Source organism: Dromiciops gliroides, chromosome 4, assembly GCF_019393635.1.
Source record: "Dromiciops gliroides isolate mDroGli1 chromosome 4, mDroGli1.pri, whole genome shotgun sequence".
NCBI lineage: Eukaryota > Metazoa > Chordata > Mammalia > Microbiotheria > Microbiotheriidae > Dromiciops > Dromiciops gliroides.
The window spans coordinates 191019561-191307266 of NC_057864.1; the positions used below are offsets into that span (position 1 = coordinate 191019561).

Below are 287706 nucleotides of genomic sequence, written 5' to 3' on the forward strand. Positions count from 1 at the left end.
AGGACCAAAAAAAAAATCACAATTCTGCATTCTGAGCCTTTCTATTAGGAGGTGGGTGGCATGTTTCATCATTATCCTCTGAATCATGGTTAGTCATTACCCTGTTCAGAATTCCTAAGTCTTTCAAAGTAATTTGATTCTACAATGTTATTGTCTTTCTATAAATGACTCCGCTCCTTATATTCTGCATCAGTTCATTACAAATCTTTCCAATTTTCTCTAAAACCATCCCCTTCGTCATTTCTTATGGCACACGAATATTCCAGTACATTCACATACCATAACTTGTTCAACCATTCCCCAATGGTTGGGCACTCCCTTAGTTTCCAGTTCTTTGTCACCACAAAAAAGAACTGCTATCTTTTTGTGCATTCGGGCCCTTTTTGTTTAGGCCTCACAGTAATATCAGTGGGTCAAAGGGGATTCTAGTTACAAGTGGGGTTTTTTTGGTGGATAGTTCCAAACTGCCTTCCAGAATTAAAGGCTCTCATTTTACAAAGGATAAAACAGCCTAAGAGGGAAAAGGTCCTTAAAGAAGCCCATCTTAGAAAAAGAAATTGAGGGGCAGCTAGGTGGCGCAGTGGATAGAGCACCAGCCCTAGAGTCAGGAGGACCTGAGTTCAAATTCGGCCTCAGACACTTAACACTTACTAGCTGTGTGACCCTGGGCAAGTCACTTAACCCCAATTGCCTCACTAAAAAAAAAAAAGAAAAAAAGAAATTGAACAAGCCATCAATGAATTCCCTAAGAAAAAATCTCCAGGGCCAGATGGGTTTACAAGTGAATTCTACCAAACATGTAGAGAGGGAAAAGGCAGTTAGAAACTAGGCCTCCAGGAGCAGTTAGGTGGTGCAGTGGATAAAGCACAGGCCCTGGACTGAGGAGGACCTGAGTTCAAATCCAGTCTTGGACACTTGACACTTACTAGCTGTGTGACCCTGGGCAAGTCACTTAACCCCAATTGCCTCACTAAAAAGAAAGAAAAAAGAAACTAGGCCTCCAAATTCAGTCACTAGACCTGCCTGCAGTTCCCTCAAAGGTGAGAATCCAGATTCCATTAACCCCTATCCAAGTACTGAGTCTAGTAGTACAGGGCTATATCCTTCATGAAAAAACATATCTTAACTTCTGGAGGTTCAGTGCTCACCCAGGTTTCCTTCAAGGAAGGGAAGGATCTGGCCCCTCAATGTGGACCCAAGCAAACCTCTAGGGGATCGATCAATCAACAAGCATTTATCAATTGCCTACTTGGTGCCAAGTACTTTGTTAGTCACTGGGGGGGTCAAAGACAAAATTGAAACAATTCCTGCCCTCAAGAAGCTTACAGTCTACTGGGGGATGGAGGGGATTTACAACAAATATTCAGCTACAAATACACAGCCCCAGACACTTACAGGCTGTGACTTCACCCTGTTTGCCTCAGTTTCCTCATCTGTAAAATGAGCCTCAGAAGGAAATGGCAAACCACTGGAGTTTCTCTGCCAAGAACACCCCAAATAGGGTCACAAAGAGTTGGACTGAACAACGATAAGACATAAAATGGGAGGGGAATGGGAAAAGAGCAGGCTCTATGAAATGGAGGGATCAGGAAATGTGAGGTGGCACAAGCTTCGAAGTAAGCTTGGAAATGGAAGAAGCAGAAGTCAGTCATCTACTAGCATGTATCAGGATCCTAGTATCTGCTAGGCACGGTGCTCAACACGGTGTGTGTGTGTGGGGGGGGGGTGTTACAAATAATGGGGGACATCCTGTGTAACAGCAGGACAGGTAACGTTTTGTATGACAAGCAGCAGCATGGCTGGAACACATGAAGCTGGGATAAATGTCGAAACAGGCCTTTGTATCGATCAATCAACTAATCAATCACACATTTATTAAGTGCCTTGTGTATACCAGGCATAAAATGGAGGAAAAAATCCCTATTAGAAAGCCGCATGCATTCCAATGGATTGGATCCCAGAGACACCGATAGGGAGCCACTGCAGTTGGGGTGGGGGGTGGGGGGATTGGGATGATTAGGCCTGTGTTTTAGGAACAACAGAGGGTGGGGTAGGGGTGAGGGGTGGGGTCGGTGTAGTGGAGCATTATTAGAAAAGGAGACAAAAAGTCAATTAAGGAGATCTCAAAGCGTACAAAACCTTTAGGGAAGAATGGAATCTACCCCTAGGAGGGGGTGGGGCACGAGAGCAGAAAAGGGGCTCAATCTACAATTCTGAATCCCAGCGCCCTTCGGTCAATGACCCACACCCACACCCACCCCGCGGGGAGCAGGGCCCCGGGCGCGGGGGAGGTCGGGGGGGGGGGGGAGCGTGGAAGAGGCTTCTGGAAGGCAGGGAGCCAGAGATGGCGCTAGAACCGGAAGCGAACCACAATTCCCTCTTCCTTCGTCACGGCCAAGACTCTTAGGCCAGCACTCCTTCCCACTCTTCTGTAGGCCTCTGGAAGAATCCAAGAGGCCATGAGGCTCGAACCCGTGGCAAAGAAACGCCGTCTTCCACTCCAGCCTAGGCCGAGGCTGGGCTGCGACAGCTGCCCTGTGCCTTTAAGCCGGTACTCCTTTCTTCTTGATTTGTTTACGTCTCCTTTCGCCCTTCCGGGTCTCGGAGTGTATTTTAGGTATCCCTTCGCAAATGGCGCTCCCAAGCTCACTTTTTTGGTAAAACCCAATATCGTCAGTCCCTCGGGCTCTGACTCGGATCTGGACACGGATCCTGATCCTATGCTCAACTACCTTGGGCTAATACCTTTCTGTATAGGGTTCAAGAACGGATTATAGTCGGGGACTATTTTTTGGAATGAACCATTTTGCCTTTAGTACAAGGAACATTGACGAGCCTCAGAATTGTCTCACGAGGGATAATATTTCACAATATCCTTTAAAATGTATCTTTCTTGAAAAATTACAGTACACGCCTCATTTAGAGCTGGCGAGTCTTCTCCTACTCTTTAAACACCTTGGTATCGTCCAGAACCCGCCCTAATCTCCCTGAGATTGGCTAGCCTCGCTCCGCTCATCTCGTTCACTATGTCCTATGGCAGTGCACGTTTCGGTCGCACCGATCCGGCGGTCGAGGGGGCGGGGCTGGGAGGCAACCCCCGCGTGCCTGGCGATTGGCTGATCCGGTCAACGCATGGGGACGCTAGTCCCAAGAGACAGTGAACTACGAGTCCCGGCGTGCCGCGGTAGAGTCTGCTGTGCGCTTGCGCGGAGGCGGGGCAGACTGGCCCCTTTATATAAGGCAGCACAGAGAGCTGGGAGGCAGCAGTTGGAAGTTGGCAGGTGAAGGGAGCAGGTTGGGAGGGGGAAAAGTAAAGGAGGAGGCGGAAGCAGTGCTGTCGGAAGGGGGTGGGGGAAAGGAGGAGGAGGAGGCGGAGGAGGAGGAGAGCTTAGAGCAGAGCGCCGAGCCAAGGCGGAGATGAGTTTGTCCGTCCTCGGCTGAGGCTCCGGCCGGGGCCAGGGAGCGGGGAAGCAGGGGCCGGAGCGACACCCGTGGAAGTGGGAGGAAGTGGTCGGAAGTGGTCCTGGGACTTTAACCCCTTGTGGGCTCTGCGGCAGGGGATTTAACCCTTTACGGACCCGGGCCCTAGCAGGCGCGTCATCTGGTGGCATTAACCCTTTCGGGGCTGGGTTCTTTAACCCTTTGGACTTTTCACCGTGCTGCTTCTGCTACTCTCGCTGGCTTTGCCCCCAACTCAGTTGGGGGAAGGACTGGGGGGGGGGGGCCCTGAGGCGAGCCCTCCCCCAACACACCCGCATACAAATTGTTTTTGGTGCTGCAGACCTTGAGCCCCGCCAGCTAGCCCGCCCGCCTATCTAGTGGGTGCTTAACCCTTTGCTGACCCAGAAGCGCCCTTTCCAAGTTTGGAGTGGAGTTTGTAGGCGGAAGGTTTGACAATCGAAGACATCCGTCCATCCGTGCTGCCGGCGTTCAAGGAAAGACTCGCGGGACATTTAAAAAGACTTTTTTTTCCTTTTAAAAGAGAAAAGAAAGGACTTTGTGGCTACAAAAAATTACTTCCAACTCTCCCAGAAGAGGACTCCGTCCAGTCATGGCCGAGCCATTTCTGTCTCAGTGTCAGCAGCAGCAACAGACTTCTCAAACTTCTTCCAACTGTACAGGTGCTATGGGCAGAGCGGAGCGTTATACCGAGCCCCCCGGGGAGGACTGTAGGTGGCAATCGAGAGCTGCTCCTGAACTTGAGGAGATCCTTGAGAAAGAGGAGGGAGTGGGGAACCCAGCCCCAGCCTCCCCTCCCAGGGCTACTTTGGCGTGCCTAGACCCCGGCTGCCCAGAGGGGGGCGAGAAGGGTCAGAACCGCGACAATCTGACAGCTGTCGGGGCTGCTGCTGCACCACCGTTGGGTGAGGGGCAGAGGCCCGGAGCCCAACCCCCGCAGTCGTGCCAAGGTTATGGGGGCGACAAGTTTGCAGTTCCTGTCGGGGAGGAGGAGGAGGAGGAGGCCTGGCGGCAGCAGCAACAGCAAAGACAGCTGGGGAAGAAGAAACACAGGAGACGGCCTTCCAAGAAGAAGCGGCACTGGAAGCCTTATTACAAGCTGACCTGGGAGGAGAAAAAGAAATTCGACGAGAAGCAGAGCCAGCGGGCGTCCCGGGTTCGAGCCGAGATGTTCGCTAAAGGCCAGCCGGTCGCCCCCTACAATACGACCCAGTTCCTGATGGATGACCATGATCAGGAGGAGCCGGACCTCAAAACCGGCTTCTATTCCAAGCGGGCGGTGGCCAAGTCGGACGATACGAGTGACGAGGACTTCTTGGAGGAGGCAGGGGAGGAGGATGGGGGCAGTGATGGGATGGGGGGGGACGGAAGTGAATTTCTCCAACGGGACTTCTCCGAGACCTATGAACGGTACCATGCAGAGAGTCTCCAGAACATGAGCAAGCAGGAATTGATCAAAGAATATATGGAACTGGAGAAGTGTCTCTCTAGGATGGAAGACGAGAACAACCAGCTGCGGTTGGAGAGCAAGAAGTTTGGGGAGGACTCCCGGGTAAGAGAACTAGAGTTGGAGCTGGACAGGCTAAAAGCCGAGAATCTCCAGTTGTTGAAAGAGAACGAACTGCATAGACAGCAGGAGAGCGCGCCTCTTTCCAAGTTTGGAGACTAGTCAAACTTTTTGGGGGAGGGAAAAAAAGGGACTTTTTACGGTGATGGAATGTAACATTATATACATGTGTATATGACAGTGAAACCTTTTTATGACATAATCAAAAAGAAAAACCCCATGGCTTTGTATTGTTTTAAAATTTTAGCTATAATGTAGTGTTTTTTTTCCTGTTTAATTATGTGAATCTGAAGGGTTGCTTTTCTTGTTCTCCTTTTTAGAAGAGATGAATGTGTATTTTTTGGATGTAAGTAAATTTGACTCAAATTATAATGCATTTTTCTGTTTAACCAAAAGAAAAAAAGAAAAAGAAAAAAAGAAAAAACCCTCAAAACAGGGAGTTGTAAGGTGGCCAAATCTGAAAACCATTAAATCCATTCTATAGTTACAATAAATTTAATATTTATAAATGTAACATAGTTTCAGTGTGATTTCTAGAGATATCAAAATAATTTTCTCCGGGAGAGAATATTTTTTGGATTTATTTTGTGTTAATCCTGGGGTGTTAAGAAAAGGCATATTTGGTCAGTGATGCAAAAAACCCCAAACATATACAGCCTTAATGGGAGGTTCTCTAACTTATTTCCCCCTTTTTAGATTTTAAATGTTCAATACAATACATACACAGGCAAAATACCGCAATGTTAATTCTGTGCTTGCTTTCTAGTGCCTTGGTATTTTTTTCTGTGCTGGAAACTGCAAGATGTTTGGGGCAGCAGGAGGTGGCAGCAAGGTTTTGCATGTTTATAATTTCAGAGCCTGAAACTTAACTCTTTTTCCTAATAGCCTATTCAAAAAAACCTGCTGACACATACATGTAAACAAAATTTGGCAGTTAGCTAGAGTGAACAATTGACAGCCTCAATTTCATTGGTACAAGTTGGTTTTCAGCAATCTTACACCCTCCTGTGAGGCTGGATGGAGTTCCTGGAAGTGGTTGTTGGTAAACGATTTGTTTTTTAAGTGCTGGCTACAGTTAGATGAGATAAACTTGGGCTCTTTTTGTTGAGGGAAAATTGCATTTAAAAGAGGGAATGTCTATTTTGGGATTCCAAGAGCCTAATTGTTGAAAAGGGTGGCTGCTTACCGTGCAGAAACTACAGGTTTATGGATTACCTACCTTTTTCCCAATGTCAAACCATTATTATTATTATTAGGTTTTTTTGCTCTATGTGAATCCAGAGTAAAGGTGCTTAGATCCTTAGCAGGCAGTAGGAAATCTTAAATGCTCACAGTAGAGGTATTATCTTGATTCTCAGGAGAGCAGTAGCAGTTGATATTTCAAATGCCCTCCTCTTAATTCTCAGGATGATGATTCACTGTGGCAAAGTAATTTCTGCCCATACTGACTGAAAGCAATGTGAACATATCCCTTTATACCATATCTGGTTCAAAAAATCACAGCCAATCTAAACCCATATTATAAAATGGTAGCCATTTTAAATGTTGTCTAACTTGTCTTAAATGGTTTCCAATTTCCAGTGGAACCTAAGAGAAAAATCTAACAAGGTACTTAACTCTCTGATAGTTCTGATTAAGGGGATTCTGCAGATTAACATTAGGGGTTAAGACCCTAAACTCTGTCCTGACTGGAACATACTTTATTATGTAACAAGGGGGAAATTCAGAGTGTGAAAATAAAATACCAAAATGTATCTTTAGGGTAAAGGACCAGTCCAGGGAAATTACAACTGGTTAGAGTTGGACTAGAGACTCTCCTAAATACTGAGCTGGCCTCATTCTGACAGATGTTCCACTGGAAATATGTATTATCAGTTCTTCCTTTGGACTAAATGATATTAAAGGTTTATTTTGTTAAATAGTTTTCGCGTTTTCAATTCTCCTTCTAATATGACATCATACAGCAGCACCAGCAAACTGTTCTATGATGGAAGAATGACAACACTGCCCTCTGGCTTTGCATACAAAATAGTATTATTTTGTTTTTTAAGTTTGAGTGTTAACAGTTAACCTTTGGTCATAGGGCTTATACATGGAAAAAAGGCAGGTTGTTTAGATCTTATTTTGTCAGCACTGGTAGGATGAAGTCTTAAGGGATCTTGGAAAAAACTTTTTTGTTATTATTCATAATAAATCTTGTGGTCAACTTTTAGCAGAAATTTAACCGCTATATTTTAGAGTAGTTTTATCCATCACTCCAAACAACTTTCAAATGACTGCTTTTTCCTGAGTCATGCACTCTCCTTTAAGAATTTTGCTCTTGGAATGCCCTTATTTTACGGATAGGAAATGCAACCTTGAAATTTTTTGTATTATCATTTTTAATGTCCCTATCCAAGATACAAGTACCTAACAAACTTTCTACGAGGTTAGGGGCTATATAAAACATTTAACTGGTCAATAGCATTCTTGACAGGGAGACAATGAGTCAACTTATCTGTTCTAACAGGAGATTGCACAAATAAATCCACAAATGATCCTCAAATCCATTCTAATTAATAACAATAACCCTTGCCATTTTTCTTTTGGTAGAACTGATCAATAGGACATATTTAAGGTAGAAATTCCAGATTTTTCCCTTCCCTTAGAACAGTGTTATCACAAAAATATGGTCCAAGGACCACATATATGATCCCAGGGGATCCCTGAAAGACCCTTTCTGGAGAGTGGTTAAAACTTTTCATGACTTTTATTTGCCTATCAAAATACTCCCTTTTCCAACTGCTTATCAGCTTGAGGTTAGATTTTCTTCATATACTTTAATCAAAACAATATTATAACAGACTGGAAAAGCAGATAAGAATCCAAATGTCTTCTATTTAGTCAGGCACTGAGATTTGCAAAAATATGTAAAAGAATGCCATTTTCTAATTTTGTGAACTATTTTCATAAAATGTTATTTGTTAACATGCAATGGGTTATTTTAAATTATCATTTAAAAATTGTTTTGATTTCTAATAAACAATAAATATAACCCACATAAAAGCTTGTTGAGATCCTTGACAATTTTTAAGAGTGTAAAGGGATTCTGAAGTCAAGCTTGAAAACTGCTGCATATCAGAAAAGGCCTATTTAACTTTTTGGTGACTATCAAATAGGGAAAGGAATACTCAGGTTTGGCTAAGTTGTACCCTAAATACTCAATGGTACTTCTACTTCTGAACCAAGCCAGGCAATTCTGGGCGAGGCTATATAATTCAGAGATTCTCCAATGACTAGCTTGCACCTTGCCCATTTCATACATTCTTCTGAGTCACAGTTTCATTTGGTTATAGTGGATTGTGATTGTTCTTAAAGGGGAGGAATCATGGTAAGAGTATATTGTATCCAAAATATATAGGGATTGGACCAAGAACCATTCCCCTAGAACAAAAAGAAAATTGTCAATTAAAAATGACCACAAGAGGGGGCGGCTAGGTGGCGCAGTGGATAGAGCACCGGCCCTGGATTCAGGAGTACCTGAGTTCAAATCCGGCCTCAGACACTTGACACTTACTAGCTATGTGACCCTGGGCAAGTCACTTAACCCCCATTGCCCCACCACAAAAAAGAAAAAGAAAAAAAATGACCACAAGAAAACATACTCCAAAATAACTAGTAGTTGAGAAAGGAGAATTTAAATATCTGAGATTTCACCTCATTTAAGAACCAGTGGAGAAAATGACAAGTACACTAACAACACTGTTGATGATGTATTGTTGCAGAAGAGTGCAGTATTAGTCCAACTATTCTGGATACCAGTTTGGAATTATGCAAGAAAAGTGACTAAACTGTCCAAACCCTTTGGCCCTGCTACAGAGAATATACCCAGGGAAGTAAAATTAAACAAACAAAAAAAGATGCAATATACAGGATGTCCCAAAAATTGGTGCAGTTTTAAGTTCTAACAGCTTAAAACTGCACTAAGACTTTGGGACACATTGTAACAAAATAAACAGCACTTTTGGTGAAAATTACTAGAAAAAAAACCCTATGCAATAGGAAGGTAACAGACTCTTGTGTACTAAAAAAAAAAAGGCATAAAATAAATATAAGAATGTCAGAGAAATGTGAGATTTGAAGTGAAATTAGCAGAACTAAAAATATTCCCTGCAAATAAGATCTCTAAGAGGAAGTTAAACAATGGAAGTATAATAAAACATCTTTCCACTATCACAGCAGAAAAATAGGGGATGACTAGAACTAAATATTGTATACATTGCCAGTATCTTTTGATTTTCTGTCACAAGATAAGGTTCAAAGAAGGGGGTAGGGGGCAGCTAGGTGGTGTAGTGGCCTTGGATTCAGGAGGATCTGAGTTCAAATCCTACCCCAGACACTCGACATTTAACTAGCTGTATGACCCCAAGCAAATCACTTAACCCTCATTGCTCGCCCCTCCCCCCCAAAAGAAGAAGGGGATGGGCTTGGAAATGGCTGATTTAAAGACAAAAAAAAGTATCTAAGACCTTTTTAACAAATTTATCATTGTAATGAGTCTTCTGACCAGGTTGTAGCCCTGGCTATACCACTTACCACCATAAGTTTCATTTGTCAAATGGTTACCTAGGCCATAAATTTGTCAGATTCTAAGGTAACAAATGCTTTCACCTCCTGTGGTGTTTATAGTTTTCTAAGGGAGTATTATCATTAATATTAGAATTTGAAAAGAGATCCTTGAATGCAATAGAAAACATTTACTAGGGGCAGCTAGGTGGTGCAGTGGATAGAACACCAGCCTTGGATTCAGGAGGATTTGAGTTCAAATCCGACCTCAGACACTTAACACTTAATAGCTGTGTGACCCTGGGCAAGTCATTTAACCCCAATTGCCTCACCAAAAAAGAAAAAAAGAAAAAAGAAAGAAAACATTTACTCTCTGGGTTCCTTCTGGGCTTAGGGCTTTGATTTCAACTAAGTATTTCCTCCAAACAAGATTTTTCAAATATTCCCTTGCCTGAAGGACTAGTAAAAAAAAAGCCAAAAAAGGGGGCCGGGAGGCTCAGAGAAAAGGTAGGGAGGTAGGGAATATCAAGAGGATTAGAAAACTCACAAGTAGTTGACCACATTTTTTTTTTTTTGCAGGGCAATGAGGGTTAAGTGACTTGCCCAGGATCAAACAGCTAGTAAGTGTCAAGTGTCTGTATTTGAACTCAGGTCCTCCTGAATCCAGGGCCAGAGCTTTATCCACTGTGCTACCTAGCTGCCCCCTAGTTGACCACATTTAATCAGATTTGAGTTCAATCACCATGAATCCCTAATCCCTTCATGAGGCTAGAGATCCAAGTGTGGTGACACTTGGTTTTCCTTAAAATGGGATATATAGAACAGAGTATCTGGCAGAATAGATTATATAGAAAGGGGCTCTTAGCCTGGAATCCACTGATTTCAGGGGATCCATGAACATGGATGGATACATCTTCACTAAACTATAATTGAAATTTAGCAATTTCCTTCAATTATTAACTTTAAAAAGCATATTATTCTGAGGAGTCTATAGATTTCACCCGACTACCAAATGGTTCATGATATAAAAAAAAAAGATCAGAACCCTGGTCTAGAAGGCAGTTAATTCAATCTTGGCCAGTTGTGTTGAATACTGGAGAGCTGGCCTTCCCAGTCTGCTTATGGTAGAAACAAAAGCACGATAGAGGTGAGATGGAGAATCATTTTGACATATCATTAATTTTAGCTGTTAATTTGCTCTTGAATAGCATTTTTCCCCCAAGGGAAGGGTTTGTTTCATTATGGTAAATGTTGCAGCAAGTACCTTTTGGTGGGCATCAAGAAGAATAATCATAATTTTCTAATAAACTTTCTGAATGTCAACAAAATCTGCTGGAGTTGTTACGAAATTGTATGGTCAAGCATTTTAATACAAGTATGATTCCCTCTAGAGAGAAAAGACCAATAGCAATATTAAATTTAAAAATATTTAAGGGGAAAAGAGGAATAAATTAAGGAATTTTTCTTATCTAGTTCTAGGTATTAGATGTTAAAAAGTTCTGGGTCTGCAGTGAGCATAAAATATACTTAAAGATAACACCAGAGCATTAGAGGGCTCCAAACACTTTCATCTGAGTAAAACTAATGAAGACAACATCAATTGCTCACTAGGACTTTTCCATTTACAACTGGTTAGAGTAGGAAATCAATAATGACTTTGGAAGTCTGCTTTTAATACACAACACTGAAAATCCTGTTCAAACCTGGAACCTCATTTTGGGATTAGAAGAAAAGCAAGATAGTTCCAAACTCACTAGTATGGGATAGTCATCAACACTTAGTAAACCACAAAGCCTTGGGATAATTTTGTAGGAGATTTGGGGGGCTTGGGGGACAGGAGCATGAGGAATCATAAGGAAAGCAAATATGGAACAAAGAAATGTTAAGTGGTAGAACCAAATTGTTCTTTACTACCCATCTTGATGCTGAAGAGGATTTGGGGGTTAGGGGGAGGGGCAGGTGTGGAATTCAATCTTTTTGCCACTGACCAATATATTCTATTTACAAGTAGCCACAGGGTTATAAGACCTAGTCATAAAGTAAAGGGCAAGATCCACAGGACTTAATGGCAATTACTGTCTAACACCAATGCTAGACTGAGCTTCTGATATTGCCATGCCACTTTCTCGAAGCAGATTACTGAACTGTCCTGAATGACCTTTGTATAATACATAAAACCCCCTAAAATAATGGAACACTGGGTGAACATTAAACTTAGCAACCAAATAAGCAGTTTAGCCTCATCTTCTATATTTGGCACCTAGCCAAACTTAAGTCATAGAACAGATAGAACCTGGAGTTCCTAACTAGTACCAAGCTCTGTCCATTAAAAAAAAAAATCATCCTAAAGGGGCAGTTAGGTGGTGCAGTGGATAAAGCACCGGCCCTGGATTCAGGAGGACCTGAGTTCAAATCTGGCCAGACACTTGACACTTACTAGCTGTGTGACCCTGAGCAAGTCACTTAACCCCCATTGCCCTGAAAAAAAAATCATCCTAGTTTTCCTACTGAGGTTCTGAACAGCTTACGAGTTGACCTTAAATGAAGTCATATGGACTTCATTCCTAAAATGATCAATAAATGTTGCTACCCAGTATGTGTGCATATAGGTTGCAAAGTCAAATACAATGGTCATCCTTTGCCCAAATCACGAATTACTGACCACCTATACAAATGATTTGTAAAGGAATTTCTTAGCTCTAAAATTTCCAATGCCGTAGAATCTTTTCCTAATACACAATTTTACCCTGACATCTACAAACTGTTACTTAAGGGAGAGCTAATTGAGAGTTTAATTCAAAGGTATTGCTCTCTATTTAGTGGGGTGGTTGTTCCAAATCTGGATTAAAATACAAATCTTGTTATTATTCTGCTTTTGTGGTTATGTTACAAGTCTTCCTTAAGAAACAATTTTAGAAGATAGAAAAATGGCTAAGATTAGAGCCACCACCACCACCACCACCCATCTCAAAAAAAATTCTTTACTTGAAAAGGTACCATTAATAATAGGAGCTATAAGCTTCAGTTCTGAGATCATTTAGGTTACTTGAGTATCAAAGCCACTGGAATGATTAGATTCTGATTATTCCTGATAATGAGAATTGAACAGAGCACTACAGGCTTATCAGGCAGTATGAGTCTCAATTCTAGCACTATTCATACATCATTCATCCAGAAAATCTTTCCCACTGTCAGATTCCAACTTGGCATCAAATTAACTCTAACTTTTAAAATAAATAACCTGTTATTTTAGAACATCAAATATTAGAGCTTTCTCTGTGCCTGGCTTTTAAGATAATCTCTGCTTCTGCTAGTGATGCCATATCAAAGCTTTACTCTTTAGGCAGATGATGCAGTAGCAATACAATTTAAGCGGGGAGGGGGAGAGAGAAGACTGAAGGTAAGGTTTATCATGCAGTTGCCACAGAGAAGAGATCAAAATTCTATTCTCCCTTATGTGGCAGCAAAGGCTGGATTGAGATCACGAAAGCAAGAGATCACTCCAGTGACATAAATGCCGGGTAAAAAGCTCCTAACAATGAAACCGATGCCACAAAATACTTCCCAACCCACAACCCTACACCTTGTTTGGTAAAGCATAATTCTTTAATTGTAGAACTTTGCGTAGACTGGATTGAAATAAGTAATTTTCTTTCCCCACCCCCACCCCTACCCCCTACTCCTAAACATTTCTCGAAGGGCTTTGGGTCAAACGTTACGCTCGGATTTCAAAATGCAAACAGATGTCCTATTGGCCTAAGAAAACGGACAGCTACGTTTCATTTCTTAGACGTGCCGGAGCTGGGTATTTGCTTTTTCTCCCCAGTATTAAAAAGGGGCACAGAACCCCCTCCCCGACTTCACTTGTGGTTACGTGGGTGGATGTCAATTTGGGAAAGGAGGGTATGAAGAAATCAAACTTCAGGGTCCTCCCCTACCCCTCCACCTCCCCGCCTCGGCTGGTTCTAGGCAGAAGTGGGGGGAACTATGTTCTGAGAAAGCGGGGGCTGGACGGCGATGGAGGGGGTGGGGTGGGGATCCTGGCCAGAGCGCGCTTGGAGATCCCCCAAGCATTGAGTTCCAGAAGGTTTCCAACCGCCCCACCCCTTGGCTGGCTCCAGGAGGGTTTCGTGGTAGGGAGGCAGCTGCACTGGGCTGGCGGGCGGGGCCGGGGCCTGGGCGAGGGGCTGCCCCCGGGGACCCTCCCCAGGCCGCTAGGCCCGTCTTTGAGGCCCGGGGGAGAGCTGCGAGGGTTGGGGGCCCGACCACGCCCCTTCCCCCCGCTGCCCCGCTCCGGCTCCGAGTCCTCTCCGAGGCTCTCGGGTCAATCGGAGGGGGCTCAGGGAGGCCCAGGGCTCCGTGAGAGGAGAGGCCGCAGGCCCGGCCCTTCCCGGGGGTCGGTCCTAGTTCTCCACCCCCTCCTCTCTGCCCCAGGGGGCCGCTCCCCGCCGTCCCCCGGAGCAGCCCCCACTTGGCCAGGCTTCTCCCCGCGCCCGGCCCGCCCCCCACGGGGGTCCTCTCACAGCGCAGCGACTCCCTCCGCTACCTCCTCCCAGCCCAAAATGGCGGCGGCCCCGGACTCTTCATCGCCCGCCTTCCCGGCCTCCTCCCTTCCCTCCCCTTCCCCTCCCCTCCCCTCCCCTCCCTCCCGGGCCGCGGATTCCTCCGCGTGCGCATGCGCCCAGACGCGGCGGGCCGGTCGGCTTTCTACCCTTTCGCTTCCCACCCCCATCCCACTTTCGGATCTATTTCCAGCCCAGGGACGCTTTACTCCATCGATAGGCTCTTGAACAGGGCTGGGGAAATGGTGTTCCCGCCTTCGATTCGTCACCAGCGAATGGTGACAGGGATGGCCAAAGCGACGGGTGCTCTTGACCAATTAGACACCCAGAGGCGTTGTGCTCGAACTGAACCTGCTGGGTTTTGGAGTCCATAGGGCGTGGCTGTGGAAGTGAACGGGATTCTGTTCCTTTTTTCTTGACAGAAGAAACTACAATCCCCAGCAGGCATCGCGGTTCACGGTCTTCTTACCCACCCCCACCCACTCCACCCCCGCTCCCCGACGTCCTCGTGCGCTTGCGGCTTGCTGGAGCTGTTGCTGAAGCCGCTTCAAGACACAGGGCTTAGGCAATAGGAATTGCAGACAAGAGGCTGCCGCGCAGACATAAAGCCGTTGTCGTGCGTGGCAGCCCTTGGCAACAAATAGGTCAGTTTACGTTCCCAAAGCTCTCATCTCCAACCATCTTGTCATCCTGTAGAATTAAGCCTCACCGTCCCCTTTCAGGAGATTGGGTATTTGGGGGAATGCAGCTACCAAACGCACGGGGTTCTGGCTCCGGAGTTCGGTCTCCAGCTTCTCCTCCCCGTTCTCCTCTCCACTTCCGGTGCCATGGGCCAAGAGGGGAGCAGGGCCCGGCCCTTGCAGGCGCAGAAGGAGAGGCCCAGCTTACGGGAGAAGGTGGCTTCAGCTTCCGCCCCCCACAATCATTTAAAGCCGGGCTCCGCGATTACTGAGGAGAGCTGCCCCTTTAGCCGTGGGGCGTTGCTCCTGGTCCTCGGACCCCACACTTGCAGCCAGGCTTTGGCCTCGGCTAACAATCTTACATTCCTCTCATCTTGGCTCCATCTTGCTCTCATGATTAGTGCTCCTCCCCTGTGCTTAGTAGACCCCTCCGTCTGAATTACCACCCACCCTCCAGCCAGCTTCCTTGCCCTTTCTAAGTCCTAGCGGGGTAACGGGGCTGTCCGGCCCATGTCTCTGCCAGTTCTTCCCTGCCTTTGTTTAAACAGTGGGCAGATGGAGAAGTGTCCTGTTAGTTTGAGAGTGAACCCGGGGGCCGGTCCCTCGGTTCTCTTGCTTGTGGCAGATACCCCCTCTTTACCCCACCCCCCCAAGTCTTTAGTGTCCTGCAACCAGAGGCTTAGAAGTGCTGGACCCTGGTGTAGGGGGCCCAGGGGGAGGGAGGATTCGTTTGGGGAGAAATCAGGCTTCTGAGCCCAGTTCAGGTTTGACCCTTCCTGCCCTCTGGTTGTGGGAGGGAACTGGGGAATAGGATGACTTCTCTTAGGCCCTAGATCAGCCTTATCCCCTTTGTGCTCCCCTTCTCTTCAGGCTTTACCTGCCACAAAATGGCTTCCCTTCCCGTTGCTCCAGGAGTCCCAGGAGGAGACTGAGAAAAATCCCCCCCCCCCCCCAGGTTAGGGACAAGGCTTTTGTTTTGTTCCCTTTTACTGCAGGGCCCCTTGTAGAGACGCTTCTGTTGTCAGTTTTGAGACAAAGGAGAGACAGCCTCCCCACCCCCCACCCCCCCCAACCTCCTGGAAGAAGGCGCCTTCCTGCACCTGTGCTAACATGGAGGCGACCAAGGTAAGCCTGCCTCCTTGGCTGGGAACGACCTAGACCCGAGCCCTGACCTTGAATGTCTGGAAGGGGCAGACACTTGGGTGATGTGGATGGAGAGCATGCCCAGAGCACAACTCTCAGGCCTGGTGATGTGTGAAAAATGGTAGACCTATCACCCGCCTTTGTAGAGGCTGGGGACCAAATCCCATAGCAGAGCTGTCTCTGAAGTTTGTTTTGGATTTGAGGAGAGTTAACTAGAGATCTGGGTTTGAGACCAGACTGTGTGCCACTTATTGTCATTGTGACCTTGTATAAGTCACAGCCACTGTGAGCTTCAGTTTCCTCCTCTGTAAAATGAGGAATTTAGAATCTGATCTCAGAAGGTCACCTGTGTCTCTGATGTTCTACAGTTCCCCTCTTCCTGGGCCCTCCCCATCCCCTTGTAGAAGTTCCCAGAGCTAAGTTATCTCCTGATCGGAATCCCCCCCTCTTCTCACCACATACACTTTCTCCCAGCCCACCCAGGGTTCATATTTAATCTCCACTTTTTGGTGGAGGTCTTGGAAGACGGGGAAAAAATGCCACAGTAGGTCATTTGGAGGTGCGAGGCCAGCTTGAAGTGAAGTGGCTAATTCAGCATAGGAACTCCTGTCTGGAGGGCTTGGGAAGAAGTGCTGCCTTAATGTACCCTGCCTGACTTGCTTTCCCCAGCTGTCATTTGGAGGGGAACCCCTTTGATAGAGACAGGGTCTGTCCCTCTGAGTTCTTTTCTCTTGTGCATGTGAGCCAGTAATTAATATGTTGCAGAGAGCCCCATGACATCCCCACACCCCCACATCCCCTTAACCTGTCCTTCTGCAATAGCTCCCCTTCAGCAACCTTAAGGACAAATATAAACCCTTCACCAAGAGAGACACACCTCTCAGCATATTTTCACAGGTAGAGGCCTGCACACACAAAATAATGTCTATGTTGTATATACAAACACAGTGCATACATATTGTGAATATCCTCATATGTCTCTTCTCTGTTCACTGCCATGCAGTCCACATCCCTGTACACATTCTCTTCACAGCAGCAGAAATGAGGGTGTGCCCCCTCATTTGACAGACTCAGACTCAGCTGAATAGATGGCTTCCTAGTCTCTCAAACCCACAAAATCCCCAGCTTCATTATTTGTTTTCCCTCTCTCCATCCTGGCTGTCACCACTACCCACTGAGGAGGATTTTACTGCAGAATCACCCTTCTTAAAGAAAATAAACATCTGTCTTCAGCCAGCCAAATTCATCTTTTTCTACCCCCAAATAGAATTGCATAGAAAGGACAAGGACTGTCCAGTATTGATTGCAGGCAGGAGCCTGCTGCCCGATTTCTTTTTTGTTCTCTTGCTTTATTTCTTTTTACAGATTTGTATGCATGTTTGTGTCCCTATTCCTTTTGGATAACACTTGCAGATTCTGGATGCCCCCTTCCAATTCTGTAGTCTTTTCCTATCCTAGGGTCACAGAGCAGTCACTGGTTTCTAATTGTCCAATATCTCACAATTCCCTTTCTTTTCTCCTCAATCTTAGAACTCTGAGATGCCTTCTAGCCCCAGTGCCCCGCCTGAGCTGTCTGACACTGGGAGCTATAGGCCCCTGACCCTGGGGATGGACAGCCCATTGGAGTGGAAGGAGCCAGCAAAGACCAACAACGGCAGCAGTGAAGAGAATGGGACATCCCAGCCTGAGAGCCCATGTTGTGGCTCAGCCGAGGCACTGGGTCGGAGGAAGCATAGGAGGCGGTCCTCAAAACGCAAAAGGCATGGCTGGAAGCCATATCTGGAGCTGAGCTGGGCAGAGAAACAGCAGCGAGATGAGCAACAAAGCCAGAGGGCTTCCAGGGTTCGAGAGGAGATGTTTGCCAAGGGCCAGGCTGTGGCACCCTACAATACCACTCAGTTCCTGATGGATGACCATGATCAGGAGGAACCAGACCTGGGTAACCCCCAGGGGGTGCCCCACCAGGGTTCTGGATGGGAAGAGGAAGAGGAAGGTGGGGGAGCTGGGGACATGGATGGTCGAGGGAAGGCCCAGGGTGAATTCCTCCAGAGAGACTTCTCAGAAGCCTATGAGCACTACCATGTAGAGAGTCTCCAGGGCCGAAGTAAGCAAGAACTGGTACGGGACTATTTAGAGCTGGAGAAACGGCTCTCTCGGGCTGAGGAGGAGACTCGGAGGCTGCAACAGCAGCGAAGCCCCCCGGCTCCTCACCCCTGTGACCGGGCCCAGGAACTGGCTGATGAAGTGGAACGACTGAAGACGGAGAACCAGAGGCTTCGGCGGGAGAATGAAATGTGGGGTCGAGAGGGCAACAGCCCTAGGGAGGATCTGGGTACCTAGGGGAGCCCTTTCCTAACCTCTCCCCAGCCCCCCAAGGTAGGACATCAGAGGCCTTCCAGCAAATGGGGGAGGGTGGGGCATTCTTTCTCTACTCATTTCACCTGCCCACCACTGTATCCGAGGAGAGTGGCACCATCTGTGTCCTTGGCTCTCACTCTGGGACTCAAGGCCCAGCTCTGGACAGAGACCACTAGAAGCAAAGCTCCAGGTTTGAAGTTCCCTTTCTTCCTCCAGCATGATGCCCCAGAATAGAAGCTCCCTGAGGATAAGTTGCATTTGTTTTCTTGCTGTCCCTTGTTTTATTCTTTCTTTGGTAAAATTAAAATATCTTTATGAGGGCAAAGGGGAATTGCACCATAAAGTCTAGAAGGACCCACCAGATACTTTGGGTCATTGGGTTGGTGCCCTATCTCCTGCATTGGAAGGAGCACAGTGTGAAAGACTAGACCCAACTTGCCAGCCCTCCAGGTGGGATGAGAATTAATCAGCTGGGTGATGGGGCTTTCTTTGAGTTAATGGATACTGGGGTTAAGAGTTAAAAGACTTATTAAAAGGAACTTAGGACCATTATCATTTATTCACATCCTAAGATAGAACAGTAACCTCTCTTAGGTGATGGAGAGAAGCCCAGATAATGCCTGCTCTATCTCATTCCCCTACCTCTATTGTTCCTTCAAGAAAATGGAACTGGGGGCAGCTAAGTGTCAAAGTGAATAAAGCACCGGCCCTAGATTCAAGAGGACCTGAGTTCAAATGCGGCCTCAGACACTTGGCAATTACTAGCTGTGTGACCCTGGACAAGTTACTTAACCCTCATTGCCCCACAAAAAATAAAGAAAAGGAAAAATGAATTAAAATGGAGCTGACATCAGAGCCCTTGCACTAAGCAATAACAACATGATGGGGCTAGCTAATATTTCTTTTCTTTTTTTTTTTTCAGGGCAATGGGGGTTAAGTGACTTGCCCAGGGTCACACAGCTAGTGTCTGAGGCTGGGTTTGAACTCAGGTCCTCCTGAATCCAAGGCTGGTGCCTTATCCACTGCGCCACCTAGCTGCCCCCTAGCTAGCATTTCTATAATGTTTACTATCATATTGCCTCATTTGATCATCACAATAACTCTGGGACCTGGGGCTATTATCTCCATTTTTAAAAAAAATTTTTTGGTGAGGCAATTGGGGTTAAGTGACTTGCCCAGGGTCACACAGCTAGTACATGTTAAGTGTCTGAGGCCGGATTTGAACTCAGGCCCTCCTGAATCCAGGGCTGGTGCTCTATCCACTGTGCCCCTATTATCTCCATTTTACAGATATGGAAACTGAAGCAAACAGGTTAAGTGATTTGGGTTCCACAGCTAGTATTAAATGCCTTCAGGATTTGAATTCAGTTCTTCCCGACTGCAGGCCCAGCATTCTATCCATTGTTCTACCTAGCTGCCAAGGACAGCTTAGGATAAACTCAGTGGCCTGGACAGCCAGCCAATCTTGCCCTTACCTTGACCTCAACGTAGCATTTTGGGATTCCAGGTATAATCTATGTTCCCTGCCTAATGATGTGCTTTTTTTTTTTTTTTTTGCTGGGCAATGGGGGTTAAGTGACTTGCCCGGGGTCACACAGCTAGTGTCAAGTGTCTGAGGCCAGATTTGAACTCAGGTACTCCTGAATCCAGGGCTTTATCCACTGCACCACCTAGCTGCCCCCTAATGATGTGCTTTTAAAATAGTAGGTCCTTAGTAAACAAGGGAAGCTCTAGAAAAGGCAGTGCATTCAACAGAAGTAGAGGAGAGTCTGACATTCATCCCTTAAGTCAATCAGCAAAAAAATTTTAAAAACATTTAAATGCCTACTGTGTGCCAGGCACCAGAGATTCAAATACAACGAGTGAAACATTGTTCCCTAGCAAAGATCTTGACATTTTAGTCGGAGAGGTCCTTTGTCAGGCATGAGCTGTGAAGGAAGCTGAGGGGGCAGAGTTGGGCCCCAGGCTGGTAGTTTGACGTCTCTACAATCGACCCTGATCATCTTGTCTGAATCCATGCACATAATTGAAATTGAGGGGGATGGGATGGAACAGCGGGGTTCAGGCAGGGTCTCTTCCTAAGGTCCAGTTCAGTTGATCGTTGGGGCTTCGGGCAGGGTAGCAGCAAAAACAAGGTCTGTCTTTTACCTTTGAGATCTGGTAATGGACTCACACCTTCAGCCCCTTCAGGCACAGCTCTTCTGTCCAACTTTCCTGGGACCAGAGGGAGGGGAGTTTTGGGGGCTTAAAGCTGGAAGGGGCCTAAATCTAATGCTCTCATCTTATAATTGAAACTGAAGCCCACCAAGGTAAAATGACTTGCCCAAGGTCACACAGGCAGTAAGTGGCACCAGGACTTGAACCCAGGTCCCCTGATGCTAAATCAAATGCTCTTTCCACTGTACCACTCCAACCATGATCTTCCTTCAAGCCTTATTGTAATGGTCCTTCGAGATACAGAATGAGAAAATCAACCTATTCATTAATGAGCCCTGGGGTTCACATTAGCCCCTACTCTAGCCAAAGCAGGAGATAGACCAGACTCAGTTCAGCCCAAATTCCACGCCCCCCCCAAATAAAGTCCCTGGAGGGGATTGCCTTCTGAAGTTAATTAGGGAGACTTGGGTAAGAGATGGCTCAGAAAAGGGAAATCGGTGGAATTGCTGACACGTCAGTGGGTCACTTCTATATGTCCTGGTGCTGCCAGCCCCCTCTGGCACCTGCCTGCGGCAGGGGTGGGTGAAGGGGAGTTTTCAGACTCTCTCACTGGGGACCAGGGTATCAAAGGTTACTCTGGCACTCCCAGACAAAGCTGTGCCCTTTGGAGGAGGTGGGGGGGGGGTGCAGAATCTCTTTTCTCCTGTGGCAAGTTTCTGGCTTGTCTCTGCAGCCATACCTAACCAGGGGGCATTACAAAGGGTCACCAATCCCTGGGGGGTTGGGGATGGAGGCATTACCCTGGGCTTTGAAGAATATGGTGCTCATAGGGACTGAATGGAAGAACAGTTTTTGCTCTGAAGGAATTGCATTTGAAAGAACTGGCTGGAACTAGGAAGAAAGAGAGTTGGGGGAATGAAGAGATGGAATTTAGGGGAGTGTTTTGGGGGTATTAGAAGAGGGCTGTAGATCCGGATGGGTGGGAGGAAGTCGGGGTGAGTGGTGTCTATGGCTCTAGCTGTACCCCAGCCCCCAGCTGTGTAAGCTTGTTTGGGCCATGGCTAATAAAGGGGCCTCTTGAAATGAAAAGCTTCCATTAGAGCAGGAAAGAAGAAAGGTGAGTTATTTGGACCAGACCTTAGCAGGGTAGCAGACACAAGGTGAAGTTACAGGGGAAGGCCTGGCCTGTTCTTTCTCTGCCTCCCAACCCCGGCCCACACAAACACCTTCTCTCTAGCTGCCTGAAGCAGCCCCACTGGGGAGATTATTAAAGTCCCCCACCCCCCACCCCCATCCTGCAGCAGCAGAGGCCACTGTCAGGTGATTTTCAACCAAGGAAGGAAGGAAGGGAAGAGTTAGAGGAGGAGCAGCTAAGGAAGATCTCTTCCTGACCGGAGGAAGGATCTTAGTCTTTTATTTTAGACTCCCAAGCCTCCCCATGCCTAAGTACCCCCTCGACACAGACCAAGCTGGTTCTCCCTGTCTTCAGCTCCCCCAGGGTTGAAGGTAGAGTAGAAATGATGGACTAATTTGATCTCAAGCTGTCCAGGACCCTGATTTTAGGGAGCTTCTCTAGGAAAAACTGAACTGGGGCATTGAAGACCTTGTAGATCAGGGGGTTATTAACCTGGAGTCTACCACCTGTGAGCAGGTAGGCTTGGGTGAGGGATGCCTGTAAACTTGGATAGGATTACATTTTTATTTTCACTGACCTCTAACTAAAATGTAGCATTTCCTTCCATTGTTTAAAAACATTATTCTCAGGAGAGGTGCACAGGTAGTTCTACCAGGTTGTCAAAGGGGCCTCTAACACAAAAAAGGTTAAGAAATCCTGTTGTAGGTGAAGGATAATACAGGGTTGGAAGACAGGTGAGGGGGGTTATGTGGGGAGAGGTTTTTTTTTTTCTAAAGTGAGGCAATTGGGGTTAAGCGACTTGCCCAGGGTCACACAGCTAGTAAGAAGTGTCTGAGGACGGATTTGAACTCAGGTACTCCTGACTCCAGGGCCGGTGCACTATCCACTGTGCCATGGGGAGAGTTTTTAAAAAGCAATTTCATCTTAGAGGCATGAGGCATGAGATTATCACTACTATAAACTAGAAGAGGTGAGTACTCTGAAAGAAGAACGTGTAACACCCACCACTGTGAAGATGACCAGATGGTGGCTTTTTGGGGAGGGGGGAGATGTTTAGCTAGCTGCTCCCCAGGTGGTGAGATGTACATCGGCCGTCATAAATGCAAAGAAAAGCTTTGTAAACTGGAATAGGGGTTTAGATGAAATGCCTCATAAAGTCTATCTGGATAAGCATAGCTCAGGTTAACACTGCAACCTACCCATACACCTCTTTGAGATTTTAAGAAATCCTCTGCCTTACCTATTCATCCTCACAACAAGACTGAGAAAGCTAAGTGACTTGTCCAGGGTCATACATCTATCAAGTCTGACAGAATTTGAACCTAGGTCTTCTGACTTCAAGAGCTGAGCTGTCTTTTTATTTCAGTTGGGGATCTGAGCCTCCATCCCAGTTCTCAGTCAGCCCCCCCTCCCCATCATCACCAGGCTTGTCTTGCCTCTCTCCCCCCGTCCAGCACCCTAACAACCAAGCATGTTGGTCCAGTTTCAGGGAATGCACTGAAGACCTTGCTTCCTGTACCTCTGCTCATAGAAGCTCCCTCAGCAAGATGGGCCTATTGGGCCCAGGCCAGGGCAATCTCCCAGAGCCCCAGATCTCATTTTTTCCCCTTTTCTGTCCCCATGCCTTTCCCAGAGAGATACTTCTCTGCTGTCCATGTGCCTCCCTTTTTCAGGGCTCAAAGCAAGAGAACCCCCAGGATATTTAGACTGGTGGTACCCCTCAATTTATTTCTGAGGTCTTAGGCCTGTGCTACGTTTGGATATGAAAATATCCAAGGTACTCTCATAGATTTGATACCAGATCCCTAGGACTGAAGGCCAGGCCATAAGATTCCTCAATTTAATCCCTGAAGATCAAACTGCCCTAGAGGTTAAACAGACATGGGGGTAGGGGAAGGAAGAGACTAGGGTCCTGGGGGAACTGCCTAGGAAGAGAGGAAGAGGGTTGGAAGGGACCAAGGGCAGTAATGGGGGAGGGCAAAAAAAGAGATTGTCTTGCCATCCTGGGAGAGCTATCAGAAGAGGGACTGTGGGTGGGCATGTGGAGGCGGGCATGTGAATGCTTAGGCACAGGCACTCTGCACATACTTACACATGCCAAGTATGGCCAGGGAGGGTACTGGCCCTTTAAGTGGGGGTGCGAGGCACAGGTCTGCCTTTTGCCACAAATCAGGGGCATACTGGGCATGTGCAAGAGCCTAAGCCCTGGTTGGGAGGGAGGCAAATGGGTTCGGTAGGCTGCCAGTTCTGACTTCCCCCACATTCTAGCCTTCTACTTTCCTATCTCTGCTTGAAAAGGCTGATGCCCTTATCTCCTCCCAGATCCCGGGCCCCAGCTATGCCTGCCAGTGAGCCCCTGGTTCTCGGAACCAGAGACCCTCTTGGATACTGAGAGTGATGAGACCTCTGATCCATCAAGGACCTGAGAGGAGGCCATTGGTGGCAGCTGCCCAGCAGAGAGTGGCCTCTGTCCTCCAGTTCTTTGGGGGTTATAGAGATGAAGCTTCACTCTGGCAACCCCCCAGTTTCCACCCCTGCCCCCTTCCACCCTGGCAGCCCCTTGCCCCAGGCGAATGTGGCACATGGAATTCATGTACAGGGCCACCTGCCTGAGCACATGCTGCTTCTCATAGGAGTGGGGGAGGGGGCTTCCTCCTTTTCTGCCTTTTTTTTTTCCCTGAAGTCAGTGAAATGACGTTAGGAGAAGCAAACCTATCAGTCAGTGCCAAAGCTAAAGAGGCATGGCCCTTGTTGCCCTCCCCCCCCCCCATGGTCCAAAGCCATAGGGAAATGGGTGACAGACGAAAAATGACCTTCTTATCATGCTCCTCTCCCGATGAAGAACCTACAGTAGCTCCTTATCGGCCATCAGAATCAAATCCAGACTGCTCCACCAAGGTCTCGGCACTAGACGTCTTCCCCTCCCAGCCCTCCTCGGCCCCAGTGCTGCTCCATGCTGGCTCTTGCTCTAGCTAGCCAAACCTGTCCCCATTTATCACCAGCTAGCTCGAGCCCTCCCTCGTGCTGTTACGTGTCACCCCCTGCCTCCCCACTATTAGCTCTAGGGTTGTGGAGAGGTATAACAGAGCCCGAAGGGACCCCCCCACCAAGAACAATTAGTCTAACCTTTGCATTTCACAGATGACCCAAGGAGAGGAAGTGATTTGCAAAGGGTCACAAGGTCCTTGTTTCCACTCCCACCCCCTCAAAGACAGACAGACAGACCCACACACCTACACACCTTTTAGTCTCCTGATAGAGGACAGGCAGTGCAGGATTCTGAAATTTAGATGCTGAGATTATTCTAGATCATAGACTGGTGGACGGCAGGCACTAGATCTTCAGTAAATATTTATTGAATTATCAGCTCAATCCAACTAAGAACCCCCCCCCACAACACACTTCTGCCACTTCCCTGGCACCCCCCCCCCAGACTCCTGTTGCCAGGGTATGCATTTGTTCTGCTGAGCTGTGTGCTATTATAAACCCATGTCCAAGGAAAGGGGGGGGGCTCTGCTCTGTTGCCTGGCTCAGCCTATGACTCCCCCATCTCCATCTTGCATCTTCGAAGCAACCACAGCTTCCTGGCCTTTGATGTTGGTAGCCTTTTTCCTCCTTGGTCCCCCCTTTCCTCCTTGGGGTCCTCAGAGGACCAGCGAGCTTTATGTGCTTTTTAATTAGTGGAAGCAACAGCCTAAGGCAGGTTGGGCTCAGTGGATGGAGTGCTGGCTTTGGTCAGAGTCAGAGGACCTAGCCCACACTTGCTAGCTTTATGCTGCCTGTCTGTGCACAAGATGTACTTTTTTCTGACCTCAAGTTCCCTCACCTGTGAAATAGGGGCAGTTATACCTGGGGTGTGGAAAAGGGCCTTGTCCACCTTCAGTTTCCATGGCATTGTGAACTATTACAATGATTTCTCTTTACTAGGCCTAGCTCGGTGCAAGCCTTCAAGCCATCGAGCATTTATTATCCACCTACTTTGTACTAGAGACCTGGAGAAGGAAATGGCAAACCACTCCTGGATCTTTGCCAAGAAAGTCCCCCAAAGGGGTCACAAAGAGTCCAATTGAACAGGTACCAGCACTGTTCTAAGTGCTGGGAATCCAAGGAAGGCACAAAACAGGGCCCTGATCTCAAAGAGGTCATGGTCTGATGGGGGAGGCAAGACATAAACAGCCATCTAGAGACAAGTCACATGCAAAGTAAATTGGAGCTAATCAGCCAAGGGAAGGCACTAGCACCAAGGGGGATTGGGAAAGGATTCCGTTTAAGGTGGGCTTTTAGCTTTGATTTCAAGGAAGCCAGGAGGTGGGGGTGAAGCCTTCTAGGCTTGGGGAGAGCAAGGGAAAGGACACACCGACTTGGGAGGTGGAGTCACCGGACAGTGAACTGAGAGGAGAAAAGTAAGGTGGTAGAAGCCTGGAAAGGGAAGGGAATGAGCATTTACACAGGGCCTCCTATGTGCCAGGCACTGCGCTAAGCCTCATTTGGTCATCACCACAGCCCTGAGAGAGAGGGGCGGAAACTGGGACATTCAGAGGTTAAGTGACTTGTCCAGGTTCACACAGCTAGTAGTCGTTGAACTCAAGTGTTCCTGACTCCAGGCCCAGTATTAGTTCTAGCCACTGAGCCACCTTAAGGTAAGAAGGGACCAGCCAGTTTGTGGGGGGTTCTAAAAGCCAGGTTTTACATTTGATTTGGGAAATGATAGGGAGCCATGGAAGTTTTTTGAATTAGAGGGGTGAATGGTCATACCTACCCTTTAGAAAGACAGCCAAATGGGGGATGGCTTAGAGTGAGGAGAAGCCTCCAGTGAAAAGAATGCTTGGGGGGCAGCTAGATGGCGCAGTGGTTAAAGCACCGGCCCTGGATTCAGGAGGACCTGAGTTCAAATTCGGTCTCAGACACTTGACACTAGCTGTGTGACCCTAGGCAGGTCACTTAACCCCCATTGCCTGCAAAAAAAAAAATGAAAGAAAGAAAAGAATGCTTGGGTGTGAAGCCCAGCTCTGCCTTCTGGAATCTTGGGCAAATCACTTAGGCTCTCAATGTCCCAGTTTCCTCACCTGCAAAAGGAAGACCTTGGACTAGAAGATTTCTAGGATCTCTCCTTACAAGTGGATTTGAGGTGAGGGCTGGGGGGGGGGGGAGAGGGTTATGAGTCATTTGCATAAATTTGCATTGCATTCCTGTCTACTCGACCCTTTCCTGGGGATTTCCTCTGGGCCATCTTTACTTTTAACTTTACTTTTTGTCATCTGTGTTCTCTCTAACCTGACCTATAACCTGTTTGTATGTATGTATGTATGCATATATGTATATGTGGGGGACTGTTGTTTAAACCCTCTGCTCAGGGCTTAAGGGCTGGGGGGAGGGGGATAGGAGACAGCCTTCCACCCCTTGCCCTTGGGCCCCATACCCTTGTCTCCCATCGGAGGTATTATCTGCCTTCTCGCTGGGGGGAAGCAGCTCAGCCCCTTTCTCCACCCCTACCCCCCTCCAGGTCAGGAGACAGAAAGGCCATTGTAGACTTGGAGAGAGGAGTGGGGGCAGGCCCAGGCCCCAACTGTTTCTGGCAAAGGGACAGCATGGGCAGCTGGGCCCCAACTGGTTCATCTTCTTTTACTGGCTATACGGGAGGAGATTACATTGGCCTGTCTGTCCGTCCCACCCCTTACTCCCAACCCCTTTCTCCTGGCTCAGAGCACTCTACCAGAGTTGACCTGAAACCTTTGGGGGGCCTCATCTTTAAGATAGCACTGTGAGAAAGTGGGCCCAAGAAGTGAAGAGGGGTGTTCCTCTGGAGATTATGTCCCCTTAGGACCACAGTCTTTCCTCTTCTGATTCTTTCTGGAACCCCTCTCTCACTGTACATGCTCACTGAGCCACATTACAGCGTGAAGAAATCTCAGGGTACACACCGAAGGTGAATTAGGTAAATTACAGGTACATAAGCTCTTAACTTAGAGCCCAGGCTCTAGAATCAAAACCTCAGAGGTAGAAAGGACCTCGGAATTAAGTCAATATTATTGTTGCTTCTGGGCTATCAATCAACTTTCTCTGGCTACCATTCCTCTCTCTATTTGTCTTATCCCATTAGATTGTAAGTCCAAGGGCAGAGGGCTTTCTCACTTTTATATTTGTATCTCACTGGGCCTGTAGTAGGCCCTCAATAAATGCTCAGAAATCAATTAGATCAATCAGCACTTAGATAGAAATTCCCTCATCACCATCTTAACACCGAGCTCAGGTGACAGACAACTTCTTATCTAGTGAGGCATCTATTTATTATTTATAATCTATTTATTTATTGGGGAGGGGGATAGTTCTAGTTGCAAGGCAGGTTTTCCTTGACCATTTTATTCAAATACCATACGAGCTGCCTCACATTTCCATATTTTGGGGGGCAATGAGGGTTAAGTGACTTGCCCAGGATCACATAGCTAATTAAGTGTCAAGTATCTGTGGCCGCATTTGAACTCCTGGTCCTCCTGAATCCAAGGCCAGTGTTTTATCTACTTCACCACCTAGCTGCCCCCTTCCATCTATTTCTTCCAGGCATACTCCTGGGTGTGTGCTGATAATGTTTAACAACTGGCTCTCCACTAAAAAAAATAAATAAATAAAATAAAAATGGGGCAGCTAGGTGGCGCAGTGGATAGAGCACCGGCATTGGAGTCAGGAGTACCTGAGTTCAAATCCGGCCTCAGATACTTAACACTTACTAGCTGTGTGACCCTGGGCAAGTCACTTAACACCAATTGCCTCACTAAAAATAAATAAATAAATAAATAAAAAACAACTGGCTCTCCAGAAAATGCATTCAACCCTTCAAGTTTAGTCTGAATTAACATTTTCTCCATCACTATCTTAAATGTAGACAATGAATTAAAAAAAAAAATCAAACCCTGATTTGTAGCTGTTTGCTGATTTCTGAGGTGTAAATGCTCACAATGAAAATTTGACAATCCACTTGCTTGAGCTATCTCCTACACCTAACTTATTGGCCATGTCACTGCTTGCCTTGATCTTATACCCTGTGGACCAGTGAACTTCCAGAAACCTTGCCCCAGGAGCCTTAATCAACTCAGTTTTCAAACTCCCACTTTGGGACTGGGCTGTCCTGATAGGAAAGAACAAACTCATGTAGGTCCCTATATCTGGCTGGCCCCAGTCCTGGCCCACTACACCATGCTTCTAGCCACCGTGTCCTTTCTGTCAGCTGTGCTGCAGCCAGTGTTCCTCCCCCACCTTGCTCTGGGAACCGTAATTAAGTCAATACTACCACAGCTTCTGGGAAAGGGCATATCAATCAACTTTCCTAAGGCTCCACTCACTATTGCAGTGACTTGCCAGACCAGAGTACCCTCTCTTGGCCACCGCCTCTTTCCATATTTTGTCTCACTCTATTAGAATGTCAGCCCAATGACAGACGCTTTCTCGCTTTTATGTTTGTATCTCAGTGTGCCCTCAATAAGTGCTTTTCATTTATGGCTTCTGGTTCCGTTCACTGGTGACGAATGAAAGAATGAATGAAAAGCATTTATTAAGGACCTACTATGCTGCAGGTACTGTGCTCAGCGTGGTAGTTACAGATACAAGCAATCAAGGCAGTCCTTGCCCTTAGAGTGCTTAAAAGAAGACTCATATACACATACACCCACCAGTATACACACACACACACACATACATACACACACAATACATGTAGATGTTTATTTTTCAGTCATGTCCAACTCTTTGTGACCCTAATTGGAGTTTTCTTGGCAGAGATAGTGGAGTGGTTGACCATTTCCTTCTCCAGTTCATTTTACAGATGAGAAAACTGAGGCAAACAGGGTTAAAGTGACTTGTCTAGGGTCACACAGCTAATAAGTGACTGAGGCCAGATTTGAACTCAGGAAGATGACTTCTTGATTCCAAGCACACCTGCCTTCCCTTATATATGTAGGAACATGTATATTTATGTGAATGATGGCTGGAGAGAAATGTTTTGGATGTGGAAATAACAAGGAGGAATGATTGGAATTATAGGGCTAATAATTGACATGCCCCTCCTAGGCATGGGATTTTTGACTTGATTATGGATACTGTTCCCAGAGATAGAGTTAGAAAAGGGAGAGTTTGGAAGAATATACTCATAGTTGCATGACAGGGAGATGACTGGGTAATAAAATATGTCTAATCCTTGTATAGAACAGTCTTTCAAGCACTCAAAGATAGCTGTACTGGCATCTCATTTATGTATGTATATGTCTTTGTGTAGTCATTCATTCATTTCCTTCTAAATTTTTTACAATTAATAACCATTTTAAAAACCTCCTACTTCTCCCCACAATTAAACAATTAAAAAAAAAAGAAAACCCTTCTAACAAATATTTGTAGTCAAAGCAGATTACCACATTGGCCATATCAAAAAATGTCACATTTTGCAATTTAGTCATCTCAGTGGTGGTGGGGGGCAGTTCTTGTGCTTCATTCTGGGTCCTTTGGAATTACAGTTTGCTGTTGCACTGGGCATAGTTTTGAAGTCTTTCATAGTTTCTTTCCTTTACAGTGTTGTCATTGTGTAAATTGTTCTAGTTCTGCTCACTTCCTTCTGCATCAGTTTTATAGAGGTCTTCCCAGGGGGCAGCTAGGTGGCACAGTGGATAAAGCACCAACCCTGGGTTTAGGAGGACCTGAGTTCAAATCTGGTCTCAGACATTGGGCACTTATTTACTAGCTGTGTGACCCTGGGCAAGTCACTTAACCCTCATTGCCCCACAAAAACAAACAAAAATTCTCAGAAGAGGAAAGAGAGGAATCTAGGCAGTGTATGGAGGTCTTCCCAGTTTTTTTTTAAATTGCCCATTTCTGGGGCAGCTAGGTGGCATAGTGGATAGAGCACTGGCCCTGGATTCAGGAAGACCTGAGTTCAAATCTGGCCTCAGACATTTGACACTTACTAGCTGTGTGACCCTGGGCAAGTCACTTAACCCCAATTGCCTCACCAAAAAAAAAAAATTGCCCATTTCTATTTTATGGCACAATAATATTCCATCACTTTTAAGTTTATTTTGTTTATTTATTTATTTAAAGTTTTGAATTCCAAATTCTATGCCTCTCTCATTCCTTCCCTCCCTCCCCTCCCCCCTCCCTGAGGTGGTGAGCAATCAGATATAGGTTATACATGTGTAATTGATATTCCCTCACTTTTTTTTTTTGGGTGGGGCAGTGGGGGTTAAGTGACTTGCCCAAGGTCACACAGCTAGTAAGTGTCAAGTGTCTGAGGCCTGATTTGAACTCAGGAACTCCTGAATCCAGGGCCGGTGCTTTATCCACTGCACCACCTAGCCGCCCCATATTCCATCACTTTTAGACCATATTTTTCCTCACCTATGTTCCAGTTAATAGATGCCCTTTTCGTTTCTAGAGCTGCTGTGAATATTTTCTATACATATTGTATTTTTCTTCTTTCTTTGATGTAATAGTGTTTCTACCACAGCCCTCTCTTCAGAACAGACCAGATCCCCTAAAGTTCCCAATAATTGGAAATAGATTGGTGAGACACTGAGGAAGTTTCCCCAACTTGCCAGAGGCATGCAGGTTTTGAAGAGTTCTCCATTTCCTCCATTACCATTGCCCCTGAGAATCACTTCTCTTTTGAGAGTTATTCCCTTTTGGGAGGGCAGAGAGAGCAGAAGAACTCTTGGCAGGTAGACTGAAGCTCCCTGTCCCACATTTAGCTAAAGCAGACTTTTGGGATTGGGCCCCTCTGCTGACAGTAGCTGCTGGGCCTGATATCAGTGGCAGGAGAGCTGAGACCAGCCTGGCTCCAATGGTGAAACTGTCCAGGAGGTGACCAAGCCCTGTGGAGCAGCTTGAGGACCAGCTTGGAGAGTGGCCCAGACTCACAGTCCAGCCCTGAAGAAATGGGCATGGGACTGACAGCTGCTTGAGAACCTTGCTTTCCTCTTGCTCTCTCAATCCCCTAGTCTGGGATCTGAAGCTGGGGGCCTGCACACCAGCACCCCTTTTCTCAATCTATGTTTACAGACCTAACTACAAACAGTATCCCAGATATATAACCCCTTTCCTTTGATCTTTGAACTTTGGAGACCCCAGTGGGTTCTCAGTCAAGACCTGACACATATATCCTGGAAAGAAAAATGGGGAGTCGACAAGTTAATAAACGTTTAAAAAATTAATATGTTTTATTCATCCATTATACATTTTTTGTTTGTTTTTTTGTTTTTTAGTGAGGCAATTGAGGTTAAGTGACTTGCCCAGGGTCACACAGCTAGTAAGTGTTAAGTGTCTGAGGCTGGATTTGAACTCAGGTACTCCTGACTCCAGGGCCGGTGCTCTATCCACTGCGCCACCTAGCTGACCCCCTCCATTATACATTTTAAACATTTTTAAAAATAAAGTTTTGAGCTCCAAATAATATCCCTCCGTCCTTCCCTTCCCTTCCCCCTCCCTGAAAGCAATCAGATATAGTTTATACATAGGCAATCATGTAAAACTTAATAAGCATTTATTAAGTGTAAGGCACTAGGCTAAGTCCTGGGAATATAAAGAAAGACAAAAACAGTCTCTACCTTCAAGGAGCCCACACTGTGATGGGGAAGACAACATGTAAATAGCTAGAAACATGCAAGATACATATTGAGTAAATTTGGGTAATGCGAAAGGTGAAATTAGGCATTAACAGCCAGAGGAAACCAGGAAAGGCCTCCTGGGAAAGGTGAAAATTGATCGGAGCCTTAAAGGAAGTCAGGGAAACTAAGAAATAGAAATGATGGGGCAGAGCATTTCAGGAATGGAGTTGGATGAAAGGTCCTGTTCAAAGAATGTCCAGTGTCAATGGATCATCGAGTCTGGGAAGGGGAATCAAGTATTAGGAGTCTTGAAACCCTAGAAAGGGTCTGGGAGACTGTTGGGTGGAGGTTCTCTATTTTCCTGGCATTGTTGTTATGTCTAATAAACCATATGGCCACAGGGAATTCGGTGAGTACTCTGTGTGTGTGTGTGTGTGTGTGTGTGTGTGATTCTTTGAGAAGGGAAATTCCCAATGGGGGACACAGAGGCATAGATTTTTCCTATAACTTTGCAATAATTCTGAGCTACTCAAGACATTTGGGAGGCTCACACACGTGCATCACCGAGAGAGAAACCCAACCAAGATGACCTGCTTGCAGACTTGAACATAGCATCCCTGGGAAAGATGAATCCAATTTTACACTCCATCACTGGGTAATTAATAAAGTGATATCCTTGACTTCTCTAGGCTTAAGTGAACAAGTGTGTCTGGGCTGCTATTGCTGCTGCTGCTGCATTCCGAGTGTCACACGCAGCCCACACCTGTGTCACATAGCTTCCCTATGTGCCCCTCCCGCTCCAGTTTTCTCTTTTCCAGGTTAATCATCCTCAATTTCTCCAACTAATCCTCCCCATTGTTTCTAGTCCTGTTCACTGACCCAGCCACCCTCTTCTGGACCAACTGCAGTGTGTCAGTGTCCCTCTCTTTTTTTTTTTTTTTTGCAGGGCAATGGGGGTTAAGTGACTTGCCCAGGGTCACACAGCTAGTAAGTGTCAAGTGTCTGAGGCCGGATTTGAACTCAGGTACTCCTGACTCCAGGGCCGGTGCTTTATCCACTGCACCACCCAGCTGCCCCCATGTCAGTGTCCCTCTTAAAATACAGCACCTGGAATGGAATGAAGTACTTCAGACGGCACCTGGCAAGGGATTCTGTCACCTCCATCATTTTGGATCCTGTGTCTCTGTGAATTCATCTCCAGTTTAAGATAGCTATTTTCCACCGACATGTCACACTGCTGACTCATGCGGAGCTTTCTGTCCACTAAAAATCAAATGAAATGATATCTAGCTCTTCCATTCTGTATTGACATAGCTGAATCCGTTAATTCATAGGTGATTATCGCTCCTGGTTTTCCTCCCACTAGAGACAGGGACCAAATCGCACCTTTAGATTCAGTCTTTAAATGCTTCGGTTCTCTGCCAGTTCCGCTCTTTGTTCTTCCCAAAGTCTAAGTCAGCTGCCTGGGGCACTGTGCAGTGTCTGTCACTCAAGTCCAGACACCTGAATCCTTACTAGGGAAGACTTCCCTGGTCTTCCTCTTAGAAAAGAAATCTTCCCAAACCAGTCCAGGTTCTAGTGTTCCTTTAAGTCTTTTCTATAAAGACTGTTCCCTGTGGCTATTAATGCAGCTCTCTCCCATTTTCTCCTGCTTTCTGTCTTTGCATCCTTACCTTTCTGAACTCCCAGTTTATTTAAAAGCTCTAAGACGCCTTTCATGCCTGCTGCCTGGAGTCCCATATCTAAGGGTTCTGCTCTTGACATGGTCGCTATGTCAGAGCCCATCTGTCAGACTGCTCTGGTTTAGGACAAACACCAGCACGTCTAAAATCCAATTTACATTATGATTATTCATACCCCATCCATATGGGGTGCTCTTTAAATCCACCTCAATTTTGAGAAGGGTGGGGGGACTTCACACAGGACTCATTATCGTTTGTGTACATTTGTAATCCCCCTTAGAACACTTAGTTTAGATCAGTTCTCTGATTTTCAGCAGAAAAACCTCATTATTGCTTTCCTTGATAGTCCCTCATCACAGTAAGGGTGAGGCTGAAGATAATAAGGTATTCCAAAGGCTAGAAAGAGAAGGCCCCCTGACTAAGCTGGGGTGACTGGTTCCAAAGGTAACCAGGGAAACCTCCATGACTAGGCCACTGGGGTGTTTCCAGGGACTCGGGCAACAGCTGCTAAAAGGGGGCATGTCCCGTTGTCCTCGGAGGGTGTCTTGGGGAGTGAGGGTGGGGAACTTAGATGGGCTGGACTCTGATCATCTCTTTAAATGTCCTTCCTGCCTCCTCATCCCAGTCTCACTGCGGCAGAAAGTGTAGCAGAGGAGACTGTATTGCAAGGGGAAAACAGCATCGAGTTCATGCACCTTCTCTCCTGCTCCCGCTCTCCAGCTCGGGCCAGATCCCAGTGACCCTCGCTCCTTCTCCCCACTCTCCTCGGGAAGATGGAACTGTGTGTCTCAGAGGGTCGGTCTCAGGGGGAAGGGCCCCTGGCCAAGCCTCGGGGAAGGAAATGGGAGGAGTGAATGTGTTTTGAAAATAGCTGGCCTCTGGCCAGGGCGCAGATGAGGACGCCAAAAGAGGCTCAGGCCCTTTCTTTGGCAACCTCCCCTCCTTAATCCCTTCCCTACTGGGCATCAGACATGGTCAATTTCAAGTTCATAGCCCCAGCCCCTAACCCTAAACTCTGGGAAGGTTCCTGGCGCCTTTCGGAAAGGTTGGGGAACGTAATCAAACCAGTAGGCTGTCCCCACTACCCAAGGCCCCCATGGCGGTGGAGCCGATGGAGATCCTTGGGAGAAACTACACAACACAGATTTTGTCTAAAATACGCCCACATGCTTCTCCCTTTTCTCCCCCCCTTTCAGTCTCAGCTCGACACTGACACCTGCTGGCTTTGGCCTCACATTGCAGGAGGAGAAGCCTTCTTCCCAAACCCATCTAAACAAGGGTCCCCCAGGATGCAGAATGATTGAATCACTACTCTGAAATCCCTGAGGCCTCCCCAGCAGTCAGAGTAAGAAAGACCAGTGGCTGACCTGGGACAACGGAAGGAAGGGGGTGGCTTCTGTGACCACTCGAGGAGGAGGAAGTGTTCAGGATGATGACATCCTCCCTGGTGACCATTAGGGCCACCAGAGCCCTGATGTAGAATCTGGTCACTCTGGTAATTAAGCCAACTATCGTGAGCATATTTCATGGGGATGAAGTTAGCCAGATGTACTAAAGATAAGATTTGGTTTGAATCCCATTTCTAGCTCTAAATGGGTAAAATCAAATTAGACAGGAGTTGTATCTCTCTCTCTCTCTCTCTCTCTCTCTCTCTCTCTCTCTCTCTCTCTCTTTTTGCAGGCAATGGGGCTTAAGTGACTTGGCCAGGGTCACACAGCTAGTAAGTGTCAAGTGTCTGAGGCCGGATTTGAACTCAGGTACTCCTGAATCCAGGGCCGGTGCTTTAACCACTTCGCCATCTAGCTGCTCTGAGTTGTATCTCTTAATGGGTGAAGCACAATGGATAGAGAGCTGGGTTTGGAGTCAAGAACATCTGAGTTCACATCCTTCCTCAGTCATTTACTACAAACTAAATGACCCTGGGTAGGTCACTTAAGCTCCCTGTGTCTAAGTGTCCTCATCAGTATAATGAGGGACTTAGTTTAACTCAATGGCCTCTAAAGCTCTTTCCAGCTCTATACCTATGATCTTATGACCCTTCTTGGGTAATTCCTCTGTAAAATGAGGCTGTCCTAGATGATTTCTAAGGCACCTTCCAATTCTAAAATGCTATTAAAGTCCTAAGGGTTAGTTAGGAATGATGGTGCTTCTCTTTAGGGTATTTAGTTATCCTTCAAGATCAGACACCATGTTTGAGGTGGGAAAGTAGTATCTGAGGGGGAGGGCAGTGCCTAGCTATAGGACCCTTCTAGGGACTTGGAAAACACTGAAGTGGAGGAGGGCAGGGAGGAGAGACAGAGACAGACTAGGAGAGAAGAGTAAGTTAGGGATGAGGCCCTGTGTTTAGAAAAATACTTGACTGGAAAACTAGGAAGGGGCTAGTTTGTGAAGAGTTTCAAATGCCAGAAGAGTTATATATGTAAATATGTAAAGTTATATGTATATAACTAAAGTTGGTCCCAGAAGTAATAGGGAGCCAGTGTAGTTTATTGAGTAGTGAGATAATAACTTCAGACTTGTGCTTTGGAAAAATCCCTTTGGAAGGGATCATTTGGGTGACCCAAAGTCCTTCTTCTTCTTCTTCTTCTTCTTCTTCTTCTTCTTCTTCTTCTTCTTCTTCTTCTTCTTCTTCTTCTTCTTCTTCTTCTTCTTCTCTTTTTTCTGTGTGAGGCAATTGGGGTTAAGTGACTTGCCCAGGGTCACACAGCTAGCAACTGTCAACTGTCTGAGGTCAGATCTGAACTCAGGTCCTCCTGAATCTAGGGCTGATGCTTTATCTACTGCATCACCTAGCTTCGCCCTATGCATACCTTTTCATTCATTCATTATCCTTCCAGATCTCCCCAATGCACCTTCCTCCAAACCTGCTGATATCTGTTGAAGGTACCAACCAGTGACCTTCCACTTACCCATATTTGTAACCTTGTAGTCATCCTTAACTTTTCCCTCTCCCTTATTCTTTCATATCCAATCAGTTTCTGTCTTATTAGTTTCACCCACAGACTTCTATCCTCTCATAACCTTCTTTTGTGTGTGTGTGTGAGGCAGTTGGGGTTAAGTGACTTGCCCAGGGTCACACAGCTAGTAAGTGTCAATTGTTTGAGACCGGATTTAAACTCAGGTCCTCCTGACTCCAGGGACGGTGCTCTATCCACTGCACCACCTAGCTGCCCCCTCTCATAACCTTCTTACAAAAGCCTCTTTAACTATATTCCTAGCTTCCAGTTTCTCTCATACTTTCACATAGTTGCCAAAATAAACTCCCTAAAGCAGAAATCTGATCATGTTACTTACCTACTCAAGAATATTGAGTGGCTTCCTATTATCTCTAGGATAAAGTATAAACATCTCAGTTTGGCATTTAAAGATTCTCACAACCTTTCCAGGCTCATAGCATATTACTTCCACACACTATGTGTTCCAGCCAAACTGGGCTTCTCCTTGCTATTTTCTGAACTTGGAACTTGATCTGCATCAATGCCTATGCATAGGCTTCCTCCCATGCCTGGAATGCACTCTTTCCTCATCCCCACCTCCTAGAATTTCTAGTCTCTTTCCAGGCTTTGATCAAATGCCACCTCCTATGGGAATCCTTTCCTGATCCACTTAGTCATTAGGGCTCTCTCTTCCCTCCTCAAATAATAATGCATATGCTTATCTGTTTACATGTATCCATAATCTCCTTGCAGGGAGGAACATTGATTCTTGTTAGATTCACTGGATAGGGATGAAGGGAGGGGGACAAATGGGGACAGATCATAAAGAAGACAGTACAGCTGGTGCATTGATATTCACAAGCCCCTATTAGAGTTTTATTGAGATTCCAAGAGGAAGGACCCCCTCTCCCCCCAGGTCATTGCTACCTCTAGGTTCTCCGGAAGTCTGTCTGGCAAAGGCTGTAGGAAGGCCCTGAGAAAACTTCCTCTCTCTGCCCAGACTCATAAGAGGGACTGATGGGCATCAGAAAGCCAATATAACAGTTTCTAATATAAAAATCTCTTTTTTTTCTAGTAAGAAAGTCAACTTGAGAAATCAAGGAAAGATCATAAGGCTGTTTTATGAACATCGGTGATCAGGACTATGAAGGGGCTTAGATCCAGACCTGCCTGAGGTGGGAGCCACCAAGGTGAGTGCATAAAAGATACTGTCTCTTGCCCCAGCCCCTAAATCCTGTTTTTCAGTGTTGCTGAGAGCCCTTTATTTTAATGCTTCTGATCACATCAGAGTCTAATATTAACAACAGCTAGCAGTTATATAATGATTTAAGGTTTGCAAAGTGTTTTCCAACTATTGTCTCATTCAGTCCTCACAGTCCTAGGAGGGAGGTCCTGTTATCACCCCCATTTTACAGATGGGGAAACTGAGGCAGACAGTGGTTAAATGACATAGATAGTATCTCAGGCATGGTTTGAACTCAGGTGTTCCTGATTCCAGGTCCAGTTCTCTATTCACTGAGTCACTGAAGAACCTCAAATACCCCAAAGGTTCTTAGGATAGAGCCTTTAGAAAATGTATTCCTTCATCGTTGACACTAAGGCCAAGGTATTTAGAGTTGGAGATCAGAGATGGTTTTGTCCAACTTTTCTGTTTTACAGAAAAAAAAAAATTAAGAGTTTCCCAATTAAGTGGCAGAAGAGGAATCCCAGTCCCAGGTTGTTGGGTTCTAGATCCAGTTCCATTTCCACTTTAACACACTGACTGCTCTCAAGTCCCCAACTGAGGAGGATGTATCACCTCTTCCAACAGGCAGTCCCTCATCCCTGCCAATCCTGGCCACTCCTTCCAAGCTTCCTTTGGGAGTTTTGCATGACAAGTCATTGCTCTTAAAGTGAGGTCAGATGACCAAAGGGCAGTAGCACCCGAGGTGGGACAGTGCTGAGGATCATATGGTCTCCAATCCAAGGCAAGCCTGACTTGCAGGTGGTGTCATGTGGGCATTTGCCACTCTCCTATCCAGGAAGCAACAACGACTCCCTCTAGCCTCTAGGATAAAATATAGACTCATCTGTTTGGCAATCAAAGCTCTTCACAGTCTGGCTCCAGCCCAGCTCAGCCTACCACACTTACTGTGCCCCCACCCAACCCCCGCCTTCATGCATTCTATATTCTAGCCCGATTGGCCTGCTTGCTGTACCTTGTATGTGACCTCCCATCTCCCTTTTCACAGGATTTTGCCCATACTTGAAATGCATTCTTTCTTCATCTCTGCCCCTTAAGATCCTTCAGGTGCCCCCTCCCTATAAGAGAAGAGTACAGTCCTGATTCCCCCAAGTTGCTAGTGTTCCCCTTGAAATTGTTTTCTCCAGTTTCAATATAGTTTGTGTTTACTTATATTTCCCTGTGTAAACAGTTCAGATCTGCTTTTGTGCTTCCAGTGCTTCCTTCCTTAATCCTTCAGTGAGATAGAACACCACTATAGTAATTATCCATCAAGGGAATTCAATTTCCTTTTTCTTTTAAATTTGGAGCTTAATAAACCTCAAAGAAGATAAGCATTTCCATATACGAAGTAGAAATGAAAATGAGGTTTGCACATATAGGCACAAATCTTTATATGCAATATCTTCCGAGTCAAGGGGCTAGGACATGTGTTATCTAGGGGCTTTATCACTGTGAGGGCAGGAACCAGGAATCTGGAATCTGATTCCTGAGAAGCAGAAAGGAGCAGCTCAAGAACTGAGTATATGTCCAGCATGCAGTTCTCAGAGTGTAATTGGGGGACCCCTGTTTCTTAGTAATACTAAAATATTTTAATTTCTTTTTTTGAATCATAAAAGTATTTTATTATTTTCCAGTTACATGTAAAGATAGTTTTCAACATTTGTTTTTTTTCCTTGTTCAGTATTTTATTTTTTTCTAGTTACATATAAGAATAGTTTTCAACATTTGTTTTCATAGGATTTTCAGTTCCAAATTTTTCTTCCACCCACCCTCCCTTCCCTCCCTCCTCCCCAAGACGGAAAGCAATCTAATATAGGTTATATATGTGCAATCACATTAAACATATTTCTGCCCTAGTCATATTGTGAAAGAAGAGTCAGAGCACAAGGAAAAAACCTCAAAAAAGAAGGAAAAAAACAGCCCAAAAGTAGAAAAAAGTATGGTTCCATCTGTATTCATAAACCACAGTTCTTTTTTTCTGGATGTTGAGAACACTTTCTAATATGAAGTTCTTTCAAATTGCTTTGGACCACTGCATTGCTAAAAAGAGTCAAGTCTATCACCATTGATCACCACACAGTGTTATCACTGTTGTGAAAGAAGAATCAGAACAAAAAGGAAAAACCTCAAAAAACTAAAAACAAAAACAAAAGTAGAAACAGTATGGTTCAATCTGCATTCAGAATCCACAGTTCCTTTTTCTGGATGTGGAGAGCATTTTCCATCACGAGCCCTTTGGAACTGTCTTGGATCATTGCACTGCTAAGAGCTAAGTCTATCATAGTTGACCATCACAGTGTTGTTGTTACTGTTTACAATGTTCTTTTGGTTCTGCTTACTTCACTCAGCACCAGTCCACTTAAGTCCAGGTTTTTCTGAAATCTGCCTGCTTTTTCTTTTTTTCTTTTTTAAAAAAGCATTTTATTATTTTCCAGTTACATATAAAGATAGTTTTCAACATTTGTTTTTTAGTTCCAAATTTTTCTCCTTCCCTCTCTTCTCTCCCCCCTCCCCAGATAGAAAGCAGTCTGATATAGGTTGTATATGTACAATCACATTAAACATATTTCTACATTAGTCATCTTGTGAAAGGAGAATCAGAGCACAAGGGAAAAACCTCAAAAAATAAGGGAAAAAAACCAGTCCAAAAGTAGAAATAGTATGGTTCAACCTGCATTCATAATTCGCAGTTCTTTTTTCTGGATGTTGAGAACATTTTCTATCATGAGTTCTTTGAAACTGTTTTGGATCATTATGCTACTGAGAAGAGCCAAGTCTATCACCATTGTTCATCACATGATGTTGCTGTTACTGTGTACAATGTTCTCCTGGTTCTGCTCCTTTCAGTCAGCATCAGTTCATGTAAGTCCTTCCAGGTTTCTCTGAACTCTTCCTGCTCATTGTTTCTTATAGCACAATAGTATTCCATGACATGCATATACCACAACTTGTTCAGCCATTCCTCAATTGATGGGCATTCCCTTGATTTCCAATTCTTTGCCAAAAATGTTTTAATTTCTAATATGGTATATATTGATAGATATAACCTACATAACAAAAGCCCTCTTATTTATTTATTTATTTTTAGTTTTAATTTTTTTTTTTGGTGAGGCAAGTGGGGTTAAGTGACTTGCCCAGGGTCATAACCTAGTAAGTATCAAGTGTCTGAGGCCGGATTTGAACTCAGGTCCTCCTGAATCCAAGGCCAGTGCTTTATCCACTGCGCCACCTAGCTGCCCCCTGTTATTTATTTTTAAATTATTATTATTATCATTGTTATTATTGTTATTTGTGGGGCAATGAGGGTTAAGTAACTTGCCCAGAGTCACACAGCTAGTTAAGTAACTTGCCCAGAGTCACACAGCCTCAAGTGTCTGAGGCTGGATTTGAACTCAGGTCCTCCTGAATCCAGGGCCGGTGCTTTAACTACTGTGCCACCTAGCTGCCCCTCCTCTTATTTATTTATTTTAGTGAGGCAGTTGGGGTTAAGTGACTTGCCCAGGGTTACACAGCTAGCAAGTGTTAAGTGTCTGAGGCCGGATTTGAACTCAGGTACTCCTGACTCCAGGGCCAGTGCTCTATCCACTGCGGCACCTAGCTGCCCCTTTAATTAATTAATTAATTAATTAATTTTAGTGAGGCAATTGGGGTTAAGTGACTTGTCCAGGGTCACACAGCTAGTAAGTGTTAAGTGTATGAGGCCGGATTTGAACTCAGGTCCTCCTGAATCCAGGTTTGGTGCTTTATTCACCGCGCCACCTAGCTGCCCCTCTTATTTATTTTTAATAATGTAGAAGGGTTCAGAGACCAAAAACGTCTGAGCCCTGCTGGTCCAGTATGCAGAGGTTAGTAACAACTGCTATCTTCCACACTAGAGCAAAAATATAACAGAGCTGCCACTTTATTTATCCTGGACAACACGATCTCTCTTTTGTAGCTATGACCATATCATTCTTTGGACCTCACCACCATTCCCCCATGTGGGTATCTCCCCTCCCCTCTTCAGCTCCTCCTTTATGGCTTTTCTTCTTCCATTAAAATATAAGATCACTGAGGGCAGGCACTAGCTTTCTTTTTGTGTGTATTTATATCCCCAGAATTTAGTGCACTGCCTGGAACATAGTGAATGCTTATTGATTGACTAACTTAATGGAAACTAATTTTGCATTAGCTTTTTTCAAGCCTGCAGTTCACTAAACATCCCAGATGTTTTTCAAAGGAACTATTATCACCTAACCATGTCTTCCCAGTTCATACTCATTGATGTTGGTGGAAGTGTGAGCCAGTTCAGTCATTCTAAAAGGCAATTTGGAGCTACTACCCCCAAAAGTACTGAAATGTGCACATCCTTTGACTCAGTGATACTGCTACCAGGTCTGTACCCCAAAAAGATCAGAGAAAGAGGAAAGGGAGCCATATTGCAAAAATATTTATAATAGCTCTTTTTGTGATGGCGAAGATTTGGAAATTGAGGGATCCCCATCAATTGGGAAATGGCTGAACAAGTATGTGAATGTGATGGAGTACTATTGGGCTTTAAGAAATGATAAAGGGAGGGACAGCTAGGTGGCACAAAGTGGATAAAGCACTGGCCCTGGATTCAGGAGGACCTGAGTTCAAATCCAGCCTCAGACACTTGACACTTACTAGCTGTGTGACCCTGGGCAAGTCACTTAACCCTCATTGCTCCACCAAAAAGAAATGCCCAGGGCTCTTTTCTACTCTTCTCTCCCCTATCTCCCAACTATGAAGGTCCTGTCCATTCTCTAGGACCCAAGTCTCCCCCTCTTCCCCCCAATCCATTGAACCTAAGGACCTGATCACACAGTGGTTACTCTCCTCTTTCACCTTTAGAACTTAGACTGCTTGGTGTTATGATGATAGGGGTACAGTGCTCAGTATGGTACAGTTAGAAAGAGCACTGGTTTAGGGGTCACAAGACCCTGGATTTGAAACCAGTCTCTGCTGCTTCTCTTTGGTGACCTTGGGCAAATCACTTAACCTCTGCTACCCAGCCTTGTCCCCTTGCAGCTCCCTGTCTATAGTATTCTTGTTTTTCCCTTAATAAATTGTGAATATGGGGGCAGCTAGGTGGTGCAGTGGATAAAGCACTAGCCTTGGATTCAGGAGGACCTGAGTTCAAATCTGGCCACTTACTAGCTGTGTGACCCTGGGCAAATCACTTAACCCTTGTTGCCCTGCAAAAAAAAAAAAAAAAAGGAGAGAAAAAAAATAAATCATGAATATGGGAGTTCAGTATCTGAGTTGCCCACCAGATGGTACTCCCTCCATTGGGACCACCAGCCTACATTTTCTTTTGTTTTTTGTTTTTTTTATTTTTTTGCAGGGCAATGGGGGTTAAGTGACTTGCCCAGGGTCACACAGCTACATTTTCTTTTGCATGAGGAGGGATCAGCTTTCCTAAAAGGTGACAGTATTTGCACTGGCTATCAGAGGACCGGCCTATAAATGCCATGCAGCCTGCTCTCTTCAGCTCCCAACCTGTGTCCTGTCACTGCCTCCTTCCCCCCATCCTAAGCTCTCTGCTTCTGTGGCTGCACCTGGAGGTTTGGCTCAAACCCTACTGGTCAGGTCAGGAATTAATTTAAGGGATGAAATGGAATAGGTTTGGTTAACAAACATTACTCAAAATATTAAAAGATGAAGTCTGCGGCCCATGTACAGTTTATGGGCTTTCACTCCCCTTTCCCATTTTCAGCTCTCAACTCCCTATAGTCATATATTCAAAGCTTTGGCCTACTGTGATCACATCCTTTATTGCACTCAGCATGAAATGAAAAGAGATTTGTCATGCGATCCTTTATGCAAGACCTCTGCCTCCAGCCATCTCCTAAACTTTCTCCTTCTTGCCCTCTTAGATCTTCAGCTGTGACTGGGGGTTTCCTGATGATATGCACCTATAGCTCATGGAAAGGATTTACTTAATCACATTTAAAAAGTGGCATTTGTAATAGATGACCGTTTGGACACTCAGCGTCTTTTTCTGTCTCTGAATGGCTTTCCACAGAGGCTCCTGTCTCTGATCCATGATCTAGGATTTCAGTGCTGCATCAATGATTGGATGCTTATATCTCTAGATGTGGCAGCATCAACCCCCAAAGCCACAGCCCCTGCCGCTCCCCGTCCCCTTGATGGCAACCTGGAAGCCTGAATCTAAAGTCAGTAGAAGGAAGGGGGGAAGCCAGTTATGGATCTGAGTTTGAATTCTGACCTCTTATTACCTGTGTGGCCTTGGGCAAGCTTTTTCCCCCCCCATGGGCCTTGGTTTCCTTATCTGTAATGTGGGGCCCAATTTTTAATTGGGAAGTGCTATATTGCAGCTCGCTGCAATATTGGGGCAAGGAAGGAGACCGGCAGCCTCCCTCAAAACAGAACAAGATTTATTTTAGCAAGAATGAACTTAAAAAACACACACAAACAGGATCAGTAGGATCAAGGGTGTTAAGGGCTAAAATTCTAGCTAAACTGTCTAAAATATCTAATGAGTGGTCGCCAATAAATTATAAGCTTTAGCAAGAGTTAGACTTTTAGGCATTTATTAAGGAGAATAAGAATTTGGTAAAGAGAGAAGGAAAGGCCTAGATTCCTATCTATTAAAGGGAGAGCACATTTCTAGCTCCGCTCTCCACCAGAGTCCAAAGGAAAGAGTGTGAGAAAGAGCCCCCATCTCTTCCTTTTTCCTCCCACAAGCAGATATCACTTCCTGACACCAAAGAAAAGACTCCTGGTCTTGCCCTCAAAGACCTTTGCTTCATGGGCGAAACTCTTCTATAGTAAGTCTCCAGCAGGTGGCGTCATTCCAATTGTTACAAGGGAAAGGAAATAAAATGGGGAAAGGGAAATTATCATACCTGAAAAAATACCACTGCCCAGGAATCAGCTGAAAATACGCAGTAGAATGCCTGTCACTTTCCAGCTTCCACCTCGAATGCCCTATTCTCCTCCCCCAAACCTAGAAACACCCCACACAACCCCAGCCACTGGGATGGCCACTCTGACAGTACCTAAATGAAACTCCAATAGTACCCACCATGGCCATCACTTTGATAACTATCAATCAGTTAACCAAGGACTGTTCATATAAACCCTTGTACCCTTGTACCCTGGTCAGACTACATATGGAATATTGTGTTGCATTCTGGGTACTACATATTTATTTATTTATTTTTATTTTTTAATTTTTTGCAGGCAATGGGGGTTAAGTGACTTGCCTAGGGTCACACAGCTAGTAAGTGTCAAATGTCTGAGGTCGGATTTGAACTCAGGTACTCCTGAATCCAGGGCCCTTGCTTTAACCACTGCACCATCTAGCTGCCCCCCCCACACACCCCACCACCCGATACTGCATGTTTAAAAAATTTTTTTTTATATTTTAAACAACCAAGATCTTCCTTCTCACTCTCCTCCCCACGCCCATCCCCCAATTAAGAGCACAAGAAATACAAAACTCATTATAAAAATGTATAGTCAATAAAGGGGCAGCTAGGTGGTGCAATAGATAGAGTACTGTGATTGGAATCAGGAAAAGGAGTCTTCCTGAGTTCAAATCTGGCCTTACTAGCTTACTATCATTTAATAGCTGTGTGACCCTGGACAAGTCACTTCATCATGTCTGCCTCAGTTTCCTCATCTGTAAAATCAACTGGAGAAAAAAATGACAAACCATTTCAGTATCTTTGTCAAGAAAATCCCAAATGGGGTCAAAAAGAGTCAGCTACAACTGAACAACAACAAATAGTCAATAAAACCAAAATTTCCACATTGGCCATGTCCAAAAAGCATTTGTCTCACTCTTCAATGAGTGCTTCACCTCTAAGAACGCTGACAAGTTAGAGGGTCCAGAGCAGGGTGACTGGGACAATGAGAGAACTTTTGTAGGTGTGACCTGAGAATCAGCTGAAGGGAGAGGGTGGAGTGGTGGGGGATGGTGAGTTAGCCTGGAAAATTGATAGCAGCTGTCTCCAAGTCTCCAAGAAGCTGTCACATTCAGGAAGATTTAGATTCTTTCTGTTTCAGAGTCAGGCTCAGCTTCCATTCAGGAATAACTTCCTATTAGGGGCTGTCCAAAAGTGAAAGGGGCTGCCTTGGAAGAGAATGAATCTCAATTTCTGGAGTTCTTCAAGCAGGGGTTGAAGTTCACTCATCTGATTTTGTTGCTGAGGGGATCCCTAGTCAGATAGTTGGACTGCATTACATTGCCTCTGAGGTCCCTCCCAGCTTGGAAATTCCATGATTCTGTGAGCAGAATACTGACACCTTACATTAGCATATCCTTTCACAGTTTACAGTGTGTTTCTAAATTATCCTCATTTGCCACCGTGTGAGACAGGCAGGCCACGTGTATGTATGTATGTTTTTGGGGTTTTTTTTGAGGCAAATGTGGTTAAATGACTTGCCCAGGGTCACACAACTAGTAAATGTCTGAGGCTGGATTTGAACTCAGGTTCTCCCAAGTCCAGGCCCTGCACTTTATCCACTGCACTCCCTTGCTGCCCTGCCAAGTGTATTTTATAGATAAAAGATGACCTGAGGGGCAGCTAGGTGGTGCAGTGGATAGAGCACCGGCCCTGGAGTCAGGAGTACCTGAGTTCAAATCCGACCTCAGACACTTAACACTTACTAGCTGTGTGACCCTGGGCAAGTCACTTAACCCCAATTGTCTCACTTAAAAAAAAAAAAAGATGACCTGGGCAATTTGATCGCATGTGATGTTAAAAGACCTAGACAAAGTCTAGTGTATTGTGTGGCATGCCTTTTCAGGATTTACAGGAGGGACAAGAATGAACAAGAGTTATATCGAATGAGGCCCATTTTACAGATGAGGAAATGAGGTCTCAGAGGAGTTAAAATGCAACAGGTGGCAGTAACTCAGGAAGATTAGCCTGTGTCTCTTCATGGCACCCTGGAAAACTGGGTCTCCCTGACCTTGCCCATTACAAATCCCTGTGCTGGATGTCAGACCTTCTCTTCCCAGAAGGGGGCAGCATAGACCCATTATAGACGGTCAGCCTAGACTTTTCAGGAGCAGAAAATAGGTTGTCAGCTTGGCTGAGAACCTTGCACTATCTACCAGGCTAAGAGAGAGGACCTGAGTGGGAGAAAGGAGAGGATGGAGCATCCCGTGCCCAGGAAGGTCCAAGGTTTTATCTCTCCACATCTAAATAACCATTGCCAGTCCCTCAGGATCTACATTTGAAATGATCTCTCATGAAGTATGGTGAAGTGGATTGAGTCAGAGGACCTGGGTTCAAATCCTGACTACTTGGTACTTGTGTGACCTAGGCCAAGACTTGTGTCTCTTCCACGGGCCTCAGTTTCCTTGTCTGTAAAATGAGGAGATTGGACTAGGACTCGAAGGTCCCTTGGAGCTCTAAATCTATGATTCTGTGAGTCTTTAGATCCCCATTGCCATCATGGTAGTCCAGGGCCTCTCATCTGGTCTATCATCCCTCTGGTCTCTCTCCCTCCAGTTTCACCTCTTCCATCTAGGAGTTTAAATTTGGCCTCAGACACTAGCTGTGGGACCTTGGGCAAGTTACTTAACCAGTTTCTTCATCTATAAAATGGGATAATAATTGCACTTACCTCCCAGTGTTGTTGTGAGGATCAAACAAGATAATGATTGTAAATCACCTAGTACATAGTAAACACCATATAAATGTTAGATATTATTATTTTAATAGCCTCCGATCTCCCTGCTTCCAGTTTTACTGTTTCCATCTAGTTTTTTTGTTTTGTTTTTTGTTTTTTTTGGGGGGGGCAATAAGGGTTAAGTGACTTGCCCAGGGTCACAGAGCTGGTAAGCTTCAAGTGTCTGAGGCCAAATTTGAACTCATGTCCTCCTGAATCCAAAGCCGGTGCTTTATCCACTGTGCCACCTAGCTGCCCCCTTACCTTCTCCATCTAGGTGGCTAGATGGTGCAGGAGATAGAGCCCTGGGCCTGGAGTCAGGAAGATCTAATTTCAAATCTGGCCTGAGACATTCACTAGCTGTGTGTCTTTGGGCAAGCCACTTGATTTATCTGCCTCAGTTTTCCTAACTGTAAAATTGGGATAATGATAGCACTTATTATTAGATAACAGTACCCCAGATGTGGGGACTGCAGCAGGCACCCCTGAGATGATACATAGCTCCCTTCTGTTCTCCTACCTCTCATGTTACCTCCTGGTGTTGCTGTGAAGATCAAGTGTGATAATATTTGTAAAGTGTTTGTCACCATGCCTGGTACATAGTCGGTGGTAAATAAAATCCTGTTCCCACCATTGTCATGTCAACCTTTTCAACATGTTCATGTGATCATCTCAGCCTCCACTCATAAGCATTTGTTTGCCCATTGTCTGCTGAGTACAATACAGACTCCGTCAAGGCCTTCCAAGCTCTGGCCCCAGCCTCCAGATGTGATTCCCATTAGTCCACCTTATGTAACTTATGTTCCAGTGAGTGTGAACTGCTGAACATTCCACATCCTTTCCCATCTTCCCTTTGGCTGCTCACTCCCCTCAGAACGTCTTCAGCCTCTGTCTCTGACCTGTGAAATGCTAACTTCCTTCTTCTTTCAACCTAAGATCCCGTTCTTAGATCAAATGCCACCTCCTCCATGAGGCTTTCTCACATTTCTGGTACACTCATCCTGTCCTACCATATATTACAATTATATACTCCATACTAAACTGTAGACTCTTGGAAGGGCTGAGATAAGTCCCCATAATCCCCTTCTTCCCCACCCCCATCTCCCAGTTAATGGTTTCTCCTTCAAATAACTTTATATTAACTTATCTCAGCGTGAGTGAGTTCTATCCTCTCTCTTTCCTAGAATGCAAGCCCCTAGAGGGGGGGGGGGACACATATTTGTGTGTGTGTGTGTGTGTGTGTGTGTGTGTGTGTGTTGTGAGGCAATTGGGGTTAAGTGACTTGCCCAGGGTCACACAGCTACTAAGTGTTAATTGTCTGAGGCCAGATTTGAACTCAGGTCCTCCTGAATCCAGGGCTGGTGCTCTATCCACTGTGCCACCTAGCTGCCCCTGTGTGTGTTTTTGCAGGGTAATGAGGGTTAAGTGACTTGCCCAGGGTCACACAGCTATTAAGTGTCAAGTGTCTGAGGCCTGATTTGAACTCAGGTCCTCCTGAATCCAGGGCCAGTGCTTTATCCACTGTGCTCTGGGTGGATACATTTTTATCTCTGTATCCCCAGCTTTGCAAAAGGTCTTGTGCACACAGTAGGTGCTTGCATGTTTACTAAGTGGAATCTCTGCATGCCCATAGTGCCTACCTAGAACAGTACTTTGAATACAGTGGACATTCAGTCAAATGCTTATTGCTGAGTTTAATAAGATAGAATGGGGGGATTTGTAGTAACTGCTTCCTCTAATACCAGGGGTTAGTAGCCCTACAGCTCAAGGTCTTGACCCCTCTGTACTCCCAGCAGACCTCAAGGGGGAAAGGACTAGATTTTAGAACAGGGTTGGAGGGGATCTAAGGTTTCAGCGGATTCCCATGAAGAACTTTTATCTAGACCTCACTCCACCCTCCATCCCACCTCTACATCCTCTCCTAGGAAATGAGGTAGGGGATATACCATGTCGGGGTGCTGGGATCTTGGCACTTGAAGGGGTTACCTCGGGTCAGCAGATCACTGGAGGACCCAGCCAAGGTTCTGCCTTTAAACTCCCTAAGTCTATGTGGAATCTGTGCCCTTCTAATATGAATTCTTGTTTGTGGCTCTGAAATGCTCTCAGAGGGAGGAAGAGTCATGGGTGGGCTCTTCCTGTCTCCACTGATTTTCAGAGCCCTCTCAGGATTGCCTTCCTCTCCCTAGACCCTGCTTTAGGGACATTTTTTTGAAGTTTTTTTTTTCCCTGTGTTTTTTTTTTCTTTACTTAAGTGGTAAAAAGAATATAGACCTGAAAGGAACCTTGGAGAGAATCCTTTCACTGATGAAAGGAACTAAGATTTTACCTGTGTGGGGCCTCCCTCTGGTCATGGAAGAGCATAACCCCTCTATTATGTCATGGATGGGCTTTGGGAAAGCAACGCAAAATAAAACATCACCCTTTGGTCACTGTAGGGAGGACCCTCTCTGAACTTAGGTTGGCTGGTCCTCAGACGAAATATAGATCAGGATTTATCACCCCCCCTCCCTCTCTAAGTGGTACCATGGATAGAGCACTGGACCTGAAGTCAGGAAGAAGACCAGTGTTCAAATCTTTCCTCAAACACTTTACTAGTTGTGTTGTGTAACCCTGGGCAAGTTACTTAACCTCAGTTCCCCAGTCTGTAAAATGGGGATCACACGAGTACCCGCCTCCTAGGATTGTTGTGAGGATCAAATGAAATAATAAGTGTAAAGTGCATTTTGCAATGCCTGGCACGAGGCAGGTGCTTCATCAATGTTAGCCGTTATCATTAAGCCTTTCCCACTTGGTAAAACCCCTCAAAGCTTATTGTTTCACCAGCTCATCTTCATGGTGGATAGTGGAGGCAGCACAGTAGGACTTGACTGGAGACAGCTAATCAAGTCCTCTCATTTTCCTGAGAAAGAACTGAGATTTTTAGATGTTGAGAGACCAGTGGCTAGGAGTAAGGTGGGGTGGCAGGGAGGAGGAGGGATGGGATGGGAATTTAGGTAAAGCGCAGACTTTGTCCTCTGACGTCCTTCTGATCCTGAGACTCTTTCCATTGCAAACCCAATTAGCCAGGTCCTGTCAACTATACTACCTGGACGGGGTCCTGAAATCCCACAGCGAGTCAATAAACATTAATTAAACACCTACTACGTCTCCAGTGCTGATATGTGTCTCACCACTGGACCCAGATGGCTCTGGAGGAAACGATGAAGTTGGTGACCTTGGGCAGCCCTCCCTCCCTTCAATCCAATTCATCGCAAGTCATGACATAACCCGGATGTTATGGTTCTCTTCCAGAACAAAGGACCAAACCACAACTATGTACCATTCACTGCACTAAGTGTTGGGTATATAAAGGGAAAGACAGTCCCTGCCCCCAAGGAGCTTACAATCTAATGGAGCTTACAACAAGCAAACAAATATGTACAAACAAGCCGGATGTGTGATAAATAGGAAATAATTAAAAGACCTAAGAGCAGTTGGGAGAGGCTTCCTGTACTAGAGGGGATTTCAGCTGAGACTTAGAAGCCAGTGGGAGATGAGGAGGGAGAGGATTCTCAGCATGGGGGATAGCTGGTGAAAATGCTCAAAGCTGAGAGATGGAACAGCCAGGAAGTCAGTATCTCTGGACTGAAGAGTATGTGTCAGCGAGTAAGATGTCCGAAGACTGGAAAGGTAGGAGGGGGCTGGGTTCTGAAGGGCTTTAAATGCCAAACAGCATTTTGTATCTGATCCTGGAGGTAATAGGGAGCCACTGAAGTTTATTGAGTAGGGGGTGACGTGGTCAGATTCGTGCTTTAGGAAAATCACTTTGGTGGCTGAATAGAGAGAGGATTGAGACACTTAAAACAGTAGACCCGGGGCAGCTAGATGGCGCAGTGGTTAAAGTACCGGCCCTGAATTCAGGAGTACCTGAGTTCAAATCCGACCTCAGACACTTGACACTTACTAGCTGTGTGACCCTGGGCAAGTCACTTAACCCCCATTGCCTGGAAAAAAAAAGACACAGCAGACCCATACACTGCACAGCCTTCCCCCCCCATCCCCCATATTACAAAACCAGACAGGGTTGGGGCAGATGATGGGCAAGTAGTTCCTAGGAAAAGGGTGCTCCAGTCAGTGTAGGCGGCTGTGACCTATCTTTGGATCCTGCAGCTTGGCAAGGCTTAACCTTAATCGATCAATAATCAATCAATCAACTTTGTGCCTTTTCCGTGGCTGGCTGCCATGCCTGGAATACTCTCCTCACCTCTGCCTCCAGGTTTCATTCAAGACTGAGCTCAAACCCCCCTCTATTGCTCCTGCCTTCCGTCTGAGCTGACCTCCCACTTAGACTGTGTATATCTTGTATGTACATAGTTATTTGCATCATGGTCCCCCCCCCCCCCAGCGGTACCGTGTTTTTGCCACAACTTAGCACAATGGCCAATATGGAATAAATCTTAATAAACCCTTGTTAGCTGACTATTACGCCTTTCTTTTAGGGTTAGGCACTATGTTAGGTTCTGGATTTATAAAAAAAAAAAAAAAAGGGGGGGGGGAGAATCCCTAATTCCAAAGAGCGTCTACCCTGTGGAGAAGACAAGTGCATATAGAGGCAAGTACGAGATAGATGGAAGGCGTACCAAAAGTCTTGGTGCGGTTTAGTGAGCTATTGCGAGCCAGAGGACACTAGCGTTAGGGAGGATGAGGGGGCGTCATAGGAAGACTCGTAGAATCAAGGTGATGCTTGAACTGGTCTTGAAGGAAGAAAGGGATCCCACGAAGCTGAGATGAGGAGGCAGCGGATCCCAGGGCTCGGAATCCAAAGCTTGCGCTCCATGCTCGGGGCTCGGTGTTGTCCCAGGGGCTCCCCCAGTGGATGGGGAAGAGGTTATTGAATCTGTACTCCTTCCGGGGGTCCCCAAAGATGAGTGGTGAGGGGGAGAGGAAGCGGGCCCAGGCGGAGGACTCTTAATCCAGCTCCTGGTCCCAGCCTTCCCGGCTTCTCCCGTCCATTCCCTATTCCCCATGTCCTAGGTGCCCCTTCGCGTGTGTCATCCCCAGCCCGTAGTCCCCGCCCCCCTTTCCAATCTTCAGCCCCTCGTGGACCAGAGCAAAGAGAGGTTTTAGGACCCTGAGGCGGCGCCGCCCGAGCCGACAGCGGCAGCTCGGCCGCCCAGCTCCCCGTTCTCTTCAGCAGGTGAATCCGATTCGGCCGCCCCCTCCCCCCCGGCGGGCCATGGCTCCCCGGTGCCCCAAGCTCCCGCCCCTGGGGACCGGCCCTGGGGTCCGGGCTTCCTCTCAGGCCGCGCCCTGCCCCTCGGCCCCCGCCCTCTCTCCTGCCCGCCCCCCCGGGGCTGGGTGCGCAGTGAAATGCGGTTTGGCTTTGCGCGTAAAGGGAACGAGACCAGAAGTTAGGAGATCGCGGAGGGGGGAGCCGGCGCAGGCAGCCTCCGCCGCTTCCTGCCGCCCCCACCCCCTCCTCAGCCTCAGCCCTCGGGCCCCGGCCTGGCCGCCCGCAGCCTGACTTCCTCCGCCCCGCCCGCCCGGCTGCGCTCCGCTGCTCCCAGGGGGCCCGCCTGGACGGGACGCCCGCGGCGCCCAGGGTCCCCCAGCTGCCAGCCGCCTGCCCCGGGCACCATGGACTGAGCGCTGGGAGCCGCCGAGACACCCATCCGCCAGAGCTACTGCCCCCGGGCACTCCTGCAGGTCTGGAGCCCCCATCTCCCGGAAAGCTGGATTTCGGAGCCTGGAGGCGTCTGGCGGGCTGGGTGGGCAGCACCATGGGCAACGCGGCCGGCAGCGGGGATCACCCCCCGGCTCCAGCCGCCCTGCCCCACAAGCAGCCTGCAGCCCCGAAGCAGCCGATGCCCGGGGCCGGAGAGCTGGAGGAGAGGTTTAACCGCGTTCTGGTGAGTGCGCCCTGATGGGGGGCCCGGGGAGGGCGTAGGGGTCTCCTCTCTTCTCTTGCGCCGGGCTCTGTGGCCGCTAGGACATCAGTGACCCAGGGGGAGAGGGGTCTCTTGCCAGAGTGAGTCAGCGTCAATGTCAGTCCCTCCCCTCGCCTCCCACCCCCACCCCAAACTTTGTTTCCTCTCCTGACTTTTGACTCCATTACACTCCCCACTTGCTTTGCCTTGAGGACTGCAGGATGGAGAGGACCTAATCCTCCCCCCCCCCCCAGCCCCCGCCCCCAGCCAGGTATTCATGACTATGTCTTGGTGTCTTTGAACGTGAGGAAGATCCTAGTCAAGATGCTCCTCTTCCTTTGGAACCCAGCCTCCTTGACGTTAGACAGGTCAGAGGAGGTCAATGCCAGACAGCTTGGGGGCCGGCGCCATGGGCTGCAAAGGGTTACATAGGAAGAAAGCCCCCAGATCTCCGACCCGGACATTGACATTAACCTCCAGGGAGCCGGTGTCCTAGCTTGGGTGTTCTCATTTATTCTTGTCTGGGATCAGGGATCTGGGGCTGGTGGGTGTCCCAGGTTATTGGGCCTTGGAGAGGGGAGGAGTGGCTCTTCTTCCTCTCCCTCCACCCCCTCCATCGGAGAGTTTGGGAGCCCATATCTAGGCCAGCCCCTCTCAGCCTTGAAAGGGATGGGGTAGGAAGCAGACCCTGTCTCTCCAAGTCAGAAGGTGTCCAAGCCTCTCTCTCTCTGGGGTAGGGAGACAGCAGTAAGGGATGGATGCTTTAGGGATAACGCTGGCAGCAAGGGATTGGCAGGGAGAGTGTTGAGTAGTCTGGAGGGTGGGGAGTGAAGAAAGGTAAGGAAAATCAGACTTTCCCTTGAAGGCTTGGGACCCAGAAATCTGCTAAAACAAGGTGGTGGGAGTGGGGTGGGGTAGGGAGAAGAGAGACTCCGGAAAAGGAGCCGTTTTACTCTCACTTCTCCCTTTGCTTCCCCTGACAGCAGTTTGAGGGCTGGAAGTAAGGAGACCTGGGTTCTAGTCCCATGTGACTTTGGGTCTCAGTTTCTTCATCTGTTAAACATTTTTTTTGTTTGTTTGGACATAAAGATCAAAGTGCTTAAAAAAAATAAAGAAGCTAGATTTGAAGTCAGAGAGCCTGAACTTGAATGCTGCCCACTAACCTGTCTGACCTTGGACAAGAGTCATTTTGTCTCCTGGGCCTCAATTTCCTTTTATGATCTGTAAAATGAAGGGTTGCTACTAGATGACTTTCTTTCTAGGTCTAACTGTATAATCTCTGAGGTCCCTTTCAGGGGTGACTCAATTCTCTGAGCTGTCTGAGCCACCAGGCCTTCCTCTCCTCCCCCCTGAGGAAATGGAATTGATGTTGGGGGTGGGGAGAGACGAAGAAGTGGAATCATACCTGGATATATTTGAGCTTGGGGCCTGATATATCACTAATCTGGTAACTCCCTCCTGGGACCTAGCCTGTGACAGGCCACGTGTACTAATGCTTAGACCACAGCCCACATGGACAGCTTCCCAAGAGTACTTCGAAAGAAGGTTACTTCAGTGATCTTGAGTGTATGTCTTCAGAGTTTGACTTTGCTTATCCATCTCTGCTCACTTCTAGACGAGAGGAGACTGAAGGGGTTGGGCCCAGGGGCTGTCAGTGTGGGACCAATCTGTTTTAGATGATTGGGTATTTATTTGGAGGTGTGGGGAATGGGGTGGGAGGTCTTTTGGAATTTCCAATTCCATTTAACCTCAAATCTTCCAATGTTAGTGCTGGGAGGCATCTTAGAGATCATCTCTTTTCTTTTTTATAGCTTCCCTGTTCATTCACTCAATAATTGAGTATCTGCTATGTACCAGACTAGATAATTTTTAAGGTTCTTTCCAGCAATGGTACTAATTCTATAGTCCTATGAGATCATCGTTGCTTGATTTCTCTTCTCTCACCCCTATTTATCAACAAGTCATGGGATGGACCATTGAAAACTTCCAACTCTTCTCCCCGGTACCCTTGGGGAGTGGGATTACTGAGTAGAGATCAAGTCAGAAGCAGGGAAGTACAAGAAGGAGTATTTCGCAGTGAATCCTGAAAGGTAAATAATCACGAGCCCACATCTATATAGTCCTTTCCTTACAATCATGTGAGATAGATAGAAGAAGTATTATGCTGTTTTTTACTGGGAAGTTAAGTGATTTGTCTGAGGCCACACCCAAGTGCTAAGATCTTAGATTTAGAGCCAAGAGGCGATTGAAATCTTTCAATCTTGGCCAACCCCCATCCCTTTTGAAAAACAATTTTCAAAAAAATCTTTTGGTTTTACATCACCTATATTTTGGAATATATACCTCTTCTACCCAGCAACCATTCTTTGTAAACAAAGATTAAAAAAGAAAGAGGAAGAAAAGTCATTCAGCAAATACGTCAACTGTGTCTGACAGCTGGTACAATATTCCAAATCTACAGCCCTCTCCTCCCCTTCCCCCCAACCTTTGCAAAGGTTTATTTTCCCAACTCTTCTACAGAGCCAAATTTCAACTCCTTCATTAAAAAAAAAAAGCATTTTGATTGATAACTTTTGTTTTTACATTGCCTAGATTTTCCCCCTGGCTTTTCTTCTTCCCCTTCCAAAGAGTCATCCCTTATCACAAATGATTTTCTTTTTTAAAGAGGAAAAAGAGGAAAAAGAGGAAAAAATCCAGCAAAAGTGATCAACACATTGAAAAAAAAAATCTTCATTTTTGCAGATGAAGAAACTGAGTCCCAGGGAGGGAAATGACTTAACCAAGGTTGCAAAACCAGTAAATGACTGAACTGGCACTTCAGTTAAGGTCCTCCCTCTCCAAATCTAATGCTCTTTGATAATGCCCTTCTAGGAATCAGTAGCTGGTAACAATGTTTGTTCCCCAGAGTGGGGGGAAACACATCATCTTTTTTTTTTTTTTTTTTTGCGGGGCAATGGGGGTTAAGTGACTTGCCCAGGGCCACACAGCTAGTAAGTGTCAAGTGTCTGAGGCTGGGTTTGAACTCAGGTCCTCCTGAATCCAGGGCCGGTGCTTTATCCACTGTACTACCTAGCTGCCCCGATTTTTTTTTTAAACTATAATAAAAAAAAAGCTATAATAGAAAAATAACTTTCAATGATATATTTTGTTTTTGTATCATCCATATTTCTTTCTGTATTTCTCCCTTCACCCCATCCCAAGGAGCTATAAAGTATAAAGAGAAACAAAAGTTCTGAAAAACTGAGCAACATATCGCAAACTGAAGTTATATTCAGTATCCCAGACCCATAGCTGCCCCACAGGAATATGGGTGATGGAGTTGATAGGAGTACTAAAGCTGGAATGAGAAAGACCTAAATTCAAATGTAGTCTCAGACAGTTACTAGTGGTGTCATTCTGGGCAAGTTATTTAACCTCTGCATGTCTCAGTTTATTCATCTGCAAAATCAGGATCATAATAACATCTACTTCCCAGGATTGTTATGAGAATCAAATAAAATAAGATTTATAGAGCTTTCAGCACAGTTCTTGGCACATAGTAGGCAATTAACAAATGCTTGTTCCCTCCTTCCCCATCCCCACACTTCATCTAAGGAGGGGATAATCTCAAATATTTGGGGCCAATCTGGGACCACAGCATCTAATCCTCACTCACCCTCTTCTTCTCCCTTTTACCCTAAGTCACTCCTGTGCTAGCCTCTAGGGATGGAGAGTAGATCTTTTGGTGGGCTTAGTGGCGGATCACACAACTTACTACATTAAATGAAATCGAATCATGGATCTTTCTGAACAACGAATAAACCAGAAATTATTAATGCTTGGTTTTAGTCAGATGCATTAGGATTTTATTGTCCGGATATGTATTTCCAATTCTGTTTGTAAACTCTTTTTAATGGTAGATGGAGGCAATCACTGAATACACTTAGATTGACTGGGCAGTGTGAAGCCTCAGAGACTTGTGGATGGTGGTAGCAGTGGATAGGAATGTTGGTGATTCTAACTAGGCATTATTCTTTTCAGGACATATCTGTGAAGAATAAGGGACAGAGGGGGTTTGTGACAAAGTCAGAGTTGGATCTGGTCGTGGCAGATCTGTGTGTGGAGTACTGACAACTTCCTTGTGCCTAGGGCTCTGGCCTTGGAGTCTGGAAAGCTGAGTTCAAATCTTACCTCTGATACTTGCTAGCTGTGTGACCCTGGACAAGTCCCTTAACCTCTGTCTACTTGAGTTTCCTCAGTTGTAACTGAATGAATGTGAGCTATTACGATGATGACAACCATTTTATCTTTCTCCAGGGTCTTTCGTCTTGGCTTAATTTTGGTTTAAAGGGGTTATTGTAGGGTCATCCTATCAGTCAAGTCAAACAAGTATTTATTATACTTTCACTACAGGAACTCTGTGAAATTCTGGGGATACAAAGAAAGGCAAAAATGTGGTCCCTGTCCTCAAGGAGTTTACAATCTAATAAGGGAGACGACATGCAAACAAGATGTAGACAAGATAAATTGGAGATAATCTCAGAGAGATTATTAGCCCATATATATTCTACTGAGAGAATTTGTCCCTGCCCGCCCCCCCCCCCAATTTGGTGAGGGATAAGATCTAAAAGATGGTTCTTATTGGTAATCACAGATACAAGTTACAGTCGTTTTAGTCATTTTTTAGTCAGGTCCAACTCCTTCTGACACCATTTGGAGTTTTTTTTTGGCAGAGATAATGGAGTAGTTTGCCATTTCCTTCTCCAGCCCATTTTACAGATGAGGAAAGTGAGGCAAATAGGGTGAAGTGACTTGCCCAGGGTCACACAGCTGGTAAGTATCTGAGGCCAGATTAGACAGGATTTTAGAAGCATTATCAGTCCAGCTCTCTCGTTTTATAGTTGAGGAAACCAAGACTCAGAGCAATTGGGTGATGTTGCCCAGAATCACACAGCTAGTAAGTGTCTGATGCTGGATTTGAATGAACCCTGTGGGATTTGCTCATGTGATGGAATCTGCCTCCTAGAATTTCCCGGTATAATAGAATCTTGAGACCTCCAGACTGTCAGCAGTGGGAGGGACCAGAAATCCTTTCACACTTTTTGTAGATGAGAAAACACGGAGGCCCAGAATGGGGAATTGACTAAGGTCACACAGCAAGCTAGTGAAACAGTTATGACTAAGGAGGGTGGGAGTGAGTTGGAACGATGAAGTCAGGACACAACGGGAAGACTTAGGGGCATGTATAATAGTACAGATGAAATCTGTGTAATGCCAACGCTGTGTTCTTTCGGAGAGAATCCAGACCACAGAGTGATTGGAGATTCTCTCAGCATCTTTGCTGACCAGTGGGAGCAAGCAATTATGGGGTGACATACAAGTTAGATTGACCTCAAGGGTTGTGCCCAGGTGCATTGTGAGTGGCCTGTATTTGCATATTGGCGTTTGATGCAGGAAGAGATGCTGTCTGATGCTTTCTTTAAGATCAGCTTTTTGGGGTTTTGGGGAGTAAGGGAAGATATTTTACTAGAATAAGGAATAGACCCCTGGATAAGGAGGGAAAGGGGATAAACATTTGTAAAACACCTACCATGTGCCAGGCACATTGTGCTGTTTGTTTAGTCGTGTTTGACTGAACCCCATGACTCCATTTGGGGTTTTCTTAGCAGGGATACTGGAGTGATTTGCCATTTCCTTCTCCAGCTCATTTTATAGATGAGGAAACTGAGGCAAATAGATTGAAGTGACTTGCCCAGGGTCACTCAGCTAGCAAGTGTCTGAGGCCAGGTTTGAACTCAAGAAGATGAGCGTTCCTGTCTTCAGACTCTTCACTCTATCCATTTCATCACCTAGCTGCTCCACACTGTCCTAAGCGTTTTTTTTACAAATATTGCCTCATTTGAAGATCCTCTATGGCTATTGCTTAGCCAGTGCTAGGGGTTGCCAGGGGCAGGAGGGAGAAAGAGACCTTTGGTTTGGAGGAGCTTGGTCAGGAACCAAAATTGTCCTGTATCTCTGTCTATTCATCAGTCTCCTGTTCGGTTCCACAGACCTAGGCTTGGAGGAAAGACTCAATTCTTGCCCTCAGGTCTAGAGGGAGACCTAGTCCCTACCCCAAGGGGCTTTTCTGTTCTGCTGGAAGTACTGGGAAGTACCTCAGGAAGCAGCCAGTCTAAAAGACACGTATGTCTGTGTGTCTGTCTGTGTAGCCCTAATCTAGGTACAGTTACAAAATGTCAGGTACTCTTGAGTCAGGGAAGTAAGTGTGTGAGAGATAAGGAAGTTATCTGAAGAAAAATGATCTGGTGGGTAAGGGTTTTTCAGTGTTCCTGGACCTGTTCTATTAGTCTGTTACTTCCCCCTCTCCATCCCCCCACCCTTCACTCCTTCCTTACCCTCCTCCCTTCCCACCCCAAGTCCAGGCTACCTAGAGTGATGAGTGATGCTCATCATCTATCATGCACCCGTGTCCACAATTGGAAACTCACTTGTCCTCATTTTTCTCATGAACTCTTCTTACTTCCCCTCCCCTTTCCCTCACACTGGTCACTTCTTGAGGCACCATTCCGACTAAGGCAGCCTGAGAATTATCCTTTGGTATAATGGAAAGATTACTAGTCCCAAGACCACAATAGAGATCCCAGCTCTGGCACTAAGTAAAACGTTCTTGATTTTTTCATCTATAAAATGTAGTGTACATCTAGCAGGCCTTGGAACCAGGAAGACTTGGGTTTGAGTCTTCCCTTTGACACATATACACACAGATCATCTGTGTGACCCTGGGAAAGTCCCTTAACCCTTCAGTACCCCAAGCAACTAACTCTCTAAAACAATAAGTTGCAGACAGGCTGCTAATTTGCATTACTAGAGGGGTTTTTCCACACTGGGAGATCCTTAAATTGGTGAAACCACAGGTCACCCCCAAATTAATACTAATTACAAATTAATTAATGAATATGAATCCCTGTACTACCTCCCAATAACCAGAGGGTTATTGGGAGGAAAATGCTTTGTAAACCTTAAAATATTGTATCTATTTGAGTTACTCTTGTCATTGTCATCATCATCATTGTTATTATCACCACCCAGCCCAGAGACACCATCTGCTGCATTCCTTAGTCTCATGTAACCTGTCTTGTGCCCTTCCAAGCCCCGTGTTCCTGTGTAGCCCTCCCACCCCCGCCCTCAGTTGAGGGGCTGCTATCCCTGAGGCTACTTTTCAGGGTGCTGATTTTTAAAATGGGGGTGGGGCAGGGCAGCTAGGTGGCACAGTGGATAAAGCACCGGCCCTGGAGTCAGGAGTACCTGAGTTCAAATCTGGCCTCAGACACTTAACACTTACTAGCTGTGTGACCCTGGGCAAGTCACTTAACCCCAATTGCCTCACTAAAAAAAAAAAATGGGGGTGGGGAGGGAGAAGAGGAACAGATTGCAGCATGGGGTTTCTGGCTGCTGCCTTAGCAACGCTAGTGGGCCCATACTGTTCCAAGGGCGCCAGTCATTCCCAAGACTGTCTTTTTTCTCTCCCCCTCACTCCTATCTGCTCCCTTCTTCCAAAGACAAAAAGTTGTGGTAGGGTATCTCCAAGAATTTCCCCTCTTCTCCCTGCTAACTTCCCCCCGCACCCCCCCTCTCCCAAAGGCTCCAGCTAAGCTTTGGTGGACCACTGAATTGGTGGTAGCCAGAAGAAGTGTTCTCTCATCTGAGCCCTTTTCAAAAGCTGTGTTTGGCCTTGGGCAAATCACTTCCCCTCTGACAGCTTCCTCCTTCATGAAATGAGAAGGTCGGGATGGAAATGAGAAGAGCAGGGGCAAAAAATGGTTTTTTGAAACAAAAAATTGGTCACAGAGAAGAATTTAGAAAACAAGGGAGTGGGGTAGGGAATAAGCACCTACTATGTGTGAGGCACTGTGCTGAGTGCTTTACAAATATGATCTCATTTGATCTTTACAACAATGGGGGTGGGAAGATGCTATTGTGAGTCTCATTTTACCATTGAAGAAACTGAGTCAGACAGAGATTAAGTGACTTGCCCAGGTTCATACAGGTAGGAATTGTCTGAGGACAAATTTGAATTCTGATCTTCTGGACTCCAGGGCTACTGCTTTATCCACTTCACTTAGCTTGCAAGGCAAGGGAACCCTTGCTTTCACCCTTGCTTGCAGAGGGTGTAGGGTGTGATATTGCCTATACTGTTGGATGGATGTAGCTGATGTTTTGGTTTTGCCAAATTGATTTTTCTCCCTTTCTTTTAAATTCTGTAACAAGGAACAGTTTGCTACGTGTTAGGGGTAGGGATAGATTTGGAAATAACAAAAACAAAAGATTCATAAAAATACATATTTCCTAAATGAGTGGCATGAACTAGATTTTTTTTAAAGACCCCTTCTGCCTCTAACGTTTTGTAGTTACCTGGTAGGAAGAAGAGAGCCCTCAGGGAAGGAGGAAGAGGTTGTTGAGAAGTTTGTGTTCTCCAGCTAGGTGACAAAATGGATAGAACACTGGCTCTGGATTCAGGAGGGTCTGAATTCAAATTCGGCCTCAGACACTGGGCATGTACTAGCTGTGTGACCTTGGGCAAATCACTTAACCCCAATTGCTTCACCAAAAAGAAAAAAAAAGTTTGTGTTCTCAGCTGCTGAACCTGGGGCTGCAGAGGTAGGCAGCCCTCTGGCTCTGATTCCCACAGGGAAGATCCCTGTTTCCATGTGGCTTTCCGGGCCTTTTGCTTTGTCCAGTTGTAGTTTGTGCAAACTGGGCAGTGGTCAACCTCATAGCATATTGGGGATGGACCCCATTCATTGTGGGGTAAGAAGATTAAGGGTCCAAAGAGGCACCCTGGTGGGGAGGGTGGGCACATATGCTATAGTGGGGAATGGACTGGGCTTGGAGTCAGGAAGATCTGGGTCCAAATCCAGACTTAGACATTTACTAGCTGTTTGACCTGTCAAGTACCTTACCTCTTTGTGCCTCAATTTCCTAATTTATTAAATGAAAATGTTACTTTTAATAACTTTTTGTTGTTGTTGCAGGGCAGTGAGGGTTAAGTGACTTGCCCAGGGTCACACAGCTAGCTAAGTGTCAAGTGTCTGAGGTCAGATTTGAACTTAGGTCCTCCTGAATCCAGGGCCGGTGCTCTATCCACTGCACCACCTAGCTGCTCCTCTTAATAACTTCTAAGGCTCCTTCTAGGTCCAGTTGTGATCCTGTGACCTACCAGGCCAGTGGAGGTGAGAACATATGTCTATCAATGGATCATTTTAATTAGGCCTGGCTATTTTTCTTTTCAAAACATTCTTCACCTTATTATCACTCCCCCCACACAAAATAATAACACTATTAATTTATGAATTATGGTGATTAATTACAATGAGTAATTATCACAAATACAGAACATTATGAATTATTAATAACATGTACTATTAATTATTAATAAGCCATGAAATAAAAGTAGCTAATATTTACATAGCGCTTAAGGTTTACAAAGTGCTTTACAAACATTATCTCCCTATAACAAGTAAGTATAATCAAGCAGAACAAATAAATCCATTTGTAGTGTTTGAAAATGTATTTCTGATTCTGCATCTGTCTAGTCTATCTCCTCTCTGACAGGAGGTAGGAAGTATGCTTCATCATTAGTCATCTAGAGGCATGATTGGTCGTTGCATGAATCAGAGAATCTTTTAAAGTTGTTTTCCTTTACATGTGGTAGTCATTGTTCTCCTGGTTCTGTTCACTTTGCCATGTATCAGTCCATATAATTCTTCCCAGGTTTCTCTGAATACTGTTCATTTCTTATGGGGCAATGTTATTCCATTCAAATTTATTCATATACCATAATTTGTGTAGTCATTCCCCAATTGACGGGCACCCATTTTGTTGCCATTCCTTGCCTACAACAAAAAAGTACTACTCTAATTATCTTTGTACTGATAGATCCTTTTTCTTCTGTTTTGAGCTGAATTGATTAAAAAAAAAATTTTTTTTTGAGGGGCAGGGCAATGAGAGTTAAGTGACTTGCCCAGGGTCACACAGCTAGTAAGTGTCAAGTGTCTGAGGCTGGATTTGAACTCAGGTCCTCCTGAATCCAGGACTGGTTCTTTATCTACTGTGTCATCTAGTTGCCCCCAATTGATTTTGAAAAAAATATTTTAAGTAATCAATACTGAAATTTTCCCAATTACATGTAAAGACAATTTTTTTTTTTTTGCAGGGCAATGGGGTTAAGTGACTTGCCCCAGGGTCACACAGCTAATAGTGTCTGAGGCTGGGTTTGAACTCAGGTCTTCCTGAATCCAAGGCTGGTGCCTTATCTACTGCCACACCTAGCTGCCCGTAAAGACAATTTTTAACATTAATTGTTTAAAATTTTGAGTACCAAATCTTTTGTTGTTGTTGTTTTTGTTTTTGTTTTTTTAGTGAGGCAGTTGAGATTAAGTGACTTGCCCAGGGTCACACAGCTAGTAAGTGTTAAGTGTCTGAGGCTGAATTTGAACTCAGGTACTCCTGACTCCAGGGCCGGTGCTCTATCCACTGCACCACCTAGCTGCCCCTTGAGTACCAAATCTTAAACCCAGTTGTTACTTCATTCTGCATTTTAAGTTTCAAGCAAAGGGTATGGCTTCATGTTCTCTCATCTTGCCCTCTTTTCTCTCTGGGCCTTTGCTTACATAATCCTTTATGCCAAGAATGTACTTATTCTCCTTCCCCTCTTCCAGATTTGACTTTGTTTTGAAGTCAACCCATCTCAAAGTTCTACTTCTTCCAGGAAGTCCTTTGTCATCCCTCAGGTTAAAAGGATCTCACCCTTCCCAAAATAAATGTTTTACTTGTACCCAGAGCCAGAACTGGGAGTTCCAGGGGCAAATTCAGCTGAGGGGCAAAGGAAGAGAGAGACCCCTTTGGTTCAGCTAGCCTCGTGCTAAGTGGGGGGGTCTCCAGGGGGAGCAGATCCCTAGGCCAGGTGGTAAATGGGCTCCAGTTAAGTAGGAGATGAAAGGTGCAGGACCCTCAAAAGGTTGAGGTTGGCCCCCTCTCCCCTCCAATTCCAAAACAAGGAGAGCTTTGGTCCTACTTTATACTGCTGTGTTTCCAGGCCAATCCTCTCCAAGAACTAAGACCCAGAGGAGGGAACTCAAGGTCAAATAGCAAGAACCCAGAAAGAAGGGAGAGCTGGACTGTATATGTGTATGTTGGTGCCTCTGTGTAGGCTGGGGTGGGTACATCTGGTTAGAGTGTAGGAGCTTTTTGAGGGAAACTCAAGTAACAGATAGAGGGCTACACATGGAATCAGGCAGACCCAAGTTCAAATCCTGCCTCAGACACTGATCAGCTTTGTGACCCTGGATAAATACCTAACATCTGCTCTCCTCATTTGTAAAATACAGACTAAGAACAATTTATTGTTGTGAAGGGCAAATAAATTAAGGTAATTAAGGGGCTTTGCCCCTTATTTGTTCTATACAAACGTTGTTATTATTATCATAAATGTTTCCTATGGAGATCAGAGCCCCAGTCATTTGGAGACCCTTGAAAGGATTCTTAGACAGACTTTGCGGGGCAATGAGGGTTAAGTGACTTGACCAGGGTCACACAGCTAGTAAGTATCAAGTGGAGATAGTGGAGGATAGAAAAGCCTGATGGGCTATGGTCCATGGGGTCATGAAGAAGCAAACATAACTGAACAACTTGAAAGGATTATTGGGTCTGACAGTAACAGAAGGAGCTGCACCTGCGTGATGGGTTAAGCCTGGCAGAGAGGGAGCTGGAATGTTCAAAGTGCCAGTTCTTCCCTATTCCAGGCCCACTTTGTGGAGGGATTCCAAGGCCCAGCCCACCACCACCACCACCAAGCTTTCTGGGAGGATTTCTGCTGTCCTGATGCCCCCAGATCCCCAGATCTTGGATACCTTTGCCAGGCTGGGGATAGAGACCCAGACACTACAAACCCCTGGTTATGACTGTGTCAGCAGGAAACCGCGAGAGAGGAGGGTACAGGGCCCCAAGCTGGAGGATCTCCACTTTGGGAGGGTGGGGTAACCGTGCTAACGGTAGCTGTGTATGTGTCTGGTGGGGCTAGTCGGGGAGAGGCCACCACTTCCCCCTGAGAGGAGAGGTGGGGGTGGGAGGTTCCCTGATGAATGAGTACTCTGGTGTAGGCAACAACAGGAAGCTTGGGGTGATGGGTGGTGGGGCTGCAGGAAATTGTGCAGGGTGTTCCTAGTCCCAAGGGTGGCAGGCATCAGGGGCTAGTTTGGCACCTAGCTTGTCTGTTGTCTTCAAGGAGGTTTGGGGGCCTGTGAGGGAACCCTTGTGTGACCAGGAGAGTGTTTCACCCACTCATCTCTGCCTTCCTCTCTGATCCCTACATTCCCCCAGAGTTCTGTCATTAGCTCCTGCTTGTGTTCAGTATCCCTGGCTGGAGAGCACCAGCATGGGCGTGGGCAGCTCCATGTGCCTGCTGGCTCTGCCTTGGCTGGGATTAAGGGCCTACTCTTCCTTGGCACATAGTTATCAGACTCCCTCTTCTAGGAGGAGTCCCAACATTTTGGAGTTGTGAAATGTCTGATTTCACAAGACTTCTCCCCTTGCCTTGTGCCCTCCAAAATGTGCCTAAAAGTGGTATACTTTATTTATTTATTTATTTGGTGAGGCATTTGGGGTTAAGTGACTTGCCCAGGGTCACACAGCTAGTAAGTGTTAAGTGTCTGAGGTCGGATTTGAACTCAGGTCCTCCTGAATCCAGGGCTGGTGCTTTATCCACTGTGCCACCTAACTGCCCCGTTCCGATTTAAAAAAAAGAAAGTCATTAAACCCTCTTGAGAGAATTGCCTTAGTGTTGTAGGAATACTGAGGTTAGGAACTGCAAGTTCATATAATGAGCACTGAGTCTTAGGTTGTGAGCTCCTTGGAAGGTGGGACTTTTTGGGGAGGGTGGGGGTTTTTCTTTGTATCCCCTTTGCTTAGTACTGTGTTTGGTTCATAAATAAATGTTTGTATCTAGGGTCTTCTATGTTTAGGGAAGTCTAGACCTGGGGCAGGTTGTTATGGAGAAGGTAGGAGGGAATCTAGAAGTGATGTAACTTCAAAATGAAATGGAACCAATCTAATGGAGTCCTGGTTCCCCTTACTTTGCTCCAGTGGGGAGGGAGGGGAAGTTCTCCCAAGGTTTCTGGTGGAGAAAGGAGGTGATTCTTTTCTGGGTACATATGGATGGAACTCTGTTTCCCAAGTGAGAGGGTTTCTGATGGTAGTGAAAGTAGATTTGTTGTTGTCCTTGTTTAATCTGAATCTTCACGATCCCATTTGGGGTTTTCTTTTTTTTTTTTTTGTGGGGCAATGAGGGTTAAGTGACTTGCCCAGGGTCACACAGCTAGTAAGTGTCTGAGGCCAGATTTGAACCCAGGAAAGTCTTCTTGATTCCAGGCCTGGCCCTCTTTTCACTGTGCCACCTGGCTGTCTGTAAACATATGGCAACTGCATCTTAAAGGTTAGGTCCTACCATCAGGCGCCTTGCTATTCCTCTCACAGGACATTCCATGTTCTGACTACATCCATGCCTTTTCACTGACCATTCCCCATGTCAGGAATGCTATCCTTCCTCATCTCCACTTCCCTTCAAAGCTCAGCTCAAATCCCACTTTCTCCTAGAGACCTTTGCCGTTCCCCTTAATGCTAGTGATTTTACCCCTCAGATCACCTCCCTCTCTATGTCTTTTATGTACATGGTCATTTGCACGTTGTCTCCCTCATCGAAATGGGATCCCCTTAAGGGGAGAGAGTCTATTTTTGTTAGCTTAGGGGCTTAGCAAGTAAGTAGTTAATAAAGGCTTGTTGAATCACTAATCATTCAGCCTTTGCTTGAAGACCTCTGATGAAAGGAAACCCTCTACTCTTTAAATATTTATTTTTATTCTGAACTTAAGCCCCAAATAGAACGGGCATTTTCTGTCTACATGGTAAGCAGAACATAAAATGAGAGTTGGGTTTTTTTTTTGTTTTTTGTTTTAATTTTTAAGTGTCTGATGAGTTTAATTTGGAGATTTCAAAGCTATCCTACCTAGCTGTGCTCCTTTCTCTTAACCTTTTACCACTGGAAGTGGCCCATTTCACATTAGTCAGAGCCAAGGCTCTTTGTTCTGCCCTCTGTAGCCAAACCAAAGAAGTTTGGACCCTTTGTTAAATACTTGATGGCATCTATCATGTTGTCCTTCCCCTAGCCCCTTCCTGCCAGTCTTCTCTTTTCCAGATTAAACATTCCCCTTTCTTTCTTTCTTTCTTTCTTTCTTTCTTTCTTTCTTTCTTTCTTTCTTTCTTTCTTTCTTTCTTTCTTTCTTTCTTTCTTTCTTCCTTTCTTTCTTCCTTTCTTTCTTCCTTTCTTTCTTTCGTGGGGCTATGGGGAGTTAAGTGACTTGCCCAGGGTCACACAGCTAGTGAGTGTCAAGTGTCTGAGGCCGGATTTGAACTCAGGTCCTCCTGAATTCAGGGCCCCGTGCTTTATCCACTGCACCACCTAGCTGCCCCAGGACTTGATTTTTTTAAAGTAGTTAAGATTGGGGCAGCTAGGTGGTGCAGTGGATAAAGCACGGGGCCCTGAATTCAGGAGGACCTGAGTTCAAATCCGGCCTCAGACACTTGACACTCACTAGCTGTGTGACCCTGGGTAAGTCACTTAACCCCAATTGCCTCACCAAAAAAAGGATTTAAAAAAAAAATCAAGCCCTACCATCAAGTGCTTTTTTCTTTTTCTTCCAGACTCTTTTCCTCCAGCCTAAAGGGATGTCCTTGAATGGATAGGTGGTAGGGAGGAAAAAACTATGCTCACCAAACCTGACATGCCCCCTTTCCACTTGTGATGTCCACTTCTTTCTCTTCTTATAATACACACATCTCCCTGGCTCCTCTGCTGTGCCTAGTTTCTCCCTTCCCCCTCTACTGGACAACTGTTCATTCTATTCCCTGCTCAGGAAATGGGGTCTGCCCCTCCCAGCTCAGCCCCAGGGTGCACCTGTCCTTGGTGTTCAGAAACTATGAGGGAAGGGTGGTGGCAAGCAAAGGACAGTGCCAGTCAGGCATGGATGCCCAATAGTGGCAACTTTCTTCTCCCCATTCTTCCCCTGACCTCAGTCTGCTGGCTGCTATGACCAGCCACTGTCTGTGTGCTGAGCTATCTCTGGCTTACGCCCCTCTTTCTTTCCTGTTATGCCCCCACGGTGCACCGCTGGCCCCCTCCCCTCAATCAGTGTAGAAGCAGTCCCCTTCCCTGTGAGATGTCCCATTGTAGCTATGGGCACACCAGGGCAGCAGCTGCTAATTAGCACTTGGCTCCATTAGAGTTATTTCTGATTCCTGAGCCTAAATTTAGCCTGGCTGGCAGGCTGTCGTGTCTATAACTCTCTCTCCCCGCCCCCCCTTCCTGATTTGATGGACTGGGGTGGGAAGGAGGGGAAATGACTAATATTTGGGGAAGGGGAACAGGCATGATCTGAGCTCTCTCTCATTTGTATAAGTGTCAGGAGGGAGCTAGGAGAAAACCAGGTGTTCCACTAATCTTTCCTCACCTCAACACCTCCCATTATCCATTGCACTGCAGCATCTAATAGCACCAGAACTGCCTCCTTTGCCTGCTTCCTGGTATCCCTGGAAAGAGTATTGGTTCTGGAGTCAAAAGTCCTGAGTTCAAATTCCAGTTCTATCACTTCTTACTTCTGTGACCTTGAGCAAGTTAGTTGGTCATTTTATCTCTCTAGACTTTTTTCTTTTCTTTTCTTTTCTTTTCTTTTTTTTTTTTTGTGAGGCAATTGGGGTTAAGTGACTTGCCCAGGGTCACATAGCTAGTAAGTGTCAAGTGTCTGAGGCTGGATTTGAACTCAGGTCCTCATCAATCCAGGGCCGGTGCTTTATCCACTGCGCCACCTAGCTGCCCCCTAGACCTTTTTCTACAACAGTAAAATGAAACGATTGGACTAGATGATGTCTGATAATCCCTCCAGCTCTAAATCATCAAATTATTATCTCTATCAACTCTTGGAAATGGTCCCCCAAGTATTGTGTGCCTCTCCCCCCCCCAATAAAGCCATAGTCATTTTATAGAAGAATTTTTGGTCACTGGGGCTGAGGAAGATGGAGAGGACAATGGGAAAAAGTTCCAGTGGGGAGCTGATTCCTCTGCCTTTCCATGTCTCCCCATCCCCACCCCAAGGCTCCGGGCCTCCCTGTCCTATTTGTTCCATGGTTTCTGGACCCCATTGCTTCTAGATCTTCTCCTGTTCTTTTAATTTCCTCTACAACTTCATAAATTCCATCAAAGATATGGTATCCTTCCTCTCATAAGGTATGGTATCTCTTCCCTTGTCTCTTTCTTCTCCATTTTACTCTTTCTCAATTGCTGCTCTTATTCTCTTCATATTTTTCTCTTGTTTTATGAGTCTGTCTCACTCCCCCATTTTCTTACCTAGTTCTTCTATCTTTGTCGCTTTTCTTTGCAGGGCACGGGGAGGGGACATCTGCCTGTCTCTGTATTTTCCCCGTCTCCTGACCTCTCCTTCCCAACTTTCTTTGTCTTTTGATTCTCTTTCCTAGTCTCTATCTGTCTAGCTCTGGCTCCTCCCTCACTTGTGACCTCTTTCTTTGTCACCTCTGTCTTATCAATGAAATCAGATGGAAATAGCAGACATCTGGGATTGTCTTGGGTGGTGGTGGAGATCTAAGCAGAATTATGCTTGAGGAATGGCTTTTTGTAACCCCCAAACCAAGCCGGTGATTTGTTGGCACAGGATATCTAAGGGCCTGTTATCACTTAAGCTTTGCAGATTAGACCAATAGGTTACCAACAAAACCTTTTTGGGGGTAGACCAGCACCATTGCCCTTTGACCACTTGGTCTATTCCTTTTGGTGGTTGCACGGTGAGGAGAGCAGAGAGAAGATAGAAGTGGTTTCCTGTTTCATAACTGGGGGAGAGGGAAGATGTTCTCCCACTGTCTTCCCCAACCTGACCATTCTCTGTCTGTGGGGAACAGGCTACTAGGCCTGGAACGGTTACCACATTTCCTGTGGGGGTGGGCCCAGGAGGAACAGTTAGGAAATGGTGGCGCTCTGAGCACCTCATTTCCTGTTGCCAAGGGGACAGTCCTCCACAGGGCAGTGATTTGGGGGCGAGGCTTGACATCTTCCAAAATTCGGAGGTTCCCCAGGTCCATACTTCAGTTCTGGGTAAACCCAAACTGATCTTCCTGGAAGGGAGCCATCTGAGGAAGGAAGCTCTATGGGAGGGTGTGGCCTAGACTCTCCCTCGGATGATGAGCTAACACATATTGACTTGGGAATCACAGAGGCAAAAAAGGGGTCTCTACATGGTTTTCAGTGTATCCAATGAACTTGGATGGGACAAAAAAAATTACACTTTTATTTTCATTTATTTAGCATTTTAGCATTCATTTAGAAATGTATTTCCTTCAATTATTTAAAAACACTCTCCAGAGAAGAGGTCCATAGACTTCACCCAGACTATCAAAGGGGTCTGTGAGATAGAAAAACTTCTTCCTGGGTTGAACGGAGGCTGAGCAAGGAGGGCACACATATGGGAGAACATGATAAAATTTGAACTCATGAAAACTTAGGAATATTTGAGTGTGTGAGGCAAGTAGGTTGGGGTATGTGAGAACATTAGTGTTCCAGGGGGTATATATACTAGAAATTAGTGTGCGTGTGTGTTGGGGGGATGTTTATGAGAGCATTGTGTGTAGGTGTGTAGATATAAGGACATTATAGTGTGTGGGTATGTTCAAGAGAATTAGTATGTGGAAGTGTGTGTGATAGTGTTTGTTTAATAATAACAGTGATAGCCAACAATTATATAAAACTTTAAAAGTTTGCAAAGGAGTTGGCATTTAGTCATATGGGTTCCTCACAACAACCCTAGGAAGCAGGTACTATTATTATTAACTCCTGGCTCCAATTTTTTTGGTTTTTTGTTTGTTTTTTGTTTTTTAAAAATTTTTTGTGGGGCAATGAGGGTTAAGTGACTTGCCCAGGGTCACACAGCTAGTTAAATGTCAAGTGTCTGAGGCTGGATTTGAACTCAGGCCCTCCTGAATCCAAGGCCAGTGCTTTATCCACTGTGCCACCTAGATGCCCCCTCCCTGGCTCCAATTTTAAAGATGAGGGAACTGAGGTTAAGTGATTACTCAGGGTCCCACAGGTAGAGTCTGAGTTGGGATTTGAAATTAGGTGTTCTTGACTCCAAGTTAGAGCTCTCTGCACTGTATTAAACGAAGAGGTATGTATGGAATATGTATGTAAGCAAAGGGGATGTGTACATGTATGTGAATGGGTTGGTAGGGGTATATGTAAGCGAAGGGAACTTACTGTTCACAATTAAAAGAGAGGTGAGAGGAGTGGCGCATGGGGTGTCAGGGTGGGGAGAAGCAGAGAGAGAAAGAGAGGAGGGGAGGGAGAGGAAGAGAGAGAGAACAGAGAGAGTTCTGACCTAGAGTTCTCTAGGAATGTCAAATTAGGAGTCTAAATTTCTGTTTGACCCTTGAGGGAGAATGAACCTGGCCCTCATGCCTATTAAAAAGCCTCTAGAGTTCCCCACCCAACTAGTTCAGCAGCTCTGGGCAAAAGACTGTGATTAGGAGTAGGAAAGTGTGAAGTGACCTTGCAGATTTATTCCACCGAGGATCTGTCTTGGAAGGTGGATAAGAAAGAGAAAGGTTGATCTTTTTTTCTAAGACTTAGATTTCCAAGGGCACCGTCACCCAAGGGAATTCCCAGGTAGGGGGTAGGAGAACCCAGAAGGCTGAAACCCTAGGCCCTGGTGGTTTGTCTTATTTCCTGTGGGGTATGTTCTTTCCTCTCCAAAGTCCCCTTCCCACTCGAGAAACCATGACTCATCTCCCCAGACTTGAGTTTCTACCACTTTCCAAGCAAAATGGCCACTCTGTGCCCATCAGAGGACCCTGAAAGGCCCGCACTGGAGAGAGAAAGAAGAGGAGCCAGGGCCCTTCTCCACAGAGTAGTTTGCTGGGTGTTAAGTTCCTATAAGGGAAGTGAATGATACTCAGGAGAGTGTTTGTGCATATATGGGGGGGGTAGCTTATATGCATGTGTGTGTCTTGGGTGGCCCATGGGCATGGCTAACAAGGGAAGGAGAGGACTCCCTGTGCATTGCATAGTACTTGGCTCTCCTGTTATATCCTCACACCAGGTCAGGGAGGAAAGTAGGCCAAATCTATGTCAGGGATGGAGAAACTGGGGCCTAAGACAGTTAAAGAACAGACTAAGGTCATTCAGGGAGCTGCTGAAAGAACCAGCCTTGGGACCCATGCCTCCCACTTTTCATCCTCAGCTCTATTGCTAAGGGATGATCTGTCATGGGCTTTGGGGACCCTGTATCTTCCCTATTTTCCCACCTTCTCCTTGTTTGTTCTTCTTCATCCATCCCATTCCCTAGACACTAACGCCTCTGTTCATTTGTCTCTCTGCCCCTGGAAGAACTGCATGAACCTGCCCCCGGACAAAATACAGCTTCTGTGCCAGTATGACAGTGAGAAAAAGTGGGAGTTGATCTGTGACCAGGTAAGAGCAAAGGGGGGCGAAGAGGAGGGTGTGGGGAATGGGGGAGGGGGAGCAGCGGGGAAGCAATCTCCAATAATCCTTCAGCTGGTAAAGTGTGAGGGTACAGTGGGGAAACAGAATTCTGGGGGGGAGGGATAGTCAGTGGAGGGAAGGAGCTGTGGCCTAGATTTAGGGCCTGGAGTGGAGTGGCTTATGCAGATCTTAGGAATTCCCCCCCAACTTTCCCCATGAGGGACAAAGCACCAATTTAGTAACTGACTGGTTAGGTCATAAACACTTAGTCTGAAGGGCTCAGGGCTGCCCTGAGAGCAAAGCCAGAAACGTTCCTCAAATATTCTGGTGAGTCTGCGTTCTCATTGAAGAGGGGATCCTCCAACTATACAGATCGCCACCACATTGACGCAGCCCACTCCCAGGCTACAGAGTCACCGTGGACCCCTGGGAATATGTCCTTCACCCACCAGAGGCTTATCCATCTGGATGCAAGCCTTCTCCCAGCCAAGGATGTGGGAAAGGGGAAGGGAGGATGACTTTAAGGTGTATGCTGTTAGAAAAAGAGCAGTGGTGGGGCAACTAGGTGGTGCAGTGGATAAAGCACTGGCCCTGGATTCAGGAGGACCTGAGTTCAAATCCTGCCTCAGACACTTGACACTTACTAGCTGTGTGATCCTGGGCAAGTCACTTAACCCTCATTGCCCCGCAAAGAAAAAGAAAAAAAGAAAAAGAAAAAAAGAAAAAGAAAAAAAGAAAAAGAAAAAAAGCAGTGGGTTCGGATTTCAGCTCTGGTGCTTTTTGGCTGTGTGACCATGCACGGGTCACATAATCTCTAACCTCCCTCTCAATTTCCTCATTTGTAAAATGTGGATAAGAATGCTTCCAATTTCACAAGGTAGTTTTTATTTTTGGGGGGAGAGAAGTTATTTGCTTTATTAATTAATAAGCATTTATTCTCTTTCCCTCCCACTGCCACCTCCCCTCTTCCCCCCACCAATTAAACAAGCAAAAAAAGACAATTAAACCTTAGCAACAAGTATTCATAGTCAAGCAAAGTAAATTCCCTCATTGGCCATATCCAAAATTATGTAGCCCCTTCTGCATCTTCAGTCTACCACTTCTCTGTCAGGAGGTGTGTAGCAGGCTTCATCTTTGAATGCCTGGAATGGTGCCTTGCCAGTACATTGATCAGAGTTCTCAAGTTTTCCGAAGTTGTTTGGGTTTGGGTTTTTTTTTAATTTAATATTGTTTTATTATACAAATTGTTTTCTCAGCTATGTTCATTTTATTCTGCATCGGTTTATACAGATCTCCCCAGGTTTTTTTTTTTTATCAAGCTATGCATTTTTGTCATTTCTCCTGGTACAATATTTCTTTATATTTCTATACCATAATTGATTTAATTATCCCTCAACAGGTGGCCAGCCCCTTGTTTGCCAAATTTTGCCACTAAGAATAGAACTACTAATAAGAAAAGAGCTGCTACCAATATTTTTGTACACATGGGTCATTTCCCTCTTTATATTACAGATGAGCAAACTGAGGCAGAAAGCAGTTGAATGACTTTCCCAGGGTCACACATTTAGTGTTTCAGGTTGGATTTGAACTTGGATCCAGAGCTTTATCCACTTCTTCACCTAGCTTGTTGTTGTAAGGGAAGCGTTTTATAAACTTTAAAACACTATAAAACTATAATTGCTCTTATTAAGATGTTTTGATATCATAATAGTAACATTATATCACCTGATGTGTTTTGGCACCAAAGAAGAAACCTATCTTTTTGTGTTTTTTCATTTTGTCCCCTGTAAGGTGGTACAGGAGGAATGTGTTCCCATTTTACAGATAGACTCTGGATCAGAGAAACTGAGTAATTTACTCACACAACTAGTTGGTTCTTCCTCCCCACCCCCCATGTTTGAGATTTGCCAGATGCCCATGTTCTTCTCCCTGCCCTGCCCTGCCCTAGACCATCAGCTCTGCTGTTAGAGGCTGCCCAGGAGGGAGGGGCTGGGCCACTGCAGTGAGGAATGGAAAGACATCAAGGAGCCTTCTCTTTCAGCAAGCAGCTAGGGAGGAGGAGGGATGAGTAAGGAAACCTCCCCTGAGACCCAGGGTTGGGTCCTGGCTCTCCTGCTAATGGGATGGCAGAGCTGCTTTGCTGAGAATCATCATGGGGTGTGTTTGTGGTGGTGGTGATGGGGATGCTTAGCAGGTGACTAAACTGGAAACTGGGCATAGGACTAGGGATAAGATCCACAGAATTGGTGGCCTTGCAAAGGCTCCTGATGCTGTTATCAAAGGGGCTGAGAGAGGAGAAGTTGGGGGCATGGAGAATGTTATAGGTAGGGGCCCTTCAACTCTGGGCTCTTTGGGCATGGGCCAGTGTTGTTAGAAAGAAGCAGGCACTGGCACCTATGAACATGTTCTGATAGGTACACAGAGATAAGCCATGTGTGCCCCTACTGACAGGTGCCCTCTGACATGGGAACCTGCTCCAACATGAGAATATGGAGGGGCCTGGAGGACAGCTGGTGTGTGTGTGTGTGTGTGTGTGTGTGTGTGTGTGTGTGTGTGTGTGTGTGTGTGTTGAGGGGAGGGGAGGGGTGGTGCTTTCTGCCTACTAAGACCTCTGCAGCTGCCACTCCTGGGCTGGGCAGATGGTTCGAGGGGGTGGCAGGCTCTGGAAAGGAGAGGGTGACCAGGAGCACCAGCCTCGAGGATGAGTGTGGCGCTGCCCAGGCCACTGGGAAGGTGGACCAAGGGCAGTGGTCCCAGAAGTCAGCTCCAGAATTTCCCTCCCGTGGTTCTGAGCCCTGGACAGAGGAGGGGTATGGCATCTGGGCCCATTGCCCAAGGTGGCAGTGTGGGTAGAGCTTGGGAAGGGGCAGGGGCGCCATCTAGTGGTGCTTCACCGTCAACACAAGGCAAGGCCTTCAGGTCTTTCTTAGGAACTGAGGGTGTGGTCAGAGGCTGATGCTGAGAGATGTGTTAGAGGCCAGGGCACGGAGCTGGGGGCTTTTGAACATAGCTTGGTATTCATCCCTTCCAACTAAACAGTACCCTAATACATCCATGCACAAGCTTCATGTATAGAATGATATTATATACATATACATACATGAATCATGGGGAGGGGTGGGGAGGGCAGGGAAAGCCCAAGCACCTTCCCCACAGTCACCCCATGAAGTAAGTAGTGCAAATGTTCTTATTCCCTGTTTTGTTTTGTTTTTTGGTGGGACAATGAGGATTAAGTGACTTGCCCAAGGTCACACAGCTATTAAGTGTCAAGTGTCTGAGGTCAGATTTGAACTCAGGTTCTCCTGAATCCAGGGCTAGTGCTTTCCCCCTCCCTCTTATTCCCTCTTTTTTTTTTATTATTATTTTTTATTTTTTGCAGGGCAATAGGGATTAAGTGACTTGCCCAGGGTCACACAGCCAGTAAGTGTCAAGTGTCTGAGGCCGGATTTGATCTCAGGAACTCCTGACTCCAGGGCCGGTGCTTTATCCACTGCGCCACCTAGCTGCCCCTTATTCCCTCTTAACAGATGAGAATACTGAGGTTCAAAACCAGTACTGTCTCTGCTACACTACTGGTTTCTTATAAGTAACTTTTCAGTGTCCTTCATTCTTGGAAGGGATTGGGGGCTGAATTGGAAAGAGAGCCATGTGGCAGTGCCCAGTGCTGGGGATGGCCAGGGGAGGGCAGTGGGAGTGACACATTTTTGTAAAGAATGGTCACCCACCATAAAGTTCCTAGCCCGGTCACTTGGCCAGACAAGAAGTTGATGGTAAAGTCATGATTCTGGCTTTCTTCCTTCTGTTTATCATTGGAGAGATGTGCCTGCCTTCTTTAGTCTTAACATATCTGGACTGCTCATTCCTCTTTTTCCCTTCCCAGTTTCATTTCCTTCACATGCGGTGGTTGGGAGGTGGTGAGGTGGCTGGACTATATGCCAGACCTAAGGTTCCCTACAGCCCAGAATAGATTATGACTCACTACCCCTGCATTTAAAGCCCAAAGACCTGGGTTCAAATCCTATCTATTTGTTCATGGGATCAATTTTAGTAGCTAGCATTTATGTAACACTTTAAGGGTTTGTGGGTGGCTAGGTGGAGCAGTGGATAGAGTGTTGGGCCTGAAGTTAGGAAGATTCATCATCTTCCTGGTTCAAATATGGCTTCAGACACTAGCTGTGTGACCTTGGGCAAGTCATTTCACCCTGTTTGCCTCTGTTTCCTCATCTGTCAAATGAGCCAGAGAAGGAAATAGCAAACCTTTCCAGTATCTTTGCCAAACCCCCTCCCCCCCCAGACAGGGGTCATAAAGAGTCAGACATGATTGAAAAATGACTGAACAATAGCAACATTAAGGTTTGCAAAGCATTTTATGTGTATTATCTCACCTGATCCTCATGACAGTGCTGGGAGGTGGATGCTATCATCATCACATTTTACAGCTGAGACAAACACTTGCCCAGTGTCACACAGCTAGTACATGTCTGAGACAGGATTCAAACTCAGTGTTCTGGACTCTAAGTTCAGCACTCTATTTGGTTTGCCACCCAACTGACTGACTTAAGAGCTGCCAGGGATCTTTGAGGTCGTCTAATCTGACCTTCTCTTTTTACACATAAGAAAGCTGAGGCCCAGAAAGCATAAATCACTTGTCCAAGGTCACACAGATAGTAAATGACAGTAGGAGGATTTGAACCCATTTCCTTTGAGGTCAGATCCTCTGTTCTTTTCATCTTAAGTATTCTTTCTACTCTTCCTTGGCAAACCACTTAGCTTTTGTGGGTCTCAGTTCCCTAATCTGTAAAATGAAGGGGGTGGCCAAAGTGATTGATGAGGTTCATTTTAGATCAGACCCTAGCATCCTGTACCCTTCTTTCTTTCCCTTCCACCACCTTTGCTCAGATCTCTCCATTTGTGTGTTAGAGGGGGCAGATGGAGAGTTGGGCTATGGAAGCACTCAAGGACCCTTCCCCCTTTCTCTTTTCCCACCTCCTAGGAGCGGTTCCAAGTCAAGAACCCCCCAGCGGCCTATATCCAGAAACTTAGGAGCTACCTGGAAACGGGTGGAGTCAGCAGAAAGGTGACGGCTGATTGGATGACAAACCTGGGGGTATCTTCCTCCTTTTATACCGTCTTGCTTCTCTCTTCCCTGCATCTCTCACATCTTGGGCACCAGGAATAGAGTAGTGTGTATGTGGAGACATGTGCATGTATGTACAAATGAGAGAGGACCTTGGATAGATTGGTGTGAATAGGAGGAGCGTCTGTGCCTGCCCATAGCTATGGTGGGGAGGAAGGGGAGGCAGGAGCATGAAAAGGGTGTGTCCGTGCGCGCGCGCTTTCCTGGCTGCCGTCAGAGGGACCCAGGTGGGCCCTGAAGAGAGAGAGGGTGGGCAGTCCTGGGGTTCCTACCTACCAGGCTTCCTCTGCCTTTGGTTTCTAGTTTAAGAGGCGAGTTCAGGAGTCTACACAGGTGCTTCGGGAGCTGGAGATTTCACTGAGGACCAACCACATTGGGTGAGTGAGGACCCCTGGACTTCCTATGTCCTAGCAGATCTGGGTGGCTTCTAAGCTAGGGTCCAAGTCTCTGGGACTGGTATTCTTGCTTTCTCACCATCATCAGACCAGACCTCTGACTTCCCATCTGGCCTCTGTTTCAGGGAGCTGAGGTGCCTCTGTTGAAGGGAGGGGAATAAATTATATCCATTTAAAACGGGAGTTCTTAACCATTTCTGTATATCACGGACCCCTTGGGCAGTCTGGTGAGGCCTGTGAACGCCGTCTCAGAATGATGTTTTTAACTGCACAAAATAAAATACATAGGATTACAAAGGAAATCAATTATAAAGATTACAACTATCAATTCTGTCTGTCAAAAGAAATATAACTAAATGCTAAATGAGTATAACTATCAAAATATTTTAAAAAACAAGAACCTTGGAATTAAGCTCTACCTTATATTCTGTATCCTGGCGGGGACTTGGGGGATGCCTTTGGTCCTTTTCTTCCCTTCTCTTCCAGCAGGAGGTGGGAGTGGGCTTTTCCTCCTCCCCATCTATCTGGCCCCTCCACCCCCGACCCCATACCCGGCAGAATTGATGGTAGACTCTGTGCCCTGAATTTCCTGGCATGGACCACAGCTAGTGCCTGGGAGCTCCTGTCTACTGAGCCAGTGTCAGGGTGTGTCTGGGAGGCATCATGAGGCAGTGGGCATTTCCCTCGGGGCTCCTGGAAGATGGCACTGTACTGCTGAAGTGTTTACTTTCTTCTCTCCCTCCACCCTCCTCACCAAGCCCCGAGGCTGGGGATAGAAGAAGTGACAGTAGCAATAGCTTCTCCTTTTAGCCTCAGAGGAAGTTGCCCCTCCTGGCCTATGTCCTTTCTCTATTAGGTGGGTGCAAGAGTTCCTAAATGAAGAGAACCAAGGCCTGGACGTGCTGCTGGAGTACCTGGCCTTCGCCCAGTGTTCAGTCACGTAAGACCACCCCAAGCGGCCCCTCTTTCCCTCATCCTATTTTTGCCCCTTTTCACCCCACGCAGGAAGTCTGGAAGGTAGATGAGCAGTCCTGATATCACACCCTCCTTCCTCCCACCTTGATTCCTGGGCTGGTGGTCAAGTCGTGCCTGGCACAGTAACCCGGCTCTGGTTCTTTTGGCCTTCCCTCCCCTGGCCAGACTCCCACTCCCATGACATAAACACACATGCAACATGGAACCAAAGGCCCTGTTCTTGGGTGGTGTGAGAAATAGCTATGGGGAGACCCAAGAAGAAGCCCCAGTCTTACGGTAAGCAGTACCGTGGTGTTGAGCCTTGATGATAAGAGCACCTAAGTTATAGTTCTTAGTTCAAATCCCCAGAGCTGGGGTAGCTAGGTGGTGCAGTGGATAAAGCACCGGCCCTGGATTCAGGAGGACCTGAGTTCAAATCCAGCCTCAGACACTTGACACGTACTAGCTGTGTGACCCTGGGCAAGTCACTTAACCCTCACTGCCCTGCAAAAAAAAAAAATCTCCAGAGCTGTTCCTTCCCTCCTTCCTCCTTCAAACAATTATTAAGTCCCTACTATGTCCCAGGCACTGTGCGAGGTGTCAGAGATACATAGACATGACAAAATAGTCCCTGTCCACAAGAAGTTTACATTCCACTGAGGTGTGGGATAAGGACAAAAGATAATATGTTACTGCTAGGCACTCCCTCCTCTCTCTTTGGGTCTAATTTTATTGATTTGTAAAAATGGACGAGCTGGACTGATGATCTCTAGGGTTCTTAGTGCCTGTGATCCTATTTTTTCCTTGTAGTCTCCTTAGTATTGGAGGCAGCTAGGCTTCTAGTCAGGAAGATCTGAGTTCAAATCCAGTCTCAGACAGTTAATAGCTGTGTGACCCTGGGCAAGTCACACTTAATATCTGTTTTCCTTAGTTTCCTTAACTGTAAAAAAGGGGACAGTAACAGCATCTATCTTTCAGGGTCGGTGTGAGGATCAAATGAGATAATATTTGTAAAGTGCTTAGCCCAGTGCCTGGCACCTAGCAGGCATTATGTAAAAGCTTCTTCTCCTTCCTTTTTCCCACATTAGCCAAAGGCCATGTACCTAGTGGGCAGTCCATAGATGTACCTGTTGGCAGAAGCCATCTTCCTCTACCGATCTGTGCACCTGCTCTTCCTTCCCTGTATTAACCTGGGGAGGACTCTCCCTGATCACTGTTGTTTCTCTCCTGGCTCCAGCCTCTTCAAGCTGTCACCATTGCTCCTGCCAGGTTGGGTCCGCGACCCACCAATACATCTGCCCCCGTAGGTATGACATGGAGAGCACAGATAATGGCACCCCCAGCCCAGAGAAGAGCAAGCCTCTGGACCAGTCAGTCGAAGATCTCGGCAAGGGCTCTCCACCATCATCTTCTTCTTCCTCTTCCCTATCTCAGGGCAAAGGCCGCCACCTGACTGTCAGGTAACGAGTGTTCACTCTGTTCTTCTTCCTCATACTGTTCTGGGAATGTTTGGAGGACTAAGGGAGGCTTGGCAGCAGTGGTTGTACCAGTTGGTTAGTTCCTGTCTGGTGGGGGAGACCTCTAAGGATCATAGAATCATAGATGTTGAACTGGAAGGGATCTTAGAAGCCATTCTCTCATCCCCCCATTTTACAGATGAGGGATATGCTCACACGGCTACTAAGTGCCTGTGGTGGGATTTGAACTCATGTCTTCCTGACTCTAAGCCCAGCACTCTATACACTCTCGCTGCCTAAGGGACAGAGGGAAAGTTCTCTTGAGACTCTCTTCTTACTCCTTCTTAACTCTTTCTTTTCTCCTGCTGCCTCTAGATGTCCCCCTTCTCCTCGGTATGTAATGTCCTGGCAGGACTGGGGTGCATGCTTGGGTCCCATCCCTGTTCCCTGGGTGGGGTGGGGGGAATAGGAGCTGCCATCTTCTTACTTTAGCATTGTTGGAAGACTCTAGTTTTGCTGCCCCCCACCCCAAATCCAGGAGCTTTCCCACTGGGGCTGTTGCTTCAGCTGGCCATGGGGAGGAAAGACAGTCCTTTCACCCAGTTTGGGCACTGAATCCCCTGAGGATCCCTGGTTCTCCATCACCACCCGGGGCCCAGGTGGTCATACTCACATGCATACTCAGCTCAAAGTCCTCTTGCTTTAGAAAGAAAGGGGCACAACTTTATTTATGTCAATTGTAATTGACCATTGGTGCCCATCAAAATCTTGCTTAAGCACTGAAGTCCTTTGGCATTGTGCTCAACTGGGTACCGTGAAGGGCAAGTCAGACAGGCCTATCTCTTGCCTCCAGGTGGCTTCTGGGCTCAGGGAGATGCACAGGGAGTTATTCAAATTCATGTTTCAGGGCCAGGCAGGCCACTGCATATACATTCAAGCAAGACATAAATTAGTTCAAGTGTTTACATCCTAGAATCATTGACTGAGATTGGGAAGGGACTTTAGGAGTAATCTAGTCCCTAGCTTCTTAAATTGTGGGTAGCGACCCTGGATGGGGTCATGTAACTGAAAGTGGAGGTTGCGAGAAATTTGGCAACAGTAAAAGGCTATGTTTACCTATTTTACATACCTATAAATGGGGTCATGTAAAAATTCCTTGGGTATAAAGGGGTTATGAGTGGAAAAAGTTTAAGAAGCCCCGATTTAGTCTACTCCCATCATTTTACAGATAAGGTAACTGAGGCCCAGTAAGGGAAAGCAGTTTTTGCCCAAGGTTAGTCAAGTATTAAGTAGCAGAGCCTGGGCCCTTGACACCAAATATTGTTGTTACCTTTCTCTTAGTCCTTCCAGCTCCTCATTTGTAACCCAAAGTAGAGGAAGAGAATAAGCCTTAACACTCACTTTAGTTTTTTTTGTTTTTGTTTTTCCGGGGCAATGGGGGTTAAGTGACTTGCCCAGGGTCACACAGCTAGTAAGTGTCAAGTGTCTGAGGCTGGATTCGAACTCAGGATCTCCTGAATCCAGGGCCGGTGCTTTATCCACTGCACCACCTAGCTGCCCCTTAACACTCACTTTAATAAACATTTATTATGCACCTACGATGTGCACCATGATTTTATCCTCCCACCCCCACTTCCAGCTAGATGCTGGGAGATGTAAAGACAAATGGTGACATGGTCTCTGCCCTCAAGGAGTGTATAGTCTATAATATAACTTGTCTCAGATCTAATCCCCTCCAGCTAGAATTGAACAAGATCTCCCCCAGAAGGCATATATCTGGGCAAAAGAGGGGAACCTGTATTATATGTCCTTTTCCAGGGGATGGTAAAGTCCCTAGGGGCTCTAACTAGGTCTGGCACTGTAGGGTTGTGGCAGGCTGGTAATTGATGGGAGGAAGGAGGGTATCCTTATCTAGAACTCCCTGAAAGTTTAGTTCCTTCTGGGAAATAGCAGGGCCAGGAAGAGGGGGTCCCAAGGATATTCTGGGCTCTAACCTGTCTGCTATGGCCTAGGCTAAACCCAGCTCACAGCCGGAAGACCCTGAGGAACTCCCGTATCGTCAGCCAGAAGGATGATGTCCACGTATGCATCATGTGTCTTCGTGCAATCATGAATTACCAGGTGAGCAGAGCCTGTCCTCTGGGTGAAAAGGGGATGGCAGGGCCCTTAGGAACATCCCAGAACGGTGGGGGTGGATAAGAATAGCTCAGCCCCAGCTCTTGGGGAAGCCACGCTCTTCTTCCCAGCCAGGAGCATGAAAAACAGCAGTTCTGAGTTTGAACTCCAGGGACTGCTATGGGTTCCAGCTTGAGGGAAGGTGGTTAGAATATAGGGTTCCTGCCATGACTCTGGGACAGTAGAGTCTACCTTGGAGTGATGGTGACAGTCATGAGATACTAATGAGGATGAGGTTTGCCATGGTCACCTGGTGCCCAGCTTACTGGTGATGAACCTCTCTGTACTTATTTCCCATAGCAGATGGGCCCTGTTGCTGAAACCTTATTGGGTAAACGTGGTAGGACTTGCCAGAGCTTGTTTTCTGCTGGCTTGTGTGGTCTTGGGGAACCCAGTTTTACTCTGGTATCGCGATAACATATCAGAGGAGGATTATGGTAGAATAGAATAATAATATATTAAAATATTTTGACACAAATATTTAATAAAATGTATGATTTAACATTTAAAGATATAATTAGATATGATAATATAGGAATAATATATAATAATATCCAATAATTATACATATAATTACCCCTGAGGGCCCTCTGCACTCTTTCTTCCTACCTATCCCTATTCTGCAAAAATCCTCTAATTCCTCATCATTGCAATGGAGAGGACTCTGAATTATTGGAGGCTGTGCTTGTAGAGCCCAAGCTCTGACTAGACCTGCCAAAATGGAAATGTTTCACGTATGGTCCAGGGGACACACAAGGTCTCTTATTTGAGGATCAGCTCAGAGGCTTATCACCTATAGGCTTGGCACTAAGTTAGGAATTGTTTGGCTACGGCAGCCCAGGAAACAAAGAAAATTCAAAATGGCCCTCAGCCTGGAACAGTGACTGTCAGAGTAGAGAAGAGCAGAAGGAACTATGAATCACATTGGTTTGAAACTGTTTGATTGCATGAAGTCCCAGAATGTGGCAAAGCCTCCTAGATGAGGCCTGTGATCAGCCAAAGGAATTTGTTATAACTGTCCACGCATACCTTGGATAGACCCTATTGAGGGAGGCCAACCTGGATCTAGAATTGGAAAGGAGCAAGAAAGGGCACTGGTTTGCATTTGGGAAATCACTCAGTGTTTTTTTGTTTTGTTTTGTTTTTTGCGGGGCAATGGGGGTTAAGTGACTTGCCCAGGGTCACACAGCTAGTAAGTGTTAAGTGTCTGAGGCTGGATTTGAACTCAGGCACTCCTGAATCCAGGGCCAGCGCTTGAACCACTACGCCATCTAGCTGCCCCCAATCACTCAGTGTTTTTAAAGATTCCAAGCTTCTTCCAGTGATGCCCTTTGGCTTTGAGTCATGGAATATCACTACCCTCTAAAGAATTAAGTGGTGGGTTACCCCAAGGACAAAGGAGAGGCCCAGGGATCTGACAAGTAGATTGTAGCATTTTACCAGCAAAGAACTGTGCACAGGACTGTGGGAGATCGCATTGGAAGACATACAAGGCTAGAAGAGGCTATGGGTTTGGCCTTGTGGAAGGGGTAATTGGCGGAGAGCTCTGTGCTCTTCATTGGTATCTGTGTGATGTCAAGAGACCTAGATCTCAAGGACCCCCTGTGGACACTTTATGGGAGGACACAGACAAAAATTACATAGGATGAGAAGTCATGGGCTACACTATTGTAAACTAGTAGTAATGACTTCATGAGAATAAGAATAAAACCTTTTGGGGCAGCTACATGGCATAGTGGATAGAGCACCAGCCCTGGATTCAGGAGGACCCGAGTTCAAATATGACCTCAGACACTTAACACTTACTAGCTGTGTGACCCTAGGCAAGTCACTTAACCCCAATTGCCTCACCAAAAACCAACCAACCAAACAAACAAAAAACCAGAGCCAGAATAAAACCTTTTGTATAGCAGTTTAAAATTTGCAAAGCTCCTGATAAAATTAGTCTCATCTCCATAACAACCCAGAGAGGTGCTGTTATTTTCTACATTTTACAATGTGGCCTGAAGTCGGGAAGACCTGAGTTCAAATCCAGCTTCACATGCTTATTAATCTGGATGAACCTGGGCAAGTCACTTAACCTCAGTCTGCCTCAGTTTCCTTAATTGCAAAGTAGGGATGATAATAGCACCTACCTCCTAGGGTTGTTGTAAGGATCAAATGAGATAATATTTGTAAATGAATTTAGCACAGTGCCTGGTACATAGCAGAGAGAGACAGACACAGACAGACAGGGACATAGAGACATAGGCAGATATGTGTGGTAGTGTTTAGATAGCTACGCTCAGAGTTAAGAAGACCTAGGTTCTAAGTTCAAGTCCTTTCTCTGGCTGTGTGACCCTGGGCAAGTCACATAACTTCTTTGTGTTCTAGGCCACTAAGACCATGAGTTGCAGAGTAGATGCCAGCCTTACTTTGGTAGAGGGTCTGTCCACATTAAGGAGTTCCCTGTACCAAGGAAGTCATAAGTCCAGCATCTGTCCCCTTTTTACATACATTACATTTGATCCTTACAACCCTCTGAGGTAGGTGAGAGTTGATATGATCTCATTTTTTTTTTTAGATGAGGGAACTCTCTGAGCCTCTGTCATCCAGCTAAGAGGCAGAGTCAGGATCTGAACACGTCTTCTGACTCCTAGTCCATACCTCTATGGAACATACCACACTGCCTCTCCTACCATTTTGTTTTAATCTGGGGATGGGGTGGGGTGCTTTGAGCCCTGAAATTCTATTCAAATGCTCCCATGTCAGTCTCAGACTGTCTCTAGCCATCCGGGCATTGTTTACCACCCTCTGTCCCATATATATATATATATATATATAAAACACAAATTTATGTGTATTATATTTATATTACTATATTTATATATAATACACATTTATATATAATCTGTATTATTGACACTTTCTCTTTTTAAAAATATTTTAAAATTTATCTATTTATTTTTATGTATTTATGTATTTATTTAAAAAAAAATTTTTGTGGGGCAATGAGGGTTAAGTGACTTGTCCAGGGTCACACAGCTAGTAAGTGTCAAGTGTCTGAAACTGGATTTGAACTCAGGTACTCCTGAATCCAGGGCCAGTGCTTTATCTACTGCTCCACCTAGCTGCCCCTTATCTATTTATTTCTTTATTTCTTTTTTTTTTTTTAGTGAGGCAATTGGGGTTAAGTGACTTGCCCAGGGTCACACAGCTAGTAAGTGTTAAGTGTCTGAGGCCGGATTTGAACTCAGGTATTCCTGACTCCAGGGCCGGTGCTCTATCCACTGCGCCACCTAGCTGCCCCATCTATTTGTTTTTAACATTTTTCTCTTTTTAAATTTTGAGTTCCAGATTCTCTCCCTTCCTCTCACCCCTCCCCCATCCACTGAGAAAGCAAGCAATATGATACCAATTATACATGTGAAATCATGCAAAACACTTCCATATTAGTCATATTTCCCAAGAAAAGCAAGAAAAATAAAGTGAGGAAATTATACTTCAGTTTGCACCCAGAGTTCATCAATTCTCTCTCTCTGGAGGTGGAGAGCATTTTTTCATCATGGGCCCTTTGGAATTATCTTGGATCATTGTATTGATCAGAGTATCTGGGTCTTTCACAGATGATCACTGTACAACATGACTGTCACTATGCACAATGGTCTCTCAGTTCTTCTCACTTCACTTTGCATCAGTTCATATAGGTCTTGCGGTGTCATTTCCCACCATGTCATTTCCCACAGCACAGTACGCCATCACAATCATATGCCACAACTTGTTCAGCTATTCCTCAATTGATGAGTATCTCCTCAATTTCCAATTCTTTGCCACCATAAAAAGAATTGCTATAAATATTTTTGTACATATGGGTCCTTTTCCTTTTTCTCTGATGTCTTAGGGATACAGACCTAGTAGTAGTATTGCTGGGCCAAAGGCTATGCACAGTTTTATAGTCTTTTGGGCCTTTTTCCAAATTATTCTTCCAAAAATGGTTAGACTATCTCACTACTGTATCAATGTTCTTATTTTCCCTCATCTTCTACAGTATTTGTCATTTCTGATAGGTGTGAGGTAGCTTCAGAGTTGTTTTTTTTTGATAAAAGTATTTTATTTTTTTCCAGTTACATGTAAAAATAGTTCTCAACATTTGTTTATACAAGCTTTCCAATTTCAGATTTTTCTCCCTCCCTCCCCTCCCTCCCCTCCCTCCCCCCATAGATAGCAGGTAATCTGATATAGATTATATATATATACATAATAACACTAAACGTATTTCTGCATTAGTCATATTGTAAGAGAAGAATCAGAGCAATGAGGAAAAACCTCAAAATAGAAAAACAACAGCACCAAAAGCAAAAGAAATAGTATGGTTCAATCAGCACCTCTAGTCCACAGTTCTTTTTTTTTTTCTGGATTTGGAGATTCCCTTCCGTCATGGGTTCCCTGGAACTCTTCTGTACCATTGCATTGGGTGAGAAGAATCTAGTCCATCACAGTAGATCAACACACAATGTTGATGATACTGTGTATAATGTTCTTCTGGTTCTGCTCATCTCATTCATCATCAGTTCATGTGAGTCCTTCCAGGTTTCTCTGAACTCTTCCTGCTTATCGTTTCTTACAGCACAATAGAATTCCATTACATTCGTATACCACAACTTGTTTAGCTATTTCCCAATTGATGGGCAACCCCTCAATTTCCATTTCCTTGCCACCACAAAAAGAGCAGCTATAAATATTTTTGTACATGTGGGTCCTTTTCCCTTTTTTATGATTTCTTTGGGGAAAAGACCCAAAAGTGGTATTGCTGGGTCAAAGGGTATGCACAGCTTTATAGCCCTTTGGGCATAATTCCAGATTGCTCTCCAGAATGGTTGGATCAATTCACAGCTCCACCAACAATGCATTAGTGTTCCAATTTTCCCACAGCTTCTCCAACATTCATTATTTTCCTTTTTTGTCATATTAGCCAATCTGATAGGTGTCAGGTGGTACCTCTGAGTTGTTTTAATTTGCCTTTTTTTTTTCAGTGAGGCAGTTGGGGTTAAGTGACTTGCCCAGGGTCACACAACTAGTAAGTGTTAAGTGTCTGAGGTCGGATTTGAATTCAGGTACTCTTGACTCCAGGGTAGGTGCTCTATCCACTGTGCCACCTAGCTGCCCCTAATTTGCTTTTAATCAGTAATGATTTAGAGTGTTTTTCACATGCCTATAGATAGCTTTGATTTCTTCTTCTGAAAATTGCTTAGTCATATCCTATGACCATTTATCAATTGGGGAATGGGTCTTATTTTTTTTTATAAATTTGACTCAGTTCTATATTTATTATATATTTGAGAAATGAGGCCTTTATCAGAGAAACTTGCTATAAAATGTTTTGATATTACTTCATCGTCCATGGTATCTCCCACTTTCTTAAGTCTGGACTTAATCAACAAAACAATAAATCAAGTCCTGATTGAATAGCATTTGCCAATTTCCAAGGTGAAAATGCTCCCACTGAACATTTAACAATCAGCTTTCTCACATGAGGCAGTTTGAGTTGGCTCTAGCACATCCCTATACGTGACTCTTGTGGGGAATAGTTAAGAATAACCAGGATTAATCCGGCCTCAGACACTTAACACTTACTAGCTGTGTGACCCTGGGCAAGTCACTTAACCCTCATTGCCCCGCCAAAAACCCCAAAACCAAAACCAAAAAGAATAACCAGGATTGGGGCAGCTAGGTGGTGCAGTGGATAAAGTGCCAGCCCTGGATTCAGGAGGACCTGAGTTCAAATCCAGCCTCAGACACTTGACACTTATTAGCTGTGTGACCCTGGTCAAGTCACTTAACCCTCATTGCCCTGCACAAAAAAAAAGAAGAATAACCAGGATCATTTAGCCTAGAATAAAGAAGGTTAAAGAAAACCCCAATTTAGGGCCTTTAAAAGGATAAAGGGATATTTAGACAGAGAACAGTGACTACAGCAGGATAAGAGGAAGTGCACTTTGGTGGAAGAAAGAGATTGAGACGAGGTACTATATAAAGAAGCTAGGATTGGTTCAAGGAATTGGCACTAGGTGGCCTAAAAAAAGATACCGTTGGGAGCGTGGGGAGGCCATAGCTGTTTTAAGCGTCTGAAGGATCCTCGTGGAGAAGAAGGATTGGATCTATTATGCTTGGGGTTTAAGGGATCAGACCTAGGTACAATAAATTACTGAGAGGCAGATTTAGGCTTGATAGAAGAAAAACCAGCCTAACAGTGAGAGCTTCCTAAAAGCAAAGGGCAGTGGGCTACTCTATGCTAGGGACCTTCAGGCAGGGGATGAGTGGAGACTTTTTCCAGTTCTGAGATTGGGTGATTCTGTAACCTTGAGGGTAGTTATATGCTGAGGGGTCTTCAGTGAGTGACTAGTGGAGGCTGTGGGTATTCCCAACTAGAGATGGAAAGGGGAGAAGATAGATGGTTCAGAATCAGAATGGAATTTGGCCACTATTCCACCCAAAGGCAGAGGGACAAGATGGAACTGACTCTGTGTCAAAAGGTCTAGGTTCAGACACTGATTCTGACTCCTGTACTAGTGGCGTGACCTTGGGCAGGATCTTTTCAGATTTTGGAGCTTCATTCTTCATCTGTGTAATGGGAATGATCACACTCCTGGGGTGTCAGAACTCAAATAGCAGCAGATCCCTGTGGGCCTCGTTCTGACTTAAAAACCACAAATGAACATTATGTTGTATTGTGCTGTGATTTATTTTGTTAAACATTTCCCACTGCCATTTTAATCTGGTCTGGGGCCCACTGGGAGTTTTGAGGGAGCATGTGGCCTGGGTAGACCTTGTTATAATGATGGACTGACTGATGGACTGACTCTCTCCCCAGTCTGGCTTCAGCCTTGTCATGAACCATCCGGCCTGTGTCAATGAGATTACGCTGAGTCTCAACAACAAGAGTCCCAGGTGAGGTCCCAGCTTTCCCAGCGTCTCCTCTCCTGACCTTAGCTGTCCCCCCATTTCCCTGACTCCCAGCCCGGGGCCCACCCCGCTCTACCTCTCTCTGCTCCAGCCAGCTGCCCCATCTTCAAAGTATCCCTTCCCATTTCTTCTGTTCCTCCCTCCCAACTTGGCCTACATTTATTTCCTGTCTCATCCTCCCCCGATCTCTTTCCAGGACCAAGGCTCTCGTTTTGGAGCTGCTGGCTGCTGTGTGTCTGGTGCGGGGGGGACACGACATCATTTTGGCTGCCTTTGACAACTTCAAAGAGGTATAGCAGCACCGGGCCCTCTCATCTGGCTCCCCCTCTCCTGCTGCTCTGGGGAGGCCCAGCCTTACTCTGGGGAGTCATGGGAAGCGTAGCCTTACTGTGATGGGGCATCAGACTCCCAGTCCTGGGCCTCAGAGGCAGTCAAGGTTGGAATGGAAAGTGACAGATTCCCACTGCCTTTGGTTGTCTGGGACCTCAGCAGCCAAGTGTGATCTAGGCAAGGGCCAGGGCCTGGTTGTGCTCTGTGGTGGTGTTGACATCCTGTGGGGTCTTGGGGGATGGTATATTGGGGTCCTGAGATGGGTGGGGCAGCAGGTGAGAGCCTGGCATTCCTCTGCTTACCTGCTAGCAGTGTGCCCTTGGTCAAGTCACTGCAAGGACTTAGCTTCCTGATCTACAAAATGGGGAATATTTTAGATTTCCCAATCTTAAAAAATAAAAGTACCCATCTTACAGGGGACCCAAGCACTTACGGTTTTCTTTCATTCATTATACTCATATCCAGGGGACAGCTAGGTGGCGCAGTGAATAAAGCACCAGCCCTGGATTCAGGAGAACCTGAGTTCAAATCCGGCCTCAGACACTAGTGACACTTACTGGTTGTGTGACCCTGGGCAAGTCACTTAACCCCAATTGCCCCACAAAAAACAAAACAATAAAACCCCATTATACTCATATCCCCAGTGCCTAGCACAGTGCTTCCTGGCATTTGGTAGTAGCTTAATAGATACTATTGGTAGGAATATTACTAGTGTGTATATGGTGCTTTAAGGAAAGTTCTCTGCTTTACATGTATTAACTCATTTTATCTTCACAACAACGCTGTGAGCTAGGTACTTTTATTGTCCCCATTTTACAGATGAGGAAAGTGAGGCCGAGAGGCTAAATAACTTGTGTAAGTTCACACAGCTAGGAAGGACCTGAGGCAGGATTTGCACTCTGGTCTTCCTGACTCCCAAGTCCCCACTGTACTGCCAGTACCTAGCTGCCTTGATCAAAACTGATTGGATTATTGCAGAGAGAAGAGGCATGGGTGGGGTCTGTGTTTCTTCTGGGTCCTGGGCTGAGAGCTCCTTCTTGGTATCATCTCTCCATTTGTCCAGGCCCCCAAACCCCACCTCCACACTCCGTGTATAGTCCATCTCATGCCCCAGGAGGGGATCCAGAGGAAGGGAGCTCCCAACTTGATGATAGGGGGAAGCAGGCTCTATTGTCAGGGGGTTCCGCATTTGATGAGGGGGACCCAGTCTCTCCCCTCAGGCAGCCCTCAATTTGACGAGAGAGACAAGACACACCTAAATCCCAGCTTGTTTCATTAAATATCAGACATTGAAAAGCTGAACAGTGAGAATTCTGGAGGCAAGTGTGCGGGGGAAACCCAGGTAGAGTGAATGAATGGAGCAGATGGGTGGGGGGTTGGGGGAGGAGAACTTAGTTTGTAAAGGCGGAAGAGGATCTCAAATAAGCCTGGGAGAAAAGGGGTGACTTGAGGCTGGGTCCTGAGGGTGGCCAAACTCTCCCTCCTGAGGCCCCTGTCTCTGTCCCTAATCTTACTCCAAAGCCTGTGAGTATTCCCAAGTGGCTCATCTGAGAATTTAGAACAAGAGGGTCCCCGGAGCTCAATGCTCTGATTGTTTTTTTGGTGTGTTTTGTTTTGTTTTAACAAATTAGGAAACTGAGCCCTATTGGGGTTAAATGAGCTGCCCAAGGTTACACAGCCAGTATTTTCCCCTTCAATGTTCCTACTCCAGAACCATTTCTCAAACCCCGTCTGAACTTGCTGCCTCCAGCTTGAGTCACTCCCTTTTATTCCTTAGTCCCTAGTGGTATGGGGTTTGACCGTCTCAGTGCCTTAGAGAGCTTAGCTCTCTTTCTCCCCCCTCCTCTCTCCCCCTCCCCCCACTTTCTTTCCCCCTTTCTCTTCCCCCCTGTCTCCCCACTCCCCACCCTGTCCTTTCACCCCTGCCTACCCACCACCCTCTTTTTTTTTTTCTTTTTAGCAAAGAGCCTACTCCTTTAAAGGAGTCAGTTCCTGGCACTCAGTAGCCTCCTTCCCCCACACTCTGCCTGTGCTCAGCTATTAATACATCCAGGCTAGGTAGTGTCTGAGAAACTGTCAGCCTTAAGGAAAAAAAAAAAAGAGTATGAGATGGTAGGTACTGTGACTCATAGCTTGTGGGAGTGGCTGGCATGGGCTTTCCCTGGCCATCGTGTAGGGGAAATAAAGGAAGAGTACAGTGCCCTACTTAGAGACAGTAGGGGAGAAGCCCCTGAATAATCAATCAGGTAATGAAGCAGTCAGTCCATAAGCCTTTATTAAGCATCTGCTACATGCAAGGCACAGAGCCAAGTACTGGGGACCCGGAGATAAAAGTGAAATAGCCCCTGACCTCAGAAAGCTTACATTCTAATGGGGAACACAACAGTAGATGAGTATTTACAGATTATGTATAAAATGTCCTGAGTGTCCATCTCCCCCAAACTCCCGCCTGGTTTGGTGGGAAGGGCTTTGATCTGTCTTACCTCCCTCTAAACTCTCCACAGGCACTTCTGGTTATTCAGAGGGTCCCTGCTGTGGGATTGAGTAGGAATTCTAGTTGATTTCCTTTCAAATTAAATTTTATTCTGTTTTCAAACAAAGGTCCACCTTCTCACCGTTGAGAAAGCAAGAAAAACAAACCCTCTGTTAAAACATATATAGTCAGGCACAACAAACTCCCTATTTTTTGTTGTTTAGTCATGTCTCAGTCATGTCCAACTCTTTGTGACTCCTTGGGGACTGTTTAGGCAAAGATACTGGAGTGGTTTCCTATTTCCTTTTCCAGTGCATTTTACAGATGAGGAAATTGAGGTAAACAGAGTTAAGTGACTTGCCCAGGGTCACACAGTTAGTGTCTGAGGCCAGATCTGAATTTAGGAAGATGAGTCTTCCTGACTCCAGGCCTGGTACTCTATCCATCCCACCTGTCCCCAGATTCCTTCATTGGCAACACCCCCCCCCCCACACACACGTATGTGTGTATATGTATGTGCACATACATACATACAGTCTCAATCTGAGTACATCACTTCTCTATCAGGAGGCAGGGACCTTGTTTCATCATGAATCTTCTGGAATTGTGGTTGGTCATTGTATCACTCACTTCCCAAAGTCATTTATCTTTACAGTATTGTAATGGCTCTGCTCATTTCACCTTGCATCGGTTGTATGCATCAGACTTTGCATAAGAGTTTCCTCAGGCTTCTGGGGTTTTTTTTTGTTTGTTTGTTTGTTTTTTAGTGAGGCAATTGGGGTTAAGTGACTTGCCCAGGGTCACACAGCTAGTAAGTGTTAAGTATCTGAGGTCATATTTGAACTCAGGTCCTCCTGACTCCAGGGCCGGTGCTCTATCCACTGTGCCACCTAGCTGCCCCACTCAGGCTTCTCTGAAACCCTTCCCTTTGTTATTTTTTACAGCACATTCTATCACATTCATGTACCAGCCATTGCCCAACTGATGGGCACCCCTCGGTGTCCCATCCTTTTCTGCTACAAATGTTTTTGTACATATAGGTCTTTTTCCTCCTTCTTTGATCTCTTGAGGGTGTAGACCTAGTAGCGGTATCACTGGGTCAAAGGGGATATAGTTTAATAGCTTTTGGGGCACTGTTCCAAATTGCTTTCCAGAATGGCAGGACCAATTCACAGCTTCACCAGCGGTGCATTAATGTACCTGTTTTCCCATCTAATTTCTTTCATCATAGATTTTTATTTGGAAGGGACTTTGGAGCTCAGCTAGTCCAGCTCTATCATTGAGAGGTTAAATGATTTGCCCTAAGGTTACTGAGGTAGTAAATTGAAGAGACAGAATTTGAGTCCATGTCTTTCTGACTCTGAATCCTGACTGCAGATTTCACTGCCACTCTTGGTGACAATGTGCCACGTGATTGTAGGCTGTCTGCCTGTATGTAAGTTGGGCACTTTAACTTAGGGGAGTGGGCACAGTGGCAGGCAGGGTTAGCTCAGTTGAACTTGGAATTCAGTGTGAGATTTTCAGAGGGGTCCATGACAACCTGCAGTGCCCAAGAAGTATTCAGGCCTTGGAATGGTACCCAGACTGGCATCCCTGGTTCCTCAGGGAGAACAGGGTGAACTGTCCTGACTATGGTTGTTCAGGGCCTGGCCAAGGACACTGATTTGTATCTCATTTGCGTGGATCTCTCTGAGTGTTGCTTGGGCCTGAGGGGACCCTGAACTAGTTCTGAGCATTGTAATGGGATCCGACTTGCAGAGTCTAGAGCTCCCCAGCAGGCAGGAGGTGAAGGAAGCCAGGGGGACCACCAAGGTAGGCACCGTAGGGAAGCTTGGCTCTGTTGCCCCTTCCTCTTAGCACAGCCCGGGCAGCAGAAGCCACTTTCTGTGGCTCCTCTGTGGTACAGTGCATAGCATGCTGTACTTGGAGTCAGGAGGACCTGGCTTTGAGTCTCACCTTTGACACTTACTAGCTATTTGGCCCTGAGTAAATCATTCAGCTTCATGGTCCCTCAGTTAACGGTGCTGTTTAAGCTTTGCAAGTCACTTTTCAGATACGATCTCATTCCATCCTCACAATCACCCGGGGTCCTGCGTTCTGTTATTATCCCCATTTTCCAGATGAGGACACTTAAGCACAACCAAGTTAAGTGACTTGTCTGGGGTCATACAACTTATATCTGAGGTTGGATTTGAACTCAAGAATTCCCGATTCCAAGTTTAACACTGTGTCATCCAGCTGAGTTTCTTTATCTGTAAAACGAGGGAATCAGGGAATCAGACAGGTCCCTTGTAGTTGTAAATCTATGATCTTTTCATGTTTCAAGGCATACCTTGAAATTCAACAACTTTAGGCTGGTGGTTAGCAGGGAGTAAAGGGGTGTGTGTGTGTGTGTGTGTGTGTGTGTGTGTGTGTATTCCCAGTGGGGAAAGCCTGGTGGTTAGCAGGGAGTGTGGGAGGGCTGCTTTTCTGCCCTAGAAGAAAGTCTCCCCCTCTCCACCCATTTCCCACCCTAGCCTAAAAGGGGAAACACTTTGAGACCCTTAGTTGATGGAGAAAAACTCAGTTGAAGGGTGGAACAGGTTGTTCTGTCAGGGTCCTACTATTTAAAGAAGACCCGTCCTCGGGGGCAGCTAGGTGGCGCAGTGGATAAAGCACTGGCCTTAGATTCAGGAGGACCTGAGTTCAAATTTGACCTCAGACATTTGACAATTACTAGCTGTGTGATGCTGGGCAAGTCACTTAACCCTCATTGCCCCTCAAAAAAAAAAAGGTTAATTTAAAAGAAGACCCGTCATCATCATTCACATTTGTATAGGGCTTCAAGATTTACAAAGTCCTCTTTTCCTATCAACCCAAAGAAATAGGTGGTGTGCGTATGGTTATCTCCATTTTACAGATAAGTAAGCTGAGCTGAGTGTCAGTCATGGGATTCCACTCATCTATCTGGCTTTAAGATGGATGTTTTTCCCACAATGCCCCATTGACTTGGGAGCACCATCTAACACCCTAACTCTGCCTCTCTATCTGCTCTTTCCCCTGCAAGGTGTGTGGTGAGAAGAACAGGTTTGAGAGGTTGATGGAGTATTTCCGGAACGAAGATAGCAACATTGACTTCATGGTGAGTTGGGGGCAGTCAGGCCCACTGGGTTGGACTTGCAGCCCCCGAGGGCTCCAAGCTTCAAGGCAGGAGCTCAAATGCCTCGGTCCGGTGCCTGCATCATTAGTTGGCTGGCTTTGAACCTAGGTGTCTCCCCAGAGGAAGCTTTATTGGTTCTGCGGCTTCTTTGGGAGACCTGAAGCCTCCTCAGGGGGGCAGTAGAGGGTCTGCTGTAAGGAAAACTGGAGTTTTTAGGGTGTTGAAGTAAAGGGGTACTGGGAGGGGAGTTTGGATGGATCCAGATGGAATAATGGGGAGGGGAAATGGAGGGCAGGTGAAACTGAGGAAAACAGGGTTAGGGACTGGATAGATGGTGGACTAACAATTGCAAGTTACCCAGTTCCCACTTTCACAAACATACCATGGATTTTCCCTGTCCCCAGGTGGCTTGTATGCAGTTTATCAACATCGTGGTGCATTCAGTGGAGAACATGAATTTTCGAGTCTTTTTGCAGTATGAGTTCACCCACCTGGGCCTAGATACTTACCTGGAGGTAAGCCCTGGTGGCCGGAGTCCCTTCTCCCATTGGCGCTCTTAGCAGCATCAGCAGCAAGAGGCCTCATTCAAACATCTTATTGAGGGAAGGTATGGTCTTGGGCCTGAGGCACAGGTCGTCACACAGGCCAAGCCCCAGCCTGTGCCTTTGCCTCCCGGGACCTTAGAATTCAGGGCTGGAAGATACCATCCAGTCCAAGCCTGTCATTTTATAGAGGCCCCGAGGAAGAAGTGACTTGCCCGAGGTTACACAGTGAGTTAGCATCAGAAACTGGGCTGAAGCTTCAGGAGTCTAGGCTCCCAAGTCCCAGGTTCTGTCTGCTGTGCCCTATAGCCTGTGCATGAGATGGTCTCAGACAGATTTACCGACTGCACATGCAAGGGCAGGACATACAGACATCTGAGTAGAAACAGACCAATATGTGGTGCTTGCTGAGTGTAAACAAGTGCATGAAAGCCTGGGGCATGATCATTCTGTGTGCTTTTGAGGAAAGAGCTGGGGTGCCTGTAGACCACCATCTGTGGGGGACTTCATACCTAAATTGAGTAGGGGAAAAAAAAACTATTAGGTCTAATTTTTCAGATCAATTCAAGAAGGCTTCCTGGAGGAGGGGGACTTTGGGGGTGCTTTTTCAATGGGAGAGGTGTAGTAGAGCTCTTCTCTTCTCTCTGGGAGGGGTCTTTCCCCTCATTAGGGGAGGGGGTCTTTCCTGGCCCTCACTCCCTTTCCTCTTGCCCTTTTGCTGGCCGCAGAAGCTGCGGCTTACGGAGAGCGACAAGCTGCAAGTGCAGATCCAGGCATATCTGGATAACGTGTTTGATGTGGGTGCCCTTCTGGAGGACACAGAGACCAAGAATGCAGTTCTGGAGCATATGGAGGAGATGCAGGATCAGGTGGCCTTGGTAAGAGGGTGGGACCAGGGAGGAGACCCCTCCCTTGCACTGCAGGGATTAGCCCCTGGAAGGACCCCAGGGAGCCCAAGAGTCAGAATTCCTGCTCAGGTACCTCCTTCCTTTACATTCACCTCTTCCCCCTGACTTCCTTCATTGAGGGTCCTTCCCTGAGCGGCGGGAGAAAGCAGTGAGTGCTTTGAGATCTCTTATTCTCCTCCAGAAGAAGGAGGAAGATTGAGGGAGTGGATGAGTCAGTTTGTACTCTCTCTGCCGGGGTCCTCCTCTTTCCCAGAGCTTCTCTCTCCCACTCTGATCCTGGTGCTCCCACAGGCTGAGGACCTCATAGGGGCAAGACCATGCATGGGACCCACTACTGGTGTCAGGCAGAAAAGAAGTCTGCCCCAAAGGATAAAATAGTTGAGGGAGGGTTGAGCAAAGGCTCCTCTTCACAGCTAAAAGCAGAATGGGTGGGGAGAGGATACATTCTAGGTCTCTGAATGGAGTAATGTCAGCTCTTGGTCCGGGAAGAGGAAGGGGCCTGGGGAGTTCAGAGTTCCCAGTGGGGTCTGTGCCAGGGATAGTGAGCGGTATCCCACCTTCCTGCCAGCTGGTCTCCTTGTTCCCATTCCCTCTACCTGTCCCAGCTCCACACGGTGGGGAGTAAAAAGGAAGGGTCCAGAAGCAAGAGGGATTCCTGTCCCTCCTCCCTGCCCCCCTTCCTGGGTGTCAGGCCCGCCTGGTACCCGCCCCCTCGCCCGATGTCAGCAGCCAAGGGTGGGTGTGCTCACCATGTGCTGATGCCATAGCTGACGGAGCGGCTCCGGGAGGCAGAGAACGAGTCCATGGCCAAGATAGCTGAGCTGGAGAAGCAGCTGAGCCATACCCGAAAGGACTTGGACATACTCCGGGTGAGGCTGGGTTGGGGGCTGAAGGGTGTGGATACAGAAGTCAGAGGTGGGGATGCGGAGGCCAGAGAGGGGAGGGGTGTGTTGTGTAGGAGCAGGGGACTGTTGGCAGGCTAGGAGGTGGAAGATGATGGAGCCGGCCTGGGGGGAGACGGAGAGAGGGCTGAGGCATGGTGGCACAGGGCACGGAAACGAGCTTATTCAGGTGTTTGAGGCTTGGCACTCCTTGCACCAAAGGACTCAGTGGGAGGCTGTATCAGTGGGCTTTGCCTTAATGTTCTTGGTGGGGTTATTGATCCTATCCTTTCTTGGGATCCAGGAGCGCCACAGTGAGTGTGCCACCATGGGTACCTCCCAGCTGCCCCCTGACCCCAAGAAGGTGCCTGTACTCACCCCAGTCCCAGCCCACCCCTCCGCCTTGGAGCTTAAGTTGGAGGAGCTGGAGAAGAAAGGGTTAATCCGTATCCTAAGAGGACCCGGGGAAGATATAACCATTGAGATCATCCCGGTTGTTGTGGCAACTCCATCTGACATGATGACGACAAAAACGATGACGCTTGGGGCACCCGACTCCTCCAGCACAGGTGTTTGCAAGCCTGGGTTTGGGGATGGGGGGGGGTAAGAGAGGTGGTGCTCTGTGGTCAGAGCATTGGGAGACCTACTTCTGGCTGTCACCTTCCCCCTCCTAAAGGCAGGGGATAGGATTGGCTCCCAGGGAATGATGCTCCCAGCCTAGACGGAGGCAGCTTGGTGGTGGAAAGAACACTGAATTGAGTGTCAGCAAACCTGGCTTGGAATCCAGGCTCTGTCACTGGCTACCTGTGTGCGCTAGGGCTAGTTACTTCACCTCTGTGGGTCCCGGTTTCCTCACCTACAAAATCAGGAGGTTGGACTTGATGGTTTGAGTTGTTTTCAACACTACATCTATAATCCTGTGAATAGGGATTTGGATTTAGGGGTGCCCCTGAGCCTCCTAGAGGGCTGCAGGAGAGATTTTCACTGAAGTTACCTCTAAGTCCTTATTCTGGGTCAAGAGTTTGGGCCAAGGTGACCACTGTGATAGGTGGGGGTATAATAGACAGGGGGGTAAAGCTAGGCCCAGGATAGTGAGGAGGACCAATAGAGAAGGTGGCTACCAGAGGGGTTAGGAGCACGGGCTTTGGTGGGGAGGGGAGGGGCAGATCTTGAACTAGTAAGTCCCCTGTAAGCTCTGTGTGCTTGGAAACCTGGGTTTCCTAGGAAGCTTGAGAAACTTCTGTCACCTTCCACTGATGCCAGGAACTGCAATCTGCCTGCAGAGAGGAAGATGACTGTCCAATTGCTTTCTGCTGCTTTTTCCAGATCTCCCACCTCCAGCAACTCCCCCCACTGCATCTGTGGGTCCTCTGCCACCGCCACCACCGCCACCGCCACTACCTCCCCCAGCCCCTGGTCTCGACTCACCCGCCCATCAGGAACCCCCATCTTCAGCACCCCCTCCCCCTCCCCCCCTTCCTGGTACCCTGGAACTACCCCCTGCTCCACCATTGCCTGGAAGTGGGGCATCCCCAGCACCCCCACCTCCGCCACCCCCACCACCAGGGATGAATGGAACAGTGCCCCCTCCTCCTCCTCCTCCGGGAGGACTTTCTGGTACCTTTGGGGCACCCACTTTAGAGACTAGTACAGGTAAGTGGAGCCAACATTAGAGGGTTCAATGAGGATTTCTTTTTTTATGTGGGGTGTGAAAATAGGCAGTGACCCCAATATCCCTTGACATTCTCCTAGCCCAGGGAAGAAATGAGGGGTGTGTGTGTGTGTGTGTGTGTGTGTGTGTGTGTGTGTGTGTGTGTAGGAGTTTTGTTCATGACATCCTAATAAGGAGCCTGCATTTTGTAGGCCTGAGACTACATTTCTCCCACCCTACTCACCTTGCCCCACTCCTGCCCCCCCCCCCCCCCCGTCATCTGTCCATCCACCTTTTCTTCCCTTTTGGCCTGGTCCATGACTCTAATCCATACCTCAGTCCCACATAGGACTCTTCTTTTTTCTTAGTATTTCATTTTCCCCCCAATTACATGTAAATATAGTTTTCAACATTCATTTTTGTAAGATTTTGAGTTCCAAATTTTTTCCCCACACTCTTTCCTCCCTGCTCCCGAAGCCAGCAAGCAATCTGATATAGATTATACATTACATTCATGTTAAACATATTTCCACATTAGTCATGTTGTGAGAGAAGAATCAGAACAAAAGGGAAAACACACAAGAAGAAACAATAACAAAGCATCATAAGTGAAAATAGTATGCTTCAATCTGCATTCAGATTCCATAGTTCTTTTTTGGAGTGTGGAGAGCATTTTCCATCATCAGTTTTTTGGCATTGTCTTGGATCATTGATTGACATGGGCTTCTTCTTGTCCCCATCTTTTCCCCTGAAGCAACAGACAATTTATTTCCCACCCTACTTCACACTTGCCCCGATCCTATGTATCCTACCTCCCATTCTCTACCTCACCCCATAGGCCCATCTCCTTCCCCAAACTTAGCTATGACCTCCGCTATACTCCTTGACTTAACCCTATTTTTGGTCTATACAGTGAAAGCCAAGAAACCTATTCAGACTAAGTTCCGGATGCCAGTTTTCAACTGGGTGGCCCTAAAGCCCAACCAGATCACGGGCACTGTCTTTACTGAGATCAATGATGAGAAAGTACTACAGGTACTGTTTCCCACTTCAGCCCAATGAATTTGAGTCCTCTGAGTTTAACAAGGGCTCTCACACCCACTCAGTTTTCAGGTGGGGGCAGTCACACTTGGGATTCTTTTTTGCTGATGCCATTTTGTCCTTTTGGGTCAGTGTTTCATGTGTCCTTGACTGTGGGAGACACCTGGGACCTAATGAATTTGGGGCGGAGCTGACCCAGGGTGGGGTAGAATTGTCTGAGCTCTACAGAGGGAGATGGCACCAAACTCACTGGAAGTACCTGGGGCGGACACAGAAAGAGGAAGGCTCCAATGTCACACACCATTGGTGCCAGTGTCCTTGGTGTCTCTCTGGCCCTGTACCCACTAACGCTCTGCTCTTCTGTGCTAGGAACTGGATATGAGTGACTTTGAGGAACAGTTCAAGACCAAATCTCAGGGTCCTTCTGTGGACTTGAGTGCCCTAAAAGTGAAGACAGCCCAGAAGGCCCCCAGCAAAGTAACGCTCATTGAGGCCAACCGGGCGAAGAATCTGGCCATCACCTTGCGCAAAGGCAACCTGAGCACTGACCGGATCTGCCAGGCCATTGAGACGTGAGCACTCTTAACTCTAGCCCTGTCTTTCCTTGCCATCTTCCTCCATGATATCCCTCATGGTTCTCTCCTTCCGCTCTTACTATGAGTAAAGAAAGGTCACTGACAGAGAAGTGGACAGGGTTTGGCTGAATGTTTTACAAACACGGTCTCATTTGATCCTCACAACCACACTGGGAAGTGGAATCCTCCTTATAGTTCAGGAAACTGAGGCAACAGAGCTTGAGTGACTTACCCAAGGTCACGCAGCTAGTGTGTGTGTGACTGGTGCTAACCTGTCTGAGGCTGGGTTTGAACTCAAGTCTTCCTGACTTAGACCTAGCACTCTACCCACTCAGATAAAGCCCAGATGTCCTAAGGGTTGCTATGTCAAAGCCCAGTTGTGCTTTGGGTGCCTAAGCAGGTCAAATGGTTTGGAGGGTGTAGCAGCCAGGTAGGGGTCCAGAGGACCTTTAGAAGGGAGATTCCAACTCTGTGTGTGTGTGTGTGTGTGTGTGTGTGTGTGTGTTGGGAGGCCCACTCATACCCTCTCCACCCTGCCTGCCCAGGTACGACTTGCAGGCCCTCAGCCTGGACTTCCTGGAGCTCCTGACTCGGTTCCTCCCCACTGAATATGAGCTGAGCCTGATCGGACGTTATGAGAAGGAGCAGCGGCCAGTGGAGGAGCTGTCAGACGAGGACCGGTTCATGCTGCGTTTCAGCCGCATCCCCCGCCTGTCTGAGAGAATGGCCACTCTGGCTTTCCTGGGCAACTTCCCTGACACAGCTCAACTGCTCATGCCGGTACGGATACTCGGGGAGGCCAGGATGGGCGGGAAAGGCTTCATGCTTGCATCAGCATCTGCGGATGCCAGCCATGGGCAGGATGGGGGCTTTGTTTGGCCAGGGCCTCTTCCCAGGTCTTGCTTGGAAGACACATTCAGAGACTCCCCTCCTCTGAGACACGGGAGAGAACCCCTCTGGTTTGGGGAGTTTGGGGAGAAAGAGGTAGGAGCCCTCAGGCCAGCCCTAGTAACGAACATTCATTCCCATTTATACAGCGCTTTTAAGTTGACAAAGCATTTGAAGATGGCGGCCACTGGGCCAGCAGTTATTTTCTGCTGCCTGATTTTAGGGTCATAAGCTTGCATTCCGTTCCCTTCCCCATCAGTCCACCTCCTCACCCTTGGCCTTCCCTTCCTCCCTACAGCAACTGAATGCCATTATCGCTGCTTCCATGTCCCTCAAGTCCTCTGACAAGCTCCGAAACATCTTAGAGGTAAGGGGATGGGTGAGGAGGAGTGAAGGGGCCCATGCTTGTAAAACCTGTGGCATTTCTGGGGTGTTGGACCATGATCTCAAGCCTATCTTTAGGAAGGGTCTAGTCTGATGGAGTGTAGTGGTGATGGTGCTGATAGAATCCCTATCTGTGGGGTCCTCCTAATCAGATGAAAGTGGGATCTGAGGATTTGGAGCTGGCAGAAAAAAAGATGGGGGAGGGGAGAAAGGCAGTTGGGGTTAAGTGACTTGCCCAGGGTTACACAGCTAGTAAGTATCGGAAACTACATTTGAATTTGGGTCCTCCAAGGGGGCAGCTAGGTGGTGCAGTGGATAAAGCACTGGCCTTGGATTCAGGAGTACCCGAGTTCAAATTCAGCCTCAGACACTTGACACTTAACTAGCTGTGTGACCCTGGGCAAGTCACTTAACCCTCATTGCCCTGCAAAAATTAAAAAAACAAACAAACAAACAAAAAAAAGAATTTGGGTCCTCCTGACTCCATCCAGGCCCAGTGTTCTCTCCACTGTGCCACCTAGTGGCCCCTGGAAGAATTTTTTTTGGTGAGGCAATAGGAGTTAAGTGATTTACCCAGGGTCACACAGCTAGTACGTGCCAAGGGTCTGAGGCCGGATTTGAACTCAGGTCCTCCTGAATCCAGGGCCGGTGTTCTATCCACTGTGCCACCTAGCTGCCCCTGGAAGAAATCTTAAAGAGCATATCATTCAAGGATTCTTAATTTGGAGTCCCTGAACTTGCTTCTTAAAGATATTTTGTTAAATGGATTTCAATATCTCATAATAAAATAAAAATAATGGATTTCTTCAGTAATTCTATTATAACATTATTATTAACCCATTTAAAAACATGATTATGAGAAGGAGTCCCTACACTTCCCAGTCAGCTACAGTATTGTCATTGTTCGTGTCTAGCACATTTACTTTATCAGTGGGGAATTTGGAGCCCAAAGACTCCAAGCAACCGACCTAAGCCTCCCTTAACACACACAGGTGTTACATGCCAGAGCTTGGATTTGAACCCAGGTCCCATAATTTAAAATCCAGAGCTCTTTCCATACCACTGCTGCCTCAAGGGACAAAGAGTGACTTTCTGGGAGTTCCTAGTCTAAGGGAGGGGGGATGTAGTCACTTGTCTCTAAGGAACTTCTAAGGAAGACTCATTCAGAACATAGAAAAATCTGTTCCCTATCTCCTAAGGGGGGAAAAAATTCTTTTGGCCAGAGGGCCTGCTGAATTCTCTCTTTCCTCCTCCTCCTCTTTCCTCTCCAGATTGTCCTGGCCTTTGGGAATTACATGAATAGCAGTAAACGTGGAGCGGCCTATGGTTTCAGACTACAAAGCCTTGATGCAGTAAGGGGGCTCAACTAGACCCTGGGACGAGGGAGGGAAATCTGAGGGGGCTGGGGAGGGGGTGTCCCCTTCTGTAGTGTATAGGGCTTGAGTCTTGGAGACCTGGGATTGTTTCCCTATGATCCCCTCCCCTCTCCACAGCTTCTGGAGATGAAGTCCACAGACCGGAAGCAGACACTGTTGCACTACCTGGTAAAAGTGATTGGAGAGAAGTATCCTAAACTCACCTGTTTCCACGCTGATCTACACTTTCTGGACAAGGCTGGGGCTGGTATGGGGCTGGGGCGTGGGGGTGGGGAGGTGTTGAGGGGCTCCCTGTTGCTTTTTGGTCTCTCAGGCCTCAGGGTTTATCCAGGAGGAAGGGAGAAACCAAGTGTCTCGGACACTTAGTTCCCCTGAGACTGATCATGAGGGATGACTGAATGAGGAAAAGAGAACAAACAACGAGGGTACCTGAGTTCAAATTTGGCCTCAGACACTTTCTAACTGTGTGACCCTGGGCAAGTCATTTAACCCTGATTGCCTCCAAGGAAGGAAGGAAGGAAGGAAGGAAGGAAGGAAGGAGGGCAAGAGTGATTCTGCTTGTCCCCGATATGTTGCTCACCTACCCTCTTTCCAGTGTCCCTGGACAGCGTCCTCCAGGACACCCGAGCTCTCCAGCGGGGCATGGAGCTGACAAGGCGGGAGTTCATGCGCCAAGATGATAATCCAGTATTGAAGGAGTTCCTGAAGGTCAACAGTCCCAGTATGGAGAAGCTGCTGGCTGATGGCAAGACAGCCCAGGTAGGATGACAGGCAGGGCTCTGTGCCTGTGGGTGGGACCTTAGGAAGTGGTGGGCACAGGGAAGGCCATCAAACCCATTGTTGGGGTTGGGACACACACATCAGGGGGCTGTGGCAGAAAGGCTCCCAGCATGGTGAGCCTTTCATCCTATTATATCTCTCTCTTTTTTTTTTTTTGGGTGGGGCAATGAGGGTTAAGTGACTTGCCCAGGGTCACACAGCTAGTAAGTGTCGAGTGTCTGAGGCCGGATCTGAATTCAGGTCCTCCTGAATCCAGAGCCAGTGCTTTATCCACTGCACCACCTAGCTGACCCCCTCCCATTATCTCTTATGAGTTAGGCACCAGAGATGTAAAGACCCCACACATGGATCTTGATTTCTACTCAGGAATATCAGAGATGGGTTAGAGGGGTGGGACCCAGGCATTGTTGGGTGCGGGGGGGGGGTGTTGGGGGGTCTGGCCTAAGGGGGTAGCAGGGTCAGGGCTGTGGTAGGGGTAGCTGGGAATGGAGAGATATTGAGATCAGGAAGAGATACTTGAGGATTTCTTTCCTTGGGCTGGAGGCTGGCTTGGAGTGGGACAGGGTTCAGGGGTGGGGGGTAATGCACTGGACTGATGGGAGGCACCTACAGGAGGCGTATGAATCTGTGGTGGAGTACTTCGGGGAGAATCCCAAGACTACACCTCCGTCCATGTTCTTCCCTGTGTTCAGTCGCTTCGTCAAAGCCTATAAGGTATCAGGGAGGGGCTAGGGAAGGAGAGGGGCTGTGTATCCTCCTTCATGTGGTCCTGGAGTTCTTGGAATGGCTGGGCCAGGCATCATCTGTCTGCTGTGGGGCATAGTTACCAAGAATTGGACTTGGGTTTAAATCCTTCCTCACACTTGTACCCAGTTGACTCTGGGCAAACTTCATTTCTCATCCTGCTCCCTCATCTGTAAAACAAGCACATACACCACATAGGACAGTTAAGAAGATAACATGTGAAGCCTTAAAGTGCTCTGTAAAGGTGAGCTGTTAATAGACCCGTGACTGTGGCTTCTAGGGTTGTTTTGAGACAATTGAGGTTAAATTACTTGCTCAGGGTCATACAGCTATTGAGTGTCTGAGGCTGGCTTTGAACTCAGGTCCTCTTAACTGCAGAGCTGGTGCTCTCTCTACTGGGCTACCTAGCTGCTCCCCTCTACCCCTAACTATGGGTTTTGTTTTTGTTTTTTGTTTTTGGTAAGGCAATTGGGGTTAAGTGACTTGCCCAGGGTCATACAGCCAGTGGCAAGTGTCTGAGGCTGGATTTGAACTCAGGTCCTTCTGAATCCAGGGCTGGTGCTCTATCCACCTAGCTGCCCCCTGTGTTTTAAGTGAAATTTGAAAATTGTACTTGTTATCTGTCGCTGTTTATAGGTATATCATCTATCATAATATGTACATACATACACACACATATATGTGTGTGTGCATAGATACATACATATACCCTTTGAAGGAGGTGCTATATTTTACAGATAAGAGAAGCGAGCCTGAGAGGGGATAAGTGATTTGCCCAGTTTCACATGGCTAGTGTCTGAGGCAGGATTTTGAGCTCTAGGCACACAACTCCCTATCCGTAATTCATATCATCAGAGTCATCACAAAATAAATATGCACAGCTATGTTATATTTTCCGGGATAAAAAATAAAGCCATTAAAAAAATCAAAACCTCTCATTGTGCCCTAGGCAGCTGCCCACTCTTCCTACCCCTAGTCTTGCCTCTGGCTTCTGCCCCTTCAGGGCCAGGCTCATTGGGGGCAGGGGAGGGAGGCTGGGCCTATATTCTGGGATAGAGCTAGGGTGGAACCCTACTTCTGACTGGAGTCACCAGAGGGGCAGGCACCTGGGAGGAGTGGACACAGGGGTCTAGGCTGAGGAGAGCATTTTTTGGGGGGAGGGTCATGTTCTTGACTGTGGCTACTTCTTGCCAGAAAGCGGAGCAGGAGGTAGAGCAGTGGAAGAAGCAGGAGGCAGCAGCCCAGGAGGCTGGGGGTCCAGTCGCAGGGGAAGGGGAGCCTGCAGAGGCCAAGGTAAGGTGTGATTCCTGCCCCTGCCCCACTCCTCCAACCCTGCCAGGGTATGGAGAGCCTGGGTTTCTATTCTCCCTGCGCACCCCCCATCACCACAGGGGGTCCCTGTGAGGGCCTCATTTCCCTACTTGTCTGTTGGGGATGTGGGGCAGCATCCCCTTGTGAGGCCTAAGGAAACAAGCCTATACCTGCCGAGTGCTTTGGCGTTCCCCAGGAAGGTCTTCAAGCATTTGATCTGGGGCTGAGGCTGTCTGGTGTCCCTCACTCCATTCCCCTGGGCATTCCCAGCTCTCCCCCTGAGGAATGGGGTAGAGAGGGCCAGGGGGTGGCTGGGGATTGGAAGAGGAGAAGCAGGCCCAGATGGCTAAAGCAAGTCTCCCCATCACTTCTGGTCCAGTCCCCTCCCAAGGCCCGTAGGCAGCAGATGGACCTCATTTCGGAGCTGAAGAGAAAGCAGCAGAAGGAGCCGCTCATTTATGAGAGTGACCGTGATGGCGCCATAGAGGACATTATCACTGGTGAGAGGGTGGGGGCGCTCACTGGGGGAGGGAGGCCAGGGAAGAGCAGCCTGGGCTGGACTCATCTCTCTCCTGTCTTCCTACCTGCCCACCTTTCTCCGGTGCCAGGGCGGCCGCCTTCTCCCACAAATTCAGGAGAGGACGGGGTCAGCCCCTGCATGTTCTCCCCTGAGCCCCTCACCCTGCCATCTCTGCTTGCACTTTACACTGTTCTGGCTTCCTTTTCTTCCTCCTCCTCCTCCTCTTCTCTGTCTTCTTCGTCCCCACCCTTCCCCCTCACCTCAGTGTTGAAGACTGCGCCCTTCACTGCCCGCACGGGCAAGCGGACATCCCGACTGTTTCTGGAGGCTGGCCTCAGTGACGAGAGCCTCCTCTAGAGCCCTACCCCCACCCTAACCCAAGGTACCTGATGGTGGGGGGGCCAGGGGCAAGCTTCTGCTGCGGCCCAGCTGTCCCCTTGGTTTTGGGGGAGGAGGGCAGCAGAGTCGCAGTTCAGGCCTCGAGGCTGGGTAAAGAGGACCCCTAGTCCTTCACTCCCCTGGCCTGCTTGGAGTTGGGGTGAATTAGGTCTTGCTTCTTCTGGTCTTATGTCTGGACCTGAGTACGCCCTTGTTGGCTACGGAGCTCAGCGGCGAGATGTCTGGACTCTGCACTAAGTTTGCAAGGCTCCCCAGAGAATGAGAAGGAGGGCTCCCTGGGGGCCATGTTAGGATCTTCAGGAGTGAGAGGGGTAGGGGAGAGCATTCTCATAAATGACTTTGGTCTTGATGGTTGTGAAGGAGGCATGAGACTGGGTGGGATGGAGGGAGGAATGGGAGAAAATGAGCTTAAAGGTCTCTATACCTCTCCCAACAGATCTTCGGAATCAGCCATACCGAAGGTCGGACACAGGTCGTCGGAGTGCCCGCCGAAAGTCCCCTGGCACCTCCTTGCAGGTGACCTCTGACCTCGCACTGTAGCCCCTGGGCTGCTCGGACCCCTCCCTTCCTCTTCTCCAATACCCACGGACTCCTGGAAGTGGGGCCGCCCTAGGTCAGAGCTTCCCGTATGAGCAGGGACGTGTCATCTCGTTCAGGGGGCCGGCAGAGAGCCCCTTTTCCATTGCTTAGGCGAGCAGTGTGCCGGCAACCTTTGGAATGACAATCATGAGGAAAGTGGGGGGAAATCATTCTCACTCTCCAGCTTGCCGGGACTCCCCCAGGTTGCCTTCTGTGGACGACCTTCTATAAATGCACTTCTTCTTCTTGCCACGGAGGGGCAGCAATCCAAATCTTAGCCTCTTGGATGAGGAAATATTCCGCCACCTTTCTCCCCAAATGCCAGACGCTGCCCCCTTTTACCTTTCATCATGTAAGCCACACTCAGCTATCAGAAGTGTGGGGCTGGCATCTATAAATTATGAAATGCCTCCCCACTCTTTGCCCTTGGCTTGGGGTAGGGAGTAAGGGTGGGGGAGGGGGGAGGGGGAGAAGGGAAAGTGGAAACCCCTAGGACCTTATTTTTATACATGGAACCAAATAAATGAATTTGGAAGATGCTGTGTTCTTTGTGCCGGCCTACATCCCCCACCCCCCTTCTCCCCCCTCTCGAGGGGATGAGATTCAGGCCACTAATTTCTCTATGGAAATGTTTTATTGGTAAACATTTGGTAAAGAGTGACTCTGTGGGGTAGCAGGGGGTGGGGAAGGGAGTTGGCTTTGGACCAGGGTGGGTGGGGAGGGAGCTGGTCCCAGCTCTGCAGTCCCCTCTTCTGACTGTGGTCGTTGACCTATGATGGGCTCTGCAAAGAGACAAGTGGGATTGGCATCAGGGAAGGTGGTGGCAGTGGGAGAAGTGAGGAGTGGGAGTTAGGATGGACACTCTGGGCACAAGCCAGCCAATCCCCCCTTCCATTCACTTTTTTTTTCCTGCAGGGCAGTGAGGGTTAAGTGACTTGCCCAGGGTCCCACAGCTAGTAAGTGTCAAGTGTCTGAGGCCAGATTTGAACTCAGGTCCTCCTGAATCCAGGGTTGGTGCTTTATCCACTGTGCCACCTAGCTGCCCCTCTTCCATTCACATTTACCGGGGACTCTCCGAGGTGCCTCTCGCTGAGGCGGCTTGGGTTTGCAGGGCCTGGCAAGGTTGGTCAGTCGGGGGCCTCTGCTTCGAATCCTCCTTTCCGTCGACCGTGTCCGGGAGGGCAGGTTGGGGACCTGAGAATAGGGACCTTGGACGTCTGGGTAGCAGGGGAGATGACTTGTTTTAGTGCTTCTCTCCCTCGAAAGTGGGCACCCCCTTCAGACCTTCTCCCCTGTGCCACCCGCTCCCCTCCCCAGCATGGAAGACCCATACTCAAGTCCCTGAGGTTATGCAGGGAGCGGGCAAGTTGTCGGTTATTCAGTCCAGCCAGGCGTGTGGCCTGGCAGAAGAAGCTGAGGCCCGTGTGCGATCGGGATCGGTAGCTTCGGTTGTGTTTGTGATTCAGTCCTTTCCACCATGAGCTCATTCGTAACACTCTCTGCTTGTCTGTATAGTAACTGGGGGAGGCGGGATAGGGGGTAGGGAGGGCAAGTAGGTGTAGGTCACTAGGCAATAATGGTCCCCACCCAAGCCCAGACTCTGGATTCCTCAGGGGATCTGGGGTATGGGACAAAAACTGGCACCACCACCCGCGGTAGCCATGGTTGTTGGCACTATGTCCTGGGGTCTCCCCTCCCCCTCCTGGGGGTCTTGAATAGTCAGGGTGGGGTAGGAGTAGCTAGGAATTTTTAACAACTTTGGAGGAGATGGGAAGAGGTGCACCAAGAGAAAAAGGGGCTTGTGCTTGGCGGGGGCAGGTGCCTGGGCCCCACATACCTCACCACCTCCGCCACTGACTTGGGGGACAGTGCCCCCTGACCGACAAACTTAGACATCATCTCGAAGAAAAGCGTTTCTAGACCATGGGGATCATTGATGCGACTATTTCTCATCCGCCCTTTTGGTATATTAAATCGATTAACATGCATTTATTAAGTGCCTGTTTGTTACCTGTCAGACTGCTAAGATACAGAGATAAAACCAAAATGTCCCCTGCACTCCAAGGGCATACGGTCTATTCAGGAAACATGTACATGTGAGCATGTGCAAAGAGAGAGGGTATCCCAAAAGTCTTAGTGTGGTTTTGTACCGAGGTAGTTTGGGAATGGGAAGGCACTACCAGGTTGGGGTAGGGTGGGCATCAGGAAAGAGTTGAGTTATAATGAAAATAAGTTTATCTTAAGAGATGGAGGCGGAGGAGTCTTATTTTACACATGAAGGGGTTGTGGGGGTAAATCTTTTAGGCAAGAGGTGATAAAGGTATGAACCACAAAGGGATGGTCAGGCGAGTGGCAAGAGAAAGTCAATTGGATTTGAGAGAGACTCTACCCATGGATGTGCCAACTGGGTGGATGTGTGGAGGGAGGGAGAATGAGGAGTCAAGGATGACTTTGAGTGGCAAACCTGGTACCTAGACAGGGATGGTGATGCTCTCCACAGAAGTAGGGGAGGTGGGAAGGGATGGGGAGTTTTGGACATGTTGAGTTTAAGATGCCTATGCCTGTGGGACCAGCGGCTCCAGAGAATGACTAGGGCTCAATATGTAGATTTGGGAGGAAGGAAAGAGGGAGAAAAACAAGTGGAAGAGAGAGAATGGTCTAGGACAGAGTCCTAGGAGGACAGGAACATCCCAAGTCAGTGGGCAGGAATACAGAAGACCCAGGAGTGGTGAGACTGAGGAGTGGTCACAGGTAGGAGGAGAACCCCAAGAGACCCATCACAAAAATCCAAAGAAGAAAGAGTATTCAGGTAGAGAGTGTGGTCAAGGATCTGAAGATACTTGCTGAAGATTTGAGAAAAATCCATCAGGTTTGGCAATTAAGAGATCACTAGAGCAGCAGCTAGGTGGCGCAGTGGATAGAGCACGACCCTGGATTCAGGAGGTCCTGAGTTCAAATTTGACCTCAGACACTTGACACTTACTAGCTGTGTGACCCTGGGCAAGTCACTTAACCCCAATTGCCTCACACACACACACACACACACACACACACACACACACACACACACACACAAAAGAGATCACTAGAGTTATGTTGGAGAGAGAGCTGCTTTGGAGAGTGATCTGAGGCCAGATGGCAAGAAGTGAGAGGGGAAAAACATGGAGGCACTGAGCTGTAGGCAGCTTTTTCTAGGAATTGGGACTATAACAGACAGGAGAAATAGAGGACCAATATTTTTAGGGACTAGTGAGGTGGGAGTTTTGGTTTTGGTTTTGATTTTTAGGAATTGGGAGGGTGGCAGGTTTCAGTTTTTCCTCTCCTGGATCCCACTATCCATGAAAAAAAAATGCCTCCTCACCCATGCACTGGGCAAAGCGGTGGTTGTCTGTCAGGATCCCAAGGAAGTCATCAAAGTCAACGGCCCCGTCACCTTGGAAGAAGAGAAATCGTGTGTCTGTATTTGCTCAGGAATGTGCAGATGTTTGGAGCAGAAAGAGTGTTGGTCTACCCAGGGTATGGGTTTGTACGAGGCTCTGGGGAGTGGGGGGAGGGATCACTTTTTTTTTTTTTCCGCCCCTAGGGAGAGGAAGGGAGAGGGAAGAGGAACATCCAGCCTCAGATGGGAGGCTCAGGGTTCCCACCTAGGGACTAAACCTCCTCCAGGTATCGAGCCACCTGAGTAAAAGGTAATATTTGCCATGCGATAATTCATTAAGCAAAATCAATCAACTAGCATTGAAGCCTATTCCTCCCTACTGAGGCCTTAGAAGTTTGTGGGGATGATAGAGGAAGGATAGGGGGACAGGGATAAGTGGAGAAAGCTTTCTGGAGAGAACACTTGAAAGGCAGGGAAGGATTAGTTTGGTAGGAGAGGGGAAGGAAAGAAAAGGAAGGTTTAGGGTAGAATGGGAGAGAGGGCTCTGGGAGCTGTAGGCAGACCTACCATCCAGGTCGGCCCGCCGCAGGGCCTCACACACTTCCTGGGGGCTCAGGTGGATATTGACAGTCTGTAGTGCCCCCTTCATGCTCCGCATGTCCAGCTTGCCCTGGGAGCCCGGTTTAAACAGTTGGAAGACATCCTGGAAGGCTGTTGGGGGTGGGGTGGGGATGGTGGGGGGGGAGTTGGTGCCTTAAAAACTTAAAATTGTAAGGGGGAAGGGCAAAGGGGAGAGAAGGTTGGAAGCAGGGCATGGGAAGGGGCAGCAAGTTAGGTCCCATTTTAAATAAACCCAATAAATGAAAATCTAGATTTACCCAAAAGAGATTTTTTAGGTTAGCCCTTCTTCCATTAACAAAGGGATTTGCTGCATAATTCCTTTAAACAAAAAAATTACCTCACCTAATGCCTTGGAATTACAAAAATGTGGTCTTTACATAGCTCTTTGGGAGCTTATCTATTGCCTTACATCTAGCAGTCCTCCGTTCCTGGGACTAAATTGGCTTATGCCCCCCTTCCCCACCGAGGGCCCCTTGTTCCAATTGGGAGCTACTCCTCTCACCTGCCACCTGCCTAGATGTCAGGGGATGCTCATACTCCGAAGGGATGTCCACGGGTGCAAAGAGACTAGAGAGGTCCCGTCTCCTATCAGTAAGAGGGTTGTCAATGCTGACACCCAAGTATAGCCTTACTATGAGTGAATACTTTTGCATCTTCCCCCTCCTATTCCCCTAACACAAGTCCAAATAGGGGTTTTTTTCATGCTGGGGGCCACCTTCAGCGAGCCCCCAACTACTATTAGCCTCCCCAATGCTCTAGGGACAGGAATCTGGAGAAGCCAATTTCAGAAGCCCCCTCCCCCTTCCCCTCCCCTCCCTCTCTCTCCCCACATACACCAAATCTAGTCTTCACCTCGGAGGCTTGGCTCCTCTAGCGGGCCTTGCCCGTGCCTGTTGGGTAGTCCAAGAAGCCAAAAGTTCCTTCTTCATCTCTGGGGTTAGATCTGTTGGGTCTTCCCCCACCTCAGCCTCCAGACACCCTGGGTCCAACTGGGACAACAGTGTACTAACCAATAGTCCACAGGAACCCTTTTTGTCCGTGGCCTCAAACCCTAACCCTTAAACAAAAGCGGTCCCCCATGCAAGGATGCCTGACCCTGTTCCTGCCTAGGTTTGCCTTTCTAGGATTTGGAGTTAAAAGACTTGAAATCCAGTCTCTGGCATGGAATTTTTGGGGCTGGTTACTCATCTCCTCTAGGTCTCTGTCCTCATCTCTCAAACACGGCAGGGGGTGGATCAGATGACCATTTTGGCCATAAGTCTTATAAAACCTCCTCCTCCCCACCCATCTCCACTCAATTTCATTTCTGGATCCTAGGAAAGTAGGGGTTTTTTTGAGTCTCAAAGATCAGGGATTGCTGTGTCCATAGGAGGCTTGTGGGGAAAGTGAAGAATGACCCTGCTACCCCTTCTTCCCCCCAAATTATAGCTTCGACAGTCATAGGTGCTTAGCCCTGAGGTCCCATCTCAATTTCAGTCCAATTTTCCCAAGCATGTAGTGTGCCCTCTTGGGGGGACCCAGGTTAGGAAGGTTATATGGGTAAGGTGTACTCTGCCTGAAGTCTTGAGAAGTTTGGAGAACAGAAGAGCTCCATCATTATCTTCAGAGGAAAAAGGAAGATGGGAGGAACAGAGCCTCACCTGTACCATTTCGGTATCACTGTGGATCTCCTGGTCCTCAGATGGTGACCACCTGTGACACGGATTCATGGCATTTTAGGATTAGAAGAGACCCTCAGGCCATGTAGGCCCGGGGTTCTTAACACCTTTTCTGTGTCATGGACTCCCTTTGGCCATCTGGTGGAGCCTAGGGATATGCTTTCTCAGAATAATGTTTTCCAATAATTAAAGGGGAACGCCAAATTTCAATTAGAGATTAGTGGAAATAATGATGTGACCTGTTCAGAGTCACACAGTTAGTTAATTGGTGGCAGGTCAGACCTGGAGGCACGGGGCTCATTACCAAGATGCAGGGGGGCCTCTCCACCCCACCCCCACCCCAAGCTATGATCCTGCCCCTCCCTGCCACCAAAAAAAAAAACACACAACAAAAAACCCAGAGAGATGAACCTGGGCCAGGGGGAAGGATCCACACTACTCTGCTCTTTTCTGCTCATATCTGGTCTCTGAACCCTCCCAATCACTCACCTCTGAATTTCTTCCTCTTCCCCCTTTGCTGTCTCATTTTCCTTCTTTCGACTTCTTGTCCCCTTCTTCCTGGTCCCTCTACCCTCTACTCCTCTCTCTCTGCTCCCTCTGCCTGCCGTCCTGTGCCATATGCCAAGCTCCCAGAATTCTTTTTTGTTCTTGGCTCCCTCTTCTCTTCTCTTTCCTTCTCCTTTCATTCTTTTTCCCCTTCCCTCCTTTGATCCTCTCAGCCCTAGGATTCTAAGCACTGATATCTCCCTCTGTCCCACGACCCTGTTTTCCGGGAAGTTGAGTCTAGGTGGGTATTTTGACAGGATTTGAGGACTTTTAATCCAAAAGCCCAAATCCAGGAGGCCCTGAAGAGCTAGCCTACCTCCACGCTACACCCTCTACCCCAAGAGCAATGTTCCCTGGACACCAGCCTCAGGGGATAGGGATGACCTTCCCTCCCACCACAAGCAGATCAGGACTTTTCAGCTGAAGTGGTGTGTCCACTTTAAAGCCTCTCTTCAGGAAATATGCTAGAGTATAAATCATAAGATCATTGCTTGGAAGCACTGAATCTGATTTCCTTATTTGCCCAATGAGAAAATTGAGGGCCAGAAAGGTTGCAGAGACTTGCTCTAGGTCATACCACAAAGACTGGTGCTGGTCCTTTGACTCTAAATCCAGTCCTCTTTCCCTCAGATCACAAATCAATAACATAAGCCCTTGAGAAGTAGCAGGAAGAGCCACTTCCAGACAATTTTGGCCATCATTGTCCCAACCAGAGGAGACATCCCTTCTATTCAAAGGATCCCAGCAGGTTTCATGTTGCAGGCCATGGGAGGGATGGCCTGTTTTGTCCACTGCACGGATCCCTACCATTTCTTTTTTGTTGTTGTTGTTTTTTAGTGAGGCAATTGGGGTTAAGTGACTTGCCCAGGGTCACACAGCTAGTAAGTGTTAAGTGTCTGAGGCCGGATTTGAACTCGGGTCCTCCTGACTCCAGGGCTGGTGCTCTATCCACTGTGCCACCTAGCTGCCCCCTCCTACCATTTTCTTTTACAGACTTGGAAACTGAGACCAGCAGCGAGCCTCCTCATCTACCATCCCTAGAGAAAGCCACAAACTAGACCTAAGGGTTCTGCTTCCTCACCTAGGGGCCACCTATGTTTATCCCTTGTTATCTGGGGCCGAGGGCCGGTGGTAAGGTTTGTATGGGAGGGAGGCAAAGGGAGCAACTACAGACAGAGATGGAAGCAGAAAGGTGGACGTTGCCAGCCAGGTGGGGCCTAGTAGAAACTCATGGTGGGGGAAGGGAAGTGAGGGGGGCTCCCTAAAAAAACCCCAAAACTAAAAAAAAAAAAAAGACCAATCAAAAAACAAAACAAAACAAAAACATTGCAGCTGGGAGGAGGGGCAGGGGCAGCAAGTGAGAGCTCATGGCTCCTTCTTATCCAGGAGCCTGAGGACAAAAAAGCGGGAGCCGGTGGGGAGAGCCACCACTGGAGGGTTTTATTGATCTTTGGCTAAGCATTTGTAGGATATGATGTGAGGGTGACAGCTTAAAATGTATAGGTAGGAATATTGGGTTCCCACTTCTGGTTCTTGACCTTGAGCTGCAACATAAGAGAGACAGAGTCATTGCCAGCCCCAGGCCCTTCCCACCACCAGAGGAGAGAAGGGCAGCCTCTCTTAGCTGGAGGCAGAGGGGTAGGTGGGATGGGTGGGAGAGAAATGGGGGAGTCAACATCCCCCCTACCTCTAAGGCTGTGGGAGTTGGATGTCCGTCTGTCTCAGTGTCTGTCTATTCCCACGAAGCACTGGTAGAGGATGCGCTGGTCCGTGGATTCCACACCCCCCTCCATGACCCTGACCTTGTTTCCCTCCTCACCCTAGAGGTTATGTATGCATTGTGGTCAACCCTGGCCCAAGCGAGAGCCAGTCAAGAGTCTAGGGGTGGGGGTAGGGGAAGGGCTCTATCCATCTGGGCCAGGGCGGGGTGGGGGGTGTGGGGGTCTGAGCTCCATGGCAATGATTACCCTTCCTCCTCCTCCATCCCTCATATATGTGGAACAGTTGGAACTCTTGCCCTCCTGTAGAGTTCCAGGGGTTCCCTAGCTCCCATCACCTTGTCCCGCCCCGCGCCCCGTGTCTGTGATTTCTATGTTGCACCATCCTGTTTCCTTGGCCCTACCTGACCTTCCATCTTCTATCCCCTTTTCCCTTCCAGGGGGTGGGGTGGGGTAGTGTTATATATATTCATATGTGAGAGAAAATGGACATTTCATCAGATCTTCTCCTCCTCCTCCTCCCCAAAAGAACACAGATATATACGGATGAGGTCTTGAAGGCTGGGTGGGAGCCAGGATTCTACTTACTCTTTCCAAGATCCCGCTGACACTGGAGCTAAAGATGGAGACGGGAGATGGTTAACTTCCCCTTCCATGGATGCCCTTTCGGAGGCTGACTTGGTTAAGTTCAGGGAATAGCCTGACTTCAGGGCAAATTCCTGGCTGATGGACTTCTGAGGCTCCCCTGCTTCCGGTGGCTTCAGGAGGGGCAAGGGTGAGACTGGCTGATCAGTTGCTATGGAAAGGTCTGTGGTCGACCCTTGGGTCATGGGTGACCTCGAACCTATTCTCAGCCCTGGGGAAGACTTGCAGGAAATCAGAGTTTTGGAATCTAGAATCAGCTCTGTGGAAGAGGAATTGCGGGAGGCCACAGTACTAGAAACCAGTGCTGGGGGAAGGCTGGCAGAGATCGGACGGGAGTCTAGCAGTCTGAAGTCCAATGGCTCTGAGAATTTAGCAGAGAAGTTTCGGGAAGATAGGGATTGGATCTCCGCAGACAATCTTTCTGGGAATAACCCTTGAATGGGGGTCTGCGGTGGGAAACCTTCAATGCCCAGGCTTGGGTGAGAGGTTTGGACTCTCACATCCTCCATGAACATCTTGGACAGTTTGTTGCCAGAGAGCAGACTTTCCTTGGAGGTTCTTCCTAAAGATTTCTGGAAAGGCCATTCTCGCATTGGGAATGGGTGGTGCCCTATTGCCAATGGCGGCTTGAAGCTATGGTCAGATGCCTGTATCAGCTTGTCCATCCGGAAGAGGTGCTTGGAGGTCTGCACGAAGACCGATCTGAATGTATGCTTCAGCTCATCCTTCACCGGTATGGGCTCTGGGCTTCGGGGCTCTTGGGAAATACTTAACTCCAATGTCCCCTTTGGCCCAACAGCTGTCTGGATCTGGACATTTACTCTGGGTCCCGGGGGCACAGTCGTTGGGGCCAGGTTGAATGCCAGATTGGAGGTCTGAACAAAGACGCTGACTGGGACTGGGACTGGGACTGGGACTGGGACCGGGGCGTCATCTTCTAGTTCTGACTCCGATTCTGGGAGCAGCTGAGGCTCTGGTTCCAGTTCGGACTCCAATTCCGACTCCGACTCCGACTCCAGGTCCTGCTCTGCTTCCAGCTCAAGGGTGTCATCTAACAGCTGCAGAGGGCAAGAGCCCATGGGCCACCCTCCCCAATGTAGACACACATGTGCCAACAGTGCCTCCTCCTCCTCCTTCCCTTCCCCTACTCAAGGGCAGGGCTGCTCACCAGTCCCTCCATCACTCCTACCTGGTCTAATGCCCTGCTGCATTTCCTGTTCCCTCCTCCTTGGCATGCTGCCCATGGCAGGAGTTGGGGCAGGTGGCCAAGGGGTAGGGATGATGCACACATGTGGGGACGACAGATCTCGGTGGGCAAAGGGCAGGCACGGTGGTCTAGAAAGACTGCCAACCCTCTTCAAGGACCCCACCAGTCAGTAGGAGAGAGGAAGATTGGAAGGCTGGCTTTCAAGTTGGAAACAGACACTACCTTTGATTACCTCACATCCCAGGAGAGATCTCCCCAGAAAAGAGGGTCCCCCACCCCAACAACAAACCGACTCTCCGTTACCTCGATCTCATCCTCCACAGGCTCAGGCTGGCCATCAGGGTCCTCCTGAAAGTCATCGCTGTTAAGAATAAAAAATTAGGTCGCTGAGCTGGAGGCTGGGAGTAACGAGTAACGGGGCATAGGTATGTGTGTGGGTATTGGGGCATTCTTGGCTTCCTTCTTAAGTTTCCTGGGGGTTCCTCTGCCTCCTTCCAGGAGGCTGGGGAGAGATTAGACTTCCTGAGTTGAAAGGAACCTACCCCAGCTGTTAGGGTAAGGGGAGGTGACTGACCCTTAATAGCCTCCCTTATGTTTTGGGGTCTGACTTCTCCGGGAGAAGCTTCTGAGGTAGCAATGAGATGAGACCTCTTAAGCTTCTGTAACCCGACCGACACCGCTGCCTCCTCCCCCCCCCCAGCCCGGCCCAGCCTAGCCTAGCCCACTTCCCCCTGGGGACCCCTCTGCACATCTGAAGGCCTAAGAGGGAGGGAGCAGGTGTGCTTGGGATGGATGGAAGGCAGGATGAGAAGTCTTTAGCTCACCCTGCTTTTGTGCCCCAGTTTGCCACTGCCACCGCCACCACCAAAGACTGGTTTCGAGTTGTGTAACTCTCTTCTTTGTTACCCCCCTCCTCCTCCACCTCCTCCAATTCCTCCTCCAATTCCTCCTCCAATTCCTCCTCCAATTCCTCCTCCAATTCCTCCTTCTCCTCCTCCTTCTCCTCCTCCTCCTCCTCCTCCTCCAATTCCTCCTCCAATTCCTCCTCCAACTCCTCTGCGGCCCTCCTGAGTTCTGACCCTTGCTGGCTAAGAGCATTGTAGCCCCCAAAGGGCTTGGTCTTGAGTTCCTCCTTGTAGGAGAAGTCAGTGGGGTACTGGGATTTGGCCTCTGAAGTGAATGCAGATGTGCGCTGAGCACAGCTGTACTCCTCATAGAAGGGGAAGCTGTGGAGTTGGTCCCCATCACTCCCTTTCCCCTTCAGGATACTCCTAGTAAGAGCAAAATGGGATTATGGTGCTTTCTAGCCTTGAGTTCCTAGTATCCTGGGAAGCTTCCGATCATTACAGAAGGGATTGAAGAGAAGGCTTGGGGAAGTGGGGAGGGGGAAGGCCTTTTCTTCTCTTTTTCCCCCTCCCCCAGGTGGGTCAGGTTCAAGTTTCTGGAGTTGTGTGTGGGCAATGGGATGAGGAGTGGGAAGGAACAGGGAGGGGAGGTCTGGTGGGAGGGAGTGGGACAGTGGGATGACAGGTGATGTGGGCTGGGGTGGAGGGGTGAAGAATAATAGAGGTTTGGGGTGGGTCTGGGCCTCACTGTGTCTCTATGACCTCCACAGACTTTTTACTGCAGCAAGGAAATCCATTGATACCTAGTTAAAAAATGGGAAAAATGTGAGAAGTCCATCCAGAATGCTTCTAAGTAGTGGGCAAAGCTGCTCCCTTTTACCCTTTCCCTGGGCTCCACCTGCCATCCAGTTCAACCCTATTACTCCCAACTCTTATCTCAAACCCATTTCCCTATTCCTGCTCTCTGTATTCTTCTCTCTGCCTCTGTCCCTCATCTCTAAACATTTTTTTTTCCAGGCCAATGGGGGTTAAGTGACTTGCCCAGGGTCACACAGCTAGTAAGAGTCAAGTGTCTGAGGCTGGATTTTGAACTCAGGTACTCCTGAATCCAGGGGCCGGTGCTTTATCCACTGCGCCACCTAGCTGCCCCTCTAATCTTTTTTTTTTTTTTAATCTCTACTCTTTGACCCCATTCCATTCTATCTCCTTTGTCCCTCCATCAAATGTTTAGATCTTGCATTTCCTCCTATTCTTGGTCTCTCCGTCATGTTTCTCTCTGTCGGTCTTTGCTTCTGTCTCTGTATCTCATCCTATCTCCTATTCTCTCTCCCTCCACCAAAAGTTTACCTCAAATCCATCTTCTGTTTTCTTCTCATTCCTGGTTTCTCCTTCTCTGTCTATCTCTCTCAGCTTGCTCTCTTTAAGGGGTGTATCCACTCCATTGATTATCCCCTTTCTCCTACACTGTCTTTGCCACTTAGGGTCCCATATTGCTACACTCTCAGGCTTAGAGGAGTTCTTAACCTTAAAACACCTTTCTGAGTTCGGCCTCCTTTGGCAGTCTGGTAAAACCTATGGATTCCTCAGAATAATGTTTTCAAATGCATCGCACAAAATATAAAGAATTACTAAGGAAACTAATCACATTAAAATATAGGTAAGATTCCCTGCTCTAACCTGATCTTTTCCTCCCAATTGTACCTGGATACTTTCTCTCTCTCTCTCTCCTCTTAATCCTTTCTCTCTCTCTCTCTCTCTCTCTCTCTCTCTCTCTCTCTCTCTCTCTCTCTCTCTCTCTCTCTCATTCCCTCTTTCCCGTTTACTTTCCCATACCTGGTAGCCTCCAAACTACCAATAACTGGGGAATCACTGGAAGGCTTTTAAAGTCTTAATTATCTCAATCCAGGCCTCTCCTCTACCCATTTCCCTTCCCTAACCAAAGGTTTTCTTCCCAGCCCATGTTTATTATTCTCCCCTTCATTCTCCTGACACCACCCAGTTTCAGGGCCTTAACTTTAGTTACTTGATCTGGGAAGATGTCTAATAGTCTCTACCAGATTTGGGGGGTGGGGAGGTGGGGAATGACAGTAAGACAAATCTGAGATCTGCAAAGGCAAAAATCAAATCTTGGAGAAAGAATGATGGCTGAGCAAGGGGAGGGCCAAATTCATTATTCTTTCCTCTAAGGTTTGTTTGTTGTTGGTTTTGTTGTTGTTGTTTTTTGGTTGTTTTTTTTCCCCTAAGGTTTGTGGTTTTATTTTTATATGGGAAACTCTCCACCCCATGGTGGTGGTAATGGGGAATTCTGCAAAACTTCTCTCCTCCATAGTTATCAAAAGACCGTGGGACCAGCTATGAAGCCATGGAAGACATCCGGATTTTTCCCACAAGGCTGAAGGGCCATCCTGGGTTATGAAAGTACCTCTGATTGAGGGGTCAGGTTGGTTAAGGCCATTGGGTGGAAAAGGAACAAGTATTTATTAAAACCTTTACTATGTATGTGCCAAGCACCGTGCTAAGCGTTTTACAAATAACCTCATTTTAGATAATATTGTGTAAACAATGGGGCTGGTTCCTAGGAACTCTCTAGGACCAAAGTTGGGACTGTGTGAGCCAGGAGAATAGGATATTGGAGACCAGCGGCCAGGCATCAGGATTCTTGGTCACTAGATCTTTAGAAATATTGTCACAGGGCAGCTAGGTGGTGCAGTGGATAGAGCACTGGCCTTGGATTCAGGAGGACCTAAGTTCAAATCCAGCCTCAGACACTTGACACTTACTAGCTGTGTGACCCTGGGCAAGTCACTTAACCCTCACTGCCCCACCAAAAAAAAAAAAAAAGAAATATTGTCACATGCCTTCAGTGTCCCAATCTTTGGGTGAGGAGGGAAAAGGGGACTCATCTGATGATTTCTGTGGTTTCTTCATGCAACTGAGCCCGATTTTTGGTGTGGGAGACATTTTGGGGAGGGGGAGGAAGAAGGAGACAACCATCATTCCAGCTAGACCAGAGGTGGTAGTAGTAGAGATTGTGAAGAGAAACATGCAAACCTCCCACAACCACCATCGCCACCAACATCACAGGCATAGTCAATGGACTTGTGATTTCATTGGCCCATTGGGGAAATGCTGTTGATGCAGGTTGGTGTCTTCTTTACTATTAGAGAGCTGCTTAGAACCCAGAGAATTTAAGGAATTTGTCCAGGGTCACACAGCGTGTGTGTGTGTGTGTGTGTGTGTGTGTGTGTGTGTGTGTGTGTGTGTGTTGGAGTGGGAGGAAAGACTCAATTGAACTTAAGCTTTCCCGTCCCCCATATAGAGCCAGCTCTGACCTATTAGGTCACTAAAGAGAGGTCACTTTGGGAAATGACCCCTAATTTCTGACCACTAACTTTCTGGTTGGCATTATTTGTTTCCCGGTTTCCTAGATAACCAGGTTCTCCAGAGTTTAGGAGAGTCAACAGCTGGAGGTAAGGGAGATGAAGGTGCATTTGCCTGGGGCTTTGAAAGGGCATTTGGTGACCAATGCAGACCTCGGGGAGAGGAGGGGGCTTGGCTTCACTAATTGACCTTTCATCACGGGGCGAGAAGGGACAAGATCTGCACTAGCAGCAGAATTGGGCACAGATGGAGACTGAAAGGGTTGCCCCAGGGCCCCTGGTGTGTGGAAAGGGCATTTCTGGTGGCTTGGGGGCAGCGATTCTTCCTGGGTCTTCTTTCTTTGCTTTGTTCTTTTCCTAAAGGAAGCTTGGAGTAGTGGATAGAGATCTGGACTTAAGAGTGAGGATAGACCTGAGTTCAAATGCCATCTCGGACACTAATAACTGTGTGACCACGGGTAAATCACATAACCTCTCTGTGCCACAGTGATAAACAAAAACGAGAAAGGCTGAATTCAGCAGACTGTCTACCTAAGGTCCTTTCCAGCTCTACCTTCCCGATGGTCCTGTCACTTCTAACCCTGTTTTTGGGGGATGTCTTTGCGGTCCTCCTGGCCCTGGCTAGAGCCCTTGGTACCCACTCCCCTTGCCCTTGCTCGGCGCCCCTCTTTCTCGCACCTGTCACCCCCATGCTGACTCCAGTGCCTGCCCCGAATTGGGGAGTGGGCTGGTGGCTGCAGCTTGCCCCTCCGCTTCCAGCGCGGTCTTTGACTCCCCGCCACTCCTCCCAGATGAAGATAGCGGCGGGGCACCTGTGGCGTCACGGCTCATTGTGACCTCACATGGGTGACTGTGGCTCGCCGAGGAAAGAAGCAAAAGGAAGGGAGAGACGTAGGGGACGCGGCCCTCACGCTCCTGCGGCCGTTCGAGATGGAGGGAGCGAATCCCGGGCAGAAAAGGGGGAGTCCGAGGACAGCTGGAGGAGGAGGACGCTTGGATGGAGGGGCGCGGGGGGGGGGGGCAGGGAAGGACGGAGGTAAAGACGCCCTGAGGCTCCCCCAGCCCGGTTCGACTTGCTCCATTCCAACCTCAGTCGTTCGGGACCTGAGGTTGACGCACGCTCATTTTCACGAGAAATACGGCTTAGATGGAGGCCGGCTCCCTGGGCTTCTGGGCTCTACGCACTAGCCCGCCCCCAGAGTCTGCTTTATCTTCTAGGATCTCAAAGCAACCCCGACAGACAGCTACTAACCCTGGGCTGCGGAAGGTGAAATTCAGCCTGGTTTGAGCCGAAATAGCCTTTTGTACCTTCGGGGCAGCTAAATGGTGTAGTACATGGTATCGTACGAGCCCGATTCGGAGCCTGCTTCTGGGTCCTTGGGCAAATCACATGGTCTTGATTCTGCCACTTATTCCCCGGCACCTTGTTTGTTCAGTCGGTTTTCAGTCGTGTAGGACTCTTCACAGCCCCATTTGGGGTTTTCTTGGCAGGGATACTGGAGTTTTACAAATGAGGAAATGGAGGCAAACAGGGTTAAATGATTTGCCCAGGGGCCACACAGCTAGCAAATGTTCTGAGGCTGGATTTGGATATCAATTTTGTTTGTTTGTTTTGTTTTGTTTTGGGTGGGGCAATGAGGGTTAAGTGACTTGCCCAGGGTCACACAGCTAATACGTGTCAACTGTCTGAGGCCACATTTGAACTCAAACCCTCCTGAATCCAGGGCCGGTGCTTTATCCATTGCGCCACCTAGCTGCCCCGCTGAGGCTGGATTTGAACTCAGGATGAGTCTCCCTGACTCCAGGCCTAGCACTCTGCTCCACTTAGTTGCCCCTATGGGCCCTTAGGCAAGTCATTTATCCTCAGCCTCGGTTTCCTCCTCTGCAAAATGGAGATAACAGCACTTCTCTCCCAGGGCTGTGTCAAAGGGTACACAGTTAAGTGCTTTGTGAATCTTAGCTATATAAATACTGTTCTTGCTGGGTACACATAAATAACATCATGCACAAGCTCTTTTAATTCCTCTCTTCCCATTTTTGCATATGGAAACATCCTCCACCTTACCTTGTCCCTTGTCTGACTTTTCTCTGGCACTGAGTGAGTAAGTCTTTGGCAAGGCTGCTATACCCCATGCTAGCTAGCCTTATTCATAGGCAGCCCTCCTGATTCTCCCACACTTGTTTCCATAGGGCTGTGGGAGGGCTGCTGCACTGTATCATCTCTGTTTCTGCCCCCCGGTCATGCATCGGTCAAGCTTCAGTCTGTGGCCAGGAAACATGGGGTCTCTCGGTCTCTGTCTCTCCTCTGTCTTTCTCCTTTGTCTCTCTCCTCTCTGTCTCTGTCTGTCTCTGTCTCTGTCTCTCCTCTGTCTGTCTCTGTCTCTCTCTCTGTCTCTGTCTGTCTTTGTCTCTTTCTGTCTGTCTCTGTCTCCCTCTGTCTCTCTGTTTCTGTCTCTCCTGTCTCTTTCTCTCTCTGTCTCTGTCTGTCTGTCTGTCTGTCTGTCTCTGTCTCTCTCTCGCTCGCTCGCTCTCTCTTGCTCTCTCTCTCTGTGTCTGTGTACAGACTTCCCACTTATGTAGGGCTTAGCTAAACGAACACTGCAGGGGCCCAGTGTACCCAGCTGTTACAGTTCCTAAGGGAGTCATTTCAAGGGCAAAGAAAGGGTTTGATACAGTTCCACCCCCAACTCCAGGGCCCCCAAATGGTGCACTCAGTGGCTCTTAGAAGACACATTAGAAGGAAGGAGCAAACACACAATTACAGAGCTACCCAAGTATCTTTACACGTCGCTCACTGTCACACAGCTAGGGTCTCAGAGAGTCTTCCTGACTCCAAGTCTGGCCCTCTGCCTTCAGTGACCCTCTTCCCAAGACTGGGTAAATCCAGGAGCCTGGGGGCAGGATCCTCATTCATGTACTTGGTGTTTTAAGGGGCTCAGACTTAGCTCAAGTACATCATCCTTTGACCCAAGGTAACCAAGAGATCGCAGGTCCTCCAGAAAGCCATAGTTCAATGGTTTCAGGCACTCTCCTGACTGCCCACCTGGGTCCTCCCAGCCTTAAGATGTACTGCATATCCAATAACTCTGGGCTCCCTCTGCCAGCTTTCCTCTGGTGGGTGGCTGCAGAGGTGGGAAATTTGTGTTTGGAGGTGTGTTCTCCCTTATCCACTCTGGCTACTGTCTCTTTCAGACTTTCTTAGTCCTGGATGCTCAGGACTGGGCTCAGTTGGTTGGGAGGGCCAGTCATTAGGCCACTAGGTGTGTTGGTCCCATATCAGCTCTCTCTTCTCCTGGACTGGTTTGGATGGTGTCCAGGGACTTCCCTGATACTGGGTGGGGTACCTGGCTTGGTATGTGTGCATGGAGCTCTAGACTCTGCCTTAGAAGGGGGGGGGGGATAGAACCTAAAGACTGAAAACACCCCTTGCATCAGGGAATAGTCTAGAATGACTCCACCCAGAGGTCAAAGGAGGTTTCGTATCAGTTGCCAAGAGGAGCACCAGGCCTCACGTACAGTCAAAGAAGAGGAGACACTCACTTATTTATGAAAATAATCACTATTTCAAACTTTATTATTTTTTTCCTAAAAGGTAATTTACAATCCAACTCTGAAAAGCCATACACACACTTCAGTTCATATTTGTAGATACTGATTGCTGGTGGTGCAAGCCGGGCAGTAACGAGGCCGAGTCCTTGGCCGGGCAGCTGTGGGCTGGACTAGAAGGGGCTGCACTCGGAGCTACTGGACAAGGTGTCCCTGCCCACCCCCTGCCTGCCCCCCAACTACCACCTTAATGTCCTTCATACATCTGGATCACAGATTCAGAGCTGGAAGGGATCTTGGGGAACCCATCTGTAGAATGAAAGCCCCACAGCCTTGGGTGAGGGAAGAGGCCGGGGGAGGAGATTCTCAGCCCAGATTAGCTCTGGGGCTGGTGGTGTCACATCCTGATTGTCCCTCCTCCGAAAGGTAAACAGTTCACAGTTGGCTTAATGCTACATGGCGAGGGGACAGGAGCCAGGATGGGAAGGGGGCAGGATCCAGGAGGTCAATGCTTAGGCCTTGCTCTGCTCCTGACAGAAGGCTAAAGTCCTTTCAGCTCCTCTCTCGGGAGATGGGGGGGGGGGTAATTGTTCTGTGCTTAGGGCTTTATAATTGTTGTCTGAAGTGTACAAATAAAAGGCGGAGGACACGAGGAAACAGACTTGCCATCAAAGGGGGCAGCAATGCTGCCAAAGTGCTTTGAGAAGAGGCTGCACGAGGACCCCAAGTGCTGCTGTCAGTGCTTGGCAGGGAGGTGGACTCAGCCGGTCGGGCCTAAGCGGGCAAAGGCGCCTGAGTGCCCTGACTTGCCCCACTGGATCCCTGTTGATTTGGAGACTCTACACGTGAATGGCCTCAAGGGGCTGCAGCTCTGCACTGGCCAGACCTGGCAGCTACAACCAATAAGAGCTGGCACTTGGGGGACACTTAAATCTGCAAAGTGCTTTCATATCTACTGCCTCACGGCAGCGTCACCCCAACCTTAGAAAGGAGGGATGCCTGCAACCGTTTTTACATGAGGAAACTAGAGCGGTTAGGACTCGTCTAAGAGGGCACTGGCAGAGCTGGGCAGAGAACTTGGTTCTCTCCCCATCCCCAGTCCCAATCCAGCTGTGCATGAAGGGAACTCAGAAACTGCCTAATGCTGACTCCTCCACCTGGGACAGCAAAGGGCCTCTCACACATGCTCTGCCCAGGAGCTCCATTTTGCCTGGCTTCCAAGATGGAAGGTCAGTGAGAAAGAGAAGTTCACTAAATAGGCTCTTTACTGGATGCTGATGGTGCAGAAAACACATTAGGTGCTGTGGCGTTCAGACAAGCTTGGTTCTACTGAGACTGTCACACAAATATCTTATAAGATACATAACCACACCTACCCCCCAAAAAATGGAGAAGAGAATTCTACTAATGGAATAGTTATTTATGCCTTTAGGGTTTTTTTTTTCCTTTGAAAGTCTCTCCTTTTCAATAGGAGGAAGAGAGCCAGAGAAGACTGGGTCTCACTGCAAGGCCCTAAGGTGAAGGAGGTGGAATGCAGCCTGGCCGGAGCGGAGCAACCCCAGAATACCTCAGCCTCCTCATTAACTTCAGGCAGCACCCCATTCTCCTCACCAGTTCCTGTAAGTGGAAACAGGTGAGCACCTTCCAGAAAACCATCCTGTTCACACCTATCTGCTGGGAGGAAAGCAGGACAAAGTAGCTGGCCCACATTTCCCTTCAACTCCAGATTTAAAGCTGATCTCTCCCTATTTGCTGTATGGTGATTCACTGCTGCAAAACATGCCACACCATCTTTTCTCTGCCAAGAGAGGGAACTCCTTTCTATTCCTAGGAAGAAAGATTTGAAATGTCTTCCTCCTCCACACACAGCAAGGCCCATACCAGTTCGTTTAGTCAGAACTCAAGGGAAGATGACCACACATTTCTCCACCGCACTGGTGGATTGCTGGGTGGACCATCAGAAGTTTCCAAGTCCCAGCTTTCTGGTTTCCAGCTTTCATCCCTACTACCACGTCCCTTGGAGAAAGCCAAGGCCACCTGTCCTCTTCGGGTAGAATCAAAAGCTGGTACTTATTCCAGGACCTTCAAAGCTGACTGGGGACTTCAACCCCAAGCTCTGGGGCTAGAAGGGAGGGACGCTAGAGCCTATTCTCCAGTTGCCCATGCTTGACTCTCCAGCTCCAACCGAAGCTGCAGTCGGGAGCCAGGGTGCACTGCAGGTCGATGCCTGAATCAGGTACCTCCATGTCATAGTGTACAGGCTGCCCATCCTTGGTCACCAGGCTGAATGCAGAGGCAGGGATCTGGAAGTCAGAGTGGAGGACAGAGCAGGCTCAGAAGGAGCACTCAGTAGTAGTGAGAGCTAGCCAGGCTCTTAACGCCACCACGAAGAGTCAAAATCTCTTGGGAAGCAAAGTTTTTTCTTACAAGAAGTCTGGCATGTCTCTTGCCATTTTTAAACTCAGGAAGCATTTGTTCCATCCCCTGGCCAGGGGCAGCTGGCAAAAGCAGGCCTCAGCAATGCCACAAATAAGGCCCATTACTTTGTGGGGCTCCTGCTTCTTTTTGTTTATGGCCCTACTCCCTGAGGTGGTATCTGCCATCTTACCTGGCTGCTAATGCCTGTTGCAATGTCTCCCACCTTGGCTCTGTGGAACTCTCGTATATGCAGGTGCTCACCATTTAGGGACTGGATTTGGATTTTCACACCTGAAAGACATGTGACCATAAGCAGGGAGTGTCTCAAGACTTGGGTTCCTTAAGGTTGGGGGAAAGTGTATGTGGGGGTATAATAGGGTTCGAGCCTTCTTTCCAGGCTACTCTGTAGTCACCTATGGGCTTCCCGTCCTCTGAAGGAAAGAGGGAGTTTACCCTTTGCCATGGAAGAAAACTGAAGAGGCTCTGCCTAGAGTTATGTGACCTTTCCCCCCCCAGAAGTTTTCTGCTGATTCTTGGCTCTCAAATGAGAAGGGCTGCAACTGGCTTTTAGGGTGTTACAGACACAGAAAAACATTCCAATTTTGAGGCAGGTTAGTATGGATGTTAAAAGAGGCTAGTACTCAGGCTGTGGGTAATTAAGATTTTAAAAATACAACTAGGGGCAGCTAGGAGCAGTGGATAGAGCTCCGGCCCTGGATTCAGGAGGACCTGAGTTCAAATTTGACCTCAGACACTTGACACTAGCTGTGTGACCCTGGGCAAGTCACTTAACCCTCACTGTCCCACCCCCCAAAAAATACAACGCATTGCATTGGAGCCTCATTTGACCATTGATATCCTGTACTATCCAATGCATCATCAATATGGCACTGGTAACTGGGAAGGGCTGGGGAAATTTTTTATGTGCTGATGGGAGTTTCTGAGTCTCTTTGCAAAGCCACAAAACTGGGCTTGTGAGCCAAGTTTCAAAAGGAGGCCATTTCTTCTGTCCTTCCTCTCCTCCCCTGTGGTTTGGCATCATCACACTGAGGATTCCAGGGCCAAGGCACAACCACAGGGTGTCCTGGATTATGGCAGCCACAGAGGAGTTATTAAGTTCTGGGTTGACACGTCCCGAGGGACCTGTTTTCTCCTTTTCCTATTTGGCTGAGAAAATGAACTCATCATTTTCTCCTTTTTGGTTCCTTCTGGGGTGGAAGACGTGGTCTGCTTATCTCAGCTGGATAGAAGCCTTCCAATACCCTCAAAAACCCAGAATTCAGACAACGGTGAGGACAGATTTGCCCACTGCTTTGCTGGAAAAAGCCATAGATGGAGAAGGGCTTCCAGCCAGGACCCTACTTACTGAATAGGTGAGCCAAGTTCTGAAAATCCCTCCTGGGAAGGGTGAGCTAACGGGACAGGAGAAAACGAACAACTCAATGTTCTTGTGAGGACTGAGTGCTGTTGTACAGTGGTAGGGCCAGGGAAGCTTGAGCGGGGTGGCTGACTGATCCTACCATTGAAATAGCTGGGCATATCTGGGTGTCTGCTTCTTCCCAGTAGGTTGTTCCAGCTGAAACTCTGCCCATCCGCCTGACTGTTCCATGAGTGGATTCCAGAGCTGAAGTTCTCTCGTAAGCTCTGAGACACCTTGGACAGGTTCTGAAATCAAAAGAAGATAAAGTCAGCTTGCTCATCTCCCTGCCTTGCCATTCCAACCCAGGGCTGAAGCCAATTTCCTGTCGCTCACATTTTGGGGAAAGGTGCCACCCTCCTCCTAAAATGGGCAGAGAAACAGTTACAATTCCAAAAAGGATCACTGGTGCAGGTTGACACTCTTACCACCTTCAGGGATTTGAGCAGGGGCTCATGAAGGGCATGACATAAAGGGAAAGCAAACCATTTGAATGAGGGCCAATAAGCCAATTAATTCTGCCATCTCCTGGGGTTATTCAGGCCCAGTTCTTTATCAGTAGAAGCTGGACTGCCTTTTCCCTTAAAACTGCCTCCTTATGAGATGCTATTCTCTGATTAGTAAATGAAAAGAGGTAGCCCAAACTGGGGCAAGGGAACCGGCTTGCTTTTCCCTCTACTCCCACACAGGCCATTTACCAGCCCCTAAAAGTATCAACCAACCTAGTTCTCCAATATGAACCCATCCTGTGGAGATACAGATGGTGTGCATAATGAGCACCCGCTACATGCAAAGCAATGCACAGAAACAAGTCAACAACCCTGCAGCCGAGAAAATGGAAACTGTGGCCTGTTGTCATCCTTGGGGCCAGGGAAGGGCTCATACCCCCAGAGCTGTCCTCGGGAAATGAGTTCTTTACCTTCTCACCAGCATCAGATAGGGAGAGACTGTCAATGCTGAGACACGAGAGCATTTGCTCCTGCTCTTCTAGGGAGTATGGCTGAGACAGGCTGTTCAGAAATAATTCTGCAAGAAAAAGCAGGACAAGGTATAAAGCACCAGCGGTGGGCTGGCTCCCCCACCCTGGGAAGGACTCTGGTACAGAGGGCAGAGAGGGTCAAGGCAAAGGAGGGAGTCCCCCTGGAGAGTGCTGAGAAGAGAAGCCACAAAACATCCTAAGGAGGAAGAAGAGGTCACTACAGAACCAGATCCTCTCAGTGACCAGGGCTGGACTGTCTCAAGAGAATTGTATTACCTATCTCAAGTTGCTGGAGTTCCTCATCTGAAGAGGCTGCTTTTCGCTCTCCTGAACTGTAGGTTTTGGCAGGGATGTGGCCTAGGGAAGAAAGGGGCAGAGGCTCCCAGGTCCCAGACTCCTCCTGGCTCAGCCTCAGAGGCAATGGCTTATTCCGCTCAGGTGGCTCCGGTGGTAAAGGTGGCTGAAGTTTGGTGGTTGAACCCGCTGCCTCAATGGCCAGCCCAGGCCCTGGAGCCTCAAGGATGGGCCCGCTTGACAAAGACAAGGATTCCAGTGTTTCGAGGCTATTCTCTTTGTTTGAAGGCAACCGTCTCGGTTCCTTATACTGTCCTCTCCAAGGACTTTTCAAGCCTCCCACTATGAAACACAAAGGATAAGTAGGTGAAATATCTTAGAGAGGACAGATGCTGTCTGCACCACATCTACTTTTCTATGGGTCCTGATGTAAAAAGACTGATTCAGCAGAGGGAGAGAAAGGCTCATGGGGAAGCAAAAGGGGATAATTTCCAGAATTTGGGGGAGGCTTCAGAGACACATATCTGTCTGGTAGTGATCACAGTCCATTTCTTTTTCTTTTTTTTTTTAAACCTTTTTTGTTTGTTTGTTTGTTTTGCAGGGCAATAGGGGTTAAGTGACTTGCCCAGGGTCACACAGCTAGTAAGTGTTAAGTGTCTGAGGCCGGATTTGAACTCAGGTACTCCTGAATCCAGGTCTGGTGCTCCATCCACTGCGCCACCTAGCTGCCCCCATTTCTTTTATTCTACTTTTAATATCGGTAACTACATGCTTAAGAAGCTGCAGAACAGAATAGGCCTTGGTTAACAGCAAAGAAAAGATTCTGAAACCAGGGACTGGGGACAAAAATCTCCCTGCAATGGAAGCAATCCAGAGACCCAGTTATAGTGTTCCCTTGCTCCCAAAGCTCCCCTACACCCAGTTAGTGCTCCCCCAGGGAGGGCTGGGTCCAGAGGCCACTCTATCTCTGGCCTAGGTCAACAGCTCAACAGCACAGTGTGGGAATCCTGGCTGTTTTGTCAAATGGATCTTAGAGGTCCCCTGGCTTGGGGACATAATAGCCCAGCTGGAGAAGAAGCATCAAGTTCCTTACCAAGCTGCAGTGCCAGACAGATCTTTCTCCTTAGTTCTGCGGCAGATGCCCTGTGGACAGGTTCCTTCTCCAATCCCTCCTGGATGGCCTGAGCAGTGAGAGGAGTGCAAGAGGGGGGAATTTCCCTTACAGGCGGTGGCTCGTTGGCAATCTGTGAGATTCAGAAAGAAAAGTGGGTGGGCTTTGCCTTGAGGAACTAAACCCTCTATGTTCCATTTTCTCTTCCTACTAAATACTCTGTTTTGGAGTAAAAATTAGGCTCTAGCCTGAGATCTTGAAGGTACAAGCAATGGCTTGGCCTAGGTAGGCACTCTCTACCAAAAAGGAAAACCATGTTAGGTCAAAATAGCAAGGATCGGGCAGCAGCAGGAGGCTGGCTGTTTTTCAGCCTTGAGACCATCAGAATACATGGCTGTGGTGGTGGTGGGGAATCCCTGACCCATGCAGGCAGCTCCTGGATATACTGTCGTTACTCACCTTGAGACAGAGGGGCCGACTATAGTACTGGGTCCAAGGGTGACACCCATTGAGCATGTGCAACATCATGCAACAGCTGCTCCAGATGTCAACTTTTGAGTCGCAGCGTTTTCCCATCACAACCTCTGGAGCCATGTGGGTTTCTGTGCCAGGGATGTAGTCCCCTAGAAAGACAAGGGTAAACACATTTCTTGGCACTCTAGCAAGCAGGAGGCAGGGGAATAACCACCTACTGATCCCCCATGACTTCCTCCAAAATCACTTTGTAAAGACACTTTAAAGATACAAATCTTCCAAATGAAATTCATAGTTGATGTACCAAATGGGTGAAAATACACACATCTGCTTTAGGGATTGGTGAAACTGTATCTATAACAGGCCTTGATCTCTGTACTAAGCTTCATCTCTAATGTGATTTTTAAAATTGTGGGTTTCTGTGGGACTCAGACAATGAAAATTAATTCATACTTAGAATCCCCAACATGATTTTCTTTCTCTTTCTTTCTTTCTTTCTTTCTTTCTTTCTTTCTTTCTTTCTTTCTTTCTTTCTTTCTTTCTTTCTTTCTTTCTTTCTTTCTTTCTTTCTTTCTTTCTTTCCTTCCTTCCTTCCTTCCTTCCTTCTTTCTTTCCTTCCTTCCTTCCTTCTTTCTTTCTTTCTTCCCCCCCTCTTCCTTCCTTCCTCTTTCTCCCACCCTCCCTCTCTCTTTTTTTTCGTGGGGCAATGACTTGCCCAGGGTCACACAGCTAGTAAGTGTCAAGTGTCTGAGGCCACATTTGAACTCAGGTCCTCCTGAATCCAGGGCTGGTACTTTATCCACTGGGCCACCTAGCTGCCCCCAATATGACTTTCTTAATAAGAAAGGATCAGATATGGCTAACAATTTGTTTTTGCTTTGGTCAAAATCAACACATTTTAAAATCCAGGGACTGAGTGAACAGAGAGATGTCAGTCCAAAACTGTAATTTTCTTGACACTGTTGGCCTCTTGATTAACTAGTGGTCACAAAAGTGGGGTTAATCCAAGAACCCTGATAGATTCTGAATCTGGGAGACAGACCTTACCTGTAAGAAAGGACTTTCCCAAGCCATCAGGTTGCAAGTGGGTAGAATGGCCAAAGTCGCAGAGGAGCGCCCGGCTGCCATCATCAGATAAGAGAACATTGTCAGCTGTTGAAGCCCAGAGGAAGAAGATGAGGATCAGGGAGGGAAGTGATGCTGCTTCACAAGCCACCCCCAACTCAGCCTGATCTGGTCCTTAATGAGTCCATGTTCTGGCTAACTCAGAACAGCTGTGGATGTCTCTAATTTCATTACTCATAAAAGGGAGAGAGTTACAGCTCAGGTTGGAATTGGACTCAAGCTCTGTAAACTTCCCTTCCAAAGCTTTGTAACTGTCATTCATTTCACTCTGGGCTGCTTTCCGGCTCTCTAGTACAGGAGCAAGGTTGGCCTGCAGGGAAGTAAGGGAAAAACGGTGCCCAAGATGCCCTCTGGGTAGCTTTGTGTCCAGAACTCCATTTTGTAAAGTACATTTTGAGCACTCCCAAATCTAGTTCTGGGATTGTAGATGTTAGGATGACTATTATCAGTTCTCCAACAATACCGCTTACTACAAATTACTTGGTACTTCTCCAGCTGGGCTATTATGTCCCCAAGAGTACTGAAAGCACATTTTTCCTTTGACTGGAGAATAGTTTTTTAACCTTTTGGGGGTCATTAATTCTAGAACCTTCCCTCTGTTAATTACTTCTTATTCATTCTGTATATAACATGCTTTGTATATATTTGTTTGCATATCATCTACCCCAGTAAGCTCCTTAAAGGCAGGCAACACTTAGCACATTGCCTGGTACATAGTAGGTGCTTAATAAATACTAACTGATTGATTTGTCATGGGTCCCTTTGACAGTCTAATGAAACCTGTGGATTTTTTCTCAGAATAATGTGTTTAAATGCATCAAATAAAATACACAGGATTACAAAGGAAACAAACTAAACTGAAATAGTTATCAAAACAATAAAAAAATAAAACAAGTTCACAGACCCTAGGTTAAGAACCTCTGGACTAAAGGATGACTGGGAAGGAAGCAAAGAATAGGAAGACTAATTGTCCAGTAAGATGGAGTCTAGGAACTACTGCCCAAAGGTCCTGTGAACACAGCCGACCCTGGGCCAGGATGACAGCACTGTGACTTTCACCTTTCACATCTCCGTGCAGAATCCTTCGTGTATGGAGATATTCCAGCCCTTCCAAGGCTTGCCCCAAGTAATAAAGGGCTCGGTCTTCTGGGAGGCAGCCCTTCTGTTTTATCAGCTGACCCAGGGAGCCACCTAAGAGGGAAAAACAACAACAGTTCTAGTCTTTAGATTGTGATGTACAAGAATAATACTATTTTCCAAGGCCCTCCCCCAATGAATTAAGGCCTTAGCTGCTGGTCAAGAAGAGTGCCTAAGTAGAGCAGCAGTGATCAGGAGCTAATCAAAGCAATGACTACCAGACATCAGGGAGAGACAACATAACCCAGAACTTGGGGAGCTGAGAGAAATCCTCACCTCCTAGAGGCAAAGAGAGAGGTATTGTATTGGAGGAGGAAGTGCCTCAGCCATCATTTCTTACCTTCCATCAGCTCCATGAAGATGTTGACCCAAGGACCTTCCTTCACAGCGCCATACAAAGGGACAAAGTTGGGTGATGTCAGTCCAGCACATGCCGTTAACTCCTCTGCACGAAAAACTCCGACATGCACCTGAAAGGGACCAGAAGGGGGAGATCAAAGTCAGTTGGTAACTTCACGCTTTCAGCATGGGCAACAAGAGGTGGCTTATTTGGCATCCTTTCAAAACAAGACATTTCTGTCCCATTCTGGTACAATGCTAATTGTTTATGATGATAACCCTGAGGCACTGCAAGAACATAGAATATTTTATGGGTTATCCACGACTCCCTGCCAGTCAGGGCTTTATTGTTAGGTACATTTTTATTTTACTGACTTTCTCCCCAAACTGGCAATCGGTATTTGTAGTACACAGTTCACTATTAACCACGATATCTTGACACTGGATAACAATATTTTGTTGTCTTTATTTTCAACATCCAGTCTCTTGGCATTTTGTTAAGCAGTGAGCAGACCTACTTGGGAAAAACAAAATATGGTCCCTTTTCATCCTGGGGTGGTGGGGAGGAGAGGCAGTAGGGGTGGTTATAAGGATTCACCTAAAGTCATGCGCAGCTCCTATAGAATCAGCTTGCAGCCTACTAGCATTTGGGTCTGTCTCCTCTTACTACAAAACCTGGGTTCTCCATTCAGACTACTGGTCAGATTTCCTCGGTTACTTGTACTTCGGACTTTTATTAAAAAGAGCCTACAAGATCACAGACCCAAGCTCTGAAATGCTCAGCACACCTTTTTTCTCCTGTCCAATCAACCCCCTGCTCTAGTTTTTTTTTTTTTTTTTTTTTTTTTTTTTGCGGGGCAATGAGAGTTAAGTAACTTGCCCAGGGTCACACAGCTAGTAAGTGTCAAGTGTTTCAGGCCAAATTTGAACTCAGGTCCTCCTGAATCCAGGGCTAGTGCTTTATCCACTGCACCACCTAGCTGATCCACCTAGTACTTGATGATTTCAGAATAAAGCGCTGTTCGAGCCCAGCAGAGGGCGCCAGTGTATCAGCACTCTTCCCCCCCCCCCCAAACTACAACAGGCTCACATGGGTTTTCTTAATGATTTCAGAGAGCAGGGTAATGTTTTTGGAACAGCTAATCTAGCATAATACAAGCTTTTATTGCATGGGAAACTTTGGATGTGTTGTCTCTCCGTGGAAAATTAGCTTTTCTAGTTATAAAGTGTAGTGGAGGGCTTAGTAAAAAGGTTTAAAAACTTGCTAAAATTAAAAAAAAACAAACTTCTGTCTTCCCACCTCTAAAATCCTTAACTAACTGGCAATAGGATGATTGTCTCTCCATCACTATGAAAAATGCAAGCTTGGGGGCAGCTAGGTGGCACAGTGGATAGAGCACCGGCCCTGGAGTCAGAAGGACCTGAGTTCAAATCTGGCCTCAGACACTTGACACTTACTAGCTGTGTGACCCTGGGCAAGTCACTTAACCCCAATTGCCTCAAAAAAAATTGCAAGCTTGAAAGGTGTTTTTAATATTTCAAGATTTGTTGGTATGACATAACTTCCCATGCAATGTTTCAGATTTACTGGAGATCTGAGTGTTTATAAATGCATGGGGCTGAGCTGGGCATCAGACAAGGCAAGTTAGAGACATTCTCTGCTCTTAAGAGACTAACACTGAGCCTATGGCAGGATGACATGAGTTAGGTAAGATCTGACCATTACAAATTTGTTTGTTGTCTTTTAGTTGTGTCTGACTCTGACTCTTCATGACCCATTTTAGGTTTTTTGTTTTTTTTTTTGCAAAGATGCTAGTGATTTGCCATTTCCTTTTCCGGCTCATTTTACAGATGAAGAAACTGACTCATGCAAGGTTAAGTGACTTGCCCAGGGTCACACAGCTAGTGAGTATCTGAGGTCAATTTGAACTCAGGTCTTCCTAAGCACAGGCCCAGCACTTTCTCCACTGTGCCACCTAGCTGCCCTTTACAAATCTGTGGCAAACCTAAAAAGGTCCTTTGACCCCCTAGGTTGTTCTGAGCACTGTTGCAGGAATTTTCAATACTGGTGAGTGAGTTCAGCACTGGTGACTCTGAAGCTGCAGAAGGAGAAGCAGCAAGTGCTGGCACCAGCATGTGGCATCTGTACTTCTGAGTTCCTCGCATGGAACCAGGAAGCTTAATTTTGCTGGTTTTTCTGACACCCTTAATGTGCTACCTTGACCCTCATCCTCCCAGATTCATGCCCCGGGATTTCTTGAGGGCTCTTGGGGATAAGGAAAACACGACGTCTCATTCCTCGTTCCTAAACCCTAGTAGGGCAGCCTCCTCTTCTGTCCTGCTCCAAGAACAGGACAGGTGTCCAGCCAATCATTCTGCCAGCTACTTATGGAGAACAGAATTGAATTAAGCTTTGAAGCACAGAGATCAGACAGCCCAGGTTGTCTTCAGCAGATTCTGGGAAGTCTGAATGTCTGCTTTGATGCATTTGTATTGTCTTTGGGGGAGGATATAGAGTCCCTATTTCTCTACTCTGCTGGCATTCTTGTTCACCAGGATTCTGAACTGGAGTATGAAAATGGCCGAGAAATCCAGTGGTAGCATCACTCAGCACTCAAGTGTTCATTTTCAACATACTTTACAAACTTTAAACTTCCCATCCCCCTTCTGGGTGGAATGGCGAAGTGTTTTTTTTTTTAATTTAATTTAATTTAATTTTTTGTTTTTGTGAGGCAATTGGGGTTAAGTGACTTGCCCAGGGTCACACAGCTAGTAGTGTTAAGTGTCTGAGGCTGGATTTGAACTCAGGTCCTCCTGACTCCAGGGCCAGTGCTCCATCCACTATGCCACCTAGCTGCCCCTATGGCTAAGTGTTTTTTTTTTTTTATGACAGAGTGGCAAACTTAAGCGGAGAAGGTCAGGCATTTGGCCCTGGCCTCTCAGAGGAAGATGATGACCAATGCTGGCTTAGACTGTCTACTTCTCTTGTTGAGGGAGGTGCTAAGTTATTAGATTTATGTAGTGTTTTTGCAGGTTTGGTTAACAGTGTGGTGAGTTTCCTGTAAAAAGAGAGGGTTAGATTAAAATCTAGCCTAGGGGAGGGAGGCAAGGTACACAGTAGGATTGCTGTCACTTCTCCAACAGTACTGCTCACTCCCAAATACACTGCCTGGAGATGGAAGCTGGGGGAGAGGGCTCTGAAAAGATATTTCTGCTGCTTAGATGATCACCAAGGTCCTTCCCAGCTCTAACAAGCTGTGAGTATGACATGATACCTCAGTCCCCTCTCACCAAACTCCAGGGCTGGGACTGGCCCAATAGAACCCACATTCAGTCTAGATTTTAGAACTATACGGCTAATGTCATGGCCACCACATGTTAAAAACCATATGATGCCTTCTATTATTTACTGGCCCCAAACATAGCACTCAGCACCAGTTATTAGATCCTTTTTTTGTTCTATGTCTGTCAACTTAGTCTTTGAATCTAAGATGGATTCATTTTTAAGTTCATTTCACCTTGCATCAAAGAAGAGACATTAGCCTGTTCTAACTTTTGCCTCCAAATCTCTCAGCTGCTGCCACCAAGAAGACAGGTTAAGAAGAGGAGCCGGGGAGTGCCCAGCCCACATGAATGGTGTGCAAGAAGGCAGAAGGGGGCAGATGAATCAGGAGGGTAAGGTAAGGACAAGGTGGGCAAAAGCAAGGTTGGCTCAACAGCAGCAGGGCTAAGGAGGTCTCCGGTTTATGCTTAGGCTCCTGCTATAGCCTTTTCTGCCCAGCCTCATAATAATGTATCAGAGACAAAGCCCTGGATGGGGAGGCAGGAAATCTGGGTTCTGGTTAACTACAGGGAGGTAAGAAAAAAATCCCATTTATTCTTTACTATAGCACAGCACTCCAGGAACTTCAACATGGGGAAATACCATTGTGCCCTAGGGGTCAGAGACTGGGCCTGGTGAAAGACCTCAGGGTAAGCCCTACCTTCACATGCTAGCAAGTCATTTGACCTCTTGAGTGCCCCAGGCAACCTGATAAGCCTCTAAGCTGAAGAATAATTATCTATCTGCAGATATCAATTAATGAACAAGTATTTAATAAGTGACTATCATGTGCCAAGTATTGCCTTAAGTTCTGGGGATACAGGTACATAGAATGGGCTCATATTGTAACGTGGGAGACAGCTTGTATATGCAAAAATATATACAGTGTAAAGATGGTTAATAAATACACACACACACACAGAGCAATTAAATGCAGGGCTGTTGGGGAGGGAGGGCACCAACATTTGGGGGGACTGGGGAAGGCTTCATGCAGAAGAGAATGCCTGAGTGGCATCTTCAAGGCAGAGAGGGACTCTTATGAGGTAGCAGGAAGGAGAGAGTGAATTCCAGGCCTGGGGGACAGCCAGGGCAGAGGGATAGAGACCAGAAATGAGATTTGTGAGTGAGGCGCAGTTTTCCTGGACCATAGAGTGTGGGATGGTGAGTAATGTCCACCGAGGCTAGCAAGGCTTGACCTTGCCAGGAGTTCCCTACACAGATGAAATCATGTCTGTATCCATTCCCCCACCCTCCTTGGGAAAAAACCTTAAATGTTGGGGTAGAAATAACGAAGATGCTTCAGTGTTCCAGGACTGGCTTTGACACCATCTGTTCACCTTAGAAAAGGTACTTCACTCTTCTGCTCTTCAATTCCTAATGACCATCACTCTACAGCCAGAAGGGGCCTCAGAGGTCACCTTGTCCAACCCCTTCATTGGACTGAAATAGTTACCAAGGCCTAAGGAGGTTAGTCATATAAGCTACAGGCAGAATTTGAACCCAGGTCTTCTGACTCCAGAGTTGGGATCTTTCCACTCAGTCACAATGTTCCACTCATTTTTAAAATGAGAATGTCACACTGGGGCGGCTAGGTGGCACAGTGGATAGAGCACCGGCCCTGGATTCAGGAGGACCTGAGTTCAAATCCGGTATCAGACACTAACTAGCTGTGTGACCCAAGGCAAGTCACTTAACCCTCATTGCCCCGCAAAAAAAGAATGCCAGACTAGATATTTTGCTAAAGTCCCTTTCAGCTGCAAAATTCTAGAATCTTTCTTTTCCTTCTAGCTGATCTCATTTTGATATTACCACCTTCTCCTGCTGGGGGGATTCTCTCTAGATGTGCATTGTGTCCCATTCCATAGTCATGTCTGACTGACTCCAGCCTTCATAGTGGCCCCCGTACAGAAGAGTCTCAAACATGAGCACGATTATCACTGTATTTCTATACCCTACATATTTGCACGTACATGGACACATACTAATAAAAATACAGTTCCTACTCTGGGTCATGAGAGAACAGGTGCTCCCCCCTCAGCCTGACCAACAGCAGGGCTCTATTACATGCCAGACCCAAAGCTGCTCAGTGATCGTCCTTGAAGTAACACAGCTGGACGTATGCCCGACTTCCCACATGACTGGCTGCCCTGCTTATCCTCAAGAGCCCCCTGCATACCTTTTTGACAGCACACTGAAACCCTGTCTGCTTGTCTTCCATTCTGTACACTTCCCCAAAGGAACCTCTGCCCAGGCAGTCTCGGCTCTTGGTCCAGTGAACTTCTTCTTGGTACTCATAATCCACTGGTTTGAGTTTCTAAGGAGAGACACACTAGAATCAAAGGCCAGGAATCCAAGCCCTGACTAGAGTATGACAAAGGACTCAAGTAGTTAACAGTTTCTAAGCTGTCATCTTTGGTGGTGCTCCCTCAGCCCTGATATCTCTGACCCAGACTAGCAAGTTAAATGCCAAGTTGCTTCCATCCCAAAGTGACTGCCCTTTTTTTTTTTTGGAGGCTGTGAGCCTTTCAATTTTGCAAATGAGAGCGCCCAGTTGTTTCAGTAAGGTAGTTGTGAAGAAAAAGGGAAGGGGGTGAAAGAGGCTCCAAAAGCTCAAATCTCTTGAGGCTGTGGACTAACTGGCCTAATCACCAGAGTTGGTGGGCATTGACACAGGCTCCAACAATGGATAATTCTGAATGAATGAAGTGCCAAGTTATCATTTTTGACAGCCTAGTTGAGGCAATTCGTTTTAATTCAGGAACATATTTTTTTTCAACAACAGGAGCCTAGAAAATGATCCTTCAGACTTTTGAGTGGTGATCACTTTAAGGATCAATCATTATAACTGAATATTGGCCATAAGCTTATTTGTTACATTTTTTTTTGAGAGAAAAAAGAAGGGGGAAAAATGTTTGACAATTTAAAAAACATTATTAAAATGAATGTAAGGTCTTTGAGGGCAGTGACTGTATTTCTTTTGATGTGTCCCTTCAGTACAGTGTCCTGCACATAGTAAACAACTAATAAATGCTTCTTCATTTAAAAAAAAAAAAGAAAAGCTCTTTCAGATTATCTAAGGCTCCTATCCCTTCTAGTTCCAAGCCCAATCTTGTCTGGAGGGGATTCTTGTTCTAGCTCTAAGCAGCTGTCCCCACCTGTTCCAGGAGTGTTCCTGGTGGCTTACCTCAGTGAGCAGGACGCCTTCATTCTCTTCTGTCTCAGGGACTGTGTCCCGGCAACCTGCCCCTCCTCCCTGCCAGGTCTTGGCAAGGCTGGTTAGGTTCCTGGGCTCGCCCATACTCACACTCCCTTTCAGAGCATGCACCAGATATTCCTCCACGGAAAGCTTCTCTGAGGTGCCATGCTTCGAGCAGGGAGTCTCCAGGCCCGGGCCAGACAAGTGGCGTTGGCTATCTACACGGGCCAAGTTACCCAGCAAGAAGGTCCCCAAGGGTCTGGACTTCTGAACGAGAAGTGGGGAGAAGGGGAAGGGCCGGGGCAGTCTCTTGCAGGGGGAAGAGTGCAGTAGGTCTGGCTGGGGCATGAAGTCCTTGGGGTGATGAAGTTTCCATACGTGGTTCAGGCACTGCACTGGGCTGATGAGTTTATGGAGCTCAGCTCGAGGGTGGGTTTTCAGCGCTGAGTGCAGGCCCGCTCCTACTTTCTCAAAAACTAACGGGCTGTGGAGCATCTCCTTCGGAGAGCGGGCGAACTGAGGGGCATTGCTGAAATATGGGCCTGCGGACTCATCCTCCTAGCAGGAAAACACGAGCATTAGGGCAGAGCCTCAAGTGACACCATCACTCAGCCACCCCACCTCAGCAGAAACCACATACCACAGGCCACGGGGCGGAGCAAGCTCACCTGGACAGGGACCATGCAGCTTTCTTGCTCGGGGGTTTTGGGGAGAGGCTTGGCCAGGGGTCCACCCCTCTGGCCTGGCACCTTTGAGCTTTTCTTCTTTCGCTTCTTCCCAGCCTTGTTTCGACGCTTGGCCTTCCAACAGGCGGGGGTCATTTTCCCCTCCGTTGCGTGGGCTACATTGTTGGGGATCTGGTCCAGACTATCAGACCGGCTGTCAAAGGGAGAGATACTCTGCTTCAACAGGCACATGCAAGTGCTTCCGGAGAGTCCCCTCCCTGCCCTCCATCCTCTGTACCCCACTCATCCAAAGGGATAAGCCTGGGGATGGGTAAATGCAAGCAGGTGAGAAAAAGAGAGGGGTCAGGGGGCAGCTAGGTGGCACAGTGGATAGAGCACCAGCCCTGGATTCAGGAGGACCTGAGCTCAAATCTGACCTCAGACACTTGACACTTACTAGCTGTGTGACCCTTGGGAAGTCACCTAACCCGCATTGCCCCGCAAAAAAAAAAAAAAAAGAAAAAGAAAAAGAGAGGGGTCAAAGCACCAGGGGGGGGACGGTGCTCCAGACACAACAAAGGTTTGCTTTGGTCACCTCCCGAAGGAGGATTTTAGAGGAACATTTTGCAGCTGCTCAAGGCCTCCCCTCCCTACCCCACAACCCATTCGTAGAGCAACCTGAGATCTGTTGCCAAGATTCAGGCAGTTCCACAGTAATGCCAGAGTGCCTACTGCTCAAACCTTTTGAGGCTGGTGACTGACTGGCCTGGCTGGCAGTGACCTCTTCTATCTTGGAGAGCATGTATTTTCTGTACCATTTACTTGACCCTTACCATATACACTGCCTGGCATTATTGGTTATCTTTTCATGTGTGTGTCTCATCTCCTAAACTGAATGTGTTTGTAAACTCTTTTAGGGCAGGGACCATATCTTATACTTCTTTGTATGTCCCTCAGTGCCTAGTACAATGTGCCCATCCTTCAAGTCCTACCTGAAACGTCACCTTCCACAAGCAGCCCTTCCCAATCCCCTTGAATACCGGGGCCTTCCCTTTGCTCATTATCTCTAATTTATCTTGAATGCAGCCTGTTTCTAAGTAGCTGTTTACGCGTTGTCTCCTGCATTGTGCTGCGAGCTCCTGGGAAGCAGGAATTGACTTTTTGCCTCTCTTTGAATCCTTAGAGGTTAGTCCAATGCTTGGTACATAGTAGGCACTTAAAAATAAATGGTTGTTGAATATGCTGATTTGATTTGGTGAATTAAGATCTAAGTAGCTTATTTATCCCACTGGGCAGTGCCAGCTTCTCCCTTCTACTCTCCTCATCTCCCTTGGCCTGAAAAGGACCCCCCCCCAGGCAGCTCATACTGTATATAGTCGTATGCGGCGGTGCCAACTGGCCAAAGCCCTAACGACTTCTCTCAGGGTTTCCAAATGGCTGGGAATGGATAGCATGCCACTCCTTGCAGCCTCAGCTAGGTTTGTCATTTATATCCATTCAATCATAATGGAGCATCAATTATAACGAACCTGTCTACAACATACCCTCATGCCCCCCAATTTGCTGCTGACTACTCTGTTTGTTTGTTTGTTTTGTGGGGCAATGAGGGTTAAGTGATTTGCCCAGGGTCACCCAGCTAGTAAGTGTCAAGTGTCTGAGGCTGGATTTGAATTAGGTCTTCCTGAATCCAGGGCTGGTGCTTTATCCACTGTGCCACCTAGCTGCTCCTTGCTGATTACTCTGTAACAAAAGTCGAACAAGTTTCCCTTTTAAGTGAGGGGATGGTTCTGCACAGCTATCAAAAACAAAGATGGGCAGTTTTTCCTTTTGGCTGCAGCAGCACTGGCGATGGCACCTGTGCAGCTCAGAGCCAGGGCTCCTCTGCTCTGGGCACTGAAGAGGTCTGAGGAATAGCTGACTTACAGTGAGCATGAACTGTCTGTAATAGTGTCAAGAATATAGTGCTGTTGTTGAGAAGGTGATCACACCACCTTATAGGATGGTTGTGAGGCTTCTAAAGTACTTTTCAAGGCTTGAAGTGTTACATAAATGTCAACCAATATTATTATGAAGACATCTGGCACGTCTTCGTGGGAGGGAGACTTGCCTAGTTCTCCAGAACAAGTTACCAGTTCTCAACATTACTGACTCCCAATCTCCTGGATAACACAGTGGACTATGACAGCCACTGTCACTCAAGACTTCTGATCAGAAATGTGGCAGGGGAAGGGCATCCTTTCTTTAGTTAATTTAGTTGGGGTTTTTCATGTTGTCCCTTCTGGAGATAAGGGAGGGAGAGGTATTGGGAGGAAGGGCTTGCCCTCAGTGTATCGTGAGGCATAACACAAAGAGTCCAAGATTGGGCATCAGGGGGCTTGTGTTCACATTTCAGACATTCATTAACTTGGTGAACTTGGACAAGTTACTGTGTCAAACGAGGGTGATGTCTGAGGTCCTTTGTAGTTCTAAATCTATGATTCTATGAACTTTGACTTCAGTGGGCAGATTCCCTTATGTTTGAATCCCACCCCAACATTTCCCATAGGAGACAGGGGGCCAGTCTGGACATAGGGCAGGTGGTTTGGGCAGCACCTCTCAGGGGCCAGATGTCAGGTGCCAGCAGAGATGTTTCTCAGCACCCTCCCTAATGACAAAGGCAACAAAGGTGAAGGGAAACAAAGCAAACTGATGCCTAAGGAGAAAGAAGCCTCTAGCTTGCAAGACTTAGAAGCATCTCTCCATGAGCTGTGAGAAGCACCTGAAAAGCTCATTTTGTGAAGAGAAAAGCTGGGCCAACAAGCTTTGCCTGATTCCAGAAGCCATCCCCCAGGAAGTGGAGAGGGGAGTTGCTTGGGTTCAGTCAATAGTCAATAGGGCAAAGGAGACATCGGGTTCAATCTCCTTGCCTTCCCTTTGACATTGCTTCCTTACCTGTACTGTTTTGAGCCAGCAATAAAAATTCTCTCTGAAAAGGTGGGACTGAACTCTTGGCTGTTCTCACCTGTTTGAAGGGGGGCAGGGAAGAGGAAGAGAAAGAACAGGTGTTCAACACTTAGGCGAGTGAATGTTAACAGAAAATAAGCACCTAGGCCAGAGCCTGACAAGTTCTACAGCAGCTCAGCAAACTAAGCAGCTGTACCCTGGACCTGCGACACTGTCTTCCCTTTCCTTGGGCCACTGTCTGCTCCCTCCATCTGCTCTTCCCACCCCTCATGCCCCCACATCACTGCTCCTCTGGGGTTTCATCTCTTGATTGAATCATACTGCCTCTTTTCACATCTAGGCGTTAGCTGGAAGAAACCTAAGAGGTCATCTTTCCTTATTACAGGTGAGGAAAATGGGGAGTAAGGCCCCAGCAGTAGAGCTGGGATTTCAGAGGTGGTTCTTGGAAGGCTACCCCTACATTCTCTGACATCTCTAGACACCAATCAGAGATATCTAAAGGCATTCGGCAAACCTTAAGGTGTTATTACAAACTGGAGATGGAGTGGGCAGAAGGCTTGTTTACCTGAAATGAAAACCTGCCCTGGCCCAAGACCCCACCCAAATACCTCCCTGGTAGTAGCCGAGTCAGCTGAGGCCCTGAAAGGCATCTTGTGTCTAGCCCTGCTCCCCTCAGGAGCATCTCTGTCCCCTCTGGGAGCCGACACTATTGTTGGCCTCCCAGTATTTACTCCTTTGCTGGGTAGGAAGATGATAATGGCAGTAAAAGAAGGGGACAGGCCTCCCAATACTACATCTGTTTTATAACAGTCTAGGAGGGCCTGAGAGCTGGGTGCTGGATTCACAGGAGGTGTGGCAATGGATCGACCGAGAAGGTGAAGGCTTAAAGGGTACAGTCAAAAAGGGTTCTGTCTGCAAGGAAACTTGCCCTCTTCCACATCATCAATTCTCTCATAAATCATCAATGTTGATCTGACACAGGCGTGACTTCTCATTGCTGCTTTTTGAGTCGTCTATGTTTCTGGTCATCCATGAAACTCCCTCCCTTTATTGAGGGCACAAATTACTCTGCTTTTCTTTATCCTGACTACGACATTCAGAGAGGGCATATATGTGACAGATATTTGCAAGAAGTTTGGTAGCCCAGGAAATCTTGTAAACCTCCTAACCAACATGGGGCTTGGATCTCAGGAGAGGTTCCCCAACTACACAAATCAATGATGGAATAAAGGAGAATGAGGTAGGAATTCACTGTCTCTTAAAGGTTAAAACAAGATCCAGACTCATATCTGCAGAGCTGGTGAAAAGACCCTGCTCTCTTTCCCTCCTTAGACCAGGAGCACCCGCCCAGATCACCACTTACATTCTGCCTGGGCAATGATGGAGATGGAGGCCGATCCTCCTTCCACGCCTTCCTTGGCAGTGCCTTTGGTAATGACATCGTTCAGGATTTCCCATTGTCCACAGAAAACCCGGTTCTTCTCCACAGTTTCGAGCTTGCAGACAGAGCTGGACTTCTTGGCTGGAACCTGGCTCTTTCCTTTGGCAAGCTCCTTCTGGTGCCCAATATCTGAGTCTGGTGCACTCTGGCACATAATCTCCATCACTGCCATTTCATAGGCTCACTGAGACCCTGAGGGAAACCAAGTCACATGTTGAAAACTTTCGAATACATTTATTATGTATATTCTTAAGTACCACTACCTGTATTTTGGTCTTAGGCTGTAATTTCCACAAGGGTAGAGACAATGCTTTAGCTAAACTTTTTATTGTCTTCTTCCCCGCAGAAAAGTATTTTATACACAGTGGCACTTAAATGTGTATTGAATAAATTTAATTAACACCAAGGAGGAAAATGGAGTGGACTAAAGGTAGGGAAAGGTCAGAAAAGGAAAACATTAGGAAAAGGAAAAGTGAGGGTTTTTTCCTCTTTTCATGCCATATGCCATCCATCAAGGCCCAGCCCAAATTCCATTTCTTCCACGAATGCCCTTGTCCTAACCTCCCCCGAGCCGTGAACCAACACCACTGCGCTTTGTACTCTTCTTAGGATACTGTCACATCATTCCTTGTTTTATCATGCTTATTATTATTATTATTATTATTTTGCAGGGCAATGAGGGTTAAGTGACTTGCCCAGGGTCACACAGCTAATAAGTGTCAAGTGTCGGAGGCTGGATTTGAACTCAGGTTCTCCTGAATCCAGGGCCAGTGCTTTATCCACTGCGCTTATTGTCCCACCCACCACCAAAAAAAAAAAAAAAGGAGAGGCTGTTGTAGTAATCCAGGTGAAAGGTGATAAGGGCCTGAACTAAGGTGGTACCTATTTGGAGAGAGAGAAAGAGATGGATGGAAGAGGTGTTGGCTATGTGGGGTAAGGGAGGGTGAGGAGTCAGGGCTAAAAACCTAGGTGACTTTGAAAGAACTAGGGAAATTTGGAAGAGGGGTGGGTTTTGGTGACAAGATGAGTAGCTTTAGCTACAGAAACTAGGGATGGATAGAAGGATCTGAGCATTATCTGCAAAGAGCTGATGATGAAACCCTATGGGAGCTATGGGGTCATCCAGAAAGAGTATAGACAGAGAGGAGAAGAGCCCAGGGCAGAGCCTTGGGAAGGGGATGAGCTACACTCACATTTAGGTAGCAGGATATGGATGATGAACCAACAATGGTGACTGAGGAGTGGTCAGGCAGCTAGGAGAACAAAGTATCAGGAATACCTAGTGAAGAGAGTTTCCAGAAAGAGAGTGTAGCCAAAAGTATCAGATGCTACATATGTTGAGGTAAAAAAAGGATAAGGATGGAGAAAAAGCCACGCCATTTGATTTAGCCATTTAGAGATCGTTGGTAACTTTGAGAGAGCAGTTTTGATTGGGTGATGAGGTCAAAAGTAAGATTATAAGGGGTTGAGGAATGAAGTGGAGGAAACCTATGTAAACTGCCAGGCTGACTCTTTCTCTGTTAGTATGGCTGGGGTTCTTGGCTTCTGATATTTTTGTCTAATTCATAGAGGAAGATGTCAGACTTGAAGATATGATCAGTAGTGATACCCATATCCATTTGTCACCTGCCTGAGACATGGACAGCCTTATCTATTTTTAGGTTTAGTTCCCAGTAGCTTATTATCCTTTTAAAAATATGAGATTATTTTTTAGTGTTCTGACACTGACCACAAAAAAGTTATTACATTTTGAATGTAAATTGTTATATGCCAAGCTAGAGGCAGAAATCTTAATTTCCCAAGATGTATCATGGATTTGTGGCTCTTCCGAAGTAACTGACATGCTTCCTACTGCAATGTTTGTACTGAATTGTCTTTTTTTGTGAGGAAATTGGGGTTGTGACTTGCCCAGGGTCACACAGCTAGAAAGTGTTAAGTGTCTGAGGCTGGATTTGAACTCAGGTCCTCCTGAATCCAGGGCTGGTGTTCTATCCACTGCGCCACCTAGCTGCCCCCTGAATTGCTTTTTTAAAAATCTAAGAACACTTCTAAACATTCAAATTCAGAAAACAGCAGTGGTTGAAGTTGTTTCATTGTCTGTCCAGACCCACCCCAACCCTCTCCAAACACCAGCTACTACTGACCAAATTATGAAAGGAAGAAACAAAAGTTCATCTTTTCCCTGGCCACCAAAGGAGCTAATCAGCAGAGGGCCTGACCCTACTGTTATTTTGTGTGAACAACTAAGCCACTTTGCAATAAAACAATCACAAAATCGTGGTCCACATTACTTCTTTTTTTTTTTTTTTAGTGAGGCAATTGGGGTTAAGTGACTTGCCCAGGGTCACACAGCTAGTAAGTGTTAAGTGTCTGAGGCTGGATTTGAACTCAGGTACTCCTGACTCCAGGGCCGGTGCTCTATCCACTGCGCCATCTAGCTGCCCCTCACATTACTTCTAAAGCTCAGAAAAGACAAGTAAAACCCTGTCCATTACAGGATTTCTTTTTCTTTTTTTTTGGGTGGGGCAATGAGGGTTAAGTGACTTGCCCAGGGTCACACAGCTGGTAAGTGTCAAATGTCTGAAGTCAAATTTGAACTCAGGTCCTCCTGAATCCAGGGCTGGTGCTTTATCCACTTCGCCACCTAGCTGCCCCCAAGGATTTCTTTTTTATTCAATGCATACAGGATATTAGATGCCGACAGTTATTCGTTGAAAATGATTTTTTTAAAAAGTGGTTTGAGTTAATAGGAACAGAGAAAATGACAGTCTTCTCTAACTTTGCTCAGCTTGCTTTATTCCATGGGTCCTCAGCACTTAAGCACTCAGCTTGGACTTCGTCCTTGTTCAGGCAAGTACTTTGTCTTCCTAGACTGGAATTATGTGTGTCCTTCGTTCTTGAAGGGGACCAATGACAACACAAGGGTCATGTCTTGACTTGCTTGTGAAATGGATTTAAGTGAAATGGAACTGTACAAAGTCCTAAGGCTCCAAGCAAGGCCCAGGCCCTCTTTCAGACCCACCCTCCCTGCTGTGGTGGGGCAGCTATGTGGCGCAGTGGACAGCACTGGCCCTGAAGCTGGGAGGATCTCGATTCAAATCTCACCTCAGACACTTACTAGCTGTGTGACCCTGGGCAAATCACTTAACTCCAATTGCCTGAAACATCCGGGGCCATCTCCAGCCATTTTGATGTACATCTTGCCACTGTCCCAGATGGCTCTGGAGGAGAGTGAGGCTGGTGACTTTGCACAGCCTTGCCTCACTTAAATCCAATTCACTGCAAGTCATGACATCTATCATGGTACTCTGAGAATGAAGAGCAAACAACAACATAAACAACCCTGCTGTGGCTGAAACAATATAAGTTTCCCCTACATTGCAGACACTCAACTAAAGCTGTTGACTAACTGCCAATATATGTATGCATGTCCACATCTACTTCTATATAAGCAAGTGTGCACACACACACACACACACACACACTCCAGTCAGCAATCTTATATTAAGCCCCCACTGTGTGCAAACACTATGCTAGTACTGGGGAAACGAGGAAAGCAAAAACATAGTCTTTGTCCTCAGTGAGCTCATATTCTAGTTGGGGAACATGCAAATAAACTGTATACATACAAGAGACAGACATCACAAATCAGACAATCTAATAGGGAAGGCAGTAGTGGGTGAAGAGGAGCTTGAGAAAGGTCTCTTGAGGAAGGTGAGATTAGAGCTGAGTCTTGACAGAAGCCAGGAGGTGATGGAGCCTTCTAGGCATAGGGGATGGCCAGTGACAAGGTACAGAGCTGGGGGATGGAGTGTCATATGTGAGGGACAACAAGATGGCCAGTGTAGCTGGATAACAGAGCACCTAGAGTAAAGTATAAGAAGACTGGATCATAGTGTTAGGAAGATGACTTCAGCTGCTAGATGGAGGATGGAGCAGGGAAACACTGGGCAAAGGAACAACCAGAAGGTGATTACAATGGTCCAGCTGTGAGGTGATGAGGCCTGAACCAGGGTGACTAAGCTGGGGGTAACACATAGGCTAGGAAAGACCTTTAGTGATCATCTTCAAATCCCTCATTTTTCAGATGATTCAAAAGAGGCCCAAGGAGCTAAAGTGTCTTTTGTCTTCTAACCCAGTGCTACTTCCTTCTTTGGGTTTTTTAATTTGTAAAGAGGATGGAAGGACTGATTATTTTTCACACAGGTTTTTCTTTTTCTTTTTTTATTATGAACTCGAAAAACACTAACAAACATGAACATTTCCTTTTACAAAGGCTAGAAAAAGGATATTATACATGCCACCATGAACCTCTATTGGAGACAGCTTAAGGCTGAAGTACGTGGTCCTAACACTGATCCGCTGTTTTTCAGCATTTTAGAGGGATGACCCTCAACACCAAAGTAGGCAAAAGACACCTGCCTTACTAAACTGATTTGCTCCAGGCTAATTCAGCAAACCAGGGGCACAGCTGGAACCAAAATCTAGGTATCCTGACTCGTCACTTATCACAGCTTTCTTGAATATCTTGGAAAGCTCAACACCAAACCTGATATAACTCAGCCTGTCCAAAGTAGAACCAGGTGCCTCTCTGTGAGCTGGCGGGGAGGCCTATCTCAGAAAGCCTTCCATCCATCATGGAGTTAAGCGGAGGCAGCCATCTTGCTTCTGATGGGTAGCCAGCCAGAGGCAACTGTCCTTCTGTTACTAGGGTTTAGGAGAAGTTGCCCTTGCTAAGGAGAAGGGGATGCTTTGGCTTAGGCAGCCAAGTCCATACATCCCTCATGGTTTTGCTTATGACTCAACCAACCTGGCAAGCTTACAGGGCAAGATAACAAGGAGCACATTCAGGGGCTAACTTACCAGACAGCAGCTGCAGCCCTAGAGCACAAGTGGTGAAGGACACCAGGCTAGCGAATGAAGGTATCGCCTCCCCAGGGAAACACAGTGAGTGCCAGAAAGCTGTAAAGCAATCCCCCGTGGCTGGCTTCAGAGCCTTCCATCAGCCACATGACAGTGACTCAGGCCCTTGGTGAACCGGCCTCCAAGTTCACTAAGCTATTCTCATGTATAACTTTGCCCAACAGCTGGGAACACCCACTCTCCTCTCCAAGCTCTCCAAACTTCTGCACTGAATTAGACTGAAAGAAAGCTACAACCCAGATCCCAAAGCAGAAGAGATCATTGGGGGAAATGCAGAACCACATGCTCTCTTCCTAAGATTACTTGGATATCTAGGAGACAGCATGATGTTGAAATGGCGAAGTGTAAGAACAGTGATCTCCCGTTTGATGATCCTAGCCATATGGCATGGAAGAAACTCCAAAGGTTGGAGCTAAGGAGCTGGTGGCCCGAAGATGACTCTACTCCTGCCTCTGCCTTGAAGTCGACTGAAAGAAAATCAACAGTCTGAAAATTCTCATCTGCCAAGAAATGTTTCCCCAGCCCTGCCCATGCTTCCCAAACGCCCTCTCACTGGTGTGTGGACGTGCCATGCTTGCCTATTAACCCTTGAGGACAAAGCTAAGACCACAGGCAATTGCTTACACCCAAACCTACCCCTCGTTCCCTAGATTCCCATGAAAACCAAGGAGTAATAGAAAAGGGAATGAGATTGATTATTCACTACCTTCAGGGCCCCAGCATGCATTTATGGGCACACCATACTGTAGTCCCCCTTGGTTCCCCAAGGACTCTGCCTTTGCTTTCTCCAGGTGGATCAATAGGAGGTTTGTTTGGGGATTTTTTTTTGGGGGGGAGGGATGACTGGGGTAGTTCCATAATGAACAATTTAATAAATGTTTCTCAGACAGACTACATCTGCAGAGAGGACCTGGCCCTGCCACTCACTAGCTGTGTGGCCTCTGGCAAGCTTTTGTTCATTCCTCTATAAAATGAAGGAGTCATCTGAGTTACACTTTAAGGGGGCTTCCACCCAACATCTAGGATTCTCATGACCCTATAAACCAAGATTTTTTAGTCCTACTCTGCAGGCAGTCAGCCTTGCAGGGAATTCAGGCTTCCTCAACGAATCTGCTCCATCTAGGCCATGACAGAGCTGGAAGGGACCCAACTCATAGTTGACTTAGGACCCCCATATCCAACATCTCCAACAAGTGGTTGATCTAACCTTGCTTGAGGCTTCCTCTGAGGGGAGAGTAGTCAGAATAATAGCAGCTAGTGTTTAGTACTTTTGAAGTTTGCAAAGTGCTTTACATATGTTATTTCATCTTCACAACACTCCTGTAAGGTTGGTGCTATTATCATCCCCATTTTATAGATAAGGAAACTGAGGCAGAGATTAAGTGACTTGCCCAGGGTCATACAACTAATAAATGTTTGAGACTAGATTTGAACTCACTTCTTCCTAACACCAAGTCCAGGGTTCTAGTCACTTTACATTTCTAGACCTCAATCTTCTCATGTGTAAAATAAGATGATCTCTAAAGTGCCTTTTAGGTTTGGATTATATGTGAAAGTTCTTTGATGACTGATGAACTCATAGAATTGCTAAGCGTAGATATAGAAGACTGCGCTAAATACCCATTAACTCAAAGACAAACATGGGAAACCAACTATTTAAAACAATCACCACCACCAAAAAATCTGCTCCACCCCCCAACCCTCAATCCCTGACATTGCATGTGAGGAGGATCATTTATTTTTCCTAAAAGTGGACTGCTGGGAAAGAAAATCCAAACATAAACCATGGTTAACTAAGCAGTCTGCTGAATCGAGGATCACATAACATTTTCATCAGTGTTCCCGTTGAGTCAACCATTTCAATAGGCTGAGGTACTGGATGCCAAATTCAGTGCCAAAGGGCTGAAAGGTGCTGCCCCGTTCACTTCTCTCCCTGAATATTCACAAAAGTTAACTTCTTCTGAAGTTTTAACAGCCTTTCCCTAAACAGACCAGCCTACACACAGCAAGGTATGCATATCTTTTATCCCATGAGCACCAGAGCTCTGCCCACCACAATCCTGTCCTGTCCATGCAGTTCATATCTACTTCAAGCTAAGCACTGTAATAGGTGTTCTGCATGGGACACAAAACAAACGTGACCCTTGCCCTCCTTGCCCCCCTAGGCAAAACCCACAACTTTCAGGCTAAACCAGCTCCTGCCTAATGCTAAAGCTTTTCTCAGCCCCAAATTAGGTTAGTTCCCCCATTTTCAAAATTGGCTCTCACCCAACCACACATGTATAAACAATATCAAATTGCTTACCTTCTTCTTCTTCTTCTTTTTTTTTTTGGTGAGGCAATTGGGGTAAAGTGACTTGCCCAGGGTCACTCAGCTAGTGTTAAGTGTCTGAGGCCGGATTTGAACTCAGGTCCTCCTGACTCCAGGGCCGGTGCTCTATCCAGTGTACCACCTAGCTGCCCCTGCTTACCTTCTTAATACGGAGGGAGAGGGGAGGGAGAAAATCTGGGACTCAAAATTTTTTTTTTACATGTGATGTGGGGGGAATAAAATATTAAATAATAAAAAATTGGCTTCCATTTATACTGAGACTTTTTCAGGAATGTATTGTGATCAACTAAGATGGAGGCATACAGGAGTAATGCCCAATGCTAAGAAAATCTGATTCTTGGATTTCAGCACCATTTGACCTTGGTATCTTAACAAATTACTTCAGTACCCCATATGCCTCAGCATTCACATAAGTAAAATAGAGATTTAGAAATCTCTGTAATCTTACAGGACCACTGTGAAGACTTCTCAATGCTGAGAATGTTACTGAGTGATCAGAACAGACAACGTAAATCCCTCTAGTGATTATTTCAATGAGAAATAGAAATGTGTTCTTGGACAAACAGCAGAAATGGGATAACTCAACTGCTTTAAAAATTAATTAGCGGGGGCAGCTAGGTGGTGCAGTGAATAGAGCACCGGTCCTGGAGTCAGGAGGACCTAAGTTCAAATCCAGCCTCAGACACTTGACAATTACTAGCTGTGTGACCTTGGGCAAGTCACTTAACCCCAACTGCCTCACCAAAAAAAAAAAATTAATTAGCTTTACATCAAATTCATTCCAGTGCTGCTTCTTGTGACCTTCCAACCTACCTAGACACCAGCTTCATTAGGACAAACCAGGTTGTAGTTGACAAGATTGGCACAGAGAAGATCTAACCCAGAAAAAGAGGTGACTGAAAAGAAAACCCCAGAGCCAAGAGATTCCAATCTCTCCTTCCAACACAATCTCTCACTACCACACATTCCTCCTCACCCCTAACTCTTTGCTCTACTCAGATTGGTCTCTTCTCTATTTCAAGCATGTATTCCCAGCTCTATATTTGACTGCCCCTCTGCTTTGCCCCTTCCTACCTTTACCGATTGCTCTGCTCTCCCCACTAATTTCTGCCTTACCAAATTTCATTCATCTTTCAAGAAAACTCCTTCAAGAAGCTTTCCCTAACTATCCTGGATCAGGGTGATTTTTTTCTTCCTCTGAATATCTAGAGCAGTGGTATTAAACTCAAATAGAAATAGGGGCCGTTAAACTGTACATAAAGATCCCTGTAAGCCAAATATAGACTTAGAAAACCACATATTAATATTATCCAAGTTTTAAGTATTCTTTTATTTGTTCAATGTTTCCCAAATGCATTTTAATATAAAGCACTGGGTATGTTGTGCAGCCCATGAGACTATGTGTTTGACAGGTCCAGTATAGACTTATATGCTATAGTGTTCATTTGGCACCTAGCATATATATCATAGTATTGATATTTTGTACGTCTATGCCTTCACTTTCCAAATAGGTTGTAAGTTACTTGAGGGCAGGGCCCAAATCATTTCTAGAGGTGGTCTTTGCCTAAAGCTGCTAGTAAACATTCAATTAAATATTTGCTAATCCACAACAGTCAGGCTCAAGACAAAGGTCATAAAACAGACTTACTTTTTCATGGTTACTTTGGTATAGTGAACAAAGTTGTGACACCCTACTTCCCTAGACCCTGGATGACAGGAGTCACAATCCCACTACTGGGTAGAAATGTGATTGGCAAAGGCAGCTGATGCTGGTAGGAAGTGAACAGTGCAGTGCCTAGGCATTACTACTGCTACTAAATCCTTTTAGAATTCTGGTTCATCCATGGAGGGCAATAACAAGGGATTCTCAACAGCAAGATAAGAAAATCTGAAATGATTTTTGGGAAGCAGATAGCAACCTGCTTCTGGGGTTTTTAATTTAAATGTCATGCTTTATCTATCTTTCCTCCTCTTCAAAAACATCAAATGCCTGGGTCTGGTGGCACCTGGGGTTCCGGGAAGGTACAGGCTCCTAGGTTGAGCATACCTTTGCCAGAGGCTTATGCTGTTTAGTGAGTTTAGGAGCACACTGGGGATACTTGTTCAGTCTTTATTTTACAGATCAGGAAACAGAGGTGATGGAACCTAATCTAACGATAAGCACAAATGGTTAAGTGGCAGAGCCAAAACCTCAGGCTCAGGCCAGCCTGGCCAGCCTAGGGACAGCTTGATACCACTACAGAAAAACACTGGATTTGGAATCAAAAGACCTAGCCGGGAGTACATGACCTTGAACTAGAATGAACCCAGATGGTGAAATCTGGTAGGCAGCCACAGAAGAGGGATGAATACTGGGAGCTAAGTGAAAACACTAGCACAAGTATGGTACCTAGAGGATTAACTAGAAACTCCACCTTTTGGCATCTCATGGTCTTCTGGTCCCTTCTTCCCTTTCCAGTCTTACACTTGATGAACTTCTTCAACCACACTGCCATAACTGATGAGTCTCTCACACCATGTTCCATCTCTATGACCTTTCACTGTTGTCCCCTCACTATTCCCCAAAGAAACCGTTTATTCTGGATCTTTCCCGAGTCTGAACGTCTTTGCTTATTCTATGCCCCCCCCCATCTACATTCTACTCATTTCTTCAAGGGGAAAGCTCAGGTCTTCCCTCTCCCACCAGGCTTTTTTCAAGTGCTCTAGTTTACTGGAGAACTCCTTTCATCCAAGGAGATGGTAAATGTGAAAGTATTTGAAAACCATATTCACCAATCAGCAAGCATTTATTGAGAGCCTACTATTTGCCAGGTACTGTGCTAAAACACTAGGTAAAGAAAGGCAGGCAGACAAAAACAAGTCCCTGCCTTCAAGAAGCCCTTATCCTAATAGAGGAGATAACATGTAAACCATTAGGTAGATACAAGAGTACGCAGAGATAGTTTCAGGGAAGGCTCTAGCTCCTGGGGAGACTTAGAAAAGCCTCTGGCAGAAGGTGTGATTTGAGTTGTCTGGAAGAAAGCCAGGGATGAAGCAGAGATTAGGAGATCAATGAAAGGAGGGAGAAGGAAAAGGAGAGGGAGAGGGAGGCAGGGGAAGAGGGGGAGGAAGAAGGAGGGGAGGGGGAGAGGGAGAGAGAAAAGGAAGGGAGGGGGAGAGAGAGAGTGAGAGAGAGTGAGAGAGAGGGAGGGAGGGGGAGAGAGAGGGAGAGAGAGTGAGAGAGAGAGAGGGAGAGAGAGGGAGAGAGAGGGAGAGAGGGAGAGATGGAGAGGGGGAGAGGGGGAGAGGGGGAGAGGGGGAGAGGGGGAGAGGGAGAGAGAGAGAGAGAGAGAGAGAGAGAGAGAGAGAGAGAGAGAGAGAGAGAGAGAGAGAGCGCGCACGTGTAAGCACGAGGGGAGCGCAGGTGAGCAAGAGTGAGAAAGCTCATGGAGATGCCTGGGGCATCCTCCCTCCTGTGCTCAGACTACTGACCTCTATGGCTCCTTGGCTTCCTTTAAGTCCCAACTAAAATCCCACCTTCTACAGGAAGCCTTCCCCAACGCCTTTCAGTTCCAGCACCTACCCTCTGTTGATTATTTCCTATTTATCCTGTATATAATTCGGTTTGTATATATTTGTTTGCATATTGTCTCCTCATTAGATTGTAAGCTCTTCGAGGTGCAAGATTGTCTTTTGCCTCTTTTTGTAGTCCCAAAGCCTGGCATAGTGCCTGGCACATAGTAGGTACTTAATAAATGCTTATTGATTGATGGACATAGAGCATTATGTGAGGCACATCAACTAGGCTAGTGTAGGCTAGATCACATAATGAGTGGAGTCAAGTATAAGAAAACTGGAAAGGTAGGAAGGGACCAGGTTATAAAGATCTTTAAATGCCCCAAAGTGGAGTTTATATTTAATCCTGTAGGAGCCAATGGGGTTTACTGAGTGGGAGACATGCCATGGTCTCATCTATACTTTAAAAAATTGTTTTGGTCATTGAGTAGCAGATAGATTAGAGTGGTGAGACTTGATCAGGAAGATCAATTAGAAGTAGTTCAGGTGAAATGAGGACCTGAACTAGGGTGGCAGCTAAGGAAGTGGACTATGGGGCGAAAAACAACAGCTTGGGTTTTGTTTTTATTTCACTTCCCTGTTTTCATTTTCTCCTGAGGATGGAGGTAGGGCAGCAGAGTGGAAACACGGCAAAAGATATGAGCTCAAATCCCAAGAATGCTCCTTGATGCTTGCGTGACCATGGGCAAGTCACTTCCCCTCTTAAGGTCTCAGTTGTGCTAGATGTCACCTGAGGTCTCTCTCAGCTCCAAATCTTAAGTGTGTTGTGTCTGGGGGTGGTGGTGGGTACTATGAATTTAATCAGTTGTGACTCAGGAAGGGGGAAGGTAATTAGAATCGATTTCATCAGCCAGTCTTTCAACTTCTGTGGCCAAGGCTTCCTACTTCTATTTATAGACAACAAGCACCAACTTCTGGTTAAAAGTCCTGCTTGAGAGCCTCTGGTGAAAAATGTTTGGAGGCACTGAGTAATCCTGTGACCAGAGAGAAACTTCGCAGCCATGATGGGGAGGGAGGCGGGGTGGAGAGGGCAGAGGAGAGCTGTGAAAAGCTGGGTATACAGAAGGCCAGGCCCACTCCAGGAAATTTTAGCCAGGCAAGTATTTTCCTGACTGGCCTTTCCCTACTTCTTTATAAAATCTACAGCTGTTTTAGACATGCTTCCTTCCCTTTTCTCTCCTCCCTTTTCTGTGCTCTGGGATGGTAGCCAATAGCCATCAGTCTACAAGTATTCCTTGAACACCTGACTCTTTTTGAATTACCATGCTAACTGCTACAGGAAACATAATGTATACAAAACAGTTCTTTCCCTGGAGGAATTTACAGTTTTATTGGAAAGATGTGATATAGACTGTAAGAGATTACAGAGTGGAAAGAGACTCTAGCAATTGTCTAGTTCAATCCCTTCCTTTTTTACAGGAGAGGAAACCAAAGCTGTGAGGAGTTCAATGAACGTCTACTACTGCAATTGCTGCTTTCTATTCAACACACCAATCCCTTTGACAGTATTTCTGATAGAAAATTATCCACAGTCTAGTGAGGGAAAGGTCACCCGATTCTGACAGTTGTCTATCCTTCAGCAGAGGCAGCAGAGGCCCGCTGACAAGAGTGCTGAGCTCAAAGGAGAGACCTGGATATCCGAATTACCTCAAACACTTGTGAGCTATCTGATCACTGGCCATATCTGTAAAATGGTGCAATATCAATGGCACCTAGCTCACAAAGAGTTGTTTTGAAAAGCAAACAAAAGCGCTCAGCAAACTTTAAAGCATTACGTAAATATCCATTATTCTCATCATCATATTGTTGGACTGGTTTAGTAGTTTAAAGAGCTCCTCCTAATTCTGAGCCAAAGTTTGCCTTCTGGGAACTTCCACTTATTGCTTGTAGGTGTCACACAGGCTACATACCAATGCGTATAAATAATAAATGCCAATACAGGGGTTCGAAGCAGGGATAGAACATTGCGGGCTGTATTTGTTAGAACCTTTTGAAAAGTAAGGCAGGAGAGTTCAATAACAAGTGGTTTGGGGCAGCTAGGTGACACAGTGGATAGAGCACCGGCCCTGAAGTCAGGAGTACCTGAGTTCAAATTCAGCCTTGGACACTTAACATGTACTAGCTGTATGACCCTGGGCAAGTCACTTAATCCCAATTGTGTCACTAAAAAAAACAAAACAAAAAAACAACCCAAGAAACCAAGTGGTTTAACAACCACTTTACTGTCTTCCTCTCTGTGCCTTTGTTGGTGTGGGCTTCAGAAACAGAGCATGAACTCTGTACAGTGCCTGGAACATAGTAGGTGCTTAATAAATGCTTGCCACCAGATTAAATGAACAGGTCTGAGAATCATGATGCCAATCCATGATGGGGTTTGGAGCCCTTCCTTCACCATGGTGAACAATGCAGTGAAGACTTGTGGATCCTTTTCACATGTGCACAGTGAACAGAAGTAAACCTTGGAAGTCAGAATGCAGAAGTTGGTACAATCCCCAAAGCCTATTATTGAGAAGTGTGGGGAATGGCCCAAGGGGGAAGCAACCTAGTTAACAAGTTATCGCCTTAAGAGCACACTCATCTGGCTGATGATCAGAAGGACCAAACCTGAGTTTATTTTAAGAAACCTCAAAAAGACAACACCGAACAAGGACTCTTGGTCTGGAGTGTGCTAGGACCTAGGTTACTTTTTTTTTTTAATTATAAAAGTATTTTATTATTTTCCAGTTACATGTAGAGATAGTTTTCACCTAGGTTACTTTTAAAGATTATTATAGGGGCAGCTAGGTGGTGAAGTGGATGAAGCACCAGCCCTGGATTCAGGAGGACCTGAGTTCAAATCTAACCCCAGACACTTGACACTAGCTGTGTGACCCTGGGAAAGTCACTTAACCCTCTTTGCCCCACCAAAAAAATAAATAAAAAAAGCTTATTATGGCCTATATTTCTCAGCCCAGGGGTTGTTAAAGGGGCTGGGGGGATGTATGGGGTGGGGGGAGAAATGACATCTTTATTTTCCATGTATTTTAATTTTGTAAAAATATTTGTCTGAGAAGGGGGTCCACAGGATTCATCAGACTGCAAAAAAGGTCCATTACACAAACCCTCTGGTTTAGTCTCCTGTTAACAGCCACCACTTAGGTCAGTAAGTAATATCTAAGAAACCTAATCTGTTTCAAAGTCCACACTTACACACCCTCTACAGTGCCAAGTTTCTTGCCACTCCTTTATTTAAAGTGCTTTGAAAACCTAAAATCAATGAATGTTGACTATTATTAATAACAACATAAGAGTTAGCATCTATACAGCAATTTCAGATTTGAGAAGTACTTTACATGTTTTCTCATCTGAACCTCACAACCACTCTTGGAGGTACTGTTATTATCTCCATTTTACAAATAAGGAAACTGAGGCAGAGGTTAAGTGACTTGCACAGAGTCACTTAGCTGTTAAGTGTCTGAGGCCAGACTCAAACTTGGGTCTTTCTAACTCCAGGTCCAGCTCTCAGTAATTATTACTAAATGACATAGGACATCACTCCTCTTTTGTGTTTCAATAACGTCTTTACAAATAAGGTTAATGCTCTCTGGCCACATATTTTGTGATTTAATTTAAGGGTAGTAGAGAACTACAATGATATTTTCATTCTAGTCCTCAATTTCTTTTATTTACCACTGCATCAGGAACCAAAAAGGTAATTCTGCAATTCCTTAAGAATCAATATGGAAACAGAGAGTACAATGTAGGTCACTAAGGAAAACAACTGCCTCAAGAAAAAAAAATTACTACAGATGTGCCTCACTTAATATAACAGATGTGTTCCTTAAAAGTTACGTGTAAGTCAAATGAATGTTTTAAAAATGTGATCATATTTTAAAGGTATTGGGGAGATGTTTTCTTTTCTTTCTTCTTTTTTTTTTTTTTTTGCGGGGCAATGAGGGTTAAGGGACTTGCCCAGGGTCACAGAGCTAGTAAGTGTCAAGTGTTTGAGGCCACATTTGAACTCAGGTCCTCTTGAATCTAGGGCCAGTGTTTTATCCACTGCACCATCTAGCTGCCCCTGGGGAGATGTTTTCTAAAGGAATATTGAAAACTGCCTTTAATGCATACTGGTTGGGGAATAGAGGTATTCTGGTTAACTATATATTCTGCTTTAACGTAATTAGACCACCAATTTCTAAAGAATTAGATATAAAACTACATTAAACATAGACTTTCTTATTTGTGACTATTCTTATTTGAATTTTCTGATTAGAGTCTAGGAATATGAATTCATTAAACTACAGCAAATACTTTTATAAAGCAAATCATCATACACACATACACCATTTTATCTATTTTGTAAATCTGGATTCTCTAGCATATACCAAGATTTTACTAAAGCAGGGTTCACCTGTTACAAGAAAGGGTTAAAGAACATGGACTCACCGTCACTGTGAGGGAGGATGCTTCTAAGGAATTGTATACACTGGTGACTAATTCTGAGTGTAAGGAACTCATTTGAGGAACTTTAAAATAAATACTGAAAGCAAACAACTTTTCCACAGAAGACTTCCAATATATGGCAGAAATGGAAGAAATTGCAGAGCCCAGGCCTCAATACTTAAAGTGCAGCTTAACTTTCTCTGTAGTCTACTTTCAGAAACTGCTTTATCTTTACCTTCTAACAACTGGCCCCAAATATAAATTCCATAATGATAAAGACACTAGCTTGGGAAGCAACTGAACATTTCTTTACATGAAAGAACAAAATTCTTTCCAGACATCTACCTTTCCAAATATTCCCTTGTACCATGATGGAGAAAGGGAGGAAAAATGAGAAAGGGGATCAGCCTTGAAGTCTGGAAATAACTATTAGATACTGGTGACTAACTATTCTCTGGCAAAGGGTGGATAAATCACAAAATATCGTAGTACCCCATCCTCTCTCATGTTATTTGAGAAGGAAAAGAAAAGTCTTAGATCTATATCTTGTACTTGAATTGGGTACTTTTGTGATACTTGTTACCTGCTCACATGGAATATAAGAAATACCATTTTGGGTCATTCATGGGTCTCTCTGACTCCCACTTTCCCCTATCACATTACTGTCCATAAAACTTAATTTTCATCTAAATAACAGTATACATTACCCCCACCCCCATTATTCAGTTTAAGTCTCAGCTTCAATCCCAATAGCCTCTTATTGATACCTGTCATTCCCCTTAAGTTCCGACCAATGGACACAGGACTTAGGAGTGTGCAAGTGGGTAAGTTTGATACCTCTGCTATGATCATTAAAAATTACAGAAATGCAAATTAAAACAACTCTGAGGTATCACCTCATACCCAGCAAATTGTGCAATATCATAAAAAACGAAAATGACAAATGCTGGAGGGGCTGTGGGAAAACAGGCATTGTTGGTGGAGCTGTGAACTGGTCCAACCATTCTAGAAAGCAATTTGGAACCATGCCCCAAAAGCTATTAAATTGTGTATACCTTTTGACTCAGTAATATTGTTACTAAGTGTATACCACAAAGAGATGGAAGAGAAAAAGGACTCATAGGTACAAAAATACTTCTTGTAGTTGTTTTTTTTCTAGTGGCAAAGAATTGGAAACTGAGGGGATGCCCATCAATAGCGGAATGGCAGAACAAATGATGGTATATGAATCTGATTGAAGGCCAAAGGAAGGCTTTATCAAGAAGTAGATAACAGCTAGGTCATGAAGAAAATCAGGAATTCCAAGAGATAAAAAGGAGGACATGTGGGGGCGGCTAGGTGGCGCAGTGGATAAAGTGCCAGCCTTGGATTCAGGAGTACCTGAGTTCAAATCCGGCCTCAGACATTTGACACTTACTAGCTGTGTGACCCTGGGCAAGTCACTTAACCCCCATTGCCCTGGGGAAAAAAAAAAAAAGGAGGACATGCCATTGGACCTGGGGGACAGCAAGTGGCACAAGGTCAGAAGGTGGAGCTTTTGCATGTCTAGAACAGTGTATGCCACAGGAACTGGAACACAGAGTTTGAGGAGGAGAGTCAAGTGTTAGATGGCTGGAAAGGTAGAAGAGGGCCAGGTTGTGAGCAGTTCCAAATGTTAAACAGAAGAGTTTTGATTTGATGGTCTGACCAATAGGGAGCCCCTGGGGTTTGCTGAGTGTGTGTGAAGGGGTGGGGATTGTGATAGGATGAGACTTGTACTTTAGGAAATTCCCCTTTGCAGTGGAGTGAAGGGGGTTGTTGGTCAGAGTGGGGAGGCACTTGAAGCAGGGAGGCCAAATAAGAAACTACTGTAATAGGCCAGGTGAGAGGTGATGGGGACTTGAACAAGGGTGCTGGCTGTATAAGTGGAGAGAAGGAGACCTAAGAGAGAGAGGCTGTGGCAATAGAAAGACACCATTGGAAACTGACGGGAAATGTGGGGGGAGTGGGAGGGAGGAGTCAAAGATGTCACCCAGGCTATGAATGTGCATGATTTGAAAAATAGTGGTACCTAGGAAGGAAGAGAGGTGAGTCTGGGAGAGACCATGAGTTCTGTCTTGGACATGTACTGGAGATGCTTCTGGACAATCTGATTTGTTCGAGAGAGCCAGCTGGTGATGTGGCCCTAGAGCTCAGGGGAGGGCTGGATATCTGGTTATGGGAATCATCTGCACAGAGGTGATCGCTGAACCCATAGAGCTTATGGGGCCACCAAAAAGAAAGAGAACTGAGAAAACAGAAGAGTGGTCAAGACAGAGCCTTGGGCTCCCTCACAGTTAGTGGGTATAAAATAGATGATGAGTCAGCAAAAGATCCAGGGAAGCTGCAATCAGACACGTAGAAAAATCAACAGAAATCAGTGTCCTGACATCTGGGAGGTGAGAGCATCCAGGAGGTCAAAGTGGCCAGCAGTGTGAAACATGCAGAAAGGTCACCGAGGATGAGGCTGGAGATGAGGGCATTGGATTTGGTGGTCAGCATGCATTTAGCTCTGTGCCTTTAATTCATTCTCTTTTTTAGAACATGGCTAGCTAAATTTCATCACTATTGTTTGATAGTGGCTTCAGATGGCCTTGTTCACCAAAATAACACCCCACTCCAAAGTACTCCCATTTCCTCACCCCAAGAATCACCATCATTCACACTAGAGACTTAGGTTTGGTTCAGCCCTCATTTCTTCATAAGCCTTTCAGCAATTGTTCATTACAACACATTAGACAAAGAAAGGAAAGCTTAGGAAAAAAGGAAGCTTTTGCAGGAAAGTAGGTGGCTGATCACAGATACAATAGTACTCTGCACTCAAAAGGGGCCTATATCCAAAGATTACAATATTTTGCAAACAAGCAAGATTCTTCTTTACAAAAAGAGAGACTTTAATCTGTCACCCAGTTAACCAGTTTCTGGCTGGGGAAGGAATCAGACTCCTAACTCCTCTCACTGAGGGCTAAGCATCAGGTAACCACCCCTCCCCCACCACAGTCTCAGGGTAGTAAGCTCAGGAATTCTGTCTCTCAGTGGTTGGGGGATTTGTAATTTAGGGGAGATAAATCAATGAACAAACATTTACAGAATGCTTACTATGTGTAAAGCACAGTACTGAGTACTATAAGAGACAGCCTTCAAAAGTTCATAGAGCTGGCTTTAGAACTGGAAGAGGCCTTTGAGATCATGAAGCCCAATCTCATTTTACAGACATCAAAACTAAAACCAAGATATATGAATTGACTTGTCTAGGGTCACACAGTCATGAAGTGTTTGAGACAACGATGGAACCCTCAGGTCTTTCTGATGGCAAATTTCTACCCACTAAAATACTTCTCCGAAATGTCAGCAACCTTTGGGACTTCTGTGTAATACTATCCAGGTTTAAATTTTCTTATCAAGCTTGTCTTGCTTGTAGTTACAAGGACCTGATGGTACACACAGGGGTCAGATAAAGAGTCTTCAGTTTGCTCTCTGTGCCTAGAACAGCTGTTGCACAGACTCCACCCTATATTAACAGAGCCTGGGAAAAGGCTATTAGTGATTTAGTTGAGGATGAGTGAAGTGATATGGCTTGAGCAGCCGGCTAAAAATAAACAAAAGAAGCCACTCTAGAAGACAGTGGCTTCTAAACATCCTAGGCCTCAGTTTCCATCTTTAAAATTAGGAGGTCACACTAGATGACAATATATCTAGATAAAGACATTGAAAAAGCACTGGATTTAGGATTAGAGGCCTTGGGTTCGAATCCAAAGTCAGTCTTTCAGTACCTATGTGATCCTGGACAAATTACTTATCTATAAACTGTGGCTAGATCGGATAACTTCTAAGGTCCCTTCCAACTCTAAATCGATGGTCCTATGAATAAAATATACTTTAAAAAAACCGTACTTTTTTGGGGGTGGGGAAATGAGGGTTAAGTGACTTGCCCAGGGTCACACAGCTAGTGTTAAGTGTTTGAGGCTACACTTGAACTCAGGTCCTCCTGAATCCAGGGCCAGTGCTTTATCCACTGCACCACCTAGCTGCCCCCATAAAATATACTTTTAATAACATCAAGAAAATCTGATATAGACAAAATATTTTGGAAAAGGATATAAAATCTCAGGTGTTACTGTTATTTTGTCTCTTTTAGCCAACTGTAAACTGGCATTTATGATTTTGTGTATGATTTTATTCCTTACTATAGTTACATTTAGAATGAAATATTTTTAAAATTTTAGCATGGTATTTTTCAGTGGTATGGCAGATCTGTTTGACTACAGTGAGAACTACACTGCATTAAAGAAATAGGGCTGGGGGGCAGCTAGGTGGCACAGTGGATAAAGCACTGGCCCTGGATTCAGAAGGACCTGGGTTCAAATCCAACCTCAGACACTTGACACTTACTAGTTATGTGACCCTGGGCAAGTCACTTAACCCTCCTTGCCCTGCAGAAGAAGAAGAAGAAGAAGAAGAAGAAGAAGAAGAAGAAGAAGAAGAAGAAGAAGAAGAATGCTGGCCATAATCCAAAACTCACAAATTATTAACAATAACTTGTATTGTAGTACATAGACAAGAGGCATCCAGCAAGAAGACCTGGGTTCAGGTCCTGTCTCTTCCACATACTGACTGGGTAATCCTGAGTCAGTCACTTAACCTCTGAGGGCTTCAGGCACTGACTGAGATCTCTAGTTGTCTAAGATCTGTACCACAGAGGGAATTTCCTCCCCACTGTTCCCTATAGCAGTAAAAGCACTATGCTTTCCCACAGTATCAAATAAGCCTTTAGTGATGATATATGGATATAGCTCATAAATACTAATGAACAATTCGATTTGGAAGCATCCACAGAAACAGGTTCCATTTACTAAGCAGAAGGTCTGAGAACTAAACTATTACTCTAGATACTGAAGATTTGAGCACTTCAGGGAAGACATATCTAAAGGTACAATCACCACAGATAATACCACCTTACTGTTTGTATAGGGTTTTACAGTTTACGAGTCACTTTCATTATCTCATTTTTTTGATCCTTAAAAACAGCTCTATTAGGTAGGTAGTACAAATAGTATTATACCCATCTGACAGATGAGGAAATAGGTCAAGAGAGGTCTAGAGAGATTAAGTGACTTCCTTAAGGTCACATGACGAATTAGGAGCTGAGACAAGGAAACTGGTCTTCTAATTCCTCCTACAGTAAGTAGAAAAAACACTGTACAACACTTACCTCTCAAAAAATAGCTTGGCTAACAACCTAGTTTGAGTAAACTAAGAAAAGTCTAGCTCAGGAGTTCCCCCTGCTGCTTCTTTTTCCACAAAATGCCAGTTAAAGAAGTCAGTCTGGCCAATGGATATCAATAAATTTGATATCCAAAGCCTTCTAGAATCAAGAGTCTAAGTTCAGCCCTTTCCTTCCCTGAAGCTATCTACCTCCAATCTCCCACTCACTGGGGAAAAGAGCGAAAAGGCAGAAAACAGCTTTCCAAGATCTGTCAAACAAAGGATCTGTTTGCTCCAGAGGGTTTTCCCAGGTCCCTTGGGCCAAAGCTCTCCTCCAGCCTCTCGACGCTATCACCTGTAAGCTGGCCATCTCCCACCTTCTAGGTAGCCTTGTTCAGGAGACAAAATGACTCTAGTTGAGAAGGGCCCCCAAACTTCAATACACGGAGCTTAAAAAGCAGTCTCCTACCGGGCAAATACATTAGAACTAATATAACTAGTACTAGTACTAACATTTGCTGCCCTACCCCTGCTCCCAAAGCAGGAAAGTCTGGTCCCAGGCACAACGCTTCCTCACTCAGTAACAAACAAGGGCTGCTCAGCCTTCCTCTGCAACTGGGCCGGGGGAACAGCCTGTCACCTACACCCCTGCAGAGATGACTCACCTTCCAGAGAAAGTAATACGCTCACCTAAGCAAAGATGCCTGGAATATGACTAAGGCTTCTATCAAGTTCAGTCTGTGAAATAAATCAGATCTTTGGCTGAGTGCAAGTTCATTCTATTACCTAAAACTCATAGTAAAGTCTGGGAGCTCTGGCTCCGGAGGTAAAGGTTTCATTTTCATCTGAACTGAGAGCAACATAGAACTCGACATCCGGTGATCTATTTTTTCTAAAAACTAGGTTCACTTTAGAAATGACTATCAGTCATCAATAGAGCTTCCCCAACAGAAAACAAAATGTTATTTAATGGGAACATCAGTTGGGTCCAAGACCAGGATTTTTGTTTCACGGCTTCTAAAAGAACATTTAAAACTAATTCAAAACTGAGATAATTTTTCTTCAGAGGGAAACATGTACTGTGTCCATCCATCCATCACCATCTGCAGGGATTCAAAGATTTTGAGCTAGAAGAGACCTCCTACCTAGGGTCCTCAGGTCTTTTCCCTCCATCCCTAGCTGCTTTCAAGACAAGATCTGAATACTGGTCATTTACAATTCTGTAGCCCTCAAACTCAAAACGAGGAATAAATTAACTTCCTTTATCTAAAAAAAAAAAAAGGTTAATAAACTGGGGGATAAAAAGCATTTTTTTTCCCCTGATTTAGAAAATTAGGAGGCAAAGTCTTATCTTTCTGGCAATGATATAAAGTACTTTTTCTGTAAAACAGGGAGAGGGGACTAGCTGCTCTTTCAGGTTCCTTCCTACTCTAAGTCCTACGGTCTTATCTCCCAATCCTTATGAGAAGCAAATGAAATAGTTCATGTGAAAGTGTTTTGTGGCGGGCATTCTTAACCTTCTACCCTTAATGTGCCAGGAACTTAAAAAAAAAGTAAAGCTTCTGTTTTAGTAGATAGCAAAAGTTGACAGGTTGAGAGGAATCTGTCCTATGCCATGAATAGATTAGTAGAAAAAGCACTGAATTGGGAATCTGGAAATATGGGTTCTAATTCTAGCCACACTATCCATTTCCCATGTGACCTTGTCCAAATCACTTAGATCTTTCTTTTTTCCTATCTGCAGGACGAAGGTAAATCCATGTCCTCTTCTAATTTCAAAGGGCTACTATGACAGTTCCAAACTGGAAACTAAAGGGTTGTTCTCATATTGGGGAATGGCTAAACAAATCAAGGTATATGAATGTAATGGAATATTACTGTGTCATAAGAAATTATGAAGTGGCCAGTTTCAGGAGAAATTGGGAGGATCTTTATGAACTAATGAGGAGTGAAGTGAGCAGAATTGGAACAAATTATACAATGATATATTGTAGCAAACAACTTTGAAAGACTTAGAACTCTGATCAATGCAATAATAAGCTAAGAATCCAAAAGAATGAAAATGAAATCTTACCTCCTCACGGAGAGGAATGAAGAGAAAGACATATATTTTTGGACATGGCCAATATGGGAATTTATTTTGCCAGACAATGTAGATAAATATTGAGGGATTTTTTTTAATGTGCTCAATGGGGGAGGGAAATAGTAGGAAAGATTAATTTGAAAAAATACTCATTTCTTGAAAAATAAAAAATAATTAAAAGGCTACCATCAAAATTCATGATATGAATGCAAATTGTTTTAAATCTTTGGTGCTTTGTAATTTTAAGGTGTTATTTTTATTAAGAGGTCAAGGATGTCAAAAGAAGAAAAATAAAAGGAAAAAGGTGAACCATAAAATGTTGGCAGCACTGGAAAGGACATGTTTAAAACTTTCTGGTCCAGCTCCCTTATACTACAAATGAGGAAAAACTCTCTGAACTAAATAGAATATAATGAAGGAAAATATAGAGCATTAGAAAATATTTTTCTTGGCATTAATGAGAAATCTAAAACACAGAATGGAAAACAGATGATGGAAGCCCAGTTCAACTGAAATTTTCTTTCCACAATTTGCTGATCACCTGGCCTACCATTTCCTAATCTACTAGTTTCTACTTTTTGATCAGTGCTTTTATGTAAATTTAAGCCTTTAACAAGAGTATTATTTTAAATGATCATCCTAATACACAGGGATACCTCCATCCCACCTTACCTAGTATGGACACAAAGGGCTAAGTAACTTTTCTTAAAAGTTCCCAGGCCCGGTGTCATGGTCTTTTTTTTTTTTTTTTGTAATATAACCTATCAATTTCACACTGCTACCATCGAAAGTGCCCATAATGCTCAGATGTTTTCAGTTTAACTGAAATATTAAAATGAAGCAAACAGGAAGCATCAGAAACAACTTCAGTGGTGACTTATTAATCACAAAAGCAGAATTTTAGTTGCATTTTAACCTTTTGCTCAGAAAAATAAATCAGCTTTTAAATGACGGTACAGTTGCTAGACAAATGCTGCTCATATGCTCATCTAGATAATGAAACGAACTTCAGACATTTTTTTAGGGATGAATTGGGATTTAAGAAGCAGAGATTTTTCTTAAAAACATACCAACTTCATCAAAAACAAGTAGGCCTGGGGCAGCTAGGTGGCACAGTGGATAAAGCACTGGCCCTGGATTCAGGAGTGCCTGAGTTCAAATCCGGCCTCAGACACTTAACACTTACTAGCTGTGTGACCCTGGGCAAGTCACTTAACCCCAATTGCCTCATAAAAAAAATAACACCAACAAAAAAACAAAAAACCAAGTAGGCCTGCTTACAAAGATCTACAAAAAGTTAACGTGCCACTAGGAAACCGGAAAAAAGTAACTTAACAAATCAAAGCGATAGAACCCACCACAGCTAGGTCAAGACTAAGCAAAAACACCCCTCAATGAAGTCCCTCCATTCCTTTAGTTCTACCAAAGAATATAGGAAGGTAAGTACGGTCCTGCCCAGTGTGGCACATTCATCCCTCATCTAAAACTAGAGTCAATGAGGAGGCATATAACTAAGGACAGCGTCTCTTCTCAGCAACAAATGACACACACCACTCCAGGCAGATTACAAACTAGTTTCTCAAATAAGACCCAAAATGAGGAACCAAACCTTCATCTGGTAAAGGGAACAGGCGCAACCAAACTTTTTTTTTAAAGTAATAAACATTTTTATTTATAGTTTTGGCTTCCAATTTTTATTCCTCCTTCCCTTCCCTCCCTCCCCTCCCCCTTCCCTGAGGTGGTAAGCAATCAGATATAGGTTATACATGTACGATTATGTAAAACATTACCATATTAGTCATTTTGTATTAAAAAACTTGAATAAAAGAAAGAAAAATGAAAGAAAGTGAAAAATAGCATGCTTTAGTCTGTGTTCCACAAATATTAGTTCTTTCTTTGGGGGTGGATAGTATTCAACCAAACTTTTTTATTAACATGAAGACTAATCTAGCAGGTTTTGGGGGCTGTGATGACACTGTACACTTTTTATGAAGCCTTGAAAAATCCTTCAGAATTGCTCCTTACAAACTAAAAACCTATTTAGCTGTGTGACCAAAAGCAGAGATCCTCAGCCTTTTTTTTTTTGACAAAAGCAACACTTTCTTCCTGAAAGTGCAACCTAATGCACTTATTTAAAAAATTTAAAGTACACTTATTTTAAAAAGTAAATTACAATTCATTGTTTTGAGAACTCTTCAAGAACTGTCCCCTTTGATATAAAAATAATATGGTTTGATCCATACATTAGAGAGGAGGGGTTTCTTATGCTGGGATCTGTAAACTTGTTTAAAACTTTTAAAAAATGTATTTTAGTATAATTTGTTACCTCTATAATCTTATGCATTTATAAACATTATTCTGGGGGGGGATTCATAGGTTTTATCAAGTTGCCCAAAGGGGTCCATGACATAAAGAAGAACCCCTAAATTGGGGTTTGCTGAACTAAAGTCAGCTAAAAAGCAAATGAGAAAGTAAGATTTCTGGGAAAAACAAAACAACTTACCAATAATAAATCCATTTCAATTAAGGCAAGCATCCGTCTTTAAGTGTACACAGTTCCTGGCACATAGTAGGTGCTTAATGACTAAGTTGACTTACAGTATACTATATGTTGGGTTTAATATTTAGATTACCCACTTCCAAATCAAACATTTCTTCTTCCACTCCAAGATTTTAGATCTATAAGACTGTGTGTAGTTGATGGATCCTGGAACTAGGAGTCTGAGACCTGTACTCTTGAATCTTATAATATCCACTAATAAGCTGTGTCACTTTAGGCAAGTTCAGTTTTCTTTCTGCCTTAGCCTCTTTATAAAGAAGTTGTAAAGACAAGATAAGATCCATGTGAAAATGCTTAGAAAAACTCAATTCAACATAGACATTTATTAAGGGCTTACTGGATACAGAGGCTATCTTGTGTTTTTGGATCCCTGGTCTAGTATGTGATAACAAGCGATTAATAAATGCTTTTGAATTAAACTGCAAAACACTCTGCAGGCTTATGCCACCTTCAAAAATATATATTAAAACCAATATGATAAAAATTCATACGTTTATAACAGTAGAATAGCACAAGATTAAAATGTAAAATATTACCTCCTTCAAGTTTTTCTGAATTACCCAGTTCTAGACAAGAGGTTGTGAATCTCTCTATTGCAATAACCATTAAACTGACAGTCTAGATGGCTCTACTGGCCCTCTACCCGCTGACACATTAAATTTCATTTGCATTTACACCAGTTGTTAAATCATCAGGATGTTTTACAAGTTATCCTGATCTTCATATCCCCAGGGCCCAGTCCAGGGTCTGACCCTTAGTGGGCACTTAACGCATGCTTGTTTAACAGAACTGAATTCTTTGCTAACATTTTAACAAGAAATATATTACCATTTTGAGAGTTCTTACTTTTTTCTTGCCTCTCTGTTCCCTCCCTCTTCTTATTCCTTTGCCTAGTTAGGGCTGAGAGTATTCTTTTAACCACCGTTGGGGGAAGCACTTTTTTGAAGTTTTTGAGAATTAGGGATGCCTAACAGACCAAGAATATCTACTCTGGGACAAGAGCATTTCTAACTTGGTATTAACATTGTAGCCATCCCAATCGATATAGGGGCTAGGAGAGGGTTACACTCCTCCTAATTCCAAGAAGGGAAGGAAATCCTTCTATCCCGACCGAGCATACCGTAAAAGAGATCCTCGGCTGGGAAGAAGGACGAAGAATTCGCAAAGCTTTCTTAAATGGGCTTTCGAAACTCCAGGACCAGGGTCCCTGGACGGATGGAACTTCTGGAGGGAAGTTGCTAGGGGAGTGACACGCGTGGGATTTAAGACAGGAACGTTTCTCCCGAGGGCCAAAGAATGTCAGGGCTGGGAGATGGGCTTTTAGACAGCCAGGTTTATGAAGGAAGGGGTAACCCACCTCGGTTTACGGAGGAGGGTGACCTGGCGGGCTCTGAGCGGCTAAGGGGGCTTGTCCACGTTCCCCCGAGGAGTCGCGGGGCGGCAGCGGCTAAGGTCCGTGTGCGGGCGCCCCGCTTAGGGGAGCCGAGTCGCTGTCCGAGGAGGCCCAGGAGGCGGTGGGAGAGGGGTGGCCCCGGGCGGAGGAGGGCAGGTCCTCCCGCCAGATGTGGACCCCGGGGCTGAGGGACGGGCCGGGGCGCGGGCGCCCGGGCGTGGGGCAGGCAGCCAGGAGGCCCTCGCCGCCCACGATCTCCGAGGAGGGCCCGGGGCTTCGGTGGAGATCCGCGCCCCAACGACGAGGGGGCTCGACCCTCACTGCACTGGAGTCCTCGCGCCAGCCTGCCCGCCTACCTACCAGCCCCGAGCGCCAGATCCCCCCAGCCGCCGAGCGCCTCTTTCTCCCTCGTCTTCTTCCGCTGCCGCCGCCGTCACCGCTGTTTCTCGGCTTCTATCCCCCACACTTGACGGCTCCCGGCACCCGCCCGGCCCCGCCTCGGCCTCGGGCCCCGCCTCTCCACCTACACTCGCGGCGTGCTGCTCCTTCCACGCGTTCCACTCGACTTTCGACTTTCGGGGCGGGGCCCTGAGCAAACCCCAACTTGCTTGGAGAGTCCAGTCGCCCGCCCCCTCCAAGTCGCCCCGCCTCCTGGGAGCGGTGATTGGCGAGAACGTGTTCTATCAGAAATGGGCGTTATTTCCTGACAGCGCTTGCCGAGGCCGAGAGATCCTGAGCCAGACTGGAGGAGGTGGTGGTGGTGGCGGCGGCTTGAGGCCCGGGCTAGGCTGGGGCAGCGGCAATGGATAGGAACTACACATGCGCCAATCTTTACCGGATGCTTCCTTCGGGTTACGGGAAGGAAGAGTGACCTTGCGCATGCGTGGGCTTTGGTTGCCTAGGAGACGAATCGGTTCCCGAGGAGGAGGAGGAGGAGGAGGAGGAGTCGTCTCCCCTCTTTGCTTCCAAACTCACAGAAGCCAGTAATGTTTAGAAGAAAATGTGCTCGATTTACCCAATTATACTACTTACTAGCTGCGTGAGCCTGCACAAATCACTTGGACCACTTAGTTCCTCCGTTTCCACATCTGTAAAATGGGAATAACATTCATACTCTTTGCCTTATGAGGTTCCAACTAGATCGTTTAAATCCTAAAAATGTGAACTATTATTAAAAGTTCCAGACACAGGCTCAGAGATTTAGAGCTGAAAGGGACCATCCAGTCCGAAGTCCTCATTTAGTTTTTGGGTTTTTTTTTCTTGAAGGGTAATGGGGGTTAAGTGACTTGCCCAGGGTCACACAGCTAGTAAGTGTCAAGTGTCTGAGGCCGGATTTGAACTCAGGTACTCCTGAATCCAGGGCCAGCGCTTTAACCACTGCGCCATCTAGCTGCCCCCTAAAATCCTCATTTTAAGAGTTGAGAATCCGGGGTCAAGAGAAATCAAGTGACTAGTTAAGAATTTTCAGAGTTGACATTTGTCTGAGACAGAATTTGAATCCAGCTCCTTCTGACCCCTAGTCCAACATTCTATCCACTACCGCGGTGCCTCGCAAAGCAAGCAGTAGTAGGCACTTAAATGCTTGCTGAGGTCTCAGCTACGTGGTGCGGTGGATAGAGCGGTCGAGTCAGAAACCTTCAAATCTAGCCTCAGGCACGTCCTGGCTTGCAGCCTACCTCAATTTTTGTTTTGTTTTGTGTTTTTTTTTTTGTTTTTTGGTGAGGCAATAGGGGTTAAGTGACTTGCCCAGGGTCACACAGCTAGTAAGTGTTAAGTGTCTGAGTTCGGATTTGAACTCAGGTCCTCCTGACTCCAGGGCCGGTGCTTATCCACTGCGCCACCTAGCTGCCCCTCAATTTTTGTTTATCATCGACCTCTCAAGATTGTTGTGAGGCTCAAATGAGACAGCCACATTACCAGTGCTAGCTATTATTTAGTTTTACACCAACTTAAGCCATCGTGCCCCAAGAAGAACTGACCTAACAGCATCACCACGTTTATTCCACTACCTGGAACTACTTGGTCACAAGCAAGATCGGACGATAGTGTGAATGGTTCGGTGCAATTCATTCTAACAACTGGTGAATAATAAGGATAACTCACATTTGGACTCACACTATCATCGGTGGCTAGCTGGAGTCAGGAAGACTTGGAGTCAGGTCTTGTCTCTGATATGTAGGCTATATGGCCTTGGACAAGTCATTTAACCTCTTAGCAACTCTGTACATTGGTGGGCAATTTGAATTGGTAAGGAGTTTTGTCACATGAATGAAATCGTAAATCTAGACCAAAAAAAATTATCTCGTATTTCTATAGCGTTTTAGACTTTACTGTGTAGAGTTCTGTTCTCTGGATTTAAGTATACTCTCCTGCAAAATGAGACGATTAGACTAGATGATCTCTAAGAGCCCTTCCTACTCAAAAGGTGTGATCCTATGACAGAAGCTCGAGAGCATCTTTCATTCCAGGCTCTCCATCTCCATGGCTACCAACCTAGCCCAGATACTTATTACCACCCACTGGAACTATTACATTCATTTCTTTCTTTTTCTTTTTCTTTTTTTTTTTGGTTTTTTTGCGGGGCAATGGGGGTTAAGTGACTTGCCCAGGGTCACACAGCTAGTAAGTGTCAAGTGTCTGAGGCCGGATTTGAACTCAGGTACTCCTGACTCCAGGGCCGGTGCTTTATCCACTGTGCCACCTAGCCGCCCCCTATTACATTCATTTCTACCAGATATTCTAGCTTCCACCTTACCCCATCTAATCTATCCTTCACATACCAGAATGTTCTTCCTTATGTATAGAGATCTGGACCTACCACTAATCTGATAAAAAAATCTCTCCTGGGTCCTTAGGAAAGTTCAAAATCCTTTGCCTTGGCATTTAAGGCCCCCAGTAATCTTATAATACACTATGTTTCCAGCCTTCTTATTACTCTCCTCCAAGCACTCCACAATATAGGCAATTACTCTATGACATTACTTAGGTTTTCCCCCTATGTTCAAAATGTCTCCTTCCCTCTCTTCACCTGCTGAATTCCTCCTATACATCCATCCTTTAAAACCTGACAAATAACACTTCCTCACAGAATCACAGGTCCAGTTGGAAGAGACTTCAGAGGTCATTTTGACCATATCATCCAGGCTCTGCTTGAAGACTTTGAGTCATCAAGCATACAGCCCATCTCACTTTTGGACATATCTAATTTCTTGGGGTGGAGGGGGAGGCTAATGAGGTTAAGTGACTTGCCCAGGATCACATAGCTAGTAAGTGTTTCAGGTCAGATTTGAACTCAGGTCCTCCTGAAGACAGATCTAATTTTGAGAAAAAAAATTTTCCCAATGTGGAATTTAACTGCTTCTCAACAACTTCTACCCATTATTCCTAGTTTGCCCTCTGGGGCCAAAGAGAACAAATCTAATTCCTCTTCTACATGATAGCCTTGCAAATGCTTGAAAACAGCTAGCATGTCTTTTTAGTCTTCTTTTCTCCATGATAACCATCCTCAGGTCCTTCAATTATTTGTTTATATTATTGTTTAACACGATTTCTAGTCTCCTTTCAACAACCTGATTGCCTTTCACTTTACACATTCTGATTTTTCAATCTCTTCCTAAAATGTGTTGCCCTAAAATGATATGGGCTAGTTAAGGTTGTTACCATCCTTGGGGTTTTTTTGGTTTTTTTTTGGTGAGGCAGTTGGGGTTAAGTGACTTGCCCAGGGTCACACAGCTAGTGTCAAGTGTGTGAGGTCGAATTTGAACTCAGGTCCTCCTGAATCCAGGGTCAGTGCTTTATCCACTGTGTCACCTAGCTGCCCCATCATTTATTTCTTAGCAGCATAACCCAAATATTTTTCACAGGAACTGTTGTCCAGCTCTACTTTCCCCATCTTGTAGCTGCACAGATGAATTTTGAACCCAAGTACAGGATTTTACATTTATTGATTTTGGCCTGCTGACATCTTTTGTCATTCAATGTGTTAGCTACATGAAGGCTCCTTACAATAGGATGCAGCATGATGTAGAGTTAGGACTCTAAACTTTAGAGAGAAAGATATTTTGGGCAGACACAGCCTCAGAGACCCCTCAAGTAAAACTGTGTAGATGGCTGACCTAGGCTTTATGGATTTTTGTCTGTCCCTTTGCCACCTCTAATAACTGGGTCCCAGTTGAAACTGAGTGTAGCAGAGTGAGTGGAAAGAGTACTGGATTTGGGATTAGGAAACTTGAATTCAGATACAAATTTTCTCTTTCTTTTTCTTTTTCTGTTTTTTGTTTTTTTGTGGGGCAATGAGGGTTAAGTGACTTGCCCAGGGTCACACAGCTAGTGTCAAGTGTCTGAGGCTGGATTTGAACTCAGGTCCTCCTGAATCCAAGGCCAGTGTTTTATCCACTGTGCCACTGTGATGTTTAAAATCTAAATTGTGGTTGCCTTAAATTAGAAGCTTTAGCACCAGTCCTTGGGCATTAAACATTTATTAAAGCATACAGATATTCCCATGGAGTTCAGAAAGTTAAGATAAAAGCCTATTTAGCCTAGAGTTCCAGCCTGGTCTGGTTCTTCCTCAAGTCCTCTGCCACAAGCCTGCTTCAATCACAAACTCTCCAGCAAGCTGATTCAGGAAACTTTTTATAGGTCTGGAACAGAGGAGGTCCTTACACTGCTTCAAGCTGGTTGGTTGGCATCTTCCAAATCCATTGGTTCTGAAGGTGTTCTCAAGGTGTGATTACAATCCAGTTAACTTGAAGTAGGCTAATCAGCAGTTAATCACTCTCACTTGATTCAATCAGTCTAGATTAATCTCCAGGTGGGTCTTTGAGTATCTGCTAAATCTCATTATTTCATCACATTTCCCCCTTTATTTCTTCTAGGAACAGGTGTTCCTAGATGAAACAGTAAAAAATAGCTTTGTCAGTAATCAAATCAAACAATGAAAGTTCTTAAAAACATGAATTGAGAAGACAAGAATTTTTTAAAATCTTCATTTTATCACCTTTTGTATCATCTGCCTAATTATCCTCATGCCATTATGAGAAATTTTAAAATCTAATATAATTGGTAACAGATGTCAAGGCCAAATCCAACACTGTATTTATCATGACATCTGAGATAATTATGGGGATTACCATTGAGCAATATATACAGCACATGCAGTATGCCAGGCTTAAAATAGGTGGATGGAATATATGTCCATGCCACCGAACATACTGGAGGAAACTGAGTCAGGCTTAATCAGATGCATGGGATTGAGTCGTCCATGGCATTGGGCATATTGTAGGGGAATAGAAGCCAGGTGTAGAATGAGATGGGTGGGATGAAAACTTCCAGCCATCTGTGCAGTACCTGGACTTTATAAGTGTCTCCCCTTCTGAGAGAGTTCAATGCCTGCGCTTGTATATATTCCTCTCATGGGTAAAGGCAATTAATGTCTTAAATGGTAAATTCCCATAATCCAAGTTTCATATGGATTTAAAAATTTGAGGATAATAATGATAGCAAAAAATGTGAAATGATCACAAAAACTGTGAATTTGCTTTGAGTCAGAATATAAATTACAATGTACAATGATTCCAAATAATATTTTTTGCAAAAATAGTATTTCTAGAATTAATTTATACTTATCATGATAATCAATTTACCAAGGAAATACTTTATATAATTTGATCAAATAATCAGTTGGAAAAACAAAACACAATCTTAAAAGAATGAAAATATCTATGAAAACAAACTCATACTATTAATTTCAAAATGTAGATACAATGGTATAAAAAGGAAACCTTTATGTAACATTTGAACTGACATTTCTCTGAGTGAATTTAGAGCATTTTTGATTTCGATATCTAAAATCTCCACATCTCATATTAATATCTTGCTGTCTACTTCTGCATTTCAGCAAAATATGTGCCAATTTATGGCAATAGAAGCAGATTCTTGAAATATGATGATGATAAAGTTTCTCTTGTTTTTCTTCAACCCCTTTATTTTCTCTTTCATAATACCAATGCTTTATAAAGTTATTAGTTAAAGGCAAAAGCAGGTAAAGATAAATCAAAACAGAAAGTCCACAAAAATGAACCATTAACATACTTACAAACATCAAATTTCTTACCCAATGTGAAAATCAGAAGGTTGAGGGGTTCAGCAGTCCCTTCATGGTCGCCAAACTGTGATGATTAAAATCTAAATTGTGGTCGCCTTAAATTAGAAGCTTTAGCACCAGTCCTTGGGCATTAAACATTTATTAAAGCATACAGATATTCCCATGGAGTTCAGAAAGTTAAGAAAAAAGCCTATTTAGCCTAGAGTTCCAGCCTGGTCTGGTTCTTCCTCAAGTCCTCTGCCACAAGCCTGCTTCAATCACAAACTCTCTAGCAAGCTGATTCAGGAAACTTTTTATAGGTCTGGAACAGAGGAGGTCCTTACACTGCTTCAAGCTGGTTGGTTGGCATCTTCCAAATCCATTGGTTCTGAAGGTGTTCTCAAGGTGTGATTACAATCCAGTTAACTTGAAGTAGGCTAATCAGCAGTTAATCACTCTCACTTGATTCAATCAGTCTAGATTAATCTCCAGGTGGGTCTTTGAGTATCTGCTAAATCTCATTATTTCATCACACCACCTAGCTGCCCCAAGTTTTCTCTTTCTTACCCGTGTGACATTTCAGCAAATGATTTCCCTTCTCCATGTCTCAGATTCCTCTTCTATAAAATGAAGCAGTTGTACCAGATTACTAAGGTCTCTTCCAATTCTCACTCCTATGTAAAATGAGAAAGGCCCAATTGAGAAGGAGCCCCAAATACAAAATTCCATTTCTTGCAGTGTGAAGGCTATAGGGCTGGTGGAAAGAGTGCTGAACTTGGAGTGACTAGGCTCGAGTTTGAATTCTGCTTCAACTATGTCCTATGTGGCCTTAAGAAGGTTGCTTATTTTCCTTGGGCCTCCATTTCCTTATCTCTAAAATGGAGGTGGTGGTGGTGGACCTTAGACTAGATGGCCCCCTCAGGGTGATGAAGAATGGGGCTCTAACTTGATGAAAAAGGGAGCACAAGGAAGGGAATATTTTCCTGAGGGCCACTACTTTCAGGTGCTTCCTTCTAATTCTCTTTATCAAACCACTTCCTACCACTTAAAACTGTTTACTTGCGCCTCAAGGTTTGCCCAGGGACATGGATCCGGATTCATTTAATCTTTATCCTACTTTGGGGAACTTATAATAATTCATATCATGAAGATTTCTTTGATTCCCAATGGGTACCTTGCCAGAGAAACACCCTGAAGCTTTACAGAGAGAATTTAATTTTCTTTTTCTTTTTTGTTCCACAGCAACCATAGCACCCATGCACTGAGAATATCTTGGTGAAACCAGTTTTTTTTTTGAGAAGAGTTGGCTAACAAGTGAACAGACTATTATAAAACAGACAAGCAATGGCAAGTAGGTTCAATGAAAGAGTGAGCTGGAAGTAAGAAGCGGGGGATGGGAGTTTCACCATTGTCTGGGGTAGAAAAAGATCAGCAATAGTCTATATTCTCCTGCTCCCAATTTTTTTTTCTCTTGTAAGTTCATGGCCAAAACAGTAGCTCTCTTTTCACTGCCCGAGAAAGTCCTATACTATTCCAGTGTGTTTGGTTAACTTGTTTTCTCTTATGAGATTTCAGTTATCTCCTTTCTTTTGGATGAGAGGAGAAATAAACAGTCTTTTCAAACATATTCACAACCTTGCCATTTCCAGGAGTCAGGTAAGGGTAGGTAATATCTGTTTCCTCTCTCCATTGGTGGACATTGTGTCCTATTATCTGCTATATTCCTCCCTGGGGTCAGACTTTTTTAATCCCCTGCAAAATCAGCTGTGTTATACTTGACATCTGCAATTATATATCACAGAACTAAAATAAACACCAGTACTTAACAGAACAAGGAGTCTCAGGTAATCATCTCAGGGTGACATTCATAGCAAATATACATTGATAATACATGCAATGAACACAACAGTGCAAAACATCTCTTGATTGCTCTGCTTTAGTGACTATAGTTCTAAAGCACATTCAGGGCATAATTCATGAACATGTCACAATAATATATGCATATTCAAAGAATACAAACAAATATGCATAGCAAAAGCAATACTAACACTGCAGAAGAAAATATATAAAACAGAATAAATATTCAAATAAACAAGCAGAAAGTATGCATAATTAACTAATGTAGTTACAATACCTCATGATATTAGCACAAAAGCAACCAAACACACGAATAAAATAAGAAAAGGAAATTCAAAACATGTTGTGAATGTGAATCAAAAAACATAGGGGCAACTAGGTGGCACAGTGATAAAGCACTAGTCCTGGATTCAGGAGGAACTGAGTTCAAATCCGGCCTCAGATACTTGACACTTACTAGCTGTGTGACCCTGGGCAAGTCACTTAACCCTCATTGCCCTGCCACCCCCCCCCCAAAAAAGAAAGAAACATATATGATTATGTATAGGGGGCACAATAATTCCCAGATCTCTATGCTCAGCTCTAACTTCTGAATTAGAGTTATATGGGTAAACATTAGCATTGTTGTCTGGCTACACATGCAATCATTTCTCTAGTTTCCCCAATAATATTGAAAGTTAGGCTGACCCCTGGTTGAATAGATCTGGCTTTCTTATAACCTGCTAACCTGTAATGCCCCTCTAACAGAACTAGTTGATGGTATGGACTAGGTTTTGTCCTCACCATAACTATATCACTGCATTCCTACATTGTGGAGGTCTCATGATGGCTAGCAGCGTTTTTGTGCCTGCTGGGGTATGTCTGCACCCTAAGGATCACCCTAAGGCTGAAGTTCTAGACAGAAAAAGTATTACCTCTCGATTTAGTCTCTTTTCCTGATTTGAACTAGCTGTTGAGTTACAGCACAGACTCTTCCTCATTTGAAATGTTTGTTCCTGAGTCACTGTCTGATTCAGACAGCCTTTGTATTATCAATCCATCAATAATTCAATCAACAGGCATTTATAAATTTCTGGTTTTATATTTTTAGTATTTATATTTCATATATATTATAGATTTATATATTATATATATATATTTCATATATATATTTATCTTAGCATATATAAATTTTAAGCAAGCACTTATTTTTTAAGGCATTATTTTCTTCAGTAAGCCTTTGCACCTCCTTTTCCATTTGGCCAATTCTGCTTTTTAAGGAGTTATTTTCTTCAGTCAATTTTTGTGCTTCCTTTTCCAAACTGTTTACTCTTTTTTTCATAATTTTCTTGTATAACTCTTCATTTCTCTTATTTCTTTTCCCATTTTTCATCTACTCCTCTTATTTGATTTTTAAAATCCATTTTGAGCTTTTCCAAGAAGGCTTTTTGGTTGTGAGACCAATTCATCTTCCCCTTTGAGGCTTCATATATAGGCATTTTGACTGTGTTGTCCTCATCTGAGTTTGTGTTTTGGTCTTTCTGTCACCATAGAAGCTCTCTATGCTAAGGGTTCTTTTCTGTTTCTTACTCACATTAGCCTATTTTGTGTCTTTTAAAGTTGAGTTCTGTTCTTGGAGCACAGGGGCCACTGTTGCAAGCTTCTTGTGCTGGGGACCAGGGGCATGATCACTGGCTTTCTGCTTTGAGGATTCTGGGGCTCTTGGATTCCTCACCACTCTGGGCTTGCTCTCTGCCCTGGGATGGCTTAACCTAGTTGCTCCTTTCCTGTGGATGGTTCTCTAGCTGGCAATTTGCCCTTTCATCTGGGGCTAGGGAGTCTCACAACTGGCCTGTTGAACCACCAGCCTGCTAAGTTAGGACTGACGGGCTGATCTGTGCTGGGGCCAAGAACCTCCGATTGACTTGCCCAGATACCCTTCTTGCTGTGCTGCACTCCTCTTTTGCCCAAGTGAGAAGAATCTTTCCTGAAGTCTTTCTAAATTATCTCAAGATAGAATATTGGGTCTCTCTGTCTTTTTGTAGGTTCTGTAGCTCCAGAATCCATTTAGAGGCTTGATTTAATGTTGTTTTTCAGGGAAACTCAAGAGAGCTCAGGCAACTTCCTGGGTTCTCTCCTCTATCTTTGCAAGCCTTTATTAAGAGACAATGTGCCAGGCACTGTGCTCGGTTGTGGGGATACAGAGAAAGGTATGAACACAGACCCTGGGCTTAGAGAGTTCATAATCTAATAGAGGAAAGAACATGCAAATGACTACACACCCGCAAGATATATACACTGTAAATGGGGGGGGTGATCCCAAAGGGAAGGCACTATTAGTAGAGGGGACAAAGGAGCAGTAAAGGCCTCTTGTAGAAGGTATTTGAGTCTTGAGGGAATCCAGGAGGCAGAGGTAAGGAGGGAGAGCATTCTAGGCATGGGGGACAGGCAGGACAAAGGTCTGGAGTCCTGAGATGGAGCATCATTTCAAGAAGGTCAATGTTACTGGATCATAGAGTATGCAGAGAAAAGTGTAAGAAGGCTGGAAAGGTAGGAAAGGGTCAGTTTGTGAAGGGCTTTTAGGGTAATTTTCTTTTTGTGGGGCAATGAGGGTTAAATGACTTTCCCAGGGTCACACAGCTAGTAAGTGTCAAGTGTCTGAGGCCAGATTTGAACTCAGATCCTCCTGAATCCAGGGCTGGTGCTTTATCCACTGTGCCACCTAGCTGCCCCTGTGAAGGGCTTTAAAAGAGAAACAGGATATTAAATTTGATCTGGAAGTGATAGGGAGTCATTAAGTTTGCTTAAAAGAGGTAATAACATGATCAGATCAGTGCTTTAGGAAGATCTTTGGTTGCTGCATGGAGGATAGACTAGATTGAGGAGAAAGTGAAGGCAAGGAGACTGACCAGCAGGTTATTGCAATTGTCTAGGCATGGGAAAATGAAGGCCTGTACTTGGTTGGTGGCTGTGTAATGGAGAGGATGGGGTATGTATGAGAAAGGTTGTGAAGATAGAAACAAGACTTGGTACCACATTGGGTATGTAGAAGGAGAGAAATATGAGTATGAGGAAGGAGTCGATGATGACTGGGATGGTGCTGCCCTTGACAGTAATAGGAGCCCCAGAATAGTGGAGAGAGTGGGGGTGGGGAAGATAATAATTTCTCTTTTAGACTTGTCAAACTTCAGATGGCTATGGGTCAAGATTTCCAAAGGATAGTGAGTGATGTAGGACTGTAACTCAGGAGAGAAGTTAGGGCTGGGTATATAGGCCTGGAAATCATCTTCATTGAGATGATAATTGAACCCATGGGAGCTGATGAGATAGTAGTGAAAAGAGAAGAAAGTCCACGTCAGAGACTTAGAAGATACCCATAGTGGGTGTGATGCGGATGAGACAAAGGAAACTGAGAAGAACTGGTCAGTTATGTAGGAGACCTAGGAAAGGGCAGTTGTCATGAAAATCTACTGTATTGCTTTTTTTTTGGGGGGGGGTGAGGCAATTGGGGTTAAGTGCCCAGGGTCACACAGCTAGTAAGTGTCAAGTGTCTGAGGTCAGATTTGAACTCAGGTCCTCCTGACTCCAGGGCCGGTGCTCTAACCACTCCACCACCTAGCCGCCCTGTCATGAAAGTCTAAAGAGCAGAAAGTATCCTGGAGAAGAGGGTGTGGGTCACCATTGTTAATGGCTACAGAGAGTTCAAAAAGGAAGAAGAATGAGAAAAGGTCATTAGGTTTGGCAATGAAGAGATCACTGGAGACTTTGGAGAGGGTAGTTTTAGTTGAATGATGAGATAGGGGAAGCCAGACTACAGAGGGTTTAGAGTGGGACAAGAAGAGGGAAAATAGAGGCATTGATTTTAGATGGCTTTCACAAGTCATTTGGCCAAGAAGGGGAGGAGAGATATCAGATGATAGTGAGTGGGGATAGTCAGATCAAGCAGGGATTTAAAAAGATTTTGAAATGAAGGAGACATAGGAACATCTGTAAACAGCAGAGAAGGAATCAATAAATGGAAAAAAATGATGAGATAATAATGAAGACATTGGGCCAAACTCTTGATTAAGAATGCATGTTGGGGCAGCTAGGTGGCGCAGTGGATAGAGCACCGGCCCTGGAGCCAGGAGTACCTGAGTTCAAATCCGGCCTCAGACACTTAACACTTACTAGCTGTGTGACCCTGGGCAAGTCACTTAACCCCAATTGCCTCACTAAAAAAAAAAAAAAAAAAGAATGCATGTTGAGGACTTGGATTTGGCAAGAAGAAGTATTTCTCTCAAAATGTTTTTATTAAAAATTATTCTGAACTAAAACACCAAATAAAGTGAACATTGCCATATACACACATATATGTATATATATATATGTATGTGTGTTGTATATATATATAAACACATAGAAGGTTGTACATGAAACAGCACAACTCTTATGTAGAGCTTGCTTAAAAAAACTTTTTTAGTATAGCATCAAGAAATATGAGCATTTCATTAGATGAAGAACAGAAGATAATTGGCCATGAAACTGTAATTCCTGTAATGTAAAAATTATTTCCTTTTTTCCAAGTTCCTTACACACACACACACACACACACACACACACACACACACACACAATTTAATATGGTAGTAACAAAATCATCCTGCTTGTTGATGTCCCCATTCTGATGGGGGAAAAAATTCAGGTAGCTAGGTGATGTAGTAGATGGAACTTGGAGCTTGGAGTTCCTGAGTTGAAATCTGGCCTTAGAAATTTCCTAGCTGTGTGACCATGGGCAAGTCACTTAACATTTGTCTGCCTTAGCTTCCTTGTCTGAAAATAAAGGAGGGGGAGGGGGTTAATAACACTTGCCCTGCAAAGTTTTTGTGAATATCCAATGAGATTTGTGCTTAGCACAGTGCCTTGCACATGATAAGCACTATATAAATGTTAGCTATCATTATTATTAGCTATTGTTAATGTCTTTTTGCTCTCCTATGTGTATTTTTAAAATGTCTCATTGAAGCCCTTTTTTTCTTTTTGTGCATCTTTATTATTCCCCACTAACTACTTTTACTTCTTTAGGAGCCCTCTCTTGTCATAAATAACTGTAGACAAGCAAAACATCCAACACATTGGTTATGCTTAAAAAAGATGTGTCTCATTCTGCAGCTCTTTATTTGGATTTATTTTTTACAAGCATTTGTTATCTCTTCTGCTTCTCTAGCTTTTATTTTTAATAAATTCAATAGGTAACTCTCATAGCCATCCTGTTTCTATGTAAGTCCTTCTATTCTCTTCTGTGCAATTTAAAAAAAATGCTTCATTGACCCTTTCTTATTTTTGGTAATCCTATCCTTATGTTCTTCTTCCCTCCTAGTTACACACTCCACCCCCCCCACACACACATATACACACATGCTCACACATATAATTAAAAAAACCAACCCTTGTAACAATTATGTTTAGTCAAACAAAACAAATTTCCATATGTCAGATGACAAAGTGTGCTTCATCAATGATACCTGGAACTGTAGTTGGAAGAGGCATTAATCAGAATTCTTGAGTCTTTCAAAGTTGTTTTTATTTACACTATTGTTATTGTCTAAATAGTTTTGGTTCTGCCCACTTTCTTCTGCATCAGTTCATACAAGTTTTCCCCATATTTCTCCAAAACTGTCCCTTTCATTATTTCTTAGGTGCAATAATATTTCATTACATTCATATAATCTAATTTGTTTAGCCATTCCTCAGTTGATGGGAACCCCCTTCGTTTCCAGTTCTTTGCCACCACAAAAAAGAGCTGCTATTAATATTTTTGTACATATGGGTCCTTTTCCTCTTTCTTTGATCTTAGTGGGTATAGGCCTAGTAGTGGTATTGCTATATCAAAGGATAATCACAATTCAGTGATTTTTTCTGGTCATAGTTCCAAATTGCTTTCCAATATGGTTAGACTAATTTAGAGCTCTAGCAACAATGAATTAATATGTCTATGTTGTGCAGATCCTCCAATTATCTTTTTGTTTTCTGTTATCTTTGTTTTGTTATCTGGTGGTTGGGATTTGGAACCTCTGAGTTGCTTTAATTGGCATTTATTTCCCTAATTATTAGTGATTTAAAGATTTTTTTTTCATATTATTATGGATAGCATTAATTTCTTCCTTTGAAAATTGCCCATTCATATCCTTTGGCAATTTATCTATTGGGGGATGGATTTTGTTCCTTAACATTTGAACTGCTTCCGTACATGTATTGGATATTTTTTATTCACAGGAACTTGTTACAAAGATTCCCTCCCCGCCTCCCCAACCTTAACTGCTTCTGTTTTAATTTGGACTGTGTTGGTTTTGTTTGTATAAAAACTTTTAAAATTTCAGGTCATCAAAACTGTCCATTTTATTTTCTGTGATCTTCTTTTATCCCTTCTTTGGTTATGAACTCTGTTCCTATTTATAGGTGTGAAGGGTGTATTTTTTCTTGCTTTTCTAATGTGTTTATGATGTGAACTTTTATTTTTTTCCTTAACTTTTTAAAAGTATTTTGTTATTTTCCGGTTACATATAAGTATAGTTTTCTACATTTGTTTTCACAGGATTTTTAGTTCCAAATTTTTCTCCCACCCTCCCTTCCCTCCCTCCTCCCCAAGACAGAAAGCAGTCTGATATAGGTTGTATATGTACAATCGCATTAAACATATTTCTACATTAGTTATCTTGTGAAAGAAGAATCAGAGCACAAGGGAAAAACCTCAAAAAAGAAGGAAAAAAAAACAGCCCCAAAGTAGAAACAGTATGGTTCGATCTGCATTCATAATTCACAGTTATTTTTTCTGGATGTTGAGAACATTTTCTATCATGAGTTCTTTGAAACTGTTTTGGATCATTGCACTGCTGAGAAGAGCCAAGTTTATCACGACTGTTCATCACACAATGTTGCTGTTACTGTGTACAATGTTCTCCTGGTTCTGCTCCTCTCAGTCAGCATCAGTTCATGTAAGTCCTTCCAGGTTTCTCTGAACTACTCCTGCTCATAATTTCTTACAGCACAATAGTATTATTCCATTACATTCATATACCACAACTTATTTAGCCATTCCCCTATTGATGGGCATTCTCTCGATTTCCAATTCTTTGCCACCACAAAGAGAGCTGCTATAAATATTTTTGTACATGTGGGTCCTTTTTCTTTTTCTTCCTTCCTTCCTTCCTTCCTTCCTTCCTTCCTTCCTTCCTTCCTTCCTTCCTTCCTTCCTTCCTTCCTTCCTTCCTTCCTTCCTTCCTTCCTTTCTTTTTTTTTTGGTGAGGCAATTGGGGTTAAGTGACTTGCCCAGAGTCACACAGATAGTAAGCGTTAAGTGTCTGAGGTCGGATTTGAACTCAGGTCCTCCTGAATCCAGGGCAGGTGCTTTATCCACTGTGTCACCTAGCTGCCCCCCTTTTCCCTTTTCTGTGGTTTCTTTGGGATACAGACCCAGCAGTGGTACCACTGGATCAAAGGGGATATGAACTTTTATATATAAATCACATATCTATTTGGAACTTATCTTGGTATATGGTATAAGATGTCATTTAATCAATAAACATTTTTTTTTTGTGTGTGTGTGTGTTTTTTTTTTAGTGAGGCAATTGGGGTTAAGTGACTTTCCCAGGGTCACACAGCTAGTAAGTGTTAAGTGTCTGAGGCCGGATTTGAACTCAGGTACTCCTGACTCCAGGGCCGGTGCTCTATCCACTGCACCACCTAGCTGCCCCAATCAATAAACATTTACTAAGTGTCTTCTATGTAGCAGTCACCACGTTAAGAACTGGGGATAATAAAGGAGGCGAAAGACAATCAATCCCTGCCCTCAAGGAATTCACAATCTAATGGGGGAAATAATAAACCAACAAAAAGGTTTCCTGTAGAGAATGAGATGTTAGTTGGGACTTAATAGAAGCCAGGGAAAACAGGAGACAGAGATGAGGGGGAACATGAGGGACAGGCAGAGAAAATGCCTGGAAGCCAAAGATGGAGTTGTTTGTGGAACACAAGGGGGCCAATGTCACTGCATCAAGGAACATATGCTGAAGAGTAAAATGTAATCCTGGAAAAGTAGGTGGGGTTATAAAGGTCTTTGAACACCAAACACAGGATTTTGTATTTAATCTTGGAGGCAATAAGAGAGTCCCTGGAGTTTACTGAGTGGGGATCAGGGCTCAGGGTGACATGGTTGGACATGTGTTTTAGCCACTTTGGTGGCTGATTGGAGGGTGGATCGAAGTAATAAGAGAACTGAGGCAGGCAGACCCATCAGCAAGCTGTTATAATAGTCTAGGTGTGAGGTGATGAGGGCTGGTGTGAGAGTGGTGGCTGTGTCAGAGGAGAGAAGGGGGCATATTCAATTGACAGGCCCTTGGCAACAGATTGCATATGATGGGGAGGAGTGAGAGTGAAGTGAGGAGACCAGGATAACTCCTAGGTTGCGAGCCTGAGGGACTGGGAGGATGGTGTTGCCTTCAACAGTAATGGGGAAGAAAGGAGGGGGAGAGGGTTCAGGTGAAAATATAGTGAATTCTGTTTTGGACATATTGAGTTTAAGATGTCTACTGAAGGGCAGCTAGATGGCGCAGTGGATAAAGCACCAGCCCTGGATTCAGGAGGACCTGAGTTCAAATCCGGCCTCAGACACTTGACACTTACTAGCTGTGTGACCCTGGGCAAGTCACTTAACCCTCATTGCCCAGCCCCCCCCCAAAAAAAAGATGTCTACTGAAGATCTCTACTGAGATGTTTGAAAGGCAATTGGAGACAAGAGACTGAAAGTTGGCAGAAAAGTTAGGGTAGGATAGATTTGAGAATTGTTGGCATTGTAATTAAATCCATGGGAGTTGATGAGATCACCAGGTGAAGTTGTATAAAACGAGAAGAAAAGAGGGCCCCAGGACAAAACTCTATGGGACACCTAATGATTTGGATGAGAATATAGCAAAGGTGACTGATAAGGAGTAGTTGGATAGGTAAGAGGAAAGCCTAGTGAGAACAGAGTATCAGAGAAGAGACGGTGATCAATAGTGTCAAAGACTACAGAGAGGTCAAGTGGAATGATGGTTGGGAAAAGCCACTGGATTTGGCAGTTAAGGGATCATTGGTAACTTCGAAGAGATCGTTTTGGGTAGAATGATGAGGTTGGAAGCCAGATTATAAGAAGTTAAGAAGAAAGTAAGAAGTGGATAAAGCACCTGCCCTGGATTCAGGAGGACCTAAGTTCAAATCTGTCCTCAGACACTTGACAGTTACTAGCTGTGTGACCCTGGGCAAATCACTTAACCCCCATTGCCCCACCAAAGAAAAAAAGAAAAAAAAAGTAAGAAGAAAGAAAGGGGAGGCAACTATTGTAGATGACTTTTTCAAGGAATTTTGCCACAGAGGGCAGAAGAGATACAGGACCCTAGTTACCCAGGATGGAAGAATCAAGTGAGATTTTTTTGAGGATTAGGGAGACATGGTCATGTTATTAAGCAGTAGGGAAGGACCCAGTAAACAGAGAGAAATTGAAAATAAGTGACAGAAGGGGCAGTCTGTTGGAGGAGGCAAGATGGAATGTCATCATCGATTAAGGATTGGTAAAGAATAAGGCCACCTTGGGGAAGCTAGGTGGCGCAGTGGATAAAGCACTGGTCCTGGATTCAGGGGGGCCTGAGTTCAAATTTGATCTCAGACACTTGACACTTACTATTTGTGTGACTTGACCCTTATTGCTCCACCAAAAAAAAGAAAGAAAGAAAGAAAGAAAGAAAGAAAGAAAGAAAGAAAGAAAGAAAGAAAGAAAAAAGAATAAGGCCATCTCATCATATGAGACAGGTGAAGTAGGAGATAGTGGTAGAAGGCATATAAGTGATATGAAGGGAGAAGAGGCCTTATTTTTTTCTCTAAAATATGTGGCACACTTCTCAGCTGAGAGGGTAGGGATAGGGGGAACCATGGGAAGTTTGAGGAGGGATGAAAAGATTTGGAAGAGCCACTATATAGAGATGTTAGTCTATACCTAATTTCTACTAGACTGCTCTCCAATTTTCGCAGCAGTTCTTGTCAGATAGAGAGTTCTTACCCCCAGGCATTTGGGCCTTTGAGTTGATCAAACATTATGCTGCTATATTTGTGTGCTTCTGTATGTTGTATACCTAATCTGTTCCACTAATCCACTTCTCTATTTTTTTTAAAGCATTACCTAATGGTTTCGGTGACTCCTGCTTTGTCATAAAATTTGAGATCTGACACTACTTTCCACATTTTTTCTCATTATTTCCCTTCGCATTCTTGACCTTTTTGTTCCTCTAAGGCTATTTCTTCAATTGAGACCAGAGAGAAGGGGGAGTTAATATAATTTGAATAAAGTAAGATGAGGAGAGGAGAAGAGGGAGCTTTGGGTAGATGGCCCCAGTTTTTTAAGTGAAGTATGCATGAGATGAGGTCTTCAACTATGAGGGTAGAATAAAGATGTCTTGGGGGAGGCTTAAAGGGAGATGAGAAAGTTTAGAACAGTCACTGAGGACAATGGGTAGTGCATCAATTAAGGAAGAGTGGAATGATTGCCTTGCTGAAATGAGAGTCTGGTTGAGACTAGACAATACATATTTGTAGCAGACCTCATTAGCACAATTTATCATTTCAGCAGCAGCATGTGAATAGGAGTGAAGGAGGTAGCTAGATCCAGAGCTAGGATCTGGCACAACATAATTGATAAAAGGATAAGGGGCAAGGGAGAGTAGAGGATAGAACAGAGTTCAGTACATGTATCTCTTCGAATCTGACCTTAGACACTTATTAGTTGTGTGACCCTGGGCAAGTCACTTAACTTCTGTTTGTCTTAATCCACTGGAGATGGAAATGGCAAATCACTCCAGTATCTTTGCCAAGAAAACCTCATGGACAGCATTGGCATACTGTGGTCCACAAGGTCACAAAGAATGAGATACAACTCAACAATAACAACATGTATCTCTTAGGTGAGGTTCCATCCTCACCTCAATTAATCACAGAAAGCCCAGACATTTCTATTGAATCAATTAATCAATCAAAAGCAAACTAGGTAAACTAGGTATGAGTAAGTCCTTGGAGAGCTAGATTGTTTTTGTTTGTTGGTTTGGTTTTTTTTGTGGGGCAAAGAGGATTAAGTGACTTGCCCAGAGTCACACAGCTAGTTAGTGTCAAGTGTCTGAGGTCAAATTTGAACTCAGTTCCTCCTGAATCCAGAGCCGGTGCTTTAACCACTGAGCCACCTAGCTGCCCCTGAATAAGCCCTTAATCAGTGTGAAAGAATCATAGGGTCTTTGGGTCTTTGGATGAAAGCTGATGATAAGAAATAGAACATATCTTGTAACTGGCTGAAAAAAAATTCATATACCTTTGGACCTATATATAAGAAGCAAGCCAGTTTCATGAATTCCAGCAGCAGGTCAATGAAATAGAGGTCATTCCAGTGGTTCAGGATCTTTGGGGGGAGGGTTGGAAAATTGAGTTTCTCTCCCCTTTTCCAATGACCCAGTGACAACCTTGTGAACTTCCAAAGATCTAGAATCTCTCTCTCTTTTTTTGTTTTTGTTTTTTGTTTTGTGGGGCAATGAGGGTTAAGTGACTTTCCCAGGGTCACACAGCTAGTAAGTGTCCAAAGATCTAGAATCTCTACCAGAATTGGTAGGAATATTTCTGAAGCAGTGGTGGCTTATGGCAATTTTTTTCCTTTAAGTGCTATTTCTTCATTTGAGTCCAGAGTGAAGGAAGAAATAATGGGGAGAGATATTTAGATGACATGAGATGAAGAAGGGAGAAGAGGGGACACTTTTAATGTAGACATTGAGAGCTGAGAGACATACTAACCCTGAACTAGAATCATTAAGAAAAGACAGCTTCAGGACTCTACAAGGGTTTCATCATGAGACATCAGGGATAAAAAGACTTCCAGTAACTGGGAGCTTTGAGTTTACTCTGTGGCCACAAATGCTTTCTGAGTCTAAGCCCACTTTCTCCAGAGACCTTGTGTGTGCAGCAGGGATAATGTATTCCTAGTTTGGGGGTATGTTTATATAACAACTGTCCTTCTTATATGTGCTTAGTAAAGACTCTTTCTGAAAGTTAATTAGTTCTGATAATAATTGGAGAAGTTCACCAGTGGGGGCTCATGAGTGACTATACTAGAAAAACCCTGCCCCTCAGGGTTACCTCTACAGCCTTGAGAAATAGGAGTTAGCTGCCCTTTGGGGACCTGGCTCAACAATGCAAGTGAGAATTATAGAATTAGTCCAGAGAGGGAGCTGCCAAAGGAACTTGCTGTTCCATACACACACACACACACACACACACACACACACACACACACATACATATATATACATACACACATATACATGCATACATATATATGAAAAATGATTTCTGTTGTTCTTGCAAAGCCCAAAGCTTTGCAGAAAAGAGATGTTTTTTAAAAAATTAAGTAAATATTTGTTGACTTGAACCGAATCAAAACCCTTATTCCCACTGATTCTTTTAGGGCCTGAAACTTGAAACTCTTTCTCTTTCCCATCTCTTGGAATGGGAGTTCTAGGATATGATTATTTCTTCCATGCTAGACAAGGTGAGTGAGATATGCACCCAAACTATTCCAGTTCAAAGCAGCCTCCCAGGAGGAAGTGCATTAGTTCAGTCACACTTTGTAGGCCTTTGCTATCTTTTAAATGAAATAAATTGAAATATACATTAAAATGGATAGATTAAAATAAATGTAAAATGTGACCCATTGTCTTCTGTAGGAGGTGTCGGAGTGCTTTGTGCTAAGTTTTTTTTTTTTAAAAACATTTCCTTCCAAAAGTTTGGCTGTGAGAAAAAAGAATAAGACCACACTTTTTTTTTTTTAAGTGAGGCAATTGGGGTTAAGTGACTTGCCCAGGGTCACACAGCTAGTAAATGTTAAGTGTCTGAGGCTGGATTTGAACTCAGGTACTCCTGACTCCAGGGTTAGTGCTCTATCCACTGCGCCATGTAGCTGCCCCCAAGAGCACACTCGAGGCAGAGTGGAGAAAGTCTCAATCATTCTTATACCAGCTGTCTGTCACAGAACACAATATGTTCCCTGTACAGGAGGAGGTAACTGACCTACTAGGAAGGCAAGGATTAGAGAAAGAGGCTTGGATTTCGAATCAGAAGACCTGGGTTCACATTTTACTTTTGATCTTTACTGCCCTGAGTGTGATCTTGGACAAGTTTGGGGGTCTTTGTTTCCTACTCTGTAAGATGAGAGGAGTTGGACTCAGTATCTCAAATTTTCCTTCCCAATCTGAATTCCATGACTATTCTGACCACCACATAGAGGAACCTTGGTCAAGTGCAAACAGGACCAGGAACATCAGAAAGCCTGGAGTTTCATTTTAGTTTGGCCATTTACTTTAGGTAAATCTCACTTCCCTTCTGTGGGCCTCATTCTCCCTAGCAGTCACATTAGGATAAATAATTCCTGTCCTACGTACTTCATGGTTGTTATGAAGATGGAATTTATGAGGCAGTGTGGGCCTGCTAATAGCAAGTTTATCTTCTGCGGACCGACCTGACTAACTACATATGGAGAAGCACATTGCCAGTACTAGGTTGTCATGGTAACACGTAACCTATGGTAACCCATAAAGCAAAGCAAAAAAAAAAGTCCCTCAGTCCTATGTAGCACCCTTCCAGTGCTCAGGGATGGTGGTGGGAAAGGGGGAAGAGATTGCTAAGAATCATCACTTTGAAAGAAAGAAACTTCACTTTGGCTGTTGTTACTCTAAATGTGAGGTTCTTGTCGGAAGAGCAATCTGAATGGACCATCTCAGTGTTGACATTCTTGCTATAAAGAAGCTATTCCTTACCTTTTAACCCCAATCAATATGATTAACCAAGATCTTCCATGGCCCTAATGCCTTTATCAGGCTAGAATGCCTTTTGGATTGTGTTAATCAAAGATATAAACCAAAGTGCAAATGGAATGCAAGTCAGAAATCTTATAATTGGTTAGAGAGAATTAGCCCTACCCTGTGGGGGACTGGATTGAATAATAAGCCAATTTGGAATTTGACTTTCTAATAGCAGCCCAACCTAGTGGTAGAACAGCTCCAAGATGAGCCCTTGAGAGGGAATCGGTTGGTGTGAGGATTGGAGAAGAGCCGATCTATCTTCCCCGCACCTCGACTAGAGGATGGTCTTGTGAATTTTGAAAGGTAAGATGATTCAAACTTCCAATTAGTATCAGAGCAGCGAAACCCCAAAATATCAGGGACTGAAGGCAGCTTCTGCATCTTGGCTCCCAATTCAGCCAAGAACAAACTAACCCTGAGGAATGGGGGACGGTGTGAGGGACAGAGAAGGCAAATTCATGTCTCTATTAGGGCACTCACCCTCAGAACCCATTAGAGAGCAACACACACGAAGGGGAACTTGATGAAGACTCTACAAAGGGAGAAAAGGATTTCCAGAAATCAGGAGCTATGAGCTCCTTTAGCAAATGTGCTCTCTAACCTTGAAACTATTTTCCTCTGGACTTTGTATATACTTGTGGGAAGCTGCATTGCAGATTTTTTTGGTGGGGAACAGTTTTGTATCAACTGTTCTTATAATCACCTTAGTGAATAATGCCTGGTGTTTTTTTTAATCAACATTTTTATTTATAGTTTTGAGTTCCAATTTTTATCCCTCCTTCTCTCCCTTCTCTTCCCCCTCCCTGAGGCGGTAAACAATAGATATAGGTTATACATGTACAGTTATGTAAAACATTACCACGTTAGTCATTTTGTCTAAGAAAACGTGGATTTAAAAAAATGAAAGAAAGTGAAAAGTAGCATGCTTCAGTGTGTGTTCAATCAATATCAGCTCTTTCTTTGGAGGTGGATGGTATGTTTCATCAATAGTCCTTTAGGATTGTCTTGGATCATTGTATTGTTGAGAAGAGTTAAATCTTTCACAGCTCTTCATCCAACAATATTGCTGTCTCTGTACACAATGTTTTCCTGGTCCTGCTCACTTCACTATACATCAATTCATACGAATCTTTTCAGGTCTTTCTGATATCATTCTGCATGTCATTTCTTATAGCACAATAATATTCCATCACCATCATATACCACAGCTTGTTTAGCCATTCCCCAGTTGATGAGCATTCCTTTGATTTCCAATTCTTAGCCACCACAAAAATTGCTGCTAGAAATATTTTTGTGCAAATAGGTCTTTTTCTTTCCTGGGGGATATCTTTGGGATATAAAACTAGCAGTAACACCTGTTTTTAAAAGCTAATTAATTAAGCCTGGCTGGATAGTAATCAGTGGTGAGTATACCAGTTAGGGGTTCATAAGTGAAACAATAGTAAACCACCTTCAACCCCTTGGGGTTGCCCCTAGAATCCTAAAGGGAGAAGTAGTCTGCTACTCTCTGGGTCTCCAGCTTGCCAGTGTGAGTGGAACTCAGGAGAGTGTGCCCAAAGGGAATGCTGCAAAGGAAAACAGAAGAAAGAAGAAAGTTGCACCTAAATGGAGGTATAGCTCATGGAAATACAGTAACTCTTTGGAGAGGAGATGGTTTTTATCATATGTACAGAGGCTAAAGGGAACATTATTCCATGAAACATTTGGTCATCAGGTATTGCTGTACTAATGATAAGCATTTACAAAGAGATCATCACGAAAGCAATTAGAGCTTATATATCAATGTTGGTTAGAGAGGATGACGAGGAAAGAAATTCTTTGAAGAACTTGATTGGACCCTCCAAACAAAATCCACATGCATTCTGATTCTTGGTGACTTCATTGCAGAGGTGGGCAAAGGTGAAAAAGTCATTCTTCAATAGATAATTAGTCAAAGGACACTTGGTACTCAGGTTTTCTGTAAGAGAACATGTCAATTTACCCTGTTTTTAGAAAGTTACTTCCCTACTTCAATGAAAATACTTTTCTGGTGTTATTTTCCTCTTTCATTCCCCTCTGTTTTTCCTATTAGAGAACAAATAGGAAAATGGAAAAAAAAATCTCTGCATCCATTTGATTTCTACAGCCTTTCAAAAAGTGCCTTTCGGACAATCTAATCCTGCAGGTAAACCTGCCACTGAAATTCCCTTGAGATTCTGAAATTTCACATGGAAACACAGTGGCAGGACTGGTACAATTGATAACAATGGTGAAATTAAAAATAACCATATTATTATCATTATGTAAATAATGCAGATGCTTAACAAATATTTGATGTGATTGTTTGAAGTCTCTCTTTCAAATTTAACCTTTTAAATCTCCCCTCCCTTTTTTTTGGGGGGGGGGGCGGTTAATGAGGGTTAAGTGACTTGCCCAGGGTCACACAGCTAGTGTCAAATGTCTGAGGCTGAATTTGAACTCAGGTCCTTCTGAATCCAGGGCTGCTGCTTTATCCACTGTGCCACCTAGCTGCCCCTAAATCTCCCCTTTCTAGGCAGTTAGGAAATTCTGTGGATAGAATGCTAGACCTGGAGTCAGGAAGACTTCCAGTTCAAATCTGGCTCTGGATACATGACTAGCTCTGTGACCCTGGACAAGTCACTTGACCTCTGCCTCAATATTCTCAACTGTAAAATTAGGATAGTAACAACACTGACCTAATAGTTGTTCTGAGGATCAAACGAGATAATATTTGTATGTTTTTGTTTTTGTTTTTTTAGTGAGGCAATTGGGGTTAAGTGACTTGCCCAAGGTCACAGAGCTAGTAAGTGTTAAGTGTCTGAGGCTGGATTTGAACTCAGGTACTCCTGACTTCAGGGCCGGTGCTCTATCCACTGCGCCACCTAGCTGCCCCGATAATATTTGTAAAAAACAAAAAAAAACCCAAAACCACTTAGGAGAGTTCCTGTCACATAGAAGACACTATATAAATGCTTATTCCCTTCTTCCATCCCCTTCCAAGCTCTTGGCTCCCAGTCTCATCCTTCAACTGTTCTCCTCAACATTTCTTATGACCTCTTAATGGTCAAATCCACTGTCTTCTTCCCAGTCTTCATCCTTCTTGATTTCTTTGTAGCTTTTGACACTGTCTTTTGACCCTCTTTTCCTAGATAACCACTCAGTCCCCCAAGTCAAAGCCTATTCAAAGGCTGTAAGATTTTCTTCTGTCTCTCAGAGAATGACTGCTATACAGCGGTTACTCACATTCCACTGTACAAGATGGCAGTACATTCTACATCTTCAGTGGGTCAGAGGATCACAGAGGGTTAGCTGAGGGATCTCCACAGGCCTGACCTTGCTATGAATTACCTTGCAATCTCCTAATTTTCTGACCAGTCTTTTCAATGTCCTTATCAGTCAGTCAAGTCAATAAGCATTTATTAAGTACCTTCTACTGCCAGGCACTAGTGCTAAGCACTAGGGACACAAAGAAAGGCAAAAGATGGTTCATGCCTTCAAGGAGTTCACAATCGAATAGGGAGACAATATGCAAACAGTTATGTTTGCTATATAAACAAACTATATGTAACATAAATAAGAAATACTCAATAGAGGGAAGGTACTAGAATTAAGAAAGATTGGGAAAGGCATCCTATATTGGATAGGATAGGTATAAAAATGGGGATGATAGAGAGGGCAATCTTCTGGAGGAGATGGGATGGAATGAGATCATTTTGTGCCTGCAAAGGAGTTGACCTTGGCAAGGAGAACAGCCAGTTCTTCATGTGAGACAGGAATGAAGGAGGGAATGGTGGCAGGCAGCTTCATTCAGGGTGATGTCAGCAAAGAGAAGGGGAGAAGGAGCTCTTGGCAAATGGCCTCAATTTTTTCATTAAAATTTGAGGCAAGGGGGCGGCTAGGTGGTGCAGTGGATAAAGCACCGGCCCTGGATTCAGGAGGACCTGAGTTCAAATCCGGCCTCAGACACTTGACACTTACTAGCTGTGTGACCCTGGGCAAGTCACTTAACCCCCATTGCCCCGCAAAAAAAAAAAAAAAGAAAAAAAAAAAAAGAAAATTTGAGGCAAGGTTCTCAGCCGAGAGGGTTTGAGAAGGGGGAGCCATGGGAGGTTTAAGGAGCGATGAAAAGAATTGGAAGAGTCACTGTGGAGACTGGGACAGTGAGTTAATTAGGGAAGTTGAGAAGGATTGCCCAGTCGAGGGTATGTGACATAAATTTGTGTTGGACCCAGTCAGAAGGGTTGTGTGATTTTTTCTCACGAGCACATGTATAGACGTGAAGGCAGCAGATGGTAGGAGTGGTCCAAGGCTGAGGTTTGGCAGGGTGTAACTGATGATAAGATAAGAGACAAAGGACTCACAAGATAATCGCATAGTATAAAGTTAAACTGGTTTATCAAGAGGTCAGAATGGGCAAAGGAGGCTGGTATAACTAGTGCAGAGTGATAGCCTGAAAGAGGATTGAAGTGTTGAGGGAGCAGAGGTCATGGTGTGGATGAGCAGTGTTTGGCATGAGAAGGCAGAGGGAGATGTGGAATGCTAATTGGGATCAGATAAAGGAATTTCAGAATTCATTAATGAATTACCCAGTTCTTTGATTACTCTCTGGGAAAGAACACAATTGCAGCAGGAAATGGGGCAGCAATCTCACTTTAATTAAACACAAAGAGTATGGGAGCAAAAGCACAGAAAGGCAGAGACAAGCAGTGAAAAGTGGTACAGAGGCTAATGGTGGTGTGGGAACAGTGGATGGGCTGGCGAAGGATGGAGAGGCATAGCAGGGAAGAGAATACGGAGGGAGAGAGGTAGAGTATCACTCACATGAACATGGATTTTTAGGGTTGGGAACACTAGGCAGCATGGGACCAGTGGAAATGGAAGGATGTTCAGGGGGCAGGAATTTGAGGTCTCTCTCTCTTTTTTTTTTTTAGTGAGGCAATTGGGGTTAAGTGACTTGCCCAGGGTCACATAGCTAGTAAGTGTTAAGTGTCTGAGGCCGGATTTGAACTCAGGTACTCCTGACTCCAAGGCCAGTGCTCTATCCACTGCACCACCTAGCTGCCCGAGGTCTCATTTTTATAGGGATTTTGGGGGAAACTGACCAAATCCTCCCTGTGCTACCTTGGGGTTAGTTTATAAACATATCCAAATCATCTCAAAGGTATCGGTACAAACAAAAACCAAAACAAAACAAAATAAAAATCAAAGGTATCGGTAAACTTTAAAGCCTTCATCCCAAAGTTATCAGCAGTCATATGTTCTGTTGGTCTGAAACGGTGGTGGTCTGGAATTGGTCTGGAATTTACAAATCATAGGACCAGACCTCTGACAGCAGAGCCTAGTTGGCTTCCCCTGACTCAGCATATATTTCCAGGATGTGAGTTTTGGTTAATATATGACACCCTTTGTAAATTATACCCTTTGGATCTTTGGGGCAGTTTGTACAAAACTTCCAGCTTCCCCTTTGCAATCTTATTGCCTGCTATTGCCCCTTTATACTAGCTATCTATAAAGCTTAACCAGAACAAGATAGAATTTTGACAGTGAACATGAAAGTGGTGCATTTGTGGCTAATGGCAGCAATCATCTTTGAGAAATGAGTAGGTTAAGATGTTTGAAAGAGTATCAATATGCATGTTGAAGTGTCCTAGTGTTAGGGCAAGAGTTGGAGAGGAGAGAAAAATTGTGAGACAGGCACTGAATTCATTGAAGATGGAAGGGGAAGACAACAGCTACCCAGGTTTTGATTGGGTGACACATGGATTTCAAGAATCTTAAAGGAGGAGAGGTTTTTGAGTGATGATGGTAGGGGAACCTGGAAGTGGCAGTGGGAAGCAAGGAGTGTCCCAACTGTCCCATTTCGATTGGTGAATCAATGAGTGAAATGTGCAGCCAGTGCTGGAAAAACCAAGGATGCTGATTCATGAGGAGAGATTCAGGTCTCAGTGAGAGGAAAAAGATGGAAAGAGTGGGAAAGAAAAAGATTTAAGATGAGAGCATATTTGTTATCGATGGAATAGGCATTCCAGAGGGCACAGCGGATGGGGGTGTGAGTTGAGGGGAATGAATTGGGCCTTGAGGGATGGAGTTTGAATGATGACCTCTAGTTCAGAATCCCTGGGGAGAGAATGATCAGGGGAGAGTTTGATAATCATCGAAGGACAATTTTAGAAAGATTGCCAATGTTAATAGGATTGTGACCTTGGAGTGAAGACATTTCAGAGCTTCAGGCACTTGAGGCAAGAACTTGGAATAGGAAAAGTAGTGATACTCTCCTCCCCTCCCCTCAGCAGCAAGAACCTAGTGTGATTGAATGGCCCTTCTTCTCTCTTTTTTTTTTCTTTCTTTTTTTTTTGTGAGGCAATTGGGGTTAAGTGACTTGCCTAGGGTCACACAGATAGTAAGTGTCAAGTGTCTGAGCCCGGATCTGAACTCAGGTCCTCCTGAATGCAGGGCTGTTGCTCTATCCACTGCGCTACCTAGCTGCCCTGGCCCAACTCTTCACACAGGAGGATGGAGAGCAGACAGGAGACACAAGTGGCTGAGGTGGAATGGCTGGAATGACATCCTCTCTCCTCACCGTAGCAGCCAGAGACTATAGTGGTTCTTCCCTTCAGAGATGGCAGCATAGGATAAGGAGAGGCACCTCTCATCTCCTCTTCTACTCCTGTTCTTTATTCTCTGGGTTTTTCCCATTCAAAAACACCACAATGCTTTATAAGTAATTTGTACCCAACTAGTAAATAATTTAATCTATAATGCCCATACTCAACAAACCTATAATGGAGAAATAAGTGGATGTGCAATATTATAGTACCTATAATACAAGAAGCAATTCTTTAAGTCAGAAGCAGCAAATAATAGTAAAACTTGTATTTTTTTGTGGGGGAGGGGACAGCTAGGTGGTGCAGTGGATAGAGCTCTGGCCCTGGAGTCAGGAAGGTTCATCTTCCTGGGTTAAAATCTGGCCTCAGACACTATCTGTGTGACTCTGGGCAAGTCATTTAATTCTGTTTGCCTGAGTTTCCTCATTTGTAAAAGGAGCTGGAGAAGGAAATGGCAAACCCCTCCAGTATCTTTGCCAAGAAAACCTCATGGGGGCAGCTAGGTGGTACAGGGGGCAGCTAGGTGGCGCAGTGGATAGAGCACTGGCCCTGGATTCAGGAGGCCCTGAGTTCAAATCCAGCCTCAGACACTTAACACTTACTAGCTGTGTGACCCTGGGCAAAACACTTAACCCCAATTGCCTCACCAAAAAAAAAACACAAACAAAAAAACAAAACCTCACAAAGAGTCACAAAGAGTTGGACATGACTGAAAAACAACTGACTCTGGATTTTAGCACCATGCCTCAGCTGCCTTCTAATTCTGAAGCTTTCCTTCACTCCATTCCCATTGGTGAGTTCCTTCTGGGGCTTACATTTTGGGGAGAATCCAAGGCTAGTCATCCTTCATTCCTCTCCCAACTTTGCTCTCTGGACTTGGCCATCATGACCCACCCCCCATGAGTACCTCCCTCCCCTTTGCTATCCTGCTTTTCAGCTTCCTTCTATGTGTCATCTTTCCCCCATTAGAATGTAAGTGCCTTGAGGGCAGGAATTTTCTTTTTGTTCATATCTGTGTCCCCAGAACATATCATAGTGCCTGGTTTAATAATAATAATAAATGCTTATAGACTGACTGTGCAAAGCAGCGGCAGTAACAGTAATAATATTGGATTTGCACACCAACAGGTGGCTAATTAATAGCTAGTATTCTATTTAGTACCATTAAATAAAAGTTTTGTTATATGCAAATGCAACATGAGGGTATAGCAGAACTAATTCAATGGAGGCAATTACACAGAGAGAGTGAAAATACAAATCCAATACAAAAATAACAGCAAAGCAAAAGAAAACCAAAAATGGAAACAAAGTTCAAAACAAAACAGAAATTTTCAGAGAGAGGAAAATGAAAATAAAATAGCATAAAGGAACTAAAAGCAATCTCAACCAGAAACAAAACTGTATATAAAAAAGCTTAAGTCTAACAGGCATCAAATCAAAATTATAAAAATAAACAGGCAATCAATCTCCAAGTAATGGTGAAACGAGGGAGCTAAAATTCAACTACAAACACAAAATATGAAATAACAGAAAGAGTAGGAAAGTGAAAAAAAAATTAAATGAAAATTTTCATAGTACAGGAATCTCTAAAACATATCAATAATGCTGAAAAATTCTGCTTAAGAGAATCAGGATGAAAGAATTGAAAGAGCAAATTCAAAACAATCCCAGGATGACTACACATCTAAGAATGATTGAGGGCTTGGAGGTGTTTGGCTGAGAGAGAAAACTATGGGCTCCTTCTCTTTGGATCCCACACTTAAATGGGGAGGGCCATTTTTCTTCAACTCTTTGCTTCAAGCTTTCCTTTCTTTAGACCCTGCCCTTGTTACCTCATGCCCCAAGGGGAGGGATTTCTTTAAACCTATTCAGGAAGAAAAAGGAACATCTGAAGCACCTGTTCCCCAATATGCCACTACCTAACTCATTCTTTTTTTGGGGGGGGGCAGGGCAATGAGGGTTAAGTGACTTGCCCAGGGTCACACAGCTAGTGAGTATCAAGTGTCTGAAGCCAGATTTGAACTCAGATACTCCTGAATCCAGGGTTGGTGCTTTATCCACTGTGCCACCTAGCTGTCCCCTAACTCATTCTTTTTGTCCAAGAGAATGTATATGTGTGTGTGTGTGTATATGTATGTGTATGTGTATGTGTATATATATATATATATATATATATATATGTATATGTATGTGTATGTGTATGTGAATGTGTATGTGTATGTATATGTGAATGTGTATGTGAATGTGTATGTGTATGTGTGTATACACACATATATATGTTTATTTATTTATATGGTTCATAGTCCTGTGCCTTTTTCTTATCCCTGCTTTTTGGGGAAATTCTAATACTACTTATCTTTTTTTTTTTTTTAAGTGAGGCAATTGGGGTTAAGTGACTTGCCCAAGGTCACACAGCTAGTAAGTGTTAAGTGTCTGAGGCCGGATTTGAACTCAGGTACTCCTGATTCCAGGGCTGGTGCTCTATCCACTGCACTACCTAGCTGCCCCAATACTACTTATCAATAAAAATTTTGTTTCATCTTGGGCCCCCTAACTGGTAATCCCAATGATTTAGAAAGAATACTTCTTTTCCTCCTCCTCCTCCTCCTCCTCCTCCTCCTCCTCCTCCTCCTCCTCCTCCTCCTCCTCCTCTCCTTCTCCTTCTTCTCTTTTTCCTTCTCCTTCTCCTCCTTGTCCTCTCTCTCTCTCTCTCTCTCTCTCTCTCTCTCTCTCTCTCTCTCTCTCTCTCTCTCTCTCTTTCCTCCTCCTCCTCCTCCTCTCAATCTCTCTCTGTCTCTTTCCTCTTCCCCACCCCCCTTCTCTGTCTCTGTCTTTCTGTCTCCATCTCTCTGCTTCTGTCTGTCTTTCTCTCTCGTGCTAAAGAAACCATAGCCTTTTAGTTCTCTGCTTCCTTTAATTCCTTCAAGGACACACAGAGAATGATATCTCAGAAAACTGGTTTCTTTTTTTTTTTTTTTAAGTGAGGCAATTGGGGTTAAGTGACTTGCCCAGGGTCACACAGCTAGTACATGTTAAGTGTCTGAGGCCGGATATGAACTCAGGTACTCCTGAATCCAGGGCCGGTGCTCTATCCACTGCGCCATCTAGCTTCCCCAAACTGGTTTCTTTTTGAGAACACTTGGCCAGTACAGAAAGTGAATGGGCTTTTTAAAAGAAATGAAGAATAGAAACAAACTAAGATGACCCAGAAGCCAAGGAGTGGGAGTTTCATCTTCATCATTGTCAGTAGGTGGGGAGCAATCATTATGGTTCTCAGTAGACAAGGAAGAGCTAAGGTCTCTGTCCTTTTTTCCTTTGATGTTCTTTCTCCAGCAGTAGCAGTGGCCTTGGTATTCATTGCAAGGTGTCCAACTCATCTGTTCCTTTCTTGTTCTCAGTGGCTACCAAGGCAGTGTTGGGGATGTCCAGTCCTTTCCCCAATGCATTGCTCACTTCTCATCTCTTTATTTCTTCCCTCTCTTTCTTCAGAGGGTCCCAGGTGTTTTGATTTAAGGAAGGGCAGGTTTTTCACTGGCCTGGCCTGTTCTCTGGTCTATAGATAACCTCATGCCAACTTGCTAATTAAATAGGCAGCAAAACTTTGTGTGCTGTGGTTGTTAGCTCTGATGAGCCTGTGCCCCTCCCCAACCTGGGCCTCCTCTGCTCCCCCACCTGGGCCTCCCCCTCCCAACTCTAGATTTCTTCCTGGTTCCCTGCTGGGGTAGGACTACCTAATTCCTCCCTAGGTCTGGCAGATACCCCTGTATTTTTCTGTATTTCAGCCCTCTCACCCAACTGTAAGCTTAGTTCCAGAATACTTGGGCACTGCAGCTGATTCAGAGGCTTGGGGGTAAGTTTCTCTGGTGCAGCCTGCCTGGGGCTGGACCTGTGTTGGTGCAGTGGTGGGGTTGGACTCTACTTCCAGCCGAGCATAGGGGCCCCCTCCTGTTAAGCTTCTAAGCTGTCTTTGGCTGGAAAATAATCTCAGCCCATCTTTTTGTGGGTTCTGCTACTCCAGGGGTTGTCTTATGGCTGGGTTTGGTCTTCCCTCTCAAATAAGAGGAGAAAAAAGACTTACACTCCCTCCTCACCTCTACTTTTTGGGATCTCTGTTTTGACTGCTTCATTAGAATGTAAGCTACTTGAGGGCAGGGAATGCTTCATTTTTGTCTTTGTATCTCAGGCACCTAGTACAATGCCTGGTATATAGTGGGCACTTAATAAATGCTCACTAATTGATTATATAGTTTTTTTGGGAGGAAATTGGGGTAAAGTGACTTGCCTAGGGTCACACAGTGAGTAAATGTCTGAGGCTGAATTTGAACAAAGATCCTCACTGCACCACCTAGCAGTCCCTGATTGATTATATGTTTTGACTAATGTCAGCATCCCCTCCCTCATTCCTTTAAGGACTAAGGACTAAGGACTAAGGACTAAGGACTAAGGACTAAGGACTAAGGACTAAGGACTAAGGACTAAGGACTAAGTCCCAGGTCCTCTGACTCTAAATTATGATGCCTTTTCATAGGATTTCAATGAATTAATCTTCAGTATCTTACTATCTGTTCATCCCTTCTCTGCTGCCTTCACATATGCCCACATCTCCCCATCCTTAAAAACCCCTCACTCTACCAGTCCGCTTGTGCCATCACCTTATATATCTCCTCCCATTCACAGCCAAAGACCTAAAAAATTGTACTGCATCACTCAATCAAAAATGCTTTCTCTAAAGTCACCAATGTTCATTGCTAAATCTGATGGCCTTTCCTCCATCCCTACCCTACTTGACCCCTCTTCCACATCAGACAACTTCTCCCCCTGGGCACTCTTCTCTGGGTATTTGTGACAGTTGTCTTTTGAATATTCTTCTACCTCTCTGATAATTCCCCAGTATCCCTTGCTTAGAAGCACAGTAAGTAAGGCAGAGTCAAGATGATGGAGGAAAGACAGTGACATGCCTGAGCTTTCCCCAAGATCTCTCCAAATACCTTCAAATAATGCCTTAAGACAATTCCTGGAGCAGCAGAATTCACAAAAAGACAGGGTGAAATAATTTTCCAGCTAAAGGCAACTTAGAAGGTCGGCAGGAAAGGTCTGTTATACCAGAGGGAGAGTGGAGTGCAGACCAATGCAGGCCACATCAGCACAGTGACAGCCAGCACAGGCCCAGCTCCAGCAAACCAGGTGCAGGCCTTGGGAGCCACTGAATCAGCAGAAACAGCAGCTGCTTTTGGAACTCTTAGCCCACAGTTGGTTAGGGGGTCAAACAATTGGCCAGAAGAAGATTATAAGGGTCTCTTTGTTAGCACTGCGGCAGGACTCTGTTGCTTTGTCCATACTTGGATCTAGGTCCCAGTCTGGGGTGGTAGTCCCAGGGCGGGTAGGAACACTAGCACACCATGGTTTGTGGCCGCAGTGGAGCGGGGACTCTCCTCACAGTTCCAAGGCAGAAAAGCAGGTTTGTGGTCATTCCAGACCAGTGCTCAGGCCAGGAGAGTAGCAAACACACCTCTTCTTAGATCATACCCCCTTGGAAGAACTGAAAACTTTCAGGTTCCTAAAAGTATCTCTGAAAATAGCCACACAATATCCCTGAAGCTTGGGAAAAAGTGTGCCCTCCATCCTGGACAAAGAGTTAAAAGTCAAGAAATAGGCTTGGAAAATGAGCAAACAACAGAAAACATTCTGACCCTTGAAAGTTACTATGGAGACAAGGAAGATCAAAATGCACCCTCAGAAGAAGATAACAGAGTCAAAGCTTCTACATCCAAAATCTCAGGCCGTAGAAAATCTCAAAAAGGATTTTGAAAATAAAATGGGAGGTAGTGGAAAAAATGGGAAGAGAAATGAGAATGATTCAAGACAATTATGAAAAAAGTCAACAGCTTGGTAAAGGAAACACACACACACAAATACTGAAGAAAATAACACCTTAAAAAGCAGACGAGGCAAAATGGTAAAATGGTAAAAAAGCTAAAAAAGCCAATGAGGAAAAGAATGTCTTGAAAAGCTGAATTAGCCAAATGAAAAAGGAGGTACAAAAGCTCACTGAGGAAAATAACTCTCTAAAAATTAGAATTGAGCAGGTGGAAGCTAATAACTTTACAAGTAATCAAGAAATAATACAACAAAACTAAAGGTGAAAAAATAGAAGGCAATGTGAAATAACTCATTGGAAAAACAACTGACCTGGAAAATAGATCCAGGAGAGATAATTTGAAAATTATTGGACTACCTGAAAGCCAGGATAAAAAAAGAGCCTAGACAAGAAATTGTCAAGGAAAACTATCCTCATATTCTAGAACCAGGGGGTAAAATAGACATTGAAAGAATCCACCAATCACCTCCTGAAAGAGATCCCAAAATGAAAACTCCCAGGAATATTATAACAAAATTCCAGAGCTTCCAGGTCAAGGAGAAAATATTGCAAGCAGCCAGAAAGAAACAATTCAAGTATTGTGGAGCCACAATCAGGATAATACAAGATTTAGCAGCTTCTACTTAAAGGATTGGAGGGCTTGGAATATGATTTTCTGGAGGGCAAAGGAATTAGGATTACAACCAAGAATGACCTACCCAGAAAAACTGAGTATAATCCTTGGGGGGGGGGTTGAGCATTCAATGAAAGAGAGGACTTTCAGGCATTTTTTTCTTTTTGGGCGGGGCAATGAGTGTTACTTGACTTACCCAGGATCACACAGCTAGTAAGTGTCAAGTGTTTGAGAGTGGATTTGAACTCATGTCTTCCTGAATCCAGGGCTGGTGCTTTATCCACTGCATCACCTAGCTGCCCCCTTTCAGGCATTTTTGATGAAAACACCTGAACTGAATAGAAAACTTGACTTTCAAATATAGGACTCAAGGGAAGCATAAAAATATAAACAGGGGACAAGTAGGTGGCGCAATGGATAAAGCACTGGCCCTGGATTCAGGAGGACCTGAGTTCAAACCCGGCCTCAGATACTTGACACTTACTAGCTGTGTGACCCTGGGAAAGTCACTTAACCCTCATTGCCCCCCCCCCAAAGGTAAACAGAAAAAATAAATTGTAAGGGACTTTAAAAGGTTAAATTGTTTACGTCACTACATGGGAAGATGATACTTGTAATTCATAAGAACTTTCTCATCATTAGGACAGTTGGATGGAGCATATATAGACAGAGAGCACAGGTATGGGTTGAATATGAAGGGATGACATTTAAAATAACAAAATTAACTTGTGAAAGAAGAATGCACTGGGAGAAAGGGAAAGGGAGAGTTGGAATGGGGTAAATTATCTCACATAAAAGAAGCAAGTAAAAGCTTATATAGTGGAGGGGAAGATGGGGGAGGTAAGGGGAAGTGAATTGGCTCAAAGAGGGAATAACATACACACTCAATTGGGTATAGAAATATATCTTACCCTGCAAGAAAGTAGGAGGGGAAGGGAGTAAGGGGGGAATGATAGAAGGGAAGGCAGATTGGGAGAGGGGGTAGTCAGAAGCAAAACACTTTTGAGGAGGGAAAGGGTGAAAGGAGATAGAGAATAGACTAAGCCATATTAGTAATTTTGTATAAGAAAACTTGAATAAGAAAAAAATGAAAGTGAAAATAGCATGCTTCAGTCTGTGTTCAATCAATATTAGTTCTTTCTTTAGAGGTGCATAGTATGCTTCATCATCAGTCCTTTGAGGTTGTCTTGGATCGTTGTATTGTTGAGAAGAGTTAAGTCTTTCACAGTTCTTCATCAAACAATATTGCTGTCTCTGTGCACAAGGTTCTCTTGGTTCTGCTCACTTCACTATACATCAGTTCATACAAGTCTTTCCAGGCCTTTCTGAAATCATCCTGCTTGTCATTTCTTTTAGCACAATAATATTCCATCACCATCATATACCACAGCTTGTTTAACCATTCCTCAGTTGATGGGCATTCCTTTGATTTCCAATTCTTAGCCACCACAAGAAGAGCTGCTATAAATAGTTTTGTGCAAATAGGTCTTTTTCTCTTTTGGGGGATGTCTTTGGGATATAAACCTAGCAGTGGTATTTATAAGCATTTTTATAGCACCTACTCTGTGCCAGGCCCTGTGCTAAGAACTTTTTTTAAAAAAATGTATGAGGTATTTTATTTTTTCCGTTACATGCAAAGATAGTTCTCAACTTCTGTTTATACATGCTTTACAATTTCAGATTTTTCTCCCTCCCTCCCCTCCCCCCCCTAGACAGCAGGCAATCTGATACAGGTTATATCTATATATCTCTATACATATACATATAGATATATATACACACACATATATATACACATAATAACATTAATCCTATTTCTGCATTAATCCTGTTACAAGAGAAAGAATCAGAGCAGTGATGCAAAACCTCAAAATAGAAAAAAAAACAACAGCACCCAAAACAAAAGAAATAATATGGTTCAATCAGCATCTATACTCCACAGTTCTTTCTTTCTTTTTTTTTTTCTTGGATTTGGAGATCCTCTTCTATCATGAGTTCCCTGGAACTCTTCTGTACCATTGCATTGGTGAGAAGAATATAGTCCATCACAGTAGGTCAACACTCAATGTTGATGATACTGTGTACAATGTTCTTCTGGTTCTGCTCAACTCGCTCATCATCAGCCCATGCAAGACCCTCCAGGTTTCTCTGAACTCCTCCGGCTCATCGTTTCTTACAGCACAATAGTATTCCATTGTATTCCTATACAACAACTTGTCCAGCCGTTCCCCAATGGATGGGCATCCCCTCAACTTCCAATTCCTTGCCACCACATAAAGAGCAGCTAAGAACTTTTAATAATTATTTCAGCTAATCTTCACAACAACCCTGAGAAGTAGGTGCTATTATTACCTCCATTTTAGAGTTGAGGAAACTGAGGTAAACAGAAGCTAAGTGATTTGCCCAGGATCATATAGTTAGTAAGTGTTGTATGGAGCAAACTGCCTCAGTTTACCCAAATAACTCGAGGAGACCACCAAGTCAAGCAGAAACAGATTTATTACATTCCCATAGGAATGGGCAAACTCAATGCCTGAACTGCACCAGCTAATACATGCCTTGACCTTTTATAGGAATGTTGGTCAGAGGGGAAGTCCCCACGCACACTAGGTCGAGCTCACAATCTAACATCCAATCCTGTCTCACCCAGGGTGCATGTTCAGCTCGTGATCAATGTATGGAGACATGCATACATGTTCCAGGAGCAAGGGGGAAAAGGGGAGGGGGAACAAGGTCAAACCAAAGGAAGAGGAAACAGGGGAGTGACAGTCAGATGTTTCAGATCTCACAGTTCCCACTGACTCCCCTCTCCTGGCCCCTGTCTCTAAAGATATTCAACCTGAATAACAGGAAGAGTCACTCAGGTGCTTCAGCATTGTTCTGTAGTCGTGTTAATTCTAGAAGGATGACAGGGTTAAGATTTATCTTCGGTTATGTTGGGAAGAAAAGAATAATCCATTGTTGGGACCCCAGGGCCAAGGGGATTCTGCTCTGAGAGAAAGAGACAATGTCACTTAACATCTAGTCTCAACTTAATTGCTGCATCCTGTGCTGAGCCCTGTCCTTTCTTCTTGAGTCCCGAGTATTGAATTGGTGGGCTAACTCCCTGACCCACTGACTGGGGTTCTGACACATGATGGATTGCAGACAAAACTAATATGTAGCTGACAAGTGGGGAGACTGAGCAGAAGTAAAAATACTGTTAATTGGCAATAAAACTTAAAGGAGACAGTGAGAATTTGACAAGCAATAAACTTCTAAACGAACTATACTGGGGCAGGGCTGGGTACCTTCCTCAGAGTTTAATCTGACTCAAATCCATAATCATATCATACAGTGTCAAGTGCCTGAGGCCGGATTTGAACTCAGGTCCTCCTGAATTCAGGGCTGGTGCTTTATCCACTGCGCCACCTAGCTGCCCCTTAGCTAGTAAATTTTTGAGGCCAGATTTGAATTCAGTTCTTCCTGACTCCAGGTCCATCACTCTATCACTGTGACACCAGCTTCCTTATAACATAAGTAGTATGTGAAACTTTAAATTTCATTAGTTGCTTTAGGAAATTCATTTTCGACTCTATGTGGAGTCAGATTGGAGAGGGGAGAGAAATTTTTGCAGGAGGACCAGTTACTTAGTAGTTATATGACCTTGGACAAGTTACTTCTAGTCTCTAGGTCTCAGTTTCCTCTTCTGAAAAATGGGTCAAGGCTTGAATTCAATCATACCTGAGGTTGCTTCGAGCTTTAATAAAATTCTATGGTACCAAGATTTACCCATCTGCATGTTTTAAGATGTACTCTTCTGATTTCATTATAATTTGAGGTTTATTTTATTTATTAAGTGGCATCTTTTCTAGTTTGAATTCCTATTTCACTTGAAATCCCCCAGTCCCCAGGCAGGTCCTATCATAGCTCCTAAAACCATATCCATCTGGCACAGCTTTCCTAGGGATATTCTTGTTTTGATTTTAATAACCTGGTTGTAAAATTCAGTTGACTCCTTGAAAAGTTCAAATGACAAAGTCTTCACCTCAGGTAGGCCCTAGTCAGAGATGTCCAATTCAAGGATTTCAGAAAGGCTACATCCCCTAGTCAGGGAAAGGTAGAAATATTGCAGGTGAGATTGTGGTGGGCTGCAAGTTTAGGGTTTGAATATGAAATTCCAGCTTTGCTACTTATTGGCAATGAGACCTTGGTTAAGTCATTTAGTTTCCTTAGTTTCTTCATTTGTTAAAAGAGAGGGTATGGGGCAGCTAGATGGCGCAGTGGTTAAGGCACCGGCCCTGAATTCAGGAGTACCTGAGTTCAAATCCAGCCTCAGACACTTGACACTTACTAGCTGTGTGACCCTGGGCAAGTCACTTAACTCCCATTGCCTGCAAAAACCCCCCAAAAAAAACAAAAAAAAAAAGAGAGGGTATTGCAAAAGAGAGAAAAAGACCTATTCATACAAAAATATTTATAGCAGCTCTTTTTGTAGTGGCTAAGAATTGGAAATCAAAGGAATGCCCATCAATTGGGGAATGGCCAAACAAGCTGTGGTATATGATGATGATGAAATATTATTGTGCTATAAGAAATGACAAGCAGGATGATTTCAGAAAGGCCTGGAAAGACTTGTATGAACTGATGTATAGTGAAGTGAGAAGAACCAGGAGAACATTGTGAACAGTGACAGCAGTATTGTTTGATGAAGAACTGTGAATAACAACTATTCTCAACAATACAATGATCCAAGACAATCCCAAAGGACTGATGATGAAGCATACTATGCACCTCCAAAGAAAGAACTGATATTGATTGAATACAGACTGAAGCATGGTATTTTTCACTTTCTTTCATTTTTTCTTTTATTTAAGTTTTCTTATATAAAATGACTAATATAGTAATGTTTTACATAATTGCACATATATAATCTATATCTGATTACTTAGTGCCTCAGGTAAGGGAGAGAGGAAGGTTAAAATTTGGAACTCAAAACTTTAAATAAAAATGTTTATTATTTTTTAAAAATTGCACTTAATTGGGAAATATTTAACAAAATAAATAAAAATAATTTTAAAAATAAAAGAGGATGTCGAACTAGGCAATTTCTTAGGTCCCTTCCAACTCTAAATCCTATGAACTAGTAATGGCCCCAAATTAGTAGCTTAATTAAAGAGACAAGCTTATGGTTTGGTGTGTAGCAGAGGTGATGAGGGAAACACTGATTCTCTGAACTAGGATACATCCTATGGAATGATCTGGGTATTCATGTTTTGACTCTCCAGGGTGGGATGAATATTCTGTCCTCCTCCTAAAGGATGTGTTAGCAGCTACTCTTGGATGGTCCTCACGTGTTCCTGGGACTGAGGGTTATGCCAAAGAAGATCAATGACTAAACATGGGAGAGCTCCACCAGCAGTGTGCATCAGTGCATCTGTTTTTACCCAGCTTCTCCAAAATCAGCCATTTCCCTCTTTTCTTATTTTTGCCAGTCTAATAGGTGTGAAGAAATACATAAAAATTTCTTGAATTTCCATTTCTCTAGTACTTTAGAGCATTTTTGTTTTGGTTTGGTTTTTGGCAGGGCAATGAGGGTTAAGTGACTTGCCCAGGGTCACACAGCTAGTGTCAAGTGTCTGAGGCCAGATTTGAACTCAGGTCCTCCTGAATCCAGGGCTGGTGCTTTATCCACTGTGCCACCAAGCTGCCCCCTAGTTTTAGAACATTTTTTAAAAATTAAAAACAATTTCAATCAACAAAGATTTGCCTTCTCTTCCTTATACCTCCCTCCCCAATTGAGAAAGAAAGAAAAACAAAATCCTTGTTAAAAGCATATATAGTAAAGTAGAACAAATTTCCATGTTGGCTATGTCCAAAAAATGTGTCTCAGACTGTACTCTGAGTCTATTGCTTCTCTGTTAGAGAGATGAGTAGCGTGTTTCATCATGAGCCCTCCGGAATTGTGATTAGTCATTGCATTACTCAGAATTCCTAAGTATTTCAAAGTTATTTGTTGTACAATATTATTGTCACTGTATGAACCATTCTCCTGCATCTGTACATCTTACTCTGCATCAGGTTATATGTTTCTCTGAAATCATTGTCTTCAGCACAATAGTATTCCATCACAGGGACAGCTGGGTGGGGCAGTGGATAGAGCACTGGCCCTAGCGTCAGGTAGATCTGAGTTCAAATCCAATCTCAGACACTAGTTATGTGACTCTGGGCAAGTCACTTAACTCCAATTGCCTCAAACATCTGGGGCCATCTCTCATTTTGATGATTATCTTGCCACTGAATCCAGATGGTTCTGGAAGAGAGAGAGAGAGAGGCTGGTGATTTGCAGAACCCTTTCTCACTTAAATCCAATTCACTGCAAGTCATGATATCACCCTAATGTCATGGTCTTCTAGAATGAAGGACAAACAACAACAACCGCAACTTGTTTAACCATTCTCCAATTGATAGGCACCCTCACTGTTTACAATTATTTTCCAGTGCTAAAAAAGAGCTACTCTCTTTTTTGGTGGCAAAAAGTTATAAATTGAAGGGATGCCCATCAATGGGGAATGGCTGAGCAAGTTGTGGTATATGGTTGTTATGGAATATTATTGCGCAATAAGAAATGATGAGCACGCAGATTTCAGAAAAACCTGGAAAGACTTGTATGAATTAATGCAAAGTGAAATGAAGAGAACCAGTTCCTGTACACAGTAACAGCAAAATTATGTGATAATAAACTATGAATGGCTTAGCTCTTCTCAGCAATACAATGATCTAAGACAATTATAAAGGACTCATGATAGAAAATGCTATCCATAACTAAAGAACTGGTGGACTCTAAATGCAGGTTGAAGCATACTATTTTCACTTTCTTTCTTTTGTGTGTGTGTGTGTGTTTTTCCCTTTTGGTCTCTTTCTTCTTTCACAACTCTAAATAATATGGAAATAAGTTTTACATGATTGCACATATATAACCTATATCAAATTTCTTACAGTTTTAGGAAGAGAGGAGGGGAAGGAGAAAAATTTAGAACTCAAAATTTTGTAAAAATGAATGCTAAAGGGGCAGCTAGGTGGAGCAGGGGATAAAGCACTGGCCCTGGATTCAGGAGGACCTGAGTTCAAATCCAGCCTTGGACACTTGACACTTACTAGCTGTGTGACCCTGGGCAAGTCACTTAACCCTCATTGCCCCGTCCCCCCCAAATGAATGCTAAAAACTATCTTTACATATAATTACAAAAAATAAAATACTGTTTTTTGAAAAATGAGTTGCTATACTTTTGTATACCCTTAGTTTGTTTTGCCTAGAACCAATTCCTCCCTTAATCAATTCTTCTTATTATTCTCCCCTCCCCTTCTCTTCTTCCCCTTCTGTTTCCTTGTTGAGTGAAATGTATTTCTGTATCCAAATCTGTGTGTATGTGTGTATTTTCCCCTTCCTTTGTCCAATTCAGATGGAAGTAAAGTTCAAGTGTCAGCCATTACCCCCACCCCTCTCTCCTTGTTCATATAGACTTCTACTTGTTTTTTTCCTGCTTGCTCATTTGTGTGATTTTTTTAAATCATAAAAGTATTTTATTATTTTCCAGTTACATGTAAAGATAGTTTTCAACATGTGTTTTCATAAGATTTTTTGTTCCAAATTTTTCTCTCTCCCTCCCTTCCCTCCTCCCTCCCCAAGACAGAAAGCAATCTGATATAGCTTATATATGTACAATCACATTAAACATATTTCTGCATTAGTCATATAATTGTGAAAGAAGAATCAGAACACAAGGGAAAAAACTCAAAAAAGAAAAAAAAAAACAACCAAAAAGTAAAAACAGTATGGTTCAATCTGCATTCAGAATCCACAGTTCTTTTTTCTGGATGTAGAGAATATTTTCTATCCTGAGTTCTTTGGAATTGTCTTGGATCATTAAACTGCTGAGAAGAGCCATAGACTTCTTCCTTTTTTTTTTTTTTTTTTAATGAGGCAATTGGGGTTAAGTGACTTGCCCAGGGTCACACAGCTAGTAAGTGTCAATTATCTGAGGTCGGATTTGAACTCAGGTACTCCTGAATCCAAGACCGGTGCTCTATCCACTGTGCTACCTAGCTGCCTGGAGAGCCATAGACTTCTACTTGTATATCTCGATTATGTGAGATAATTTCCCCCATGCTTCCTCTCTCCTTTCCATTCCACTGTATTCCTCTTCATCTCTCTATTATCTCTTCTTTTAACATCAATACAACACAACAAAAACATTCCCAGGACCTCTGTCTAATTAGACTCCCTCAAGTGATCCCTCAGTGATCATAAAGTTCTAAGAGGACACATGTATTATCTCCTCATATTTTAACATAAATACTTTATCTTTGTTTAGTCCCTTATGAATATTCACTCATTTTTATCTTTTTATGCTTCCCTTGACTTCTGTACTTCTTCAAAATTTCTGGCCAGACCTCGTCCTCTGTCTTCAGACCTCTCTGTCATTCTCTCTGTGCCAACCTAGACTTGAAAAATCACTCTGTGGTGTTTTTTCTTGGATTTCCTTATCATATCTTGGTCTCATACATTTTCTGGATCTGTTTGGGAAATTATGGGGGTAGAACTTGGCTGTATTTTTTCCTGATATTCCCTAAAGCATTTTTATATGATTTCATATGACATATAACTTATATTTCCTCCTTTGAAAACTGCCAGTTCATATTCTTGATCCATTTCTCTATTGGGAATGTTTCTCAGTTTTATAAATTTGAATCAGTTCCTTATATATTTTGGAAACGAGAACTTTATTGGAGAAAATTGCTGGAAAAATGTCTCCATTGTTTCTTTTCTAATTTTTACTACATCATATTTATTTATGCAACAAGTTTTTAATTTTAAATAATCAAAATGGTCCATTTTATTATGTATGATCCTCTCTGTCACTTGCTGAGTCATGAACTTTTCTTCTATCCATAGAAATGAAAGGTGAATTTTTCCTTGCTTCTCTAATTTGTTGATAACTTTTTATATCTAGGTTATGAATCCATTTGGAGCTTATCTTGGTTGTATGATGTGAGGTATTGGTCTAAACCTGTTTCTGCCATACTACTATCTAGTAGTTCTTGTCAAGTACTGAGTCCTTTCCCCAGGAACTGGAGTCTTTGGATTTATTTAATAAAGTGATATCATTGTTTTTGTGTGTTATATGCCTAATCTCTTCTACTGATTAGCCTTCCTTCCTTCCTTTCTTTCTTTCTTTCTTTTTTCTTTCTTTTTTCTTTCTTCCTCTCTCTCTCTCTCTCTTTCTTTCTTTCTTTCTTTTTAGCCAGTACAAAATCATTTTTAAGGATTATGGCTTTGTAGTACAATTTGAGATCTAGTACTATTAGACCCTCTTCTTTCTCACTTTTCTCCCTTATTACCCTTGGGATTCTTGACTTTTTTCTCATGCTCAATAAAATAATGTTTTCCTTGCCCAATAAAATATTCTCTTGTGAGTTTAATTGGTACAACACTGAATAAGTAAATTAGTTTAGGTAGTATTATCATATTTATTATTATATTGACTCAATTTACCCATGAAGAATTAGTGTTTCTTAAATTAGGTTTATCTTTATTTCTGCAGAATGTTTTAGAGTTAAGTTTATATTGTTGTTGTTTGATCTTTGTTTTCAAAGAAGACCAATGACATTACAATATTGGGGTCAGGATGCAGTGGCTGATGAGTCTATTATGAGTTGAGAAGGGGCTACCACAGATTGGACACAAGTGGTCTGTTAGAATGTTTAGAATGGAAGTGGCTCTGGATTTGTGCAGCTCATGTTTCCTTTGTGCTTCTATGATTCTGCTTTGCTCATAGAGCACAGTTCCTTCTTTGATGCAGGCACACAATGCTGGGTGGTCCTGTGCTAGTGTTTCCCATGTCTCACAGTCAATACTAAAGTTCTTTAGAGATACCTTGAGAGTGTCCTTCAGACACTTTTTTTTAATTTTAATTTTTATATATGGCTTCTTCTAACCACTATGTGAAAGCTTGCCTTGTGCAAGTTCTCCATAAAATGGTGTTTTGGGTAAGTGTGGGTTTGGCATTCAAACTATGTGGCCAGCCCATCAGCATTATGCTCTCTGCAATAGAGTTTGAATGCTTGGCAATTCAGGACTAGAGAGGACCTCAGTGTCTGGTACCTTATCTTGCCAGGTAATACTTAGGATCTTGCTGAGATGATTCAAGTGGAAGTGGTTTGGTTTTCTGGCATGGCATTGGTAGACTGTCTAGGTTTCACAAGCATGCAACAGTGTAGTTAGCATGATGGCTTTGTAGATCTTCAGTTTGGTACGCAGTCTGATACTTCTCCTCTCTCACACTTTCTTTTAGAGACTCCCAAATGCTGAGCTAGCTCTGGCAATGCATAGATCAACCTCATGGCAGCCCAGGAGACTGTACCACCAAGGTAAGTGAACTTATCCACAGCATTAAAATTTTCTCCATTTACTGTGACCAATGGTTGCATGTGCGGATGGTGTGGTGCTGACTGATGGAGGACCTCTGTTTTCTTGGTGTTGATTGTCAGGCCAAAATTAGCACAGGTGGCAGAGAATCAACCCATACTCTGTTGCATCTCAGCCTCAGAAGCTGCATTGAATACATAATTATCTGAGAACAAAGTCATTCTTCCTCCACTTTAGTCTTGGCTTGTAGCCTTTTCAAGTTAAATAGCTTATCATCAGTGAAGAAGCTGATCTTGATGCAGTTTTCATCCTTGTTGAAGGCATTTGACAACATCTTGGAAAATGTCATGCTGAAAAGCATGGGAGCAAGCAGATAACCCTGCTTTACTCTGCTGGTGACTGGAAAAAAATCAGAGCATCATCCTTGATCCAGTACCTGTGTGAGCATAACATCATGAAACTGGCATACAATCCTGATGAACTCTGAACAATTCAATTTTGCTATGATCTTCCATAGGCCCTCATGACTGAGAGTTTCAAAGGACTTGGTCAAGTGGACAAACAGGTTCATGTAGTCCCTGGGTGAATATTGGTAGATACATTCCCAAATAATTTATAGATTTTATAATTATTTTGATTGAATTTCTTTTTCAAGCTCCTCCTGGGTTTTATTGATTATATATATATTTAGGAATGCTTATGATTTATGGGAATTTATTTTATATCCTGCAACTTTGCTGATTGTTTTTGACTAATTACTTGGTTGAATCATTATAATTTACTAAGTAAATCATCATAAAATCTATAAAAAGTAACAATTGTATATCTTCTTTGTCTGTGCTTATTCTCTTGCTTTCCCTTTCTTTTGTTTTTGTTTTTTGTTTTGTTTTTAGTGAGGTAATTGGGGTTAAGTGACTTGCCCAGGGTCACACAGCTAGTAAGTGTTAAGTGTCTAAGGTCGGATTTGAACTCAGGTAATCCTGACTCCAGGGCAGGTGTTCTATCCACTGTACCACCTAGTTGCCCCTCCCTTTCTTTTTTTAATTGCAACAGCTAACTTTTTTAGCACTGTGTTAACTAGGAGTGGTTTTATTATTATGGGCATATTTGCTTTACCCCAATCTTATTGGAAAGACCTCCAATTTTTCTCCATTACATATAATGTTTGTTTTTTGATTTTTTTTCCTTTCCTTTTCTTTCTTTTTTTTTTTTGGTGGGGCAATGAGGGTTAAGTGACTTGCCCAAGGTCACGCAGCTAGTAAGTGTCAAGTGTCTGAGGCCAGATTTGAACTCAGGTCCTCCTGAATCCAGGGCCCGTGCTTTATCCACTGCACCACCTAGCTGCCCCTTTGTTTTTGGATTTTAATAGATATTATTTACTACATTAGGAAAGATCCATGTAGTCTGTGAGTTCTAGAGGTGTTTTTTTTTTGTTTTGTTTTGAATAGAAAAGGTCCTGAGGCAGCTAGGTGGCACAGTGGATAAAGCACGGGCCCTGGATTCAGGAGGACCTGAATTCAAATCTGACCTCAGACACTTGACACTTACTAACTGTGAGACCCTGGGCAAGTCACTTAACCCTCATTGCCCTGAAGAAAAAAAGAAAAGAAAAGGTCTTGGAGTTTCTCAAAAGTCTTTTCATCCTCTTTTCATATAATCATATGATTTTTTATTATTAACATAGTTTATTATATTTATAGTCTACCTTATGCTGAATAAACTATGTTATTCCTGGTATAAAACCCACCTGATCATAGTATAGATCTTCTAATTTTTCAATCTTTTGATTTTGTTCTAATATTTCTTATTGACTTGATTTTATTTGCTACATTCTGATTTGTTTTTGTTTTGGGTGGTGCAATGAGGGTTAAGTGTCTTGCCCAGGGTCACACAGCTAGTAAGTGTCAAATGTTTGAGGCCAGATTTGAGCTCAGGTCCTCCTGAATCCAGGGCTAGTGCTTTATCCACTGTGTGACCTAGCTGCCCCTCTATCCTGATTTTTAGGGAGTTCACCACTTAGAATAGAAGGTATAAAATCTGACCCAAGTTATTAATTTTTTTTAAACTATTGCTTCATTTATATCTACTACTCTTGGAGTTCTTGTGGTCAATGCATTTTATTTCTGAGATTCTAATTGTACTTGTAGAATTCTTCTAAGTTTATTTCTTGACCTGTAGTATTTCATTATCATGTTCAATGTTTTCTTCTGTATACTTATATCTCTAGCCCTGGTTCTTGGCTTGGGGCTTTGTGCTTAGGCCAGTCTCTTTCCCCCTCATATATTCTTTTTTTTTTCTTTTTTTTTTTTCCGAGGGGGCAATGAGGGTTAAGTGACTTACTAGTCACACAGCTAGTGTGAGAATTGGAATGACACCCCCTGCTGGGAGGGACATTGTGAGCTCTGGCCTAAAAAGAAACCATGTGATTTTAGCATCTGGAAGTGACCTTTTCTGAGGTTATGAAGGTCAGATCGTCGTCAGGAAGTGATGTTTGCCGCACATGGGTCCTATCAATCAGAGCTACCAACCAATTAGCTTGGAGCTGTGTGTGTCTGGACAGCCCTGTTTCCTGTTTCACAGGAGGCTTCTGGGAGGAGGGAGGCCCTTGGTTTCAGGACTGCAGCTTGGCGGGAGGACAGATTCTGGGCTCTCTTAGATGAAGTTTGCTTTTTACCTCTCTCTCTCTCTCTCTCTCTCTCTCTCTCTCTCTCTCTCTCTTCACTAACTTCTGATGCACTTTAATAAATACTTAAAAGTCTAAACTCTTGCTAAAGCTTCTAATTTAAGGCGATCACTCATTAGATTTTAGACATCATAGCTAGAATTTTAGGCACTTACATTAGTAAGTGTCAAGTGTCTGAGGCTGGAATTGAGTTCAGGTTCTCCTGAATCAAGGGCCAGTGCTTTATCCACTGAACCACCCTCATATATTCTTTTTTGTATTTGTTTGTTTGTTTGTTTTTTGGTGGGGCAGTGGGGGTTAAATGACTTTCCCAGGGTCACACAGCTAGTAAGTGTCAAGGGTCTGAGGCCAGATTTGAACTCAGGTCCTTCTGAATCCAGGTCTGGTGCTCTATCCACTGTGCCACCTAGCTGCCCCCCACCCTCATATATTCTTGAATGGGTTGGTCATACTTTATTTGGTCCTATTCTTGGTTTCCTGGGCTTCTGCTGTTAGTCTTCAAGTCTCTCTAACATTCCCAGCTGGGGTGCTATGGACTACTTAGTCACGGTGCTGCAGACAACTCTCAGGTTCTCCCCGGTATGGACACTGTGGGTTTATAGCCCCCATAAGATGACCCTGGTCAAGGTATTGTGGAATTCTGGCCCTGGGATCATTGCTAGAGTGCTCTCATGGGTTTTTGGACTTTCCCCCCGCCTGCTTTCTTGTTTGCTTCTATCATGATCCCCCTCTTCCAGGATCCAGGGCTTTTGGCTATCTTTTTATACAATCCTGGGCTGGACAAAAGAGTTTATTCCTTTCTCATTGGGATGTCTTGATAATTATTTGATCCGGTGCCCTTTTTAGTTTTTTTTTCTTCTGACGTCTACATGGGAGAACTGGGATTCTCTATAAGCTTTCATGTCACCATCTTAACTAGAAGTTTCACTATTGACCTTTGAAGACAAACAAGAAGGAACTGAGAAAAAGTGGGGAGCCTATCACAAAATCTGGAGTTCCTGAGATTCGGTCCTAAACTTGGACTTCAGAGTAGTGGTCCACACCTATATTCAGTGAAGATGAGATGGGAAGTGAGAAGAATGAGGAGGTGTTTAACCTGAGAGATCTTCCATTCCACTGATTTTTTTTTCTATTAGCTGCCCTAGATTTCCTGAGAACTTCACTCGACCTGGACTGGCTCTAAGCATAGCGAATTAATGGCTGCTCACATTGAGTAAAGGAACTTCACCAAAGGTCACACTGGCCCCCATCATTCATCCCACCAGCCTCCTACTCCCAGACTGCTAGGGTACCACCTTTCCCTTTTACTTAACTTGGACTTGAACCTTTGTATTTGTGGGCAAAATGAGGACATTACCTCCAGAAGGCCAATGTTAAAATCTCAAGGAATTACCTGGGAGGGTAGGAAGTTCTTCAAACTTTCCCTTTAGTATTTTAATTCAGTTTAAACTCAATCCAACAAACCTGTGTAAATGATAGACAGAGTCACCACATGTAGCATCCACATGTTGGAATGGGGATATCTTTCAGGTATAGGGTTTAGGGGGTAGCTCCCTAATGGCAGGTTTAAGGGATAGGTACCTCCTATACCATACCAGTAGTACAAGTCTGTTTTCTCCGACTAGGCTCAATTTTACTTAAGAGCTTATCTCTACTCTGGCCCTGGATTCAGGAGGACCTGAGTTCAAAGTTGGCCTCAAACACTTGACGCTTACTAGCTGTGTGACCCTGGGCAAGTCACTTAACCTTCATTGCCCCCACCCCCCACCCCCAACGAGCTTATCTCTACTGGGTCTAGGAACATATTTACATTTATATCCTTAATCATGTTCTGCCTGGGGAGTCTTTTACTTTTGGAAGCAGAGTTGCATAGTGGTACTGTTTCACTGTCCCTTTGTTCTATGTTTGTGACTTCTGAATGAAGTCACTGTCTCTTCTCCATCCTCCCTCTTGTGTAATTTAAGATTCTAAATGTGGATTCTAATCTGTTCCCCCAGTTTGGGGGAAACTGACTAAAAATCACTGATAAAACAAGTTTAGGTTTTTAAGAGTTTATTGGAAAATAGAAAGAAAAAAGATTGAGAACAGAATTCTAACAGCCTGGCATTCCTATCTTTCCTCAAATTTCCTGTGAAGTCCTCTCCGCCACCACCATCAAGTCAGGAAGCCAAAAAGCCCCAGCGCTCTCTGCCCAGGCTCCCTTTCCTCCTTCCTGTCTCCTCTCAGACCATAGGAGGCTCCTCAAGTTGATTGGCTGGTAGCCTTGATAGACAGCACCCATGAGCAAACGTCATTTCCTGACGCCAAGGAAAAGCCACAATGCCTCTGAGGCATTTTCCTCATGGTGGAGCTTTCCCACAGCAAGTCTCCAGTAGGTGGCGTCATTCCAATCATTACAGTCCCCCCTTTTGTTCCTCAAGAAACAAAATGTTTCCTTGACGGAACAGTAAAAAGAATATAATAACTATTGCTAACTAATAATATGTGAACAACAATATAGAAAAGGCAGAGAGGAAAGTTTTGTCCAGAGGGGCGATTTTTTTTTTTTTGTCCTCATGAACCGACGCTTTGACATTAGTCTTGCAAAGGGAGGGCCTCTGCATAGGGTACATGTTACAGATGATGTATATTATAACAGAAAGGAGATAGTAAAAACTAACAAAACAAAACAGTTCGTATAGAGTCTCTGATTTCTCTTGTCTTCTTGAAGTGGTAAGATGTCATCAGGAGGAAACTGGATTCTGGTCTGGAAAACTGGATTCTGGACTCTGGTCTGGATTCTGGATTCTGGTCTGGATTCTGGATTCTGGACTCTGGTCTGGAAAGCTGGATTCTCTTCTTTAACTGTTTGAATTGCTGTATTTTTTACTAAACCTTAGCATAGCATTGTCAATGATCAAATTAGTAAATTCCATTACATTCCCTCATTACACTCTCCAATGCCTTATCTTTACTCCCTTCATTCAAAACTTTTTTTTCTCAAATTTCTATCCATACCAACATTCATCATATAGAGAATTATCTAAGACAGATTTTCTTTAATATAAAGGAGAGGAGTAAAATTATAACAGTGAAAGGATATTGAGTATTAGATGGCTAGGTGGTACAGTGGATACAGAGCCCCAGGCCCAGAATCAGGAAGACCTGAGTTCAAATTCAGCCTCAAACACTAGCTGTGTGACCATGGGCAAATCACTTAACCTCATTTACCTTGGTTTCCTCAACTGTAAAATGGAGATTTTAATAGCATCTACCTCCTGGGTTTTTTGTGAAGATCAAATGAGATGAGATTTGCAAAGTGTTTATCATAGTTCCTGGCACATTGTAGGGGCTCGTTCCCCTCATGGGAAGGAAGGAAGGAAGGAAGGAAGGAAGGAAGGAAGGAAGGAAGGAAGGAAGGAAGGAAGGAAGGAAGGAGGAAAACTTGTTGGGGTTGAGTATTTAATAGGATCTTCTCCCCTTCTAAGACAGAGTCGTCAGAGAAAGGAGATATTTTGGCAAGTTGTTTGCATCATCACACCCACCATCTTTCTCAGCTCTCAGCAGTCTCTCAGGTCACCTCATCACTGTGATGTTTAAAATCTAAATGTGTGGTCACCTTAAATTAGAAGCTTTAGCACCAGTCTTTGGGCATTAAGCATTTATTAAAGCATACCAGGTATTCACGTGGAGTTCAGAAAGTTAAGAAAAGGCCTATCTAGCCTAGATTTCCAGCCTGGTCAGGTTCTTCCTCAAGTCCTCCACCATGAGCCTGCTTCAATCATGAACTCCTCTCAAACTGAGTGTGGAAGCTTTTTATAGGTCTGGAGCAGAGGTGGTCCTTACACACTGCTTCAAGCTGATTGGTAGGTGTCATCCAAATCCATTGGTTCACTGGACTTGAAGGCGGTCTTGAGTTGAGTTCAAAGTCCTTTACTTCTGAGAACAATACCTGCTTAAGGGACAGCTAGGTGTGCTTATAATCTAATTAACTTGAAGTAGGCTAATCAGCAAAGTCAATCACTCTCCCTTAATTCAATCAGTTTAGCTTAATCTCGGGTGGGCCTTTGAGTATCTGCCAAATCCCATTATTTTCTCACATCACTTTATCCAGCTGCTATGTAGCAGCAGCCTATTAAAATTTCAGGCAGAAGGAACAGGGGAACAGGCACTCAGATATTCAACACACTTCTCAATCCTGATTGTCTGTTTAGCCCCAAAGATGGAGAACTGACTGTTTTCCTCTGTCTCTTCCCAGAATTCTCCAAAAGCTATTCCAGAAGTCACAGTTCAAACACCTCATGGACAAATGGTAAGATATTATCTGCTTGATTCTCTCACCTCTACAGTAGTACCCACAGTGCAGGTGCTACAGATGGGTTAAGCACTAATGATGTACAAAACAATGAGCTAGCTAGCTGTAGTAGGAAGGACAATGAAGGCTGAGATGATTTCCCTTTAAAGAAACAAAGGGACCATCCTTGGGATTTGGTTGGTCTGGTGGACTAGGGATAGCCCAGCCTGAAGGGGTGTTCTTGGGTTTGGATTTGGCACAGTTCCCACTGCCCTGTGGGATGTCTTTCTGGTCCTAATTCAGACACTTGCTAGCTGAATGACCAAGGACAAGACACTTAACCTTTCTGAGGCTCAGGCTCTCTATGGAGAGAGGCTTAAGGGTCACACTAAGAAATCACAGTGGGCAGCTAGGTGGCACAGTGGATAAAGCACTGGCCCTGGATTTGGGAGGACCTGAGTTCAAATTTGACCTCAGACACTTGACACTTACTAGCTGTGTGACCCTGGGCAAGTCACTTAACCCTCATTGCCCTGCAAAAAACAAAACAAAACTAAGAAATCACAGGTCCTTGAAGTATATTTAAGAATTATACTTGGTTCTTTAGATACATGGTAGATATAAATCAGATCCTGCTGTCAGTAAACTTACACCCAAGTAGAACAATCAAACTCTTCTCTCTCTCTCTCCTGTCATAATGGGTTGACTCAGAGTTTGTGAACTTTTTTGCTATTCACTAAATATATATAGTAAAAGTAGGAATTTGGAAAGGATGACTGAAGAGAAAGGAGATGGATGCTTCAACCCAAATAATTCCACTGAAGGGTTTCTGCCCCTTATTTTCCCTCCTGTCATTTATTTTGTAGTGGGGGTTGGATTTAATTAATCAAATTGATTGTGAGGCATCCCAAAGAATGACAAGACTCAGTGACTCAGTTTTCCAAGTTTTATTGAAAGACTGTTGACCACAGGGAGAACACCACAGAAATAGGTGTCTCAAATAGGGAGAGGAAAATGTTTATTTATAGTAAGAAAAAATTTATTATCTCCTTATTATCTTAATCTCCTCCTTGTGGGAGGTTCATGGGAGGTCTTATCCTAATTTGAACTTCCTGAGGTCCTAAGACAACTCCAGAGGCGGGTACCTTTTTCCTCGGAGGTTTGTTTTTGGGGTTTACAAGCCATAAGGTGAACCTAAGGACCCTAGAGCTCATTTTAATATGAACCACCCTCAAGTCATGCCAACCAATGGAATTGGATGATACTAGCCAATTAGCTTTGACCAGAGTATAGTAACCCTCCTCTGTCAAAAGAGGATAAAAGGGGGCAGCTAGGTGGTGCAGTGGATAAAGCACTGACCTTGGATTCAGGAGGACCTGAGTTCAAATTCAGCCTCAGACACTTGACACAACTAGCTGTGTAACCCTGGGCAAGTCGCTTAACCCTCATTTCCCTGCAAAAAAATAGAAAAAAGAAAAAAAAAAGAGGATAAAAGCCAAGAACACTTGAGGATCCTGGCGGTTGCCATCTTGGAACCCACTCTTGGCTCGGGGTGCTCTCTTCTTAGGACACAATAGACTGGTAGGACATGTGATCTCTCTCTCTCTCTCTCTCTCTCTCTCTCTCTCTCTCTCTCTCTTGAGAGACAGAGCATGGTGGTACTAGGGCTTTTCTACTTGTGTTAAATGCCACTTGGTCAATACTTTAATAATAACTACTTACTGCCAAAAAGGGTGCAATAGCCATTGTTATGTAAATAGCCAAATATTTTAGAAAAACCCAGCCAAGCCCCCCAGTTATTTAGCAAACACAATTTGGTGACCATACAACACAGATTAGACCCCAAACCAACATTTCTAGCAGAGATTATACTGCATGTGATTTGAGATCAGGGGGAGCAGTGAGTCTGGGGACATCACCAGAATACATTGGAAACATGAGGTATCATTTGCCCCTCCATGTATGTGCTCTAAGCTATTCATGCTCCCAAGATGTGTTCCCTTTGTACTGTTGGTATGTGTATTTGGGAAACATGTGCCACAGGTTTTTGTAGGAAATACTCTTTGCTGACAATGCTATCATCAATAGTTGCTTTTGCTTTGAACTAATCATGTCCTCTACTATTAAAAATAAATATCCAGTTTGTAGTTCGGGAGCTATGGTTTTTGAATGAATATACCTTGAACCTTGGGTCACACTTTTGGGTGCTCTATGTTTGAGAGGGGAGGGGGAGATTTCCCATCAGTTTCTTTCTCCCCCCCCCACTTTTCTTCCTTTCCTTTCTCTGTCTTGTCTCCTACCTCTTCTTTGTCTTTTTCCCCATCTAGGGTGAGAGAGTATATATGAAGGTACAAGTGAGTATGAGATAGGAATTGAAAGAGAAAGGAGAAAAAGGAGTTGGAGGAAGAAGAGAAGGTAAGAAGAGAGAAGGGACATAGTAGGAGAAAAGGAAGAAGACGGATATGGGAATGAAGAATACACACTCTGATGGGGTGGGGAGGGCAGGAGAGCACATAATACTACTACTTTATCTTCTTGTCTTCCTAGTACCAGGTATAGCTACTTCTCCCCATCTACCTGCCAATACACTGGGTCTGACATCATGATCTGATCTTCCAGAATTCCCATGGGATGGATGTTTCCTCCTACAAGGCCAACCTGCAGAGGAAGGCAGTGGAAAGTGAAGACAGCAGAGAGGCCTTGAGGAGACCTAGCAAGTCTGAAATCTCAGTGGGTCAGAAAGGAAGGAGCTTTTGAAGATGAGGGCAGATAGAAGACCCACTTCCTGTCTGCCCCTTTTTAATTTCTCAGGCCGTGGGCTTCATTTAAGAGAGCTGATCCCCTGTAGCTTAGACTTACTTACCCTAAATTTAGTTTGATGTTTCTCTCAGGCAACAGCCTGACCTACAGCCAGTTTTGAGAAAACAGGAAGTTAGGCTTTTCCAGAAGTTAAAAAAAAAAAAAGAAACAAGAAAAGAAACAAAAACCCCACAACTCTGTCCCCACCACACAGAGCTGTAATTCAGACTGGGAACCCAGAGCAGTCAGTATTCTCTAACCAGAGCAGTTCCAGCCAGAGTTTTTGGTTCTAGAATGAACCCCCAGATTATGGTCCAGGTGATATGTAGCCTATAAAACAGGGGTTCTTAACCTGGAGTTCATGGACCCCAAGGTGTCTGTGGATAGATTTCAAGGTATCTGTGAACTTGGTTGGAAAAAAATGACATCTTTAATTCAATATAATTGGTTTCCTTTTAATCCTATGTAATTTGCTTATCATTTAAAATTCTGAGAAGGGGCCCAAAAAAGGTTAAGAACTCTTGCATAATAAGACATTTGGCTTCCATTGCTGTTTAGACCTAAGTACCATTGAGTTAAGTAGTCTTGCTTGAACCACTGCTGTGTAGACCTGTATAGACACCATTGAGTTTAGACTGGCTTGACTTTGCTGACCCATTTAGAGATGAGGGGAGAAGGTAAGGCACGAGGAAGGGGGAGGCCTAGGGGCAAGAATCCTCTTTCTGGGGCAGCTAGGTGGTGCAGTGGATAGAGCACTGGTCCTGGATTCAGGAGGACCTGAGTTCAAATCCGGCCTCAGACACTTGACACTTACTAGCTGTGTGACCCTGGGCAAGTCACTTAACTCCAGTTGCCTCACCAAAAAAAAAAAAAAAAAAGAATCCTCTTTCTGCCCTCTGGTGCTATGTAGACATGATATAGGGAAGAAGCTCCAAACACCAATAGCAAAGTACGTCCCATGGCATCTTTCTCCATGAAGACCATAGAGCCTGGTTAGCCCTGGGAGGTATGAGGGAAGGGGTAGGGGCAGGATCTGGGACAGCAACAGCAGTGGTAGCAGCAGCTGTGACTTTCTCCCTAACAATGGGCTCTCAGTTCAAGATAATTTCAAAGTTCCCCTTTCCTTTACTTTGCTCCTGCCCTTTCTTCATATGTCTTCCTGTCTGTGTGCCTCAATGTGGCAGCATTTTTGCTTTTGTGCTTGTTTGGGACAAACGCAGATGTATGTTCCAATATGCACATATCAGGGCATGTGTTTTCTCCTTGAGTAAGTAAGCCCGTGTGTCTTTCTTCTGTGGCTATAGGTGGATGGCATGAATTGACCAGAGGGGAGGAGAGGGTGACTTGATGTGTATAGACCAGGAATAAGCAGGTTTTGTAGCCCTCAGTCACATTTTGGCTATTATTTACCATGTTCCAACTAGCAGAGCCATAACTAAGGTGGGTCAACTGTGCTTTGCTCAGGAAGATAAAATTAGAGGGGGCTGACACTGCTTGTAGTCAGTCTTTCAGCAGCAAAGAAACTACAGAGCTTAGCACCTAGAGAGTAAGAGTAGTTAAAATAGGAAGAATTCTGAGTACATAAAATTGAAAAGATTTTGTACAAACAAAATCAGTTCCTTATGATTAGAAGGGAAGCAGTTAATTTGGATGGGGTAGGGATCTTTGCTATGCTGATGAAAGGCTGATATCTAAGATATATAGGTAATTAATACAAGTATATCAGACAAGAGGTGTTCCTCAATATATAAATGATCAAAGGATTTAAACAGGCAGTTCTTAGAAGAAATGTAAGCTCTTAACAACCATATGAAAAAGTGCTCCACATAACTAAAAATTAAAGAGAGACAAATGAAAACAACCCTGAAGTTCTACCTCAAATTGGCAAAGATGTCAGAAATCATGACTGTTAGATTGTGAGAGAAACTGTTCAGTGCTTAATGCCCTGTTGGTGGAACTGTGAAGGGGGTTCAGCCATTTTGGAAAACAATTTGGAACTATACCCCTGAAGGCACTAAACTGACACAGAGATACCACACTACTTTTGTCCCAAAGAAGTCAAAGATAGAGGTAAAGGCCTTTTCCCCTTTGTATAGTAAGTAATAAGGCACTTGAGACAGAGTGGATGCCTGTCCAGCACAGTAGCCCATGAGGAGGCAGATAGACTAATCCAAAATTGGGGTTTGGTGGGCAAAGTGTGAGCAGAGATAGAACAAGGGGACAAGGGATTCCAGAAAAGAGGGTGGGGAAATGTCAAACTGGTTAACTACAGGGTCAAGATAAGAAAGAGAGGAAAGTAAAACCATTAGGATTTATAATCAAGGAGAGTACTGAGGAGTGGATGGGCTGGAAGTCTTGACCAGGATATGAACTGGTTTGAGGAGGAGGAGACTTTAGGGGAAAAATAACAGGTTGTGTTACTTTTGAGTGGCAGAGGCCAAAGTAGTAACCATCCCTTTGTGTGGCCAGAGGAGAAGAGGCTTGAGAGTTGAGGAGAATGATGAATGGGAGGTCAGTGTGACTGAGAGAACAGCAACCTGTATTTTGAAGCCCCCTAATATAAGGGGAGGTGTTGGGGTGGAGAGGAAAACTGAGATTCGGGAGCTAGAGGGAGGTAGACAACTGTCACAAAGATTTGGTTTGGGAGATCTATCTGAATAGAGTGAATCTCAAAGGAGAGGAGGTTGCTGAGTGGTGGGGGTAGAGGGAAAGTCTAGAGGTGTCTATAGGGCCTGGGTATTGAGTATGTATATATAAGAGTATGCAGACTCCCCCTCCAGGGCCAGAGTATTGAGGGCAAGAGAGAGGGTGTAACCAGCCCTGGAAAGGTTGGTCAGAGAAGTACCTTCTGGCAGGAATCAGATCTTTTTCCATAGGGAGTGTGTGTGGATTGGTACATAGGATGGAAAGGACTGAGGTGGATAGAGATAAGAGAATAGAAGATGGCAGCAAGGGAAGAGGGTGGGTGTTTGCTTAGGTTAACCAGGAATTAGAATATCACTGTGACTGGAAGAATACAAAGTCAGAGCAGCTAGGTGGTGCAGTGGATAAAGCACTGGCCCTGGATTCAGGAGGACCTGAGTTCAAATCCAGCCTCAGACACTTGACACTTACTAGCTGTGTGACTCTGAGCAAGTCACTTAACCCTCATTGCCCCACCCCCCAAAAATACACCAAAATATTTATAGCAGCACTTTTTGTGATAGCAAAGAATTAGAAGCAAAGTAGATGTCCATCATTTGGAAAATGGATACATTAGCAGGAAGTGGGGTGAGTGGAGAAGGGGGAGGAACAGAGAGTCCAGAAGAATAGTAGCAGAGGGGGTGGGGGTGGGGCAGGGATGGAGGAGTATAAACGCTGAACCATGTATGTGGTCAAGTCACCGTTGAGCAGTATGGTCCAGGCCCATGCTGCTTCCTCTTGATTTCTAAAGTTATACCAATGAGTTGTTACTGAGGAGTTTTGTTTCTAGGAATATCATTCATTGAGTTATCACTGTATTTTCAAGTATGCTGCTGCTGTTTTCCAGTTGTACATGACTCTTTTCGACCCCATGGATCATACTGTCTATAGGTTGTCTTGGCAAGGATACTGGAGCAGTTTGCCATTTCCTTCTCCAGTGGATTAAGACAAACAGAAGTTAAGTGACTTGCTTAAGGTCACACAGCTAGTAAATGGCTAAGGCTGGATTTGAACTCAGGTCTTTCTGACTCCAGGCCCAGTGCTCTATCCACTGAATCATTTGGCTGCCTCTGCTCAAGTATGTGCATAGCTTCAATTAACAATAATAAATTAATATTAAGAATAATAACAATGGCTAGCATTTATATAGTGCTTGAAGGCTTGCAAAGAATTTTACAAATGTTATCTCATTTTATCCTTATGACAACCCTGAAAGGAAGGTTTTACTATTATCTCCATTTTATAGCTAATGACACTGAGGCAAACAGAAGTTAAATGACTTACCCAGGGTCACACAATAAGGACATGTCTGAGGCCAGATTTAAACTCAAGTTTTCTTGACTACCAGTCCAGCTGGACCCCCTAGCAATAATACAGATTATATAGATATATGCATTATTAATTATGAGTTATTTTATTAATATTAATGACAATGGCTAACATTTATATAGCATTTTAAGGTTTTAAAAAGCACTTTATGAACACTATCTCCTTTGATTTTTTAATAACCCTCTGACTTCTATACCACCAGTACTATTATCACTATTTCAGATGAAGAAGCCCAGCAAGATTAACCAGTCAGTAAGAGTCCTTCTTAGGGGAAGCTAGGTGGCACAGTGGATAAAGCATAGGACTTGGATTCAGGAAGACCTGAGTTCAAACCCAGCCTCAGACACTTGACACTTACTAGCTGTGTGACCCTGGGCAAGTCACTTAACTCTCATTGCCCTGCCAAAAAAGGGGTGGGGAAGAGTCATTCCTGACCTTATGGATGGCACCTGGTGCTTCTGGTGTTGACAAGTTGGAGGTTGAGTAAACCAATTCTACCTGAGAGAGAATGATGGAGAAAAATCATAAATCTGGCTGAGACCCTTACTATGGACAATGTCAGAGACCTAGGAAGGACAGAAAAGGAAGGAGAAAATGAAGGTGGGCATCCCCAGAGATTAATTTTGCAAAGATTTAGGAAATCTAAATGAAGACAAGAGTTATTTTTCATAAGCAAGCTAGTGCTTTATATACAAATGGCAGGGACTAAAGGGCTCCAAGAACATTGATAGTGGAGTCCGAGGGAGGACTGGGGTTCAAATCCTGTCTCTCATGTTTACTACCTGTATGACCTTAGGCTAGTCACTTACCATGCCTATTCCTCTGTTTCCCTATTTGTAAAATGAGGGTAAAGCTCTCTAAAGCTCCTCCTGGCTCTAGCTCTATGATCCTTTGAAAAGTTTGCTCTCTTGGGCAGGTTAAACCTTCCTCCTGCAATCTTGCTTGCCCTCGCCTATTTCTGTAAAGGCCTGAAAAGGAAGCCCACAGTCCTGCCCCTTCCCTATTGTCACAAATTTTGAATTGAGGATTGGGTCTGTTTAGAAATAAGATATCATCGGTCCCTCAGGAAACTTAACTTCTGGAGGAGAGATAAGATTGTACCAGAATATTGTTTAATGAGATACAAGAGAGGAAAAAGAGCTCTTTCATAGCCAAGAATAACAACAATCCTGAGGGAGAGCCCCCACAGGGACCGGGCAGGGTGTGGTTACATAGAACATCTTTTTTTTTTTTTTTCCCCTCCAGTTTTCCAAGATTACAGCATGTCCCAGGCCCCAGAGCCTAATAAAGCTGCATGGATTGCCCGAAAAATAAACACTGAGCCAAGGCCCAATCAGGCACAAACCCAATGATTTCCTTCTTTGAGGTTGAGCACTGCTGGGTTTGGAGAGGAAGGACTATTGGGAAAGCACAAACCTTTTCCAGAAATGATTTGGCATCCCGTTCCCCAGATTTAGCTGGGCGAACTCATCTTCATCAGATACCCTTAACTCATGCAAGAGAGAAGAGCTCTCTGGGAAGGATCCAGACACTGGCAAACATAAAAAATATAAACGGCTTGCTAACAAATATTTGAGGAGGCCTCTTTTCTTTTCTTTTCTTTTCTTTTCTTTTCTTTTCTTTTCTTTTCTTTTCTTTTCTTTTCTTTTCTTTTCTTTTCTTTTCTTTTCTTTTCTTTTCTTTTCTTTTCTTTTCTTTTCTTTTCTTTTCTTTTCTTTCCTTTCCTTTCCTTTTCTTTCCTTTCCTTTCCTTTCCTTTCCTTTCCTTTCCTTTCCTTTCCTTTCCTTTCCTTTCCTTTCCTTTCCTTTCCTTTCCTTTCCTTTCCTTTCCTTTCCTTTCCTTTCCTTTCCTTTCCTTTCCTTTCCTTTCCTTTCCTTTCCTTTCCTTTCCTTTCCTTTCCTTTCCTTTCCTTTCCTTTCCTTTCCTTCCCTTCCCTTTCTTTCTTTCTTTCTTTCTTTCTTTCTTTCTTTCTTTCTTTCTTTCTTTCTTTCTTCCTTTCTTTCTTCCTTTCTTTCTTCCTTTCTTTCTTCCTTTCTTTCTTCCTTTCTTTCTTCCTTTCTTTCTTCCTTTCTTTCTTTCTTTCTTTCTTTTTGAAGGAGCCCCCTTTTCTTCTCTAACAGCAGCTAGGTGGCACCATAGTGCATAGAGTGCTGTGCTTAGAATCAGGATGACTCATCTTCCTGAGTTCAAATCTAACCTCAGACTCTTACTAGCTGTGTAACCCTGGGCAAGTCACTTAACCCTGCTTGCCTCAGTTTCCTCATCTGTCAAATGAACTGGAGAAGGAAATGGCAAACCACTCCAGTAACTTTGCCAATAAAACCCCAAATGGGGGTCACAGAAAGTTGAACACAACTGAAACAACTGAACAAACTTTTCTTCTGTATACACTCACACAGTGGTCAAAAGAAGTGGTTACAAAGACACTCTCAAGTCTCTCTTAAGAACTTTGGAATTGATTGCATGACATGGGAGACAGTGGCACAGGACCACCTAGCATGGCATGCCCTTATCAGAGAAGGTGCTATGCCCTATGAGCAAAGCAGAATTGCGTAGCACAAAAGAAATGTGAGATGTGCAAATTTAGAGCATCCACTCCAAATGTTCACGCGGACTATTTGTGCCTGACCTATGGTAGAGGATTCCGAACTCATGTTGGTCTTGTCAGCCACATTATAACTTGACTCTAAGATAGTGATGTCAGTCACTCTTCAAAAATGAAGGCCAACCAACCATTTGATCTTTATAACAACCCTGGAATCTGAGCTATCCTAGTCTGAATGCTGCTGTGTTGCTACTCCCCTGGAAGGTAGTTGCTCTTTTTATCCCCAATTTACAGTTGATGAAACTGAGGTTAAGTAATTTGCCCAGGGTCTCATAGCTAGTGCCTGAGCTCAGATTTGAACTCAGGTCTTCTCGACTCCAGGCCCAGCAATCTGCCCTGCCACCTAGCTGCCTTGCTGTTTTTTTCTTTTCTTTTCTTTTCTTTTTTTGTGTGTGAGACAATTGGGGTTAAGTGACTTGCCTAGGGTCACACAGCTAGTAATTGTTAAGTGTCTGAGGCCGGATTTGAACTCAGGTTCTCCTGAATCCAGGGCCAGTGCTCTATCCACTGCAACATCTAGCTGCCCCTGCCTTGCTGTTTTAAAAACATATATAATAAATTCTACATGTTACTTTCAAAACTGGCTTACATATCTGTGCTCCTCTCTGAACTTCCCTCTGTTTTCTTTTGTACGTTTTTTTAAAAAAATGTTTCAATGGCCCTCTTGTCTTTGGTATCACCACTTTTTTAAAAATTAAAAAAAATTAATAATAAAAATATTTTATTATTTTCTAGTTATATGTAGAGATCGTTTTCAACATTTGTTTTTATAAGATTTCTAGTTCCAAATTTTTCTCCCTTCCTCCCCAACAAGCAATCTGATATAGGTTATATATGAACAATCCCATTAAACATATTTCTGCATTAGTCATGCTGGGTATCACCACTTTTTACTCTCTACTCTCCATATTCCCCAATTAAAAATAGGGAGAAATGAAGGAGAAAAGGGGGCAGCTAGGTGGCGCAGTGGATAGAGCACTGGCCCTGGATTCAGGAGGACCTGAGTTCAAATTCGACCTCAAACACTTGACACTAGCTTTGTGACCCTAAGCAAGTCACTTAACCCTCATTGCCCCATCCAAAAGAAGAAAGAAAGAAAGAAATGAAGGAGAAAACAAACTCTTGTAACAAATACATAGTATAAAGAAAAACAAATCCATCCAGTGCCTAACATTTCTTTCAGCACCTTGAATCCATCAACTCTTGGTTAGGAAGTGAGTAATTTACTTCATTACAGGTCTTCTGTAGACATAGTTGGTCATTATACTAATCAGAGTTAAGTCTTTGAAAATTGTTTTTCTTGATTATTTTGTTCTTACATAAAATCATCTTCCTGATTCTATTTACTTAACTCTGCATCGATTCATACTACCCAGGATCCTCTGAAATAATTTCTTTCATAATTTCTTATGGTGCAGTATAATATTCCCTTTCATTCATATACCACAATTTGTTCAGCCATTCCTTAGTTGATAGGGTATCAATCTCTCTGGATTCTAATTATGTGGTTTTTACCTTTCTTTCCCCCTCTTAATCTCCCCTTCCAGATGAGGAAATTTATTTTGCTTTGAGGTTCAGAGCACTGGATATTCAGGGCCATCTATAGTATCTCAGAACACAGTACTAGAAACATTGGATCCCCTGGGAATCTGAGTGCTATTCTCAAAGGCTTCCATAGTCCTCACTGCAGGGCTTTCTTGGGAGTGCCCTCCACACTTTCTGCCTCCAGATACAGCACCCTGCAGGATACACATTTCTCTAGTCTGGGAGGCTCCCAACTTGTTTGCCTGCATTGGCACTGGTTTTGCTACTGCCCATGTGCTTCTGACTGATTTTTGTGTGTGTATGTGCAGTTCTGGAGTAAAAGAAGTCACTTCTTATGGTTTCTCATTGGTTTTCTTGATCATTGTTTGGCCTGGTGCAAATTTCAGGTTTTTGCTGGAGTTAGGTATTATGGGAGCTGAGTGTTCTACTTATATGCAGGCAGCCTTCTTAGCCAGGAATCTAGAAGGGTGTTAAAGTAGTATATATCAGAGGTCCTACACAGAGTCCAGTGACCGAGAGGGCATATTTCTGGAAGGATGAATCTTGACATTGTTGTTCTAAATGAAACTAGGAGAAAGAAGGGAGCTGAAGCTAAATGGGAGGATGTGCCTTGAGGGAAAGGAGTTGGCAGAATAGGTTTTATTATATAGCCAGAGGCTAAAAGAAATATTATTTCATGGGATATTTGGTCATGACATATTTCAGCACCATGATGAGTATTTGCAAAAAAGACCAGCATGAAAATAATTGCCACTTCTGCACCAATATCAGTTGCTAAGTATGAAGTGGCAGAGAAATGTTATAGAAAAACCTAATAGGTGGGGAAGCTAGGTGGCACAGTGGATAGAGCACCGACCCTGGATTCAGGAGGACCTGAGTTCAAATACGGCCTCAGACCCTTGACACTTACTAGCTGTGTGACCCTGGGCAAGTCACTTAACCCCAACTGCCTCACAAAAAACCGCAAAAACCTAATAGGAACCCCTAAATCAAATCAAAATATATTCTGATGTGTGATGACTTCATTGGAAAGATAGGAAAGTTGAGGGTTGGAAGAAAAATGTGGGAAAATATAGTTCATGAGAAAAGAAATGAGAGAGGCCAAAAACTTACATTTTTTTTTTTTGGCAGGGCAATGAGGGTTAAGTGACTTGCCCAGGGTCACACAGCTAGTAAGTGTCAAGTGTCTGAGGCCAGATTTGAATTCAGGTCTTCCTGAATCCAGGGCTGGTGCTTTATCCACTGTGCCACCTAGCTGCCCCCAAAGACTTATAAATTTATACAAAAACCTCCTGCCTTTAAACTTGGAACACTTTTTTTGAAAACAGAATTTCTAGGTGCTAGAAATGGTGAACACCAAATAAAGCCTTAAAGAACAAGATAATGTTTTAACAAACATAAAATGATTTGTTATTGATGTGGGAATTAATCCTGAGTCAGCTTCCTGTTTACAGTCAGACCATCAAATCATTAGAGCTGAGATCAGAATTTGTAAAAAGCAAAAAAACCCAAGAAGAAGAATAATGAGAAAAAGATGAGATAGGCAGTTTAAATGCTTTAACCTTGAATTACTTAGACAAGTTGTTGAAAATTCAAAAATGGGAAATGGACAACAGAAATTACATCAACACCCACTACAATAAGTTCACAAGGAAGTTTAACAATTGTCACTCCAAGGAGATTGCAAAGGCCCAGTGAGTGTTTGGAAACATCTGACTTATTAAACACTAAGGAACTTATGGATAAGGATTTGAAGTATTTGAGGAGGGGAAGATACCAATGGTGTGGAAACAGTCTCAGACTTTATTGATACTGAAAAAAAAATTCATTACCAAGAGTCATCAATAATTATTTTTTGTTTTGTTTTGGGGGGCAATGAGGGTTAAGTGACTTGCCCAGGGTCACACAGCTAGTAAGTGTCAAGTGTCTAAGGCTGGATTTGAACTCAGGTCCTCCTGAATCCAGGGCTGGTGCTCTATCCACTGTGCCACCTAGCTGCCCCTCCATCAATAACTATTGACCTATACGCCTACTTTCCCATATATACAAAATCTTTATGAAACTTGTTTATCCATGAACTGAGGGCATCCTTCATAAGGGTATTAATAGGGAACAAGCAGACTTTCACAAATGATATTCAATCTAATGGAAAGAGAAAGAAAATAGAAGATCCCTGTTCATATTCCATCTGTTGGTTCTGGGCATTCTCTCTGACTGTCACCCATGTCTGGAATGCTCTCTTTCCTCCATTCTAACTACTGACCTCCTGTGATGTAGGAGGGTCATGAAAAAAAGTCAACAGCTTGAAAGCAAAGATGGTCTTTTGGTTCTTTTTGCACACTCAGTGCTTAGCACAGTTCCTGGCACATAGGTGCTTAATAAATGCTTACTGAATTTAATCAAATTAAACTTATTGTTTGTTGATTGCAAAAAAGCATGTGCCCTAAAGTAACAAGGGCTGCTACCAAAACTGGGGTAGGGAAGACCTGAATCCAAATCCAGCCTCAGACTCTTACCATCTATGTGATCCTGGACAAGTCCCTTCACCCCGTTTGCCTCAGTTTCCTCATCTGTAAAATGAGCCAGAGAAGGAAATGGCAAAACCACTCCAGGATCTCTGCCAAGAAAACCCCAAATGGGATCATGAAAAGTTGGACGGGACTGAAAAACAACTAAACAACAACAACTATATGCTAGGCACTGTGCTAAATGCTGAGATCCCGGCTCTCAAGAAGCTTATAATCTTTTTTTTTTGGTTGTTGTTCTGTTTTTTTGTGGGGCAATGGGGGTTAAGTGACTTGCCCAGGGTCACACAGCTAGTAAGTGTCAAGTGTCTGAGGTCCGATTGGAACTCAGGTCCTCCTGAATCCAGGGCTGATGCTTTATCCACTGTGCCACCTAACTGCCCCTAAGAAGCTTATAATCTAATGGGGGAAGACAACACACAAAAAGAAGCCAAAGGAGGTTGGAGGGATAAGGGTGCTCCAAGGACATGGTGGAGAAGTCAGTCAGAGAAGTCTCAAAGTAATGCAGCCAGGTGAGAAATGAGAAGTCTAAGCTGAGCTCTCTCCTTAAAAAGAGGGTTGGAGGGGCCAGCTAGGTGGCACAGTGGATAAAGCACCAGACTTGGATTTAGGATGATCTGAGTTCAAATCTGGCTTCAGACACTTGATACTTACTAGCTGTGTGACCCTGGGCAAGTCACTTAACCCTCATTGCCTTGCAAAAAAAAAATAGAGGTTTGAAGTGTATGACCCCACCCTCCAATCATAGTATATGTCAAGACAACTTGAATCAGGTTTTTCCTGAACCCAAGCCTGGCACTCTGCCCATTATGCCAGTGTTGTCCTTTCTGTGGTAAGACATTTAAAGTTTATGCCCCCAAGAGTTATTGTGAAGGAGAAAATGGAGATCTATGAACATTTTGATAAGATTCTCTAAATTCAGTCAATACAAAATTGATGCAATACCGAGTGTCAAATGCTGCCACCTTTAACATATTAGTGAGCTCAGGGGAAAACCGTATTGGAAAATCTGATTCAGGATCAAGGAATAAAAAAGATCAAAGTCTAGCAGATTACCCAGAAAGCTCACACCTGTACATTGTGAATATTCTATTTTTTTAAAAAGGCGTCAGCAGGTTCTACACATAGTGCATTCCGTGCAACATTAAAACAAAATAAAATAAAATCATTTATATCTTATCAGACAGGAAGCGACTGGCTACAGACCCGAAAGTCATTTTGAAAGCATCTGTCTGTGTGCAGTCAGATCCTCGGCCAGTCCAAGAAAAGGTTAAAGTAAACAATGAGACAGAAGAAAGAGGGAAGATGAGAAGAAGGGGCCATGGTTCCCGGCCCACCTGTTTAAACAAGCTGTCAACTGTGAAGAATTCAGAATGGACTAAAAGTGACTCTTCTAGAAAAGTTGCCACGTTGCAAAACCGTTGCCACAGCAAGGCTGGAAAAAAACCCCACCACAACCTAGAAACCACTCGAGCCAGCAGACAACTCAATCTCTTTGCCAAGTGGAGGAACTTGACCCCTGAGGGCTTAGAAGATAAACTTGCTAAGAAAACCAACAGAGGAGAAAGATGAAAAATCACTTCAAGAAAGAAGAAAGAATGGTTGAAGAAGGACATTAGCCTTAAGAGAGCTTATGATCTAAACCAGATCATCCCTGAGCACATTTGTAGATGTGTAGCAGAAAGCAGGGAAAGAAGCAAGCTTTGATTAAGCACCTACTATGTGCCATGTACTATGTTAAGTGCTTTACAACTATGATCTATTTGGTCTTCATAAGAGCTCTGGGAGGTAGGTGCTATCATTATCATTCTTATTTTACTATTGGGGATACTGAGGCAGATGGAGGTTAGGTGACTTGCCCAGTCACAGAGTACTGTCTCTGATTGGGGCTCAGAGCTAAAAAGTAGGAAGAATTATGAAGCTTTTTGTTACAGCTTCCCAGAGCAAAGAAAGTGTTTCTTTGGGATGCCTAACTAGGGAATAGGGCCACTAAGTGGCACAAGTGGATAGAGCACTGGACCTGGAGTCAGGAAGACCTGAGTTCCAATTCAGCCTCAGACACTTACTGGCTGTATGACCCTTAAGTCACTTAAGTAACTTAACCCTGTTTACCTCAGTTTCCTCAACTGTAAAGTGAGCTGCAGAAAGAAATGGCAAACTCTAGTATCTTTGCCAAGAAAACCCCAAAATAGAGTCACAAAGAGTAGGACACGACTGAACAAAATCAAGGCAATGAGTCATTAGTTGATTATGTGTGCAGGGGAATGAATGGCCTAATAATTCTACTCAGTATACTACTCCCAACTTCAGCTCCTAAATGTGCACTATTACCGAAGGAAAATAAAAGTTATATGCAAAGCCTGGAACTGGTCCATGGAGGATGGTCAAAGATGTGATATTATTTTTTTTGTTTGTTTTTTTTTTTGGTTGGGCAATGAGGGTTAAGCGACTTGCCCAAGGTCACACAGCTAGTAAGTGTCAAGTGTCTGAAGCTGGATTTGAACTCAGGTACTCCTGAATCCAGGGCCAGTACTCTATCCACTGCGCCACCTAGCTGCCCAAAGATGTGATATTATAATAGATAGGGCACTGGACTTGGAGTAAGGAAAGGTTGGATTCAGATCCCACTTCAGTCACTGACTAGGTGAATGATCCTGGGTAAGTCACTTAATTTCTCTGTGCCTCACTTTCTTTTTATTATTATTGTTATTATTATTATTATTATTATTATTATTATTATTATTATTATTTTTTAGTGAGGCAATTGGGGTTAAGTGACTTGCCCAGGGTCACACAGCTAGTAAGTGTTAAGTGTCTGAGGTCAGATTTGAACTCAGGTACTCCTGAATCCAGGGCCGGTGCTCTATCCACTGCGCCATCTAGCTGCCCCATGCCTCACTTTCTTAATCTATAAAATGAGAGAGTAGGACTTAATGGGCTCTAAAGTCCCTTTCAGCCCTAATATAAAAAAAACCAAAACATTTCGGTTTCTCTTGGCAATGACACTATAGTAGTTTGCCATTGTCTTCTACAGCTCATTTTACAGATAAACAAATGTAGGCAAACAGGGTGAAGTGACTTGCCCAGGGTCATACAGCTAGTAAGTCTCTGAGGCCAGATTTGAACTCAGGGAGATGAGTCTTCCTGACTCCAGGCCTGACTCCACTCTATCCACTGTGCCACCTAGCTGGCCCTTCAATCCTATGAGCAGCTTCTAAATGAGAATAGTTGGAAATCTGACAAAAGATGCAGATGGGAAGCTTCACTGAAGTGAAGTCTAACCTCTTTCTGGCTTCAGAGAAATTTGCCCAGACTTCCCCTATTGGAGTCATGAGTGTTTGGAGGGGGTCAAGACCTAAACCACTCTGGGAGGAAGTGGAATGAAACTGTTCTCACCAGGCATGCAGCTGTGATCATTCCCTGTTGCTTTACTATTCAGTTCTTTTATGAAGCAGTGTTTTAAATCTTCAGTGCCATTGGGAACATTGGAAATGAACTAAATACCAAAGCTTCCAGAGCTTTTTTTTTTTTTTTAAGTGAGGCAGTTGGGGTTAAACGACTTGCCCAGGGTCACACAGCTAGTAAGTGTTAAGTGTCTGAGGTCAGATTTGAACTCAGATTCTCCTGAATCCAGGGCCAGTGCTTTATCCACTGCTCCACCTAGCTGCCCCTTCCCAGAGCTCTTAACCATGGGTAGGGGCAAAAATAAGCCAAAGGAGCTGCCCTCAAAAGCCTCTTCTAGTTTTGATCCCGATGTGTTCTAGATTTTGAGAATCTTCATGATAGGAATTTGGTGTTAGAGGGTGTCAGAGGCTAGGACCCTCTATCTGAATTACATGGGAAATTGGAAAGAAGATCACAAATGAATCAGAAATGGAACATGCTTGTCAGCATTTTTGCAGTGATTTATTACCATCAATTATAATTGATCAATCATTCAATCAATAAACATTTACTAAACACCTACTATATGCCAGGCACTATGCTGAGTGCCTGGCATCACAAATACAAATAAAAACAAAGACAGTCCCTGCCTTCAAGGAACTTGCAATCCAATTGGGGGAAGACACACAAAAAGCTGGAAACAATAGTGGAAATACCACATTTGGATTCTACATCTCCAAGAAGTGGGTAATGACATTTATATAAAAAGATAAAGTCAAGACAGTGGTCTGGAAATGACCAGATACCACATACAGAACAATTTCTTGCTGGAGGACACAATTTTAAAGGAATTAAAAAATTGATTCTTAAGATTTCTCAGGGAGAGGAAGACTCCTCCGCCCCAGTGGAAAATGTCACAAACTATACTTTTATCAATAAATAACAGTTGAGAACACTACAACTCACCCACATGCCTAATCTCATATCTAAAATCCTTGATTAAAAAGAAAACAGTTTTTCACTTTCCATTTTCTACCATGGACCACATCATTATGGTTACAAAACTGATTAAGATGTAGAGGACATTTGATCCACTGTGTTTGTTGTTTATTAATGTTAATAAAGTTTGAATCAAGAATAAAATGCAGCCTTGAAATCTCTGCTTGGACAATCTATCTCTGATGTGTATCAAGGAGTTGGGTTAGCTCACAGGCCAGAGCACATGTGTCCTTCCTCAGGAAACCACAACATACTTGTGTAGCTACATTGGAAAAAAGTATTCTAATCCAATCCCCTATAATACTTGCATGTGTCAAAATCGTTTAAGATTTTTAAGGCAGAGAAAACTTTGTTCAATGATCCACTGAGTATTGGCACTCCACAAGGTTTTATATAGGAAGCCATTCATTTACTCAGAGCATTTATTATATTGGGGATGATTTTCAGTGTAGTGTCTAATTAAAATTAAATGCTCTTCTTCACAGATGATATCATGTTAATGACATCAAGCCCAGGTACACTAGGAAGCCTCCTCAATAAAATATGCAGTTGAACAAATGAGGATGGTTTAACCATCCACACTTGGAACACAAAATGGATGAAAATGTGTATTTCCCAGGTAATGCAGCTGGATGGGTAGCTACTTGAATTAGTTTATTAATAGACTAGATCATAACAAATGGATGGTGAGTTGGGCCTGTAATTGTATTGTGGATGTCAGGCTAACATGTTTAGGAGAACACATTGTGCTTTTGGTGATTACCAACTGCCTACAGAAGTCCATCTCTTTACTATTTGTATTGTCCTACCGGTGATGTCCTATATCTGACAATCAGGGAACACTTGTCCCTCAGAAGAATGAAAATGATAAATAATCCAAAGAACAATGAAAAGACACAAGGTGGGTATAAGTAGATTGTACCATGCAAGTAATAGGATGTTCTAGAAGCATTATTTTGCCCTAGCATAATTGGAAAACTCAAAGTAGTTAAAATCTAACAATTACTTTTATATAAAAACATACACTAAGTGCACCCTCCTCCCAGGGGTGGGGTGGGGTGGGCTTGGTCTGTACTGTTGTTTTGTCAGGTCTGAGGGCCTCTCAAGCAGCAAGCAGGGCAACCCCTGTTTCTGGGAAAGGGTCCTCCCCTCCAGATGTGTGCCCATCCAAGGACCTGCACCTTGGCATCAGATCATCCACCTGGGGAAAATTCCTTATTAGTTCTCTCCAGCTGCACCATGTATGTTATCCAACTATGTCATCTTGGCCTGTCACTTGGAGTAAAAAGCATTTTTAGGGTGACGAAAATAGCACAGTGCCTTTCACAAAGTTTTTGATGAATGAACAAACAATTGAATTAATGAATGAATGCTTCTAGAAGGATGGGAATGGCATAGGTCTGGAGGGGTTGTGATCTGAGGTGAGTGGAAGGTGTAACTTATATGGATTAAATCTTTCGAAGTATAAAAATTTCTAAGTATTCTTTTGGAAGGATTATAATATAATATAATATAACATAATATAATAATAGTTAACATTTATATAACTCTTTTTTTTTTTTTAGTGAGGCAATTGGGGTTAAGTGACTTGCCCAGGGTCACACAGTTAGTAAGTGTTAAGTGTCTGAGGCTGGATTTGAACTCAGATACTCCTGACTCCAGGGCCGGTGCTCTATCCACTCCGCCACCTAGCTGCCCCATTTATATAACATTTTAAGGTTTGCAAAGTGCTTTACATATTGGTCAATCTGCCAATAAACATTTATTAAACACAGGCCAGTCACTGTGCTAAGCACTGAGGTTGCAAATATGAAAAAGAAAGACTTCTCCCAGTCCTCAAGGAGCTTGTAATCTAATGAGGGAAGACAACATATTTTTATATGTTTTATATGTTTACATGTTGAGTACCAAAGCTGAATGGATCTTGCAAGGTGATGAGGTTTCCCAGTGATGAGGCTCCTGGGGGCATGATGTCTGAGGAAATCCCCAAATGGGCAGAGTGGGGTGGGAAATATATTAACTCATTCCATCCTGACAACAACCCTGAAAAGTAGGTGTGATTAATATGACTATTTTATAGATAAGGAAACTGAGGCAGCTTTTAAATGAGTTGTCCAAGTTCACACATCTATTAAGTGTTGGAGGCAGGATTTAAACTCGGGTCTTCCTGATTCCCTTCCTACTTATAATCAAATGGATCAACTATCCATCCCAAACCTACCTGAGACAGCCTACAATGATGAGTTGTAAGAGTTATGATTAGCAAGAATAGGAAGAGGTAGGGAAACTTTGAAGTATATGTCAAGCTGTAGCAGACAGGATAAAGAGAACAGCAACTGAGAAAAGGCCACTGGAACCAATGATAAGATCACTGATGACCTTTAAGAGAGAGTCTTAGCTCAAGGGCCCAGAAGTCAAGAATAAAGGGGAACCCAGACTTTTCTTCTAGAAGCAGAGGAGAGTTAAGAGTAAGAGAAGAATCAATTCAGTATAAACCAGGGATTAGAATAAACCCATTTCTTAGAGAGCTGGGATCAGGAGCAGGACATGGGGGCTAGAAGAGATGTAATGGTCGAGTTCAAAATAGAAATGAAAGGAATACACTGAGGACTCGCTCTCCTGGATCCAGACTGGCTATATAGGTTCTATAAAGGTTCTAGGGCCCCCTGAGGGGTAGAAGGTGCCTCTTCCTTTCTTTGGAGTGGCAGCATCACCCCTGGATAACCAGTCCTGCTTCCAGCCCAGTCTTCATCATTCTTCTGTGGAGAAGGGCCAGTCATCCCCACAAACTCCCAACCAGCTGTCACTCAGAAAGCAGGCAAGCCAGTCACTGTTAAGGGAGTCACAGGAGGCAGCATGTGCCAGGTGGGTCAAATTACAGTTGCCTCCTTGACCACCTTGGTCTCCTTGACCCTGAGGAAGACAGCCCAGGACAATAAACCCAAGAACATTTGCAGTAGCAATACTTCCAACCCAGGTACTGAAGACATCATTCTGGGAAGCAACCCCTATGGGGATGCAATCTAGTAACTGCTCCAAGGTGTGCTACAGCCACATCTATTGAAGATCCAGAAAAATACATTGATGTCACCAAAGTCCTTGGTGCTGTCAAGTTTGGCCTCAGAAATGGATAGCATTTTATTAGAGGCAGTGACATTAGAGAAGAGGCATTATGATCTGCTTTGTTGATGCACCCTAAGAGCCATGGGACCTTTCCATATGACTTGCAGCTGAATCCTTCTTTATGTGCAGTGGATAGAGTGCTGGGCCTGAAGTCAGGCAGGCTCATCGTCTTTCTGAGTTCAAATCTAGCCTCAGACACTTACTATCTGTGTGATCCTGGGCAAGTCACTTCACCCTATTTGCTTGTTTCCTCATTTGCAAAATGAGCAGGAGAAAGAAATGACAAACTGCTTCATTATCTCTGCCAAGAAAACCCCAAAAGATGTCACAAGGAGTTGGACCCAACTGAAAAATGAATGCACCCCAAATAGAATGTGAGTTCCTTGAGAGCAGGGACTTATTTTTCTATTTGTACATTCAGGACTCAGCACAATGCTTTGCATATAGTAAGTGCTTAATAAACGCTACATTCGTTCATTCATTCTCTGCTGCTATTGGCTGTGTCCCCTCCACCACTGTTAGATGCCAGTGTTTAGCATGCCAGTTACATTTATTTATTTATTTGTTTGTTTGTTTGTTTTAGTGAGGCAATTGGGGTTAAGTGACTTGCCCAGGGTCACACAGCTAGTAAGTGTTAAGTGTCTGATGCCGGATTTGAACTCAGGTACTCCTGACTCTAGGGCCGGTGCTCTATCCACTGCGCCACCTAGCTGCCCCAGTTACATTTAATTATTTAGCTTTTACAAAGAAATATTAATTTCAAAAATATAAGTAAAAACAAAGTCCAAACACTTCCTCATAACACACTTGGGACAAATTCTCCCCTTTACCACCCTGGTCCCTGGGGAGAGTAGGCTCACTCTTAGCGTCCTGCCTTATCTGGTACTGACCTCCTTGGCTTGAATCTCAATGAATCATTCCATCAAAACCATTGACAAAGTGTCTTCTATGTGTCAGGTACCGTGCTAGAAGAAAACTGGAAAAAAATAGAAAACTAAAACTGTCCTTGACCTCAAGGAGCTAGGGGTGGCTAGTGGAGAGAGCCCTAGACTTAGAGTCTGAAAAACCTGAATTCAAATTCTGCCTCAGAAGTGTTAGTGCTTGTGTGACCCTAAGCAGGTCATTTAAACTTCCTCATTTGTAAAATGAGGTGCCAACCTCACAGGGTTGTTGAATCAAATTATATGTGTGTATATGTATGTATACATACATATATGCATATGTGTGTATGTGTGTACATGCATGTGTATATGTATATAATTATATATTTTTATATACATACACATATATACACATATATAAAATCACTTTACAAACCTTAAAAACACTATACTTGGGGGCAGCTAGGTGGTACAGTGGATAGAGAACTGGCCCTGGAGTCAGGAGGACCTGAGTTCAAATCCAGCCTCAGACACTTGACACTTACTAGCTGTGTGACCTTGGGCAAGTCACTTAACTCTAAATGCCTCACTAAAAAAAAATCACTATACTGTTTTTATTACCTATTATTTGTCTATAGAAGAGGCAATATATACACAAAAAATATATAGGTATCTCCCCTACTTAATTCCCACCTCCCATTTATGACCCCCTCGGAATTTAACCCTCCACTTCCTTCCTTCCTTCCTTCCTTCCTTCCTTCCTTCCTGCCTGCCTGCCTTCCGCCTGCTCTTCCTTTCTTCATTCCTTCCTTCTTTCTTTTTTCCCTTCCTTCCTTTTAAATTTCTTTCTTTCATGCATACTGTCTCTCCAATTTCCTGTAAGCTTCTAGAGGTTAGTCAGGGATAGGAACATCTATTTCTTCAGCATCTCCACCCTCCTACAGGCCATAGAAAAGGGCTGTGTATCCTTGATCTGTTTGACACACTGGCTGGCTGGCCACCCCACTTTGGCATTAACATTTTCTTCCAAGAGATCCCCAAAGGACAAAACACCAGAAATAGGTGGAATAAAGGAATCAGCTTCTCCCTCCCTCCCATTTCCAAGATCATCTCTCCTTGGGACAATCCTTTGCTTTCTTCCCCACCCTCCCCCAAAGAAGGCATCCAAGGCACTGATGATGCAATGTCTGCCCTCTCCCAAGTGCCTGAGTCACCCGGAAAGGCTCCATTTGGTTTGCATTGTCTTTTCAGATGACTGTCCTGGGAAAGAAGAGGAGAAAGTTTTTGTAATATGGCCAGTCACCTAAAGTTTCCTTTTTCCATATGTCTGACAGCTGGAGATCTTCAGGGAATGGGATCAATGTGCTGTCCAATGTGGGTGAAAACACATGGGTATTGGACAGTTAAGACTCTCATTAGCCTACAGTGGGTTTCTCCCATTGCTCAGTGGGAGCTGCTTTACTTTCCTGGGTGGAGTTGGCTCAACTGTTAGGTTGCATAGGATGACTTCAGAGGCTGACAGATATTGAGGGAAGGAGAAGGAGACAAAAAAGTCAGAAACTGGGGGTGGATCACAACCTAACCCTGATATGAATGAAAGATTTCAGGAGACCTCAGTCAAGTCCTGGCTTTGCCACTTGGGCAAATCACTTCCTCTCTGTGCCTTAGTTTCCTCATTTGTTGTTTGTTTTTTTTGGGGAGGTGAATGGGGGTTAAGTGACTTGCCCAGGGTCACACAGCTAGAAAGTGTCAAGTGTCTGAGGCCAGATTTGAACTCAGGTCCTCCTGAATCCAGGGCCAGTGCTCTATCCACTGTGCTGCCCAGCTGCCCCAGTTTTCTCATTTGTAAAACCAAGTACCTAGGTGTGAAATGACTTTTGAAGATTCTTCCAGCCCTGATGCTCTGAGCTTCACTGTGCGGCATTTAAAATTATATGTGGTCACCTTATTTCTGTCCCAAGTTTGGGGAAAATTAGCTGGGGTTCCTAATATGGTTATTACTTATAAATTAGAAGTTTTAGCACCAGTTTTGAGCATTAAGCATTTAGTAAAGTATATTAAATATTAGTAAAGAGAGCGCACATGTCTCTGAAAGTTAAGAAAAGGCCTATCTAGCCTAGAGGAGAGAATAGAGCTCAGCCTGGCCTGCTTCTTCCTCCAAGTCCTCTGCCACCAAGAGCATCTCCAAGAGAGTCTAACTGAGAGTAACTGCTTCAAGCTAATTGGCCAGCATCAACCAAATCCATTGCTTCACTGGACTTGAGGGTGGTCCTGCGCTGAGGTCAGAGTTCACACCCTCTGAGAACACACCCTCTTGAGGGCCAGGCAGGTATGGTTTTAATTGAATTAAAACTTTAAGTGAGTTAATCAGCAAAATAATTCAATCCAATCAATCTTAATCCAATTAATCCCCTTGGGGGGGGGGGCTTTGGGTGTTCCCCAAACCCTATTATTTTCTCACAAATGGTTCACTCAGCCATTCAATAAACATTTCTTATTCAATGCAGAAACTCATACTAGATTTTGTGTAGGATACAAAAAAGATATTTATGTGGGTTGTGTTTGAACAATTTACAATTTACTTGGGGACACACAGGGGAAAGTATTTTCTATAGGAGGGTCAATACATTCTCTTCATCCTGCAAATCAACTAAGGGACACATTTTTAAAAGAAAGATTAGGGCAATTAGGTGGTGCAGTGGAGAGAGCATTGGGGTGGATAGAGAGCTGGGATTAGGAGGACCTGAGTTTAAATCTGGCCTCTTACTAGCTCTGGATGCTTATTAGCTGTGAGAAAATGGGTAGTTGTCTCCTCTCAATGTGTATATAACAGTCAGTCATACTCATCCTGACCCGTTTGTAGGACAAAGGTCTCAGATCCCCTCCTCCCCCTCAGGTTAACAAAATCACATGGTTCAAGGAGGTCTCAATAAGGTCTGTTCCAGAGTTGTGTCCATATAAGGAAGTATAAGGTCCACTCCTGAGTTATGCCCATACAAGGAATAGGGGTGGGAATACTGCATTCCAATTAGCTAGTTTTTGTGAGTAGATTGTAACCCTTGAGTAATTGGACCAGTGATGAAAAAGGGGAGGGTCCATTCGCGTTAGGGACTAGGGTATAAAACAGGACCTGCTAGCCCCCTTTCTGGGCACCCACTAGCTGCACACTAGGGTGTCTCCTTTTCATGAGAATGAAATAAAGAGCCTTTGCCACATCCCTGTTGAGTTCCTGAGGATTATTGGGAAGAAGATGGTTCTTTCCCTCACATTAGCTCTGTGATCCTGGGTAATTCACTTAACTACAATTGCAGAGAGAGAGAGAGAACTATTCAAATTTTTCTTTGTTTTAGAGAAAACAATAGAAAACATTCCTTCCATCTGTTTTTAAAAATTAAGTACAAGGGGAGGGGCAGCTAAGTGGTGCAGTGGATAAAGCACTGACCCTGGATTCAGGAGGACCTGAGTTCAAATCTGACCTCAGACATTTAACACTTACTAGCTGTGTGACCCTAGGCAAGTCACTTAACCCCAATTGCCTCACCAAAAAAAAAAAATTAAGTACAAGGAACAGTAAATAATAAGAATATTAGATTTAGTTCCTTATTCTGGTCACTTAAAGGGGGAGGAGAGATGGGGCAGGGCAGGAAAAGAAGGAGACAAACAGACATGGAGAGACCAGGGCTAGGAGGACTGGAAAATCAGGAAGAAGCCAAATTATAAAAGTCAAACAGAGGGTTTTATATTTGCTCCTGGTAGTAATTAGGAGCCACTGGAGTTTATTGAGTGTGTGTGTGTGTGTGTGTGTGTGTGTGTGTGTGTGTGAGTGTGAGATGGTCAGAATTACTTTTTATTCATTTTCTTTTCTTTTCTTTTCTTTTTTTTTTGGTGAGGCAATTGGGGTTAAGCAACTTTCCCAGGGTCACACAGCTAGTAGGTATCCAATGTCTGAAGTCAAATTTGAACTCAGGTCCTCCTGACTCCAGGGCCAGTGCTCTAACCACTGCACCACCTAGCTGTCCCAGAATGACTTTTTAAGAAGATCAATTTGATAGCTGAGTGGAGTATGGCCTGGAACAGGGAGAGCTCTGAGGAAGATAGACCCACCAGCAGGCTATTGCAATAAGTCCAGGTGTGAGGTGATGAAAACCTGCACCACGGTGGCATGGGTGTCAGAGGAGAGAAGTGGGAATATACCAGAGATACTACAAAGGTCAAACCTTGACAATTACCTCCAGAGAAAGAACTGATGGAGTTTGAATGAACATTGAAGCATACTTTAAAATTTTTCTTTATTGTTCTTGAGCTTTTTTTGATCTGCATTTTCTTTGGCAACATGGCTAATATAATCTATATGAAAATTCTTGCCTTCTCAAGGAAGGGGGAGATAAGGGAGCTCCCTTATAGAGAGAAAGTGGAACTCAAAAATCTTTTTTAAAAGAATGTTAAACATTCTTGTTTACATGCAATTGAGAAAAAATAAAATTTAATGTAAAAAAGAAGAAACTTGGCAACTGATTGAACATGGGGAAGGAGGAGTGAGAGGGAGCAAGGAGCTGAAGATGACATCTAGATTGTGAGTTTGGGTGAATACAGGGAGGCATGGGAAGACATATGCAAAATTATGTAAATGTGAAGTAAGCAGATGTAGGAAAAATAATAGCAAACACGATAGCTATAACAATGGCACAAACAATAAAATAATGAAAACTGAATGTCAGTAAATTATAATGGCCAAACCTGGACCTGTTCTCCTGCTTGGCGATTGCCTGCTTTTGGACCATTATTTTAGGAGGGACCCCAAACACTTCCCACATGAATCTACTCTCCAGGCTTCTCCTCCTCAACGACTGCCTCCATCCTACACAGTAGCCTTCCTCTCATTTTCAGTTCCTCATGATAGGCTATTGAACCTTATCAGAATGTAAGCCCCTTAGAAACAAAACTATCACTCTTTGCAGATGATATACTTAGAGAACCCTAAAGAATCAACTAAAAAACGACTTGAAACAATGAACAACTTTAGCAAAGTTGCAGGATATAAAATAAACCCACATAAATCATCAGCATTTCTATATATGACCAACAAAGTCCAGCAGCAAGAGATAGAGAAATTCCATTTAAAATAATTGTAGACAATATAAAATACTTGGGAGTCTACCTGCCAAGGCAAACCCAGGAATTCTATGAACACAATTACAAAACACTTTTCATACAAATCAAATCAGATGTAAACAAATGGAAAAATATAAATTGCTCATGGGTAGTCCATGCTAATATAATAAAAATGACAATTCTACCCAAGTTAATTTACTAATTTAGTGCCATACCAATCAAACTATTAAAAAAGTATTTCATCGAGCTAGAAAAAACAATAACAAAATTCATATGGAAGAACAAAAGGTCAAGGATACCAAGAGAATTAATGAAAAAAATGCAAAGGAAGGTGGCCTAGCTGTACCAGATCTAAAACTGTATTATAAAGCAGAAATCATCAAAATTATTTGATACTGGCTAAGAAATAGAGAGGAGGATCAGTGGAATAGGTTAGGCACACAAAACACTGCAGTAAACGAATATAGCAATCTCCTTCTTGATAAACCCAAAGACTCTAGCCTCCAGGATAAGAACTCACTATTTGACAAAAACTTCTGGGAAAACTGGAAAATAGTATGGCAGAAATTAGGCATATGCCAACATCTTACACCATACACCAAAGTAAAGTCAAAATGGGTACAAGAGCCAGACATAAAGGGTGATACTAAAGGCAAATTAGAAAAGGAAGGAGGGGCAGCTAGGTGGCACAGTGGATAGGGCACCAGCCCTGGAGTCAGGAGGAACTGAGTTCAAATCCGGCCTCAGACACTTGACACTTACTAGCTGCGTGACCCCAGGCAAGTCACTTAACCCCAATTGTCTCACCAAAAAACCAAAAAAAAAAAAACCCCACCAAACCAAACCAAAACAAAACAAAAAAGAAAAGGAAGGAATAGTTTACTTGTCAGAATTGTGGAGAGGGGAAGAATTTATGACCAAAGATGAAATAGAAAACATTATGAAATTCAGCATGGATCAGTTTGGCTACATTAAACTAAAAAGTTTTTGCACAAACAAAACCAATGCAAACCAGATTAGAAGGAAAGTGGAAGGCTGGGAAACAATTTTTGCAGATATTGTTTTATATGGAGAGAACTGAATCAAATATATAAGAATACAAGTCATTCCCCAATTGAGAAATCATCAAGGGAGCAGCTAGGTGGTACAGTGGATAAAGCACAAGCCCTGGATTCAGGAGGACCTGAATTCAAATCCAGCCTCAGACTCTTTTTTTTTTTTAATTTTTTTGCAGGGCAGTGAGGGTTAAGTGACTTGCTCAAGGTCACACAGCTAGTAAGTTTCAAGTATCTGAAGTCAAATTTGAACTCAGGTCCTCCTGACTCCAGGGCTGGTGCTTTATCCACTGCACCACCTAGCTGTCCCTGGCCTCAGACTCTTGACACTAGCTGTGTGACCCTGGGCAAGTCACTTAACCCTCATTGCCCCACCCCCCAAAAAAGAAGAGGAGAAATGGCCAAAGGCAGTTTTCAGATGATGAAATTAAAACTATCTACAGCCATATGAAAAAAATATTTTCAAATACTACTATTAGAGAAAATGCAAGTTCAAACTACTCTGAGGTACCACTTCACACCGATCCAATTGACTAATATGACAAAAAAGGAAAATGATAAATGTTGAAAATGTGGGAAAATTGGAACACTGTTGGTGGAGCTGTGAACTGATCCAACCATTCTGGAGGACAATTTGGAACTATGTCCAAAAGTCTTTAAAACTGTGCATACCCTTTCTTTGACCCAGCAATACAACTACTAGGTCTATATCCCAAAGAGATCATAAAAAAAGGGAAAAGGACCCACATGTACAAAAATATTTACAGCTGCTCTTTTTGTGGTAGCAATGAATTGGAAGTTGAGGGAATGCTCATCAATTGGGGAATGGCTAAACAAGTTGTGGTATATGAATGTTAATGGAATATTATTGTGCTGTAAGAAATAATAAGCAGATGGATTTCAGAAAAACCTGGGAAGACTTACATGAATTGATGCTGAGTGAAATGAATAGAACCAAGAGAACATTATACACAGTATCAGCATTTTGTGATGATCAACTGTGATAGACTTAACTCTTTTCAGCAATACAATAATCTGAGACAATGCAAAAAGACTTATGGTGGAAAATGCTCTCCACATTCAGAAAAAGAACTATGGAGTCCAAATGCAGACTGAAGCATGCTATTTTCACTTTTGTTGTTGCTTTTTTGTTATTGTTCTTGTTTATTCTTTCTTGTGTTTTTCCCTTTTGTTTTGATTAATGTGGAAATACATTTAACATGATTATAATGTATAACCTATATCAAATTGCTTGCTGGCTTCAGGAGGGGGGAGGGTAGGGAGGGAAGGAGAAAACTTTGAAACTCAGAAAACATCTTTACATGTAGTTGAGAAAAATTAAAAATAAAATGAAATAAAAACAAAAAAAAATAATGTAAGCTCCTTGAAGTTAGGGATTGTCTTATTTGCTGTATGTTTATCCTCAGTACTTAGTCCAATGCCTGACACATAAATGCTTAATAAATATTCTATCTAGCTATTTCTCATGTGACTTCTTACCCTTTGTAAATTCCTACTCCTTCAAAACTCATTTAAGGGAGAGGTCATACTGACTCTTCAGCTGATGAAATAAACTTATATAAGTGACCATATATTATATTTTAATAAATTAATATGTATTTAATTATATTAACTATATTATATGAATGACTATTATAGAACCTCTCCTGGACTCATATTTCTACCTCCATTTTATATCACAGGTTGGGCCCCCACAGGATGACTGACTACTGCTGGGAGCAACCTTGTTTATAACACTGTAGCTTCTGAGCCCCCCTGGATGTATTCCCCATTATCATTCAGATTAAATTGAACTGCATTCGTTTTTGTTTTTTTTTTATAACACTATAGCTTCTGAGGCCCCCCCCCATGTATTCCCCATTATCATTCAGATTAAGTTGAACTGCATTTGTTTTTGTTTTTTCCCCCCTTTCAGGGCAATGAGGGTTAAGTGACTTGCCCAAGGTCACACAGCTTGTAAGTGTCAAGTGTCTGAGGTTGGACTTGAACTCTAGGGCCAGTGCTTTATCCACTGTGCCACCTAGCTGCCCCCTGCATTAGTTTTTAGAAAAAAAGATTTACTTAGAAAGCAAGAAAAGTAATGATAAGATATTTTCTCCAAACTAGGGCACACTCTGCCCTTGCACACACAACATCCCTGGGGAGAATTGGCTCAGACTTAAAGTAATAGGGTAGTAAGGCATACATGTGTGGTAAAGAGGTGGTTCCTGGCTCCTGGTTTGGGATGTCTTTTTTATCCTTCATGGAGTCCTCTAGATGCTCCTCTTAAGTGTAGCTTTCTCCTAGACTCTGATGGTTTTTTAGGATCCACAGATGGCCCTTCTCTTTTCAAGGGTCATATTCCCTGAAACTGCTGCCATCCTTAGGTGATTGGCTGGCTTTCCATACCCATCTCTCAGTGGTTCCTCTGCTGTCAGTCCCTATCACTCTGGCAGACTGTGCTCTTCATCCGGTCACTCTCCAGTGGGATTTTTAAAGGCTCTGATGGAGCCTCAGGATACCCTAAACTCACAGGGTCATCCCCTTCGATTAAATTCCTACCTGGACACTTCCATATCAGAATAGTCTGAGGAAAGAGTGGGGTAGAGACAGATCATTCAATCAGGTTCCTGGAGAAAGCAATAGCAATGGATTATTAGAGCAGGAAATAAGATGAATCAACAGAAGCTTGTTCATGCTGTGCTTAGGGGACAGGGAACAAGTTGGTTTGGTTACAAGGGAGGAGCATGAAAGGTCAGGCTGGTGAGGAGGGTCTTATGGGTTGGGGGTGGGGGCTAGAAGCCTTAAATTCCATCCCAAAGAGATTCAGCCTGTGGTTTCTTTCACATCTGGGAGGTGATGTCAGCTCCCAAAGAATTAAGAAGGAAGGGAGAAGCAAGAAAGCCAGAGTTTGAATGGGAGCTTGGGAAAGCCACACCAGCTCCTGCTACGCCTCCAGGATCAGGATCTTTCTGTGGCTACCCACTGATGCCCTGAATTGACCGGTGGCATATTCCTTCTTCCTTTATTCTGTTGATAGTGTATGGAGCCGTTGGACCATGATTCATCAGAACCAAAAGCAGAGCTCGATCGCCCTCAACAATTCTCCTTGTCGTCCCAGGGCATGGTAACAGGCAGGATTTTGCTTTTCTTATTTATCCTCCATATACTCTCCCAAAACTCATTTTGTTATCTTCCCGTCGAGAATGGTGTAGGCTAGTACCCTTTTTTTTTTTTGGGTGGGGCAATGGGGGTTAAGTGACTTGCCCAGGGTCACACAGCTAGTAAGTGTCAAGTGTCTGAGGCCGGATTTGAACTCAGGTACTCCTGAATCCAGGGCCATCCACTGCGCCACCTAGCTGCCCCCAGGCTAGTACCTTACACATAGTAAATGTTCAATGAATAGATGAATGAAAAAGCTTTCCCAATGTACTCAGCACTGTGCTAATCCTGGGAATACAAATCCAAGCAAGGAAAACAGTTCCCATCTGTTCTGTTCTGATAGGGGAAGACAACGTCTACAGTGGCTGGGGAGGAGGGTTATGGACAAGGAATCTTGGGGATAGCAAGTGGAATCGTAGTGTAATTCCTTGCCATGTACTTTCCAGGAATGTCAGTGTTGATTTAATTATTGTTCCCAGAGGTGGAGTTGGACAGGGTTGGGTCATGCTGTGGCATGGCCTGAAGATGGCTGTGATGGAGCTGGGTTGGTTGAACTGAATTCAGTTAAATTCCTACCTGAGTCTGAGCTCTTGCCATTGTGTGCCTCTGCCCATCCCTTCCCCCTTCCCCATTTTTTCTCTCCACCTCTCTGGATCCAGCCCAAGTCCAACTTCCTCCAGGGAACCTTTCCTGAAACCCCCTTTCCTCTGAGCTCCTTCAGCACTTACTGTCTGCCCCTATTCCCTGATGCTTATTTACGGGCATGGAGCATGAACCGACTTCCCCTTTGTGTTGGGTTATATAAAGCACATACAAATATTTCCTGCTTGGTCCAAGGCCAACAAATGGAACCTAGGGACCCCCTCCTGGCCATGAGTTATTTAAGGGCTTGTACAGAGTCAAGATGAATAATTCTCTAAATTGACTGCTGAGCCAGCCCTGCCCTTTCCTCTGATCTATCTCCCCAAGACCCTGGATGGTGAAAGGGCCAATAACCTGTCTCTCACTGGACCATGACAACCATGAACACATGGATTCCTGTGTCTCTTTATGTTTATTTTTTCTTGATTTTAGGCAAATGAGTATTCTGAATGGAAATGTAGAGACAACCTAGTGAGTTTTGGGGGTCCCTTCAGAGCTCCCTTTAGGGGTTAGGGCTGAATGGTGGGCAACTATAGATTCAGTGCCCATTGGAAAGGTAGTGGCCAATGGCCCAAGCATCAAGGGCAGAAAGATATAGATGTAGAGTGATAACCACTAGAGAGGAAGGATCATGGTGGAGAAATAAATTTCAGCCATGAAATCTAGACAGGATCCTTGGAGCCCAGTGGAAAATTATACCAAAGGGGAACTTTGTGAGGATTTTACAAAGAGAGAAAAGGATTTTCAGTGCAGGACTTGTGTTACTCCTTTGCCACACGTATTCTCTACATCCCTCTACCTTTATAGCTAAGCTCACTTTTCTCATAGATCTAATGTACATTTTGTAGGAGTGTCCACTCCAAATTTTTTTGGAGGAATGTTGTGTACCTAGTGTTTTTGCTATCCCTTCTCAATAAATGACTTTTTTAAAGGCTAATTTTAAGTTTATTTAAAGTTAAATTATGTTTAAGCTAGTTTAATTTTAATTTAATTTAATTATTTTTTTCAGGGCAATGAGGGTTAAGTGACTTGCCCAGGGTCACATAGCTAGTAAGTGTCAAGTGTCTGAGGCTGGATTTGAACTCAGGTTCTCCTGAATCCAGGGCTGATGCTTTATCCACTGTGCCACTTAGTTGCCCCCACAAAATATATTTTAAAAAATATATAGATACAGGGGCAGCTAGGTGGTGCATATATATATATATATGGAACCATATACTACATACTTCCACATATCAGTTCTTTCTTTAGAGCTAGATGGCATTTTCCTTCACAGTTCCTTCATAGTCGATTTGACTGTTCATATTACTCAGAACAGCTTAGTCATTCACAGTTACTTTTCAAACAATATTATTGTTGTTACTACATGCAACGTTCTCTTGGTTCTGTTTATTTTACTCCGCATTATTTCAGGCAAGTCTCTCCATGTTTTTCCCAAAACCAAGTAACTCATCATTTCTGATATCATGATAGTATATAGTCATATACTATAACTTATTCAGCCATTCCCTCCTTATGGATATCCTCTCAATGTTCAATTCTTTGCCACCACAAATGGAAATGCTATAAATATTTTAGAATGTAGAGGTTCTTTTCCTTTTCCCCTAATCACCTTAAGAAACAGACCTAATAATGATATTGCTGGGTCAAAGAGTATACACAATTTTATAACTCTTTGAGCATAATTCCAGGTTGCTCTCCAAGAGGATTGGATTATAATATATTTTTAAGTTTACTCTATAGTTTACATTTTCTCCATGACTCTCTCTCTCTCTCTCTCTTTCTCTCTGCATGGTAATGAGGGTTAAATGACTTGCCCAGGGTCACACAGCTAGTGTCAAGTGTCTGAGGCCAGATTTGAACTCAGGTCTTTCTGAATCCAGGGCTGGTACTTTATCCACTGTGCCACCTAGCTGCCCCACCATGACTCTCTTAAGTCTAGACAATACACAAAATAATAAGTTAAATCCTGATTTGTAGTTTTGCTAATTTCCAAGGTGTAAATGCTCACATTGTAAATTTAACAAATGACCCTTGTAAGCCTGTCCGAGTTGACTCCAAAACATCCCTAGTTTATGTGATCCCAAGGTCCTTTTGTGGGAGGTGAGAGCATGAGAGGTGGGGTGGGTCATGGGATGACAAAAGCATGAAGAAAATCTGGTCATGTTTTTGTAGGTAGCTGGAAAGCAGCCAGGTGGGGAAAGGTTGAAAGTAAGGAGGGCTGCAGCTAGGTGGTGCAGTGGATAAAGCACTGGCCCTGGATTCAGGAGGGCCTGAGTTCAAATCCAGCCTCAGACACTTGACACTTACTGGCTGTGTGACCCTGGGCAAGTCACTTAACCCTCATTGCCCTAAATAAAAAAAGAAAGAAAGAAAGTAAGGGAGAGTGTGGCTGATCAAAGGATCAAGTTCCTGCAGGAGATTTGTGCAAGTGAAGTTGTAGAAGTAGAATTTTAACCCAGATTTCTAAATCCAGCGTTCTTCTCATTAGTCAAGCAGCACAGTGTAGTGTCTGACATATTAGACCTAGGTCTGAATTCCACCTGAGATACTATATGACTCAGAGCAAGTCACTTAACCTCTAAGAACCTGAATTTTCTTATCTGTAATTACCTCTCTTACAAGGTTGTGAGAACAGTGCTTCGTAAGCTTTGAAGTATTCGACAAATATGAGATGTAATAACTGTCATTAAGCATTTGAATGGTGATTATGTTCCCTTTTGACAGAACAAAGGAGGACAAAACCAGGAGATAAAAGTGGGAATTGTGTAGAGGCAAATTTAGAATTGATGTGGGGGGGGGGGACTCTAACACTTAGACATATTCAAAGGCAGAATGGAGTTCTCTGGAAATATTGGGTTTTCCCTTACTATGGGCTTTCAGGCAAAGGTTGGATGACCACTTATTGAGTATGTTTCAGTGGGGATTCCTTTGGGGTATGGTTTGGAATGGGCAGTCAGCTGTCAAAGTGGATAGAGCCCTGGACTTGGAACCAGGAAGACTCGTGTTCCTGAGTGGAAATCTGGCTTCAGATATCTACTAGCTGTGTAACTCTGGGCAAGTCATTTAACCATGTTTGTCTCAGCTTCCTCATCTATAAAATGAGCTGGGGAAGGAAATGGCAAACCACTAACTGTGTGACCCTGGGCAAGTCACTTAATCCTTTATGTCTCAGTTTCCTCATCTGCAAAGTGAACTGGAGAAGAAAATGGCAAATAACTCTAGTATCTCCACCAAGAAAAACCCTAATAGGGTCACAAAAGAGTTGGACATGAATGAAAATAACCTAAAAGAACAAATGGTTTGGAATAGCTGGCTTCTGATGCCCTTCCCAACCCAAATTCTGTGATCCTATGATTGTATTAGACTACAGCTGCTCTCATTGCAAATATTTTTAAATAAACCAAGTATTTTTTTATGATTTTTTTTTTTTTTTAGTGAGGCAATTGGGGTTAAGTGACTTGCCCAGGGTCACACAGCTAGTAAGTGTTAAGTGTCTGAGGCCGGATTTGAACTCAGGTACTCCTGACTCCAGGGCCAGTGCTCTATCCACTGCGCCACCTAGCTGCCCCTAAACCAAGTATTTTTTTTTTTTTTTTGGTTAGGCAATTGGGGTTAAGTGACTTGCCCAGGGTCACACAGCCAGTAAGTGTTAAGTGTCTGAGGCTGGATCCGAACTCAGGTACTCCTGACTCCAGGGCCGGTGCTCTATCCACTGCGCCATCTAGCTGCCCCAAACCAAGTATTTTTGATCAATGCTGTGGTCATTTTAAAGCAATAAGTAATTTTAGGTGAAGTATTGGGAGGCAGCATGGTGTGGTAGGTAAGGTACTGGACTTGGAAGAGCTGGGTTAAATTCTGTGATGTTTAAAATCTAATGTGTGGGGGGCAGCTAGGTGGCGCAGTGGATAGAGCACTGGCCCTGGATTCAGGAGTACCTGAGTTCAAATCCAACCTCAGACACTTGACATTTACTGGCTGTGTGACCCTGGGCAAGTCACTTAACCCCAGTTGCCTCACTAAAAATAATAAAATCAAATCTAATGTGTGGTCACCTTATTTCTGTCCCAAGTGTAGGGAAAACTAGCTAGGGTTTACTTATAAATTAGAATTACTAGCTGTGAGGCCCTGGGAAAGCAGCTTCACTCCTCTGTGCCTCAATTTACTCATCTATAAAATGAGAGGGTTGAACTCAGCAGCCTCTCAGGTCCCTTTTAGTGCCAAATCCATGATCCAGGTCTCTAGATTTCTTGCTTAATCCCCAGTATATCCAGAACAAATGAACACTTTTAACTACATAGAGCAACACCAGTGAAGCATCTGCCAAGCCCAAAAGGCTTTGAGTATAGGCCTGAAGAAGGAAAGAGTGAATGCTATTTCTCTGAGGAAGGTGGCTATCATTAGTCAGTTCCATCCTCAGACAACAGGCTTTTTACCAGAGGATTAACTACCAGGTGATAATTGTTTGATGGTTACCATAACTCACTAAGGGCAGCTAGGTGGTACAGTGGATAGAGTACTGGGCTTGGAACCAGGAAGACTTATCTTTCTGGGTTCAAATCTAGTCTCAGACACTTACTAGCTGTGTGATCCTGGAAAGTCACTTCACCCTGTTTGCCTCAGTTTCCTCATTTGTAAAATGCCCTGGAGAAGGAAATGGCAAGCCACTCCAGTGTCTTTGCCATGAAAACATTAAATGGGGTCATGAAGAATCAGATACTACTGAAAAATGACTGAACAACAATAGCAACAAATAACTCATACCAATAATCCTTTGGTAAATATTTATTAAATGTCTACTATGCATGAGGCACTGTGGATACAAATACAATGAATGAAACAATCCCTGCTAGCTGGGAATATACTGGCTGTGTGACCTTCAATAAGTCATTCATCTCTTAGTACCCTGGACAACTCCATAAGACAAACAAACAAACAAACAAAAATGTTGCAGAGAAGGTAGAAGGAGTTTCCTTACACAAGAATTCCTTATATCAAAGAAATCATTACCTCAGTATTATTGTTTGTTTGTTTATTTATTTATTTTTGGCGAGGCAATTGGGATTAAGTGACTTGCCCAGGGTCACACAGCCAGTAAGTGTCAAGTGTCTGAGGCCAGATTTGAACTCAGGTCCTCCTGACTCCAGGGCTGGGGCTTTATCCACTGCACTACCTAGCTGCCCCACCTCAGTATTATTGTTATTAGGTGGCTACTTGGATCCAGGAAGGCCTGAGTCCAAATCTTATTTCAGATACTTACAAGGTATGAGACTGGGAAAATCTGTTCGTCTCTCTCAACCTCAGTTTCCTTATCTGTACCAATATCACCTACTTTACCCACTTATCGTGAGGATATACCTCGTCTATTATTACAATGATTAATTTAATCAATTAAGTTTCAAGCTCATATTATTATTAATCATAATAATGATAATGTTGCTCATTATTAATAATAAAATAAGGCATCTGTTTTGGGGGAGAGGGATATCTCACCATGTTTAAGGGCACTTTTCTCCCTGTAGGATGAGATAACCTAACTGGAGTGAAATCCATGATCACCTGGTCCTCTTTCACTTGGGTTTCTCACTGAATGACCTAAACAGTCCTGGAGTAGATATTGGCAGAAGAGAAAGGCTGGAGTATAAGTAGGTGTTTTGCCCATTTCTGTACAGGGTCTCTAGCCCCCATTCTAGGTTACTTAGGACTCATCGATCACAAAGCTCTAGAATGTAAGAGCAGGAAGAGCTCATCTAGTCTAGCTGAGGCCTATGGAGGGAAAGGGATTTGCCCAAGGTTAAATGACAAGTAGATAGCGAAGATCAAACTAGAAGGCAAGTGTCTCAGTCCGGAGAGACAACACAGGGGAGCGCAGGGATTCTCAGCCATTTTTATGTCATAAATCTCTATGGTGGTGTAGAAAATCCTGTGGACCCTTCTTAGAATTTTTTTTAATAATTCAAGGTAATGTTAAATTTCAGTTAGAGGTTAGTAAAAGTAAAGATGAGTGTATATGTGTAAATATAGAGATAGATAGTCCAATAAGTAAAATTTTAACCAAGTCTTCTGTTTCTAAATGCAGCGTTCTTATTAGCCAGGAAGCAGCCTCTAACTGAAATTGAAATGTAACTTTCTCCCTCTGTCTCTCTGTCTCTGTCTCTTTCTCCCTCCCTTCCTTCCCCGCTCCCTCTCTTTCTACTCTCTCTCTCTCATCCTCTCACCTTCTCCCTCCCTTCCTTCCTCTTTCCCTCTCTCTCTCATCCTCTTTGTCTCTGTCTCTGTCTCTGTCTGTCTCTATATATACACACACACCACACATATAGGCATATATACACAATGTATGAAAGTATATGTGCATATATATATATATACATATGCATATATGTATATGTGTATGGGTAAGTATGTCTATATTTTTCCCATCTAAGTTCACAGACACCCCCCACCAAAATCCCTGATAGTGATAGAGCCCTCGACTTGGAGTGAAGAATACCTGAGTTCAAATCCTACCTCACACACTTATTTATAACCTAGGTGACCTTGTGTAAGTAACAATCTTTTGGGATCTAAGTTTCCTTTTTGTGTGTGTGTGTGAGGCAATTGGGATTAAGTGACTTGCCCAGGGTTACACAGCTAGTAATTGTTAAGTGTCTGAGGCCGGATTTGAATTCTATCCACTGTGCCATCTAGCTGCCTGGGATCTAAGTTTCCTTACCTATTAAGTGAAAAGGGTTGTACTTTATGGTCTCAAAGATCCCTTTCACCTATGAAATCTATGATCCTATAAACCCAAGACATACATTAAAGAAGGTATAGAGTTTGTGTGAATCCCTAGCTCTTTTCTGACCTGGGAATCCCCACAGTGGGCTCTGGTTGCCTTCTCACCTGCACGGGCCATGGTTGTGAGCAACTCCTCTCCTCTCCTTCCCACATCCCCTTTGCTTATTTCATTGTCTTTCAGGTTGAGCTGGGAGCCCTGCCTCTGTGGCCTGAGTCTATGAAACTCAACCCCAAACAACTTGGCTCTGAAATAAGTTTCACTTCCCAAATGGTTGTAGGTATAAATAACCCAGACCACAGGATCTGACATTTACCATCACTACTCACTAGTGTGTCGTCAGAGGTATTGGAGTTCCAGTCGTTAACCCCTACTGAGCAACAGGGAGCAGAGCTATAAGCTAGCTTTAGATCTGAGGGCTTGGATTTGTTCCTAGGGGAGAGGGCAATGAACTGTCTAAAGCCTTTTTTTTTTTTTTTTAAAGTGAGGCAATTGGGGTTAAGTGACTTGCCCAGGGTCACACAGCTAGTAAGTGTTAAGTGTCTGAGGCTGGATTTGAACTCAGGTACTCCTGACTCCAGGGCCAGTGCTCTATCCACTGCGCCACCTAGCTGCCCCTGTCTAAAGCCTTTTGAGGATGGGGTTCTGGGAAGAAGTAAGAGGGTGGCATTCCCGTTGCAGCTTTTGCTATCAACACCAACATCACACAAATTCTTTCACCTTTCTGGGCCTCCGTGTATAAAATTAGAGGCTTGAACTAGATGGTATCTAATACAGGTTCCTTTCAGCTCCAGCCTTCTCTGCTGTATTGGTCCTTCCAGCCCTAACATTTTATATTCTGAGGTCCTTTCAGCTCTAACATTCTATGCTCAATGGTTCCTTCCAGCCCTAACATTCTATAGTCTATGGTCCCCTTCAGACCTAAGATTCGTTTTTTATTTTGGTGGGGCAGTTGGGGTTAAGTGACTTGTCCAGGGTCACACAGTTAGTAAGTGTTAAGGATAAAGCATTGGCCCTGGATTCAGGAGGACCTGAGTTCAAATCCAGCCTCAGACACTTGACACTTACTAGCTGGGCAAGTTACTTAACCCTCATTGCCTCCCCCCCCCTCCCCCCCCCCCCCCCCCCCCCCCCGCCAAAATTAGCTCTCTGGAGTCGGACGAGAACATACATTTGATACTTTTAAGCTTAATATTCATTATTAACATATTCTCCATCATTTTCTTAAGTCCAAACAATCAACAAAATAATAAATCAAGGCCTGATTTTTGCTGATTTCTAAGGTATAAATGCTGGCACTGAAATATTAACAATGGGCTTATGATAGCTGGTTACAAGCTGACTCAGGCATACCTCTGTCCTTTCAGCCATAACAATTTATGTCCTACAGTCATTTCAACTCTAACATTCTATGTTCTATAGTCCTATTTTACTCTGACAATCTGTGGCTTTATTAGCATTCACTTACTCTGTCTCCTGCTAATGGATGAACCATGTTAGCTAAAGCTGGGGGATTAATCTGTAGCCAAGGAACAAAGTCCATAGTATAGATGCAATCTTATGTTCTTATCTAATTGTTTCTGATAGATGATTCTTATTTTCTCTCCTTTCCTTCTCCATGCTGCCTGGCCCAGGCAGGGCACATTGCAAGTGCTCAAAGAAAATTGTTGAATGGGAGCCTAATCGCCCTAAACAGGGATCAACCATGTGATCTTCAAAAATTCAATACATATTTATTAAGTACTTATTGATTGTACTTTGGGCACAAAGACAAAAACAAAATGGTCATTGGCTGTAAGAAGCTTTATAGTCTGAGTCAGACCCACATAACTAACGAGACAATGTCTCAGTCTGCATGTCTCTTAGGCTTCTCAACCTTAACAAGTGTGAAATAGCTCATTATATTTACCCACAAATCCACCCCTCTTCCAAACTTGTTTGTTTTTCATGAGGATACCATTATCCTTCTAGTCACCTACTGTCAAAGCAGTTAAGTTTTGTCCTTGACTGACTCTTCCCATAGCTAATCAGTTTTCAAGTCCTAGGCTGTTGGTGGTGGTTTTTTTGTTTTGTTTTTTACTGGAAAAAAAATACAATATTTATTTGAACACTCGTTTATTTGTTTGTTTGTTTATTGAACATTCAACAAATAAAGTAAATAGATTTTTTGAAATCAAGAAACATTTAGACCATAGGCCATTTTCTTTCTCAGTGGAATTATATACAGAATCTCTCGGTCAGAATATCTAAATATCTTAGTCAGAATTCTGTGAAACATTTGCAAGAGAATCATTTTCACATCTTGGTGGGTCACTAACACTACGTTAGCATTCATTTAATTAATTCTGGAAATTAACAGGCTATTCATCCAGATTCTCTAGTAAGTGAATCATATTAGGAAGAATATGAATGGTCACTTTCACAAGCCCAAAGTAACTATAGAACTTTTATCGACCTTTAAAAATTTTGCTGTCGAGCTTCAGATAGAGCTGTAAGGGTCTTCAGACAGAAGGGGTATAATCTAGCCCATGTTTGAGCATGATTTCCCTCTATGATATCGCTGGCAAGTGATCATCCAACCTCTACCTAGAGGTGTCTAGGTCTGGGCCACATCTTGTTAACCCTTCTTCCTTCCACAGCCTCTCTCCCATCCATTCTCTTCTCTTAACCCACATCACAATCACCCTAATTCAAATGCTCATTTCTTCTCTCCTGGATTTTTTGCATTAGCCTCCAGTTGGTATACCCATTTCCAATCTCCCTTCTCTCTAGTCCATCTTTCTCATGCAAAATAATTTTCCTGAAGTTCAGGTCCTGTGAAGTCATTCTCCTGCACAGAAATCATCAGAAGGTCTCTATCATCTTTAGATTTAAATATAAACTCCTCACCTTGGCATGTACAGCCAAAGCTGAAGAATCTGTAAAATCTGGCTCCAGTCTACCTTCTTGCACTTATTATTAATTGCTCCCCTTTGTTCCAGCCAAACTGGCCTATTTGCAGTTGCCTGAACAGGGAGCTTCATCTCTCCTTTCTGTACCTTTGCATGTTCCCCATGTCTACAATATTTTAAGTGTCTGAGGCTGGATTAAAACTCAGATCTGACTCCAAGCCCAGTTTTCTATCTCCTTTGCCATCTAGTTTCTTTCCAGGCTGAACTCAGTTGCCAGTTTCTGTGGAGAGATGTCCCTGATTTCCCCACTTGTTCATATAGGCAGTTCTGTTATAATGACATATGCTTACCTACTCAAAATCAGTCAAAAGGGGGCAGCTAAGTGGTGCAGTGGATAAAGCACCAGCCCTGGATTCAGGAGGACCTGAGTTCAAATCTGGCCTTAGACACTTGACAGTTACTAGCTGTGTGACCCTGGGCAAGTCACTTAACCCTCATTGCCCCGCCCTGCCCCCCCAAATCAGTTGATAAAAACCACAGGACTTATAGGAAAAATGAGGTTAGGAGCACAACATTCAAAAGTTTTGCCAGTGACATATTTTAAAAAAAGATAAGAACCTAATAAAATAGTAGTACAGTTTTATACAGTGGGTCAGAAGAGGTAGGGGGAGGATGGGGTGAAGGTATAGACCAGCTCACAGTTTCTGATGCACCTCTGGGTAGATATGCAATATACATGGCACTTTATCTTGAAAAAGACCAGAAGTAGTATGGTTTTCTGCATTCTTGCTATTTGGGTGAAATCCCCCCAAAAAGCAAACTTGAAATTCAGGTTATGCTCACATTATTCCCTTAATATATCAGTCGTGTTGGAGCATATTAACATTTCAAAACAAGATTTAGAACAAAATTGACTGTACTCTCTCCGTCCTCAAATTATATTTTATTTATTCTTCTGTTTTATCTGATGTGTCCCCCTCAAGTAAAATCTAAGTTCCTTGCATGAAGGCACTATTTTTTCATTTCTGCCCCAAGACATAGCACATAGTAGGTGCTTAATAAATGCTCATTAAATTTTTAACTAACTGAATTCTCCTTGGAAACTGACTGAATTTTCCAATTCCCAGCTTGCGGACTAAATCCAACTCTGCTCTTCCATCTGTCCCAGTATTCATCATATCCTTGTTCCTCTGTCATCCCCCAATTCCCCCTACACCTTTCTCCTTCAAATATCACCTCCAATCCCCACTTCCCTTTCTTGTCCCCAGCATCACTTATTTTACATATCTTCTAGCCTCAAACATATCCCTGTGGCCCTGGAAACATTCAAAACTTTGCAAGAAAAAAATCATGTTATGTTAGTTAGAGTTTATAATAACTCAAAGTTGGGTGTGGTCAGAAATAAACTATATATTTTAGGAAAACAAAAAGTCCAAAGAAACAATAAGTATGACCCCCTCACTTGAAAGTGGCTGAAGAGGGGGCAGCTAGGTGGCACAGTGGATAGAGCACTGGCCCTGGAGTCAGGAGTACCTGGGTTCAAATCCGGCCTCAGACACATAACACTTACTAGCTATGTGACCTTGGGCAAGTCACTTAACCCCAATTGCCTCACTGAAAAAAAAAAGTGGCTGAAGAGGAATAAGATACTCTAAAAGCAAAATTCTGATGAAACAATCCCAAATGATTCTCCCAAAGCATGGCAGTCAAGGCAACTAGCTGTGTCCAAGGAAATGGAAGGCTTATCATGTTCTGTTTGTCTCCAGAGGGTAGAACATGTGATTCTATGAAAGCTAAGAATCGAAGGTGGGTGGAAGTTTTTGAGAGGTAGATTCAGGACTGATGTCCAGAAAATTCTGCTAACAGAGCTAGAAGAGCTAGAATTCAGAGATAGAATTGACTGTGTTAAGAGATAGTAAGTTTCCTCTCTAGAAGCCTTCTAGGAGGGGCTCCATAGCCATTTGTTGATGACATTGTGGTGGGGAGTCTTAGCCAAGAACAGGTTGTATTGGACTTCCTTTAAGGCTACTTCCAGTGCTAAGACTAATGCTACGATTTTATGAGCTCTGATCTTAAAAAATAAATTTTATCAAAGATTTAGCAAAGATTGACAAAAAAAGTGAAAATATACAAAATTTAAAAATAGAATCCTGTATACATAGATACACACACACACACACACACATATATACACACAGCCATTCCCCAAAAGATAAGTAGCGAAAGTATATTAATAGTCCTCAAAAAATTGCAAACTATTAACAGCCATATTTTTAAATGATCCAGATTACTAATAGTAAAAAAAAAAAAAACCAACCCTGAGCTCTCACCTTACACCCTGCAAATTGGCAAAGATGACAAAAAATAGGAGTAATCAATGTTTAGAGGGGTTGTGGGAAGGTAGGCACACTAATGAATTGTTGGTAGAACTGAGATTAACAGGATAACTATTTGGGAAAGCAGTTTGGAATGATAATAAATAAAATGTATATAATTTTTGACCTAGAGATTCCACTGAGAAAGGCTTATATGCCAAAGAGGTCATTGAGAAGGAAGTTTCCATATTCATGACAATATTTATAGCAGTACTTTTTTGTGGTAGCAAAGAATTGGAAACAAAGTGGATGCCCATCAATTGGGGAATGACTAAACAAATTGTGGTATATGAATGTAATGGAATACTATTGTGCTATAGGAAATGAGGAATATAATGATTATAGAGAAGCATGGAACGATTTATGAGATGTAATGTAGAGTGAAATAAACAGAGCCAAGAAAAATAATATACACAGTGGCTACAACAATATAAATAGAAAGAATTATCACAAAATAATCAAAAGTAAATATTGCAAAATTACAAAGAACAAGCATGACCCCATAAAAAGAGATATAAGAAGATAATCCTAACACTGCTTTTCAGAGGTGTGTAGTCCCTAGCTATAGTACATTGCAGACTTTTTTGATGTGCTAATCAATTTTGGAAAGTTTTTTCTCTCTTTTTTTTCTTTAAAAAAGATTCTTTGGGTAGCTGTGAGCTCTTCTACCCGGTGTGCACTTGCCTCCCCCCTGCCTCCAGGTGCGGCACCACCTTCTTTCTCTTAAGGGTTTAAACTTGCCACTTCAAAGTTTGCCATGGATGATGGTATTGCTGCTCTCATTGTTGACAATGGCTCTGGAATGTGCAAAGCTGGCTTTGCAGGAGATGATGCCCCTCGGGCTGTCTTCCCATCCATTGTTGGGCGCCCCAGACATCAGGGTGTGATGGTGGGTATGGGCCAGAAAGACAGCTATGTGGGGGATGAGGCCCAGAGCAAGAGAGGTATTCTGACCCTGAAGTACCCCATTGAACATGGTATCGTCACCAACTGGGATGACGTGGAGAAGATCTGGCATCATACTTTCTACAATGAGCTCCGTGTGGCTCCTGAAGAGCACCCTGTGCTGCTCACGGAAGCCCCCCTGAACCCCAAAGCCAACAGAGAAAAGATGACTCAGATTATGTTTGAGACCTTCAACACCCCAGCCATGTACGTTGCCATCCAGGCTGTGCTGTCCCTGTATGCCTCTGGTCGTACCACTGGTATTGTGATGGACTCCAGTGATGGTGTGACCCACACTGTGCCCATCTATGAAGGTTATGCCCTTCCCCATGCCATCCACCGTCTGGATCTGGCTGGCCGTGATCTGACAGACTACCTTATGAAGATCCTGACCGAGAGAGGGTACAGTTTCACTACCACAGCTGAGAGGGAAATCGTGCGTGACATCAAGGAGAAGCTGTGCTACATCGCCCTAGACTTTGAGCAGGAGATGGCCACTGCTGCTTCTAGCTCTTCTCTGGAAAAGAGCTATGAGCTCCCTGATGGTCAGGTTATCACAATTGGCAATGAGAGGTTCCGATGCCCAGAAGCTCTCTTCCAACCATCTTTCTTAGGTATGGAATCCTGTGGAATCCACAAAACTACCTTCAACTCAATCATGAAGTGTGATGTTGACATCCGTAAGGATCTCTATGCCAATACTGTATTGTCTGGTGGTACCACCATGTACCCAGGCATTGCTGACAGGATGCAGAAGGAAATTACAGCTCTAGCCCCCAGCACAATGAAAATCAAGATCATTGCCCAACCTGAGCGCAAATACTCTGTCTGGATTGGAGGCTCCATCCTGGCGTCTCTTTCCACCTTCCAGCAGATGTGGATCAGCAAGCAGGAGTATGATGAATCTGGGCCCTCCATTGTCCACCGCAAATGCTTCTAAATGGACTGTTTGTGTTTTGTGTTTTTTTTTTTTTTGTCAAAGGGTGTGACATGTTAATTGCCCGGAAAAAAAGAGATGAGATTGGCATGGCTTTATTTGTTTTTATTTTTTATTTTTTTTGGCACTTGACTCAGGATTTAAAAACTGGAACGGTGAAGGTGATGAGCAGGTGATGATGTTGGAGGCAAACATCCCCAAAGTTCTACAGTGCGTCTTCAGGACTCTGATTGTACATTGTTGTTTTTTTTTAATAGTCATTCCAAATAATTATTACATGTTAGTGAGTTACTTGCCTCTATGAAGGCTGTCCTGCTCAAATTAGAGCAAAGGAGCTACTTAAAAATCCAGAGGGGGAGGGGGGGAGGTACACAGTACTGCTTTATGTGTAAATTATGTAATCCTTTAAAAAAAAAACAAAAACAACTTTTTGTATCTTCCGCCTTAATACTTGTTCCTTTTTTTTGTCAGCCACAATGAGTGGCCCCCTAAATTCCTTCCCTGCCCCCAACATAGATGTGAATGAAGACTTCACAGTCTCCCCGCAAGTTTTGAGATTGGTGCCAGTACTTGGGGGGAGGGGAGGAGAGCTTTACCTGTACACTGACTTAAGACCAGTTCAAATAAAAGTGCACACGTTAAAGAAAAAAAAAAAGATTCTTTGTTAAATGGGATGGTTCACTGGGAGAAGGGAGGAAGAGGGATAAAGGGAGAAATTTTGGTAATGTAAAAAATATCAATAATTTTAAAAAAATTAGTATTACAAACTCCAAAGTATAATTTGTTCAAATAATATGTATATTAATTTTTACTAGATAATAATATCTTAGTTGCTTCTTTCTGCCCTTCTGATTTTTTCTTCCACCTATATTATCTGATTTTGTTGCTGTTATTTTTACATAATTATAGTGGGCACATTTTGTTTTGATTTTGCTTTCTTTACTCTGTGGCACTTCATGTAAATTTTTCCATGTTTCTTTGTATTCTTAATAATTATTTCTCATTTCTTATGATACAACAATATTCTTTTACATGGATAGACTACAATTAATTCAGCCATTTCCCAACTGTTGAACTTATGGGTTGTTTCTATTTTGTTTCGCTATTAGAAATAAAGTAACTGGATAACTTCCTTTACATTCTTAGCTGCAGGCTCACTGGTCCAAAGGGTATGATCATTATATTCCAGATTTTGTCTAGTTAAAATGTCTTATAGATAATTTTTTTCAACATCAACATTTACCAATGACTCTTCCACCAAAGAATTCCCACCATAAAATCCTTGTAATATATAAAACGATAGTTTAGTGAAACCAATCATCATGTTGGTTGTGTTTACCAGGTTGCTTTCTAAAAAGATTTTACTGTTTCATAGTTCCGTCAACCATGTGCCTGTTCTTCCACAGCAGCACCATTTTTTTTTTTTTTTAGTGAGGCAATTGGGGTTAAGTGACTTGCCCAGGGTCACACAGCTAGTAAGTGTCAAGTGTCTGAGGCCGGATTTGAACTCAGGTCCTCCTGAATCCAGGGCCGGTGCTTTAACCACTGTGCCACCTAGCTGCCCCTAGCAGCACCATTTTTGAACTTGATCATTTTAAACTATTTCTGCCAGTTTGTTGAGAATAAAGAATTACCTCATAATCATGTTCTTTTTTATTTCTTTTGATCCCTGCTCCTAAGAGTTGATGTTGGTAGATTGCTTCAGCTCAGGAGTTCTGAGCTTCTGTGGGCTAAGCCAGTCTCATGTCTGAACTAAGTCATGTCTGATGTGGACCAGGATGATGAGGCCCCAGGGATGGAGACCCAACATCCTACCCAAAGAGGAGCAAACTAGCAAACAGGTCAGAAATGGAGCAGGTCAAAGCTCCCATGCCAATCGGCTGTGAAATGGGTCCTGTAAATAGCAGATACACTTCTAGCCCGAACAATATAGGAAGACCTGATATACCAAAAAAAAATTTTTTTATGATTAGAAAGTACAATTTTTTCCCAATAATTTGTATTTCTTCTGGACTGTTCACATCCATTGATCAGAGTTCTGATTTTAAAAAGATATGTGCTCCTTTTTGTTTGTTTTTCAGGCTTTTTTTTTATTTATTGATCAATTTTGTTGATTTTCATCTTTCTTTTTTTACTATTCAGGGGCAGCTAGGTGGTGCAGTGGATAAAGCACTGGCCCTGGATTCAGGACCTGAGTTCAAATTCGGCCTCAGACACTTGACACTAACTAGCTGTGTGACCCTGGGCAAGTCACTTAACCCTCATTGCCCCGCGCAAAACAAAACAAAACAAAACAATTACTATTCATTATCTGGAATGACTCTGGGAAAGGGAGGAGAGGGATATTGGGCAACATTATGGCAAAGAAAAATAATTGGTATAAATACAAACTTTAAAAAAATTATTTCAGTGTTGGTCATGTTGAGTTTTTGCATCTCCTTGGAGTTATCTAGCATGCATCTGTGACATGGCACTGGAGCTCAGGAAAGATCAATCAAACAACAAACATTTATTAAATGCTTATTATGTTTCAGGCACTGTTCTAGGTGCTGGGGATAGCTCCCATCTACCTTCTATATTTTGTATGTACCTACAAGAAGTAGGGGCAGCTAGATGGCTTATTGGATAGCATGCTGGGCCCAGAGTCAGGAAGACCTGAGTTCAAATTTGGCCTCAGACACTTACTAGCTGTGTGACCCTGGATAAGTCGCTTAATCTCTGTTTTCTTTGATGCACCAGAGAAAGAAATGGCAACCCATTGTACCCTTGCCAAGAAAACCCCATGGACAGTACTGGCATGCTATGGTCCATGGGTCAGATACAACTAAACAACAACAAACCACAAGAACATTTTCCCATTCCTTCTTAAAGCTAGTGCCTTCCCCCCGTTGATTATCTCCAGTTTATCATGTCTATATCTTGTTTGTATGTTGTCTCCCTCATTAGACTATGAGCTCCTTTAAAACTTTAAAAATTTTTATTTTCAGTTCCAAATTCTCCCTCCCTTTCCCTTCCCCCTACTCATTGAGTAGGCAAGAAATATGATACTCATTATAAATATAAAGTCATGCAAAACATATTTCTGCATTAGCCATGGTTTTTTTTAAGCAAGAAAAATAAAGGAGAAAAATATGTTTCAACCTGCCCTCTGAGTCCATCAGTTCTCTATCTAGAGGTGTACAGCATTTTGCATCATCATGTACCTCTAAAATTAAAGGAAGTTGGTTATTGTTCAGATATAGTTTGGACAGATTACTCTGAGGTCTTCTCTAGCTCTAGGATGCTGTGATGGATACATAACTAAGGTTGAATACAAAAGAGTGTCAGAGACCTCTAAGAACAATTACAGGAAACCTGAAGGCCCGAACGCACTGCCAGAAATGTTAATGACAATAAAAAGGTCAATTTATATTTGTAGCAGAGAGAATGAGGGGGTGCTTCACTTGGAGCAGTTGCTAAAATGTTAATTGGACGGAGCAGAACTAATCAATTCCCATTTTGCTATCAGGGAGAATGATCTTCAAACAGAAAAGAGGAAAACATAGTTAAGAGCAAAAAGTAGTTAAGGGGATAGTGCAACCGAGATGCCAGGTGCCTCTGTGTACTTGGTGGGTGTCCCAGGGGACATAAGGTATTCACCTAACTTGTTTTCACTTTCTGTAAGTCTATAAAAAAGTAGGCTGTCACTTAATTCATTAACCAGCAAAGGAGTGTATGATTTGGCCACTAGGTGTCACTACCTTCTAGTAACCTGCCTTCTGGTTTTATTGGGATGGTGGACTGGCTTTCCCAAAAGCTGCAATATTCCTACTGGCTTACCAGAGTCCACTTATTTATAATAAACACTTGGAATCTCCTCCTATTTCGTTGTAGTCACGTGGGCTCAAGCTTGGGGGGGGGGACATGCTGACCTCCATTCAATATTGACTTCTGTGTAAGGAAAAAGCAAATGGAGTATTTCTCTGAAATGTTAAAATTCTGGCAATCTCACTCTGGTTCTAGCCCCCAGTTTCCTTTTTTTTTTTTCTGGAAGGTTTTCCTGATGGACACCCTATCTTTATTGATCATCCAGGAGACACTGAGCAATAATAGCATTTACTAAGATAATATATTAAAAAGAATAGCTACAGGGCAGCTAGGTGGTGCAGTGGAAAGAGCACCAGCCCTGGAGTCAGGAGGACCTGAGTTCAAATCCGCCCTCAGGCACTTTACACTTACTAGCTGTGTGACCCTAGGCAAGTCACTTAACCCCAATTGCCTCACCAAAAAAAAAAAAAAAAAAAGAATAGCTACAAAATATTCTTCCCATAAATCTGGGGTACACTCTACCACAATACACAGAGTGTCAGAGGGAAGAGCAGGCACAGATGAGGGCAGTGAGGCATACATTAAGTGAATGCCGGTGAAGGCAACTAACACCCTCTATTACTATAAGTCTTCAATATCTTTTCTCTTATCAGGGAATCCTCATGCTGCTCTTTGCCCCCCCCCCCCCCCCCCCCCGTGGGCAGAGCAACTCTGTTGGTGTGTCACTCAGCTGGACTCCCAGGTTTTCACTCCTTTCAGCAGCTTGACTCTCAACTGTCAGAGCTAGTTCTTTCTTGGGTCTATAGTCAGCTCTCTTCTTTGCTGCCAGAGGTCCCAATCCTTGAAACCGATTTCTACCTTGCATTCCTAAATTTGACTCCTTTTGTCTTTGTCTGGAGGGTGTTACCTTCCATAAAGCTGTCCCTAGTCTTGACTGCAGAGTTTACAAGCTACCATCTAATGGTGATCAATCTCTCTAATCCCATTAGGACTTCATATTCCATAAAGAGTTAGCAGAGGGTTGACACCTTGTTAACACATTAACATCTCTCCTATCTTTACACTTAATCGTTTTTAAAATTTTCATCCTTGGGATAGGGTATATCAGCTAGTTAGGGACCAGTTGCTCCCCCCTCCATTTTACAGTGTAAATCCATATCATGGTCACATACATTTTATGGGAAATTGTATAGTAAAACTACCCATCTGATTCCCCCCCACCCCCATCTCCTCCCAGCAAGTTAATCATGAGGAAGGTATAAGGGAATGGGAACTGCTAGGATCAGCTCAGCAAACAGTAGAAGAAAATAGAGGAAGCCCAAGGGGATTGAGATTGGACCTCACTGCCTTATCTCAGAAGAAGCTGAGATCTTACAGCAGCTACTAGTTCATTCTCTTTCTCTGGTCGATAGTTTATCTTGCCATCTTCACTATTGGATCTTTGCCCCAGCCAGTCCAGCTCTCTAGTATTTGTTCCAGCTCTGTCTTCTCAATGCAGTGACTCAGTGACAGTGGCAGCAGCTGCAATGCAGACAGAAAGCAGCCACCAGCCACCTGCTGTCAGTCTCTACTTCTCTGCTCTGAGACATAAGTGAGTGGAATCAAGGGGAGTCTGTGGTTTATTCTCTCATTAGCAAGTTAGGTCCTCCCAGCTCAACTGGCTAAAGCTGAACCTTTGGGTTCAAGGAGTGATCTTAAAGGCTTATGGGGTTTTCTCTAATTCTACTGTCTGAGGCCCCCATTCCAGTGTGTGTTTCCCCCACAGCAATTACCCAGGGCCATTTAGCATCATTGATACCATTTAGCATCAATGAACATTTACAAAATCCACTAATCAAGAAACATTTATTAAGTATCTACTATGTGCCAGGTACTGTGCTAGGCATTGGGGATATAAAAATAACAATCCCTGTCTTCAGGGAGCTTACAATCTAATGGATTGCAAAAGGTATTTTTATTTATATAAAATTACTGCACAAAAGAATATTTAATTTAAAAAAATATAACAAGAATCAAAGTATAAAAACATCCCCCTTAAACTGGGGCATACTCTCCATTCTACCATCTCAGTCCTTTGAGAAAGTGACTTCAATCTTTTTTTTTCCTTGGGGCAATGAGGGTTAACTGATTTGCCCAGGGTCACACAGCTAGTGTCCAGTGTCTGAGGCCTGATTTGAACTCAGTTCCTCCTGAATCCAGGGCCAGTGCTTTAACCACTGTGCCACCTAGCTGCCCCAAGTAATTTCAATCTTAACGTGGTTGCTACAAACTTTCAACCAACCAAGTTCACTTACAAAGGAACTACAGCCACTTGTATGAATTGCTCCCCTCACACAATGCCTTTGAGGGCAGCTAGGTCACTCAGTGAACAGAGCATTGGGCTTGGAACCAGGAAGATCTGAGTTCAAATCCAACCTCAGACACTTACTAGCTGTGTGATCTTGGGCAAGTCACTTAACCCTGTTTGCTTCACTTTCCTCATCTGTAAAATGAGCTGGAGAAGGAACTGGCAAACCACTCTGGTAACCTCCGAACCAATGCTGCAAAAGTAAAAAAGGCAAATGATAGAAGAACGCATGCAAAGTCTCACCCTATCCTCCAACCTCATCCAGGTCTTATGGACTCTGTATCCCCCATGGCAGCTCTCAGTGCCCCTTTGAGTCCCACAGAGATGAAACCCAAATTATAGCTTGTTGCACTGAAAGAACTTGCAGATGTAATCACAAGACAATTGTCAATTAACGATGAGAAATCCTGGAAAATGGGAGAGATGACAGAAGATTAAAATTCAGGAAAGCAAAAGCATTTATTAAGCACTGTGTTAAGTACTAGGGATACAAATATAGAGTCAAAAATAGTTCCTTGCCCTCAGGTTGCTCCCAGTCTAGGAGAGGGAGACAAACACACATAATGGGCTCATGGCAGCAGTGGTGGGGTATGTGGCTACTTTAGCCTGGAAAGTTACAAGGATGGCAAGTGGGGTCATAAAGAAGTGGATTGGCATACCCCTTCTAAGAAAGGTGCTTTTATCATGGCTCCAAAACTTGAGACACCTGTAATATGTGCCTATGTGGAAGGGGAGAGCAAGGGATGCTATGGTTGCAGCAAGAAGATGGCTAGGGAATAGGGAGTAAAGGGAAGCTGGTGTTGCGGGTCAACAATCATGACAGTAGGGGTTCAGTTTTGGAAGTGAAAGAGTTAAACTTTCAGGCATGTTCTTTGGCCAAGAAACAGGCAAATGTCCTATTCACAAGGAAGGGTAAAGGTCAATTAAAAGAGGAAAAAAAAGTATAAATTGAGCTTGACATCAATCTCTGCCACAATTGTGGGACAAATTATTACATAGATGGTTTGTGAGTTCTTATAAAGGGAAGTGGTAATGTCATCAGTTAATGCCAACTTAACCTGATTTCATTTTTTGACAGCAAAGACAAATAAAGGAAAAATTAAGGAAGCGGGACACCAGCCTGAATCCATCACTTGCTACCTGTGTGATCTTGGGCAAACCACCGTACATCGCTAGACTTCAGTTTCTTCATATGAAAAATGAGCAGGTTAGCTGGGTGGTGCAGTGGATAGAACACTGGGTTTGGAATCCGGAAGACATCTTCATGAGTTCAAATCCAGCCTGAGATACTTCCTAGCTGTGTGTCCCTGGGCAAGTCACTTAACCCTGTTTGCCTCAGTTCCTCATCTGTAAAATGGGCTGGAGAAGGAAATGACAAATCACTCCAGTATCTCTGCCAAGAAAACCCCAAATGGGGTCACCGAGAGTCAAACACAACTAAAAAGGACACAACAGACTGGAGAATCTCTAAATTCCCTTCCTTTTCTAAGTCTATGATTCCATTAGCCAATGGACCTCTCTTCCATGATAGTTCTGCTTACAAACAGCAAATAAAAGCCAGAAAAAGAGAGAAGCTTGGTTCTTTATACTCCTTCTGTGCAGCTAGCTTTCTTAGAATGAGGAGGTAAAGAAGACTAGACAGAGAGAAAGGAGAGGGAAGGTTGCATGTCTTTGAATAGGGTGTTTGAATTTGTGTTCCCATGGGGTTTTTTCCTATTTTATTTGTGTCTGGAGAAGTCTAGTGTGCCAGACTGTCCTATAAGCTGCCTGAGGTCTTTGTCACCAAGAACATTAAACCCTTAGCAGTGAGCATTCTGTGCCACAGCAGCTGTGTCCTTGACAACACTATGATAATTTTTTTTTTCTTTTCTCAGAAGAGTTTGCATTTTATTCCAGAAGCTCTGGATTATCTTGAGCAAGGGAGTGATATAGTCTGACCTGTGCATTAGGAAAATCACTTAGACAAACTATGTGGAAAATAGATTGGAGGGGGAGGGACTCAGGGCTGGGAGATCAATGAGGAAGGAGGCTATTGCAATAGTCCAAGTAAGAGAGAATACAGGCCTGAACTAGGGTAACAACTATATGAATAGACTAAAGGGGATGGATCTGAGAGCTTTTATAAAAATAGAATCAAGAAGATGACAACTGGGGGCAGCTAGGTGGTGCAGTATTTAAAGCATCAGCCCTGGATTCAGGAGTACCTGAGTTCAAATCCAGCCTCAGACACTTGACACATTCTAGCTGTGTGACCCTGAGCAAGTCACTTGACCCTCATTGCTCCGCCAAAAAAAAAAAAAAAGACAACTAATTGTATTTAGGTAGGCAGCTCAGTGGATGAATTAAGTTCAAATCACTGCTTCAAACACTTAATGACTGTGTGACCTTGGGCAAGTCATTTAATATCTGTTTGCCTCAGTTTCCTCAACTGTTGTGAGGTTAAAATGAGTTAATGCTTTTTAAGGCACCTGACCCACAGTAGGAGAGAAGGAGGAGAAGAGGGGGAAGAAGATGAGGAATAAGGAGGGGTAGGGAAAGGAAAGAGATTAAAAAGCCAGAGGCACAAGTCTCCTGATTGTCTGAATAACCTTTGAACCCTTGATGTTGCTTATGGCATATGTGAGACTTTTGACTTTGGATTGGGGAAAAGAAAATGAGGGAAAGAATAAGTTCAAGAAATCAACAGGGGAGAAAAAGAAGGCACAAACTTTGAAATAGCTAATGAGAGTCCCCAGAACCACAGATGTGGGGAAACAGCCTCCCCAACCCCAACATGTCCCTTGATTCCCAGCACCTGCTAAGAGCAGATTTCTCTGGTTTTCTCTCCTTTACTGAATTGAGATTTTAATCTCTCCATTCAAAGAGCCAATTTGCTGTTGTGGATTCTATCATCTACCCTAATCCATATAATTTCCCCAATTTCTGTTTTACTGCTTGCTGGGACAAATGTGATTGCTAGCTATCTATGATGTCTTTGGGGTAACAAGCCTTTGGTGGGAGGAAGCTAACTGGCTGAAATTAAACTATTTTTCTGGTCTTAGGCACCCAGAGACACTCAGAAAAATGTCCTGAAAGGAATATACTGATGTTTAATAGTAGATATAAATCTAGGCCAATAATTCTCTTGGGTATTGAAGGGTGGAGGAGTCAGAGGTAGGCCACATGCCTCATCCTACTCCACCCAATGGTGAAAATCTATTTCCCTAGAAGACTCTAAAAGGTACTTTCCTTTGCCCAGATCTTATCTATTTTAATTCTGTGGCTGGCATGGATTAAACTGTTACAAAGGGAAGGTTTGTGACTTAACTTGAGGCTGTGGAAGCATGAGACAGAGAACAAAGGAAGAGGGAACAAGGATATATGGGGATCACAGTTCCTGGAGAGACAGGATAGAGCAGAATCTCTAGAGGGGGGCAGCTAGGTGGCGCAGTGGATAAAGCACCAGCCCTGGATTCAGGAGGACCTGAGTTCAAGTTCAGCCTCAGACACTTGATACTTACTAGCTGTGTAACCCTGGGAAAGTCACTTAACCCTCATTGCCCCCCCCAAGGAGAGAATCTCTAGAGGGAATTGCTCAGCCATTGGAAGAGAAATCAAGGTCTTGGATGAGATGATTTCCACACCATGAAAGTAGGAGGAGGAGCAAGAGGGGAATGGTGATCAGACTAGACCTGACCTAATGTCCTGGGTATGTCAATTTCTTCTTCTTCTTCTTCTTCTTCTTCTTCTTCTTCTTCTTTTTTTTTTTTTTGATGAGGCAATTGGGGTTAAGTGACTTGCTCAGGGTCACACAGCTAGTAAGTGTCAAGGGTCTGAGGCCGTATTTGAACTCAGGTCCTCCTGAATCCAGGGTCGGTGCTCTATCCACTGCGCCATCTAGCTGCCCCAGTATGTCAATTTCTTTCTACTTCTCTCAGTTCCCGTAGAAACATCAGTTGATCAACCAAGAAACATTTAAGTGCCTACTATGTGCCAGGCAGCTAGGTGGCACAATGGATAGAGCACCGGCCCTGGAGTCAGGAGGACCTGAGTTCAAATCTGGCTTCAGACACTTAACACTTACTAACTGTGTGACCCTGGGCAAGTCACTTAACCCCAATTGCCTCACCAAAAAAAAAAAAAAAAGAAAGAAAAAAAAGAATCAGGAATACTCATCTTCATGAGTTCAAATCCAGCCTCAGACACTTACTAGCTGTGTGACCCTGGGCAAGTCACTTTACTTTTTGCCTTAGTTTCCTCATCTGTAAAATGAGCCAGAGAAGGAAATTGCAAACCACTCCAGTGTCTTCACCAAGAAAACCCCAAATGGGATCACAGTGAGTCAGACACAGCTGAAACAACTGAAGAGAGCAGCACGTGCTTAGCACGGTACTAAGTGCCGGGGATACAAAAAGAGGCAAAAGGCAGTCCTTAGCCTCGAGGAGTTTACATTCTAGTGACATCAGGGGTTCTCACACTTAGGGTTGCTCAGTAATGTGTAAAAGGCCCAGATATTTTATAGAAAGGGGGGCAGGGTCTTGGTGAAGTGAGTCAGATTGGTTTTCCCACCTCTGGCTCACAGGCAGGGGAGTTCCAATTAAGGAGGTTATGTGAGGCATGGGAGTTTCTAGTGTAGGGTCAAGCCCTCCTATTTGCATAAGGCTATCCTCACTGGTGGAGAGAATGACTGCTAGATCCTCTAAGCCTATGTAAGGGATGGAGCTGGTGAGAGCTTGGGAGAGGAGAGTTTCCTTCTTCTGCCTTCTGGCTTTGAAAGAAGATATCTGTGGTTTCAGGCTGTCTTCAGGGGGAAGTCCAGGGAGGGAGAGAAAGACCTAAATTAGCATGGATATTTCCAGAGATAGAAAATTAGAGAGAGAGAGAGAGAGAGAGAGAGAGAGAGAGAGAGAGAGAGAGAGAGAGAGAGAGAGAGAGAGAGTTTGCCAGCAATAGGGTGGACCATGTTTGGAACAGAATAGAGGGAGCCAGAAGAGAAGGGAGTCAGTCATAAAACAGGACAAGCTTGGAAAACCCAATGTTTGTTTTTTTGGTTTTTTTTGGAGTAACACAATTGGGTCTAGAACTGAGTAGAGAGAGCAGCTCAGATTATTATTTATATTTATTCTGTCCCTCCTTAAATGATCTAATCTTTCTTTCTCTGTGCATATATTATATCCTCCAGTAGAATGGGAGATATGTGCTAGGTATCGGGGTCCAGCAGATTTTAAGTCAAATCCTGACTCGGACCCTTAATACCTCTGTGACCCTGGATGAGTCACTAAACCCCTCTCAGCCTCAGTGTTCTCATCTGTAAAACTTGAATAATGATAGCACCTCCTTCACAGGGCTGTTCATTAGGATCTACTGAGATAACAAATTTAAAGCATTTTGCAAACCTTAAAGCGATTTAGCTTAAAGTGCTATGTAAATACTAGTTGTTGTTATTATTATCAGCCCAGTAAGTGATGATTGAAATGTTAACCTGGATCATATGTGGGAAACTGCGGGCCTTGAACTTTGTTCACAAAGAATGTAAGCTCATTGAGGGTAGGGACTGTGCACCCTGAGAACAGTTTCCCAAATGTCATCTGTTTCACATTTCAACAATGTTAAATTGTGTACCTCCAGTTGATATGAAATTGAAACAAGGATTCAGATTTATGGGAATTTAATTGACATGAAGCTTTTTGGTAATACACATAATCTTTTTAAAAAGGGAAATATACCCCATGGTGTACCAGGAATTTGCCTGGCCCCTTTGAAATTTCACCATGCTTGTGCAGAAGTCCAGTACTGGGGCCAGCTAGGTGGTACAGTGGATAAAACACCAGCCCTGGATTCAGGAGGACCTGAGTTCAAATCTGGTCTCAGACACTTGACACTTACTAGCTGTGTGACTCTGGGCAAGTCACTTAACCCTCATTGTGAAGAAGAAGAAGAAGAAGAAGAAGAAGAAGAAGAAGAAGAAGAAGAAGAAGAAGAAGAAGAAGAAGAAGAAGAAGAAGAAGAAGAAGAAGAAGAAGAAGAAGAAGAAGAAGAAGAAGAAGAAGAAGAAGAAAGTATTCAAGGGGCCCGATTTTTCTTCAGGTGAATCCAACTCCTTTAGCCTTTAGGCTTATGCAAAAGTGTAGTCATCAAGGTTTTATAACCTAGGCCTGAGAACTTTCAAAAATATGTATTTTGATAACTTTATTTCAATATCATTAGTTTCCTTTGTGATACTTTATATTTTAGATATTGCATTTTAAAACATTTTTCTATACTCCCAGCCCTACCCCCTGGTAGAGATGAGAAGTCCACAAATGTTAAATGTGTTTTCAAGCTTTTCCTGTTATATTGATCTCTTGTGCTGATTTTTTCCATATTTTTCTTTTCAAAAATGCAATTTGCTATATGGGATGGTCCTTTGGGAGGGGGAGGAATACTGGAAGAAATTATTGTGATTTTTTAAAAAAAGACATGTCAAAAAAGGTTTTTTTTAAATAAAGTAAAATAAAATCTCTCAAACTGGGAGACATCTAAAAGGGGAAAGAAAAAAAAACCCAAAACATTTTTCAGAGAAGGGAGCCCATAGGTTTCAGCAGACTGCCAGAGAGTCCATGACACAGAAAAAGATTAAGAATCTCTGGTGTAGTGTGTTTTCAAGGTGCCAGGAAACCCCCTGTTATAATAGGTTACATGGTGGTCTGTGGAAGTGTCTCTCTGAGGAAGAGAAGACTCTGATTGGCCAGGTAACACCGTGGCTTAACCATAGGCCGTCTCTGAGAACCGCAGCAATATCTGGGGATGGTTTTAAACAAAGGTGTCTGGGCCAATACCCACAACTTCAACCATTTCCTGAGGGTCAATGCTGGGAGGGGTGTTTGGGGGGGGGGGGTAGACTGGAAGCCCTGTATGAGTCAACAGTGGAATACGGCCACTCAGAAAGTCCATGCTCTCTGAGGTTGCTTTAAGAAAGGGTGAGTGTCTCAGACTAGCCAAGTGACAGTCCTCTGCCCTGGCCAAAACAGAACCAGAGTGTTGTACTCAGTTCTGGCCAGATTGTAGGAAAGCCATGGATAGCCTGGAGTGCATCCAGAGAAGGGAGGCCTGGGTAGTGAAGGGCATCAAGATCTTGCAGTGGGAGGATGGATGGATGGGAGGAACCCAGGATTTTTAGCCTGGTGAAGAGTCTAGTTAATGGGGAAATTACAGCTGTCTTAAGTATCTGGAGAATTGTCTTATGGGAGAGGGATTTGACTTGCTTAGTGTGACTTCAACGGGCAGAGCTGGAATTAATGGGTGGACATTGTTGCTGAGGGACAGGCAAACTTTTGAAGGAAAAAAAAGGAGAAATATCTTCTTGTAAAGTAAGAAAGTGCTACCTCGGGAGATAGTGAGTTCAATCATGACCAATCAATCAACTAATATTTATTAAGCACCTATCTTGTGCCAGGCACTGAAGATAAAAATACAGTGAATGGAAGACTCCCTATTCACAAGAAGCTTAATGTTCCCCCCTTAGGTCATAAAGTTTAGCTTATTTAGGGTATGAACATACATGGGATAAGGAAGCCTATTAAAGTCTGTTATCAATAACTTCTCAATTTGTCAAAAGCACTGGCCTTTTGTCAGCCCTCATCCTTTTTGCTCTTTTGTAGCAAGGTACTACAGTGGACAGAGTGACTGGGTCTGGAGTCAGTATGATCTGAGTTCAAATCACATACTAGCTGTGTGTGACCCTGGATAAGGCACTTAACCTTTGTCTGCCTCAGTTTTCCAAACTGTAAAATGGGAATGATAAAAGCATCTATCTTTTTTTTTGGGGGGGGTGAGGCAATTGGGGTTAAATGACTTGCCTAGGGTCACACAGCTAGTAAGTGTTAAGTGTCAGAGGCCAAATTTGAACTCAGGTCCTCTTGACTCCAGGGCTGGTGCTCTATCTACTGTGCCACCTAGCTTCCCCATTAAAAGCATCTATCTTTCACCTTTGTTTTTTTTTTTTGGGGGGGGAGAGGCAATTGGGGTTAAGTGACTTACCCAGGGTCACACAGCTAGTACAAGTCTGAGTCTAGATTTGAACTCAGCATCTCCTGACTTCAGGGCTGGTGCTCTATCCACTGTGCCACCTAGCTGTACCTAATGAGATATTTGTAAAGCACTTAGCAGAGTGTCTGGCACATAATGGGCATTTAGTAAATTGTTTCCTTCCTTCTTTCCTTATTTTTTCCTTTCTTTTCTCCTCTTTACATCCATCCCCATCCTCCCTTCCTCCTTCCCTTCTCTTTTACCTCTCTCCATTCCTCCTTTCTCCCTTCCTTCCCTCTTTCCTTCTCTCCCTCTCCCTTCCTTCTCTCTCCTTCCTTCCTTCTTCTCTTCCTTCTGCCCCTCCCTTCTCTCCCTCCCTCCCTACTTCCCTCCCTTCTTTCTTCTTTTCCTTCCTTCCCTCCCTTCCTTCTTCCTTGAAAATAACTGGAAAAAAATAAAATAACTGAAGAACAACAGCAATGGGGGAATGTCTGTGAAAGCACTTGGTGAACTTTACAAAGCACTACACTATAGCGTGCGCACACACACACACACATACACACACACACACAAAAGAGATGTGTAAACACACAGACACTTACACACTTGAGAAGAGGGGTGAATGAGAAAGGGTAAGTGAAAATCAGAAAAGGGAAGAGGAACACGATGTAGCCAACCTGGTTCTAGGAATGAGTAAATGAAACCAAGAGAGCAGGCACCAGTAGGTGAGTACCCAAGTGGACATGGGTGAAAGGGTGAGTGGCCAAGCTGGGAGAAATGAGTAAGTATCTCCATTTTACAGATGAGGAAACTGAGGTATAAATGGAATTTTCCAGGGCCACATAAGCTGAGAATTAAGGTCTTCCTGACTGCATGTCTGGTGCTCTAAATGTCCAAGTTTTCCTGACTAGATGTCCAGTCCACAGCATCACCTAAATTATGAGATAAGGATATTATAGTTAATCCTAGAAGTAATAGGAGGCCACTGCAGACTTTTGAGCAGGGTAGTGATATGATATAGGCATGTAGGTGGCACAGCAGATAGAATGCTGGGCCTGGAGTCAGGAAGGCTCCTCTTCCTGAGTTAAAATCTGACCTCAGACACTTACTAGCTGTGTGACCCTGGGCAAGTCACTTCACCCTGTTTGCCTCAGTTTCCTTAGCCATAAGATGAAATGCAAGAGGGGCAGCTAGGTGGTGCAGTGGATAGAGCACCGGCCCTGGATTCAGGAGTACCTGAGTTCAAATTCGGCCTCAGACACTTAACACTTACTAGCTGTGTGACCCTGGGCAAGTCACTTAACCCCAATTACCTCACTTTAAAAAAAAAAAAGATGAAATGCAAGAGTGGAGAAAGAGATTAGGGATGGGTAAACATCAAGGGACACTTCTTTCTCCTGGGCTTCAGCTCTCCCAGCCTAAGGAAAGAGCAAAAAAAACTTTTTCCTGAATCTGACTCTGAGAGGACACAGTAAAAGATAAGTTTACTAGGTAATTAAGGGGGAAATTAACAGCTGTTGAAGCAAGCTACAAAACTTAGCCACATTTAAGGTTACAAAGGTGTAGAAAGGTAAAATGATGTGGTGGAAAGAGCAATGGACTTTGGTGGGGGGCAGACATAGATTTGGGTTCCAATCCCAGACCCCCACTTAATAGCTATGGTCAAGTCATATACATTTCTTGGGCCACAGTTTTCTTATCTGTAAAATGAGGGGGTTGGACTAGATGACCCTGGGGATTCTGGGAGAGTTCAGAGGATCACAGGAGGTGGAACAGAACTCAGAACTTTTCTAGACCAATCCCTATAGATGAGGGAACCAAGAAGTCAAATGATTTACCCAAGGCCACACAGATAGTGAGGAGAAGAGTCAGGATTTGAACCCA

The 287706-nt window shown here is 44.3% G+C and overlaps 6 protein-coding genes across 15 annotated transcripts; 4 read left to right on the forward strand and 2 right to left on the reverse strand.

The window, feature by feature from the left end:
* The first annotated feature begins 3300 nt into the window (after nt 1–3300).
* On the forward strand, nt 3301–5540 carry HEXIM1 (HEXIM P-TEFb complex subunit 1). Its single transcript, XM_044004352.1, has one exon. The coding sequence runs from the start codon at nt 4052–4054 to the stop codon at nt 5126–5128; it is 1077 nt and encodes a 358-aa protein (XP_043860287.1). The 5' UTR covers nt 3301–4051; the 3' UTR covers nt 5129–5540.
* Nucleotides 5541–13586: 8046 nt separating this feature from the next.
* Nucleotides 13587–18841, forward strand: HEXIM2 (HEXIM P-TEFb complex subunit 2). Of its 2 annotated transcripts, XM_043999419.1 has the most exons (4): nt 13588–13704; nt 14556–14777; nt 15809–15938; nt 17487–18840. In XM_043999419.1, exons 3-4 carry the CDS (start codon nt 15924–15926, stop codon nt 18294–18296), a joined length of 825 nt encoding a protein of 274 aa, XP_043855354.1. In that variant the 5' UTR covers nt 13588–13704; nt 14556–14777; nt 15809–15923; the 3' UTR covers nt 18297–18840. The 2 variants fall into 2 exon arrangements, with proteins under 2 accessions (XP_043855355.1, XP_043855354.1); XM_043999420.1 differs by lacking the exon at nt 15809–15938 and having other exon boundaries at nt 13587–13704; nt 17487–18841.
* Nucleotides 18842–51200: 32359 nt separating this feature from the next.
* FMNL1 (formin like 1) lies at nt 51201–109250 on the forward strand. 8 transcript variants are annotated; one of them, XM_044004842.1, is made up of 28 exons: nt 52901–53571; nt 73064–73147; nt 78153–78266; nt 78600–78673; nt 79548–79631; nt 80953–81105; nt 81478–81495; nt 83115–83223; nt 90128–90204; nt 90416–90509; nt 96069–96143; nt 96566–96676; nt 97432–97581; nt 98379–98480; nt 98797–99061; nt 99819–100145; nt 101057–101178; nt 101554–101756; nt 102305–102539; nt 102946–103014; nt 104303–104383; nt 104525–104654; nt 105003–105166; nt 105800–105901; nt 107126–107224; nt 107622–107742; nt 108028–108144; nt 108598–109250. In XM_044004842.1, the coding sequence occupies exons 1-27, from the start codon at nt 53443–53445 to the stop codon at nt 108117–108119; spliced, it is 3384 nt and encodes a 1127-aa protein (XP_043860777.1). In that variant the 5' UTR covers nt 52901–53442; the 3' UTR covers nt 108120–108144; nt 108598–109250. The 8 variants fall into 8 exon arrangements, with proteins under 8 accessions (XP_043860781.1, XP_043860780.1, XP_043860784.1 ...); XM_044004846.1 differs by lacking the exons at nt 52901–53571; nt 108028–108144 and adding an exon at nt 51201–51352; XM_044004845.1 differs by lacking the exon at nt 108028–108144 and having other exon boundaries at nt 52899–53571; nt 78153–78236.
* On the reverse strand, nt 108771–114900 carry LOC122754829 (uncharacterized calcium-binding protein C50C3.5-like). Its single transcript, XM_044003281.1, has 6 exons — nt 114888–114900; nt 114381–114432; nt 112687–112789; nt 112102–112173; nt 109805–109957; nt 108771–108871 (listed from the first exon to the last, which is right to left on the reverse strand). The coding sequence occupies exons 2-6, from the start codon at nt 114387–114389 to the stop codon at nt 108771–108773; spliced, it is 438 nt and encodes a 145-aa protein (XP_043859216.1). The 5' UTR covers nt 114390–114432; nt 114888–114900.
* An 11425-nt stretch (nt 114901–126325) lies between these two features.
* On the reverse strand, nt 126326–174100 carry MAP3K14 (mitogen-activated protein kinase kinase kinase 14). 2 transcript variants are annotated; one of them, XM_043964438.1, is made up of 16 exons: nt 173998–174100; nt 147069–147338; nt 145694–145763; nt 142766–142976; nt 142086–142655; nt 141078–141215; nt 135581–135710; nt 135163–135294; nt 134026–134130; nt 132964–133127; nt 132487–132637; nt 131376–131735; nt 131040–131146; nt 130224–130368; nt 128894–128994; nt 126326–128588 (listed from the first exon to the last, which is right to left on the reverse strand). In XM_043964438.1, exons 2-16 carry the CDS (start codon nt 147316–147318, stop codon nt 128424–128426), a joined length of 2799 nt encoding a protein of 932 aa, XP_043820373.1. In that variant the 5' UTR covers nt 147319–147338; nt 173998–174100; the 3' UTR covers nt 126326–128423. The 2 variants fall into 2 exon arrangements, with proteins under 2 accessions (XP_043820373.1, XP_043820372.1); XM_043964437.1 differs by lacking the exon at nt 173998–174100 and adding an exon at nt 173602–173901.
* A 96457-nt stretch (nt 174101–270557) lies between these two features.
* Nucleotides 270558–272337, forward strand: LOC122754470 (actin, cytoplasmic 1-like). Its single transcript, XM_044002944.1, has one exon. It carries the CDS (start codon nt 270558–270560, stop codon nt 271683–271685), a length of 1128 nt encoding a protein of 375 aa, XP_043858879.1. The 3' UTR covers nt 271686–272337.
* Nucleotides 272338–287706: the final 15369 nt, after the last annotated feature.

Excerpts from the sequence above, each read along its gene's own strand:
- HEXIM1 (XM_044004352.1), top strand. The coding sequence starts at position 4,052 with ATGGCCGAGCCATTTCTGTCTCAGTGTCAGCAGCAGCAACAGACTTCT.
- FMNL1 (XM_044004841.1), top strand. The coding sequence starts at position 53,443 with ATGGGCAACGCGGCCGGCAGCGGGGATCACCCCCCGGCTCCAGCCGCC. Across the intron at positions 96,144-96,565 it reads ATAGCAACATTGACTTCATG|GTGGCTTGTATGCAGTTTAT; the intron begins GTGAGTTGGGGG and ends CCCTGTCCCCAG. Across the intron at positions 99,062-99,818 it reads ACCCGACTCCTCCAGCACAG|ATCTCCCACCTCCAGCAACT; the intron begins GTGTTTGCAAGC and ends TGCTTTTTCCAG.
- LOC122754829 (XM_044003281.1), bottom strand. Across the intron at positions 109,958-112,101 it reads CCGCTTTGCCCAGTGCATGG|ACGTCCAAGGTCCCTATTCT; the intron begins GTGAGGAGGCAT and ends CCTGCTACCCAG. Across the intron at positions 108,872-109,804 it reads GGCACCTCGGAGAGTCCCCG|GTTGCCGGCACACTGCTCGC; the intron begins GTAAATGTGAAT and ends GTCATTCCAAAG.
- MAP3K14 (XM_043964438.1), bottom strand. The coding sequence starts at position 147,318 with ATGGCAGTGATGGAGATTATGTGCCAGAGTGCACCAGACTCAGATATT. Across the intron at positions 135,711-141,077 it reads TTCAGTGTGCTGTCAAAAAG|GTGCATGTCGGAGTTTTTCG; the intron begins GTATGCAGGGGG and ends GGTCCCTTTCAG. Across the intron at positions 128,589-128,893 it reads CAACAGGCATTAGCAGCCAG|ATCCCTGCCTCTGCATTCAG; the intron begins GTAAGATGGCAG and ends TCTGACTTCCAG.
- LOC122754470 (XM_044002944.1), top strand. The coding sequence starts at position 270,558 with ATGGATGATGGTATTGCTGCTCTCATTGTTGACAATGGCTCTGGAATG.